This window comes from Copidosoma floridanum, unplaced genomic scaffold (genome assembly GCF_036245765.1).
Source record: "Copidosoma floridanum isolate Cflo_tuat_1 unplaced genomic scaffold, Cflo_Japanese_pri ptg000029l, whole genome shotgun sequence".
Lineage (NCBI taxonomy): Eukaryota > Metazoa > Arthropoda > Insecta > Hymenoptera > Encyrtidae > Copidosoma > Copidosoma floridanum.
In genome coordinates, this window is record NW_028321906.1 from 7,987,657 (window position 1) to 8,226,436 (window position 238,780).

The 238,780-nt window shown below is 37.9% G+C and overlaps 21 protein-coding genes across 33 annotated transcripts; 11 read left to right on the forward strand and 10 right to left on the reverse strand.

The window, feature by feature from the left end:
• Positions 1-31,909: 31,909 nt before the first annotated feature.
• LOC106637063 (uncharacterized) lies at positions 31,910-112,336 on the forward strand. The gene is given in 21 exon segments (XM_089596100.1): positions 31,910-32,490; positions 41,332-41,442; positions 41,849-41,942; positions 44,338-44,473; positions 44,894-45,000; positions 88,265-88,329; positions 89,086-89,245; positions 91,462-91,604; positions 91,831-92,035; positions 94,006-94,452; positions 95,058-95,309; positions 95,479-95,720; positions 95,822-95,968; positions 99,716-100,026; positions 101,860-102,059; positions 102,329-102,479; positions 103,180-103,399; positions 104,031-104,160; positions 105,341-105,464; positions 106,613-107,052; positions 111,751-112,336. Coding segments are annotated over 21 exon segments (4,797 nt in total). The 5' UTR covers positions 31,910-31,927; the 3' UTR covers positions 112,300-112,336.
• Positions 46,072-116,136, reverse strand: LOC149373718 (electron transfer flavoprotein beta subunit lysine methyltransferase-like). The gene is made up of 3 exons (XM_089595887.1): positions 115,984-116,136; positions 60,253-60,708; positions 46,072-46,424 (listed from the first exon to the last, which is right to left on the reverse strand). Exons 2-3 carry the CDS (start codon positions 60,677-60,679, stop codon positions 46,072-46,074), a joined length of 780 nt encoding a protein of 259 aa, XP_089452013.1. The 5' UTR covers positions 60,680-60,708; positions 115,984-116,136.
• Positions 116,137-120,325: 4,189 nt separating this feature from the next.
• On the reverse strand, positions 120,326-134,884 carry Madm (MLF1-adaptor molecule). 2 transcript variants are annotated; one of them, XM_014349738.2, is made up of 11 exons: positions 133,547-134,884; positions 131,472-131,558; positions 128,213-128,437; positions 127,218-127,348; positions 126,961-127,055; positions 125,901-125,984; positions 125,535-125,822; positions 125,289-125,448; positions 125,021-125,213; positions 124,801-124,920; positions 120,326-124,336 (listed from the first exon to the last, which is right to left on the reverse strand). In XM_014349738.2, exons 1-11 carry the CDS (start codon positions 133,673-133,675, stop codon positions 124,016-124,018), a joined length of 1,833 nt encoding a protein of 610 aa, XP_014205224.2. In that variant the 5' UTR covers positions 133,676-134,884; the 3' UTR covers positions 120,326-124,015. The 2 variants fall into 2 exon arrangements, with proteins under 2 accessions (XP_014205224.2, XP_089451962.1); XM_089595836.1 differs by lacking the exons at positions 131,472-131,558; positions 133,547-134,884 and adding an exon at positions 128,926-129,496.
• A 6,387-nt stretch (positions 134,885-141,271) lies between these two features.
• On the forward strand, positions 141,272-145,465 carry LOC106637117 (uncharacterized). The gene is made up of 7 exons (XM_014349775.2): positions 141,272-141,545; positions 141,615-141,757; positions 141,853-141,970; positions 142,046-142,399; positions 142,465-142,752; positions 142,828-143,114; positions 143,171-145,465. The coding sequence occupies exons 2-7, from the start codon at positions 141,660-141,662 to the stop codon at positions 143,949-143,951; spliced, it is 1,926 nt and encodes a 641-aa protein (XP_014205261.2). The 5' UTR covers positions 141,272-141,545; positions 141,615-141,659; the 3' UTR covers positions 143,952-145,465.
• A 297-nt stretch (positions 145,466-145,762) lies between these two features.
• Positions 145,763-146,710, forward strand: LOC149373719 (cilia- and flagella-associated protein 107). The gene is made up of 4 exons (XM_089596101.1): positions 145,763-146,077; positions 146,143-146,276; positions 146,355-146,525; positions 146,617-146,710. Exons 1-4 carry the CDS (start codon positions 145,763-145,765, stop codon positions 146,708-146,710), a joined length of 714 nt encoding a protein of 237 aa, XP_089452227.1.
• Positions 146,711-147,022: 312 nt separating this feature from the next.
• On the reverse strand, positions 147,023-148,666 carry LOC106637064 (transient receptor potential cation channel subfamily A member 1-like). Its single transcript, XM_089595991.1, has 3 exons — positions 148,561-148,666; positions 147,793-148,143; positions 147,023-147,701 (listed from the first exon to the last, which is right to left on the reverse strand). Exons 1-3 carry the CDS (start codon positions 148,639-148,641, stop codon positions 147,051-147,053), a joined length of 1,083 nt encoding a protein of 360 aa, XP_089452117.1. The 5' UTR covers positions 148,642-148,666; the 3' UTR covers positions 147,023-147,050.
• Positions 148,667-149,763: 1,097 nt separating this feature from the next.
• On the reverse strand, positions 149,764-159,379 carry Khc (kinesin heavy chain). Of its 8 annotated transcripts, XM_089595891.1 has the most exons (13): positions 159,308-159,378; positions 159,086-159,161; positions 158,910-158,994; positions 156,657-156,823; positions 156,302-156,443; positions 156,054-156,227; positions 155,450-155,965; positions 155,125-155,361; positions 154,357-155,048; positions 153,994-154,278; positions 153,512-153,901; positions 153,130-153,427; positions 149,764-152,323 (listed from the first exon to the last, which is right to left on the reverse strand). In XM_089595891.1, the coding sequence occupies exons 4-13, from the start codon at positions 156,813-156,815 to the stop codon at positions 152,241-152,243; spliced, it is 2,976 nt and encodes a 991-aa protein (XP_089452017.1). In that variant the 5' UTR covers positions 156,816-156,823; positions 158,910-158,994; positions 159,086-159,161; positions 159,308-159,378; the 3' UTR covers positions 149,764-152,240. The 8 variants fall into 8 exon arrangements, with proteins under 8 accessions (XP_089452017.1, XP_089452021.1, XP_089452016.1 ...); XM_089595895.1 differs by having other exon boundaries at positions 155,116-155,361; positions 158,910-159,161; positions 159,308-159,379; XM_089595890.1 differs by having other exon boundaries at positions 158,789-159,161; positions 159,308-159,379.
• Positions 159,380-162,947: 3,568 nt separating this feature from the next.
• LOC106637090 (histidine protein methyltransferase 1 homolog) lies at positions 162,948-168,900 on the reverse strand. Its single transcript, XM_089595897.1, has 7 exons — positions 168,774-168,900; positions 168,389-168,625; positions 168,154-168,314; positions 167,843-168,081; positions 167,645-167,760; positions 167,488-167,576; positions 162,948-164,034 (listed from the first exon to the last, which is right to left on the reverse strand). The coding sequence occupies exons 1-6, from the start codon at positions 168,811-168,813 to the stop codon at positions 167,530-167,532; spliced, it is 840 nt and encodes a 279-aa protein (XP_089452023.1). The 5' UTR covers positions 168,814-168,900; the 3' UTR covers positions 162,948-164,034; positions 167,488-167,529.
• SrpRbeta (signal recognition particle receptor beta) lies at positions 163,212-164,816 on the forward strand. Of its 2 annotated transcripts, none has more exons than XM_014349732.2 (4): positions 163,212-163,433; positions 163,903-164,072; positions 164,156-164,295; positions 164,380-164,816. In XM_014349732.2, exons 1-4 carry the CDS (start codon positions 163,340-163,342, stop codon positions 164,714-164,716), a joined length of 741 nt encoding a protein of 246 aa, XP_014205218.2. In that variant the 5' UTR covers positions 163,212-163,339; the 3' UTR covers positions 164,717-164,816. The 2 variants fall into 2 exon arrangements, with proteins under 2 accessions (XP_014205218.2, XP_014205220.2); XM_014349734.2 differs by having other exon boundaries at positions 163,906-164,072.
• LOC106637089 (pyridoxine/pyridoxamine 5'-phosphate oxidase) lies at positions 166,137-167,809 on the forward strand. The gene is made up of 5 exons (XM_014349730.3): positions 166,137-166,381; positions 166,540-166,696; positions 166,766-166,919; positions 166,992-167,188; positions 167,272-167,809. Exons 1-5 carry the CDS (start codon positions 166,183-166,185, stop codon positions 167,435-167,437), a joined length of 873 nt encoding a protein of 290 aa, XP_014205216.2. The 5' UTR covers positions 166,137-166,182; the 3' UTR covers positions 167,438-167,809.
• Positions 168,901-176,421: 7,521 nt separating the features above from the next.
• Positions 176,422-179,300, forward strand: LOC106637122 (mediator of RNA polymerase II transcription subunit 15). Of its 2 annotated transcripts, none has more exons than XM_089596121.1 (9): positions 176,422-176,488; positions 176,574-176,707; positions 176,763-177,002; positions 177,062-177,336; positions 177,418-177,585; positions 177,671-177,869; positions 177,934-178,110; positions 178,192-178,583; positions 178,654-179,300. In XM_089596121.1, exons 1-9 carry the CDS (start codon positions 176,436-176,438, stop codon positions 179,056-179,058), a joined length of 2,043 nt encoding a protein of 680 aa, XP_089452247.1. In that variant the 5' UTR covers positions 176,422-176,435; the 3' UTR covers positions 179,059-179,300. The 2 variants fall into 2 exon arrangements, with proteins under 2 accessions (XP_089452247.1, XP_089452248.1); XM_089596122.1 differs by having other exon boundaries at positions 176,784-177,002.
• A 2,984-nt stretch (positions 179,301-182,284) lies between these two features.
• Positions 182,285-192,331, forward strand: LOC106637197 (uncharacterized). The gene is made up of 8 exons (XM_014349903.2): positions 182,285-182,353; positions 182,445-182,681; positions 182,759-182,929; positions 183,032-183,817; positions 183,897-184,020; positions 184,118-184,477; positions 184,558-184,718; positions 192,158-192,331. The coding sequence occupies exons 1-8, from the start codon at positions 182,285-182,287 to the stop codon at positions 192,206-192,208; spliced, it is 1,959 nt and encodes a 652-aa protein (XP_014205389.2). The 3' UTR covers positions 192,209-192,331.
• Positions 184,750-190,949, reverse strand: LOC106637196 (uncharacterized). The gene is made up of 7 exons (XM_023389820.2): positions 190,690-190,949; positions 187,839-187,943; positions 187,151-187,291; positions 186,578-187,039; positions 186,099-186,498; positions 185,566-185,995; positions 184,750-185,476 (listed from the first exon to the last, which is right to left on the reverse strand). The coding sequence occupies exons 1-7, from the start codon at positions 190,748-190,750 to the stop codon at positions 185,243-185,245; spliced, it is 1,833 nt and encodes a 610-aa protein (XP_023245588.2). The 5' UTR covers positions 190,751-190,949; the 3' UTR covers positions 184,750-185,242.
• A 218-nt stretch (positions 192,332-192,549) lies between the features above and the next one.
• LOC106637108 (glyoxalase domain-containing protein 4) lies at positions 192,550-194,151 on the reverse strand. The gene is made up of 7 exons (XM_014349758.2): positions 194,076-194,151; positions 193,850-193,979; positions 193,726-193,775; positions 193,372-193,637; positions 193,096-193,251; positions 192,845-193,020; positions 192,550-192,768 (listed from the first exon to the last, which is right to left on the reverse strand). The coding sequence occupies exons 2-7, from the start codon at positions 193,937-193,939 to the stop codon at positions 192,649-192,651; spliced, it is 858 nt and encodes a 285-aa protein (XP_014205244.2). The 5' UTR covers positions 193,940-193,979; positions 194,076-194,151; the 3' UTR covers positions 192,550-192,648.
• Positions 194,152-197,127: 2,976 nt separating this feature from the next.
• MED15 (mediator complex subunit 15) lies at positions 197,128-200,405 on the reverse strand. Of its 3 annotated transcripts, none has more exons than XM_089595821.1 (12): positions 200,304-200,405; positions 200,006-200,098; positions 199,856-199,943; positions 199,725-199,776; positions 199,447-199,650; positions 199,104-199,357; positions 198,865-199,023; positions 198,617-198,741; positions 198,464-198,540; positions 198,213-198,386; positions 197,726-198,117; positions 197,128-197,655 (listed from the first exon to the last, which is right to left on the reverse strand). In XM_089595821.1, the coding sequence occupies exons 2-12, from the start codon at positions 200,068-200,070 to the stop codon at positions 197,194-197,196; spliced, it is 2,052 nt and encodes a 683-aa protein (XP_089451947.1). In that variant the 5' UTR covers positions 200,071-200,098; positions 200,304-200,405; the 3' UTR covers positions 197,128-197,193. The 3 variants fall into 3 exon arrangements, with proteins under 3 accessions (XP_089451947.1, XP_089451946.1, XP_089451948.1); XM_089595820.1 differs by lacking the exon at positions 200,304-200,405 and adding an exon at positions 200,206-200,252; XM_089595822.1 differs by lacking the exon at positions 200,304-200,405 and adding an exon at positions 200,206-200,252 and having other exon boundaries at positions 197,726-198,120.
• A 3,516-nt stretch (positions 200,406-203,921) lies between these two features.
• On the forward strand, positions 203,922-205,312 carry LOC106637067 (peptidoglycan-recognition protein SA). Its single transcript, XM_089595993.1, has 2 exons — positions 203,922-204,149; positions 204,965-205,312. The coding sequence occupies exons 1-2, from the start codon at positions 203,933-203,935 to the stop codon at positions 205,180-205,182; spliced, it is 435 nt and encodes a 144-aa protein (XP_089452119.1). The 5' UTR covers positions 203,922-203,932; the 3' UTR covers positions 205,183-205,312.
• Positions 205,313-206,816: 1,504 nt separating this feature from the next.
• On the forward strand, positions 206,817-207,381 carry LOC106637115 (peptidoglycan-recognition protein SC2-like). Its single transcript, XM_089596102.1, has 3 exons — positions 206,817-206,837; positions 206,914-207,076; positions 207,182-207,381. The coding sequence occupies exons 2-3, from the start codon at positions 206,923-206,925 to the stop codon at positions 207,379-207,381; spliced, it is 354 nt and encodes a 117-aa protein (XP_089452228.1). The 5' UTR covers positions 206,817-206,837; positions 206,914-206,922.
• Positions 207,382-207,596: 215 nt separating this feature from the next.
• Positions 207,597-208,731, reverse strand: LOC106637068 (uncharacterized). Its single transcript, XM_014349698.2, has 4 exons — positions 208,680-208,731; positions 208,457-208,596; positions 207,808-207,933; positions 207,597-207,722 (listed from the first exon to the last, which is right to left on the reverse strand). The coding sequence occupies exons 1-4, from the start codon at positions 208,729-208,731 to the stop codon at positions 207,597-207,599; spliced, it is 444 nt and encodes a 147-aa protein (XP_014205184.2).
• A 2,138-nt stretch (positions 208,732-210,869) lies between these two features.
• On the forward strand, positions 210,870-235,968 carry LOC106637102 (uncharacterized). The gene is made up of 22 exons (XM_089596103.1): positions 210,870-211,042; positions 217,211-217,363; positions 217,454-217,663; positions 218,771-218,987; positions 220,644-220,804; positions 220,918-221,049; positions 221,131-221,310; positions 221,394-221,681; positions 223,506-223,913; positions 226,897-227,235; positions 227,354-227,517; positions 228,241-228,388; positions 229,125-229,239; positions 230,324-230,521; positions 234,211-234,255; positions 234,330-234,460; positions 234,554-234,691; positions 234,813-235,017; positions 235,091-235,239; positions 235,310-235,525; positions 235,599-235,700; positions 235,781-235,968. The coding sequence occupies exons 2-22, from the start codon at positions 217,211-217,213 to the stop codon at positions 235,868-235,870; spliced, it is 3,789 nt and encodes a 1,262-aa protein (XP_089452229.1). The 5' UTR covers positions 210,870-211,042; the 3' UTR covers positions 235,871-235,968.
• Positions 230,587-232,883, forward strand: LOC149373720 (arginine kinase-like). Its single transcript, XM_089596054.1, has 2 exons — positions 230,587-230,702; positions 231,776-232,883. The coding sequence occupies exons 1-2, from the start codon at positions 230,587-230,589 to the stop codon at positions 232,881-232,883; spliced, it is 1,224 nt and encodes a 407-aa protein (XP_089452180.1).
• A 238-nt stretch (positions 235,969-236,206) lies between the features above and the next one.
• On the reverse strand, positions 236,207-237,691 carry LOC106637070 (uncharacterized). The gene is made up of 4 exons (XM_014349701.2): positions 237,498-237,691; positions 236,656-237,434; positions 236,432-236,572; positions 236,207-236,373 (listed from the first exon to the last, which is right to left on the reverse strand). Exons 1-4 carry the CDS (start codon positions 237,689-237,691, stop codon positions 236,207-236,209), a joined length of 1,281 nt encoding a protein of 426 aa, XP_014205187.2.
• Positions 237,692-238,780: the final 1,089 nt, after the last annotated feature.

The window sequence follows — 238,780 nt, forward strand, 5'->3', positions numbered from 1 at the left end:
AGTTTGATAATATATATTTGTGAAATACGTTTCTTTATATATTACTTCTTACTGCAACGGATAACTAATTCATGACGGGTATTGAAAAAATATTAGTTTTTTAGAAATATAATATTTATATACATGTCATTTCTTTTTCTACTGTAGCTAGCAATTTTAACACTAAGCAGTTGCCGAATAATTTTAATCATTTCAGTTACATGACTTCAATACCATACTTTAGTGGAAATATTGGATGAATACTTTGTTTTTATTCTCGAAAAGAGGTCAACTCTTGGTAACAATTTTCATTTATTTTTTTTAATTTTGAGGATGCTATGAATTTATTTCCAAAAGCAATCAAAATATTTTATGGTTTCATGTTCATCTGATAAAAAACTCGGGATAAAAAAAATTTTTGAAAAATATCAGAATTCAATTTCACAAGAGTGCAAGAAATTTAGTTAGTTTCATAGCCCAATCAGTTATTTTTTGTGATGGGCTATATATTTTTTTCAAATAAAATAACAATGTTTGACCAATTAACGATTTCTAAAGGTCTTATTCGTACAATATGACGCAACAAAAATAATGAAAATTCTAAAAAATTCAATTGAAAAAGGTACCACGCTTTTCATTCACTACATACTACTTTGCAACCTGTTAACTTTTTCAAAGTACACATCGGAACATTGGAATAAATCGTAAATGTGAATATAAGGAAATTTTATTTTTTGCGGCCTAAATTCTTTACGCCAATCGAATTACTATTAAATATTCCTTTACTTAACCCCATCTCTCTTCATCTCTGTCTCTCATTCACTCACTCAATCACTTTTTCCTCCAAAAAAAGAAGTAAAAGAACGAAAGGGGAAAACGAATATCCTCATAAATTGATGTTAGACAAGAGTTCAGGAATAATTTCGTACGTACGAACAAGAAGTCCCGGGTCGGATGGAGCACGTCAGTCGAGTCGAGAAAAACGTGTTTAGAGTTTCCAAAACAATACGACAACTTCAGCCTGCTGTTACGTCGACTATATATCCACAAACTGCATATCCGTTGTCGGCGTTACATCGAAGCGTGTCTCGTATAAGTCACAAGAAGCGCATTTCTCTACCCGAAGGAATACGCATAATTTACGTTGTCTCGCTAACTTTGACAGCACCGTCGACGCGCTTTTCTTTCGTCGACTTTTCTGTTCAACATGTGGTACGAAAAATGATTATTTTGTAGGATGATCCTAACGTATTCAAATCTACTTTCTTCACTTTGAAATCAATGAAAGATAAAAGTTTTTCCCGTTTAATTTTTGTTTTAGCAGTTGCTACTGTAATAAAAAAAAAATTCTTTTCACACAAAAGTCGCTGTTGCTGTATTTCGTTGAAATTTTCCACTGAAAATTGACTTTCTTTTCTTTTTTGTAGGGATTACCTTTTAAAAACTCTCATACCGATAAAAGCTGAAAAAAGGCACAAGATCTTTGTTATAAATATTTATATGAATCAACCTATTTCATCCCTTACTCCATAAATAAATATACATTTAAAACAAATTTTTTTTTTTTTAATTTTTTTTTTACGTACAAAATATCTTTAAAAAAAAAAAAGAAACGAGTTGCAGTGAGATATGTACGCACGCAAGTTCAAGAATACGTGTAGGTTTGCACATATTGAAAAAAAAAAAAAAAAAAAAAAATCCAAAGAAGGTCGAATTAAATTACGAAAGTAAGAAAGAAACCGCAGCGCCAGTCTGGTGCGAGTAACAAATCGGAGTTCAACCCCTTCGCGCCACTGACAAGCCGCAAGCCAACTGAAAAGTCCCTCCTCCCCTGCCCTGCCTCCCCCGCAAAGTCGCGCTATCGCTTTCACGCGGGAATCCGGGTCGAGTTGTCCCTGCATTGACTCTCGGATCGATTCTGCGTATTAGGCGTTTTTAGTGCATATATAGCATTCATGCGTGTACTCGCGTCACTGAGCTCTCCAATTTCAGCTAGAAAAAAATACAAGTGTACTGAATAGGCTGCACATGTCAAAAGCAGAACTGCATCAAAACTGAAGAGCGAGATGGTGAAAAAGAGAAGTTGAGATTTGACACGCTTCTATCATGATGGAATGAATTTGGTTTGGTACTCGCATACCTATAGACGATATATCGCGTAAACTTGTTACAAATCATACGTCGCAAACTATCTATACACATGCATTGAAAGGTTCACATTCACTCGAGTGGTTCGGCGCATGTACTTGTGATGTTGGAAGCGAAATAGACGTGCCACAGAAGTTCAAAATTTGCTTATGATAATTAGCCGTCCATCGACATGTTTGCTAGCAAGTTATTAAGGGACGAGTAAGTGGTTTGCATCCTGATTCTGCTGTCACGATGCTGGATTACAAGCTCATTTATTTGTTTTTCCTTTTTCTACGTTCTGTAACGTAAAAGGTACACGTTTGCTGTTTGAACATTTTGATGAGTATTTACAATTTCGAGCTAGCAACAATTGCCATGAATTGAAATGGGATGAAAAACTGTAGTAAACTACTCATCAGCAATTGCTAGTGTTGTTATACAATTCGACGAGTAATTACTTACCTGATGAGTACAAAGAAAATCAACTGGAGTGACTTTTGAATGCTCAAGCATTACAAGTGTATGTAACTTTGGGATTGTGTTCCAAGTTTGTCAATGAGCCGCTTCTTGCTATTTATTTGTGATGTAGACATCAAAGAGAGGAGAAATGGGTTGATTATGTTCATCAAGAGCGTCTGAGAGAGAAATGTGGAACACGCATATGTATATATACATCCACGTAAGCGGAGGAAAAGGACCATGTTGCACTTAACGTCTACAGATGTATCCCCTGTATTATCTGTAAAGCTCAACTTTGAATGGAGTCAAGAGTAAGCAAACTAGTTGCTGGGCAAGGCTGAGACTACAGCAGCTTTGTTTGGGTCACGAGCGTAAGCTTCTCCTCGCGTTGGGTGTTGCAGTTGTGTAAGCTTGTCTATCTACGGATGGGGATTGCGTGTTTAGAGATGTCATTGGAAGGAGGAGTTTCGACGAGTTAATGAGCACGTGACGGTCAAAGCTAGAGTTTCTGTTCAAGAATTATCTGGAGATATTACTTATTTACTTCGATGCCGTTCTCGTAGCCTTGAGAAATTTTTTTTATGTAAGCCAACATTCCTCTTCATATTATATCACTCGAGTAAACTTCTATGTAATTTAGCACACTTAAACATAAGTAGTATTAACCGTTTGCACGAACGGAGAACCAAATTTTTTGCTGTAATCAGTGGTATTAGCCATAAGATCGCAGGTGGCCTTAGATCATTGATGTCGTTTTCCTGGTAAGCTCCATTAGACGATGTATATATCCTACCTTCACTACTCCGGTATCAAAACAATCAAATTAGCGGGCGTACATTAGCCAGGCAAAGGTACAGGTTGTCCCAACATCAGGGAACGTACTTGCACATAGGCTTTGACACTAACGCTTGAGCATCGGTATCCATCAGTTCACAATTTGTATCGTCACATTATCCATACACGTACACGAATATACAATAAAGCTTTTATCCATCCCCATGATATCGATACACTCATCGTATAATCGAGTTTTGCGTGCACCTACGTCAATCAATGCTTGCATTATAGTGACAGCTTGGTTATCGATAGGCAGAGGGCAGAATGTACCGAGTAGTGCAATATTAAACAACAGAGCTTTCAGGAGCGAGCTTGTAGCTTCAAAGTTGTTTTTGCTCCGTTTGATGCCGTTGCTGTGAGGTACGAACGAAAACTGGAACAGCGCATACATATGGAATAACAGAGAAATACAATTGAAGAACAAATTAAGGTAGCTAACGATAAAAATACAAAATCAGGGGGGTGCCCATCATGCATGTGACTCGTCATATGCTTCGTACCGAGCATTCAATCAAATGTGCAATCTTTCCCATGGACCAGGAGTGCTGTGACATACGTCAATTTATCGTACGTGTAGTCGGAAAATTTCAAAATCAAATTTATTGCGAATCTCGTTAATTGTTTGGTACACGAAAAATATATCGCTCTGTAATCGTATCATTCAACGTGAGAATCTCTTGTTTCGAATCGCAGTTTCAGTGATTCTACAAATTTGCTGGAACAAATAGCACCACGCGATACTCCGTGCCGATGTAGCTTTTGTTAGCTTTGCAATGAATAAACGCAGTCGAAATGATACAACTCGGAGATGCGTAAGCGGGAAATATGTTTTGAAATATTTTTGTTGCGAATGTGTTTAGTGCATGGCGATCGATTGATGACTTTTGATTCGATGCATGGCTTTGGGTGAATGAGCTTTGTTCTATTCAGATGTAAAATTTTCGAGGCATCAAAAACTTGTTTGATCACCGTGTACCTGCTATTTCGGTTTCATAACATCAATCGAGAGTAGCATCATTTTGTTACCACGTGTGGACACATTTAATGAAAGGATACCCACACAAACACTCGTACACAAACACGCGTGAATAAACGAGTACCTTTTTTGGAACTTTCTAACCAAAGCCCACCTATATACACGTGTACTGAGTGAGCCAGGAGAAAGGCTGATTGCATTGTGGCAAAAGCTTTTGGAACTCCTGATTTACTTTTTTTGTTAGTGAATACTTTACAGTTCGCTTGAAACTTTCATAACTTTATTATTTACGGTTTTGTCGAATTTACTTTCGTAATTTGTTCACTCCCACGTCTATAAAGTAAGTACCTATTTTATTTCATACTTTCATTTGTTTAATACACGTGCTTCAACCAACTTCTCTGAAATATATTTTCCTTTCCAAAGGTTAAACTTCCGGCTAGAGTCCCCCTCCTCATTGAACCCTTACCCTGGAAACTTTTTCACCCTGGGGCTCTAATTGATTTTTTTTTCATCTTGTCCTTTCCGTCTATAAATACACACCCTCTTCCTTCTCGATCTAGTGTCGCCCACTCTACTAATTCCGGAACTCTCCGTATACCACCTCACGTGTACATATTTATGTACATACGTACGATGTAAGTGTACAGGTGATATTGGTCCTTTCCTGATTGCTCTTTTTGTATCCTCTCGCCGAAGGTAGTCGTGATTAAGCTTCGATTAATTTCCTCCGAGTGTCTGGCTCCTTTTTCTCGTCTTCCCGTAATATACTGCACAACATACTCGAAGTGGAACGCGTCCAGCTGCGCTTCAATTACTTGAAAATATATAGCAAGTTCAAGACTTCCTATGTACCACGGCACGAAAATATGGCCTTCTGATGAAATTGTTTTTGTTTGTTTATTGATCCTTTTTTACTTTAGATTTTCATATTTTTTACTTAAAAAAAAGTTCAACTAGTGGCAATAAACGGCAAATGTTTCATTTTTTATCGACAGAGATAGTCTGCACGTATATTTTTTTTCTCGGTCAAATTTTGAATACAAAAAAATGGACCAGAGAAGTTTATTTATTTTTGTATAAAGAATATGCTTCGGGATTCTAAAGACATCAAAGTCTATTATTAATTAATTTCATGATGAACTTGTACAATTAAGAAATTTCTCTTCCTCCCTTATCCGAAAGTTTTCCAGCTCGAAAATTTTCCACGATACATAGTCTGGACTGAAATGAACATTTTTTTCCAAGCCCTTTCTGGCTGAAAAAATTCCTTCATCATTGGCATTTTATTTAATTTAACCGTACTGAAACGTGAGTGTCGTCAAATTAAGTAACAAATTAAACAACTGCAAAGCATCTCAATCGCATCAGCAACTCTGCACAGCCTCCAAGTCACCTCATTCTCTTTATATATCGCTCTCTTCTTTGAGCACTTTTGCTATCGACAAAAGATTACCCATTACTCCTCCAACAACGGCAGGTAAGGGGCAGCGGAAGGCGAGGAATATTTAATTCCAAATAAATCGATTTTTCACCTACACCAGCAGCTTTCAAGCTTTTCTTCATCTGCGTCGGTCTCGCACTAACTAAAACTTTGCCGTCTACTCAAGGCTTATCCTACTTAATTTTATATACCTTTTTTTTTATATTACAGTGCTCTACGTCCGGCTCCTTTAATAAGGGCACTACTATGGGCACTTAGCAGTTGGTAAAGGGACAAGGAAAGGGATGGAAGGCCTCCCATTACTGGGAGGGGGGTAGGGGGAAATTAGGCAATTTTTGCTGCGAGAAGGTCGCCTAAAAACCCTCCTCGAAGAGCATTGCGTGGTGAAAAAGCACATGTGAAATATCACAGAGGTACTTGCCCGAATCCACGACCTAACCGACTGAGCCACCGCGCGCTCTCTAATTTTATATACCTAAATGCAACAGAGCACAAAACAACAACAGGTACGGGTGCGAAAATTATTGACTTTAGTGAAGTGTGTTTTGAGCGCAAGATAATCCATGGAAAATATTAATTATTCTTACATGTCTATACGTACTCTTTTTAAAGAATAATCACAGCTCAGTTGACAATTTTTGGGTTCCAGAACAAGGAGGAACTCATCAAGGCTCGTAATAGTACGAAATATCGGAATGAATATTGAATTTTATGATTAATTGTAAGATTTTAATTTTAAAATCTGTCCATTAAAAAGCATGCGTATGCGATATGAAACACACACTCGCCCATCTAATTTATACTAGTAGGAAGATGTCAATTGTTATTTAACGAACAAAGTATTAAATAAATAATGCACTAATACATTGAAAATTATCATCACTTCTTTCTCCATTTTTCACTTTTATCTCCAAGAAAGCGACGCAATAAATTTTGAGTCAAATATCCATTAACTGGTGGTCACAGGCTTAGCGGCCGTAAGTCAATTTAGAAGTGTCCGCATTCTACGTGAGCTCGACTGGACAGCCGATCTCCGGCCGACCGCAGATAATATTTCACTCGATTTAATCGTTCGAAAGACATTACTACGGCCACTTCGGCTCTTGACGTATTGTACCCCTATAAAGAAATTTAAAAAAAAAATCGTATGGTATTGTATGTTGCTAAAACTAATTTATTGGTAAAGATAGAGGAAAAAAAATACAGAAAATATTTTTACATGAGTACAGGAAATCTTTTTTTCTGGGGTAAAGTTTCCTCGTCACAAACCATGTGTATGTTATTGATGAATAACATTATGATATAATTTCGCGTTTGAAACACTTTAGTTATTTAGTTACAATAAAGATAAGAATCATATGTAAAGGTACTTTTTTCTCTAAAGTTCAATACTTTTAACCAACTGATCATTGACTGAGAAATTTTTTCTACAATTAATGTGGTACGACATTGCAAAATATACAGTTAAAGTAAAAAGACCGAATTTGGGTGCACTAAAATATTAAGTACTGGAAACGAAACCGTCTTTATAAAACCCTTTGATTTCTCGAGAACGGAAAAGTTACAAGCACATCTTAATAGATTTTGAAATTCCCTCGTGGTTATCAGAATTTCAGAACATTCCAACGCTAGAAAAGATGTACAATGTACTTGATATATACGCGTAAAAAATAAAATAATTATTCATTTCCTAAATTCACATCACGATAAATCTAAATTTTTTTTTCAAAAAGCGTGACAAGCACTAACAACGATTAAGAATCAAAGATACGTTCAGACGTGCATAGCACAAGGAAACGTAAGTACAATTCAGACAGGATGAAAAATGTCTGAGAGCAGCGCATGCAAAGTCACTTCACGTGCACACATATATATACATATATACATGTATTTGCTCGCACGCGCGACGCCTCGGATTCAGTCAAAAAGTTCACCGAAGCCCAAGACGACGTCCGAGATTTTCGGCTCGCAAGGTTTTGGTGGATGAATAATGGGACTCGCGAGGAGCAAATTGCTCGATTTATCTTCACCACCTGGACCTACTCACTTCAGGAAATTCGCGAAAAATCGCTCTTACGGCCTCTTGGTTCCATTCCTCCATTTATAAAAATGGAAAAAAGTACGGAACATAACAATTATCACAGGTACGGCACACGTGCTCAATTCCACATCAATTTCAGATACAGCAATTGATTCTTCGACTGTACTTATTGATGACTCGGGGATAGGAAGTAAAGGTTATCCCAAAGGCTACGGAAAAGCATGATTTTTAAGGTAATAAAGTCTCTAAAATCGTGCACAGTGCATCAAGAAATAAGATAAATTTTAATAAATACATCGTTTCTTACCTCGGAATCACCCAGTGCTGTCAACAATTTTTTTTACATTATACATTCATTACGTTTTTTTCATTATTTCATTCTCCAACCATTTAATCCTATTCATGTGTAGTTGGGTATTAATACTGTACAATAACGAAATATCACTTCCAACCTCACGCGTGAGTGATACAGCCCCGAGGTAGAGCAATGAAATTACACCCAAGCTATAAATACACATAAGTAGAAACAGACACGGTCTGGCGTTAAAATTAGAGCACATCGCCTGGGGCTGTAATATAGGCTCCCTACCGTCATTGCCGTATTGTTGTAACAGCTGTCGATACTGACATGGACGACGATGAGGAGTGGCGGATCGTCACATGTCACCTGATAGGATCATCCCATTCTCGTACTCATTCGCGCGTGCCGGCAAACAAGCCACACGCGCAGATGCAGGTGTCCTCTGTGGGCTGTAGTACCCCGAAATATCGTCACCAGCTTGGGAAAAAAAAATTCTAATTAAAAACTGGTTGGCCCGTAGCAGACTTTGTGAAAGATTGGTTATTTTATTTTCAATATGGCAGCCAATATGAGTCATTTTCGATATTCGGTGCCATTTTTTTTCAAAGCAAAGTAATAATTTTTTCACCCCTTTGAAATAAAAAAAAAAAGTTTTTTTCACAAAATATATCTATTTATCAATCTACTACGCTGTTATTGCTATATGCAAGTGGTGGTGTTTTAGATTACTGCTACAACTAATGCACACACAAGCACGGCTACACGTTACTATAGTCGCTTTGAATGGTGCTACATTGCTGCTGATGGCAATGTTGATTTCAGTACTCTTATTGTTTGTTTTTTATTTGATTTTTTAGTAAACTAGAGATGAAAACGCGATATTCGTGCTTGCAATATTTGTGGGATGTAAAAAGTAGACAAAAAAAAATAAGCTCGATCAACGTAGTTTTTTTCATTTCGTTGGAACATACGGTTAACTACCACGTGCACGTGCATTAAATTAAAGTGCAAAGGCCATTTTCGTCGAATAAATAGCTGCACCATTCGTTTGGATTTTTGTTTTTTTTTTTCACTAATTAAAAATGCTCCCACAAAATATCGCGTTTGCAGGTACTCGTGTCAGTAGCTGTGTTACGTCACATCATACATGTAGGTCTAGGTACGTATAAATACGGGTAAGTTTCAACAAAAAAAAAAAGCGAGTAAGTTGATGTACAGACATAATTTAATAAAAAAAAGTGGGAATCACTTTCATTAGAGAAAGCTCAAAGCCGGAAATGGCCAAATTAAGCTTTTGGCGTAGATTCGTGCCAAAGCGTGTTTGGGTATGCGTACATTTTTTTATTAAATCTGTTTTTCTTGTTTTACACTAATTAAACAAATTATACTTCACAACGGTACTATACAACTTCGCCCTATCTTCCTTTTCAGCTCTTGATAAATAACATTGTAATTATTTGATATGTTAGTCGTACATTTTTTATCGACCTCTGTAAAAGTCAAAAGGCCCATACGTAGACGATACATAATTATTTCAGCCGCATCAATAGTAGGTTCCATAGAGAGACTCACTAGTTCGTCCATTAAAAGTAGGCAAATATAATAAATTTCTTCCTCTGAGATGATTGTATGAATTGACAAAATCTAGGATTCATAAACGAACAAATTATCGCTGACCCTCTTATTTTCCCTACATATTCCTGCATAATCTTACACAGCCGTTTTTTAACCTCTTTTGTTACTTTACGAGCAGTGCCGGCTGGCTCGCATCGAACGCGTAGCCATATTCCAAGGGGGCGACTTTTGTTTTCATCGGCCACCCCAATAGATTTTTCGCACTCAAGTATAAATCTCGGTGTCTCCTATAACCTACATACACACACATAGGTGCTCGTCTCCACCCCACGTAAGGAGTAAACTGCCGTAACTGCTTCCTCCCCCGTACCACTCGAGCAGTACTTTAGATATACATTCCACGCGCGTTTTTTTTTTTCGAGTTTGCTGTCCAGCGGTAAATCTTCCCTTTTACTCGCCCTCTGTTATTTTTTTCTTTTTTTTTGCGCTCGCGAGTGAACGGGAATAATAATAAGCACCGCGAAGAGAAGTGGGTGGAGAAAAGTGGTCGTAAAAATTGATTGGCCATTTACCTCCGTCTGTTCGCTCAATGAAGTTTACGCGCGCAGCCACCGCGTTTTTCACTCCCTCCTCCTATTCCTATTGTCCCCCCCCCCCTCTTATACCACTCGTGCATCCATCCGTGCATTGGGTTGGTATACGTACGTAACCGGCTTTCGCATAATCGAACCCACAAGAGCAAAATCGCTGCGCGCAAATGCACCACAACTACTTACGCACTCGATCAAAAATCTATGGAAATTGCTCCGCTAGCTCAGGAGAATCCCAAGGCAGGTTACCCCGAAGTAACCTTGGAGGCAATACTCACGGTGTACGGGTGAGAGAACTTTGTGAGGTGGAGCCAAATGGAAAAAAGTAAAGCTTACATATCAACATGTTACGTCGAAAAATGATCGTAGAAAGTTGCTTATAGCAACATTATTCCCGTATAAGTTGTCATTTTTGTTGCAGCAAGTGTGTGTTGAGTGACTTTTTTGACCGACAACCACTGCATCTGCGGAGCTTTGTAGTTTTCAGGAGCCCGCTGCTTGTGTCGATGCAGTTCACTCGAGCACGTGAATAAGAGGGTATACTTGAAGGTATTTCAATCGAAGAAAGAAAGAGCGAGAAAGTAGAGTATCTTCTTGTGTAACCTTCCTTTTTCAAACGCGCTCCTCTCCCTCTTCGTACTAATTTCCGGTTGTCGATGTCCTCATCGTCTTGCTCATTGGGTGCACTTCCTTCGACGACTACCTGTACCTACACGTAAATCCAATACGAAACGCGTACCTTCCCGTTTTTTCCGAAGACTGACATGTATAGAGCAGGAAGGGGACAACTGACAGACAGAACAATGAGGGTTGAAAGTATAAGGGAAAGGAAAATACCGTGAGAAAAAAATATTGGGGAAAGGAGTGGAAATTCGTACTCTCAGAAGCAGCGAGTAAATGAGTTGAGAAGACTCGAGCGTCTGCATATAAATATATTATCCTGAGAGAAAGAATGGAAAGAAAAGACTTTGCGGGCGGTAAGCGGAAAAGATGGATATACGTGCAGAGTTGAAGAATAGAGAGGAAAGGACCCGAATGGGGGATATGGGTATAAATCGTTGACGAGGGTAGTTATTCTTTTTTGTGCAGTAAGTATATGCAACACAAGAGCAAAAAAAGGGGTGCGATGCTCTCTCTCTCTCACTCTCTGTCCAAGAAGAAATGGAAGATGCGAGCGAGATAAGAGAAATCGCAGCTGCAGTGGCGGGAACCCTCGGTACGCGGCCAGCGTAGCAAAAGGAGGAGAAGAAGGTCGAGACTGTCGAGGGTCGAAAGTATGGGAGGACCGTAGTGCGATAACTACTTACACGATATAAGTCTAGGCGCGTCTACGGACCCGTACTTACTTCACGAAAAGGTGCATTCACCGGCAAGGCTGACTTCTCACTTTCTTCTTCCCACTGACTCCGCTATCGCCCAACAGTCGACCTCTTTATATAACACACACCAGATCCCCGCGCTCCTGAGTCATATAGATGCAGCATCGCTCGGTGGGATGCTGCTGCCGCTGCGCTTGCGTGGGAGTAACGCCCAGTGCATATCTCCTCTTTACAGAAGGTTGAAGATACAGCAGCGGCGCGCGCGAGATTCGGAGCCAAACGGGCGTGTGTGCAATTCAGTTGCGGCAAGTGTCGCGAGCCGACCGGATGCGAGCTCCTCTCTTCAGTGGATTTGGTGACGGTGTCGTGTAGGATTATAATGGTTACTAGCGTCATATAGCACATACTCACTGTAACTGTGTTCCAAAACAGCAGAGTAGAGGATGTGCGATAGTCAGTCTCCGGTGAAGCTATTCCCACGTGACTCGTAACGAGCCTGTGTTGGTGTATCTATTCTAACGCAGTAGCGTAACGAGTATGTACAACCGTGTCGGAGCTGTCCGTCTCCTGTATACTCCTATATGTGTCCTGTGCACATGCAACAATGGGTAGGAGCCAAGGGATCCCATCACAGCCGCGCTCTCCTTTGTGTCTGACCAAACGCTGACTCGTACTACTGGATCCCGCTTTTGCCATAATCTAATGTATTTGATGCCCAATTATCATACCTGACGTTGTGCTTTCGAGTGTAAACAGTCATTCTGCAGTGTACGTTTATGTGTGTGAATGTAGTGTCGATAAATTATTTAAGAAAGTATATCATTGAAAGCAAGAAAGAAAAAAAAAATGTTTCGCAAAAATGACAGATTGGAGCGCCGGTTGGTGCTACTTACTGATGAGCCGATGGCCATAGCCAGATTTGGCTGTAGGGCGATTTTTGCATTCAGCTTTGGTTGTAACATCAGTGAGATACATCAACAGCTGTCAAACGATGGGGCAGACGAAGTAAGAGTGGCCAAGGTAGAGCCGCGTCAGCCACGCCGACGATGAGCGAGTCTGAAGAAGAGGCAGCTTCGCCACTTGCCAAGACTCGTGGCCTGCGCTTGCACAGTAGCCAAATACCCTTTGGCCGGTCTATTACGGTAAGTTGCATGAAAGTGTGTCTCCCTTTGAACTTGGCGTGGCCACATTTAATCTTTGGTGGTGATACTCGATTCATCGCTAATCAACTGGTATAGGGTGTCTCCTGTCTTTTAAAGAAAAAAGGTTCACTGAATAAAGTGTGAAAGAATTATCTTTTTTCTGTCTTAGTTTAACAAGAGAAATTGTCTGTTTTGCATATGAATGAGACATAATTATATAATAAAATGGGTCTTTCGAACTCAGAGATAACATACGCAACCAAGCTCCGTAGATGATAAATATTGTTGTCGTCGTCTTGTATCGTCGACAAGATAATAGCAATAGGGAGAAGAATTTTCTTATTTTCATGCGATGATAACTTCTTTCGCAGAAATATATATTTATATTTTACTCTTTTTTTACATTCTTTATGTTTCCAATAGAGAGCTTTCAGATTCTTCTCGACAAAGTTTTCGTTCGGCTTTAAAACGCAATCTTGGTTTTGAAAGAATGAAGATCCACATGAGTTTCATATATTATAATTGTAATGTACACTATTGTCTATTTTTTATAGATTAAATAAAAGACATACAGTCAAATCAAGTAACAAAATAAAAAGTAAACCTTTCATAGTTAAAAACAGTTTGGCTCCAACGATTCCAAAAACTCGAAGCTCAAAACTAAAAATAACACTCCATTAACTCCACTTGAAAACATCAAGACTTTGTTAAAATGTTTGTAAGATACGTTGAAGATAAAAATTTAAAAATTAAAAAAAAAATCAACCTCTATAACAGCAAAAATAACAGCAACAACAACGACAACAACAACAACAACATAATCTCAGATTCCTAGGTAAACCTTCTTGTGTTTACAAACAAACAACGCACCATGTATTATTTTTATTTTCTGAAGTAAATGCCATCTGAATCGGCGATAGCGCAAGAACAACATTCTAGTGATGGAACGTGCACGTGTGTACGTGAGGAAATGGACACGCGTGTGCAGGCGAATTGAGGTCGGATTGGTACATCCCGGTAAACGCAGTCAGTCCTAAACACGGCTCGGACTTCAATTACATGCTTGACAAAGCTAAGCCCCATTGCGCTACCTCGAATCTGACCAAATCTGCCCCCACCCCATCTCCTTCCTTGTTTGATTGGGCGTAATTACCTTTTTCAAGGGATTAATTTTCAATTACCAAAACATAATTGTGTTTTGAATCTTGATGTGTGGTATGATTATTCCTAGAATGCAGCTTTTTTTTATTTCACAAATAATATAACTATTTATGGCAAAAAACTGGATGATTATATTATGAATGAAAAACAACCAAGAAATTCCTAATTTATGTTAATATAAATCGCAGTACACTATAAATCAGCACGAAAAATATTTTCTATGGAATGTCCATGAAATATTGAATTTTCTTCGCTGCACTCCAACAGTCGTTTACTCAACAAGCCATGGTAGACATAAATAAAGATTAATGTCCTCTTAACTCCAGAAACTCTTTTATTCGGAAAGAAGCATCACGTGCTTTGTGTATTTTTCAACTCATTCAAGTATTTTTTAACGACAGTGAAATTTGATCAATAATTCAAACCAATATAATATCCATAACAGAAGCGTCTTCGGCGTTTCGACGATTTATCAGAACAGTTTTACTATTGAAAATTTCTCCAAAGCTCCAATTGACACCTATTTCTTTATAACTTATTTTATAAAATAGAGGCTGTTAAATGATTCAAGTAAATTTTAATTTTACCAACACGTAAATCGACGTACGAAAAATTCACGCTGGAATTATCATGTGAAGTGACGTGTTATTAATCGCATTTACATGAATGAAGCAAAGCAAATTCTCGACTCCTTCCTCACGTCTTATCATCCTCTATACTTTCAGCAGCTTCTTCTTGGATTGTGCACCCAAGTATTTTATAACTTGTGTACTCATCCACGCTGGAAACAGTTTTGTTTGTCCACTTCACCCCTTCATTTTGACGTCGCATCATAAGCACTATTCAGTTGTGAAGGTACGTATTGCAACATTATTTAAGTGCAAATACGATCGAAACAGAGTACACATTTTTGTTTCATGAGAAATCAATGTGATAACGTCATTACGATCATTTATTCTATTTGAAAGTATCTTGTCCACTCAATGCTGTTTTTTTCTTTTTTTCAAAGTATCAGAATCAATAATTTATGAAAAAAGGAAGGGATAGAGAACTTTTAGGAGTTAAACGTCGGCGTTTGCAAAAAACTCTATTCGGTGTCTTCCGTGGATCGATACGACCCCGCTCTCTTTTTACAGCCATTTAGTTACACTGTGGTCTGTGTAAAGAGATTTGATTTTTCTTTTATATCGCGTGCTGTGCACAGATAATGCAGATTTCATAAAAACTGTGTTAACTGATGCAAAGTAATGTGTGCGTCCAGCATATTTTTATGAACACAATGCACGCTGTATTTCACGAGGTTAATTCAAGATAAAAAATAAAAGTTGGATGGTACAAATTGATACAAATATCGTACTAGATACAAAAGTACCGAACATCAGCTTGTATTCACTTAATTATTTTTAACTTGATAATTATGATTTAATGAAATTTGCATTCTCGTAAAGTAGATAACTGTACTATCCAAATAGTGCTCCAATGCCTCTTTTTTTTATTGCTCTTAGAGGTCGAACCGTTAAGTAGTAGTTACCCAACCGTATACTTATTTATATTGAATGTAACTAGATGCTCAAACCACGACTATTTTAGAAAAAAAAATTAGGCAAAAATTCTTAGTTTTGAACAAAAATGGGCATGAGTTTATTTCATCCTAGTTTATCAGCACTAACGCGTACAAAGTACTCGCAGCAAAACGCACGCAGGTCAAGAACTCGAACGCACTGGGTCCGGGAAAAAATGATACCACTTAGCTGTGCACAGACCTTCCGCGCAAATAACGGCGATCAATCTACGCTCGCACAGAAGTAAGGGTGGAGGGAGGGGGTCAAGCGACAAGCGCACATTAATCGTCCCTCGCGCGCGCACGCACTTACGGCAGAGCCAACAAATAGCCGCTGCACAGAAGCGAAAACTCAGTACTTTGCTCCCGTGGATCGCGCGACGCACTTAATCTCTTTTGGCCACCCGGTAATTCACTTTGAAAATACCTCTCCTTTTCCACCTCTTTAGCCTCTCCGTACGTGTTCCTGATGTATGGACTTTCGATGCCATAATTGTGTGCACCATTTTCCTGGCCTTCGAACTTTTTTGGTCCTTTCACGGTTAAAAGGACAGAAGAAAAGACGTAGCTACTAGCGTTTAACGTGTAGACGCTGTAAGCGCGAGTATGTAATATCCACGTGAGAGATTTTTTTTTACCTCCATTTCTCTCCTTTAGCTTTCTAATACGTAAAAGCTTCAGCTTTGGGGTGGTATCTACTACTCTAAAGTTTGGCTTGCGTACCGCTTTGCGTGAGTCTATGGTCGAGAAATTCCGAAATTGTTGGAAGCCCCAAAGGCAGAGACGACCTCACATTGCATCGCGGCTCTACGTGTCCAGCTAAATAGCTGCAGTTGGATCAAAAATCGAGAGCCATCCCCTAAAATTCTGCACGTGACTGGAGGAAAGGCCAACTCTAGAGCTTTTAGGTTTCGCTTTGGTGACGAGCTTTTGATTTTAGTTTCAAAGTTGATGGTTTATGTGCCGTACGTGACTCCCAATGTATGATAGACACGTGTGTATTGCAGGTATAGTATAGCCGTAAAAATTGTCAAAAAATCACTGTCCAGCCCATTTCCCTTGAATCGGTGGGTCAATATTGTTTGAGCAGCAGCCGTTGTTTCTACACGGTGCATTGGAGCAAATATCGCAATGGGGTACACAAGCGCGGGGGAAATAACAGATCGATGCTTGGGTCACAAATTAAAAGGTAAACGAGATGGTAAAATGCAATGCTTGCCTTCTGCGTATCAGACAAGCCAACGAGGGTGCATATGAAAATTGACCATCTGTTTTTATCTCCTTTACGCGTGAGTTTGACTTGAACAAACAGCGATTTCCTGGTAAACTGTACGCTTGGTCCGTCACACTTAAAATATGTACGCGATAAATTGCTCACACTCTCGATTTTTACCGAGACCTGTTTTACTTTGTATTTTGGGCTTTTCCATCCACAAATAATTAATCAAAGCGATTAAGTGTCATATTGCCCATAAACGCCTGCTTGAAAATTTAGTACTAATGATAAAATAAATTATTTCGCTCTGCTCGCACATTATGCACGAATCAAACAATTGTCCACGAAAGTTTAGTTGCGTTTAACTCGAATAGTTTAATGTCAAGTACGTACGTTGTCTGTTCGAAAATTTTGGACTACGCACGTAGTAATAATAATAATAATAGTAATAATAATAATAATAATAATAATATGTACGTACATACATAAACCCATACATAGTTTTCGACCCTAAAACTTCTACCTGAGGATAACGGACACAGGTACATGTAAAATTGCACTAAACCGAATTGCCTAATTAATCGGCAACACACGTTACACCGAAATAGAGTTTAAGGATGCGTGATGGTACATACTTGAGCTTCGTTGATTGTTTTGAACGCCTATTCGATAATGATTCATGGCAATAGATTATAAATATTAATGGTTGATAGGCAATCATCATTTTGAGTTCATGCAAAGACACACATCGGATTCGTAAACTAGGTGTCTTAAATTCTCAAACTCGTGGTACACCTAACGATACATACAATCTAAAGGCCAAAGTGTAAAATATGAGGATAAAAAGAGTATAATTTCTCAAAATTACTCTCTTCGAAGTACCAAAATCTCTAAATTACTATTGATAAATTGTTGATTTGGAGATTCACTCTATTCAAAATCCATGTAAACTTTCAAGTATGCTTACTTTTGTATTTTTCATCAGAGTAGTATGTGTTTTAGGTACTGATGTACAGTTAATGTTAACTAAAAACATTTATTGACGAATGCAATGACAAAGCTATTAAGAAAATATACATAGTTCAATATGAAAAAAAGCAACGTATCATCGGAAAACATTACTTTAAAGTGAAAAAAAAAAAAAAAAAAAAAAAAAAAAAAAATCGACAGGTAAAACCATTCGAGATAAAAAGCTCATGGTAAGAGTCGTCCTGGTGATAACACAGACGAAAGAAAAAGCAGTCACCAGAATCTCGAGCACAGCCCAAAAAAATCCGTGGAAAGAGGATTGAACGCATTAGCCAGCACACACCACGCGGAAGAGTCAGTGTTGGGCAGAGGAAAACATTTTGCGTCAATTAGGCGGGCATTGTTTGGCCAGCCGCGAACAAACGAACCAACGAACGGTGAAAAAGGTCCGGGGCTGAATGAGCTGTGGCGAGCAATAGGGTAGGTAGATATAGATGAGACACGAGCCATCAGCCACAGGAAACAAGCGTTCAACGATCGATACTTACTACTTTTGCGGTTTAGTAATCTATTGCAATCTATATACACATACATGTATATGTACACATCGAGCACATAAACAAACGAACACAAACAAGCTTTTGCTTGTTCGCATACAAAGTTTCGTACAAGCGTGCACTATGTATACATGTGCTTCCAACTTCTAAGCAAGCAAGTGGCGAACGAAGCAAAAACAATCAGAGAGGCGTGTGTACACAGTTGTCGGCTGGCCAGTGGGCTTTTCTTTTTCCTTCGAGCCTCCATCTATCTATCCCCGTAACGCTACAGAGTTGCAGATTGCGCGCTCACGGCTTGGAGATAGCGCCGAGGTGAAAAGTTCTCGAAAGTTATTCAAACCCCCCCCGGGGGGGGCCGCGATTGTTCTTTAAAGTACAAGAGTTTGGCCTCCCCCTCCTGCCTCTGCCTGCTGGCGCGATAGCACACCCAACTGCTCGGCTCGCTCATTCGGTTTTGAGAGTTGAATAATTGAGAGCAAAAGATTTTTCTTGGGTGTATATATACCCTGCATCTGCCCTTGTTCCTATTCGACCTTCCGTTGCCGTATCAACTTCGCTTAATTACAGCATGGGGCTTATTCTTGAGAGATGATATTTATCACGTGAGATGAAACCAAAGGGTATTGGCACATCGAAAACGAGAAGGGGCAGTTTAAGCATCGGATCGTACCGGGTGAACTGTATTTGCGTCCGTGGTAAGTAATGGGGAAAAAAAGTGACAATGTGATAGAATTTTATCTCTATATGTGTATACACGCGTATGTATAATCGAGTCCAAGATTGACTACGTTGTTGTACAATATTTGCGAAAAACGAGCTTTCGATGTCGAATCCGCGTAATTATTAAATTGCATTGGAATCCGGGAGCTCGTATGAAGCTGTGATTAAATTACATTCGGCATTAGTTTGGTTTCCAATATTTTTGTGTTTTCATATCGTGTGTACATAGCCATATGGGGTCAATTATAGAAATTAACAAAAGATCTGGCGCTTTAATTCATTAACTGTCCTGAAACATATATTTTTGTACCTAAGTCTCTTGATTATCGGTCATACGCATTTAATTTTTGGCGTTATAATTTATAGTGTTGTCTTTTTTTTATTTTTGACCGTATAGTAAAAACAAGAGAACACGAAAAAAAAAAAAAAAAAAAAAAAAAAAAAACAATTTTAATATGTTTCACATTCATTTGATTTTCTGCAAGCTCGGCAAAAGTGTACAACTTTTTCCCCGCAGGATACTAGAGCCTGCACAAGTGCGTATGTATCAAATTCAATGACACGAGCAGCATCCGCAGGGGACGTAAAAATAAGTACACACGTATAGAGTAACAATAAATCATATGCACTAACAAGTATTACATATTGTCAGAGCAATTGGATTTTTTTCAAAAACGTTGTTGACCTCAACAGAAGAACATGAAAAAATTTTCTTTTTTCATTCGAATGATACTAGTTATTTTATTTTTTGTTTAATAAGTTCTCGAAACATCAATCGGTTGCGTGTGTCATATTGAATTAAAAAAAATCGTTCATGAAACGCGTATGCTATTCTCGTTGAAAAATTTTAAGGTAAATTCAGTAAAATTTTTCTCTTTGGCATTAATATTTGGCACATTACGATGAATATTGTAACGTGCAATTTACATATTAGGACACTTTTTTGTCATACCTAGAAGTGGTTCACAGAGACGTGTCAAACTAGAAAAATCTGAGCTCATTTCTAGACCCCAAAAGTATCTTCTTCCCCGCTGACTTCCTCGCCCATGCATCGTATCTGTTTTTCCCCAGCATTAACCCAAAGTGCAATTACACACGGGCATACCGCCAACGCAAACTCTTTTCCATGCGCCCACTGTATGGCGTAATTAGCGCACAGACACCGCGCCCTAATGTGCTCATCTGCACCCTCTTGGCTTTCTCGATGTTTGCGCCCGCGCAGACCCGAGAAACGCATTACTTATGCCACAGTGACGACTGAGCGACTACATCGTGATAAAAGGGCACCCATGCGTAGCACAAACACTCCGAAAACATCAACACCCGCAAAAGTGCAAATGCCCTAATACTTACGTGAAATCGCGTGGCTCGAGGCTCCCTCGTAGTAAACAACCTCCGTGCCAGCCAAATGTTCCTTGTTTGTGTGCATACGTATACTTGTGTATGCGCAGTGTAGTAACGCGTGATTTTCGCATACGTAAAAGCGTGCCCGAGCCTAGTCAGTGGAAATTCACAAAATTACTCGCTTTACCCGTACGTACAACCAATATCCGGGCACGTGAATATTATTTTATCGGACTCCGCCAATGTGCATCGATTTGGCTCCTAATAATTTTAAATTCAGCCATATATGCGTTTGTTAATGCAAATTAACAAGGATGTAAAGTTTCAAATGGCTCGAAAAATAAACCTCTTTCCTCGTTACCAAGTTTAAACTTTGTAAAAAGCAGTTTTTTAAATAATGTGCACCCAAACAAAAGATAAGGAGGCCTGGTATCGTTCTTGATCGTAGGTCAAATAAAAAAAAAAAGATCAGTCATGTACATGGCTCAAAGTTAGCTTCCATCCAATCGCATCAAATTTTCAGGATATCCATTTCCCCATTTCTTCATTTCTTGATCTACAATCAATAAAACCATTATTACAGTTCGACATCGACTGACACTCGCGAGCACGTCTTTTCAGCACGAGAGCATCCGCCGGAGTTATCGTGGTAATCAATGCAAGCTCGTACAACTACAATGACCCGAAACGTGCAAAAAGTTTAAAATTGTAATCTCACCTCCTCGCGCGGGACTTTTCATCTCTCGATATTGGCTCCACGGCGAACGCGAGATGAGATCGAACGCGAAATTTCATGCAAATGACACCTCCTTGCTCTCCTCCGGAAAATATCTACATTAAATTTCTCGTTTTATTTTCCTCCCTCTTCTCGAGTCACGTATCACGGAATAGCTTCGATAATTTCCAATTCATGAAAAACGCGCCCACCCCGTTTCTACGCTATATTTTCCTTTATGTTCCGAGTTATAGCGCCAACACGTGCAACATGCGAGGATGCACATTCAAAAAACATGAAACTTTGTAAAAAATTCACCGACCACGTATTTTGTTAGAGAGAGAGAGAGAGAGAGAGAGAGAGAGTGTGTGTCTATCAATTTGATACGAGACAAAGAAGAAAATGGCTTAGGAGTCAGTATTGTAAAGCACGTGACTCGCTTTCCCTGCAGTTGTTGGAATCGCACAACAGACGCGACCGAGTAATGTCCCTCAACTCTTGCATAATGCGTTGGATACGCTTTTCAAAGAGTAGAAAGAAAAATGAGCAAAAGTAGGACAACAAGTTTAGAACTTGTAAGAAGTTTTTTTCCCTCTCCCCCCGTAGTTCCCTGGTCTGCTCGGTAGAATAGTTGGCTTGGCTGCGTGGCTCGCGGGGGATAGGAATTCTTGTACTGGTTCTAGGCGACAAAAACGCCTGCACACGTCGATAGAAATAATACTTCAACGCACAACCAGTGAATCTCTTATTACGTAATAATTCGACTCTATTACTGTACTCCGTTTCCACTTAAATTTTTTTTTTCTCAAGTTGAATGTTGTTATGTTGTTGAAATGTATCTGTCATGTTGAACCCCATGAATTTTTACATACAGCCAGTGCAATTAAGTATAGTAAATGCCGTTGCACGTGTTCATAAGATGGTGACCAAAATATTCAGAGCATATTTCCTTGCACAGCAGCTCTATGAGATTTTGATATTCAAACGCTGTTTCAACCTCGGTTTCAACTATTGAAGCGCCAAAGGGCACTTGTACAACCGTCCTCTTTGGATGGATTCGAAAAAGTTTGAGACCCCACTAGGAGTTAGGAGCGCGAAATTCCGGATTTTTAAGATTCAACGAGGAAATTTCTAAGTGTTCCAGCAGAAGCGTAACTTTTCTCCGGATGCGATTTAAAGCCCACGCAGCATAAGACCAGCTGAAAGTCGCGCTGCTAACGCAATTAAGTTAATACCGAAACGACCCGCATCGCGATTGAAAACTTCGGACGGCCGCGGGCACGGTGGATTCGAAAAAGTGGGAAACGAGCTGAATGTATTCATGAAGTTGGCAAATTTGTTTTTATCATTGAATTACAATGGCGTTATTTGCAATTCATTGCCCCGAACTCAGTTTGCCTTTCGAGTTTGAAATTGCGAATCCGTGCTATCGGGTGTTTACACTGGCCTCGTTTTATTACAGTAATGATGTATTGCGGGGATAACTGAGAGCTAAAAATTAATTTTCGATGGTATACGCAAGGCATGAAGCCTTTCAAGTTTCCATCGGTCGAACTTTCATTAAAACTGAATTTTCCGTTTCACGGGTGAAATCGGAGTGTTTTCATTAACCAAACGAAAAAATTGGTATACAACTGTTGCAATTATTTTATTTAAGAGTCGAGAAAAATATCTAGCTTACATTTTGCAAATTAGATTTATACTCTTTTCTTATTCGTGACTTTTGATACAATTTCTTTAAAAAAATAACAGGTTGTCGTTTTCCGTTGCAAATATTGTATCACATGAAAAGTCGAATTAAATACAGTTTATGCAAGAACTCGCAAAACTAATGCCTTAAAAAAATATTGCTATAAAATTATACCTTTTTTTCAGAGGCAACAAAATTTTTTTAATGATCCCTTTTCAAGAAAAAAAATGTTAATTGTAAGCGCAACTTCATGTACACAGTTAAAATTAAAAATTTTTTTGTTCACAAAGTAATTATAAGATTTTTTTTCATGACACAGTGTCTCTGCATAAAAATTTCATCAACATAAATCCTTTCAGAAATTATTTTAATAACATGTTATATTTCAAGTTATAAAATAATACGAAATCTCTTTTATCAACGAATAGAAAAAATGTGAAAAAAATAAAACTCTTACGTCCAAATAAAAGAGTATTCCACATTTTTAAATTTAATTTAAAGTTGGCACGTAATTATTCTGAGAACACAAAAAATGTTTAATGTTTTCAAGAACTATGTGAAAATTATTAACAGGACACTATTTACAGTAAATTAAATTAATAAAAGCATCGACATAAAGGTAACTTTATACGCGACGAAATAAAAAAATTCCAATCCCTGACATATTTTATTAGAGCACCAGCATGACATCAGCGTTCAAAAGAGCATACCAAAGCCTAATGAAATATCAACGCGAATTTTTTATCTACTTACTGTTCATAACTATATAAAATTCGTGGAATTTAGCGCTCAACAATGACGATCATAAAATCAGAAGAAGCAATAGTTGTTTGCTGCTGTATTACTCTCACTTGGATATTTTCGAACTAGGCCAGGAACGGTTAAGGTAAAACTTTCTCACACTGAATACAATTAGATACGTAGCTGTGGTATAAGAGGCAGTGGAGTACAATTCACCGATGCAGGTGGGGAAGAAGAGAGGGATGGAGAAAAGAAAATAAAAAGAAGCGAAGAAGAGTTGAAACTTTTGCCTATTCAATTTATGGGGTGTGTGCCAATTAAAAGAAGCCAACGGTGCTTTAATGAGATGCCCACTTGAGTGAGACTAGACAACTGGAACTGTTGCACAGAGAGCGGAGTTCGAGGCTAAACTCGAGAGCATAGGTTTTCTCCATTACCTCTTTCTGCTTTCTCTCTCTTTCTTCTGCCTTTTAAAGTACCAGCTTTTTTGTGAATACATGAGGGCTTTTCTTGTGTGCTGCCTTTGTTTGTACCAAATGAAATAAAGAAAAATAAATATTTAGAACGATTTGGTAATAATTCGTTCCTTTTTCTTGAGGCTCTATTGCTACTCATGAAAACACGACCCTTAGTGCACCAATTAATTGACCTTTGCGTTTTATGCATGTACCAAAACTTTAACTACTACTGCTACTACATTTGCAAACTTTTCTAGTAGTTTTACTACTCTTAATTCTGGCAGTAAAGCGTAGGAAGAGACAAAAAAGCAGCAGTGGCAATGAGTTTGGAGCTGTTTCTTTTTGAGATGATAAGGGAAGTATGTATGAGTAGTTGCACCAGCCGATCATTTGAGCCTCTTCGAGGGTACTCTGAGTCTCTAGTTCTAATTTTCTCTGCAGTGCAAGCGATGGAATAACATTAGTTTGGAGTGGCACTTGCAAACCAAGGCGGAGGAGAAGGAGGAGAAAGTTCGTCCAATTAGGATGTTGTGTCTGTGGCTTGATTTTGATTACCGATGAAAACGTGGTAGTATCACATATCTCAACTTATTTTCGTTTTTGCCTCTGACTTTCATTCCCAGCTGGAGTTGTTTGGTCAATTGATGCCCAAATGCTTTTCAACAGATCATCTGCTATGCTCCAGTAAATTTAAATGCCATCACTATGTGACGAAGGTTTTCACGATGATGCCAACGTGATCATCTTTCGTCGTAGGATGAAGAATGTAACTTTCGTTGAAATTAATCTTGTACGAAAATCACAATTACTTTAGTCAAACGAGACGTAGCTAACGATGACGTAGTGCCATCCAATTAATGCACTTCACATGCTGAGACATTGTCAAACACGTTAAATTGAATTTTAATTAAGTCGGTTCCTCCTCAAGATGCTCGTCACAAGAGTCAACAAATATATAAATAATAATTAATTATTCTAATTAAGACAATCCTTTTTGAAATTCACTCTAATTAAAACCTATGGAAAAAAGTTCTTGTGAACGTCCTTTATTTTTATTCCAGTCGAAACAACATTTTTCTACAGTCAGAGATTAATTTAATTTTCATTCAGTAAGAATAAACTGAGATAAAGTTATTATATTTTATCTTCATATGTGAGATTGATCGTGTAAGGGGTAAAAAATAAAATTTAAAAAAAACTGTACGGTTTTTACAACAATGTTTCGACTGATACTAGTGGATCTCTTATCCAGGCTGTTATTGCCGAGAAGGAACAACACTACCGATGAAAATAGAACCACATCAATGTGTGTGTATGTGTGTGTGTGTTTTATCATCGGTTCTATTTTCATCGGTAGTGTTGTTCCTTCTCGGCAATAACGTACTCAAGGGGTCTAAAAATATCAGACGAAACGTTGTTATGAAAAACAAATAATTTTTTTTTTCCTGGCCCTGACACGATCAACCCCACAAATAAAGGAATCATTTTTTGAGGATAAAAAATAATCATCGTACTGTTTTTATATTTTATCTGAAATATCCATCATTACTTTTACAACCATGTACCGTTGGATACTATTTCGTATAGCATGTACATTTCAGACGAAATAGATAAATTGTCACTTCGCTCTTAAATCATTCGATTAAAACGAATACCAGCTAGTTAATTCATCGTAAGACACTTGACCCCCTGAATTGGCTGACATCAAAAAGACATTATTCGTCACTCGCTCGTAAATCTTGTGACAACAAATTTTTATAAACTTACAGTATAAAATAAAAACTGACGACGAAATGGCTCTAGAAATGAACCTACTTTTTTTCAAAGTAAAAAAAAAAAAACAGTTGCGAATGCGAATCGTAAGTTGGAAATGGACATTAGTTCTTTGTTCGTAAATGCATAAACCTGTAAACGAGTATGTGCCCGCGTTCTCCCGAGGCACCAGCGCATATCCGCCAACACATCCTCGGTCCAGCGAAATAAAGTAATTTATCGCGCAGTCGCGTATTCTCGCGTAGTTGGCGCGACCAGCTTATGTTTATGGAAAGTGTCATAAATCAGGGGAGGGACGAAGATTTTTCGTTACCCAACACCACCACCAGCCCCACCATTGGAGCCATAATACACCGAGACAATGCGGTCGGCGCATGCATTACAAAACGGGGGAGAAGAAGGGCATGAATTTTAATGGAGAGATGCGAGCGACGCCTCGGCACTGCGCACGCACTGCTTTTTTGTCCCCACAAATGGAGAACGAGCGCTTTCCCATTGTTTTCGAAGAAAAATTAATTTCATGGAAGATTAGTGCCGCTCGTTGGCGAGTCCAACTTGGGTGTGGTGCTAATGTGCCCCATACACTTGTGTGCACACCTCCATTGGGTAACGGGTGGATTCGCCGACTATACATTATACACGGGTAGCCTCAAACTTTGCACAGCGGACTTTTACGTATAACTAACGCAAAGAGAGAGAGACACGGGACTCCCGCTGCTATTGTGTGATGGGTGCATGTTTCATGCAGCTCAGCGGAAATCTCTCGTGCAACTTTGCACGGGAAATATGAAGTTGGCAGCTTTCAACAATACACCCTACGAACAAACATACCATGCGAGCGAGTTCTGAGAAACACCTAATCGTGTACTCGCGCATTCAGCGGAGATACAACCAATGGCAATTAGTTGAATCCACAAAAGTGCATTACTTTTCCTCAATTTTACACTGTACTTGTTAAGTTGCTCATAAATTGCAGTGTACTTCATAAGTTACGATCAAAAGAGTCTAGAAACCTATGGGATGGACAAGAAATCAATCTCAGAGATTGAGACTCTCGTCAACTTTTTTACCCATTATTCACACCTACTTGATTGTATCGTAGGTGGAGGAGATGTTTGTATAAGATTTTATAAAAGAAAAAGTTATAAAATGTCATTAAGAATGAAATGTCCCAAATACATCATTGACGTAGTGCAAAAAGTAGTTTTTTGGCTCAAGCAAACAAAACAAAATAGAAAAAAAAAAAAAAAAAAAAAAAAAAAAAAAAAAAACTCGACTTAAGCCGAATTAAATGATGAAAAGAAAGTTACCGCATGGATGAATAAATGGAGCTGAGAAATAAATTAGACCAGCGGAAGAGCATTTGTAGGCTTGTGGGCCAGTGGAAGCGTGGGAGGAAGAGCGAGAGAAACTTTATCACACGATGCGAGTGGTGCATACTAATGATAGAATTGTCGGTCCACTGACGTTCTCGAGGTAGTCACGCGCGCGGTGGCAACAGCTCCTCGAGAATCGTGTAAATCATTTTGAGACCTTCTCGCCTCTGGAGCAAAACTTTCCACCACCACCACCACGAGCAGCATCACTATTGAAAGTAAAAAAAAAAAAAAAAAAAAAAAAAAAATGAGGCACGAAGAGAGCAAACAAAAATGTTTACCCGTTTACGTGCGCGTGTGCACTTGTGTACGAAAAATTAATGGACCCCTTCCGTCTGATTTATCGTCCGTATGTGCTCATGCGTGCCCACACCAAGATGCTACTAAGATGCTGCGCGTCGTAATAAAGTTTCGCTCTCTGAAGATCCAATAAATTTCCGTGCCTCTTGCAGAGGAGGCAGAATATGAAGGGACGAAAAAATACGAGAGAAAGCAAAACTACATGTTACAAGTGTGTTTTTACATGTATAGATCATACAACGATGGTTGTTACGTGGTAAGTATTGGATGGGGATGGATACATAACTTATCGAAAGCGCATTCGAGCAAGCGGGCGCCCATGGTACGAATGTGCGCTTTTTTTTTGTCGTTGGCGAGAACCGAGCAACGACAAGTTATCAAAAACTCTTTTACAACCCTCTGTACGGAGAACTTTATCGATTTCAGATTTCTGGTCGTAGAGTTTCTTTGCAGGAATATGCGTTTATTGTGCCCATCGTTGTATCGCTCAGATTTCATTTCTATTGTACCTTTTCCATACTTTGTGTCTTTTTAAAGGAAATCATCTTACCTTGGAATATTTATTCTGGAAATGAAATGGAAAAAATAATCATTAAATAATAACATACCTCAGAATACATTGAAAAACTAGGCGTACATATGATTTACATACCATTTATATCTTATTTCTCATTTTTCTTCGACGCTGTACAAAAGCTAACTAAAAATGTATAATTTTCATAGGTATATTTTTTTATTTTTTTATTACCTGTTGACCAGCTGAGCTGCGGCATCTCCTGGAGTACGTTATCAAATTACCTTGGGAAAATTTCATTCTACTCATACTATGAAGAGCAGTAGCAGCGTCTTTTTTTTTTACTTTCACCAGTTGCAACTATTGAATTACATTTGGTTACGATTCCACGTAGTGTAATTAATTTTAAGCGTAATTAAAACATGTAGCATCCGCGAAGCGTTTTTGCTTTATAACTAGATTCATGAATTCATAACTTTTATGACCTGCATCTACATAGGTTAGACATGCCGTATTAAAAGTGTTTATTACCTACTACGTATATCGCACGTATATAAGCAGCTAAATTTCACACTTTATCCCTCTCATGAATGTGCATCAAAATGATTTCGAAAAACAAGCGAGCCAGTTGGTATAATTTGCAGGCACCTTTGACATTACGCCAACTTCGGACACGTACAGATTCAAAGTTTGCATCAATTCACAATCAGTGCATTGCGTATAACTTGTTGGGTTAAGCCAATCTGCTTTAACTAACGAACAAGCTCTCTTCAAAAAGTATACGATTAGCATAATTTCCAAGTTTTCGAAATTTGCTGTAGTACCGCTTGTTAGTCACATCCAACGTAAGTGACGACTTCTAGTTGACAAAGCCTCTTAGTTTTTTCCTCTCATTGTACTTGATCAAAGGATCAGTTACAAACACATAGAAAAAAAGAGAACAAGCAATCAAATGGTGCTTCTTTTACAAGCGATAAATTTTTGAAGCTAACCAGCTTCTAGACAGAGATTAGCAGTTTCTCAAACTTACTAGGATACATTTATTACCATGGAACCACGTAATTATGTTCTCAGCCTAAAGGCAAAGACCATCGTATTGCGACGTTCGAGGCAAGCAAAAAAAATATTTTAGATGCTCAAAAAGTAATTTAACTTTACTGCAAGCGATAGTACTGACTAGTATGAAGACTGTTGCTTTTCGCAGTAAATAATTGTTCCTTTACTGCTTTTCGGCTTTCTTACAAACTTTTTTTTTTAGCATAGTTTTTAGAGTATGTGGGCAGAAAAGTAGAAACAATCGTATTTGATCAGACAGGAGGAAAACAGGTGCAAACTGAAAATTATTATTATCTTATGGAAGCCTTTTTCACAATGCGTAATTAATAACAAACTTGACCAGTTTGTTCAAATAAAATCATTAATACTTCACGCTAAAGTCGTAAAGTCGTCAATCATAAAAAATATAAAAATGTACATAAACAATAAAACGAAAAAATAACACACGTTACGTGTACAATGTAAGTTTTCCACGAGTATTTGGACGCATCATGCATGTGAAGTAACTAAAGTAATGTAATTAAGAAATTACGCTACAGTAGTTCAATCAATACAAAAAAGTAAAAATCAGTAGAAATATACTTTTATAGTCAGACAAAATAGTAGGCAATATATATCACAAATAGAAAAATCCGCATATAGTCAGACATCGCTTCAAAATCGTGTTTCCAACAAAAAATATTCTAATGAGGTATAATCATACTTATATCTAAGTCAAAAGCTGGTAAAGGTATATATTTATTGAATTATTAAACCAGTGGTTATTATAGCATCTGTGTTGAAATAAATGGAAGATAAGGGGAATGCTTTCAAGAAATTCTTTGTATGCAAAGTTAAATTTTTTTCCTCTTATAATTTTGTCCTAGAGCAACTTATCATTAAAATCAGTGGTATGAAACCGATTTAGTCAGACAATCTAACATAATGATTTTCAAAGTCATAAACATTATTTTTAGGGGTGACCAACTTTTGGTAATGCCTTACACCTTGTTGTGACAAAAAGTATAATTCCTCATAAAGTCAGAAGTAAAAATAATTCAGTGCGGTGCCAGTTACTCTGATAGTACATCTTGGTTTATGTAATTACATAGTAGAGTTCTTAGAACAAATCCAGTAATTATTATTTGATTGAAGTTAAATTTAGAGTATACCCTCTGATTGACTTAAGTTTAATAACCTGGAGCATTCATAATTTTATTGTCGAACCTAAGTATTTTCTTTACCTGAACCACAAAAGTATCTCGAGACATTTAAGTAGAAAAATCTGTGTTTAATCAGACATTGTCTAAGAACTTTGAACCGCAACTCATGTGTAATCATAATCTATGACTATGCACCTATAAAAACGATTTACAATGGTCAGTAGTTTAAATCTGTTTAGTCAGACAGTGTGAAAACAGTCTCGTTTGATCTTAATAATTTCAAAGTCTCTTGATAATAATATTTCCAAGGAAATTCAAATCTCTTAACCAATCGCTAAATAATCACGAGCCCTCACGTATTACAGAGAGTAAAAAATACCTGGAATGGAACATATAGTCGATTAATAAAATTTCTCAAAATTTATCATCCCCTTACGATCACTCCAAACTCTTACAATCAAAGAGATGTGTTAAATTTTATAACAAATGGCTTCATTGCATAAAAAAACCCTCTGAATCAATTTATGGCATAACGAAGAAGATATCTCGTAAAATTAAAAACTCTAACCCCGCTTATTCTTTAATCGAAAATAAAAACCACGTTCAAGTACTGTACCAACGTGGAAAACTTTAAAAACAAATCCTAAAAGTCTCTCTAAGCTTTTGCCTGATCTAACTGTCTTTCTGTATGTGTGTACACGTTTACTCGTGGGCATCTATATGTTTCCGTATACACAACGTACATACATGTGTGCGTTGGTCGAACGAGCTTTTCCGCTCAGTCGACCACGACAATGGCCCAGGAGATTCCAATAACCCGCACTCGATCACCGGCTGGTCACCGACACTTGCCATCGGCAAATGTCAAGCCTCAAACGAAGTGTACCTTTGCCGCGAAATCCCCTCCTCCGCATCTCCCTTACCTCCTTTTTGCTTCTCTCTCGTCCCCCTTTTTTCCACAGCCTGTAGTTACTGTTCCACGACCTTTGAACATCGATGTTTTAAAAAAAGCTCGGGAAATTGCGCCCAATGAAGCGAACACACAAATCCCATCCCCCACCCCTTTTTCTTCATTCCTTATAGCCCAGCCCTTTTCCTCTTTGGCGTCTCAAAAAAAGTTTACGCTTTCGTTTCTCATATGTACACTCGTCTACTTTTTTTTCCTCCAAGTTCCTATAATCGCCCTCGACTCTTTCCCTTTCTTCCCTACGGCTTTCCTTTTCTTTGATGTTTATTTATGTGAATTGTCTTCACTTCCTTTCACTACGGGACCTAGTTTTGAAAGGCATTTTTTTCAAATCTCAAGTTGTAAGTGAATCATCGAAAACGTTTTTCTTTAAAACTTAATCTTTGTACGTTTCACACTTTATTTCATTATTTTTTTTTTTTTTTTTTCTTTTACTTACAAGCCCAATATTTCGAATAATTGTCAAATCAAACGATTAATAAAATTGTATGCTCCAGTTGCATTGCAGCAGCGAGATCGCCAGGAGGAGCGAGAAAAAAAAGATGCTTAAAGCGCGAAGACGACACAGTAAAAACTTCTTTTTTTCATGCACCGCAGCAGAAAGAGGGATAATCATTTGACATTTTTATACAGATACAGCGGCTTTTGATTTTTATTTATTTTTTTTACCACTACTACTACTCTTTGCTCCCAGTTAAGGCAAAACCTTCGTGAACCTAGCAAGCGAAGGTCCTATACTTTTTTAACCCTCCCAAGTGCCAAACCAAGAAAAAAAAATGGAGCAACGATAAAAAAAAAAAAAAAAAAAAAAAAAAAAAAAACGAGCATTGAAAAACGAACTCTCTGCTTTCAGACCACCAGCTCAGCCCAGCCGATGCTGGCATGCCTAGGCGCGCTCCTACTTATCCCGTTAGCCGGGTGCCATGGGTCGGACGAGTCCCTGGCATCGGCAAGCCCCTGCGGAGGCCACCTGACCGCTCGCCGTGGCATCATCTCGACGCCAAACTTCCCGGGCCCGTTCGCCGTGCCCATCCACTGCCGCTGGGTCCTCGACGCCTCGGAGCTGTCGGACCAGGCGAAAAACGCTTCCGTCATCGTCTACCTAGCCCAGCTGTTCGCCTACCGGGGCCTCAGCTTCCACGAGTACGCGTACTACGAATCCGAGACGACGAGCTTTGGCGGTGCGTTGCTGCACGACGTCGACGAGGGCAACGTGTTCGAGAGGACGTGGCTGAGGACCTACAGCCCGTACATGGTCGTCGAGTTCCGGCTGGACAGGCTCGAGGGCAACCACGTGAGGGTCCTGGACAAGTTGCTCGACGTCTACGGCTTCAACATGACGTACGAGATGAGCGCCGGCGACGAGGTCAGGCCCAACCCGTGTTCCCTGAAGGAGTGCTCGCTGGCTGGCAATTGCCTCCTAGCCGCGGATCATGCGTAAGTGTCATTTTTTTTTTTTTTTTTTTTTTTTTTTTTTCATCCAACTTGAAGATGTACATGATCTTGAGAGCTGCTGTTGCTACCTTTGACGTTGAAGAGACTGGGCTTATTGCGTTGACGTTGTTTTTCGTGGAAGGGAATGATTGGAGGATGACAGACTCAAGATTGCGTACTTCGAGGATCGTGATTCATAGCAAAAGAATTCCCTTGTCGAGGCTGGGATGTATGTAAGGTGTGCCCGAGCATCCAATCATCTTAGGGAACTGACAAACAACATTTTCTCTCTCTTTTTCTTTTTTTTTCTTTTTCTTGTTTTTTTTATTATTTTTACCTCTAGTAAGGTCTCGTGCTTTAAAAGTTTCGTTCTCGCTCTAAAATGTATTTTGTCAGCCAGGAGAAATCTGAAGCTCCTCTGAGACGTGCACCGTAAATGTGTTATCATGTTGAGGCAAGTACGGCGAGTATTATCATAATTTATATCCTTAAACTTTTTTAAAATTCACAATCCCATGAGTCTCAACACGTGACAGTCAACATTTCTCCATTTTTACGACTTACTTTGAATACACCCGAAAAATAAATAAATTTTAACAATAATAATCATACTGTTTTAAAACTCCAAGCTTGTGGTTGTGTTGGGAAGTTTGTAAAAATAATTTTCTTGTGACAATCCTTTTGAAAATACATGAAACAACGCTAGGGTACTGTTCACTTTTGTACCTGAATATTTGCCGACAAACCTTTTCTAAATTCAAATTGCGTCACGTTCGTTATTCTTATATTAAAGTTGAAGTAATTTTCCGATCATACGCCTTTATCATCGCGTACATTTGCAATGCCCAAGAGACCGTTTTACCTTTACTCTTGTACCTTTATTTATCAATGTACTAGAATTTCTACTTTAACTTTTGTCTCTATAAATATTGCTCTGCGAGCATAGTATGTTAGTTAGCGCGCCGCGGCGGCAGAGAAAGCTTCTCTCCGCTTGCTTTCACTTGAGCACATTTTCATAATTTAAGCACTGTAAATATATTGTAAATATTTTTATTGCACATTTGCGTTACATTTATTTTCCGCCGTAAACCACTTCCACCTCTACACGACTGAACTGGATTGGGAGCAGCATAAAACCCCTTCCCTCGTGAACAGGTACCGTGACTTTTTTCATGGACAAATCGTTACCCGAGTTTGATTACTGCAATCGCATATAATAAGATTTTCAATAAACTCAGAAAAAGCGATGTTATACAAGTTAGAAATTTGCCAAAAGCCGATAATTTTGTAATGACAAGTTTTTCATTAATGCACAATCTCCTTCGAAAATTTCGCCTCAATTAACGACCAAAAATAACACAGGAGTTGAAATTATAATTACATGGCAACGATAATTCACGGCAGCCTAGAAAAGAAAAAAACCAGCGACCTTTTGTCCCCATACTCGTCCAATAATCGAACATTGCGGAAATTCATAAACACCCACCGACCCACTCCGGCGTACGCGCGCAAAAGCGAACACGGGAATGCTATAATATTCCCTCCCAGACCAAGAGCAGCACCACCAGTAGCGATGCATAATTTCCCAGACCCTCATTATTACGCATTTGGAATCCCTCCTCCCTCCCCCCGTCCCAACCCCATTAATCGTTGCGCTTTTTTTTATTCGAGTCTCGGTACGAAACTTCGCTTTCAGCGCCCCCGCGACTCGCGAGCCCTTCAATTATACGCGCCATTGCGGTGGCGGTGGCACCGAAACTGTATATGCACATCGACTGCAATTCCCCGCATATTTTCACGCTTCGCGAGACTGCGGCCTTTAACGCGTTTTGCGGCGAACTTTGCTGGGAGCCGTACAAGTATGGCGCATATGTATATACATGCATGAGAAAGGAAGCCGAGACGGGGTGAGAAAAAAAAATTTTAAAATCAAGAAAAGAGGAAGTAGCTTGAAATGTAAGTCTGAGCTGTGCACAGTCATTACTGTAAAAGTTTCTTTCTTGGAAGCTAGATTATACGCGGGTTGATTAAACTCACCTCAACGCACATACATAGCTCCACAAAGAGACACAAATTAACGCGATCGTCCTCTGTTTTTAGCGCATGACCCGGATAGTCTGCTCCGGCGATATTTTGCATTTTGATCCTATGACGGTGAGTGTGTCTCGTGTACAAGTTGACGGCAAAATGACCTGCCAGTATGGCGTATATGTTTCTTTTTCCACTCCCGTCGCTCTCGCGTGCTGCGTCCCTTTTTTCCAACATTACGTTCCCCGATCCCCTTCTCATGATTGTTTTTTGTCCCCCAAGTTTGGAGGAGACCCAAATATACGACTCCACAACAACAGCCTATGGCAGGCGCTCCTTTTCTCCCTTTTCTCCACTGTATAGCAGCGTACTGTCTTTTGTTTTTACCGAGACGCGAAGGAGTGCATTCGCAAATATTTTCTCACTCTCTGAGCGGCCATCCCTCGAGGTGTACGCAAATACTCGTGATTACGTGCGTGTATGTGTATGCGAGTATTTACCAGAAAACGAACCATATTCGCACTGTTTATTGATGTTGCTGCGAGGAGACACGTGCATCATCTATGCGTGTGTGAGTCGGTATTGATTTTTTTCCTCGTCTCATTGGCTGATTGTTTGAAGAGCGTTGATGGAAGGCGCGGTAATCTGCGTAATTACGGGCTGTTGAAAGCTCGGTTTCATACATAGGTACACTTTTTTTTTTTTTTTTTTTCTTTCTGCTCCGAGCTGACGACATGAAAAAAAAAGATACTACATCTGTACGTGCGCTCGATGCTCCACTTTACCACTGATTAATGCATGGCGCAGAACGCTGCAAGGAACTTTCATACATTTTTTTTTTTTTTTTTTTTTTTTCATTTCATCGGGATGTAAAAACAACCATTTAAGATGTAAAAATTGATTCCGAGGACAGACCTCTCAATGAAAACTTTCTTCATAACTTAGATCGTATACGAAGTATGAGAAAAATTGTAAATGTGCAAAATCATTGCCACGGAAAATTCTTTTTTGCTGTAGCTTTTCTCGCAGAAATTGATCACAGATTACTTGAGAAAAAAAAAAAAAAAAAAATGACATGAACTTTAATTACCAGTAAATTAATCGTAATTTCAGTCATGAAATAAAAAATGCTCTCTTTTGTGCTTCGTTTTGAATAAAATAAAGTGTTGAATATGTATATGCCAAACTTTTTTGTGTCTTTTATTTTTCAATTGTGAAAAATTATCACTAACAAATATTTTTCTTTTAAAGAAGCCAGAGCAAAAATCTAGTTTTGTTTTGACAAATTGAATAACGGTACAAAGTTTTTCTCAAATTGTTTGGAACAAATTGTTATTGTTATTAAAATTCTTATTGATGTAAAAACATGCTTATTAAACATTTTAATTTATTTTACTTTTAATCCAAACGAAATTCGTCAGAGAGAAAAAGAAAGCTTTGAAGGTTATCATCGCGATCGAAACTTCTACGTGAAACACTAGGGCAGATTAATGGTTTTAAACTGTACTCGAGCAATAAATTACTGGCAGCCAGCACTAAATAAAGTAATGAAATCGACCAGACAATGGATGCCGATTTCAACCACTGATAATCACAATTTACTGGCTCGCGTATCCTGCGAGTCTTTTTTTTCTTCTTTTTTTCATACTCACTCTGTTTTGCTTCTCTTTAAAAGATAAAGAGAAGAACAGAGCTTACAATCGATTCAAGGTACTTCAACTGATTGTTGGACGTGTCGTGAGAAAAATACTACATTAACGAGAAAGAAGTCCATTACTATTAATTTTTTACAACTTATTATTAAAGGTTTTCACAAGTATGCCAAACGACTTTCTATAGTTAAGTATATCTACTCCATTTATAAGAGCCAGTCATTTAGAAAGAAGGAAAAACCATACACTCTGAACTGGAAAAATTCATTAAAAATGTTGAGTACAAGAGATTAAACTAAATGTTATCTCGGTACTGTAAAGAACGTTTTATTCTCACTCCTCGCATTTCCCCTTCAGCAGTGCGTAAACGCCGTCTGCATAATTTTCCCCTGATATTATTCAGATGATTACACAACCGTCCTTTGTATCTTAAAGTTTCTCATTAATGTAAATATTGCATGCTGGCTATAAAGAAAAAATCCCGACATTTTCCAACACTACAAATTCGCACTTGCAATCATGTCATAATTACTTTTCTTCGCTTTCATTAAATTTGCTTTAATTTTTTTTTCTTACCTACGGAATATATATTAATAAATAATTTATGCACAAAATACTGATGGTCTGATTATATTATCTTATTTCACACCATGCAAAAGCAGCAGAAAGTATGCGTCGCTATGCTTATGTTATAGCCGTTGATTCTGAAAATAAATTGAGATTCATGAGCAAAGTTTAGCAAGTTTCTCACATAACGCAACAAAAAAAAAAAAAAAAAATTTTACGGGTGGGTTGGCAGCAAATTAATGGAGAAAATTTGATAATTTACCAACCTTGCACTTGTATTACCATCAACTTGATAATTGTAATCCGTCTTCTTGAAATAAAAACCTAAACTTCTGCATTAACTAACTGAATATTCTTAGTCACCCTGAAAAGACAAACTTTTTTTTAAACCAAGTTTTTAAAAGTTGACGTTGTTGAGATGCAACTTTTCAAGCACTGACTATAATCATAAAACGAAAAGACTTAAAATTTACAATAAAACTCGTTGAGCTGAACCCCTTTTTTGTTCAATGACCAAGTATTCCCTGAAGTATTTCTTCTCATTATCTCGAGCACCGTGTCAACATACAATTTTCTACAGAAATATTCATCCAAGAACTCGGTAACTTCATCGACACGCGTTTTTCCGCAGCTGCGCATTATTATTATCTCTGCAGGTACTGGTTCTCTGTACGGCGACCCACACTATACACGTATGAATATACTTTCCACGTTTCCAACATCTCGTCGAATTTTTCCGCCACAATAAAGCCAACACTCTGAGGCAGCGGCAGCGGATACAGCAATTTTTTTTATCTCCTCCGAGCGGGTTCTCTCTTTTTTCCGCGATCAACGAGTAAACGTCTTCAAAACCAATAAGTGAAAACAGTTCAGGTAACGGATCCATGAATTTTTGCAAAACAATCATTAGAAGCAAACAGGCGCATACAAACTTTGTCGCCAAAGACAATGGGCTCCATCAAGGCGCGTAAGATCGTCAACCGAATGCGGTCCCACCAGCTCCGTATAGTCACGCGTTTGCTCCGACAGTTCTACTCTGGCAAATATAGGTACGGAGTTCCCGTTAAAACTCCCCGACGCTACCAAAAGTGCCATCCGAAACGCCTGCACGTCAGAGGAGCACAGCAGTGAAGACAAGGACGTTGCAGCGTCCCAACAACGACGGAAGTGAGCTAAGCACCGCACACGCAAATATACCTAAGCTCTGGGACGAGACTGGGACGAAGCTTGAGTGTAATAACTGCTCTGTACATTATACGCATGCACACACAATCGTGGGTAAACTGTATTGTACGTTTGCATGCCGAGGGGTCGGGGCGAGAGGAGAGCACGAGGAGGCAAAGGTAGTCGCTGATGAATGAGGAACCAGCGCGTATGGTAGTCTGACCCTAGTTATCTCTTTCTTCTGCGGAGACAGCATTTCGCTCTTCCCTTCGCGTCGTTTGGGTCCTTCGGCATGTCGAATCAGCAACAGACTCGAGCCTGCGCAAGATGACTTTTTCTGTGCATATACTGGCTCACTTTACCCTCTGCTGTGTTGAAAACTGTTTAAACGGACCCACAAACAAACAAAAAAATAACACTCTCAAGTTGCTTACTTCATCGTTTTCCAGAATGAATTTTCGAAGGAGAGGAAATAGGAACGGTGCAAGTACTTCATCAATCGAAAAACGCTCTTCGGAGCTTTCTAGATTGTTTTTCCTTGATGCGTATTTGAGTATCGCATGCGAGTCCTGTAAACAAGAAAAAGTGCGCGGCCTGTATTCTCCCGGCGTGGCGCCTCATGTTAGTCAAATGAGTTGTAAAGAACGATTTGGACTGGTGCACTTAAGTACCCGCGTATACTACGGTTGTATACGTGTTTTCATATTGAAAGTATACAACTGCGATCGATGATGAAGGTATACTTTGGAGGATAAAAGAGAAAATATTACCGTGGAAAAGTTGCATTAAAGTCGTTTAGCATAAAAAACTCGATCCAAACTGGTGTCCGCCCATGTGGATTCTTTGATTTTTTATTCAAAGATCTTTGAAGAAAATGAATAAAAGCTTCGGCTTTGCGGATCAAAAAGTAGTTCACCGTCACATCTTTTTTTTTTAATGTCCACTAAATTCCTCCTCAATAAACACTGTCTGATGTTCCTGCAGTGTCAAATATTCACAAGACATGAAAAATAAAATAAAAGATAGTGAAAGGGCCAAAGGTAAGCTTGTAGACCCCTTTTCCCACCATACCTCAAGTTTAAAGAATCATAACCGAGGGTATATGTGGGCTTTACCCTGACTATACTCTTTGGCAAAGTTAAAAAACCCCACCTCAAAGAAACTCGTCTCTGTATTCCAGCCTACCTATTATAACCACTTGAATGGTTGAAAGCACCAATGAGAGAACAGTATCTCGTTTTCTTAAATTTTCGTACACTTACAGCTGTTAAATCATGGACGAAGCGCAGAATACCCACGAGGTATCGAAGGATGTAACACGATTGTGAAAGGAAGGAAGGAAGTCTATAAGTAGAGATGCTATAGTAGTGGGATAGATTAAAATTGCCCACAGAAGTTTGTAATTTAGGCAAACCCCTTTAGCTCGAGCTTCTTCGAATTAACCGGGCCCACCAGAGCTGGACTACGAATTTCGTTGAATTTCGCGAATCTCCGTCCACATTTTTTTTCGTAAAGGCTTTCTTGTATTTTGCAATTTTCATCCACGACAAAAGAGACATTGTGGGACACCTCTTAATTGAGTATCGCCCAACAAATTATGTTTTCAGAGTTGCACTGCAATATAAAAACACACAACAGCTGCATACCGTAAAACCCAAGAAGTACTCGCTTTTTGTAAAAATAAGCTGTTTCCAATATCCCATCGAGTCGCCACTGTACAGGAAGGTTTTAAGGAGCCATTCGGCCAACCAAACGAAAACGGCAACGTTTCGCGCAAGGGAAAAGACAGCTGACCCCCAACTCCAGCCCCGGATCGAAGCCAATGTTTCAGAAACTAATCCTCAAACTTTTTTTTATGCCACAGTCAACCGCAAGAGCAGTGGCTTGTAGTGGATTGCTTGGAGCCCTTGAATGTCGTCGTGTGCCCTGCACCCATGACGCGCTATGAGTACGTGTACTGCACCACCGGAGCTTTCCGATGCTCTGAAAAACTTTTTCCACAACCACTTGCTTGTTTTTACAAGTACGAAGTAGGAGTTCATCATACGTATGCGGGCACTTGTTCGTGAAACCTTAATGACTGTGGGTTTGAGTACCTGCTCTTTCGTCAGAAAGTTTTTCCTTGCTATTGAAACTTGATTGTTATAAAACGATAAAATAACCTTATACAAGTTTGGTAGGCAATGAAATGTTTTCCTTACAAAGATAAAACAGCAAACCATTCGATCTATAGGCACATGTATTAAAACATAAAATACTACAATTGGGCCGTAGTTTGTTGTCCTCGGGTGTATTATAGAGGAAAGCTATCGGATCATAAAATTTTAATTGCCCTTCCCAAACGACGTTGGCCAACAGTGTACAGACAAGAGCTATTAAATGAGAAACCACAACTAAAACCCAGTAAAGCGACAAAAACAAAAACACCGTATGAAACGTTATCTTTGCTACTATACTACAGGGTATGCGTTTGATCTTTACGACCCGATTACAAGGGAGGGTCGATCGTGTTTCATACATACATATATGTATATATATACTTTTCGATATATATAAATGAAAAGTTATTTTCTTGAACTGCACGCGACGTATGTTCTCTCGAGATCGAAAGAAATAAGATTTATTGGCTGGTGTACCTATCCGCTTGAATTGGCTTTTGAAATTGCGTGTACGATAAATTACAGCAAACTAGTAACGTACGTGTATACATATAGATGCTATACTAGTTGTTGTACGACTCTTGCTGTCTTTTTAAAAGTAGACGCTAACATAGCGGGTCAAGTTCTCATATCTAATGATAAGGTTTTCGTCAAGTTTAGTACAATAAAATGAGATAAATACTTCACGGTAGAAGCAGTATCACAGGCTAACATACAGTAACACATATTGAAAAGAAAAAAAAAATCGTCAATCTTACGTATCTATTAACTCAATTTCAATTAGTGCCTCACATCAAAAAAATGGAAAAATATCAAGGCAAAAATAATATACCCGCAGCAGCAGCAAAAATAGTACTGGTAGTCGTGGCTAACCATCACAGAATTGATAAAGTCAAAGCAATTAATAACACCAAAGCCTCGCGTCGTTCCTCAGCCCATTATGATTATCTCCAGTGGGGGCTAAAGAGTAGACCACATACAGTACAGATGCATAGGGGTTGTGCGGGAGGTATATACATACGTATAGTACATCGTTATTGCATCTACAACTCGCCCGAGACCCATTTCACTTGGCGCAATCTCCCGAACCTTCACTGTTACCCACCCCCATCCCTATCTCTCGGTCTCGCTCTCATTTAGACTCAAACTTGAGGGTAACAGCAGCTCAAGAGTATAAGACAAGCGTCTGGTAGACGTGCACGTGCCTCGTAATGATGATGATGATGATGGTGATGGTGATAGTGATGAGTAACGCGGCGTTTCTCTTCATTTAGGACCTTTTACTGCGATTGCTTCGAGGGATTTGGTGGCGAGCACTGCGGACACGGGCCCCTCTGCGTCACGGACCGGGGCACCCCGATTTGTCAGAACTCGGGCACCTGCAGGTAAGCAACAACCAACGCATCCCTATCGTGTACTCACTCTGTGATTATCATCTTTGACGTGGACTTGATGATTTACGTTATTTGTATGAGCTTTACTGTCAATCTAAGTGTTTTATTCAAATTTCTCATTTTTGATGAAATGCGTGAAAAAATTTTTCGTTATATTAAATGTTCAACGGAAAAAATCGATATAGAAGAGGTGTTAATAATCCTGTAAATGATTTCAATTCATGTGTTTCACATACATGTGTATAGACTGATACTCCACAACGTACACCTCGTGATAGTATTGGAGTATAGCTCCATTCTAATATGCAAACTTTTCCTTAGTCCATTTGATAAATAGCTAATTCATTTTTTTTTACTATTCAAGATAGATACTTATAATCCCTCTCTCATATTGCAGGCACATAGGGGCGGCAGCGGTGCGTTGCCTGTGCAGTCCGCAATTCAGCGGAGATTTCTGTGAATTCTCGTCAGTCAACGACCACGAAACTGGTATGAATTTAATTATCATACCTACAACCTTCCTTCTCTCTCTCTCTCTCTCTTCGTTTTTGTCCCATTGCCATTCTTTGAATAATCACCTCCATTACCGGAATTTCCCTCTTCATAGACGCGATTTTTATCGAATCCCCCTTTCGTTTGCTTAGGTGGAAATTGTACGGCTGCGGAGCGTTTGGTATTTCGTGCATCGCAATTTTGCTCGAGTAATATTCATAGTACCCGGTATTTCGGTAAAACCGAGTGCTCAGTTACTACGCAAATTCGATATTACTCCGTAACGCTGAAACCTTGAATGATCCGGATTTTGTGCTGCTTTGCGTTAAATTTGATAACGCGTATCGATCTCGTTTACCAACAGGTCGATTATTTCATTAGCTCCTATACGTTTGGCCCAATTGTGAGTGTAAAAAAATTGGGAATATATGGATGTTGGCGCGCATACGTTGACACGGCTCATGCGATATACGAGCACCGCACTCGGCGATATTTGATGATAACTATCGGAGCAGCCCAGCTCGGTGTGGATCCCGCGTTTGTGCGAGCCACGCAAAATCTAATCGAGCATCGGCAAGTACTGCCGACCATTTACGGGGGCGCAAGGGATGAGAAAGGTGTGTGGCAATGGTCTGAGCGATTTGCAAAATTAAGCGGCAGCCGGTGCGGTCGCTAATTAGAGAATGGGATACGAGGAATAGATTGGCTAACTGACTAGCGCCACTGGTGGTAAGCCATTGCTTAGTAGTCCATTCACCGGGTGCTTTTACACCCTACACATGTATACCAAACAGAGTGTACGCGCGCATGCATGTATGTATATATCGTATATATACCACGTTTGAATTGGAGATATATATGGGCTACCGCTACCGCTGTTGGCGACGCGTTTGTTGAATATTGGCTCGATCGGGTGTGTGTGGGTGGCCCTCGATGATTCATTATACGTCTGTTTGCGGTGAAGGAATGGGTGGGGATTTTTTTTTTTTTTTTTTTTTTGAAGGTCGTATAAGGTAGAGCTGGTAGTCGAATGGATTTTTTATTACGTGGCATTGAAAATTGACGCAAAGTATCACCAACATACTTGCAACAGGGTTTGTAATGGATATTTTTTTCCCTCCAAGGACTTTCTCAATAGTCCATCCAAATCCAGTTGCGATTAAATTACGTGCACCTTAACAATAATAATAATAATAATAATAATAATAATAATAATAATAATAATAAATAATAACAATAACAATAATAATAACGGTAATAATAATAATCACTTAGAAAATTACTGTCACACGTGCATCGGATGGTTTCAATGGTTTATAAATATAGATATCAACCAAGTCGTAAATTATCTATATAATACAATGAGTGTAGGTGCATCAGCGCGCATTTGTGTGCGTGTACGTATAGATATCATTGTAACCCCCGATAGCCGTATTGATTGCTCAATCAAGTAATTTATAGCCGTATGTGTATAGCGATACAAATATGTATGTGTATAATCACCTACAACTAATAATCGGTTCGTCTGTTTGTAAGCAGTAAAAATGTAATGTCAAGATTTGTTATGGAGATCGCTTTCATCTTTTTTTATACACGAGTTTCTCTAAAAAGTGAATCAAAAAAAGACCATCGCCACGGGCTGACTATTTATTGACTCGATCTACTCGAATAAGACGGTCGACCTCGATATCACATTCCGAGCGTACATCCAAGTGGTCTCGAATCGATCGCCAATTCTTTAAAAAAAAATGGAGTAAGTATGGTTCAGAATTCCAATAGAAGCAACATTCTTCGTCCTCTCCCCTCAGCCAACCGATCCGACGTACATACTCGCACCCTGTAGTCGATAATAAGAGCGTAAAGGAACGAGGGGGCATGTCTTTAATCGGTATGCTGTACACCCACATTCTGAAGGTGCACACTTGTGCAATTATGCCAAAAGGAGGTGGCTGTGCAGGGAATGACCGAATAAAGTATATGTATATGTATAGACCCGACTGGGTGCTGCAAACCGAAAAATAAGGATTCGCACTCTCGAGAAGCACACGAACAAAAGGAGAGAAAAAAAGAGGTGCAATACCTCTCCCGAGAACAAGAAGCGAGAGCTGAACAAGCACGCTCCTCGATTTCGACGATCCATCGCGGATATATATATCTGTCACTGCCCAGTGCCATGACTACGCTTTATTTTAGCCCACATTGGTCAAAACAGAGTTTCCTTTCCACCCCCACCCCCAGACCTTACATGTATCCATCCCCTTTGCTATCCTCCTCGCCCGATCGGCGCTATTTTTCCCTCGACAACATGCATCGTAAGGGAGAGAGTGGGGGAGGGTGGATGCTCATACCACCACTGCCGCCACTTACTCTTACTCTGTGGCTTTTGCAGAGGACTGCCGAGAGGCCAACTGCATTTTCCAGTGCCCCTTCCCGGGGGAGCGGCCACCGGGACTGGCGTCGCTGCAGGAACAACACGGGGGAGAGCGTCGGAGGCCCTGCCACTGCAAGAAGCCGATTCGCGTCCGCAGCGGTGAGTTTATTTATCTAGTCCACGTGTGTATACGCGATCCGACAATGCATCTGCATGGGAGACAATCCAGGGGCCCCGTAAACCACGAGTTTTCTCTCGAAATCGTTGTCGTTCTCCTCGTTTTTGCGGGGAGGGTTGAGAAAGACACTCTCAGGAGCCGTTGGGGGTGGTGGTATGCGCGTACACTGTACACTCGAGCGATTTATCGCCCGTGATTTGTTATCTCGCGCAGTACCCGAGACCGCCGTGACGAGGACAATCAATAGTCGCCGGAGATACAGGTCTTTATTTTATTTTTGTTATTTACTCTGCTCGCGTCCATTAGCTTCCACCCGTGTACGTACAGCTCTATGGCCCATGTGTGCCATTGAAAGGGGAAAAATGTCGTGGGTCCTTTTTTGCTCAACTATTGGGTTTCAGATCGCACGAGGTTCGAGTGCCGCATCAAACTTACCAACGTCACGTATCCAAAGTCCGCGGAGTTTGTCACTCACAACACCAGCCTCGAGCTTCGACTCACCAAGCAGGTCGGTACACCTTTCTACTGTTGCAATTCTCTTGATAAAAATTTTAACTTTTTTTTTATTATTTTCATTATTATAATTTCCTTTATTAACTCTAACGAGCTCAGCTGCTGCGTTTTACTCGTCACAAGTTTTTTGATACTTGAATAATGATATGGTATTTGGACATGCGACGTGCTACAGTAGTGGTCGTTCGCAAATATAATTGTGTAAGGACACTACAGCCACAGCACCGTCCATCGATTCGTGTGAATTCGAGTTAACCATAATACCACCGAATTACGGATGATATTCTTTAGTTTCTCGTTTCGCGTTGGTCGCCCGTAGTAGTGCTCTCTGTGTCCAGGAATACATGTATACCCGCCCTAAATTTGAATTTAAGCACGAAATCTGCATTTAACTTGTGATAACATACGCAATAGTTGGAAATGACTACTGAAAGTTCGCTGGGGGCGCGGACTGCACGGCATAGAGGTGAGAAAGAGGGGGAAGCGCGTATGTGTGTGTACTGTTTCAATTTTGCTCGGCTAAAATAATCAAAGGAGCGTTATTATACGCGCCGTTTCGTTTAGAATTCAAAGTCAAACCAAATTAAAATCCAAGTCACGATGATTTACGAAAGGGATTCACATGCTAATGTGTTTCTCAGGTGCAGCAGCCTCACGCCCTCCTCCCTCTTTGTCTCCGAATCGCAACAATTTATCCATTTCGCTGTGGCTATTCGCTCGCGTGAGTCCGTATATAAATACTGGGAACTAAGTTGGTACTTATACCTATACGTAATAACGTAGTTTTGACAGTATTTGTACCATCCACTCGTTCGTACGCAAAAGTGACGTATTTCAAAACTACAGGGTCAGTGTAAAAAGCGTATTAATTTTTTTTTTTTTTTTTTGTAGTTCAAGTAAACTGAAATTTTATTTCCATAATAAAAAAAAAAAAAAAAAAAAAAAAATTAATCTGTATAAAATGATATAGTATACGTTTAAATACTCGACAGAGGCCATTGCGTTTCGAAGCAAATTGCCAAACTTTCAATCCGAAATCCCCTTGAAAAAACCATTGTCCACACAATCAGCGTCCTCCCGAAAACCTCCAAACCCCAGTCTCCCCGTAGCCATGATTCTCCAAGCGCACGTTCTCGGGAAGTTGATAGGTGCGCAGGTGCTCGAGCTTGCGGCGCAAACCCACCGTTAGACCGTGCCTGCCCGGATCCCCCAAGTAGATCTGCGCGCCTCGAGCGCAGTGATGCTCAAGCCACGCCTCGAGCCTCGTGGAGATGACCTCGTCGTAGAGCAGATCGCCAACGAGGATGATGTCGAAGTGGGGCTCGCTGTTTGGCTGGAGGCTCGCGAGCAGGTCGGTCGAGCTTGCCTGGACCTCCACGCCGTTGAGACGTGCGTTCTTCAGCACTGCCACGCATGCCACTGAAAGTACGTGAAAAATCTTTGAGTACTGATCCAATTGAATATGGAAGGGGACGACGGGGGTTCAGCGTCAATTTTACATAGCAATGGAGCAAGAGACTAGCAACCATAGCGTATTAAAAGTAATAAATTGTTCGCATAGCAAGTACACAATCACGAAATGAATATTTATTTGCAGTTGTTGAAAATTTATGGTATTTCAACATGAAAAATCTCAATTGATTTTCTCAGCAACAAGCCTGTTATGTTGTGATCATCAACTAATCAATCACGAGGTCTTATGCAACCTGTAAGATAACGAAAAAACAAGGCGAAAAGTTGGACGTAAACTGTACAGGATTAAATATTTCAAGTATATGCGTAATTATTGAAAGTAAAACACCTATCGACAGGTTTTAAATCCCAAAAGTAATTATCAGTCCCGTGATGAGTACAAAGAGATGTATGGTTTAAATTGAATTCATCGAAATTACGATGTCAAACGAACGGCGGGGCTGTGCAAAAGTTGATGAGATAATCATTTCGTACACTCGCAGCGGGTGTTTTTGTCGAGTAGACGAATGATAAAATATCATTTCATTATAAGCTTCACCAAAGTATACTATACGTCAATGATAAACCTTGCTAATTCGCGTTAATACCCATCAATCGAGTTTTCATTCATCGAGTTACAAGGATTTCAAACGTGAATAAATATTTACTCGTCCATGATATCGTGGATGTCCTGAAAAACCTAAATTTCGCACGATCATCCCGTTAAATCACACCACACAGTTCATTACTTATCCAGAAGTACAGATAATACTGGTAATTACCGACCCGATCAACCAAGGTGCCACCCCCGTCCGTCTTCTCCCTCCAAGTTGTCACGTCACGAGTCAGGATGTAGGTATACTTACTCTCGCGTATCTGCAGCGATGCGTCGCACCCAGACGTCATCTTTTAGCTTTCGGCTATGTACTGTTAATTCAAGTGTGTTATCGAGTACACGATTAAAGTGAGTACTTGAAATTTTTGTTTTTATATGAAATGCGTTGCAGTTCTGTTGATAAGAATTTGAAGGATAAACAAATCTACGGTGCACCAAGTGGTTAACGAGTTCCACTGAAACTGGACACTTTTGAAAGGGAAAAACAAATACATGAAGACTGTAGAGTGAAAAAACTTGACTGTCGCATCTTTTACACGCTTGTAAGTGTGTAAAATCTTTGACATAAATGTTTTACTCTCTAAAGCCTTCTTGTGTCGATCGTTGAGAAAAAAAAAAAAAAAAAATTCGCCTACGCGCTTTAAACGTGTATTTTAACACACTATATTTTGTTTACAGTGCGCGTATAAGTAGATAATACCGATCAAATAAGTGCCGCCACACGGGCCCACGTGCACACAAGCACTAATGTCTCGGAGATGTTCTGTAGACGCTATTAGGTATGCGCAAAGAGGCTCGACCACCAACGTGACGCATATATACGACGCACAAAGTGGCGAAGCGACCAAGTCAAGTACCCACAAGGCAACAGCATCCGTTTCAGTAACATACCAAGTATCAAGGCAATATTACACGGTATGGATGTAGCCGACAGCATACACACAGGCAGAGCTTATTTGTATGCTGGAGCAGTTTACAAGAGGCCGGGCCTTTGAAATATGTACACGCTCGAGTGAATGCTCATATACGTGTGTGGGTGTGTGTGTGTGTGTGTGTGCACGGAAGCCAGTAGAAAGGGAAGCTGTGTATTGTTGGTGCACCAGTATCTTTGCACGGGTACAAAGGCATCGGTAAACACGTGTGGGAGGAGTGCGTGCACATAAGTGGCGTATGGGTGGATTTATGACTCGGTTGGCTGTTGAGTGAAAAGTGCCATCAGGGACAATTATAACGGGTCCTTTGATTGAAGAGGGCTGTCGTCATGCGTGCAAACATAGTTTGGAAGAATCTTTGGATGCTCAATATTCAGTTGATTGCATTATCAGAAATTTTTCCCGTAGCTTCGTGTACAAAGATGAAATATAACATATTAGTTCAATGATCGAAAGTCACGATGATGAATAATCGTTATAACGAAACCACGTGACGTTGTTATTACACCTTCCAATGTAAACGTGAGCGAAATTGCGTGTAATACGAAAAATCCAACACCCACAAAATTCGATGAAAAATTTTAACGACGCACGCGTGATTGCACGACACGTGTGCCACCGCTGCTTCAATCTGTTGAGTTATTTTACGTTATATGCAGCTTCGCTCAAACAAGGTGCAAAACGTTATTAAAACAACGGTACATGGAATGAGGGAAAAAATTTCGGTCGGAGCGTCATACATCTTTTACTTTTTCATTCGACTCCCTCATGCGTGTACACAAGCGATCATATACACGAGCGCACGCGTGCTTGCAGGGGAAGAAAAGATTCATCTCCAGGAAGTATGCATACTCGGGTTGCGGCCTATCTCAATTTCCATTTATACAGCTTCGTGCGTGCGATTGAGCTACTACACCACGGAATTTCGTGGTTGGAATCCGTTAGATATTTTTTCGATGAATCCGTTTCTAATTTTTTTTTTTTTTTTTTTTTCAATCCGTGGATTTTTTTCTACCAAACAAAAAGTGAAGATTAAAGTTCGACACATTTATTTAACGACTCGTGCTCGCGTTTGATCTTTCGAGATTTTTTTTTAATCCAGAAAATAAACGAACTGGCAATTTATTTTCGGGATGTGTATGTGTTCGACAAAATTTTTACCAGCTCCAATGAATGGATCAAAGGAACCATCGCGTTTGTTTCGTCATCGAAAAATTTTAATAAATATTTCAGATATACTTTGTACCACTACAGTTAACATTTTAAAAGGAGGCTCCATCACAGAATGCACAAGAACTTTGAATGATATATTATTAGAGCTCAGATCGTGCTTAATCCAATGGTATCCTTATTTTTATGGGTTGGCGATCAAAATCCAGAGATAATTTAATTCAAAGTCTACACTTTTCAAGCTCGCTTAACACAGCCTCTTATGGCCGAAAGCCTGAAGCAAACTTTTGACGATCAATTAAACTACTAAAATAAAATGTACAAGAAAAAAAAATATACGTACCGTAACCCTGACATTCTCATCTTTAAGAAATTGGGTGACTTTATAGGCGTTGGCGATGAAAAAATTGATAAAATAGCTAAAATACTATTTTGGTTTGCAGTTACGTTCTGTGAGAGCAGTGACAAACACTGCCAGCTATATTGGTCTAGGGAGCGCGCGCAATAAAAAAAATTTGAATTTGTAAAATTACATGAAAACTTTTAAAATGATTTTTCAAATAAATTTGTTTTTTGCGTAATAACGCAGTAAATTACGGCAATCGTTAATATTAGATTATTCGACAGCTGACTGTAGAAATGTATAGTATACTATATATAATATCAGGTGAATTCAGTTGAAAATAAAACAAACTTCATTACCAACATACTACTAGCATACAAGGAAGCTTTCGTCTAGTGACATCGCATCGATCGTCACTGATTTGACTACCGCAGTAGGCGATGGAGCCTCCTTAAAGAGATAAACTTTTTTTTTTTTCATGACAAGTGCTTACGTATAAATTTTCACAATTCAAAACATACGGTTACAAGCTTAAAATTTTCCAGAAACTTGTAAGGATCAACAGGAGCTGACATAACAAGTTTTTTTCTAAACTGATAATTGAGATTTTCATAAGTAGCGCTTTCAATGCCTCAAACGTCTATACGAGCCGACCATCAAATGATAGGGTGCACACAGCTCTCAGGTCGAAAATTCACGTGGCGCTATTTCAAGAACGCCTGGCAGTCACAGCCCATCACGTAGAGAAGTTCTCCAAGATCATTGGAGCGTCTTCCTGGCTTTATCGAATCAATCGGGGCACCCACGGCGTGTACGCATTCCAGTTGGGGCTTACTCGCGTGGATCAACCCTTTCGCTCGCGCTGTACATGTCATTTCGAGTCGCACTCCCTCGCTCATTGCTTTCATTCAATTTCACGCCACAAAAGGATCTACCATTCGTGCGAGTTTCAACATGCGGGTGGTTTTTATCGTGTACCAATAGCTTTATCCTTTTTCTTTCTTCTTTTGTTACATAGAGTTAATTCTTGGATTGAAAATTCGTCATCGCGAAGTGAGTAGCTTCGATGTGATTTGTAGACACTTTTGCCATGTTGTAAGAGAGAAAGTTTAATTACTGGCTTTTGAAACAATATTTTTCCACAGGTACCTTATGATTGAATAATTTTTTAGTATTTTACGAATCATTTGCGTAGTATCTAATGAGTTCTGCCGAATTTCCATTAAAATTGATTCATTTTGCTTTATTTTTGTACAGTTACAATTTAATGTGGCAGCTTCAATTTGTTACAGCTGAAGAGCAAATGATGATTGAAAACAATATGAATTTGAGGGAGTAAAGGGCTTTGTAATTAAATTTCGATGCATATTAACTTGTATTTCAATGAATTAATTGCATTACTGCATTTCCAACGGGATACAAAATTATAATCTCTTTGATCCTTATTATTCATCATGAATACGATACTATTCAGTCTTGATTATATATACCCTAGCGAATTCAAGCTAACGTTTGAAAACATACATCGACCAAGGAGTTACGGCAACCGTACAGCTACGCATAAATTTCTAATTCGATTTATTCAACTGGCAGCTCATGTGTGTGTGTAGACACACGCCTATACGCGAGAGAATCAAAATATCCTTCGAATATATCTCTGTCTCCCTCTTGCAGCGAAACTCCAAAGTTACGTTCTCAGTGTATAACTAAGGAAACTATGAGCAAGGACAGATATTAAACATTCAATCTCTACCAGTGCGATATGTTCTGAGGACGAGAGTGAACCACATCGTATGCATATTCTTCACTTTTAATGAGAGATATTCGACGAGCCAACTTGTTTATTTTTCATAAATGCCCTTGCTGTCCGTTCGAGGTAATTCGTTATCCAAGAGATATAATGAAGCGCTGATTGGGAAAAACAGCTTCACGGATCAACGGGATAACGAGCGCATTTGTTTTCGAAGCGTCAAGTTTCGTTGAATACATTTATTTTAATTGTTTTATTTTTTATTTATTTATTTATTTATTTATTTTTTTTTTTTTTTTTGCAAATCTTTCGTATCTCTGTGAAAAAATATCCAATTCATAAAATGGATGGTGGAGCCACGGATTAAAATGTTCTGAATACCCTTGCGTAACAAGCCTTGAATGTTGATATAATCCGTACGTATTGACGTGTAAATTAATAGCATTTTCCAAATCGAGCATTAAATTAAATTCAAGAACTTCACTTTAAAATACTACCCGTATTAGTATTGGTATGGAAAATTGAGGAGTTACTTTTTTGCATTCAAACTGGAGATAGTATTACCTTTTTAGAAAACAAAGCTGAGATAGAATTTTTTTCACCCCAGTAACTTCTCGTAATGTAGCAAACGCGTTTATCCCTCCGAAGAACTCCAATAAACAGTATTCCCAAAGTTTTTTCGTTCGAATTTCAGTTGACACGGAAAAAATCTTTTCATCAATTCGGTAAAAAAAAAAAAAAAAAAAAAAAAAGTCGACACGCCCCTATATTTCATGTAATACCATGATCCTCTGATAAAATTTAAGCTCGATGTGATTAAACTTTCATCAGTCGCCCCACCAGCTGGTACAAGCCTCCTTTGTCCCAACTTAAATTTGCACGCGTATAGTTCGCGAGTCCTTCCCCTATTTCTCATCGGCTTTGCTTTCTCCACGTCCCCTGGTAATACAATACCGCTACGCCCTGGAGCCTTTCACCTCAACTCGTTTCGCTTCAATTTCCACCAATTGACTTTTCCATTAAATAATGTACCATCAACTTATTTACTAACTGAAAAAAAAAAAATTTCACTCAAGAAAAATACCTTTTATCTTCTTTTCGTTCTGTTTTCATTATCATTCAAACCCTCAAACGTTACCGCTAATGGGTAATCAGTGAATACGGTCGAATGGAATTTTGTTTGGAGTTATTTTGCTCTTCAATACCATTATATTTAAGAAAAACTACCTTTCAACGCGATGATTACTTCTTGAAGTTATAATTTAGCCGTTGACTTACCGAATAATCCAGATTCTGTAAAAAAGCGATGGAGCAGAGCTTTATAAAACTAATTTGCACGCAGAGTCGAAATACATTGAGTGTGTTAATTAAAAGCTCACTGAATAGAAGTTCTGGACTGCAGTGTATTTTTTTTTTTTTTTTTTTTACCTCTGTGTACTACTATGCTCCCTCTAATCGATCACCTAAATCAGCTTTTGAATCTGCTTTTACAAGTTAATAACTTTTCAATTTATTTATTTGCATACGGCTGTCCCCGATTTTATATTTAACAGGGATGGCTATTGGTATGGACAAAGTGACAATTCATCATCCCTATGGATAATTTAAAAATGATGTACTGCCATTTTTAGAAAAATACGGTTTTTTACTCCGTAGCACTTAATTAAAAAAAAAACCTTATCAAAATACTGTTGTAGTTGCTAAATTTTAAATAAAAATAGGACACGTTTCCCTTAAGGCCACAGTCAAACGTTAAAAGTTTTCAAGCCACAACTTTTTTTTTTATTACATTAGTCATTGTGTGCCTGTACTATCAGATCCCAAACATCAGTGGTGCTCCAAAATCCCCAAATTAATTAAGAATCCTTGCAACTTCAATCCTGACTACCTTTCAAATAGATATAACTTCTGCGCCCAGTGACTAAGAGATCTTCCTCCCCCCCCCCAAACATACCACTTTAGAGTCGCCACAGTATAATACCCGAATTGTCTCTTCTCTCTTTTTCATTCATAATCGAATAAATCTCGTTTTTACTTACCAAACGTCTTATTCCTAGGGAGGGATAACCAAACGCCTCTCACTCTCTATACTCTGGGACTAAATACTTTCCTTTCTCTGTTACACAAGGTATAAATACATAGGAAGGACATTGTAACGTGGAAATGAATTGCAATCAAAGTTTTCTTCTGTTTGCACGCCCCCTCCATCCACTCATTTACACCACATACATACCTACACCCGCACGTGCAGTCACGGACCCTCCCTATCATCCCCTCGACGTCGCCGCTCTCAGATGAGACGTTTTTCTTTCTTCGGACTTTCACGGGTACTTAAGAAAATGGCCCCATTAGCACTATCTCCTCTCCCGATACTCCACTTTTCGTAATTTATTTCTCGTCTTCCTTCTTGACCCGCCCCGCAGGTGTGCCTCTTTTTGGAGGCTTCCTTTTCTTTATTTTCTCTTTAAAGTTTGTTGGAATTTTTGGCACTTCCTGCCCCAACCTGCTAATGGCAAAGTTTTTCCAACCGATCCCGAATCGGCTTGATTACTCGACTACGTGAATACCCGAAGGATCGATATCGTTGGTAGTTTTCAAACTGGAAATACATGTATATACTCGTGCCCAAAGTGCTTTTACTTCGCGCGATGGTCCTCGTAAATACCTACAGGTCCTACGGTGGCAATGCAAAATGTAAAGCTACGGAGAAAAATAGGAAAGTCTCATTTCACGCTTGAACTCGAGTTTCCGATGCAGCTGGAGCCAACTTGGACAAACGCGCCACTGCCGCGAAAAGAAAAGACTTGCGAAAATTTCGCTACTGTTCCACTCGCTTTTATCAACTCGCGAGTTGGTAGGGAAAGAATGCCATTGTTTGTTTGCACAACTTATTTCATCAACTATTTTATTTCACAAGTTTCTCAATCTTTCGCTCCAGCACCCGTAGGAGACAGCTACGTGGAAAAGACCCTTTGCAACGGTACCAACAGCTTAGGAGCGACTTTGCTTTTCAACAGTTAATTAAAAAATCAATTAATTAATTAAATAAGTAAACATTCTTTCAGCTCCTTTTAGAGCGACTTGTTACAAAATATAGTTGTGATAATGTCTGCACTCAGGGTATGAAACAAAAGAGAGAAGAAAACATACCAAGATATTTGATTAAACTAACTTTTCTCTTTGAAAACTTAACCTTTCGCTTATCTTGGTGGAAACAGATCATTGTATCTATACACCGAAGGAGAAAATTATCATGAAGCCGTAAGTTGTACGTAAATATACTAACAGAGGGTGATTCGGTAACTGCGGAGAAATCGACTAAAAGGGACCCTGTATTTTACAGACAAAAGAAACGTCCGTCGAGTACTACCTGCTGCTTCATTTCTTTCAAGTTTTAATTAACTTTCACGACATAAAGCATTTTTTTTTGTGTACGTGGAATGCAATTTTCTTTCATTGTACAACCCCTCCCTCCTAAACTTTATTACTGGAAGTCCTGATAAAGCACCATGTTAAGGATAGAATATGCTGGAATTTTCGATGTAATTTCATAGAAAACGGCCAAAAAATGTACAAAGATAATTTTTGTGAGATTAATATTTAACCAGAAATATACTTAAATGGCGTGTGTAAATTCTTCTTTCATACCAATCAACTTACTCGAAACTCTAAAAAGAGGTTTAGGCTAAGAAAGCGTGGCTGTAAGGACAAAAATAATCAGCTCGTAGGCATTACTAACACAAAGGTCAGTATGACATCAAAAGTTATTGAGATAAAATCAAGTAATACCACGATTTCAAAGTGGGGAGACAGTTTTAAAAACTTTACAAAGTCACCATGTAAAGTATTTATTCAGTAAGAAATATATTTGATGCCTATTCGGCTCTCTTCCTCATGTAATTCTACTATATCTTAGGAAACGTGTACATTGTCATCAAATAAACAAAATAGGCAATCAGCGACGCAACGAAAAGTGTACATGATGTACGTTTGATCTTCAAGTACTTACTTATCTTAGTTCCGTATTGAGTAACTTTCGTGTACAATATGTAAGGTCATAACGATGTGCACATACTTCCCACGATACTACAGCTCAGGAGGTCTCCTGCCCTAAGACGTAACATGTTACGAAGTTTACCTCGTTTCATAAACTTAAATTACCCATTTAGCAAGGGCTTTTACAGGAAATAGCTTTACGAGCTCAAGTCATTCTGCAAACTTCCACGTTACAATAATTATCGAAAATTTTAGAGTTTCCAACTCGTCTGTAGCAATTTTCGCGTAGGTCATAAATTGTCAGTGAATTGATGAACTTTTAATGTAAATCATGCGTGAAACAATTCATAATTGTGAGTACGAGAGAATGAAATTTCAAAAAATTAATTTTTAAGTTGAATCATATTCTCCTTCCCCAGTTTAAATAAGACCATTAGGTGAAAATAAAAGCTGATTGAAAATTACACTTTTAAAATTTGCTCCCATGAAGAGTAATATTTTTTATATGCTCTTTCATAAAAATAATATACTTCAACACTGAAATAATTTTTTTTGACGGTGTCCGTTGTTTGAGAAGGGCGTCACTCTTGAAAGCAAAGTTGTATTTTGAATACTTTTACCATGAATTCCATACTCAAAATTTAACGAAAAAAACTAGTTATTAAAACTAACAATGTATCCCAGAAGACGAGCAGATGCAATATTTTGAATGCACAAACTAACCGAGGACTAGAAACTATGTACACAACAACGTAAAAATTGTATTAATCGCTCGGTAATACATTTGCAAAAATATGCACATATACATATTTTCACACGTATGTTCTTTTTTCCTCGTCGCTTCAGCAAGTCACTAAGTCAGTAGGTCAGTACAAACCCAAAGCCTACCTTAGAACTCTAATAATCTACTAGAGCACGTGATATGTCTATGGAATAATCACCGTTTCGTGAAAGCATTGCCTGCATTTAAATGAGCGAGATGAAAGAGCAGCAAAAGGGTTATTTGTAAAAGCTTTTATATCTACTGGACCGATCGAAAATCTCTGATGCGCATATGCTGCTATGCTGTGTGATACGCTGTTCACCCGTACCATGTATCTTTTATCCCGGCGCAAAAAAAGCTCTAAAAAAGCTCTAAAAAAATGTATTGGAAGAGCGTATGGCGAACGGGTGAAGTTGAGTATGTACTCACACGCTTACGAGAAAAAAAAATCGCGTGTAGACTATATATATAAAGGCAACTTACACATACAATAAACAAAATAGTTGTACTAATAGTTTTAGAATTAATAATAATAATAATCATAATAACGATAGTGATAATAGATCTTTGAACAAAAACAAAGTGAAAAATCTCTCGAAGGCACACCAAAGCTTTAATAGATTAAAGGTGAAGTTCGTATAGGCATTATGTGGTGGCAAAATAGTGGCTTTAAAGTGGAGGTCTAGTTTATGTATAAGAGAAAGGAGAGAGAAAAAAGAATATCAAGAGTGTTGGAAGAGTACATGGGGTAGGCCAATTTTAAGAGCCTTTCTAGCACTGCCACCTGTAAAATCATTCTCCTCGTATACGCATAGAGCTGGTAAAAGCACGTGCTTTGTTGTTCACCCATTTATTTTTACATCGTCTCGAGTGCAGCTCTCGACAAAGAGTTGACTTCCAACTTGCTTCATACCGTTCCCCTCTCCGACCCCATCGCATATATTAACACTTATATTAACAAGTGGGCTTTTTGTTATTACGTGTTTTTATACACACACACACACATACACACACACACGTGCGCGGGCATTTTTTAAAGAAGTGGTCAAAGAGTGGAGTGGAAAAATTTGCATTTCGCTGTCTGGGCTTTTGATGGACAACAGATGCTTTCCGCGTATGTGCGTATGCAGATACCCATACCTTTACATGCACGTGCAAGAGCGAACTATGATTTTGCAGTTTCGGTGCAATTAGCGTAACGTATGTAAACAGCAAACATGTTTTACAGTGTGAAACATGACCAGTAATTATAAATTGAATGGAAAATTATTTACGAAATGTAAGCAGCGTTTCAACAAGAAAATTGTTTCAATTTATCAACATATAACTTAATTTTTTTTATACATATATAAATTGGCTCATGTATATTGAACAATTAGTTTAACAGATATCTTACATTTCCTGCAATTGAAAAATTATTTCATAACTGAAGTTGATGTAGATTGTAGATTATATAATCACAAAATTTGATGTGTGAACTGTGTCTGACCGTATAAGGATACTACTACTTAATACTGATACAGAGCAAATGTATTTAAGATAAGAAGACAGTTAATTTTATTTATTCACGAATAGAGAAAAATTTTCATTTTACTCTTACAATTGATGTCTCTGACATTATTGTGGATATTTAAATATTCAGTAGTAGTCCCTACGTATGGTCAGACATAATTTCATTAATTTATAACTTTTGAAAGTATAATTAAATCTAACTGGGTTAATTTTTCATGATGCAATTCATCTAGAAACTAAGGTTCAATAATTTGTATTATTTGTTAGTAAAAATCTCCTATATTATAAAAATATCAGGTTAATTGTAACACGACTTCAAAAAAATATGTTGATTAAAAAAAAGCATTTTTTCTCCAGTTTTTTATTGCACTGAAGTGTAACACTTCATTAATAATTAATCCATACGATTTGAGTATTTACTAGTATACGTACATAATACAACTTACTGTTAAAACTACGCAAAAAAATTCGAAATGACAAATAAACTAGTTTAATTTCTTAAAAAAAAAAAAAGAGAGAGAGAAAGATAGATAAGTCCAATAAAGATAGTTCGTTCTCACAAGTTATGTACTATTGTAATATTCAGTAGTAGCCCCTGCGTATAGTCAGCCAGAAATATACATAGCAATTATTTTTAATGAATAGCAACAAGCCTTATTTAGTTTTTATAATGGTGTGGTACAATCTTACTAAGGAATATTTTCGTATCATAATTTACTGAGAAACTACAAAGTTAAAATATTTTTATTATTTAACAGTGAAATAACTCAAATTGTGATTTTTCTTTGAAAACACTTTGTACAATTATTTTCATGTTAATTTTGTGAATATACTCAACATTTAGGCTGTAATTGGTTAATTACTTTTTTCGGCAAAGCATATATTCCTAAAAAAAGTTTTTTATAAAAATTATACAATATTTTGTTTAAATCTCCGAAAAAATTGAATTGAACAAACCTAATTGATATAATAATAGATTTTTAATTAATGTAAGTACTACACGTGCAGCTATCGTTAGTATATTTAATAATAATAATAATAATAATAATAACAATAATAATAATAATAATAATGACAATAATGATAACAATAATAAAATCACCTGGATATAGCGAATTAGAAAATTATTGTTAGCATTTTTCTGGGAATAACATCTAAAATCTTTGAACTCTCACGCAAGTCCAATTCTTTGCAAATGTACAATAGAATTTATAGGTGCTCTAGTAAATCTGTATAATAGCATTATATTAATTTACAGAGAATCGATAGCTATAAAACCATCACTCTAGGGATCATGTAGCTACACACACATGACTGAACAAATTGAATAGTGATCCGCTCTTTATAATTGTTAATTTGGGCATTTGTGTAATAGAATCGCTACCCTCATTTTAAAGTAGAATAACAATTACACACGTACTCGATAGGATTAAGTAGGCTTGGCTCGATATAATTTGATTGAATATAGATGGAATCGTCTCATCGACTTTACTTTTGATGAATTACAGTTTTTACCGTAAATAATATTTTAACCACACCTCTAAGGTTGTCATTAAAAAAAGTAATCCTAGCTCACCTTCAAATTAGAAAAATTGTGCTTAAAGCGAATGAACGTAACAGTACAGCTGTATACAAAGAATATATATCAATGAGAAAATTAAAGTAATTAAGTGAAATTATAGCAAAAATTATGTTTATCTTGAAGAAAAGAAGGAGAAAAATCATATTAGGACCGTATGAAAGAAATTGTCCATGAGTTTACTGCAAGAGAAGCGTTTAAGTTAGAAAAAACATTACAGAAGAGCAGATATCAAGGGTAGCAGAACCTCTCTGCATGGAGAATTAAAAACTTTTTATGGACAAGAATAGTCTCGAAAGTTTTGCGAGCGTGAATCCGTATACACACGCAACAGCTACAACTCACGTGATATAATGTTTAGCACTCCTGAGCCCCATTTTTTCATCCCGCTTCTCTTTACCCCCTGCCCGTCAAACTAGCTGACAAACCGCTCTAGTGAGCTTTAATAGGATTTCTAAAAGTTTCTTAAACTTTTCATAGAGTTGGATAAATTGATAAGTAGGTTTACGTGTATTTTTCATCTATGGTGACAGAAAAGTAAGGTTTTTTGCTTTTACTGCAATTTGTTGTCATTTGATACATGCGGTTCATCAAACTAACATACGATAAGCATTAATATTAATTGTCAAGCTCTCAATTAACTGTTTAGGTAGTAAAAATAAAAAACGGTACATATACTGAGTTTTAAGCCTAATATTAGCCGTCAAAATCAGTTAACGCTCATTCAAATAATGGCTGACTATTGGCATGTATTATTCCTTAGTATTTGAACTACGCAAAGGAATTTTGTATGAGGAAAAACAAATATTACTTGTAAGTTGAGAAAAAATAAGACTACTTAATTTAATCTAGTTCATTCTTATTACCAGTTTAACATTGCCATGCACTACATATTTCAATGATAAGTAGTAACACCTACGCATAGTCAGACAACTGTGAACAAAATTTGTGTTTTTTTTAAAAGAGCTCCCCTCGTAAGGTTTTTTTATAACTTTCAAAAGAATAGTTGTAAACTTTTAAAGAAAATTTGTAAAAAATATAAAAGCATGTAATGTACTCGAATATTATCTCCTACGGTAAATTTGAGTGATTGATGGAGAAAAATTCTTTGCGAGGTACAACAATACATTTTACCTTTATCAATATCATTAGCCAGAACGTGCCGAGCCCCGGAGATCTTCGCAGCGATGGCTCCAGCCCCACACCCGGCGCCAAAATCGAGTACCATCGTCGCGTTGCCTCGTGGAAAAAGACGTGGTCCCTCGTCTAAAACGTATCTGGCGATCGCCTGCCCTCCTGGCCAGTAAAAAGCCCAGAATGGCTCCTCAAAGTACTCGATCGAGCCAGAGACTGGGCTCCTGTACAGCGGGCAGTCGCTCGTCAATAAATGCAGCTGCAGTTCGGGCGTCAGGTGCTTTCGAGTGACGAGCGTGTGCCGCTCGATCGCCGCCTCAATTTTCTGGGAGCTATTGTTGTTGCTGCTGCTACTGCTGCTGCGGATAATGGAGTTATTTCGGACGCGTCGACGCCAGTGGCTGTTCAGCAGATTGCCAAGCCTCATTTTAATGACTGACACTGCAGTTTGCCCACCTGTAATGGAGAGTCTGATAAATTCGCGTTGTTACAGAACTAAAGAGTCATGGGCTTTCACACGATCTCATACAGTATAGCTTGCAGAGTGATGGAACAGTGTACCGAAATTTCCCTTCTTGATTTAAAGAATGAAAATTAGTTTTTCAAGTGGGATTTAATTAATTTTAATCATCATCATCATAGCACTATGTGACATTGCAAAGTGGACTGCAAAATTTTTTAATTACTTTTTTTCAATGCATGAATACAATGACTACACGTTTGTCGAATAATGTTAATAACTCTTGTTGATTTCATTGTGAGTAAAATTTCGGATACTGTTTATATACTTTCATTGATTAATTTTTCATGCTGTTACTATAATAAACTATTTTTGCTGTAAATCAGCAGTAACATAAAAAAATAGAAAAAAAAACATGTTTGATTTGTTTTGTCTTTAGGTCAATTAGAAATATTTTAAACAATAAATTTCTTGTGATGATTGATTTTTTAAATTTAATTGAAATTATTTAATGCACAAGATAATAAAACAACTTTGAACATCGAACCGTATATAATGTCACGTTTATTCTAAAAGTGCCTAAATATGTAAATGATTTTTAGAATACAAATTGGCAGGAAACGTGTAGGTCTTTCAAGCCAAAAGGTATTTTATTAGAACCGCATTTTGTTGTACTAACAAATCTCTTATGCATCACATTTTTTTACCAACATTTTAACCGTCAGATAACTAACGCATTTCACTTGGACAGTACACGTTTGACAGAACCAAGCTGTATTTTAAAACAATATATTTTTATGTAGAAATATAAGTATAGTAAATAACTCGATGGATTCACAACTGTCCATCGTAGGAAATTTTATACGTCATTTTCGAAGTCCTTTTAGATTTTCCCAATGTAATACATTTATGCTCACGGTCAGTGCAGCTCCTTATCACCATGTGGCCTTACCACCACAATAATTAGATTAATCGCCTATCTTACACGTGTTTAACTTTATTAGAAGTCCTTTTTTCTCAGTACTGGTAACTCCATTTTCTTTCAACATTATCGAAGAATGCTCGCAGAGTCATTGCCAAATACTCGTACTGTGCATCTGTGCATCTGCGTGGCGTCCAAACGATCGAAAGTTCGCGTGTGAAGCCATTCCCACGAGCCGTCGACTTTCGATATTTATGTCGAAAAGTCTGGGGGGCTGGGAGAAAAAGAGGAATCTTTTGAATAGCTTTTGATGCTGTACATAGGTATAAAGTGTAGCGCAATAAAATAAGCATTTTTGCCGTCCCCACCGCGTATTTAAGAGCTGCCGTAAATTTCAAAAGCTTTGCAAATATTACGTCAACAACAAATTATCCCACCCCATTTTTCTGGATGTATTTGCTGTGAACAAACAGTACGTACAGTAGGTGGGTAAATATATAAAATACAGTACCTATTCAAATTTTTCTTCACCTACATTTACCAAGTTACTAAGATTAGTTAAAAATTAGTTTCAATCTATTAATATTTAGAGACATGATACTTTTGTATCATAAATACCATCGCAGAAGAAAATCATCCAATCGTATACGAGTATAAAGGGGCATACAAATTTTGCGTTAAATTAACGTAACATGAATTCAACGAAAAAAAATTCTTTCCTCCCTTTGTTCTCTCGTAAGCTTTGGAGAAGCTGCTTGGCAGCTGATTTCAGCCACGGCTCTCGAGTTTATCGATTAATTAGTCAGAACGGCTGAATAATCGATGCAAAGGAGGCAAGGCAGTAGAGTGCAGGTAAGCTTTCCTTGAATTAGCATCCAACGACATCGTCACAATTAAGCAAGAAGCCAAATCCACGTACATTGTTTGTCGACAAATCCTACCTCTTTGGCATACTTAACAACAAACAACGCACTTTTATTCGCAGATAATCCGATCACGTGCTAAACATAAGCATTTTATTCGCCAATCACTAATCCCTTCCTGTACCTCCTTTAACAGTAAGAAAAATTCACCGATGGTAAATATGGGCTAACTCGGGTGTGGGATCAAAAAAAATGGTACGTAAATATCAACGGAATCATAATTTCTCGAATCTCTACTCATACTGGAAAATTTTTACAATAAAAAAATCTGTACGTTTCTATTTTTCTCCTTCAATTTGCTTTAAGCATATGTTTAGTCCTGCCAAAGTATGCAATTCATAACGAAAATAATTCAAAAACATTACTTCGGAGCAGACTGCCTGTTTGTGCTTCCACTTTCTCATATTCTCCACTTTATCCACTTTTCACCTCCCAAAGCGTCACCTCGAAATTTTTTCTCTCTTCCTTCAATTTCTTTGAAGAAATTCACGCACCTCCCTATATATTACGTGCCAAAGACGCCCAGCTTCTTTTTATTTCCTCCCCTTGTGGCTCTGTCCCTTTAACCCTCCGTCTTCAACAAACCCCAAGATAAACCCTTCCACGCCCACGAGATCAAACAACAAACGCTTAAGCAAACGATCCGCTTCTGGTCCCTTCTCAGTCGTTCTGTAGATGTCCGTGGTAAGCGCTTACTTTTTAATTACTCAATCTCGCAGATGACTCGACATTTCTCTGGTTCACTCTTATGATCTTTTCTTTTCTATCTAACTTTTTAACCTACTCAAGTAAAAAAAAAAGAAAGAGAAAGTTGCAGAGCAAGTTACACTATCTAGAACTCTCCAAGTAAAAAAGAAGAGCAAACGAGTACATAGAATTGCAGGCAGGGGCAAAGAGCGTCAAAGGAGCACACTCGCCCAGCCAGAAGCTTGGGCGTTTAAATTAGCTGTAGATTAGAGAGATGCACGCGTCCCACCCCCTCTCTGACCCTGCAATCTTGCGGCCGGCACGGCTAGTTGTGAGAGAGAATGAGACCACTTTTTTCTCCTCTCTCTCTCTAGTTTCTTTTTCCTTTTTTTTTTTTTTTTTTTAATCTTCCTCCAGGCTAATTGGAAAGTAATGTGCAATTTCTCGCTCACTCCCCCTCCTTCTGTGGCTCTTGATCTTCTCTTCCAGCTTTATTGCTGGCAAATTGTGCTACAGGAAGCGAAAGAGGGAGAGCATTTTTTTTCTTGCATACTGTTGAGCTGACTCAATTTTTTGTTGAAGCCAAAACCTGGAGGAATTTTTTCTCTCTATAACTGACCTCCATTTTGGGAGATTATGATTTTTTGGAAGCAGAGCAACGGAAAATTACATTTTGCCAAAAGATAAATAGCGGAATGATAGAAATATTACCTAAACGAAGGGTCAGAAATAATCTTGCCGACAATAGTGTGCAAAAAATGAATGAACAAAGTGTGGGGATTGTTCCGGGCATCTCAGGCTACACTATAATGTATATCAATTATCAGCAATGCAGAAATTCACCTTTTGATACAAATAACTGCATCTTTGAAGTTTGAACTAAACAGCACATTCATCGCTCAATTAGCCGAAAAGTACGTAATACGCATGGACTGTAAAGTAAAGGCCTTCCTTTCATCTCTTTTTTAACGAAATCGTGATTAAAACGCACTTGAGCTCTTGCGCGGCTTGATTAAGCGCGCCTCGACTGTCACGTGGTATGCTCGCACTTGCGACCAATTTCAGCTAGTAGATTGTAGATGCGGAAATGAAGACATGCTTGGTATGTTCTCTCTCGTTTCCTATTTCACGCTCTTTTATTTTTTCACTCCAAAAAAACCATCGCAAGTTGCTGAAGTCCTTTTTTTTATTTTTATATCAAAGTCGTACTAATGGATTTGACAGCCGGTGTAGGAATAAAAACGTAAACGACGACGATACGGTGCTTGTGCGTGAAAATCGTGAGGAAAAAGGGGTGGGATAAAATGCACCAGTGCTCTGTTGGCTTTTCGAGTATCCTCGGAAAATCGAAGCGCTGATGCATTTTTTAAAAGCACCTTGATTCCGAGTGTGGACTTGTATGTGTGGAAATGGACGTTTTGGTTTTAGATAGTTTTTTTCCGCTGATGTAAGCTATGTGGGCGTTAATATTTCGAAGAACGAAGTAGCGTACATGCAATTTTTTTTTTTGTTCTAAATATTATTGTAATCCATGTTTTATTCATGTTTTGATTAAATCATTTTTAATTATTTCTTTCTATAATTTAATAACCGTCATTTATTAGAGATGATTACGCTACTTTCTTACTTATTGTTAACTATTATTTTTAAAGTTTAATCGTGATGAATCATAAATCGGAGCAACATTAAGTATATGGCCAAATTCTTCGTATTAATGATTGAAAACCACCTAAAGTTAATTGTAAAGATCTTAAGTAGTGATTATATAAGAGTATATATCGAGATTCAATCAGTTGAGTGGAAAAAGATACAGAAACTTTTTACAAAATTAATTTATACCTTTCGTACTTCGGGCTGACCATGCATTGATACTACTACTTAGCATTAAAATAGTGCCAAAGATCAAGAATAAGACAATTTTTTATTATAATATTAAGTAGTATTGCCTTCATACAGTCAGTCAAGATTTAAAAAAAAAATAAATTAGTTTACATCTTCAGTAATTTATTTTACTGGAAAAACACCCTGACTAATAAGTAATAAAAGTAACTTGTGCAATTAAAATTTTGGCTGACCATGCGTAGATAGTACTACTTGCAACTGAAATTTTGCAAAAAAAATTGTTTAGTTTTAATTATTTACAAGTAAATAAGAAAATTTAAACAAAATTATATTCAACCTTTAGCATAAGATGTTTTTTAAATAATTTTTTAAATTAAAAAGAATACGCTTCACTAATGTTCCGTGACTTCGAAAAGTATGTTCAAATCTTTGCAAATTTTATGAAAGCATTTACATGTATTTTTACTTGTACATTTAAATTAACACATTTCATCTTTTGGCACTCAACGGCTCAATGTCACATGCCGAATCCCGAATTTCTAGCGATTGGCACAACCCCACAAATCAAACACCAATTAGCAGTTATCACATACACAGGCAAACATTGATGTAACAATTCGTAATACTAGTATATGGTCAAGAAATTTTAGCAAAAAATTGTACTTAACGCTAAATTATGAGAGTTGCCCGGAGTTATGAGGATTTCAGAACTAAAACTGTGAATGAATTTCCCATAGGAAACAAAGAGAGGAGTACTTTGTAAAAAAAACTGGCGTAATTCGATGAATGAAAAACGTTAGAGAGAAGAAAAGCCGCTTTACTCTCCCGTTTCTTTTTTTAACTGCGAATGAAGCTGAGTATGAGATCTTTGAAAGTGGAAAGTTAAGAGCTCATTGAGGATGAAATTGTTTGAGTTGAAATAAAGTCAAACAACACTCACGATTACCTGGGTTAATAACTCTGCAAACTTGATCTCTGTGTTACTTTATGTTGATTTACAGATAAAGTTTTTTAGCTAACCAAATCAGTTCTGATATTTTATTATAATTTGCTGGAGAAAAAGACGGGGAGGAACGAACACTCAATAATCCATTGACTGCCTTCCACATCCAGGCTACAGTCACAGTATTTTTGTCATTCCTGCAGCTCATACCCAAAGCAAACCGTACAAACAAAGGATCAGAAACGAAAAAAAACGAACCACCCGCGACGACACGCCTAATAAAAGTTTATCCCTGCGACACTTTAATCTCTTTTCGATCAGGCAATTCGTACACCCTTTGAACCTACCCCCTAACGCGCCAACCAATATCGATTTTTTTTCCTCTAACAGACAAAAACTCGCATCACCAAGCGATTTAGGAACAGACAAAAGGCAGAAGCTGGAAAAGCGCCGGAAATTTAAAAACGAGAAGCCAATGAAAAACCTTAGTCCTCGTTAGGCCCATTGGAAAAAAATTGCCATCAAATACTTAACAGTGGCACAAAAATTATCCAGCAAAACTCAAAGAGCTTTTTTTTTAAGAAAAGAAAAGCTTAGTTAAATTTAACGAACCCACGAAAGGTTTTACCAAAATCCTTGTTTTAAAACTGCCCATGCGGAAAAGGAAGTAGAGAAACCACTGGAGGGTGGTCTACTGGAAAACGCAACTGGGTAGGCAAAAATCGAGCCAGTGGTCTGGATAAACGCACAAGAGAGAGTCAACATCTGGGATCACAATCTCATTAAACGAAATTAAATCCTGCATGCCCATTTATTATGAGGAAGAGAGCCAGGCAACAGACTGCAGTTGTACAGAAAATTTTCCGTGTCGGGGTTACAGCATCTACGGTTGAAACTTAGCTTCAAAAAGGCCACACTGCACTGGTATCACCCGGATGAGCTTATATTTTCGGAAAACGTTTAAATTGTGGTGTTTCTTAATCAAAGGACATTAAAAGCTTACTTTTAATAAATCGACGAGTACTTGTATCAATCTAGAATAATTATTTTAAAGAAATTCATGTACACTACATAAGCCACGAACTTGGCTCATTGTTGATTTTGTTACACTGGATAAGTTCTTCCATTTAAAAATGAATAACTTTGGAATGTACATTATGTATTCTTAATACACTCATACGTAAATTACGTTGTAAAATAAAAGGAAAAAATAGAAACTACAATTGCGTAAAAGACAATTTAGGGGGTCTCATTTCGCAATATTAAAAAAAAAAAATGCATAGTGTGGAAATATTAAGCAAAACAAAGAATGCGAGAACGATGGGAGAACACTATAAGTATGAGCACGATAGAAGTAACGCATCTTTATGTATTCACTTTAAAACAAAACGAAATCCGAGTTTGTCAACAGCACAGCATAGTAGACAGAGTCTGAAGCATGTGCGGATATTATGTACGTAGTCAACACAAAAGCGTTAGAAAGTCAACAAGTACAGTTCCCTGAGAGCATGTGTAACCAGAGAATGCTTGGATTTCGTGTTGGCGAATTTGAAGCAATTTTAGGTATGAACCATATCATAAATAGTTGATCATCTTTTTTATTTAATTGACACTGTACATCTTTTCTCTCATTTATTGGTGTTTTAGTTAAACAAACTAATTTTCGTGGAAATAAGAACCAAATGCTAAGATTGTTTTATTACACGACCCCTTCCGTAAAATTGTAACATCTGCGTCTCGATCGTCGTATTGTACAATCTCTCAAAAAAATCCTTTTCGAAACCATCATTTTTTTCCCCTATTGTGTCGTAACATGGTACAGCCATACTAAATAGAAAAATGAACCTGATTTTTCCATCAGAAAAATACAAGTTTCTTTTTTTTTATTCGAACCAATCGATCTGCTCGACCGAGAATTTATTGTATAACGTTATCACACCAAGGCATTGCAAAACTTTGTACGACTCCTTTGTACTTGGCCGGCGGTCGTCGCTTTATTTTTTCTCTTGTTATTTTCCTTTGTTGGTTTTATTGTACTCCCTCACCTCGTTATTCGTTTCACATTCTGGCTCCTTTTCGTGAAAAAGGCAAATCCTACAAGTCTCTGTTTTTTCATTCACTCGATCTCTCTCTCTCTCTCTCTCTCTCTCTCTCTCTCTCTCTCTCTCTCTATCCCTCTTGAAATTTTTAATGCTATGCAGTACAGCACTCCAAGTTTACCCTCTTATTCAATTGAAGACGTTCTACCACAGTAAATAAATACCATCTGAAGACTTCTGACGTGCAATATAGATTGCTGTTACCATTACTGCCTTGCTCGTACTCATGAGTCCTAAATTACAAAACTTGAATGGTTATCATACGTGCCACTTTAATTATTACAATACTGCTAGTATTGGCACTGGGTAAAAGGCAAAGCTGACGTTTTGTATTTTACGTATTCGAATATTGTTAATTACTTGAGGCTATCATGTACATTATCGTTTCATACCCGATCACTGTTGTTATACGATTATTAATTTTCACATTTTAATTAATATTAAATAAACAGGAATTTTTTTGGATGACTTAATTAGCATCTGTATCAAATTTCCTGTAATATTTTATCATAAATTAATAACAAAGTTACAAAGTTAGATTTGCCATTTGAAGCTATTTCTATTTAAATTGTTAGTTCCAGCGTATTTGTTTTACAACGATATTAGCAGTTTGCTTTCCTAAATCTGCATATCTTAGAGTTAATTCGTAAATTTATCATCTTAAAGTTACTAATAATAATTTCAAAGATGTGGAACATGACTGCAAGACTTTCAAAATATAATCCCATCGATTATAATAAATATATTTTAGTTAATAAATCGAATTTTAATTAGATTTTACGATTTTTATTGCTACTATACTCACCTAATATAGTTGATAAAAATACACTGATGTGTTTAAAAAAAACCATCATAGTTAAACTTGAATATGATCAAAATGATAGTGATTACAACAGGCCACAACGTTCCGTTAAAAAATAAGTGTTATAAGACTCTATATTACCCAAAATAACAAAAATCTTAAATTGTATTAATTCTACAATTCAATAGTATGATTCAACTTTTTTTTTTTTTTTTTTTTTTCTTAGAAAATTAAATATCATTACTATCAACTGTAGCACTTGTAATTCACATTCATAAATGTATGTAATAAAACATTCAAATGAATTTAACAGATATAATCACGATTAAGTCAAACTCGTTAAAATAAAATTGCGCTCCTTTTGTCAAATGATTTTATACGTAGTATATAAATCAAACCTTTCTGCCCATTGACTTGAAAAGTACGTATAAAAGTATGTATATTTGTAACACTGTATGGACTTTTATGAAGAGTGAAATGATGATCCATAGGTATTAAATTTAATGTCAAATGTATTGTGTGGAGACAAAACTTTTGGCTCAAAAAAATTTTATTGTTGGACTGGCAAAATAAATATTTGATTGCCAAAGCTAATGAAACATTTTAATTGTCTCATTCTAAGGTACCATTTTTCCTTATACAAATTTCACAAGTTGCCGTACCATTTCTTTAATAATCGATGAAGAAAAAAGTAGCTTTAATACACCACGTTCGATACAGCATAAAAGAAACAGACTTTTTTTCGTTGAACACCCGTTTTTTCACTTCGATGCTCTCAAGTGGGTTCAATTATTTAAAAAAAAAGATAATTTTTGGATGAAAAAAAAAAAAAAAAAAAAAAAATCATTCATTCGAAAAAACGAGTCTCAAAAGGAGACAAAAAAAAACGAAAAAAAAAAAAAAAACACCGCAAACCCCAACCCAAACAGCCAGCCGAGCTTTTGCGAACTGCGCCTTTTCAGGCTCTCCAAACGCAGTCACCCCCCCCCGCAACTTTCCTTCTCTGTATTTACAGTCGTACAGTCGAGCACGCGTGCGGAGCAAAAAATGCATTCGTTTCGCGCGCCAGGGAAAAAGTTTGCTGCGACTCGAGAGATGAGGTGGAATAAGGGGAGGTGGCAAAGAAAAGCGGAAGCCTAAAGTAATTTCTCGAGCTCCGTGTGTATCGTACGCGCGCGTAAAGTCACACTTCCGCGGCTACGCACAAAAGACGAGGGCAGTGCACGCAGGTGGGGAGGAAAAAAAAAGGAGACTGATGAAACATCGCGACAAAAAGAGAAAGGGAGGAGCTTTCAAAGAGGGGGGAAAAAGGAGCGAAGCCGAGGCCGAGTGGGAGAAGAACGAGCTTCGTGTGAGCGAAGCTTGAAAAGATGGCCCGGAAATGAAGCTCCGGGAAATAACTCGGGCGAGCCACAACTGCGGGAAAACGCATCCTGTCCCCTGTATCCTTCAAGTGGCGAAACGAGCATCGGACGTGGGTGTACACCCGAGTATGGATGCAGGTATCACCTGTACCATGCACCGCACACACATCAAGAAAACTCGATCAATGGCCTGGTATTGCCTCTTCCACCCCCGACTCGGCTCTACCACACAGTTGCTCGTCCGTACATTATTCAGATTCTCGTGCACGGAGTAGGGATCACATATATATGCATCTATACACATCCATGCATAAACGAATGTGCGAGGACGTGAGCGGCGAACGCCTATCGGTCTATTGACACGAACTGATAGAAGAGAGAGAAGCAGTATTTCTTGCGTATAATGTATAAACTTGTGGGTGTGTGTGTGCGTATAGCATTTCCCGGGGCTCACTTTCTTGCCCTTTAACGTGAAGGCCTGGGGTGGTATACCTTTATACCTCGCACGTAACTGTACAGGGGGGATGGTCTGATCCAGGCAATCGACGCCCCTTGTACTCGCTTTGTGTACCAACATCCCTCGGCGAATTTCCAGGATATATTTTTTTTGCGTTTCTTCTTTGTTTCGTAAGGATAATACGAGGTATGTACGCAACATCTGTTCGATAGTTGTACGCGCAAGGATTTTTTTTTTTTAATTTTATTTTTTTATTATTTTTTTTTTTTTGTTTTCTTACAAAACGCAGGACAAAGAGATAAAGAGATGTAGTTGAAATTTTTCTCTGTTCAGTTAATTTTTAATTCAAAGACCTCTGACCTCTCGCTTCGTCGCACCTGCTTGGGCGCACAATTTTTCAATTATAAAGTTTCTCATGAAAATCGCTCCCACGGTTGGTTCGAGCCACTGGTGCACAAAAAAAAACTTAATCCTTGCTCTTTTAAATACGTCAAAGGAGCTTTCAACGAAGTTAGGGATCAAAAGATTTTTCTTGATTGGCATTACGAGTGAAAAATTCTCGGCAAAATTGCTCATTGGCTCTTTTTGCGTGGCAAGAGAACAAATTTGTGATGGTCATTATCGAGAGAAAATTATTTTGCCGATATGCAAGGATACTTCACATAATATGGGGGATTCGTTTCCTGTAGAAGCGCAATAGTTACTTAATTTGTAATTGAACATTTCGTAATTATGTTAAAACGCCAAATCTTGTGAGGGATGAATATTACATCTTTAAAAACGCGTTTCATTCGTCAATCAACCGGCATATATATCCAATAAATCACTACTTTAATTGAAATATCAACTCCCAATGTACAAATGTAAAATCGCAACAAAAAAACTGGCAAAGATCGGTAAACAAACAGCCCCAGATACACAAGAGATCGAAAAACTCGCGGGAGCATCCCTATTCTCATTAAATTTTTACGCGATCCGACTTCCCTTACGGAAAATCCACTGTTTCTCCCGTTCTGCTACCCTATTGACTCGAACTCGCACTCTCTGAAGGTTTTCCGAGTTCCATTCGGTTCGAGTTAGTTTTGACACAACTTGCTAATGAGCGCTAGAGCTTGCTATTACCAGGAAAGGGGAAAACGAAAAAGTTCAGCTGCACGGGGACAAAGTATTGTAATTATCCCCTACATACCGATGGAAAGATGAAAGGTGATAATTAAAATTCTGAAACATAAAGAAAGAAGAACAAAAAGGAGAGCAAAATCCAAACTCGTTTCAATCTGTTTCTTTTTTTTCCTTTCTTTCTTTTTTTCTCTCTCTCTCTCTCTCTCTCTCTCTAGCCGGCCCTAATGTTTTTTTGGTATCACAGCTTATTATTATTATTATTATTATTATTATTATTATTATTATCATTTATAATTTAGTTATCCGAATAGCTTCCAGTATTGCTGATATATAATGATACCCACTATAATTCAGTCTAGTACATTTTAGAAATTATTTCCATAATACGGATATTTTTCAAAATTTCAGAGTAGGCATAAACCAAACAAAAGAGAAGTATGTACTCCAACACCTTCCACTTCGTCAAATCGGCATTAAGCGTATCGCATCGCACGTACCACTGCATCCGTTCATACTCCGGCAATTACACAACTACCAAATAATCGTATTGAATTTTCTCGCGAAACGACTATGACGTAGACAAAAAGCACCTCCCCCTGCGCCCTAAATCTCCGATTTAAATCAGATTACCCAGAAACGATCAAATCCACCAACAAACTACATATACATACCAATATACATGACCGGTTGAATGGAAGTGGAATTCGAAGCCCAAATATGCGCGCTCAAATTGAAATTTTCCTGTCGATTTGCGGATGGGTGCGTATCCATGCACATATACATCCCGACGTGATTTACAATACAACTTTTTCTTACCGTCGTCGGCACTGCCCCCGGATTTCCCGGGCATTGGATTTTGCGAGCGCTATAACGGCAACCATGGCACCATATCCATGGACGCGAAGTAGGTACCTTTACTGCTGCTGCTAACAACGTGATTTTCACTCACTCGATTCGGAAAACCCTTACAATCGAGCCTCACCATCACAGTTTCCTTGTACACGGAAAGTTTCGTACGGGTTGAAGGAAAACGGGAAATCGCTTGAGCATCAAGTTTGACTGTCGAGGCAACAAATACCATGTTTCAACAGCCAGTTTCCTCCCGAGAGCCAACCACTTGACCGATTAATCAAGGAGGGATAGTAGAGAGTGTGTGAATCAAAGTCTAAAAAAAAAAAAAAAAAAAAAAGATGAGGAAAAAAAGAAAATTGAATCGATCGACCCTCCCTCATTCGTTCCCTTTTTGATACTATTGAGAGAAGCGAGCAAAGCAAGCCCGTACAGGAGAAATAAGGCAGTGGCGTGCTTGTGGAAGGCGAACGAATTATTGGCACGTGGTGACCGGACACGCCACTCTTTCTTTCTTTCTTTCTTTCTTCCTCTTCTTCTTTCCCTCAGTCAGTAGCCTCGTTTTTTCTCCTTTCCTTCCATAGATTGTCCTTTGATGTACATACATACATACATACATACATACATACGTATGTTTATACACAGTTGAGCATTGGGTTGTTCGCTTTTCCCCGTTTGGTCATTATTTACGGAGTTGCTGCGGGAGAACAAAGGGAAAAATATAAAGGGGTCGTGGAAGAACTAAAGCAAGGGACGATCGAACGATTAATTTGCCGCACTTTACGCGTCACGATGAAATGGACTGTGACGACGACAATGATAAATTTTTTTTATTTTTTTTATTACCATTATGACTATTTTGTGCATGGAAATGTCGAGGTGACAATCGAGTGACATTTTTCGGCTTCGTGGCTGTGCGCAGTGAATTATTGTGTATCGTCGATAGGCCGGTGAAAGTGGAAACTTTTTCATTTACTATATTTTCAACGCTTATTATTGCACGGGAGATTTAGGAGAAAGGAAGGTCCTCCGAGTTTCAATGTGATCTCTGTACTATGAACAAAAAAAGCATCTTAACTCTATTTTATTGTGTTTATAACCCACTAGTGAAAGAATTTTAAAATCTGGAGCAGTGATTCTAAAACTTGAATGAAATCAGGGTCAAATAATTTCTGTACATTATTTTGTATTCAATTTCAAACATTTTTAACTCATCGGTGCATCCAAAATGAAAAGATGAAGTAACCGTTGATCTCTCGTGTCTGCAGTAGAGTGCTAGGATCCTATTTGATTTTTTGTTCTTACATTTTTACATGTCGAGAAAAGGAGAAACGCTGCACTGCGTATGAAGGATCTGCCAGAACGGATGATAAAAATGAAAACATCAAAGTATAGTGTACCTACATATTACATACGAGCATAGGTATACGGGTATAGCGTTGTTTGATCTCTGAAAATCTTTGTTGCTCATATCTTTGTATTTATGGTTTCCTCTGTTGGTCTGATCAAGTATAAACACACAAAAACAACTGCCGATTTCAATCGGGTGTAATGAAAATATGTATGTGCCTCAACTGAAAAAAAAAAAAAAAAAAAAAGAAACAGAAACATTGTTTGTTCGTTTTGATCAAAAGTATTTGTTAGCAATGAAAATACACAGAAAAATTTTCCAATACCAGGTGGATTTTTGCGCGCACGTAAACCAATATTTCCTTATGAAAAATAAAATTTCCACGCAGCAATTAGACAGTACAAACCTAATCAATTCTGCGAAAGCTCTTTCACCATCCATCGTCAAACAAACGTTTCTTTACAAAAACACATTAAGATATAAAAAATATACTTGAAAAAAAGAATGATATCCACCAGAAAGATCTGACACCCCGGAAAATTTCAATTATTCCATCGTCGGTGGAATAAGCTTTTTTTCCCCTCTTCGCAGTCATATTTCCCAAAAACACCATGTCAACGGAAAATCGAACGAGAGCGGGGCCGCTTGCACTTTCGCGATAATAAGCCCGTCAGTTGGATTTTTGTCCTCGAATTACACGGCAATTGTTTCCTCTTTGGGATCGCGCCTCCGTCGACGCGTCAACGCCCATCCAGCTGTCACCTGTCGCCACCACAATGTCACATCGCCCCGCTGTCGTTCGCATATATATGCATTATGTAAACGACAGAATTGAATGCGCGAAAATGCACGGGAAGAAAAATATTTTTTACAAACGAGCGGCTACGAAATTTCTTGTTTACGTTTCGCAAACGGGCGTGTGTGCGTACATACATACTTTTCCGGGCGATAAATCATTCGGGGAACATGTACCTACCGACAAATGTATTTTTGTCGTTGAGAAAAAAAAAATAAAACCATCGCCCTTCGTGAGAGGAATACGTACGTGTGTTTCCAAGGGGATGTTAGTCGAAACTATTTTTCCTCACTTATTGCCCTCGCGCTGAATTCACGCGTATACATGCATATGTTGTACGTACACACATGAGTCTGTGTACATATAATAATGTATGCGTAGGATATATATATATATGAATTCTCATTCGCGCTATTGCATTTAGTGGCGGAGAGAGAATGCGCGTAATAAATTATGGACAGATGAAATAGTACATTGCGCCTCGAGGGTCGAGAAGGTACGAGGGGAAAACAAAGTCGTGCTTGCGCCCGTACGTGTGGTTTTGCACCATACCCTGCCAGAAAGTGGATATTTTTTTTCTCCACTACTTATGGACACTCTTATCTTTACTGTACACGTGTGTTACGTGTACATTTCCTCTCTCTAATATTAAGAACGAGAGGACGTGAGAATTGTACGGGTATTTTGAATGAACATTTTTTCCTACTTCTTTCACCCAGAAATTTAATTCTATACGTATGATTGAAGAATGAAAAAAAAAAAATTTCCGTAACATCTCACTCGCACACAGTTTTAACCTGTTGATTAATTTTAATTTAGCCTTTCACTCAACACCAGTGATGCAAGTAATCAAGGCTACAGTCAAGAATTTCGTGAAACTTGTTCTGGCTACGTATAGCAACACGACAATAAATTGCACACCCCACGGTACACAGAATCATGCCATTTAACTTTTGACATGGCAGAGAGCGCGAGGATTACCAAAGGCACGTATCGAAAATTCCTGGGCACCACGCTGTACACTCAAATGCAAATTAATTGTCACGCCTGCCTGCGAGCACCCTGGAATATTGAAACTGATTCTACGCCCCCGTCGTGGTGCTCCCGATCCGCTCGAAAATTGGAGCAGTGATTTGTTATTATCTCTTCATTGTGAATCGATCGAGCTACCCTGCGTATATGTATACATCATCCCGATGATTCAACTCGAGGATTCGTCAAACTCAATTGTACTAATCACGGCTCAGAATGTGATAAGCAATGTAATATGGAATTTTCTTTTAATCAAAAGTTGGGGATAAAGACTTTTCAGGATTTATTGTTAACCATAAATTAAAATGGTAAACTTTACCCTGAATTTGATGAAATATTGTGTACAATCCAAAAGACTCGCGTAAAATTAAAAAAATTAAAATTTGAAACTTACAATTGATGATCCCAACAGCAACATCATCGTAAATGACGGGGAAACAAAAACTTGTTAAAATTTTTCGAGATTCTTATTTTCACTGTGTACGTAAAAACTCTCGATTAGTTAAAAAATCCTTTGCACGCTGGCGATAATAAGTAGATACGTTTTTCAAACATGCAATTATAAGTGTACAGCGTAACCTACGTTATGATGAACAACTGTACTGTTAAACCCCAACGCTACTCCATCATCAACATCAGAGCAAAAAGTAACTGCGTATGGGGTAAAAATAATAAATTAAAAGCCAACACGCGCAAATTAAACGATGCTCGTACATTAACGAGAACTCATATGAAGAATGTTCGAGTGAAAGAGCTGTTGTGTACACTTTCGCGTACACGTGGACCCAAATATTATTTTGTACGCTGACTCTCGGAAAAATTAATTAACCTAATCGACAAAAACGACGTCTTTTTCGCTCACCCGGAGATAAATAACTCAGGGCATGATCCTTGGCGTGGGAAAAAAAAAAAAGTAAACAAAAAATGAAAAATCCTTCGCGTCTGCAAAAGTACCTACAACTATACTCAACCGACCTCGCGGCTTTCCGTTTCAAAAAGACATTTCATTATTAAAAGAACCAGAGCGCGCCGCCGTCGCCCGCGCACTCTCTCCGCGAGGACATTTTTTTTTTTTTTTTTCCATCCTCCTGTGTACCCCCAGTCGTTTCGCCTCCTCGCGTTCATTTCGTTACATTCGAGCTGACTGTGTGCACAAGCCGACACATTTTTCACAAAAGGCGCGCGAGCCCCGACCGACTTCCGTCCGTCCGTCTGTCTGTCTGGCCGTTTCTTCCCATTTGGCTCCCTTCCCTTGCGCGCATACTTTACGCCACTGGCACGGACGGAGGAGAAATGTACCTTGATGCGAATGAAATTTACATCGCGAACTCGCCCGGCGAAGAATGTAAATTTTCCAAATCTCGATGTGCGCGCGGCTGCCTCGCGGGATATTTTTGCATACTTGACGAGGGCGAGTGACGAAGTTTCCTCGCTCCGAGACCTTTTTCGCGCCCATGTAAATAATCTCCCTTTCCCATTGTATCGCGTTGGAGGTGGTGCAGTTGGGCTGACAATTGTGCTTCCTCGTGCGCGTAGGTATCGTGGCAAGCTGATCACGTCGCGTCTCGCCGAGTTGAGGGGCTCCTCGATCGAGGATTTTCATTGGGGAACGAAGAGTCGATAAAAGCGCCACGGTTTTTTACTGTGTATGTACCCGAGTACCGAGAGGACCCTTTTGATCGTTCCAACAGGGGAATCTACTTTTTGTCTTTCTTTTCGTCTTGCAAGCGTCTGTTCTCGAGTTGTACCGTGTGAACTCGCACTACGGGAGATGACAGTTTGGCTTCGGTGAACTCTTTTTCTTCGTTGCAGCGTTAACTTTTAATTGGAAGTGAAAATTAATTTTGAAAATGAAAGAAAGTCCGCGATTTTTGTACATGGCCGCGATCTCGGGAATTTTATTGTTAGATTGTATGGATGTGAAAGGTAAGTCAAACCTGTCGCTTGACCTATACACACACTGTAACGGAAACACTTCGTTCATTGTTTCAAAAATAAAATCCAAAAGTATACTTTTCTTGAAACATTTTTCCCTCTTTGTGTGTCGTACTTGAAAGAAGCAAAAAAATTTTTTCAAAAAAAAAAATTTTTTTTTAATGAACGAGGTCACCAAGAGTGTCGAATTTTTAATGCAGCACGAGTAGGCCAAGCGCCTGGTTTGACTCATATTGAATGTCTCAGAAATTAAAAAATGCTCAACTCGAAACTTTGTAATTATTAATGTCTCATCTGGAACCACCATTTATTATTTTTTTTTGTATAAAATTCACTAGATCAACAAAATAAGGAAAAATTCTTATTTTCTTTTTTGTTGAAGAGTTTTTTAAGGCACTCAAGCTTTTTCTTTAAAAACTCAACTGTCTCAATTAACCCAAATCACAATTCTTTGTCTTAATTTAACTTTAACACTATTTTCTTAGTTTATAGAGTACATTTTATGTAAAAATTGAGAAAATTATTGGCATGAGTATTATCATTGTGTAAAAAATATTAGTTTAAACCAGTAGTTAAGGGTAACAATTCATTTTCAAAATCAATGCTCAGAGACCTATGGTATCGAAGCAAATAAATTTCCGTGTAAATCTACCTACTAGAGCCGTGGAGCATAGTGACAAAGTATGAGCTCTATAGCTGGGCACCAATAGATTTGTTGCAATAGCAGTCACGTATTTTACTTTCACATAAATTCGTAGTTACCGAATATACATCACTTATGATTTATTTTATCCCATCGATTATAAATTATAGCCCATTTCGATTATTGATACACGATTATCGATATTTGATAGGAGTACTTGTACTGTGTCCAAATTGAAGTAGTTGCACCTAACATTGACTTCTAAAATTAAAATTAGAAAACGCAGAAAGCGATTTTTCCTTGACTTTTTAATTTAAAAAGCTAAGAAAATTGTGTAAACGATTTTTCAAAGTAATTTCCTCATACAAATTAAAACCACACTATGAAATACTCGATTCCAGATACTTGAATCCTCCCTCATACTATGTATACTCGAATTATCAACTAAAAAAAAAAATTACTAACCTCACGCATCACTAGTAAATTAAAAAAGTATGACCATTTCCATACTTAGAAAAAAATGTTCCAACTAGAGAATAGACCACATATTTACCCCTAATGAAGAATAAAACGAAAGACCGAGCACAGCAAATACTTTTATTAATCTTGGCTGGACGGGAGCTGAAATTTTTCACGCCACTTATGTCGCCCGCATATATGCTGCACGTCGTTGACACGGGGCGGGTTACACGCTTGCCAACTCTATACGAGCTTTTATGCGCTTCGCCACGTACATATCACATGTACATATATGAAAGTAAAAAGGTGGTTAAATAATCCTCGTTTGTGGTGAAAAACAGCCTGCCCCTCTCCGTATCTCTTGACTAAGTATACGTATACCTTCAACTTTTACTGGAGCGACCACATACATGTGTACGTAGGACATTTTTTTTTCTCTTTAAATTGATGGATTCAAGTTTGAGAGAAAACATGCTACAACTTTTCTCAGTCAGAGATCAACAGCAGCATCAGTTATCCGGTTAATTCTTTCTAAAGTAATCCCTTACTCTTGGCAACAGCGAAGTTGACAGATTCGCAACTGAACACTTTCATTGTACATATGGAAAGTAACAAATTTCGTAGAAATGAACTAAAAAAAAAAGAGGGGGAAGGAGAAAAAAAAGACGCACAGTAAAGTTTGCGAGCTGTGACCCGAGAGGCACACCTGCTGCTCCTGCCACATGAGAAAGTTTGGAAGTGTTCCTTTTGCTTTTTCGCACCACGGGAAACGGGAGCTTGGTTTGCTTCGGTGTTCGGTCAATTTTTTGGACGAACATAATTATAAATGCGTTTTTTGATCCAACTTGATTAAAACTGAAATTTATGCTTTTGGTTTCTCGTAGTGAAACAAAAATCTGAGATATTTGTAATTTTTTTTCAACTTTTTCTGCTAACCAGTAAAACGTCCAAAAGGCATCACCTTTACTCAAATAAAATTTAATTGAAGCCAGAAAAAACAACCTTTGAAGTCTCAAAGTGTTGAGGTAGTAACGTTGCTTTTCGTGAAAAATATGAAAAAACAACTATTTAAATTTATGTCAGTAATATTGATGTTATTCAAAAGATGCTCGACGTATTTTAATGATTTGCAGCAAAAAGTTGTGTAATTAAACATGGACGTATGATTTAACTTCAACCAGAATGTCACATAATTACATCTGGAGGGTTATTAAATTGAAAAAAAAATAATTTTCATGTAATGTTTATTTGCAACCACGCAACTGTATTATTAACATAAAAAATTAATTGGGTCGACTGTCATCAGATTTTCATTTTCAGGCTCTTCAATGTTTTTAGGACAAGTTGTTTCTACACAAACACATTTATAAAAGATGGATTATTATACCTAAAAATTTATTTTTTCAAGGACGATTCTGATTAAGAAAAATTCCATAGATATCTTGTTGCAATAGCAGGTAATAAAATTGTTTCTATCTTACTTAATGTGAGTACCAACAACAAATTTCCATTATAGCAGTATGATTTTTACAAAATCAACATGCTTTTTGTGAGACACTATACTTTTAAGAAGAATTTAAATCGTTGTTTTTATACGTTATCGTATAAACTACCTTTACTCAATAAAAATGGATCAATTTTGATATTCGATTTCCCTAAAAATATTCTAGGTTAAAAAACACTTTTTTGATTTTACTCTTCAGATTCAAGTAAAAAAAAAACTTAAAATAACTAGTTAATAACTTGTTCATACTAAAAATCACTAAATTCTTTAAAAAATTCCTTAAATCCTTAAAATAAAATACTTTTCTTTTGTTACTTTGGTACGGTATATCACGTTATGTTACTTCATTACATTGCGTCATTATGCTATTATCCGAATCATCGAAAATTTCCCCGCACAGCAGCGAACAAAGCTTTTACCGGTCCATTCCATCCACTGGACGTGTGTATTTTCCCACCCTTACAAAGCCCCATCTGCCATTTGCAGAACAGTAGTATTTCCTACACGCATAGAGAGAGAGATAGAAAAATCCATTGCACAAACGATTCCCTCTTTTTTCGACGAAAGCAAGTTTACAATGGAGTCTGACTAGTAATTGTATGAAAAAAGTGAGTGGTACAAGGCTTTCACGCAAAAATCACAATTCCAGTCCCACTTTTGCACCCCATTGGGGCCAATCACTGCATTACACAATAATAAGAAAACCATCGATCGAATCATTACGGGGACCAAGTAAATTGTCGAGCAAATGGTCCCTTTGCGTTACGCGACACGATAATTTCTACAAAAAGCACCTGCCAACGTACACGTGCATTTGCAACGCGACAAAGAGAGACAGAACAGCCGCGCCTCTCAAGAGTATCCTCGAGGGCTTCGCTGGTAATAGCGATTACGCGGGAATTCGTTCTCACCCATCCCCCGAGTGATGCAAATCCCAACGAGGTTCTATTATTATTATACATTTACGAATATTATTCGCTGATACGAAGGGAAAAAATTACCAGTGGAAAAGTAATTGGGCAAAAGAAAAATTTTGCGACAACTAATACCAAGTCAGTGGAAATATTAAGCAAAATTATAAGAAAAAATAATTTTATTCAAGTTTTCTCACGTTAATGTAGAATGAAGAATTTTTAATAGTCTTGTATAGAATTAAAGCTGCGATTATGATAGGTGTGTGCAAAACATTAAACAAAAAAAAAAAGATTTTTCTGGTCTACAATATATTTTTTGTGGTAAAAAAATTGATTTTTCATATTTTTTTAAAAACTCTTTTTCAAAATACCTATAAAAATACCAATTAAAAATTTACCCGCGATAAACTGATTAAATATTTTTTTGAGCTCCCCAGTTTCAAGAAGAAATGAACTCTCTTTTTTTTAAAACCATTTTAACACCATGTAGAAATCCAGTCTATATTTGTTTTTACCACTCGAATATCCTACCAATCAGAAATTCAGTACAAGCTCCAAATGAATTTTAAAAGCCAAAAAAATTATCAGTCTTATTTCGCAATGTAAATTTTAAAAACATTCATACAGCGAGTGCTAGAAAGCTTTTATCGTAAATTAAATTGCCATGATCCTTTTTTCATAATTTTTGTGCACCGAAGGTTAATTAAAAATTTATTTACCGTACAAATAAGAGATAAAACAAATAAACTTCATGTTAAAAACGAGGTCGTACATTTAATTAACTAAAATATTTTTCACTCATGGACAGCCACTACCTGTAAATCACAATTTTTCCAACGCATGGTTCACCTCGGTTTCGTCAATTTCATCTTAAAAAAAAAAAAAGAAAGAAAAAAAAGGAAACTAAAAGTGAACAATTCAACTGAATACGTAATACGAGCGAGTACGCGATGGAATTGAATTTCCTGACGAATCTCTTAATCACGTTTCGTTCCTCGGTGTGAAGTTGCCCTCATTTTGACGCGACTGCAATTTATTTTCGAAACACATTTCACCTTCCCCCTAGGGGTTGGTGGTTAATACTCGAACATTATTCTCTCTAGTAAAAGCCAGACATAATACCTGACATGGTTTTGTTTCGACTTGCTTGTTTTTCCTTGGCTCATCCGATACAAGATTTCGCCACGGCAAAAATCCCGACTCAAGCGCCTCTGAACGATCATTTCCGCGCATGCACTTAGACGTTAAGACAATCTCTTCGGATGCGGTGCGTTTGGCAAAGCCGGAAAATTCCCAGATGACGCGGGGATGCGAAGATCACCCGATGCCGTGAAATTGCAAGCGTACGCGTGATATTACGTGTCACGCAAAACCAATGTTAGCGAAATGGAAAGGAGTATGACAGCACATTGTACGTATCAACGGAAAATCAACGATCCTCGGACAGAAAAAAATCTCCACCGTGAGATTTGCTTCTGAAATAAATGTTTTTGCTCCCCCCCCCCTTCCCCCCCACCGTTGTATTTTTCTCTTTTGGCCTTTTTAAAAGCTTACGCCAAGAGTAAGCTCGCATTTTGCGATTCTACCCTCTCCCTTCCCTTCGTTCTTTCCTAGAAAAGCTTTTTCCTGTAGGTAAGCTGTTTGTGTGATGCATAAAGATGCAAGTGCATTCCTATCGAGTTTTTTCTCTTCTCCACCCCCTTTTACCTGCTTGGCAACGAAAAGTGCATAAAAACATTTGAATAGATTTTTAGGAGGAAACTGTACATTTTCGTCTGTTGTTTTGGGTCTTAGTCTCAGGTACATAATGTGAAATTCTGCGACTTGCAGTGGGAAGGGGAGTTTCGAAAAAAAAAAAACTTTACCCCTTTGTACCGAGAAACGAAATAGTAAATCATCGGCACTGGGTCAACTCCTTGATATCTACAGCATCTCGTTACAGATAGATAGTCCGATCTCAGCGAATGGACTTTATTCAGGTCACGGATTTTTGAAACAAAATATGAGCTTGGCGAGCTGCGAAAGCTTACGTGTCATAAAAAAAAAAATGTTTGTCTAGAATAAAATTACCGATGGTAAAAAATCTCATGGATTTCCAATCGATACGCATGAGATGAAAAAGTAATATACTCATCATTTTTTCGGTAAAAATTATTCAAAGAAGGAAAAATTTAATGCATAGCGATCGATTGAACACAAATATTAGAGAAAAAGATAACAGAATAAAAGTGAGAATAACACCACTCGGTCTCTTTCGGTAAATTTCCAAATAATACAATTAAAAAGTTGGCAAATTAAATTATCCTCGGAAAAATGAAAGATGAGACGGAGGCGGGGGATGGATATTTGCCGTGAAAAAACTTTCGAAAAAGCGCAGCTTCCCCTGGCCACAGTATAAGCACGTAATACAAAAGAGCTTGGGTAGAGCTCCTCTATAGAAGAAAAAAAAAACCCTTCATCCGTAGGGAAAAACTGGAGGTACATACAGCCAAGATGCACCCTGATTTAGCTTCATCCTTACTTTTTCTCGACGAAACTACGCTGCCGTGATTATAAACCAGAAAACTTTTCCCCCTCCCCTTTTTTACAAGTAATACCGATCGTAGAGACTCGCATCCCGTGTATTAACATAAAAAAAAATGTTACTACATCGTACCGATCTCCCAATTGATTTTCGTCCAAAAAAAAAAAAAAGTTTGTAGTCCATGGAGTGACGGATGCGCGATGATGCGAAAGAGGAAGGGAGATAGAAGTAGAAGTTTTCATCGAAGCAGGTACAGAGCCGAGCCCTCGTATTTGCCCTGCGGCAGGGCTGACTGTCCTACTGCCGTCGCCGCTACTGGGCACGATTACATCCCGTCGATCAACAAATCAAAGGTAATTTATGCAAAGCCAAAGGGTGATATGTGCACACACAAACGCATGCATATACACCTGGGGAAGGGGATCGATATCGTTCGAAAAAGTGAGAGACACAGGGGGTTAAAAATCAATTGATTGTAATGTCACAGGCACGAGTGGGAGATGTCATTTTTGTGGGTCAACCGATGAAAGTAAAAATATTTTTTCAAATCTTCAGAGAGACAGCCCGAGTATCTACTTATTACCGATTTTCTCATCAAAACCGGAAAGTAAAAGGGAATTTCATTCTCAACGCAAAAAACCCGGAAATTCGACGGTCTTGAGGTTCGTTTTACGGTATCGGAGAACCTCTAAACCCCATATAATACAGCGTTCGTCAAGACACCTGGTCCATACCAAGCCAAATCCACGATTCCAGCCGGCTTACGTATACCTCATGAAAATTCAAGGCTTGACTAAATTTTGAACAACCCGCCCCCTGATCCCCATTCCTGCCCAACCCCCATTACGCTCACGTGCACATTTTCTCGTGAGCATCGGAAATCGTGGCAAAAGCTCCGGACAAACGACGGGCGCGTGCGTCGGTTCGTATTACCCGTGGCTGGTCCGCGGCGGCGACCCAGGAAACGAAGGGACAGTCGAAAAATATGAAAAAACCCACACCCCGCCTCAAAGCTACTTACGGGCGTACAGTATGTACACGGATCCCCAAAGATAACAAGAATCGACCGGGGACGCAACGAGTACAGAGGGCAATATGGTGGGTATAAGGTGAGGTGGGTGGGGAGGGGATATGCGAAACTCGTACGCGCGCAAAGTGAAACTACCGTGGGAGAAAAGGAAAAAAATCGAATGTCGGCTTTTTTCCTCCGTTCCTCTTGCACTGCAGGGGAGAGGGGCATGAAAACTGGAAAAACACAGCAAAAGCCTGCAAAGGAAAAAAAAAAAAAAAAAAACCGGGAGTCAGTAGCAGCGGCAGAGTGACACGGGGACTTTTCTCCAATAATCTTTTCTCGGGAATGCGCTCGCACAGGAAGAAAGAGATCTGGAAAAAAAAAGAAAAAGAAGCCCGAGAGAATCGAATTTTTAACGCTCCTGACCTTTCCCCCCCCTCCCCCCCCACGCACATATATACACGCGCTCACGCGAGCAAGCGATACATCACATATCGCGCACACGTGCACAGATCGCTCGCTAAGCTAAGCTGCGTAAAAGCGCAAAAAGCTCCCATTCCCACGCGTACTTTACCCTATACGTGTGTTTGTATGTATGTATGCTCGCTTGCACACTAAACTCACGCCCACGGGCACTTGTCGCGGCCCCGAAACGTCCAAACAAAAGGGACTGGTACTACTGGTGTAGGTGTACGCAAACGGTACTGCAGACAAAGTGGAGCTATACGTGTATAGGTGTGTGTGTGTGTGTATGCAAGTTCACGCGCAGTAAGCGCCAAAAGCAAAAGAGGCGAGGGCGGATGAGCTGGGCGTATAGGTGTGCGTTTAAACGCCGCGACGCCGGCTGTACGACCTGCACAAGTACTGCTAAGCGAGTGTACGGGCATCCAAGCGAATCGTGGCAAAAGTAGGAGACTTTCATAGTTATCTTTATTAAAATAATCATACAATCAGAAAGTCACGCCTCAAACGATGGATAGGTGAGTTGCTAGAAAACAATTAAAATATAAATAAGAAGGTACAATCATTTGCTCGCGTGTGACGAGAAAGACGTTCCAGCTATTGCAAGCTCTCCGGCTCAATAAGCTTGTCGCGATGCACTAAAGAGGACAACCAACCAAATCTGTATCAACACTTGTAGTTGAGAGAGTTACATGACATATATATATATACAGACAGCCTTTTCGAGCCTTATCTAGACTTACACGTGTACAACATCAACTTACGTACTTGAGTCCCGGACTCGCGAGCTTTCGAGGTAGTCTCGACTCTGGTACGCTCACCCACTCCTGATGTGCAGCTTAAAATGTTAACTGGCGCAAGAGAGAGAAAGGGAGAGAAAAGAGCCCCCAACCACGTAGACACAGTTGAAACGTACATACTGTTGCCAGCGTTTCGTTTCACCGAGCAAAGTCTGAAGAGGCAGAAGAAGAAACATAGAAAAAAAAAAAAAAAGGCTAAAGAGAGAGCGCTTTTTACCGACCCTTTTTTTTTCTTTTACACAAGCAAGGAGAAGAAAGAGAGGCTTTTTTTCGCGGACGAAGCGTCAATTAAGACGTAAGAAAGAAGGGAAGGAAAAAAGCGTCCAAGAGACCAGCCTCGGCTGTTCACCTCGAGAGCACGGGCTGCACGATGACTCTTTATGCGCGCGCAATTGTGCCCACCGCCCTTCGTGCAATTAAACGCGCAAATTGGGGGTGAAAACGAAGAGGACTGTTTCTTTATTTATCCGCGAAAGAATCAGCCTGTCTCGAGTCTGGCTGAAATGAAAACTGAATCGCTCGACCCCTCCTTCGAAATGAGAACTTCACCCGATCACGTATTACGCGTGCCCCTCTGCTACACGAATTCGCGTCCCTACAAGCTCAAGTGGGGGGTGGAAAGCTGAAATCCCAGCTGAGCGTAATGGCTGGCGTGCTTTCGAGCTTGCAAGATCTATCAGAAATCGAGGCTTTTTCAGGCTGTAAGGCGACTAGTCACCAAAAGCTCGGTCAAAAGTGCCACGATTGACCTACTGCTGAGCTTGCAAGCTCCGATGAAAATCAGAGAGCCGAGGGACTACCTGGCGTGTCCCTTCTCTCGAGGACTTTTTGGTGCTCATTATACCAGTGTGTACTACCGAGAAATCGGTTCGAAGCTGTTTGGATGCCGAAGGGATGTACACGCGATATTACGCGTGGCTCTAGGAAACGAGCGTTGGGACCTTGGAACACCGCTGATGACGAGGCACGATTTCTTATCCCTTCTAATAGTTGTCCTATAAATGGAGGCTCGATCGGAGGGAACGTGAAATTTTCCATGATGCAGCACGTGTCTTGCCTACAAGTAATTGGTACGTGTGTATACCTATAATGGGTAAAATAATAAAAAGCCTGATTCCGGTGAAATTTTTCTGCATCGGTGCTGGGAGTTTAAGGGAAATGGAATAAATAAGGCATGAGTGGGGTAATTCGTGAGAAAAAAAATGAACGTTCAACAAGCGGCAGTCGTTGGCAGTCGGGAGCGAGAGTCGGCTGGTATAATGCTCCAGAGATCGTTTTCGCTGCGGCTTTGGCTGGGATTCCAATAAACAATTAATCTGAAAAAGGATATCCGTGAAGGCAATGGCTGATGCTGTGTTGGAAAAGGCATGAAAATAACTATGGGTCTCCATCAGAGATTCCGTGACACGACAAAAGTATACAATTAATACATGTACTACTAATCTCACGTGAAATAAAGTTGTTACACCAAACACACGGAGGTTCAACCCGTACTTCAATTTTGCTTGATGAATTCCGTGCGATTCACGTGTAAACTCTTTTCTCGGCACTATTTGTACTAAGCAACGTTTAAAAACTTTTCCTACCGATTGTTTTTGTACACTCAGATGCGAGTTTCGTCACTGATTTTTCGGTAGATAAAACTTGAGCAATCGTTTGTTCAATTTATCGACCCGTGAGAATATCTATAGGTATAATTAGATACTGCGGGGGAAAGTAATCCAAGGGTTTTTTTTTTTTTTTTTTTTTTTTTTTTGTGAGAAGAGAGAGAAAATCTAAAAAATTAAAGTTGTCTGGAGTACCAGTTCCCGAGACTCTACACGTATACAGAAGCACTACTACGGTATTACTCTCGCGATGAATTCCACTCGCGTATGGCCGCCAGCGACGACGTCTACAGCATTGTAGCTTTAAGAGACATAAAATTCTATTAGAGCCTAATGAACTTTAAGAAGTATTTTTTGCACAGATATTACATAAAATATAGTTGATTACGGGAACCTACAGCTTTGAATATAATTATTAATTTTACTATTGCACAGCTGAACTGAGCTATTATATGTTTGCAAGGTAAATTTTAAAGAAAGAATTGAATTTTTTTATTTTTCAGCTCACCAAGTACATAAAGGACTCGCACGTGTCATCTACAGAGGACTTGAGGATTCTGAGTGTGACGTGAGTAGGTACAATAGCTGGAAAAATTCTTTGCTTGCAAAGTACTTTGAGAAAATGAAAGTTCTGTAGCTGATTTGCTTTTTAAATGAACCGGCAATTAACGATGTTTTTTATCGGGTCCGAGAAAATTTTTAAGAAAATAAAAAGCAGCACAATATTGATACGTGCTAGTAAGCATTACTGAGAAGCAAAGAATTCGGAAAAAAATTTTCAATCTTTTTCACACTTTATTAATTACAATACACAAACATTCAAAAGAAACTAAATATATTTTGTTGCAAATTTTATGATTTTTAATTTTTGACAAATCCAAAGAAAATCACTTGAGCATATGTAAAAGGACACATGAAAAAAAAAAAGGAAAAAATGATTCAGGTGTTATTATTTTTTTTGAAGCTAGTTTACGATGGATGAAAATAAAAAATTTAATAAATTTCAAGTTGACGCGTTGGAGTCAAGTACCCGTACACGTTAACGGATGATTGCAAATTTTATGAAAGTTTGTATTTGCAATCGATCTCTCATGTTTTTTTAATTTTCCTAAAATTATACTGCATATGAATGTATAACCACCAAAACTTAAAAAATAATTTCAATACATCCACGTATACAAACACGAACGAATAACCAACTATTAAACCCCTAAAGTATAAGGTAAACACACACTTACACCCGCACGAGATGACATGCACCAAATGCGAGCACACACACGCCCACTTGCTCTTTTTCTTTTTCTCTCTCTCTTTGTGTCCACAGTCGAGCATTGGAGGTGAACTTTCATCTGTTCGGCGAGTCGCGCGATGGTGACAAGATCCGCGGGGCCCTGAACAAGTTGGTCCAACGCAGGAGGCTCGGCGATTTTTTTCTCGAACCATCGCACTTCACCTTCCAACAAAAACCGGCCCTTAGACTTCAGGTATGCACTTTTGTTGTTTTACCTTGCACACACGTACGTGAGAGCATGGCACTCGAGAAAATTTATCTGCAGCCCCTATTATTTTACGTATGTACCAATAAACGTACGAAGAGTAATGTTCATGTAGGAAGGGAGGCGAGACAACCAAATTAGGCAAATGAGACAAATGCTTCTCTTGGCGCCTTCCTTCCACCATCTAAGAGATTTGAGCTGCATATGTGATATGTATACCAAAGGGGGTATTCCAAAGTAGCAACTGCAATGAAATGTAAAATATGAGTTTAATTGTAACGACACTTCATTAAAAGGATCGAACTTATTAGTTGAACCTTATTAATTAAATAAGTAATAAAATTGGTAGGTACGTGTTGCCACTTTCAATGAATGTTTTCTACAATGAGCCCTTCGTAAGTTAAAAAATAGCTGTAAACAAGAGTTCAAGTAAGACCGTAAATTTTCAAGGATACGTGAGGAAAAAAAAAATAGTATTTACGAGGCGGCGTTTTGTATACACGTGTGTACGCATGTTTGCCGCAAAAACTTGATTAGGAGCAAAGGATGACTCGGGGGCAGTGCAATTGCCGTGGTTTTCGCGCAAAAACGTGCTGGTACTGCTCACTCCTGCTTGTATTTCTACGGCAACACAGGGGGGGAAAAAAGTTTTTAAATTGCACCCAGTGCTCCGCCAAGAGAGGCGGGAGGAAGAAAAACAAAATTGTTTGATTAAAAAGTACGTTAATGACTCGCGCCAGAAAAACCATGTGTATACACGGGGGTGTTGACGGTTGTGCTGTTTGTTAATTCAACTCGCGAGTGGGTGTTTCCCGTGAAAATGAAAATTTTTTTATTTTCTACGGCACGCTCAATTTGATAATTTAAATTTAGCTTATTTCGAAGTAGCTCTAATTAGTCGAAACAAAACTTAAATCTCGTGTAAAACTAAATTATTACACTCGACGCAGTGATAAAAAAAAAGACGCTTCATCGGTCAAACATAAAATCCGATCCGCGGACAAGCAATCAGCTATAGGACCCGGGAAGTTGGAGCAATGCTAGGATGCATCGAGATAAGAGCACCTAAATCCGAGCGAAAACAGCTCGGGAGGTGTCGAGTGCAGCACATAAAGTCTTGGAGTGGCGGAGAACAGAGGAGACGTATACAAGGAAGGGGGTAAAAGCGATCCAGCTCACATACGGGCCCGTAGGGAGGCAGGAGGGGGTATCCCCCGTTTGTCCAAAGTGCAGGCTGTTTGTCGCATCGACGCGCCCCATCGGTCTTACTTTTAACGAAAATTCGTGCCACCCGTGTCAACGCGTAAGTAAAAAGACAATGATTTATACATATTACACAGATACGTTGCACATATACCGCCCCTCGTCTTTCAATGCTCTTGATTTTTATTTTGCACAAAATATCATCCCTTAAAGAAAGATTTGTTTTTATGCGTACTCTCACGTTTATCGAAAGTGTTTTTTGTACTTCTACTATACGTATGGGCGAAAGATAAGGTAAATATCTTATCGTTGACGAAATTTTCCGATTAAGCCCTAAATGAAAACTAAAATTTGCACCGTGTCAATTTGTTGTAGCAATAGGTCAATAAGAACAAAAAATATGTCGTGAAAATTCCTGTAAACGCTTACAATTGACAGCCAATTGAGTGATTGTCAAGCAATTCAGTTGATGATGGTATTGTCATTATTATTATTATTATTATTATTATTATTATTATTATTATTATTATTATTTTTATATTTAAACAGCAAATTGTTTTGTCCAAAATTAACGCAGTAAATGTACTACGTTTTCTCGAAATTTGTCAAACCTGCTAAATATTCAATGAACCATTACTGATGTCGCAATGAAGCTTTTATATACACATGTACCACAGTGCACCATCGAAATGAGAAATTATTGGAAATTGATAATCCACAGGCTTGAAGCTTCGTATCCAGCGACGGTAATTGAACAGTTAGCGTTAATTAAGAATCACCTTGATGCAGCCGAGTTTAAGTTAGCTAAGTAGGTCCTGGCGCCATCCGTCAGATTAAATATCGATCGGCGGCGCAGAGGGTGTAGTCGGGGCTGCTGAAATTTTCTCCGAGTGCTTCATCGGGTGTAGAAAAGAGGGGGAGGGGGTAGGGAAAGTTTGGCACCGTAGAACGGAGGTTGATTGATATTAAATGTAAATTCTCTCTCTTCCGGTTACCGTCAGTCCCTGGGGATCAATCAACCAAACGAACGTCGAGTACAGCTTGGCGATCAATTTATATTGTCGTGCATTGCCGTGGGCAGCTCCGATCTCAAGTTCAACTGGTACAAGGACAACAAACCGGTCAACATGAGCAAATCGATCAGGTGATCAATCTGGGTTTTTTTTTTTATATACAATATCACACATGATTTTTTTTAATTTATAACTTTAATTGGATAAGTGTACAAAAAAAATTTTTTGAGCTTTTGTCGTAAAAATATACATTTGAATGTAATTGAGTAATTGGTTGGAACGGTTTGAAGATAATAATTGGCGTTTCATTGTAACGGGCGATAAATAAAATTCGCTCTGATCTATTGTCATGCATAGGGGTATTTGGTACAGACACTTGCCGAGCGACGGCTCGGATTACCACACGTCAGTACTGACGGTGGAAAAAGCCACACTACTCGACGCGGGCGTTTTCACCTGCCAGGCCGTTGATTGGGGCGTGCAGCAATGCAAGAGCACTCGGATCGCTGTGATAGACAATCCCAATGTCAAGATCGTGCCGATGAGCACCACCGTCGAAAAAGTGAGTACCGAATCATTTTTGTAAGCCTCTATTCTTATTTTAAAGAGCGTTTCTCATTTAGTTTGTTTGAAAAAAAAAAAAAAAATTTCTACTATTTCTGTCTTGATTTATTTCTTAATTTTTCTAATTCCTCTAAGAAAAATATGTAATTTTAAGAAAGCACTGAGTGACATATTTTGTATAAAATATATTTTTGCTCCTTGAGTTAAAAATTTCTGTAAGCAATTTACTTTAGTTACTTTCAAGTTTAAATATCATACCTAATTGAAACAATTGATTTTGAAAAAAAAGTGACGTTTATTTTATAACACAGGTATAAATAAAAAAAAAACCTTCCTTCTTTAAAAGGTACAAATCCCTATGATACGCCATTTACTTCTATTCGAATCTCACCCGATAAATCTCCCTAGCCTGGAAAAAAATTGCTCCTCCATGTAAATCCATGAGATCGCTTGGGAGGATAAAAAATAGACCAATTCGATATTCGTGAATCTCGTAAAAGTCATACTCGTCGCGCTCGAAGATCCCCCCACCTTCAGTTTTTACACGTGGACGCCTTTTGTTCGTGACGCTGGTGGATCTTAACCACTTAAAATAGTAATTGTACATTTAACGGAGCCATAAAACTCGTAGGTCGATCGATCCACAACAAATTGGGAAATCTACTGAATTAACAGTGGTCTGTCCAGTGGAACTTTGAAAAATTACGTAATTTGCACAAGGCATGAGGTACAATCAATTCCAATATCGAAAATTTGAGTATTATATATTACTGTTTGGCACGTATCATAAATACTTACTTTGATAGCTACCAACTGTCCTAACTTGTTTTTAATCTCTTTTTTTTTTACAAAAATGTTTTTAACTTGATAAAAACTGACAGTGTATAGCGACGTTTCACCATCAAACCAGTAAAAATTTTAGATTTTATTGCTTATCTTGACGCATTAAAGAGTAGTGGCACATGAAAAAAAAAGTTTTCTTTTTCAATATAAAAAAATTAAAAACAATCAGTACGTTTATTTGAGAGGATACTACCTTGTCTCAGCGAGTTTTCTCCTCTTTTTCTTGTATAATTTTTTTAAATTTTTTTTCTTACTTTTATTAAAAGAGCGTTTTGTCATTAGCACTTGAACCATACTCAAAATCGATAACTACTTGAAAATTCTAAACTGCGACAATGACGACAACCGTGACCAAGACAACAAGAATAATTAATGAGGCATTAGGGAGTACACAAAGAGGGAAGCAGCTACACTCGAAAGTTCTCGCCACAAGTTCGTATACTTGAGCTGTTGCCACGGGCTCCCAAGCCATTACAAATTTAACGTTGCGATGGGAGTAAGTAAGAGGGATGTATACCAACCATCCCGCAAAGTCTGTCGTCGGACCTTGAAAATGTTTCTGCCTCATTAGTCGCAATTTCGTGACGTACATTTTTCTCTTCCTCAGGCCCTTGATTTTTGTTTGCTGAGAAAACTAAATATTTCACTGATTTTAAAAATATTTTTCGCCATCTCTTTGGCAATTTTGGAATGACCCGATTTTTCCCCTACTTTTGAGCCCTTGTCCGAGAAATTTGGTTCACGTGTGCCCCATAATATTCGAGTCACGAGCTGCAGCTGCTTACGTGTAATACCAGTGCCGTGAAATTGCGTGCGTCGAGTGGACGAGTCAAATATTTGCCCCGTGCAAGTTCCACGTAAATTACAATCAGCAAAATGAGTTGAAGTCGGCGTTATTGTCGATCATCACAAAATTACGTGTTTAAGTGACGGTCAATGCAAGCTCTCTCCCTTCCAAGACTTACACGGAGCAAATAAGCAAAGCACCCGCTCACTTAGTTTTCAGCGCGCGAGAGCTGCCTATTGGCTCATGATCGTCACACCGATTTGTTATTATTTACGAAGTAAAACGAAGAGCAAACAAAAAAATGATAATAATGACAAAAAAACCACCTACACCCGCAGGGCAGCACGGTGCGTCTGATGTGCACAACGCCCAATATGCGCGACATCGGCATCGGCTTCGGCTGGACGAAGAACCGGGCGCTGCTGCGCTTCGAGCCGGGCCAGGAAGTCTGGGAGGACCTCTACCCCGCGGGCAGTCTCCTGACCATCAGCCGGATCCAAAAGTCGGCGGTGTACACGTGCAACGTAGCCCAGCGCGCAAGCTCGGTGCGGGTCGAGGTCGTCAACCGTACCCTCATACCGATCTGCCGGGGCGAGAGGGCGTGGAGCCTCGACTGGCCGGATACGGCACCCGGGACCAGGTCGATTCTACCCTGTCCCCAGGGCTTCTTCGGTGGCAAGGTGACCAGGCAGTGCGCCACGCGTAACTCCAGCAGCTCCGAGTGGGACTTGGTGCCTGATTTTGCCGACTGTCTCTACGAGGGACTCGTCCAGCCGTACGACGAGGTGAGCGCGGGTGTTTACTCGGCACGGGATGAAAATGTTTGCCAACCCAGATGCTACTGGAGCAAAGCACCCTACCGTGTATACGTACATCCTCTGGGGCGAAGTGTGCCCCTCCCGTGATCTGTTTGTTGGTGCATTCATGTGTGTATAGACCAATACCGTATTTGCGTGACTCCCTGACGAGGATTTTGCTTGTTTGCTCGGAGGAAGAGGCGGAACTGACCGATCGATGCATGTACAATTTGTACGGCTTATTTCATAATTCACTCCCGAATACTTTTTAAACCCCCTGCCTTTTAATATCGGATATTGGTTGCTTCTTTTGTTTTCATCCCATGGTGCATTTGGTGCAAAGAGGTTTGTCTCACTACTTCGCGTGATTTCGTGTCGACTGAAAGTTAGTATTTTTTTTTTACCTTAAAATATGTATTTTGTTTGCTAATACCTCTCTGCTGGTTATTTTCAAATATTGCAAAACTCACCCTGACATTTTCATAATAACCCTTACGTGAAAAAATGAAATAAAAGAATAACCCAGTTAGTCGATACCAAAAAGGATTAGGTACAAGAAATCTTGAAAATTGAAGAGAACAAAAATCCAACAGTTCCGGAGCTTGACTCTCGGCTACGAAGGTACGAACGGCTCGTCGACGATACAGGCATTCTGGGACGTGCTTCAATACAGGAGGTCGAACTTCTATCCAGGCGAGGGCGATCGTGTGATCAATCTGCTCGAGGAGGTCGAGCAATACCAGTACAACGTGGACGAGCTCGGTGATTTGCGCCACTCGACCGAGGCCCTCATGAGGATTGTCGATAGGATTCTGAGCAACGAGCACTCGATCCTTAGTCAGCAGGTAATCCAGCCCCTCTGTTCCCCGTGTTTTTTTTTTTTTTTTTGCCTCTTTTTTTCTTAATCATCGCGTAATTTGAAGAGCTTAGAAAAAAGATGTACGAAGCACGAGTGAAGATTGAAAATCAAGCAATCATTGCAACGTAAAAAGTGTTTGCTTTCGATGGTTTCAGAAATTAGTGTCATTGAGTCAGCTGGTTCACCGGAATCTTGGATACTGGAGCCAAGACGGTACGGAAAGTAACAAACATTTGTCGCTCGCCGAAGTCGTAGTTGACATTCTTCCGATGAAAGTATACTCCACGTCCACTATCATGTACAGTTTGAAGTTACCCCACGGCAATCAAAAGTAATTTTTATTCTTTTAGCTGTAACTACAATTATTAACTTTGCTATCTGTTTGGAATCCGTCTTCGTTGATTTTACTCGGACTAGCCCTAGTATTTGGTTCCAACTCAGCTATAAACTGTCAAACAATAATTTTCTTTTTCTTCTTCTGTTTACGTGTTACTCAAGTAAATATCCCGATTGGTACAACGAGCGAGTTACGATTCGTCTTTACCACAACCAAGTGCTCAGCAACAACAAAACCATATCCGGCATCGTCGTGGTCTACCGGAATCTGGCGAGATTTTTTCCAGACACGTACATCACGGAACTCGAGTAAGTACCTACTACTGCTACTAGGTAATACCTTTTACGGAATTTTATAATTTTTTGTCCTTTAAATTTAATATAAGTACACGTAAGTACTGATAGTTAAACGAAAACTTTATACAAATGTTACCCACATTAACCATCAGGTTCGTACATGTATGTGGTAAAGAGAAAAAACCTTGACCCTTCTCTGCACCCATACGTATACATATTCGTGAAAAATCCCGTGGAAATAATCAGAACAGCGGGAAAACTGAATAAATGTACTAACGACATGAAGCCAAGATATTTTACCATATGCAACGCAATTAGCTCCAAAGTTTGCCTCGTCTCGTCTCGACATACGATTCGCTCATTCCTAGTAAGTAGTAATGTCTACGTATGGTCAGCCAAGATTTGTGTAATGTTCATTAATTTTGCTAACTATTCGTTAAAGTATTTTTTCAGTAAGGAAAATATTGAAATAGCTCGTAACAATATTAAATTGATTGTCAAACTGAAATAATTTTACATAATTAAATTGAATTATTATCACTCGAAAACTCCCCTATCCGGTCTCAATGGTAAGTAGTAATATCTACGTCTAGTCAGACAAAATTAGTATGGCAGCCACTAATTTTGTAGGGGATGCAGTTAAAAATTAATATTGCTATGTTCAACCATAGATACGAATTGGCTGAAAATTCACTGTGTACACCGTTACACAACCTGTACAATTAATATAGTTGATGATTAAAAGTTCTGTAATCATAATTAGTGATTATGAATATTAATGGAACGAATCACAAATAGTACTTTCAAAAAAAATAAGGTATCCATATAATTTATTAAAATTGAAAAATAATTTTTAAGTCGTAATTGAAAAGTAATTTTAATTGTGACAACAATAAACAGGTGCATACATTGATCAAGGAAGAATAGCGAGAAACCTAAAGGATCCGCTAAACAGACCAATAAAATGTACTAAAAATGGAATAATTGTCTTATCGAGTTTGAGGTGCTCAAGTTTGAAGATATTAGAGCAAAATTATAAAAATATTAATGTACTCGTAATAATTTCCAACTCAAGACAGTCCTTTTAATACATAAATTTTAAAAATAACTTTTGTTTCGTGACATTGATATCAATTTGTCAAAATTATTAAAAAACTAAAGACCCAGATAGATAGTTAATTAACTAATAATTAAAAGTTTATTTGTATGAGAAAATTAAATATGCAATATTGAAATTTCAATAGGGCAAAAAAAGTGTAGTATGATGAAGCATCGTTGTCACACGCTGTCGTAGTTCTACAGGCGATGAGGCAACAGATATTCCGTACGCGTACTTTTTTATACTCTCTCGGCTCGTCGCTCGTTCGATACGAGATGAAGCGGCGTTTGTTGTACCTATGTGTACACGAAAAATCTCGGATGCGCAACGTGACGGCTAACTAATTGGGTGCCGGGTAAAAGGGTGGTTTTTGTTTGTCAATCCATCCCCCTCTGATTTTTTTTTTTTATTCCTTTCATCGCTCTGCCATCATTCTTTTTTTATTATCGCTCCGTAGCAACGTGTAATGATATTGATTTATCGGCACAGTAGCGACTTTTTTTCGGCACTTGCGAAGACGTTCATTCAATTTTGAATTAATGGACTCGTTGACGAAACACCTGCTATTTTACAATTTTTATTTACCTGCGAACATGCCTCTTGCCCTGGGGATTCATACATCCAACTATAAAGGTAGAAATAGAGTCAAACGTAAAGACGTAAAAACAGAACTTGAAATGTGAATAAAATGATCAATATTGAATAGAGTTAAAGATTGGCAAATTAGTGCATGAAATGATAACTATGAGTTTGGCAAATTAAATAGTCCAATGGAGTAGCAGCGTATCCGCACCCGTAACGTGAAGGGGGTAATATTCAAAAATTTAGATGTGACGAGTGTTTGCACCCGAGTATACAGGCATAGATAGATAGTATCAACGTGGGTCTAATCAACGTACACATGCACGGGAGTAATAAAGCTCAGAATGTACGGGTATGGGAGCTTTTTCATGCGTATATACCTACTCCCGATGGTTTGATACTGCTCTTGATGAATTTAAACTTCGTTGATAATGTTTATGCATCCGTAAACCCGCTGCACGTACTGGCTCAAAATTATACTACCCGTTATTTCCCCATAATATACGGGTGCATATACGGGAGACATGTATGACGTATACGTGTACACGTTATTTACTCATTTTCGACTAACCAGCGCCTACAACACACCCGCACGCTCCATCTGACTCAAGGCTAATGTACTAATTAAGATGCATTGAGTTTATTGTAGCAGCCATGGTTTATTCGAGGAAAATTTAATGTGATGGAAGACACCTACATCATCACTCGTCCCAATACTGAATGGCGAGAGGTACAGTATGATACATGATGTTAAACAAAAGTGTTTTGTCTCGTGCTCACGCCGTCAATGAACGAGAGATCATAGATCAAATAAAGGGCGTTTCACGCAAACAAGGACAGGTTAATAAAAATTCAATCAATGGTTCGCTAGCCCGTGAATCAGTGTTATTTCACGACCCTCGCGTGCACACTTTTTTTGGGTCGACTTTTTTTTGTGCGCATATTGAAAAAAAAAAAAAAAAAAAAAAAAAAAACTGTCACTCTGTACCATCCACATGGTCGCTATAGTGTATAGTCGAGAACCAATTACCCTTCCCAGAATTTAATAACGTCACTGTTCACGTCACTCTCCTCGTACTGATGGCTCTCTACATTCCTGATCCAGACAGCCAAAGAGTTTCAAAAATCCACTATCGATTCTGAAATTCACTCCCCAATAGTGCATGAACCGCATCGAACAGAAGACCAAAAAAACGTTTTTTTTTTTTTTTTTTTTGGTACATGATTTATTTAAAGACGTTTTTGGCGCAGAGGACAAAGATCGTTGTACTCATGTATCCAAGAGGAGTAAAAAAATATTGAAGATGCTCAAGAAGTAATGTAAGCGAAACGACGCGATGGTCCTTTGGGATTGTCACTATCAGTCTCCTCAGGGGCCCCGACTTGATGGGTAATCTCTTACACTTACAGAGCGAGGAAAATTGCTTTTTAAAATAAATGAGTATCCCCTTCTTACCTTCAAGCTGAAAGTACTGATAACATTTGCTATTTCTTCTTTTTTCCAATTTCGATTTCATGGAAAAAAATTTTATAGTGATATCGTACAAAAGTAGAAGTTACTCGATTTAATCCATCATAAATTATCAAACCTCCGCATCCCAATAGTTTGTTCAAGTAAAACCATCAGTATAACACGTTTGGAGTACGTAGAAGTGTTCTTGAACATTTAACCAAATCAAGATTTAAAAAAATGAATTTTTGTTTTAAGTAGAAAAATCAATGTATGGTCAGACAAACCTACAAAAAGATTGCCCATATTGAAATAAAAGAGAGTGGAAGTACTTAGTAAAAAGCAGATTTTGTATGCTTGCAAAATTAAACTTTAGTGATTCTTTTATAAAGGAAACACTCTAGCATTCTGTCCATATGTACCACAAGATTAGCTACTTATTCAAGCAGCCAATAACGAGAATCAGTAGTATAAAATCGATTTGGTCAGCCAACATAAAAAAACTCAAATTTTAACTCTAATAACTTTTTTCCATAACTATTTTTACATATTATCCCATTGGTAAATGTAAAACATTCACGTTATGATGACGGATAAATGTTTTATTCACGCCTAATTTACGTTGCAGAGACGGCACGGACCTGGAGTACCGAATAAGCTCGCGGGTGGTGAGCGTGACGACGTCGCACGGAGTCGAAGACCGGAATGACAGGTACGCCATCGAGTTCGAGTTCGGTGGGGCTTATTCCTCAGTTTCTTCCTCTTCCTGGAACGCGAGCTGTGGGTCCCTGAAGCCCGACGGCAACTGGAACCTAGACAGCTGCACCCTGGACGAGAGGCTCGAGCACAAAGACGGAACCTTGCACTGCCTATGCTCTAATCCAGGAACCTTTGCCGCTTTTCTCACAGCTCGTGCCGAGACGGTGAGTTGCGTATTATGTACCTGTGCCTGTTGAACCCAGTTCCATAATTATTGGAAGTATTTGCTACGCATATTGTAGCCTACCATCGGTGCGCTCACCAACGATTTTATACACAAACGTGCCAAATGCAATCAATAATGTTAAGTCCAAGATTCGCGAATCCTCATCATTGGCATAAGGGATAAATTTCTCGATTGATTTCTCGCTCTCGTCCCTTACGTACGTATAGTTTAGCAAACTAATGTTCCCCTCCTCTTTTATACGTCTCACTCTTTAATTTGATTTGGCCGGAGTGTAAACTGCTCTGATTTTGTAACTTATAACCGAAAAAGCTAAGGTATACTTCTTTTTCAGAGTGGGTGTGATTACTGTGGCAATAGACAAACTATTTTTGCGTGGGTATATTTGTCCACTCTCTCTCACTTTCTCGAGTTTACTTTCTTCCTTTTTCACTCTGCGGTATATCAAGTTCCACGACTTTGTGGAACCAACTTTTCTTTTGCACAATGCATGGCTGCTACGCTCCCGTGGGACTGCCACTTTGTGGAGTGGCTAGATTCCTTTGGGCGACGACAAGGTGGAGGAAGAGGGAGAGCTAAAGGCGATAGGAGGAGAATGAGCTCCACTTACACTCGCTCGCGTCCACATAGTGGATTGCGCTTTTATTGCAGTGAACTTGGGAACGATATTGGGAAGGTGAGGGTATAGACGATGATGTGTATTAGAGAATGGGTTAACAAGTTGATGTGATTTTTTTTTTTGCTGTATAGGCGTTTATTTTTCATGCAAATACTTCATAGTACAGGACGGATTCATCAGGGACTTGTCAATTAAGAGCAGACGAAAATACATTGATTGCCTTTCTACGAAATGTAATTTAATTTCATTACTAGTCAAGCTTCATTATGATATTGAAACATCATTTCGCAGTTAAATTAAAAAATCCAATCCCGTATAACATAAAAAAAAGCAAATTTTTGTTTTATAATTCAATTAATTTTTTTTAATTTAATGGATTCTATTTAAAAAAAAAAAAAAAAAGTAAGTACATTTTCGTTTGAAATCACCGCGTACTTCTTTTTTATTATTATTATTATTTTTTAAGTAAAGTTTGAATTCATCATTTTGTATGCCAACTACCACAGGAGAAAATTTCTAATACTTGCAATTTCCGCGAAATCTATAGCCTTGTACGTGCCCTATAGAAATGTAGATGATCTTAAAGTAGAAAGTGCCATAACGAAGCTCCGCATTTCAAGATACGGCTCGGACAGAAAACATGAATGGTTCGAAAGGCAAAGTTAATTCCACGTGGTGATGCCTTGAAATGAGAAAAAAAAAAATTTATAAACATTTAATTTTTTTCACACGCAATGTTTCACGTAGCTGAAAATTTTTTTTTTTTTAACCATCCCATTCGAATGCAGGTGTCTCTCAAAGCTCGCAAATTCGGAAAACGTATCCCCCGAAAAACGCCAGCGCTCAGTTACTAATAAATTGCACTCTCGTCGAGCGAGAGACAGTGCCAAAACGAGCACTAGAGGCGCAAGGGCATTTAATAGATTTGATTGCCAATCACAAATGCTCGTTTGTTTTGCGCGTCAACGACACCCTTTTTGCGACCTGGTGTGAAAAAGGGAGGAAAAAAAATCGAGTTTATACCCGGACAATCGTGCGTGGAAAAACGCCCATTGTCTGGCACACGCACACACCCACTCGTGCCCAAGGGAACAAGGGTATTATACACAGGAAACACGTAAAAATCGTTTTTGAATGCACGTCCCTATTGTTTTATTACGTGTGGGTTCATTTTCCATGTGTTGAATACACCAACAGTCAACGACAAGAGCAAAAAACGACGAGACGAACTTTGTGGTGATCCTCGGGTGTGCCAGCTGTCTGATACAGTGCTGCATCGCCATAATCGTACTGACCGCGTTCTGGTGGCGCAATCGGACGTGGCTCAATTTTCTCAAGATCCAGTGCTGCGGTGCCATTGTAGCCGCCATGGCCACCTTCATTTACGCCGTGCACTACGAGATTTCAGAGGTAAGCTCACACAAAATACTTCTCGCGGAGACTTTTTGCGTTTCATTCAAACGACCCGAAAAATCATTGTTACAGTTTGTAACGATTCAAAATAAGCTTTAGTGTACCTACAATTAGTTAATTAATGTCTCTTTGTCTCGAGGTTTTTGTATGACTCGAATGAGACACTAAGCACAATGAGCGACAGCATACGTTGGTGCGTTTTTACCCCCTTCATTGTTCGACGAGAAAGAGAAAAAAAGAGAGAAAAGAAAATGCAAACATTTCAGGATAACCTGTCCATTGTGGCGATGTGCCTGGAAGCTTTTCTTCTGATTGGCACGTCCTCGCCAATTTCGCAGGCACTAATTATTTACGCCGAGCTCTCGAACATCCATCCGAGTCAACAGCTCCAGCCAACCGTGGTGGCCGTCATAACTGGTATGAATTTCATGAATAAGACATCCAGACCAGACTCGGCGCTTTTTAATAGAAAAGAGATTAAAAAAGTGTACCATCCACGCGGGGGCTGTGTGCTCTTTAATAAATTCAAGCGTACGGAATAACGGCCATTCAGACTATACATCGAGTTGAATAAACAAGTGGATCAACGAATTGATGAATAATTTTTCCTAAATACTGCAGTTTACTCGGGTTACATTTTTTTTTTTTTTTTTTTTTTTTTTTTTTTTTTTTTTTTTTTTTTTTTTTTTTTTTTTTTTTTTTTATGTACCAACTCGCGAACGCGAAAAGTTAAAACTTACAGTTTTACTTTGTCCGCCGTTTGAGACTACTGAAAAGCTGTTTGTACTCACGAAAAATGTCCCCACAAAATTTTTATCGTTTGTATACATTGTATCTATAACAACGTTACATCATACTTGTGCGCAACCATGTATACAGATCTTCTAGATTTCTTACAACTTTTTTTTCCATAACTATCATTGTAAACTTATGGATACGTAATATATAGAGGAAGAAAAACCAATTTAAAGTAAAGTGGCTACAGGTGCTATTAATTTGCATAAATTATCCCTTTTCCCCTTGAAAAGCACATTATATGTCACGCGATCCCATCGTTACTAGCTCCAAGCATGGGTTGATAAAACTTTGTCCATTTTCGTGGATATGCGTACGACAGGCGTGCCTATTTTGGCGCTACTCACGACCGAATTGATGCGGAAAACCGTCGGCTGGAAGCACGAGTCCTGGTGGTTGGTTTTCGGCACCGAAGTCTACAACTTGTTCGTCGTATGTTCGATGACTTTGCTGCTCACCTTTTTGTTGCTATACGTAGCCGTCATTTACAAGACCAAGCCTCTGCTGTACAAATTCACGAAGAAGGACGTTGTTCGGCTGAGGTGAGTTTTTTTTTTTTAATTTGTATACTTGCATGAAATATAAAAATAGCAAATGGTATGGTGATTAATGATGTTGTTGAACTCGTCACAAACAATCTACGTTTGTCATGTCACATCAGATAATATTTGTTCCAAACATTCATTCTCTTGTAAAACAAACACTCTCCTTCATTTTGTATTTTTGTTTGTCTATTATCTTCCACCCTATATACCGATGTACTGGCCTTTCACGCGCAACCTCCCAGTCATGTGTATGACGGTGCTGATCCCCAAAACCCTCCCCATTTCCCATTTTTCCTTACACAATACCCAGAAGTACAAATAAAAAAACCAATATTAGAGAAAAACCTCAACAGCCGGACTCGAGAACAAAGTCGAGCATGAACAAACTCTGAAAAAATTATTGAGTTTACCCAACTGGGATTCAAATCCGTACCTCAATTATCTGAACAAAACGTACTTAGCTAACTGAGGTAAAGCTGCTCCACGGCCATTCATCTCCAATGATAATAATATTATACTCCTATTCAACAATAATAGCGTGAATTATTACTTTAAAAAAAATTGATCAAAGTAAGCGTGGTGTGATCAAATATACCTATACATAATCGATTTTTTTTTTTCCTCCAAGGATAAAAACACTGCATCGTTCGGCGATCGTTATTTTTTCCATGATCGCAATGGAGGTATCCTCGGTATTCTACGTCAACTCCACGGTGGTCATTTATCATTACGTTTTTGCGTTTCAGTCAGCTCTCCTGGTAAGTAATAGTCTTTTCTCCTCCACATTATTTACACTCCAAATATATGTATATATAGCTTACCCAACCGTCCCTACTTCTCTTCCCCTGCCCCGGTTCTCCAATGTAACTTCGCGTACAATCCTGAAAATGATTTATTCCGCGCTCAAGGATAAAAATACAGAGCCCTTTTTAGTACCCAAAGATTGCACGAGCATTAAAATTTTCATTTTGGCATGAATATTCAGCCGGTCCTCTGTCCCTCTTCGATGTACCGCGGTCGTGAATTGAAACTTGGGTACTTTGTTTTTAACGCGCAAAAAAGTGTGTTATTTTTACTCAATGATACCTTTGTGACTTTTTCACCGTCACAAATGAAAAAAAAAAAAAAAAATCAAATCAAATCAAATCAAATCAAAGGGCTGCAAACGTGTAGAAGAGCAGCCACAGATGGCTCGAGGTAATTTTTTTTCGTGAGTGGGTAGACACACATAATTTTACGACGAAATAAACGGTATTGCGTCTCGCGTGAGCTCCAGAGCTGTTTCGCAGTTTTATCTTTATTTACCTCAGAGCCGAGGAGATGAAGATAAAACTTTAGTCCGCGCATACAGGCCAGCGTGTGTATACGTACAAAAACTTGTTCACCAGCGAAAAATAAAGAGTCCATGGGAAGAAAAGCGCCGTCCAAGGGGATGAGTCGAGATTTAGATTAAACAGGGTAGGAGGAGAGATTTCGTTGTTTATCTTGGCCGGGGACTGTTGGGATCTTACGAAGGAAACTCCACTTTGGCCATGAATTTTAATTATTCGCGAGGGATATTTTCGTTGTTTAACTTTGGCCATAGCTGCCGGCGACGACGCTCGTTTTCCCGAAATTTCGAGCTCACGGTCCCAAGTTGCGCTGTTAAAATCCTCAAGTACCGATGATTATACGAGGGAAGCTCGATGAAACGACAATTAAAATCGGTCGGTGTCCTCGTCATCATCAGCAGCAGAGGCTTTCGAAAACTTTTCGCCCTCGCAAAAACATTTTTAGGTACATTGGAGAATGACAACCTGCAATCGACTTATCTCGATTTGCTCCTCCACCGCAACGATTGTTCCCAACGTTTTGTCAATAGCTCAGCGTGTACATGTACATATAGACTCTCTTTTCTTTTCTTTTTTTTTCTTTTTTTTTTTCTTTTTTTTTTACCAGGGACTCATAACTTTGTCGATGTACGTCATTAGCGAGGAAGTGCTAGTGGTCGCTCCGAGTCTTCGAAAATTGAAAAAACACCAGTCGGTGACCGACGACGAGTTTACCTCGGAACAGACTAAAGGTAATGTGTGGGTTTTTATTTATACGGATACGTTTGCGTATGTACATTCGCTTGATTTCATCCTTTTTGTTTTTCGTGCGAATAAATTCGTTTATTTTTATATCACGATGTTGACTATAGGGAGTTTACTTACGAACCTCATCGATTATACGTTTTTATCATTATTTACTTTATGCCTTTACTCTGAAAATTCAGTAATTCCTCGATGTGGTTATATTTATTGACTTATCGATACAACGTTTTAACCTCAACGCCATTCACTGTGTGCTTTTATTCGGAAATTTCAATGGTAATATAAAATATTAAGCTACGCGGCTTTATCCGTAATACTGTAATTTATTAAATGGAAAAAATATTCATCACAATGAAAAATAATTTAAATACTTGTTGGCACATATTTTGGTACATTTTCAAGTAGAATCAAGGAACTATATTTTGTCAATCAAAGTATACATTTTTATCATTAAAAAATTAGGTTGCCACGAAGCGAGAGCCAATGGTTTTCTATAATTAATGTTTTTTTTTTTCTCGTATTCATAGTGGCATGCATGTGTTGGGAGAAATGAAGTTTGTTCCACAAATAAACTCGTTTATGGAAGTATCAACACTGCAGTTCGTATCGAATCTGCCACTGGCAAAACGAGAACCGCTGAATTGGTCCATTTGACTTTTCCACCAACCGCAGCAACTCGTTGTGCTTTAATATATTCTAGTAGTATCGATGGTGGCTGCTGACAAATTTTATATTTATCGATTGGAGCTCACAAATTCTCGTGCAAATAAACTTGCGAATGAATCGGATTTTACTTGGATTCCGATAAAAATTTGGTCGTTTTACCTTTGAAGTTTAATTCATGTCAAAATTTAGTAGCCATTCCGTTAGAAATAAAAATATTCGTTAAAAAAAAAAAAAAAAAACACGTTATTGTCAATTTAACGAAAATGGATGACTAAACGTACGCTTTTCTACTTGAAATAAAAACAAATGGACAAATACAATTGTTTGTACGTTATGTTGAGAGATGAAATTTCAAACTCGAACTCTAGTCGAGGATAAAAAGAAAAACTCCAGCTTATTCTAAAATAATACTGAAAAAAAAAAAAAAAAAAAAATTAATCACAAGGAAAAAAAATTTTAAATACTCCAGTCCACCCCAAGGATCGCGAGTCCGAGCGCGAGGTGTCGTCCTCGTCGTCGGCGGGTTGTGCCCTACCAGCGACTATCCTGCTCACAGGCGTGTGTGAATCCATGGCAGCGTACCCGGAGACCCGAGGAGTGGCCGTTGGCATAGACGCCCGCGAATACGTCAACGAGGCCGCGGCTGGCGCCTACGCCGCGGCGACAAAGCCCCTGCCCGAGATACAGATACACCACGTCGACGACATCCACCTCGACAACAACTACGGGCTGAGTGCACGCGCCAGGGTCCAACTGCCGCCACAGCCGCCGAAAATTTTGCACACGTTGCCGAGGAGGTACGAGGTTCACCACCCCCCACCGCCCCCCGTGCAGTTCGAGCAGCCGGCTTACGTGGTCAGGGGAGCGGGTTTTGCGGCCTTGGAGCCTTACACGACGTTGGAGCATGTGGTAAGGGAAAGAACATTTTTACTCGTACACGCAGTGTGAAAACGAATCAAAGGTTTTTATTTCAATGCATGTTCGGAAGAAATTCACGAATCAATACACTACTACTGTTAGAGACACACGAGGCTGAGGCAGTTTTTTCTCGTCACTAAACAATCCCAAAGGAATTAAATAAAATAACACTTTATCCGTGAAAAAAATTTATATTCCGCAACATATCGTTACAAATTCAATGCTGGCTCAGACCAGCTCAATAGAACCATACATAAAACGAATCACCTTTTAAGTAGAAACAATCCGAGTAGAGTCAGTCTCGTCGTTCAAAGCTAGAAACTCTGAGATCGGGTGGTTGCCGTGTGCACGAAAATTTCAATAACGTCGGCAATGTCTTCTCCGCAATTTTCACTTAAAATTCGCCCCTTTTGTCGCTTCCATGCGTACAGAGATAAATATTTCGAGTCTCGAAAACCGCACAATTTCAAAGTCAGAAGTCGCTCTTCCATGCAGTCAAGACACGCGACGTTGAGAATAAGAGAGTCACGCGCAAAAAAAATGCGAACCAACACGTGAGTACCTAGCCACGGGGCATTAAATTATCGGCTCAACGACGCGATGGATCCACGTACTAGTCGGTCGTAAAGCCAAAAGGATCGGTGCGCGGCTTTTACCACAGTAGAAGCCAATACGGCCTTTAATAATGTCCCCAGAGGAAGAAAGGCATGGAGGAGGAGAAAATTGAGACGTAGATCTTTCTCGATCTCGCAATCTGCAAAAAAATACTCTCCCTCTTTCAATCCTATACCTACACGACTTAGTACCTATGCATAAAGATACAAGTTCTCCAATTTGCATAACGGGATAGATATAGATAAAAATAGAAGACAAAACCTCGCTGTCCTTTTAACAAAGCCACCCAAAGATTAACCAGAATCCAGATGAAGTCACCGGCAGTACTCCAAAACGTAAAAGCGGATGAAAAAATTTGAAGATTACCACGTAAGACCAGTTTAGCTGAGATATTTATTCAAGAAACTAAAAAGATTACAAGGAGCTATTGACGGCAGGATCATTAATTAGCCCTCGTGTACAGTAAAAGACCGTAGAACCTGCTGAATAGAATTTCGGGTGAAAGCATCAGTCACGGGGGATGGAGGGGGAAAAAAACAATTTGGACCAGAACATTTATTTACTCAACAATAACACATCCCGGGTAAGTTTGAAGGAGTGTAATATGGGGGGAGGGGTGTTCGCCGCGCTGCAGCCATCAGGACAAAGTGAGACTCATTTCTCTTGACACCACCCGACGTAACAGCCTCCGCGACTTTGCGCGTCGCGCCAAGGAGATTGAAAAAGTTTTTCCTCGCCTACGACCTAAAAAGATGCGCGGGTGTGTGGCATTGCATACCACATCACGACACTCGGCCGTGCCTGCAGTGACAACTCTAAGAATTTGAGAAATATACACTTACGTATACGTATTGCGGGGAAGAGACGCGAGAGAATAAGCCGCAGACGTCGCACGTGCCTTTCTTTCGTTTTGATAATGGTATCAGGTGAATACTATCTTGACTTACGTATGATTTAGAAAGACTTTTGTGCTCTTTTTCATCGCCATTCGACAAAGAGCGATATGAATATTTTTTGATCAAACGTTTATTTAATTTGATAAAGAAAGTATCGCACAAGAAACAAGTAGTATAACCAAAGATCTGGTCAGACGCTTCAGTAACTCAGATTTGTTCGGACGAATTGGTACCTTCTTGGAGCTTTTTCGAATCAGCACAATATACCTCTTAAGTGGCTATATAATACAATCATCGCCTGAAAAGAATACAGGGGGTACTACTTGACTCATCGCCACAAGAACGAAGGTTCAAGTCGGACATGATATGTAGAAGGGATCAACTCGATTAAACAGACAAAAAAAGGATAAATTCCAATCGTTAGATAAAAAGGGAACATCTGTACAATAGTCACGCGAGAAGTAATGTTTAAAGATGCGAAAATGGTGCAAGATTTGCTGGAATAAATTTGCTTTAAAAAGCTTTGCCTGGGATTCGATGCAAATCGGGTGCATAATTTTACAAACACTCATACGCTTTGATACCAAACAATTGACCCCTTCAATGTTGGTTAGTTGGAATTGGCTACTTTTTTACGTTGTGGAACTAAATATTGTGCATTATACATTTCAGCATTCATTTTTTATTGGAATCGAAACAGATTCGGTATGATATTTCTAGAGTCACTTGTAATTTTGAGTGCTAATGCAGCTATGAGACGGCGTTTATCATGAAAGCGATGTAATTTTAATGCCGCAGTTTCACAGGGGGCTACAAAAAAAAGTTTACTCTTTTCCTGAAAAAAGTGGCCAAATTTTCATTTCATTGCACCAGATGTTCGTCACCGAAAGAACTTTTTTACCAAAAATTTACTAAAATTAGCCCTCTATTCTCAAGCACGCGAAAATATTATTTTACAAATATAACTACACGTGCGAAAAAAATTGGATGGTTTCAAAAAATAGTACAAAAATGTTTAAGTTTTCCGCTGATTTATTAAAACACTTGTTTCAATTTTAATCGAGAGCAAGTAAAACATGAATATTTGGTTTTGTTTAAATGAAAGCTCTGGAATAAAACGTGATTGGAAAATTAAATTAAACATTATGTTTATTGAACAGGCAGTCGAGTCAAAAAATGATTTTTAATTCAAATTTAAATTATAAAAACAATGACGTTTTCTGTCTTTAAATTTTCCAAAGGCTTCACTCGAGCTTTCATACAAACAAAATAATACACCACATATCTCAACTGATAGCTGTAAGTGCAAAATAAAACCGTGTTTTTGTCTTGAAAAAAGTGTTTGCAAGGACACTACGTATCCTGTATTGCGGATGACGCGGAAGAGTTACGGAATGACTTTTACATGATTAATGCGAAACCACATAAATTTGCTGCTTTTCACAACTTGTAGCCTTTACTTTTTTCTTATTATCGTAAAGTAAAAAAAAAAGCAGAATATATATATATATATTTTTTTTTAATCAAAACAAAGTAAAGGCAAAGGAAAATATAGTCAGACGTACCAGAATTTCAAGATAAAAAATTCGTAATCCGTAATCCCAATGATTTTTTTCTATTGCAAATAAAATTCATGAACTGAAAATACAAGCTTTTCAAGAGGATATGTATAAGTAAAGTGCAAATAAATCGATACAGACATCCGTGCGTGCATACGCGAGAAACTTTTATCTTTCACTCGCTCACGTCAATCCTGCAGCCGTTCAATGTTCCCAGCTCGACTTTATTTTTTATTTTTTCTCTATTTCCATGAGAGAAAAAAGGGGAGAGCGACAACCCCATAAATTTATGTAAGACACGAGTTCAGGAATAATTTCGTACATACGAACAAGAAGTCCCGAGTGGGACGAGCATGTCGGCGAAGACGGAAAAAAAAGGTGTTTAGAGTTTCCAAGACTACTACATCGCTGTCGTCGCAGTGGAACGTGTCTTGTATAAGTCACAGCACGCGCATCTGCTTACCCGGTAAAGACGTACATGCACTATACGTAGTTCACGTTGTCTCTCTAACTTTGACGACGCCCTCGACGCGTCCTTTTTTTCGTCGACTTTTACATCGTACGACACACGTGACAGATGTTTATTCCACGGGCTGATTTCCGCGGAATATATACGTATCTTTTGTATACATACTTGAACGACGGGTTGAAAATTATCTTTGTCTGCACTATCACTATTTTCTTTTGTATTTATAAAACGTGCAGCGTCATGAAAATTACTGGAAACGCGAAGGCTCGAGTTGCTGTTTTTTTCTTAAAAAAGTTTTAGCCGAAAATGCTTCGAGGCATTAATTATATGCAAAACCAGAAGTAAGCGAGGTGACGGCGCAGCTAATAAATTCATACGGGGTATCCTTTGCGCGTGGTAATATCAACCGAATCGTGATTAATTAAGAGCTGGGTATATAAGTCAAAACTTCCTTTTAGAAAGCATAGCATGCGTATAATTATTTCGCCAAAAAAAAAAAAAAAATGGTAAAATTTTTTAATACTCGTTAGGTACGGCTGTACTCCTGAAAGCGACCCCCGTATTTTTCCGCTCTTCCTTTTTCCGCCAATCTGGAGAGCGAACCCATCGTTAATACACGCGGTCCGGTACAGCGAGAAAAAAAAGCATCAATGAAAAAAAAAATACGATGCTTACGACGCATAGTATCTTTTTTCTTTCTCCCTTCCCAGATGTATTTGCATTCGTGCACCGGCTGCTCTTCTCGGGATTGTACAATAAAACTCGAGTTTGTTTTATCTTTTACAAATACGTACGAGCAGGTGCCTTTTTTTTTTTTTTTTTAATTATTTGTATCGCTCGGCCATCACATAAAGAGCACACTGCTGTGGTTGTTTCTATTCGTGTTACCGCGTTTTGCTAATTTTTTTTTTTTTTTTTGAGCAATAAGAGGTGAGATAAAATTCAATTGCAGAGCCTCTTTACTGCCACTCCCGACTCTAAAAAGTTAAGCCCACGTACACAGACGTAGAGGGAAGATATAATCTGCTGGTAAAATAAAATTGAAAAAAAAAAAAAAAAAAAAAAAATACTCTCCCAACCCAAACACCCAAAACCAGTGAATCTAAACTTGAAACGCAAACGTACACGAGGGTAAAATAAAAAATTCCAGCAGCCGTACCACCCGCAAGAGCTGGTGAGCTTGACAGCCCTGCAGCCGGCGGCCCTCGACTTCCAGCAGCACCGGCCGGGCCCACCGGGTTCCCACGAGCACAACCCATCGCCGACTGTCCCCCGCAGTGCCCAGGCGGAGACGTGCTTGGGCGGTCGAGCGCCCACGATGCCCGACGTCACCCTCGCGATAAACGCCGGCGAGCCCGAGGTGCTGCTCCTCGGCAAGAAGCTGCTGGGGAAACCGCCAATGAAGCACGCGGTGGTCGGCACCTCGACGACCACGTATACGGCGTCCGTGGGCACGGCAACGGAGGACGTTGGGGGTACCGAGGGTACGGCGATGCCCGACATCGCCAACACGATGGAGCAGCGCAAGCAGCCCGACGGCGAGGACGTGCTGCTCAAGCACGCCAGGTGCCACGAGATGGTGCAGCTCGACGTTGGCGAGGCTGCGCCCGCGGACCCGGGCCTAACGAGCAACGGCATGCTCGACAGGATATCGCACGACCTCGACTACCTGCTCAATCGCACGAAAGACGACGCGTAGAGGGCCCCATTTTTTTCCATCAATATATATATGTATATTTTTTTTTACCTTCCATCCAGGAGGACTATTTCTGTGCACGTCGGAGACTTCACGTTGAAGAGCGTTGCTCTCGTGTGAAATTTTTTTTTTTTTTTTTTCGTTTACTCGTGGTGGTTTCTGTAGGCTTTGACTGACCTCATTTGAGCGCAAACATTATTGTTCTGTACATATTATAATATGTGGCAGCTATATAGGTACGACACGTAGCTACTGAACGGCGCCAGATTAGGCGTTTCGTGTGTAAAATATGTAAAAAGTGTGTATTTTCGCGCTCGTGCGCTGCGTGTGTCTATGTATAAATATATGAAGTTTACGGATCGAACCGCTCTATTGAGCAGTAAGTGTGTTATTGTGTTTAGTAGCAACGTGAAAATATTTACGGCACACAAGACTGTTGATGGTGGAATGCTATGGTGGGAGACACGATGAGGGTTGGAAAATTTTTAAATTAAAGCTCATGAGTTGCATCGAATTTGTTTATTTGATGCATTTCTACATCACAGTTTTTTTTTTTTATTGCTTAGGTAGTTAAAATTGGTTTTAAATTTGTATTATCTGAATTTCGATACTGTTGTACGTGTCTACGTTTCAAAAATATACTATAATTTTTTATTTTTTCGTAATTAGATACGTACAAGTATGTAGTAACTTTTAATTTTAAATTTCAACTGAGCAATCACTTCGATTGTTAATTGATTCAAATTTTAACAGTGAATTTTCTTTTATTCGTTCGTTTATTATAATGCGATTTCACTATTTATTTTTCAAATTTCAACTACGGTTGTTTTATTGCGAAATTAAAACATTTTGGAACCCTAATTGCGTCTCAAAAATCGTGCGTCTACGTGAAAAAAAATAAAATGTTCTTTTTTGAATTTTGGAGGGAGCTGTGCCGAACATCACCATAAAGAATTTATAAATGAGATCAAAAAGTCACTACTCAAATTCTAGTATTGGCCAGGTGCATGTCATGCAGCGCAACCCTTGGTGTCAAAATCATGCAACCGCGGGTACCTACATTACACGTCAACAGCATACACCGATGCACACTTTTGGTAATAATTTATTAACTAGCAAAAAATAAGTGTATTTATTCATCTGATATTAATGGATGTTATCATAAAAACAGGCTTTAGGAATATCACACACTCGATTTGTTTTAACTCGGAAGCCTTTAAAAAAGGTAAACAGTTGGTTGAAAGTAGTCGTGTGTACGATGTTACAGAATTTCATAGTGATGGAGTTAGCAATTTGACAAGTGCCGTCGTAATAAGGCAGACCTCGGTAACTTCAGCTCCGTACAAAGTTAACCTGCATGTACATTTTATTCAGATTATTTTGAAAATTGTCTAAGTTGCAAATCACATGAAAATTACTTTTATTTACAGTTGGATAATCATTGGAATTTATGTAATTTTACTCCATGTGTCTTTGCGCTTCTGTTACACTGAACAACACAGCACTTTCTTACACCCACATTTCATAAACGTTTAAATAATAGAAATCACAATGATCATGTCTTATTTCGCGTATTTATCTCTCTTTTTGCCGTCTGCTTCTGAGAGTGTGCTCTGGATCGAAAACTAACGAGGCTTCATTAATAAGTATGTTGTTACATTCAAACATTTTACAACCGTTCTTGGCATCACATAGTTCATTTTTTTACATTTGTGTAACTGCAATTTCATAATATTGATACTATTTATGCATATTTGATGATAACATCTGTAAATTTGACGAAATACTGTTATTCTTTCATTAATTAAGCAAAAATGACAGTAATTTGGTACCCCAGGTTTCCTGTTTTCGCCACTATAACGCACGCTGGCGTCGACTCATCTATCCCCTCCCATCACTTGCACCTGGTCAATAGCACGTAAGGGCTCCACTATTTATAAATAATACAACACCACCTCAAAGTGTTTAACTTGCTAAGGCTGAGATAAACAACTGCCAATTCATATTATTATTACCTTATTTGTTAAATTACATTGATGAAAGTTGACGTGTTATTGAAAATTTTTTAACCTTCACAGATTTTAATGTATACTTCGAATTTCGGAAAATAAAATGTAAATTTAAAATTCACGCATTAAAATAATTAAGGATGTTATATTTGTTGAAGTGACTGTCATTATATTTATAAGTAAGTATGTTCATTGTTAAGAGTTTGGTGATATTTTATTAAAAAATGTTTTACTCTGTTGTAAAGAAAATATTTAATGACAAACGGTTTAAAATTGTTTTATTTGACTGAGTGATAATCAAATATTTGTTAAGATTCAAATAAATCATTATTTAAGTAAATATTTATTTTTAAAATGCAGTTGTTGTGATGAAAATAATGCAAGTCGACGAAGAGTCATTACATGATAAACGAATTTCAAGCGGACACTTATTTGGTATTTTAATACACATGACAAAAACTAATCAGAAGTGTAAATTCCGCTGTAAGTCGCCCAGATTGGCTTTAAAATATAACAACTGAATTATTAGATAAGAATCTAAAATATCAAAACAACAGTTCATTCCTACCAAAAAATACGAAAAATTTTCTGACTTTAGTAGAGGACGAAATTGGGTTTAAAAATATAAACTCCGTTGAAAAACTATTACAAAGTTAATTTGAAATACTTTTTTTTTTGCCATATAATGTTATATTAATGAGACTGAAGTTTGAGGCAGAGGACGAAATAGACATTGAGATAATTTTCAATTGACTGATGCTGAGATGGAGTGAATTTTTGTAATTAAATATGCCATTATATATTTATCTGTTCCAGCAGTATAATTGAAAAGTACACGAGTTAATGCAGAAAATATTTTTCTAGCACTCTTACATTTTCACGTAAGAGCTCTTAATGCCATCTGGGCGAGTTACAAAGGAAGACAAAATTGCTCATATAAATAAATAAAACTTTTAATGAGGTAACGAAACATGAAATGAAAAACGTGTCGAAAACAAGAACTAACTTCCTAACATTTTTTTTCCACATCTAGGTAATACACTATTAAATTTACAAGGAATTGTCAAGAAGCAATAGGAATTTTAACACAAGCGTGAATTTTAATACTAAAATTTCACTTAAAAAACAATGAGCATGTGAAAAAAATTTAATATCAAACATCCTAATCGTCAAATTTCTCTATTCAATCGTTGTAAATGCTTGAATAAAACGCCATTTGTACGTGTATGGAAAAAAAAATTTTTTTATAAAATTTTTGTAACTTCTTCGGATAAACAAAATATCCATTTATCTATTGAATAAAAATAAAAATAAAAATCAAAGACTGCATATTGCATTTAATCATGCGTTTGATAAATATAATTTATAGAAATTGATATAAATTCTTGATGTTTAAAAACAATATTATTTATCCTCTCTCTGATATCCATTTTAAATCCCCTCCATCGGCATGCTTTCGATGTTCCAAAATTCACACTCATCCCACATTGGTAACTTTTTTATATATTAAGACTCGTTTAAGCTACCAATAAGTAATGCCATCACAGTAAAACACTAATTGCAGTTGATAGCAGATAGTAATCGCTGTGGAATTGCGTATTATACCTTGTTGATAATTTTAGACATAATTTTATATTACACCTACTATTAATTGTAAGTATTATAAAAACATACACACCTATTTCATTGCAATGTTGATCCTGCAATGGTTCGGTGATCTTAATGACTCCAAGAAAAAACAAGACATTTCCCTCCCACACAACTTTGTAAGTAAAAAAATTAAATAAATAAAAGTACAATAAACAGTAACAATAGCAACACAACTACTTGGGCTGTGAACACAAATTGCACAAATCACTCGATCTGACGTCAGTAAGATATCGACGTGTTCGATGGTCGGTAATGCAGACACCACGGTTTCGAACGATGGTATATATTTCTTTGTGGGTACCTACAGTACTGACGTTTTTTGCATTGGGCGTAGAATGAGTTCCGTAATATTTCTTTTTCTTCTCCACTTCACCAGTGACTCCAGTCCAGAAAACTCATGGCGTAGCTCAGAAACCCTAAGGACGTTTTTTTTGTTCAGGCCTGATTACGCTTCGTTGATGGCCTTCGCTCTTGTATATAAAATCGACCTCCTATAAATTTATCCTTTTGGACGTAAATTTTTGGGTAAAAAATTAATTGTTAACTTGCCGCAAACAGCTCAATTAACGTTAACTTTTTATTTTATACATACAAAATTACTTGCGGCTGGTTTATTGTCGGTTAAATGGCTCTGCTATAAGTACAGTAATAATTTATTTGATCAGCGCCATCTAGCGGTCTTTATTCTTTGGCCAAAAGTGGCTCCTAAAATTCTCAATCAGAGCATTCACGATTAGAGCAATTTAGTCAATTATAAACCAGCCGCAACTCATGACAAAGCTATAAAATGAAAAAATAATTATACGTGTGTTTTTGGCGGCAAGTTAACAATCTATTTTCTACCAAATAATTGACCTCCTGTGCATTTATACTTTTGAAGATAAATTTTCAAGTAAAAGATAGATTATTGACTTGCCGCCAAAAACACATATATAATTATTTTTTTATTTTATAGCTACAAAATAAGTTGCGGCTGGTTTATAATAGGCTAAGTGTCTCTAAGCGCTAAAGCTCTCCTTCAGAATTCTAGGGCCACTTTTTAGTTCAGAAATTCGCAACGCTAGATGGCGCTGCTCAAAAAAATTACTACTACTTGTTACAGAAGTGTCAAATAATCAATTATAAACCAGCCGCAACTAATTTTGAATATACAAAATAAAAAGTTAACAACGCTTGTGCTATTTGCGGCAAGTTAACAGGTTATCTTTTATCCACAAAAATATTATTACTGTTGATCCAAAAAATTATTACTACTTGTTATAGTAGAGCCAAATAATCAATAATAAACCAGCCGCAACTTATTTGATAAATACAAAATAAAAATTTAACACTGTATATGCTATTTGCGGCAAGTTTACAAGTTATCTTTTATTCGAAAACCGACCTCCTACATATTATTACTTTTGGAGGTAGATGTTAATTTATCCTTAAGATTTCCATTGAAAATCGGAGATTTTTCGTAATGGTTTGAAGTTTCAAAAACTATAAAGTACAATTTATTTAATTTACATTCCTATGGCTGAATACCAAATTATTTTAGAACTTTTACAGCACTTACAGTCCCTAAAGATTCCATGGTCAAGTCAGGTAATCAATTCGAAACAAAAAAAATAAACTCTCAACTATTGCAAACGTTAAAACTCCATTTCAAGCTCTTAGGTGACTGACAGAATATTGACTAAAACAAGAGAACAGCTTCTGATACTTTCATCAGTTGTTATCTCCGTTTCCTTACTTTTAAGGTCAGCTGTACGATATTGCATATCAAAACATTCCACAACTTTAAAAGGTAATTTACTGATAAAACAATAATGGCAAACGTTATTTATGGGAAGATTAAAACATCATCTTGACAAAAAATTTTTCTCTGTAAGAAAACGCACTAAGCAGAATTAAGTACTTTTTCATAATTTTAAGTTAAAATTCTTTTAATCAAATATTTTAATACGTTATCATAAAATATTCATCTTTGAATAAAATTACAAGCATTAAATATTTACAATTTAACATTTACTAGTTTGTTCCTAATACAATCAGTTAATTAAAAATGGTTTAGTTTTTCATAATTTTTAAAAGTTAAAAAAAGAGTAAACACCTTAACTAAACGTATCATATCTTACAAATCTTTTTTGAAATATGTTTAACAAGTCATCATAGCCATAGGTTGTACATGACTAATCACTGATCATTCAATTCTTTACTTCACCAACTCTTAAAAATGCTAACTATCTGTACTAAAAACGAAATCTTATATTTTTGCCATGAAGTAAGTAATTAGTATGTTTTCACGATGAAACAGAAAATATTGAATAGTATCAACATTAAAGAGAAAACTGATGTTTAAAATGATCACTTTTCGTCGGTTCAACGCTTACTGCAGTATTTATCACGATTTTATTACAGATTTGTGTTAGTAGCTTAGAGAAGAGAAGATAATATCAATAATATGGAGTACTAAAGACAACTAATACTGTACTTATCGGCTTGTCCCTTGCCTGAGACGTTGTGTCATATTAATATTTGCAACATTAATTTTTATATTAGCGTTAAATACAGTATGTACTAAATTATTACGTAAATAATACACATTTTCTGTTGTCAAAGCACTTAAATTTAGTAATAGTTTTCTCAGGCTTACGAAAATATTAACATTTTTCGGACGCAGCTTTATACAAGTACACCTCTGTAGTAACAATAACGTCGTTCTGAAATCATTTATTTTGTGGACAATCTTTGTTATATAATCATGAATAGCAAATTACTTGATTTCACAAGAGGAAAATGCTGGGAGAAGCACTGATGATTTGCTGTTTAAATAATTTTTTTTAAAACTGTGTTAAAAACAAGTTGTTTGATAAAGAGGAAAAACTGTTACAAACTCATACAAAGTATCAGATCGATAATTGATTACTATTTTATCATTGTGGTAAAGAGAGCACGGTATAAGATAAACGTAAAGTTATGTGTAGTAATTATACTATAATATCACTACTAAGTATTGCCATATGGTCGATTTATTAAACTAAATAAGTAGAATATCTATATAATTATGGAGGTCGATTTTCGGGTAAGAGATAAATTGCAAACTTGCCGCAAATAGCACAAACAGCGTTAACTTTTTATTTTACACTACCAAAATTAATTGCGGCTGGTTTATAATTAATTAAATGACACTACTGCAATAAGTAGTAGTAATTTTTTGATCAGCGCCATCTAGCGGTCTTTATTTTTTGGCCAAAAGTGGCTCCTAAAATTCTCAATCAGAGCATTCACGATTAGAGCAATTTAGTCAATTTTAAACCAGCCGCAACTTATGACAAAGCTATAAAATGAAAAAATAATTATAAGTACGTGTGTTTTTGGCGGCAAGTTAACAATCTATTTTCTACCAAATAATTGACCTCCTGTGCATTTATACTTTTGAAGATAAATTTTCAAGTAAAAGATAGATTATTGACTTGCCGCCAAAAACACATATATAATTATTTTTTTATTTTATAGCTACAAAATGAGTTGCGGCTGGTTTATAATAAGTTAAATGTCTCTGAGCGCTAAAGCTCTCCTTCAGAATTTTAGGGCCACTTTTTAGTTCAGAAATTCGTAACGCTAGATGGCGCTGATCCAAATAATTATTGCTATATCTATACTAACTATACTTATGGCAGAGTGATGTAATCAATTATAAACCAGCCGCAACTAATTATATGAATACAAAATAAAAAGTTGACAATGTTTTTTTTGTTTGCGGCAAGTGTGCAACTTATCTTCTACAAAAAAATTGACCTCCAAAAGTATAAATATGAGGTCAATTTTTGGGTAAAAGATAAGTATTATTACTGATAGTGGAGCCATGTAATCAATCACAAACCAGCCGCAACTGATTTTTAAGTAGAAGTCGAAACGTTGACGCTATATAGGGTATTTGCAACAAGTGAATAATTCATCTATTATCCGAAAATCGACCTCCAAAAGTATATAGATATTCTACTTGTATGGTTTAATAAAATCGACCATATGGCACTATACTTAGTAGTGATTACTATTATTACTACACATAACTTTACCCGATCACGCCCAAAGCAAAAAAAATCCTATGGAAAAAATGTGATGATTTTATTGCTGTTTATTATTGTCTGCTGTTTTACGCATTTTATACGGAACAGAACGCCAGTAAATTCAAGGTCGTTGACGATAACGTATAGATCACAACACAAAATTACTTGCTGGTAACGATTGCGGAAAACACCTTAACACCCCAAATTAAACAATATTTTCGTTAATAAATGCTTCAAGTATCATTTAATATTAGTATCTAGGGTAGTACAATAGTAATATAAAATTTGGAATAAATGAAAATAATGTTTACACTCTTTCAAATTTTCGAACGCCTTGGCTTTTTATTAAAATTGACATTGAAATAAATTTGGTAAATTTCAACAGAAACTCTGAATGTATAAAAAAAACATACTAGAACGAATTTTACTTTGCATACGTGTTCTAACAAAATTTTAACGTACATTTGCTGGACAACATTGACTCTCAGTAGAGTAACGTTTACAATTTATGTCTCTGGACTCGGATAATTTATACAATATATGGAATAGTCATAAACAAGCAACAAGGTGTTTTGCAGCACTCATGACTTTACAACCATTGAAATAAGAATTAATTTCGATAGAGTACATCTTACAAAGTTATTGACATCAGTATGAGAAAAAAAAATAAATACAGAAAACAATTTGGTAACAGGTATATGTAATAATTAACAAACTTTCGATTGCACACCACTTCATCAAATCTGATATCCACAGTTTTACTTATTCCTTACAGATGTTTTTCTCTTTTTTTGGTCAAGTACAAAATATTATTTGCTTTTTCACATCAAATCATTTGAAATACTATAGTTTGAATAATATTAAAAAATACAGTAACTGCGAGTACAAAAATATATTTTAATGTTACAATTACTTCGGTCGACGGCTCCGAAACATCGAGCAACAGTATAAACGTTTGTATGAAAAAGGGGATGATTTTTTTATTCAACATAATAATTTTCGTCAATTATTTCGTTGTCCAATTTAGTTTGAAGCGCGACTTTATCTCTATTCGTATGCATGTGAACAAAAAAAAGTACAAATAAAATTCTTATACAAAATTCTCATCTTTCAGGATGTATATGCATACATTGTCTCATGCGGTAACAAAGTCAATTAAAAAAAAAAAAAAAAAAAAAAAAAAAAAAAAAAAAAAAAAAAAAAAAAAAAAAAAAATAGCATCATACAGAAAGCAATCGAGCCACTGGCTTCACTGTTATCGCTTCATTGTCTTTTTACTCACGTCATTCTTCATACTTTCTTATACCACAAAATCTCATAAAAGACAATTAGTTTAGAAAAACGACAATTTTTGTCCTCACGCTCTCATTTTACTTTCCACTACATCGTCTTATTAAAAAGCTATACATTGAAAATCTTTGTATAATTGTTTTTTTTTACTTTTGTGTTTACGCCTGCGCCTATTATATCGTATCATCTCTACATCAAAGATCAATTAAGTTGTAAGAGGATAGCCGCGATCCTCTTACAAATAATCACACGCTAGATTCGTCAAGAAGTCTATTAGTCATTTCAATTGTTACATCTTCGATTATTTTCGTACAAAAATGCGACTTGCCTCACATTTTTTTTCCGACAAAAGTGTTAAAAAAGATGGAGCAGTAATTATCTCTTATTCTTCCAAGCACCCATACACTCATTTATACTTGCTTCTATTTCAGCCAAGCGCGTGTAATTTTTATAAATGCAAAAGACGTAACGAGTTCAGCGTGTTAGTTCTTTTTTAATTTTTTTATTTTTGTTTTTTGTTTTTTTTTTTTTTTTATTTAGCACTCGTAACTATATGACTAGTTTATCTGTCTCGACATCTTCTCTTAAAAATATAATTATTTACAAGGATCTCCCTTTCTTTGCTTATGTCCTTCCGAATTATCCATTTGTAACTGTCGTAGCTCAATCGATATTAGTTTTTTCTTTTAATTCCGTTGCGCTTTTTCTTTTTTTTTTTTGTTTTTGTTACTCTTAATTATAGACTTTTTGATTATTTTCCTGGATGCTTGTAAAAACAATATATTTCTTCAATTAAAAAATAATTTTATACTCTATATTTATTTGCATGGAACAATGTCATATGAAAAATATACTCAATGAGATATTGATGAAACAAAAAGCTATCATTTAAAGAGTAACTTGAGAAAAAACTCATATCTTTACTTATACGTTACAGTCAGTCCATTAAATCCTCGATATAATTCGAATGTTGTGATTTTTATTACTCATTACCAAAAGAATTAATTATCCATCTATATCACAAGGTTGAATTGAATATAATTAAGCGGATAAACAGTGCAATCGCGTCTTTTTCTCTCACAAAAGAGAAGAAAAATGATCATCGTCATTAATGAAGCTGAGAAAGAGAAAGAGACAAAGAATTTAAAAAAATAAATTACAAAGAATAATTTTTTCTTGCTTTTTACTACTTAAAAAAAAAATCTTTGTAGCATCACATTAATAAAATACCAAAATAGTGTCGCTTTTGTGCAACTTTTTATACTCTCTTTGGCGACATTCTATGCTTGGAATCGTCGTGAAAGTCAATTCCTGAAACTCCTCATTACTGACCAAAAAGAGACCATTTTGTTTTTACCTTAACTTTGTGCGAGATTTTTATACTTAAATTATCTCTCCTTCATCTTTCTTTTCTCATCAGTATTTAATTGCTACTATTATAAATATTATCATTAGTTTTTCGAGTCTTCTATGACAAAACAAGGACGGCACGAAACACGGCCGTTTGCATGTATGCACGATAATTTTTACAAGAATAATATATACTGGAACGGAACACTGTATTTTTATATTATTTTCAAGATGAGCGTAGCTTTTTTTAATTCTATTCGTTTGCTGTAAAAACTGCAAGAACTTTGTTTCTAATTATTATACATGTACATTTGAAACGCTTTTATTTCAATAAGCAGCTTAATGGAGCATAAAAATATCCAGGTTATTAATAAACTAATTGATAAAAATTTGTTAAGCTTATTGCTCTTTCAACAACCATCGTGCAATAAAAAAGTGAGCAAAACGCCAATTTTGAAGGAATTCAAGATATTTTCAGTCCATTGCTAAAGGGATCTTTGTTGGTTCAAGACCGTTTGACTCATCAGATAGTTTAATCCTGTCAAAGTGTCCTTTTAATATGTCTTTTATGATGTTATATAAAAATAAAGATAATGAATCAAATAATTTAATATCTTGAAAAATTTTGCAATAAATTTTATGTAAAGTAACATTTTTATAAATTATTTCAATAAACATAAATAAGAAGTAAAGTAGCTAAACTTTCATAACGGAATTCTGTGGTTTCTATTAAATGACAATGTATATAACCTTGGATCATTATAACCATTATTTCAAATAAAAAACCAAATATAGGATGCATCATTTAGTAAAAATGAGAAACAAACTTTTTTGCACCTAATTCTTTCTTCTCGCCCTTTTCAAATATCGCGTTCTTTCTTTGCAGTAGAGACCTTGCCAACGTTTGTATTAGAGACGGTGTGATCTTCCAATTGACAAATAGTTAAAAAAATATGTATAAAATTTTAATTCATAATTTCAATTTAAAAGTCAAATTAAACCGCTGATAAGTTAGTTACATTGAGTCACAGTAATCACATTAATCACAGTAATTTGGAAACGTATCATTGAGTCATGAAGTCAATAACTATCTATTAACCGTAAAGAAAAATAAAAATAAAAAATTCCTTCCAAACCTGCACTAAAACTATCATTTTTACGCTTCATCGTCGCCGTCATTATTCACATTTACATCCGTATCTTTCGCGCGCGCGCATGCACGAATAATTATTAAATCGCCTTACTTAAAAATTTAAAAATACATAGCCAGTCTGCGTGCAAAGTGGCACAAACAGTGTTGCTGCCGGAGTCGAAAGAGTACGACGCAGTAGCAGCATCTGCGGGACGCCGAGTGGCCTTCGGTTGTTAACTGCCAGCCTCGCTGGCCAGCGTTGTTGGCTGTTCTACTACCGACGAGGCCGTCGTTGTCGACGTCGACGTCGTCGTTGTCGACGCAGATGACGGCTCGGACTCGTGATGTAGCTGATGCTCCTTTGCGTTGCCAATCGATTTGGAAAGATCTACTGGCTCGATACGTTGCAGACGAGGAAAGTCTGGCCCGGGCAGCAGCAGAGTTTGGCTCGGCAGGTTGGCTAACGACACGACACCTGGACTCAGTGTCTGCTGCTTGTTAAAGCAGCTGCGCAATGCCTCGTCAATAAGATTTGCTATTTTGTCACGGTCATTCTAAAATAAAAAAATTAATACTGATTTAAAGTCCTTACTTGGCCAAGTATTGTTTACTATTAAATAGTAAATTAAATAAAGAGTATAAATAGTTTTCAGAATTGTATTATCTTGTTATTTCCTATTCAAGTATACTTGGCACTTTTTTTCTGCAAGTCTGCAATACTAGTTTAATTATAGAATTGGTTGATAAAAAATCGATTGAGTACTCAATGCAGACAACTGATACTACGTATGAGTCAACGGGTGACTTGAAACTATATCTCATTCGAATGAAAATATTGCTTCATCGCCGCAAGAGTTGTGTAACAAAAATCGATTCTACACTCAATCTTTCGCTTATTGTGTTCATATACAAACAAAATAAAGGAAACTTGGCTTTCAATTAAAATTTTAAAAACAAACCCGACCACGTTATACTCAGACTAGGACGGAAAATATTTGATAGAAAAATGAGTACTCACTTCGTTGATAAAGCCATAGTATACAAGTTCCTGTGCGAGTGACATGGACGTATCAGCCTCAGTAACCGGACACGTCAATTGCCGATTCATTTTATCATCCATCCTTAATAGTATTGTCATCTAAGAAAGCAAGACAAATGCTCACTCAAAGTTTATTGCAAGAGGTCAGTAAGTCAGAACTTGCAGCCTTTTTAATGGAATGGCTTTAACCGATACTTACGCTCACTTGTAATTCGCAACTTTCTTCGCGAGGCTTCACGTTGCACATCATATTGACTACTCTACGAGACTCTACATCGACTGGCTCTGGAGTTACGGATTTAACTGATTCAGTGACTTCGGGAGATATAGCTCGTGGCCTTACTGGTGGAGGAAGCTTAGCCATAAATGCAGTCAGTGGGTAAATTCCGTACCTGAAAAATTCATGGAATATCAAAGTTTAGTCTACGGTAATTCACTTAAATTGGCAGATGCAAATGTGTACTTACTTAACGTCTTCAACAAATTTTTCCAGTTTTTCCGTCACAGCAATATCACTGAGTCGGATTTGATGGGGAGGCCTATTTTGGTATTTAATTTCAGCAAAAATAGTATCAGGGCCATACAACCTTTGCAACACCTCATCTGTAATGGTTTCGGAAATATTTGCTGAAAAATTCAATGACACCAGTTAACGTCCCTAATTGCGATATGATTTGAACATCTTTCACGTAAAATGTAGGTGCAAAACTTACTAGCTGAATTGACTAAAGCGTGCGCTGCGAGTAGTTTGAGGGAATGAACTTCAAAAAGAACAGGATGAAAGAGTAATTCTCTAGCGCTAGGTCGCCTCAGTGGATCCGTTTGAAGACACTTGTGAATAAAGTCTTTTTGCTGTGAGTCGTCCAGAGACTCCACTGTCTTGTTGATGTTCTCTTCCGTGACAACGGTGCCGCTTTCTCCGTTTCCTTGTATTTCCAATGCTGCCATCTCCAGTGCACACATACCGAACGAGTAAATGTCGATGGCAGGAGTTGTTGAATCTGGAAAAAAAAAATGTTCAGGGTATTAAAAACTCTATAGAACTGCCATGAAAAGGCTGGGTGTACAGCAATACTTACTTCCATACTCTGGAGCAACGAAATGCATGTTTTTCATGTTTTCCCGATTGGTTTTAATATGATGGTGAATAGCGTCAGGAGCCACTGGAACAAAAAATTAATTTTTTTCATTCTACTCACAACTTTGCGTGATTTCGTTCTGTCGTATTAACAAAGGAGGAGTTTTATTTGTATTTTTGAGTAACTTGAACCCTCATTGATTCCCCGATTCACTATGAAAATGAACAATGAAGTGTTTTTAATAAAAATAATGAGATTGGTATGCTGATGGTGTGTTTAAATAATGAAAACAAAAAGAAAAAAAATGAGGAAAAAACCTTGTAAGCGAAATGTATTTACAATTCGATCAAGCTTATAAATAACATGTACCTCCATATAGCTCTACAGTTTATTTAGCTGCAGTGAATGTTGTCCCGCGTTTCAATATTTAACCGCGCAGTGCGCGATTTCAATCTTCCGTCGATGATTTTCCGTGTAGTGTCATGAAAACGCCATCTCCTCTGAGTACAGCGGATGAAGAAGTGATAGAGAAGAGTTTTGCGAAGCCTTTGCTACATTATCGTTCATTACAAGTATTACAACATTGAGATTAGCCTATGTATAGGTATGAATATATGCGATGTGATATCATATTGAATGGGGGCTCAAGTTACTCTTAAGAAAAAATACCTAGCAGTGCATGCACATACTTATGAATTAAATGATAATAAACCTGCCGTCTGGGCGTCTGTACAAAGCGAATATATTACGAGAAATAAACACGCACTGATGTTTCGATTTTTGCTATTTCATTGGAATGAAATTTTCGAGCGAGCAATCGGTAAACCAATTGATTTTTTTTTTTTCCATTTACTTGTTCTTTTCGCTATTGAAGCTCGTTTAAAAATGCAGACAACAAATTTATACACCAAGTGGCCTTGGCAGACTGCTTCCGATGTTTTCAATATACAATTTTTGCCGTGTTTTTTTTTTTCCTTTACTTCGAATCGTTTGTTGATTCGCTAATCAAGTGTGTATAATATGGCTAAACAGAAAAATGAGCAGAGATGATGAAACTCACCAGAACCGATCTTGACTAGGCCGTTGTGTTGGATGAATATCGTATCGCAGGTCAAATTGCCGTGAATGATGGGAGGCGAACAGGAATGCAAGTAGCTGAAAAGACATTTTCAATATGTTCTCCGTCATTGTCTACATTGGGTGTAAAATTTTCAGCTTAAGAAGTAGGTAAACTACTCAAAAGGGCGCAATTCTGTTTTAATGTTACCTCGAGAACTAAGGGGCAAACGTCGTTTATGTATATTATTATAAATTTACCTTAGTGCAGAAAGAATTTGTGTACACCACCGTTTCCACGCTTGTAACGGTAGTTTTTTGACGTTGCGTTTTGTCCGCTTTAGGAACTGTTTCAAGGAGCCAGACGACATGTACTCCGTTATAAAAATAACCTGCAAGCAATGCAAAAAAAAAAAATACCAATTGAATTAGACATTTTTTGGAATAATATTTTACGCGAAAAAAACAATCTTCGTACAACACATCCTACAAATACGTTACATTTGGCGCGAAATTTCTATTTAAAGTATTTCGCAAAGCTCGGGTTTCGAACATTTGCATATCAAGTGTACATGTACATGTATGTTCGATCGGTTGTCACTTGGATAAAGTTAAATTTAGACGCGCGCTGATGCAGCGAGCACATTATGCGTTAAAAGTTAATAAGTTGCATGCGACGAAACAAGATATACCACTTTCGGTTTTGCGTCAATAATTTGCTTGTTTGTGTGAATTTTGTTATCGAAAAACCACAGTGCATCGGCTTCCGAATTCACATCTGTACACGTTGCAAGTATTAAAAAAAACATGAAAATGTGTGTATAGTGTCGATTCCGCAAAAAATTTTACTAGGTATTTACACGTTGAAGCACCCTGTCAATTACACACGTGTTTTTTTGTAGGAATTCGGAAAAGTAAGTTTTGGGACGCTTTTTTTTTGCCTTTTTTTCGAGTTTTTACAATAGATCTTGCCACTTTTGCGTAGCTTTCGCAATTTACAAGAATAAAACCGAATTTTTTTTTCTTCCAAAGATTATCCAATACTAAAATCTGCCAAAACATACAACAAAAGCCCATAGTAACGCTTGATTTATCGCCCGTTCGTAAATGTCCCCCATATTTCCCAAAGGCACCAGTGAAAGAGAAAAATTCGTTTTCCAAAGGTGCGTGCCTCTCCGGGGACTCGAAAGTGGCAATAGCCATACACATATATACATGTGCTCATCAAGTAGTAAAGTAAAGGAAAAGACACTCACTCGAGGCTTGTCATTGTGGGTGTCCGTCCAGTACCTATGGAACTTGACAATATTGGGATGCTCGAGTTGGGTGAGGTTCTCGAAGACCAGCTGGATCTTCTCCTCTTGTGCCTTGAAGTTTTTGCGCTCGGAGAACTGGACCTCGTTCCAGACGACCTCGACGCCCTCCTCCGTGTCCATGGCCAGGTAGGCGCAGTCTATCCCCGGCAAGTCTCGTTTCTCCGTCTGTTGGGCAACCAGAAAAAAAAAACAAAATAAACATCAACGTTCGATCACTGCTCTCCTCTCTCGATCTTTGCAGAACCTGTATGCGCTCTTCCCCCCATTTCACCCCCCTCCCTTTTTTTATTTTTTTTATTTTGCTGCAAAATGCAAACAAGCTCCGAGAATACATCGGTACAGTAACGAATTACGAACCGATCGTCAATTCTGATTTACCAATCTGCGCTGCAACAACCTCTGGTTTTACAATTAAAAAGCAAAAAAAAATTATCTCCTGTGAGCACACATATATTATACACAATCATCGTAAATAAAATGCTCGCACGTATGACTCAGGCTCGGTAGGTACACGTGAAAGTGAACGTCCTTCCACGCGTCATTATGATTATTTTGTTATTCTTCAAATAAATTAATAAATAAATAAATTCAAGCCTCGATTTTCTAATTGAACTCCCGAGAGCTCTCGCCAACGATGAATTTATGGTACCTACGTGGTATACCCAACACCTCGGTCGTAAATGCCAAACGCTTGGCTTCGGGGTTTCCAAACACAATGGATAGATCGGTATCATCTCTCTCGTGCCGATTTGCCGGCTAAAAGCCCGAAACGAGCTTTGTCACTACTATTACTGTCGCGGCAAAAGGATTACTTAAGGAAAAAAAAAATAAGGACACTGTCAAGAGAGGATACACACACACACACACGCATAATATAGATTTCACTTTCAAAGTACATAATGATGATAATAACTTGTTGTGGCAGTTAGTCGCCGTTAATTTCGTAAACCGACGTATCCTCATATCTTTTCTCTTTCTCTCCCTGTCTCGCCTCGATCGTCGTCTCGTCGGTTATTTCTAGATGTACGTATACCCGTCTGCCTAGCATGTGTACATCATGCACGCACATATATACTTGTGTAGTTGAGTACCCGGCTTGGAAATAGGTATATATACGTCCAAGTGGAAGGGATCGGTAATAAGGTAAATATATACAGGGGTTTATGTACGTGATAAAATACGCGTGTAAGGGAAAAAAAGATAGAGAAGAGGAACGTGAATCGTCGCGACGGTATAGTGGCGTACATTATTATATACATGGAAGCAGGGTAGTAGCGGTGCAGCAGCTTTCATGCTCGCTTGCCATTACATGGATGTGACCTTGCCAACTATTCGCGACTCTGTCGGGTTATTACTTGTACGCGTACGTATATATATATATATATATGAGGCAAATTGTTATAACGAAACTATTGTGTATATAGAGGGGAAACACCGACGGGCAGACGGACGAGGGACCGGTGTATTGTATGCCACTTTATCAAAGAACTCGGTGCACGTATACACGATCATCGTGGCGTGACAAAAAAAAAGAGGAGCGCCAGTGTAATGCGTATAAAAGGGCATATATAGGTCTATTACAAAGAATTGATATCCTGTTGTGTGTGCGTTTGTCATCAGACGTACGAGAGATTGTACGGACAATCATCGGTTTTATGGATCCATAATTGTGGATGATTTTGTAATTAAAAAATGGCTTCTTTTCGGTAAACTTTTACCTTGACTTGGATGAGACTTGATCAAGTTTATTTTTAAATATCCTTTCCAACGACGTACGAAAAAATGTTAATAATTTTGTTTCAAAACCACACGAGCGATAACTTTTCATGCAATCTTTTTCACATAATGTCGCCGATAGAGATTACAAATTCCTGTGCATATACTTAATACAAGTAATGCGCGCACCGCATCAACTATTATCGCGTCTTTTGCACGCTATCTTTTTTTTTTTTTTTTTTTTTTTTTTTTTTTTTTTTTTTTTTTTTTTTTCCTGCCTACATATAGCCAAGAAGGTACGTCAGTCTCTATACTCGCGTATATCCGCCGTTTTTAAGTGTGTCAAACGCTTCAAGTAAGTAAGTCCAAGTACCCACGCACCCGTGCACACGCGGGATAAAGAAAGATCACTTAGCAGCCACTTTACCGTCTCGTGCTTCAGCAACGGAGCGTGGGTGTATGTACATTTTCTGCCTTGGTTTCAATATACCTATTATTTTACTTTGAGCACTTTTGCCCACTTCCTCGTTTCCACTGGTTTTAGCTTCTTTTTTACGGATATTTCCCATCAAACAAACGCGACATTTTCATGTTGGCGGACAACGAGACAAGCCACATTGGCAGACTGTATCATTTTATTGGCCAAATATATCCTCATGCGTGTTTACCCATCATAACTTGGTAGGTACACATGCAGGTAAAAACACGTAATGTATGTATACCATCACTCGACCCGCTATAATACGTAACTCGATAGCTTGACCAAAAGCTTCAACATCAAATACACCTACTTGACTTGCAATTGACCCGCAAACTCTGGCCAACGTTTGCTCAAGGGAAACAAAAAATAAATAAATAAATAATACAAGCTCACGTTTTTCGTACACGAAAACATAAAGATCAAGAGAAGATATACCATACACAATATTTGAATTGGTATAGGGTATATACGAAGCCGGGAATGCCGGGATCGAGCGCGCGATAGGTATACCGGGATAAAACGCCGAGCACACGGCACGCACGCACCGGACCCGTAAATCTCGAAAGTTTATCTCGAGACGGTAACAATAACAGTACGTCACCCCTTCGAGCGATTTTATTGTCGCGCGCGGCATATGCACGCGAGAGTGTTGTTATACACACGTACATGTAGCAAGTCAATAAAATAAAAGTAAAATAAAACAAATAAAGTCAGATCAAAGACGCGCTTATCGATCGATACGTATAACAATACAATATGTACGCGTGGGACAGAGCGCGTGTGCGTTTTACAATTAAAAAGAAAAGGATAAAGCTACGACCATGAGATTACGTGCGACAAAACATTGTGATTGAAAAAAAAAAAAAAAAAAAAGAAAATTAAATTTTTTTTTTGTCATCGTTTTAATCTCTCGGAGCCTTCGTCGATTGTTCGTCACCGATGCATAATCGTTTCGTCTTCTTACAAGCTTTTATACAATGCGTGCCGCGTGTGTAGGTATACCTCGGACTCTGCTACCTCGTTGTCGCCGGTTTTCGAGCCGCCAAAGCTCGTGCCATCGCTCGGAGTCGACTTGGAACCTACGTACACCTGCGAACAAGAAAAAGCACCAATTAGTACTGGAAACGATGATCCCTCCGATGATTATTAATTATTGCGCGGCTCCTCTTCTCTCCTCCCCCAAAAAATGAACTCGAGAGAGAGAGACAAATACACCTTTTAGAGAGTTTGGAAGAGACGGCGAGCCAAGCCCGACGGGATTTCCAATGGACGCGGACAGGTTTCTCTCTCTCTCTCTCTCGCCGGCGCGCGTATATATACGTGTATAGGGTATGGGACGGGGCGCGAAAATGGATTTATTTTTAGCCACCGCGCATTTTCCTGCGAGAGAGAAATCACGCCGCGCGAGGATTCCGCGCGTGCCAAGATTTTAATTCAAGAGCGACGGAGCCGATGATTATTTAGAACTTGGCGCCACCGCGTACCTTCGTCTCAAACATATATATGTATATATACGTAACATGTTAAAAACACACCTGTGCGTAACGTCCTTTTTTTGTTTTTTTTTCAATGACGCCGAAATCGGACGTTGTTTCATTCAATTGAGTCAATTTCTTTTGGTTTAAAGATATATATCTCACATGCAGAGATTAAACAATTAACAAAAGAACCTTCGAGCGATAAGCATAGAAGCCCCGATTTCGTGCCGAGTGTGCGCACTTGATTATTACGTACACACCATACCCACAGACGAAGATAAGCGTAAGCTTTTTTTTTTTTTTTTGTTTATGTTTTTTAATGATTAAAATTTATCAAGAGACATTTTACAACAGCAATGAGTGATTCATCGGAGCCACACAGAGCACTCATATACGTGAACGATCTTGGTCTATTGAGTGTATGAATATATTGTGTTGGGAGAAGCTCGGGTCTGTGTGCAAAAAGTGCTTTCGGAGTAATTTAAAAATTGAGAGGCCAACGGAGGGCTAATTTAAACCAGTTTAGTCCATTAATTCGACATGTAAAGTTTTTCAACGAGATCAAGTGCTCTCCCGGCCGTGCACGCGGTACCCAATGATGCTGTTGCTATTCAGGCGGCTTTCGAATTTTCAATGCTCAAGGTCATTTCTCGAATGATTAATTTAAATTTGTGTGTTATACGAGTTGAGATTTCTTTTTTTTTTTTTTTTGTTAAATATTAACATAGCTGTAGGAGGAAACTTTTTATTAAGTACCAAAGTATATCATTACTTTGTAATTCACGCTTTGTGTTTATTACCAATTATAATTTCCAACGAACGAATCAGTGTAAGTTACTTGTAAAAATGTGAATATTGAATTCTGTTAATAATTGAACAAGACATTTCACGACTAAATATATAACGTGACATGAAACACTTCAAACTAAATGATTTGGGTGTTGGTCACTTTCGTAAAATCAATAACATTACAATACATAATAAGTTTATGCACTGTACACAGTACGCATACCTATAGCTTATAATGATGACATTAGGTAAATAATACATTCTTAAAGAATATAAATCTAATAAACAGAAATTTATTTTTTTTAAACGTTTACTTTAGTAAAAGCATGTACCATCAAGGAAAAAATAGTTATAAAATTATAGTAATTTCAATTTAGTAAAAAAAATATATGTACATCATTCTGATTTTATGACAGCCCATCAACTGAATCATCAAAGTAAGGTCAATATTTCAACAAGATACGAGTTTATCTATCTAAGTAATAGAATAAATGATTAGATTAGCCATAATAAACACAAACAAGTTTAATGTACTAAAAGTGTTATTCACTATTATCTATTTACACATTTTTTTGATGAAATTTCAATCAACTATTATTACTTGAGAAAACATATTTTGAAATTAAACACCCAAAGCAAAATCTCAATTTCATCTATGAAATTTCTTAAAGTTAATTTTTAGCCTTTTAAATAAACAATGTAAATCTTGGTAGCTTCAGACTGAGGAGTGCATGAGATTTAAAATAAGGATGAAGCCTATCTCTAGAATGAGAAAAAAACATAAATGTAGCTTTGACCAATGACACTTACCTCTTCCCTACGCTTGAGCCACCTGCCACAGGGGCTTTCTTCCAAGATTTCGCTCTCATCTTCAGAGTCCTCGCCACTTTCCCTCGGTGACTTGTGCTCTGGGTCGTTGCTGGATCGACTCCCGGGCATCACACACTCTACACTTGTCCTAGGACAGTTGTTACTAGTGCCAATGATTGCTGGTAGGGATTGGCAAGTAGGTGACCAGCAGCAGCGTGACCAGGCACATCAGTCCAACTGTGTACACCAGACACTTGTACACTGAGCACACCAACTACTGCTGCGGCTACTATTGCTCTGCTGTTGATGACACATGCGGCCAGCCACAAGAGAGCACCACACCGACACAACAACTCAACTCTTGTTTAGAGACAGAAAGAGAGCACCTTTACAGCAGATCACTAAACTTAAGATTCACACAACAGTGATAACAAAAACAACATCAAGAACAGTATCAGCAGCAACAACGATCAATAACACATAGTCAAGAAGAGCAACTATTCAATGCAAGTGTTGCTCTTTGCTGCAGTCTGCATGAGAGGGATGAATCACCAGAGTGAGAGGTGGTCTGCTATGTGGGCCTCCCCTAGCAACAACAACTTGCGGCACTCTTGGTCCACTTTAATAAATATATCGACCAATGTGATGTACAGACCTGGTGCAATCTACACTTGCACGTAAATGTACCAGAGGCCGGGACGATAAGGAGTGGACACCGCTACCAAAGACCATACCTATAGCCAATACAAGTGCGAACAAGAGAGAAAGAGACAGCTGAAACAGTCTGCTTCTCTTTTGATATGCGCGGAAGAGAGAGGGAAGGTGAATAATGTGCCGGAATCGTACAGGAGCCAAGTTCTTTGACAAGGATTTACCAAAGAAATGGAGATAAATAACAAACGGTGGTAATTGTTAGTTGTTAGTCGTCGTACAGCCTATATGCATGTGTATAATATTTGTAACAAATAATGCACAAACACACAAGAAAACAAGTCAAATGCGCAAAAAAGATAGCACGAAACGATAATATATAGAGAGACTCTCTATCCTCTAACTCTTATATATATGTATATATGTATAGTGTGGATGTGTATATATAGCTATACACAAGCTATGAGTCTTTCGTCTGTCGGCTGCTTTGACTTCTGCTTCTGTCTGTCCAGCAGATGACGATTATATATACGACGGAGGACGTCGCCGTGTCCGCGCCTGTTGAGGAGGAGAGCTTCGGTGCGAATATATTATAATGTACAACGTGACCGCGCGCACGTATCTCCTCCGCTGACTCCGCTACTTACTTACTAAACTGTATACTGTGGCGCACATGTATACATGTGTGTGTGTGTGTGTGTACCTTATACATAGGCAGATGCGCTCTTTTTTCTCTCTTTTGCTCCCTCGTTTCCTTATGCCGCCGCGCTCTCGTTCGGCAGCTATCGCCAAAATGCCCACTCCTCCTCCTCCTCCTCCTCCTCCTCTCCTCCTCCTCCTCTTCCTCCTCTTTCCTCTTTTATATTACCGCACCGCCTTGTAGGCTTTATCACCGCTGCTGCTGCAGCGCAACTCCGGCCCTTTTGCACCAGGATAACGAGCCCCCCTGCTACCCATGTGTTGTTTGTACGTGGGTTCCAGTCTGCAACTGCTTCTTCAATTATGTATGCATGGATATTCCTTCGTTAACGGGGTTCACTATCGTCTGCACACACTTCACGCTCTCCTGAGTATATGCACGACACAAAAAACTGTCGTCAAAGTGCAGGTTTACTTAAAAAGTGCCGGCTTTGACAGCGGGTCTAGAATACACGTTATACGTACGGAGTCTTCAAAAATTGTGCACAAAAAAAGTGTTACAAGTATATCCACGGCCGGATACTGGATAGGTAAATATTTTTAAAAAATAGAAGAACAGCCTCTCTCAAAAATTTAATCAACCCTCAGCAGATGCAGGACGAACGAATACAGTCAAAGCATGCAGCGAATATTGCAACTTGCCGGAGCGGCATGCGCGCGCGCCCGCCTGTCCTTTTTCACAAAATTTTTGCAGATGTAAATTTGCATATAGGTACTTAAGTACTTATAAGTTCTTTTTTTCTTTTTTTTTTGGAAAACTATCCTCGTCTATGGGAGTCAGGTTACATTTGAACTTGATCCAACTCATAACGCGCAAACATCACGACCGAGTCGTGGCACCCGGATCGTGTAAATTAGATATATATTTACTATGACATGTGTTATGGCAGTAGAGTAACCTATTGTCAAGTCTATTGTACGTACATATAGCTACTTGGGTTTAACTTTTTAACAATTGATGAAAATTAATTTAACTTTTGTTTCAGTTGCGCCTGATTCTACAGTTAAAGGAGTCCGCCACGCGTCCCCGACCGCAAACCGCCTAGTTACACTTGCTGACAACCCCAAAAAACTAAATAACTTGCAATCCAAGGAGTGCCAACTGTGAGAAAGAAAAAGTAACTAAGCGGGTCTCTCCTGCCCCTTCCGGGAAGCTCCCCACTCCCTATAAAACTCGTCACACGTGGGAAATTAAATTTAAAACAAAATCGTGATGTATTAAATCCGCAATGTCAACTTGCAGGTGTTCAAACCCTAGGAACTCAAACCCTCAAACTGACAGCAGTATAAAAATTAATAGTCATTTCGTTTTCCTTTTATTTTTCTCTGTTATTTCTTTATCAAGACTATATTCATATTTTTATTTTATTTTATTTTTTTATCGATACAACCCTTAGAAAGTTGTATTACGAGGCCATAATTTTTTTACAAAGTTAAAACCTCGACAAAAAAACTCCTCCAATAAGATACATATATATAAGGTGTCAGGTATACATACCCATCAGCGTTGTGAGACTGACCTCAAGCATACACATATATTTGCAAGGGTGTGGTTTTTCAAAACCGTCAATCAATTTGTAGTGTACTATAAATATTACAGAAACCACATTTACCATGAAAATCTATATATATATATATGACAGACTTACCTCTCTTGGAAAAGCATTCTTTCAAGCTCTGAAAAAATCTGCACATTAATATGACACGAAAAGAAAAAAAACAAAACGAACAATTGAGCCTTTTTCTATAGTGGCACATTCACTTACGTGGAATTAATCTTGTTAATAATTTCCATGATAATAATTCACAGTAATAAGCTTATTTCTCCAACGTTTTTACGCTTTCTTCGACAGAGGCGTCAATGTGCGTGTCATGTTTTATATGATGTTGACTTTAAATAAAGTATACCTACCCAGGTAATTTTTTTTTTTAATTTCTTAGAGAAGTGGATAATCTCATCAATAAATACTTACGATGACGCAGTTACATTATCGCAGACGCATGGAGCTGTACATTTTTGTCACAAGTATACGTAAGAGCTATTAGGTTTATGTGAAGATATATATATATATATATATATATATATATATATATATATATATATATATATGTGTGTGTGTGTGTGTGTGTGTGTGTGTGTGTAAAATATTATTATGCAAATATGCACACGTCAACACACACACTTGGTCGTTAAAAAAAATATAGCGCAGAGTTGAATCATGAGAGCCGAGGAATTCAGCGCGACGACACGTGCAGTAATGTACGACGTTCAGTATTGTAATAGAAGATACTTGATCCTCGCAGAAATCTTTTTAAGTACAAATGCTTACGTATATGTTACGTATGGATAGGTATATGTACAGGTAATAGGTAGATTTGAGCGTAAAAGTAAGGCTTATTAGCAAGGTCTTAGTAAGTATTTTTTTTTATTATTATTTTTAACACGTTGCCATCAAGATAATTTATGAAAATAATTTAAAAAACCACGTTAATTAAGCACTCATTGCGATTTTGTGCTTAAAGTCCTTCCAAGAATTTTTTTTTTTCTTCTAAGTACGTAGTAACAGTGGATATTTTTTCGCTTTTTTGTTTAAGGTGTTTCTTGGTGAATGAAAAATGAAACGTCAATTACGAAAAATACACATGTACCTACAAAATACGATATAAGTTGATAGATGCTTGAGTGATACGTTTATTGAGCGACCGAAAGTTTTGTTTATACTCTGATGTTCCGTTGCGATGTGAGTCTCTTAAAATTATCTAGATCTATCTTTAAGCGGAAAAATAAACAAAGACGCTTAGGCTGATGATGCCTACGTTATTTCCCCAATATTTTTATTTTAAAATTATGTTTTCTCGAGCAACTAAAACTTTCGGAATAAGTGTTTTTAATTTCAAATCGTTCGAACTAATGCGTATTTTTTTTTCTTCTTCTTTTTTTTCTCCGTATATTACTACGTGATGACGTGTGTATTGTCTCGTATGTACTTTCATAAGTATATAATTTTAATATTCGAAATAAAATACACAGGAGAGTAAAGGCAACGGATTGTTTAAAATAGAATAATTGGTCCTTGCGCGCATGTGGTTCGACGAAGAGCCAGAGACGATGATTGACCGAAAATGTTGCTAAATCCGCAAAAACAGGTGCGGAAAAGCCGTACATGCGTGTGTAGCGTTGACATGGTTTTTAGCGAAATTAAAAGCACTGCTGGCAAAGGCACAAATCGAAGGACAGTCGTAAGTCGTAAAGTTGTACGAATACATATATATATAAGTACCTACTCATCATTAAAACTTGGCTCTTCTCGCGATCCCCACGACGCATGCACAAGCTTATCCATATATATTATTAATTATGAAAAGTTTGCCTGTTTCATCGCGCGACATTACAGAGTAGCGAAAATAGCGTGATTTACGGGGCGTTTGGAATAATATTATCGAGGGATGATAGCCGAGAAAACATATATTTATGTTGCTCTCCACGCGCTATTTTGTGTGCGTCCAATTAAAACGTCCATATAGCTTCGATGAAGATTTTACTTTTCTGTGAATGTACAACTGCACCTACCATCAATTGACAAATGGAGCTCATACGCAAAGTACATACCTAAAAGTACTGGAAAATCATATTACTTATTTTGGAAAATCCGTACCATCGCCTAAAAAAGCTCAACGGCTATACCGATTTTATCCATCGGATCGATAAACAGTTGAAACTGGAACCAAGAAAATGATGATGTAATACGTCGCATCAAAACCTTTCATTGAACGATCGTTTTATGTCACTCGTAAAATTACAAAACCTATATACAAATGCGTTTATATAACATATTGCTCGTTTTATTTATCGACGACGCGCGGATTCAAGTATCGCGCTGCAATGAAATAATCCTTGATTATTACACGTATACGTTGCAAACTGATTGTCTTAGTATACATACATACATACATACATTTCAAAGACAGAGTTGTACTTTTAATGATAATATACACAGAGTAAATAACAATATACTATGGTCGGTGCGTAACAAGGAAATAAAACCATCATATTTGTTTTCGTCATTGATGATGATGATCGGAAACTTGGAAATTGAGGGGCACGATACAATGTGTATACGGAAAAATTCCAGTAGCAGAGTATTTACGTAAACGATCTCTCCCTCTCTACTTACGTTTGAAACAAAAGAGAATATTATTTCCTGCACTGATTGTGTTTACATGACGCTTGCCATCGTCGAGTCTATTGGCGCCTTGTTGGCTTTTGGCTCGTTTTTCTTGGTAGACTAACATTTTATATACAAATGCATTTATTGTCAAAACTTGGTACAATTCTGCTAGTTACTGTCTATACAATTACAGTTTCCATAATCGAATTTGGGTGCTGTTGGGTAAAGTACATAACTTGAAATTGAGCATAAACTCGGACGATTAAGTTGGTACCGATTCCCAGCTTCAGAACCGATCGATCGACAATCGCATGAGTACTTATAGAATAGACAGAAAACAGTAATAAGTATACCCTGCATGGAGTCCTTGGAACTTATCCACTCAAATGTATGTTGACAATACGTATATGCACACATCTATACTGAGACAATTAATGCGTGTATAGGTGAAGTGTAACGTCAGCCGTCACCCGTCAGACAAAAATAAAGTAAAAAAACCGTGACCATAAATACGTCTATAATCAATTATGAAACGATGATGAGCAAGTATGTATATGTGTATGTGTAAAAAAAATGAGAGAGAGGACAGACGAACTTCCATATTAATTAAAGTGGAGCTATACCTACCGGTTCGTAAATAGCTCGTCGTCGAATTCAACGGGTAAGGGGCGCGAGGGGAAACACTTCGACCTTACTCTCTCTCTCTCTCTACGGCAATAATGAGGTTGCTCCGCGGGGGCCAACGAACTCTCCCAAGCGCGCCTACGTTGTGTATGCATACGTATGTATGTATGTATACACCCCTTACACTATAATATACACACATTATAATGGTTAATCGTGCCTACACGCATACTTGTACACTGTTGCGTGTACCACGGGCTAAATATACTTCACTGGAAATCAAGGTGAAGATCTTTTTCATGCTGCCCGTTGAAATATCGCGAGCTCGTATACCCGGCTACCCTTACCTCTCTCGTGCATTAAAACACAGCATCAAAACATGTGTGTGTAGTAGTGGTAGTCGGTCCGTGTGAGCAGGTTCTTTTTTTTCCAAATTTGCGCATGCAATGATTGAACGATGAGCTTTGACATGGTTATTCGACTGAATAACAATAACTATATAGGTACTTTGTTCATACCTCAAATGAGGTCACAACCTGAAAACAAAAACAAAAAACGCTATAGGTACTTATTGTTACGGCGAGCGTCTTTATAACCAATTTAAATGAGCTCTGTGGGATTATACAACTAACATAAAAATGTTGGTGCAGCTCGTAAAAGCGCGCTCATTTGAGAAATCTATAAATAGAGAGTTGTTCATTGGCCAACCCTTACTTACCCTAGACCCAGTATCCAGTAGACCTTGCAGACGTTTTTTTGCTTCGGGCGTGATCGGGCTTCGCCGGTTGCCTTCGCTCCATCTTATGTATTTCAATCAACGCCATCTAGCGTGTGATTTTTCTCGTCGCTCCGAAACCCTACTGACGTTTTTTTGTTTTAGCTGACGAAGAAAAGCTCAACTCAGATTTTGCCCTTTAAAATGACATCAAGAGATATTAGTTGAGCTTTTCTTCGTCTATCGAAAAAATTGGCTATATTCGACGGCCCAGACACCCTACGGACGTTTTTTTTGCTTCGGGGATGATCCAGCTTCATCGGCGACCTTTGCTCTTGTATGTCAAAGCAAAAAAATGTCCGTAGGGTGTCCGGAGCGTCGAATATAGCCAATGTTTGTCAGTGGACGAAGAAAAGCTTAACTCATATTTCTTAATTTCTTTTAAGGGGTATAATCTGAGTTGAGTTTTTCTTCGTCACCGAAAACAAATAGGGTTTCGGAGCGACAACTGCGACAAGCAACAAGAAAAATCGCACGCTAGATGGCGTTGATTGCAATAATTCCCTGGCCTAGTAACTTTTATTAGTGAATTTACCTGATATAGTAACTTTTGCTAGTGATTTTCTTCAAAAAGAAATATAGTACTTTTTTAGTTCGTAATTGGCCTCGCTAGATAGCGCTGATCGTTTTTCAAAAATATCTATGAATGAATTAAATCAATCTATATTGTAAGAAAATACAAAGCCAATAAACTATAAGTACTAACTTACTAAGTACTAACTTAAACTTAAATCTATATAGATATATTTCCTCACACGTGATACTTGTGTTGTGAGGTGTGAGTTATAAAAGGAGATGCGAATGCGAGATGCTAAATTGTAGATAATTATATGAACTTCGCGCGCGCGCTATGATGCTACGTGAATTTGTGTACCGCTTGTCGGAGAGTGTGCCCCTTGTGTTGAACATTGAAATTGTGTGTTTAATGATATAAAACTGTCGAAATCGGAACTGGAAGTCGCGTTTACATGTGCATTTTTAATGCTAGTAGCTAGCTCATAATAAGTAGTATGGACTCCAATAAAAAATTTTTCATCGTGTGCAGCAGTGATGCAGAAGCAGGAAGAAGTTAGATTCCGAGGTTAGCTTTTCGCTGTGTCAAAAGGAACACATTGGCGGGAGCATTATTTATAATTTTCTTTTTTTTCAGTGAAGTGTATTCATATGTCAAGTGTTTTATCAGAAATAATACAAAATGAATTTCGATCCAAATCTGTTGATAAATTTCATACCCATCATCTCCGTCTCTGTGTTGACTTTGGTGATGTGTATCACGATTTATTTTAAACTGAGGTAAGTACATGATTGCACTTGTCCGTTGTTTGTTTTGCTCGATTGTTTTGAAAGTGTTTTTCTATTGTTTTCTGTCGATTCGTTGGCGAGTACAGGAACCGTTGGCCCGTCAAAGTCAACTGCTGGTTTTGCAATGTCAATTCAAAGGTACCAAGATCGACGTTGGACTGGTGGCTATGCAATTATTGTCACCAATACAACGGTTTCTCCAAGGTGAATTAGGGAACAATTTCGTGCTACTGTAAATAAGCTATGAAGATCTAAAAAAACTTTTTTTCTTTAACACAGGATGGAAATTACAATTACGAAATATCGGAGCAAAGCGGTTCAACTGGAAAAAATAGTAAATACAGCGAATCTTTTTGTGAGAGAAAAAGTTATTCTAGTAATCAAAATAAATTGTGCAACAAGTGTATTAAAATGGAAGAACAGAAGTTGATTAAATTAAGAGAACTTCAAGATTCCATTGGTGAAGATAATGAAAAACAAATTGCAAGATTTGCACAAAACATGGAGAAAAAATATCCATTGTGTCACAAGTGTCAATCCATTGTACAAACCGTTTTGTACAAGCAAAAATTGTGGCTTATGGAATACAAAATGCTCTTATTTAAGCATAAGCCTATCAGTAAGACGATTCAGGTAAGTTTAAATGAACTTTATTCTAATGTGTACATTTGTTCATGACTTTTAATTAAACATTTTAGAGTAGAGAAAAAATAGAAAAGTTTTTGCGTATACTCTTGTCAATCCTTGCTTCTGTGACTATTTACTACTCTGAAACTTTGTATTTTCCACTGTGTGGATTAGTATGTCAATTATTTGCTTGTTTGGCTCGCCCAGTCAATAGAGGAAAGTTTGATGTTCTTCCAATAATTGGATGGATCTGCCTTATATGCGTTAAAACACTGTCAACTTCTGTGATTTTAAGCTTGCTGCAAATTAAGTTAAATAGTCACTGGACTGTTCCAGATAACAATATGTATCAATACTTCGTAAGTTTGATATTACTGTTTCTAGCTGTAACACAAGTAAAGGAAACCCCACACATTTCATTATATTTTTTGTAGATAATAACTCTGGCAACTGCAGTGGGATTATCAAATCTGAGATCACAATACTACAAAACTGTTCCCAATCGATCTTTAGCCCTTAAGAAATTAGAATCTCCGGATAAAAACTTTCCAGCTCCTCAATCTTTGTCACTAGAGCCTGTAATGTCACAAAATCAAGAGGTTTTACCTCGCAAAGAATCAAACAGAAGCTTGTACTCTCCTGTAAATATAACTAACAGTTTATTGACTCCTGAATCTGTAGAAATACCTATTCCAATAAAACCGACCAAATCATTTGAATGGTAAGTGCCCATGATATTCAATTTTTACGTTAATCTAATGATTTTTTATTTTATAGGCCGTCAAAAAAAGGTTCTTTCAATCCCTACACTAGCAAAGAATCATCTTTTGCATCTACCCAGGATAGTCAATTTCCTAAAAGCTTTTGTAAAGAAACTTATGCTTTTAATGAAAGCTTGAGCAGTTTAAATTTTCTAACTCTGGGTAGTCATGATGGTAAAGTTTCGCCAACAACAAGAGGCTCAAACCAAAAAATTTTTGAAACGCGAGTTTATGGTACATCATCACCAGACATATTCAATAGATATTCACAACAAAAGCGCTCGATCCTCGCACCCGCAAGACTCCGTTCCCCGCGAGCAATGTTAGAATCCTCGTGGGTTGCTGGTGGTTACTGGCAGACACCGGGTAGTAATAACATAACCGATACGTCACCAACAATATCACGCTCGTCGAGCCAGAGCTCGGGAATAGGCTCATGCGCGGGCTCGATGTATAGCCCATCGCGAGAACCATCTTTTCATGAACTTGATCAGTGCTCTGTGATGCCGTTGCCCAAGCAACAATGCTGTTTTGCTCGACCAATTGAAAGTAATCTGTCTATTACCTCAGGATCAACTGACAATTCTTGCAAGCGCAGGAGCTGTTCGTCGATGGGTCAAACAACACGTAACGTCAACAAATTATCACCACAATCATATCAGTGTGATACAAAACATGAGTTACAATGCAGTGGCCATACTACTACCATCGTCATGAATCCAATTTGGCTGCCAGTTCTGCTCTGTGGATCTTTGGTGCTGAATATGGTAGTTATTTGTACTACACTGTTGCGCTGAAAATATTATTAATTAGAGACCTTTTAAACTTTCTTCGAATGGGGTTTCACTGGGTTTGATGCTTGTCAATTGAGCGAAAGAGTAAGCTTAAAAACTTAGTTCTTAAGAATTTCGATTCAAATATTCTTTTTATTTATTGTACTCTATGTAATAACGTTTTTAGTTCCATGTTTCAAACTGTAACAGTTTTTATGAAATGCATCATATACTCGTACATATATTATATTCAATAAGATGCATTTTTTATTAAAAATAAGTTTCTATTTTCGAAACAACCAACTTTTTTTAAATTTCTCTTCACATCTATAATCTGTGATATTTTAAAAAAATTATTGAAAAATTATGTTTACTAACATTGTAATTGATTCCTTTGATAATAGCTGTTTTTTACAATAAAATCATTTATTAAGTTATTATTCAACACTATAATAATGCGATACACAAACGTACCATCACAATTTTTATTTCAACTGTATATATTTCAATATATTGAGAAGCAGTTTTTAATTTTTACCAAGTGCTTTATTAATTTCGTATAATGTTGAATATAATTTATGTCACTAAAATTCCAAACTTATGAATACCTTCAGATACATACACCTAAATGTAATTTAGTTACCTAAAACATAAAAAAATAAAACTTTCTATTATTTTTGATTAATTTTGTAGAGTGATTACTTATAATGCTAAACAAATCTGATAGTATCAACTTAAGTAAGTTAACATTGTAACTGATTTTAATTATGTATTCATGGCAATGTGTTGAACGTTCATTACCAGTTGTTTGATACAGTTCTTCCACTGCTGAAAGCCTTTGAGTACTGCAGACTGAAGTGCAGTCGACAATATACGTGTATTAAAATAGGCTGCAGATGGCTGTTGTATAGTATTTGTTTATGTTGAATACACAATTCTTGTTATTATGATCAATGTGTTCATGATACCTTTAATAAAGTATTTATGTTACATCTCGATAAAGGGTGCCATTTTGATGTACCTAAATTCAATATGTATGATGTTATAGTTACACTTTCTTGCAACTTATTTTTGGCTCAATAGTTCAAAACGAAAGCAAAATCATCTCTATCGTGAAAATATGCGACTATTGTCAGAAAAAACGTACATGTTCATACAGATTAATATTTTACTCCAGTTTCTCGTCATTTATTTTTAAGTCTGATTAATTATCGTATCAGTTATAATAATTACACATTATATGTCAACAACCTTTAAAATAATTTTTGTTACAAACGATTAAGACCTTCATCTTTATTTCAATCATGAGTTATCTTTGTAAATAAGTAGATCGATTTTTTTTTATCTTCAAATAAAAAATGTGTTTACAGGTACATAATAATAATATTTTTTTAAATACAAGTATACTAGAGAATCCTTTATTAGTCAAACGTTTATAAGCATAAGAAAAACTTGTGTTACTTGCACTGCCATCGAGACTGTCATGGTTTCAGTAAAAAAAATTTTATATCGAATTTTTATTTTCATTTATATACAATACAATACAATAATTTTAAGCTATATACATACAATTAATTTTTGATGACGGAATTATAAAAATGTGTGCATATTCACTACTTAATGAAATATGTATAAAATTGTACAGAATAAATTCAATCTTCGTTACATTTATCGTACAACTTATCAGTCTTTTATTCCATTCGACCTAATACCCCATCATATACAAAATTTATAGCCTCAACGCGCGTGGAATTTACTTGCCCAGTACTTACTGGTTTTTCAAAATCGTCACTTTTCAAGCGCAAGTTGACCTTAATCTCGTCATCGCAATAATAATGGCATCAATGAACTTTGATTACGAAAAAAAGCCCGTGCTTGCAAAAGCCGTAACTGCCGAGCCCTCGAGATCGGTAACCCGCAAACCGACGGCGACTCACGACAGCGACGATTTCGACGAGTCGCAGATCGAGCCCAGAAAATGCAGGTACAGCCCGAGCGTACTGGTGGGCAACTGGTTTGACAGGCGAGTCGACTACAAGCCGCCGGCCGATCACTGGATCACTGTATACGACAGTACCTACACGTGCAAGAAAAACCTCGAGTTCAAAAAAGATAGAAAATCGTCCAAAGAGCACAAGACCCAGGCTGGGGTGAGAACGAAAAAGTGTCACTATATTACATTTTTTTTTTTTTTTTCAAAATACGATCGTTACAGGGATTGGGCAGTGAATTTCTGCTCGAGCATTACGGTCGTGCTTTCTACGACAACTACACGACGACCAACGACGTCTTTTACCGAGTCATCCCCTTGGGACTGTGCGGGCCAAGACGGAGAAAGTACAGCTCGAGGTAGATCATTCGGCTGCTGTTGTGTTGAGTATAATACAATATATCGTGCGGAAAATTCTGACTCTGGTATTTCGCCAGAAAAGATGTGTGGGTTCCACAAATCGACCTTTCTAACAATTTCGGGAACGTCACCGATTTTGGACTGTCGCAAGCCGTTGAGTGCGAAAACCGCGTGACCTCGAAGCCAAGCCCACGCGCGTCCATTCAAGCGACTTCCTACAAAAGACCCGTTACAACTCCTGCTGAAAGGTTTTGCAACTTGCGTTAATATTATGTACAATGATATGAGGTTTCAACAATGCAGGGTTTTAATTGAATCTCATGCTCATTTTTCACACAGAATTTCAAAACCAAAGGGATCGTTTAATGAACCTCGACTCGAGCATCTGGACATAGACGTGGATAAGCCTTTTCGACGTCACTTCAAGACATAATAACAAATACTACTTTCATATAAAATTACATTTTTATTAGATGTTAAAACTAGTAAAAAAAAGTGTAACTAACAATTAAATTGTCGTCTTGACATTATGCAGACGAGAACAAACATAAAAAAAAACCTAATCAGCAGTATGATAATCATTATCAGTATCCACAAATCACAGTTGGGTAAATCCAATACCAATGGATAACCAGCCACACATAAAAATATTTACATATATGATAATAGGAAATTAGTAACATATTACGAAATAAAGGCAGTACACATAATACAGGTAAACCCGCTGATTCTCCATGTCTTTGAATCAAAAGTTCAAACTATCATAACTGCACTTAAATGTATACCCTAGTTTCGCAACTATTGTTACTATCCGAAGCTTGAATATATCTGCAAAAAATAATCCCACTGATCCCATATCTCCAGCGATCAAGCAAGCGAATCATTTCGGAGTTGCCGCTTCTTACAGCCAAATCTCGAGGTGTGAGACCGTCGTTCGAGCAGCTCTCCAACTTTGCCCCGTACTCCAAAAGGCACTCGGCAGTCACTAGCAAATTCGCTTCGACGGCCAGATGCAGCGCAGTCTCGCCCCTCACGTTCTTCTGTTCCAGGTCGAAGTAATTCCGCTCCAAGAGCCACTTCAGAATACCACAATCCTTGTTCATCGCTGCCGAGAGCAAGCTCCTGGAGCTACGGCTAATGTTGATTATGTCGACGCCCCGTTCGAGAAGCAACAAAAAAGACTCCAAGCCACCGTGCAGAAGTACTCTGTCGAGCACGATATATTCCAAAGTGCGATCGCTCGTAAGATCGGCACCGGAGTCCAGCAACACCTTCAATAGCTGCCGGTAAGTCTCCGGTTGCGCCGACGCTCGCCTCGCGGCTATCATCAGGCAGTTTTCTCGCTTCTCGTTTTTGACGACAGTGTCAGCGCCGTGCCTCAGCAACAGCTTCACCAATTCGAGCGAGCCTTCTTCCACCGCGATCTAAAATTTGTTGATTTGTTTCGATTTGCCTTGTTTATTATATGATGATGATAATGATAATAAACCGAGAGCCATATATGAGGTTACTTACCAGAAGAGCCGTTGTTCCGAAACTTGGAACGTCATCTACCGGCTGACTCTGCTGCCGGCTCCTCTGCTTATAACCCTGGTTCCGATTAGTTTTCACTTCACTGCAGATGTTCACTGATGGGCCTTGATTTTGACAACAACGCAGATTGACGTCTGCTCCTTGGTTCAGTAACATCTCGATCATTTCGGTCTTTCCGTTTTTCACTGCGTAATGCAACGGAGTTAACCCATCTTCGTTGAAGCTCGAAAGGTCGGCCCCTTTTTTCAAAAGCTCCAACGCCAACTCAACTTCGCCTTCGTCTATTGCGGCGAACAAACTTTGACAGTAGGCTAACATATAGTTTTCTCTGACCTGGGGAAGAGTACGAACAATTTTCTTTTCATTCATTATAACAACACCATCACCGCTTTAAAAAGTGTTGAGGTCTCAAACTTCACGTTAACGGACTTTATTCGACGGATGAAATTTACTTTTTAAATTTGATCGTGACGGTTGATCCGTTCTTTCTGCACTAGGTGTATCGTAGTTGTCGGTGTTAATTGATATACATTATTCGTGAATAGCTATTATTTATACATCAAATCGAATAGCTGAAAAGTTCTGAATATTTAAACACAACCGCGATTAATAGGCACAGTTACAGATGTACTTAAGAATTTAAAAAACCATCCTCATCAGAAATTCGATTGTCTCGATTGACGGTTGATGCACACATGCGTTCCCCTGACACCTATAGGTATAGGTTTTTTTAATTTTATATATACTTACATTTGTTTTTCTTGAATCTAATCTATTCAGAATGGCTTGAACCCGGAGGTTTCTTTTGGGACGAGCAAATAAATTCGACATCGTTCGCGCGAGAGATGATAGACGAAGCGACACGACAACGCAACGGATTAATCCTGTTGAAACTTGTCGCAGTGCGCTGCACTGCTTGGCAGAGTTCAGCACCTCATTCAGACGCAGCAGCGCTATAAGTATAGGTACAGCGCGACAAGTGGATACTTTACGCCCGCCGGAGGCCAAGAAAAAAGGCCGATAACCCAACACGGTCTAACTAAACCAGATGAGTAAGTATTTTACTTTACGATACATTTTGTTTATCACAATACTTACTGCATCTATTTTTTATAAGAGTATACCGTATGCAATATACAGGTAGTTTTTGTTTCCCTCAACTTAAATATGTTAAAATCATATTTTTTTTTCCCTTGTCTAAATTCACGTACATCTTTGCCATTGAACCTATTCAATACCTTTTGGTGATCTGTGATGATATATTGTACTTTGCGCACTTTGCATATCTGTGAGGACCGTACTTGTAGAGAAATGCTACTTACTTAGTAAAAACCATCTTGACAATTAATGATCTAGTATTCTAGTATAAGTATACTTACAGAGACACTCTTGCACTAAACTTTTTACTTCATGACCCTTCTTCGTTGATCAAAGTAGTAAAGTTAGCACTGTTAAAAATTTTACAGTTAAAGACTTTCGAGTTGGTTAATAGTAATAAACAAATAAACTAGGTATTTATTACTAGATACCTCTCAGAAATTTACATTTTAAAGGCCATACTAAAACATTCGAAATTGTGAGTTCACTAATATTTGAATCTGATGTACCCTAGTTGCACCAAAATAAAAAAAATTAAAAATGTTCTGAAGAGTATTGGCCAAACCACAACTTGAACAAAGAGATTAGATGTGAAACAATTTCTTTTTTTGTCGCTTAATTCAAATTTAGACGTATTTATTTACCAATACTAGGTACTTCAGATAACTGAGAAATCACAATTTGTTCATTGACACAAGCAATTATGTGATAAAAAAAATCTGGGATAGGAGTTTGAATTGCCAAATTTATTTTTTTAAACATGTTTGGTTCATTATTTATCGATACATATTTTAAAAATTAATATTACTAATAAACAAAATAATTTTTGAGGACGAAATTCCAATGCACCAACAGTTTTGAATTTATGCAAAATATTTATTAAGCACATAGTGTGTTACAATTACGAGATAAAAATAAATATTCTGAAAGTCGAGACATTGAATCCTACCGTGGGATCGCCACTCTTAACATCATTAATTAATACAAAGTCACGTCGCTCCACAACTTTTCCCTTGGCGTTCGCTAAACATAACGGGTAATTCTTTACTATGTACTTATAAAGTGTTTAATTATTTAATCGCATCAATCAAGTACGTGGCGCGAAATTTACTCGCTACAATAAATTACGGATAAAGCTATGTCCCTTTTGTCTATGCGAAAAGCACGTTCGCTTCTCGAGAAAATAAAAGAGAAAAAAAAAGAAGGGCGACGACCGAGGCAGTCTTGCGAGCAATTCGATAGTGACGTCAAAGACTTCCTTCACTTAATTTGTAAAAGAATACTTGAAACAAGCAAAACTTTTCTCGACGATGCACAAACAAAATAACATATTTTTAAAACGATACGATTTTTCGTAACCAATCAATCAATCGATACTTTTTGAAATTCGCGACATTACTTATGATTTTCAATAAACTGGCGGAAGCAACATTTGGCGCTAAAATCGAAACATTCGCTTACACAACAAATGCATATTTTCATGTATGGTATTCGCATAAAATTACTAAGTCGTGCACAAAAAAAGCATTCAACGCGCGTGCTCCAATGTTTATTCGCATATATTGGCAGACGCCTGAAAAGAAGCAAATAAATCTCGGTATACATAAATTAATTTAAGTAGCGCAATAACGCGCAATGAAAAAAAAAAAAAAAAAAAATTATGATAAAAATGCCTCTCGTCACTACGTTAGTACGTTTCAAATAAACGTTCGTAAAGTGCAAAATGCGTACAGAGGAACAGAAAAGTGGGTTCGAGCACTCACGCAATGAAGTTGAATCGTAGATAAAGGCCGCAACAGCGTAATGACATACCTTCAATACGACGTGGACGAAAGCAAGACTGATAATTATTTATTTATGTATATCCTCTTCTCAGCCATACGCACCTGCACCCGCAAACGAGCCGCGTTCGACTATTTCTGGTGTTTCAAATAGTAGCCTCGCTCTGTTGGCCATACAAGTACTTGTATAGCCATCAAGAGATTGGATGGGTTTGACAGAACTTGACCACAAGTCAAGCGAACCCTCCATTCATATATTAGAAAACGAGGCGTGAACAATCGACTTCGCTAGACGCTCGTCGCACTCGGAAATTGAACTATAGGTATAAGCTGCCTCTGTGGATTTTATTTTACGGTACACCAAGAAAGACGCCACTTCGATAACTTCAATCACTTTGTACGCTGTCCATGTGTGTTGAGGGCTTTTTCATTTGTCTAGAGGCAAAGTATAAACGTCGCGAACGGTGCACTGTATAATTTTCGGTGTATGTACGATTTTTAGTTGAATGTACACATAAAAAAAAAAAAAAAAAAATGACAAGTTACAGTAGCACTTTGAGAGTTAGGTAGGAACAAAGCGATCGAAGAAACATCGGCGATTGATGTAAAAGCTTTGGTGCAAAATGCAGTTTTAATAGCTTTGCTATATGTATCTTCATTATTTAGTTTTTTTTGCATTCTTTTTTTTTTTTAAATACTTCTATGAATATTTTTTTTTGTTTTCCTTAAAATACGCTAAGCTTTGCACATTATTAAATTCTATTACAGTCCACTTTTATTATTACACATTTTATCTCGTGCACATCGCGTGATCTTTTTTTTCACATTGGTGTTTATTGTATAACTATTTATTTGTTTCACTTTAACCGACTCTTAACCGCAGTTTATAATTCCATTCAGTTAAATAATAATAATAGAAATAAAATTTATTAAAAAAACGAGCTATGTACAAATAGACAGGGCATATAGTGGGTATGTATTTATAAATGTTTAACTCACTCGGTCCATGCACACGCATATACACCGTATTATATTTTTTTGTTATGCATTGCATTTAATTTATTCTAGCTTTCATTTCTATGTTGACCCTGGCGTAGCTCGAGCATTTGCATATCACCAAAGTGACAAACCATCGCACAAAAAATAAAAATTGTTTTAATGTGACGGTCGCATGTGATCACGTATTGCATTATGACGATAATAATCAAGCTAGAAACGCTCAAAAATTATATCAATGCGGTGCTCCTTGTGAATGCGTATTTCATCTTCTACACAAGATTTGCAATAATGATGGATCAATAATTAATAGTAGTAGTACTAACAGTAATTGGCAGTAATTAGTCGTAGTACTAATAAAAATAATTACCGATCGCGATTAATTATTTGTAGCTAAAAATAGCTTAAATAAAAAGATTCCGCTTAAACATTCATTTTACGCGATTTTCAGAATCGCAGCACTTGTTCAAGACGTTCATCTTATTTTATTTTATACTTGAATGTTTTGCAAGTACCCCAAGATTTACTTGATTATTTTTCCTTCCTTTGACTGGCTTATGTGTACGAATTATAAATAAAATTCATCCCTGGAAATGCTTTCATATCGTCGTCTGCAAAAGCACTCTTGCGCTCGTATTCTGTAAAAGAGTGAAGGCAAGTATTCATTTTTGGACAATCGTCTTAAACTTTTTCTCTTTTTCTTTCTCTACAGTCTCGATGGTAGTTCGGGTGCATACGTTCACGATCGAGAATGGATGTCCACATCTACATATGCATTGTGACACAACCACACAGGAGGCAAGTGGGAGAGTACATGAAAGCAAAAAATAAATAAAACGAAAACAGGGTAATGTGAGTTACAAGTACTGTTTGTGAAGACTTATCTATAATACGAGTGCTCGCAGACACGAGTCATTGGCTGTAGTATGAGATTTTTCGTATTTGCGTTTAGATGATTATTGATTATGAATAAAAAAAATTCAAAGTGGTCTCGTTATAATGCATTTAAAAGAAGCTTTAGAAGTTGTGAAATCGAATTATAAATGTATGATGTAAGCCCATTGTGAAAAAAAAAAAAAAAAAAAAAAACAGTGAAATTTTAGCCTAGACAATGATCAGCCATCCTTGCAACACAATAATTTTATTCAATGACAAAGTGATTAACAAAAAATCTATCGCAGAAAAATATACAAGTGCTCTAACTTCTACCATTACTTGAATTATAACAATTTTCAACTCGACCACATTAAACATGTATTAAAAAGGGATGTTTAACTAACATTCAATTTTTTTAAGTATTCAAGAATAAAAGTGATTATGAATGAGTTACAATGCAACTGAGTCTCCCTTTTTAATAAAAATGTTCACAGTAAATGCGAGAAAAAAGAAATAAAACAAAGCGCTGAACGAAAACATAAGTATTGTTTAAACAATGTTTACTCACCTCGGTTATTACCAGTCCTGATGGCATTGATTCCACCAACATGATGCTGTCCAGCCCTAATGGGTTTGGCGATTTGAGCACTCGGTCCACGGCGAGCTAAATTCTTTTGTCGCACCGCTTCCTTGATCCTATCCACCTCGTACTGGTAGCGTTTGCGATCACGCATCGCACCCTCCTTGGCATCGCGGAGTGCCGTCTCCAGAGCCTTCACCCGCTCCATCGTTGCACGCAGCCTCTTCTCTAGCTTAGGCAGTTCGCAACGCAGGTCTGCGTTATCTCGCACCAACTGTTTGTGCACCTTTATGCAGGAAAGAAAATTTAATCAAATACTCATGGCAGATTTCAAATACATAATGATATCCAAGACAGTATAAAAACTTACCTTTGTCAATTGGTCAAGGTTGTTTTCTAAAAATGAAATCTTTTGCCTTTGAGCAAGTGAGCCACCATCATCTTCATTATCTTCGGAGATAACTGACTTCTTAATTCTAGCTTGTAGGTCTTGCACAAATAGTTTTCTCAGGTTATGCAAAGTTTGAAGTTCTTTGGAGACGGTATCCTCCAAGCCTTTGAGATCTTTTCGCGCCTGTTCGCGTCTCTCGTTCATCAAAAGAAGCTCTTGCAACTTCACCGATTTGTCAGCCTCTTCTTGCTTTAATCGCTCGTAATCAGCCTGCATTTGCTGATGCGCCAGAGTGAATTTCTGGTTTATATCCTTAAGCTCACTGATAACCTCCTGTTTCTCGGAGATCTCGTCCCTGAGTGTCGCGACCTGCAATAAGTTACAATATTATAAAGTTGTAATTTCTCATCTGGTTATAAAACGTAAAATGTCCATTGATTAAATAATATCTAATAATTCACCTGTTTCTGATGCGCATCGCGGAGCTGGTCCATCTGCTCCTCAAGAGCGAGCCTCATCTTGGTTGCAGCCTCTTTTTCTTCAGCCTTTTCTTTGTTGCTTACAGCCTGTACCTGTTCGGCAGCCTTTAGCTTAGCGCATTCTTCGCGCATCGCGTCCACGTCCTCCTCTAAGGCACGTTTTCGTGTTTCCGCTTCCTTCATCGCTTCCTGCAGGCTCTGCATGCGCGCCTCGTGTTGCGAGATCAGTAGCCGGCACTCGCTCAAATCTTTTTCATACTCGGAGACCTGATAAAACGAGAAATAAAAAAAAAAATTATGTAAATTCCACTGCCACTATTACAAGTAAAGGAAGCAACTGTATACCTTTTTGTTGCAGTCCACCTGCGAGGACTCGAGGCCTTGGCATCTTTGTACGAGGTTCTTTACTTCTGACTTCATCTTGCTAATATACAGTCGAGCCACTGTAAACTCTTCTTCGAGCTTGCCATTACTGTCGGGTATTACCTTGAGGTTCTCGTCGCCACTGATCGCGACACCAATTTCGCCCAAATCCTTCAGCAAATTCGTCAGCATCTCCGCAATACGTTTGCGCTGGTGGGCTGACATGTCACGCAGCTGCTGTAACTCCGAAGCCGTACTGTTGAGTGCAGTCTGCTTCGTTAGAAGCTCCTCCATCAGGGTCTCGTGTTCCTTGTTTTTGACCTCGACCTCCTGGGATTTCTGGTCGTAGTTAACGGCGAGCTCCTCGAGAGCTTGCAACACCTCTTTGACCTCCTCTTTAGCGCTCTCGTTTTCTTGCTGGATGCGATTCATCTCCTGCTGGAGTTGTTCGTAATCGCGACGAGCACTGGCGATGAGTTCCTCTTGCTCCTCCAACTGTTCCTTTAGCTTCTCGACGAACTGTGACTGCTGGTTGATTTCTTCGTCTTTGTCGTCAAGCTGCTGGTACAGCCGCTCACGCTCCTCCTCCAGTTTCTGGCGTTCTTCGTTCGACAGCGAGCCGACCATAAGACCGGCTCCTGGTGTTGCCGGCAGTGGTCCGTCGTCCAATTTGACTGTAATAATTTTTAAAAACAGTAGATTTAAAGTCATTAAAATTCTATTTATGCAAACGATGCTAACTAAATATACCTTCAATGGTACTGGTAACAGGTGTAACAACCTCTGGGACATCCTGCAAGCTGAACTGTTCTTCTGGCTTGACAGTCTCACCCTGTCGCCAGCGTGATAGCTCTGCTTCGAGTTTTTCAACTTTACCTCGAAGACGACCGGCCTTTTCTTTTTCGCGCTCATATCGCCGTTTCCATTCTTCAGCCGTCAACTCTTCATTCACGCAAACGACATTCTTAATCGTCTTGGCTCGTTTGCCTATTTATAAAAATAAATTTAATGTGATAATTTACATATTGTAACATGCAAGGAAAAATTGACAGAAATTGTATGTTAATAAAATTACCAAAGTCTAAAGTGGACTTGGTCTCAGACTCGTTGAAACTAGCTGGTGAGCAGCAAATAATGATCGTCGTCCTTGCGTTGCCTCCCAACGATTCTTGCAGGATTCTCGTCAGTTTGGAATCTCTGTATGGTATGTGTGTCTTGTTGCCATCAGCTAAGGCCGAAATAACATTACCGAGAGCAGACAGGGATTTGTTGATATTTTTCGCCTCATCGAGGACCGTGCCTTCTGCACCAGTTTTCGAAACCTTCTCGGAACCGGCTAAATCCACAAGGTACAGTTTACCCGACAATTTTTTCTGATTTTCAAGATTCTCTTGCTTGACATTAATCAGAAATACCGAGTGTGAACGTGAGCTGTGCTCGTTCATATTTGTCACAGCAATATGTCGATTGGATTTTCCTTCTTCGATTACCTCAAACACCTCTTCGGGACTCGAAACGAAACGCTCTGTCGCGCCCTTAACGAAGGGAACGCGGTTCTTATCTTCATGCACACTGAGGTTGACTTTAGACACTGTAATGAGACAAAAGACGATAAGTATATGTCACACCCCATGATTCAGATTTACTTATTTAATAATACTTTTTTTTATGCTACATACCATCGAGTAGGTCTCGAATTTTGTCCATATAAATTTCAAAGTACGATACTTTGATATGAAATTCCAGATTTTCTTCCATACCATAAATGTGATTAAAAATATCATTGACGATTCGAGGGATAATGCCCTGTTTGTTCTGGTCTCCAAGAACACCCTCCATTGTGTGGGTTTTACCTGAATGAACAAATAAAATTATAACTTTTCCTTATTAGTTTAAAATATCGAATTAATAAACACCATTCGCTCACCAGAGGACGTTTGTCCATACGCGAATATTGTTCCATTGTATCCTGCAAGTACGTCAGTGACTATAGACTTTGCTGCCTCATTGTAAACTTTGTCTTGTGTTGCATTTGGTTTGAATACTTTGTCAAACAGATACACCTTTCCCTGTATAATAATTGTAAGAAATTAATTGACTAGTTAATGAAAAAAATATATGAAACACTGAATTATACAAGAGATTATCAGTTTATGCGCTTCTTTAGTATCAAGCTTTTTTTAACTTACATTTAAAGGTGAATTTTAATAGTTTTGAGTGCGCAATTGTACACATATATTATTTAAGGAATTGATAAATGAATTATTACAAACAATACTTACACCAATAGAAATACAATTCTCTTCACCACCTGATGGAAATTTGACAATAAACTTAGATCCAGCCTTTTCTTCAGAATCATTTAAAGGTCGGAAACGACACACAACCTTGATGCTGTCCTCAGCAGCGATTTCTCGCTCACGTGGTGCATCGTTAGCCATTTTTTAATCTAAAAATCAAAACAATCAATAGATTTTTTGAGTGAGTTTTTTCACTAAGCAAGTATTTACATTTTCCTATTATAAATAAAAGTGCACTACAGTACGTGTCAAACTTTAAAATCAATTAGTGCTACACTTGTCACAGTCAATCATTCTTTAAACTGCTGATGAAAGCAAATATTGGATTCTAGAATTGAGTGTTATAATCTAAAGTTAATTTATACGTTTTTGCAAAAACCTCCCTAATGCATTTTGGTTTCTAGTGAAATAGCAGATCCTGTTCAATCAACAAATTAACTCACAACAGCTGATTTGCTTGAAAAACCAAGCTTATAAATATTATTATTTAAACATATTGAAGAAACATATAGCTCTATTTAGATTGTACAACATAAAACACAATTGACACTTAATATTGTGCTGCGACGTAAAATGAAACAATTGACCCAATCAACTGCAAGAAATGATGCAATACATCAAATACGGATCAATTTCGCGTACATGTTAGAAATCGAATAAAAATAACGCCTAGTTATTTTTAAACATATGAGATGGCGTTATCAACTTGATTTACTCATCATGATTTGATACACGTGGAAGATAAACTTGGATGAACATCTGACCTGATTTCGCAAAAGAAATCCTCGCAAATTGCCAGAAAGTTGTATAAAGAACACTTTTACTGACCAAATGTTGTTAATGCACTTGGTAACAATCCTTGCATCTAAATTGACTTATGCAATGTAAGGAGATATCAATTATCTCAATAAATTAAATGAAAATAACAATATCGACAATTCTATAAGTAAAACGTTTCAATCAGTATTGTTTCAACCTACTAAAATTACAAGAACTTGGCAACACATACGCATCTGCCAAAACCTTTCTTTTCTCTCTCTCTCTCTCTCTTTCTAGACATTTTATTATACGAGCTCTTCCAAAACCGTTAGTGGTAAAATTCGACTTTAAGCAGAAGAAACACAAGCAAAAACGGTTGAAAAGACCACGACGATGACCTCTAAAAATACGCGCTCCCTTTTAAAAGACTCACCTGAAGACTTCTGTCTCTCTGAATCATCACCAACGACACCAACACCCAACATGCCAAACACGCGGAATAATTACCTTTACTTAACTATATAGTACAGTACGAAAATCGGAGCAGTTAGGTGCGGTGTACCGTGTAGAGACCGAGCTATATCCCAAACTGTCACTTGACGACAGCAGCTCCAAAAGTCATGCAATTGCTCCAAAACGAAACATCGTCACACACTTATTACTTTTTCTCAATCTTTAAATCTCTAAAAAGTATAAAATACACTGAGTCCAAAAGATTTAGAAACAATTGATCATGCACACACACACAATCCCTATTTATTAGTATTATGTTACAGGCAGTATCGCCAGTATCGGTAAGAACAAGAAGAATACTAGAGGAAGAGGACTCGACTCTTACACACCCACACCCTCTTTGCCGCAGTACTCTGAATTGTGCTCGTAAAAAAAAATTCTCTGTCTCGCTTACACGCACTATCTAAGGGCGGAGGAGGAAGAGGATATGACCAATGTCGACACCTGGTGACACACCACATGCGGGAGATGAACGAAAAACTATTATCTTTTTTAATATACTTGTATGCATGACGAGCACTTGAAAATGTTGTTTTGTTTTTTTACCTACAGGTCCGAGCCACCAAAGTTCGAAGAGAAGAGTCAGTTGGTGCAGTCTAATAGGTGCCACGCACGGACGGACGAGAGTATGATACAGATATTATCAGCAAAAGCAAGAGAGACGACTGTGACGAGGAGCAAGAGGAGGAGGACGCGCGGGTAGCTGCATCGAGAGAGGAAAAAGCAGCAGAGTCGTCAAGTTTTTCCCTTCAGTGCTAATGTAATTATCTTTACGAATTTCGCATCCACAAACATGCGGCGTCTACGAGGAAGATAAGGTCGTGCTCTGATAAATAAGTAACCTCAAATCGTATTTTCTTTTATTCTCCCTCTCTAGGAAAACACACGCACGACGTCGTCAACGTCGACGGGGCACCGTCCTATCTCCTCCTCCTCGCACACTGCACATCCGCGATGACGCACCTTTTTCGCTCCGCTCCGCTAAGCTTCACTCTTCAGAGAGATGCCTATTCCATTCCTCAATCCTCAGCAGAGTACATCGGTACACCTACTAAAGTGTATATATTTTACTTTTCACCGCACACACAACACATTTAAGTGTATTTAATAGGTATACACGCTCGTGTTTCGTTTCTGACTTCTGTCTCTCTGCAGAGCTCCACCTCCTCTTTTCCTCGGGGTTCTTTCCCCGTGTATACACCACCAATTAGTTATCTAAAGAAAAAACAGAAAACGCACGGCATCATGTCAGTACTATACATTAGAGAAAACGGAGCAATTCTATTGTGTATAAGTAAAAGTTAGAGGGAGCAAACGATAAAAAAAAGAGGATTGAAAAATAACAAAAGAGAGCGACTCACCGTCGTGGTGATAGCACCACACTGAAACTGAACTGTGCTTTGGCTTTTGCTAGCTCAAGATGGCCGTGTGTTTCTCTTTCTCTTTCTCTCTCTCTCTCTCTCTCTAAATCCAAAGTCCAAACCGAAATCCTCTTGTTGTATCCGAAAAGTTTAAATTTAAATGGTTGATGCTTTTAAACGAGTAACACCACAAAAAATTTAAGAGTACCTATTTAAAAGTGAAAACAAAATTTTTTTTTTTAACTTTTTACCCTAATGTCTTTTATAAAAAATTCATATTTGCAATATGATTGATTTTTTGTTTGTTTTTTCGCTTATGAGTGAAACACACGGTTTTGGTATCTCCTTAATATTTTTCCCTCAAACCCTGCTGCTTTTGAGTAAAAGGATTGCAAATAGTTTGGAAAGAAAATGTAATAATTATTTTGCAAAAAAATGTTTAAAAAAAATATCAAGTCACCCCGAAAAATAACGTCAAATGAAAAGAAAAACCTAAAAACCATCAAGCATTCTTTTTGTTTTTCGAGGAATCGTTTAAAGGGACAGCTGGCGTCTTTTGGAGTTTAAGAGCTTATGGAGAAAATTATAACTGTGTATTGTTTCAACCGGATTACTACGGTTGCCGTGAGCACATATAATATGTATACCTTACCAATTGTGTACATACCAGAATGAGCTCAATGAAAAATGAAAGATACAAAATTAGTGGAAAAGAAAAGACACCACAATCCACCCATACGTACATTGTTTTTGATATTGATCTATAGTTGACATCACATATTTATTTGTAAAGATGAAAAGCCGAAGCTTGCGATGAACCATGAGTATATATATGTAAGTATCTCTCGTCGTTTTACCTTCCCTTCTTTCATTGGGGTTTTTGCTCCTTGCGAAGCATCGCGCACACCCACTACTATATTATAATATACACCCATCCCTACTTTTATTTATACTTACTTTGTTTTAATTTTCCTTTTTCTCTCTTCCGTTTCCGTGCCCACTCTCTCTCTCTCGCGCAAAGCTCATCCAACGAATATAATATACCCTATACGATTCCTACGCGCCTCTCCATTATCCATACCCACGTTAAGTATATTATCCTCTCTCTGTGCAACGTTGATTATTTTACTTTAAGCTATTATATGCTACAGCACGAACGGTCAATTATGATTTTTTTACAACAATTAATGTGCCCACGAGTACAGGTATTATTGCTCCAGACAAAATTCCTCCTCGGGCGATTCTGTAGTTGAAATTTATTCGAAAAATATTTCGGTGATACATAGGTACATTGTGATCTTTATCGAGTACGCGCGCCCCAGTAAATTACATAACAACATCGGTATACCTCTGAAAAATCCAGGCGCTCGATCTACTTATTAGCCGTTTGTTTTCCGCAGCCGACTCGCGTGACTCATAAAAGGTGCCTATATACGGTGTAAGTATAAGTACATCAGCGCGTATAATACATATACAAGCGAGGTGTAAATACGTAGGTATATATACGCCGAATAGCGCGCGCCACCCATCCAGCAGTCTCTGTATTACGCAAGCAATAAGTGTATTTGCACTTGCAGATTTGCCAACACGTGTGCAAATTTCGCTAAATTACGTAATTTTTTTTTTTTTTTTTTTTTTTTGACCGTTCAAGCGGTTGCAAGGATCGCTGAACAGTAGGTGCCTAAGTACGCTTCGCAATTAAAAAAAAAGAGGAGGGTTCTTTAACTGAGCTCAATTATTTATACCGAGTCAAAAGAAAAACTATACATGTGCGTGCAGGTAGAATTGAATAAAGCGTTTGTATTGTTTGTATAATTTAATGTAAACCCATTGGAGCTCGGCAGGAAGCGAAGTATGGTTTGCTCCGGAGCGTGTGATGATATATATTTTCGAATGCAGATAATGATAGATTCGACAATATAATGTTATTCATCAAAATTATATTATAAAGTTATATGATTGTCAGAGAGGGTAAGTTAATATTTTACGCTTTTGTTTGTTAGGGAAAAAAAGTAAATAAATAAATATACATTTTGTAATAAATTCAGTTTTGGCTAGCTTTGAATCACATACTATTACTGTATGGTATGAATTAGCTAGGCGTTAAAAACAGACGCGTACTTCATATTTTTATTTTAACGGGGGGGGGACCATATGTCGTACACATATTTATGCCGAAAAAAGTATAGGAAAAGACGACCGCACGGGTACCTACGCGAGAATGCACCAAAAAAAAAAAAAAAAAAAAAAAAAAAAAAAACGAGAGCCAACGCTGGTGAGTCGTTATGCAGTATTTTGTGAAGGGAAAAGCAACTAACTCCCGCTGTACTAAGTAAAGGTATTTATAGAGTTGAGCCCTTGTGCATGTATACATTATAATTATTTAGTATGCAGCAAAAGGGACAAAAAGAAGAATGTGTCGTATAAACTTGTGTTAAAACGAAAGGGAAAAATATTGTTGGGCTGTAGCGAAAAGTGTGTACATCGCTGTACCTAACACTTGACAGGAGTATTATAGGAAAGGAAGAAAATTAGGAAAGCACGAGCGAACGGTATAGACCGCAGCCAAGCGAGACGATAAACCGCCTGTAAGCGTATATATTTAATGCTGTACGGCCCACGCTCTTTTTTTTATACTTACTTACGTTGCATCTAGCCGGGAGGCGATGAATTTTTCTGTCACCTCATCTTCTTTCGCTCCAATATGCACCCATACCCTAATTGATTTTTTTTTTTCTACAACTTAAGAGTGCAGCTCTGAAAAATATATATCCTCCATGTTCTCGAGTACTTACTCTCGTATTATTATCATACAATGTGTAAATTACAGAAATTCAGGCTGTTTTTGTTAAACTTTACACCTTTTCTTGTATTTACAGTGAAAGCAAAAAAGGCTTGGTTGATCTGCAACTCTTCGATGCATATTATTCGAGGATGTAAATTTTCTTGGCTCGAAAACTCCCGGACAGCGAAACAAAAAAAGTTCAAAAGACCAAACAAACTCGGCTCCCGCGCGTATACGTACACCCGCTGACCCACATCGGCACCAGCGACGGCGTCGTTTTTCTTTCTCTATACAACACCGGACTCTAAGCGCACCTACTTTTTTTTTTTTTTTTTTTTGTTCCTTCGGCGCGCCGCAAATTTTTTCCTCCCGGCCCTATAATTATCCCAAGAAGCCCCCCTCCCGGGGGTAAACCTGACCTTTGGGCGCTCGGTCGCTACCCTACACTTGCTGTGTACAGTCATTTTTTTTTATTTTTTTTTTTTAAGAACTGAAAGCCAAAAGAAAAAGGTTCAAGGATACTGTTTGCGCTCGAGGGTCCGAGAGCGCTTTGTTGCTGTGAACGCTCGGGTCTTTTTTTTTTTTTTTCTTCCAGCTGCGCTCTCAATTAAGAAATCTAATTGGTAAGTAATGATAGTCAACGAGATAGGACTCGGTTGATTTTTTTAATCTTTGTTCAACTCTGCTGCGTGTGGACTATCCGGTAGGTTGTTGTCGAACGTTTTTGTTTATTGTAAAAACATCAAATATTAGGAATCGGGTTTATCATGCAACTAATATGATTAAAAATTGTACAAGTCTATTTTTTTTATTATTTGTTCTGATGTAGTACAACAAAACTATGGTTACGCCTGTACAACGTTTTATTGAGCTGTAAAAGCGTTTAATATACAAGATTTTAAAGAACAACATCCACTGCCTGCATCGTTCGCAGATCGGATTTCATTGTTTTTGTTGATCAATCTGTGTGTTCACATATTTAGTTTCTTGTAAAAAATAATTCCAACTCTGTTTAAAATTTTGCCGCTCAAGATATTGAAAGAGGGCCCACCCCACCCACCAACTACAACGAAAAAGATTCACTAGGTCGATCGTCAATAGTCCCTACGTCCCTAGTACTTAAATCTCGGACAGCGGCACACAAAACACCGACAGCGTGTACTTATATATGTAACAGCTGTTAACATGACTTCGTTTTTTCTTTTCAAATAAATTAATAAAAAAATAAAAAAGTGCGCGTTAAAATCATGGAAGAGCGCGTAAAGTTACTAATGAACGACGGCAGCGATGCCCAGCTGATGGGCGTGATTGCGGCAGTTTTTGCAGTAATAATAACAATAGGTAAGTGACAATAAAATACAAAAGTACACGATCTTTGACAAATGTTATTATTAACCTTATGGTGTCGAGGTTAGGGCTCCGTCGCGCACACAAGTGCATATATAAACTCTATTTACATTTTTATAAATGGCAATTATGTTGTGCGACACATTGCATGTAATTTATAGGTAGTACAAAATATTTAAAATGCTAAAGAAATTGAGAAAGATTAGTACTAGGGCTAAGAGAATGACAATGATAACGTTGTAGTTGAACACATAGTAACAAAATAGATACATTTGTTTTCTTAGCTTCCTGTGTCTGTTGCTGTCACTTTACCAGCTTGCAAAGTTTGTGCATAAATTGTCATTATCTTAAATCCTACATCTCCTTTTTTTCATGAATTTTCAACACTTAAGGCTAAATTAGATAAAACTGTTTGTACTTTGTACATGAAATAACTTTTTCAACACGCATTTATTGCTTTTAGTAGTACTCTTTGCTCTATGGAGACGCAGAGTATCTGTTGGGCATAATGTTCTTCTGACTGGTCTTTGTGATGTTGGCAAAACTCTCATCTACGCCCGTTTGATGCACACCAAGTACGTGCAGACTCATACTTCTGTGAAAGAAAACATTGGGGATGCCATTGAGTACAATGTAAGTTTCTTTAACTCATAGGTTTGTTTTAACTTTATGTAATGGGGCACAATTTGAAACCTAAAATGACTACTTATTTGCAGACTTCTGTCAAGATAGTAGACATTCCCGGACACGAAAGATTGCGTTACAAATATTTTGACAAATATAAGGGCTCAGCCAAGGGGCTTGTATTTGTTATTGATTCGTCAAGTATTCAGAAAGATATCAGAGATGCTGCAGAGTGAGTATTTCAAAAGATAACGTTTGTTCAATTACCAATCCATCAATTCGTTCAATAAAAATGAATACAACTAATTTATTTCAGATACTTGTATGTATTACTGTCTGACTCTGCAATCAACAAAAATGTTCCTGTTCTGATTCTTTGTAACAAACAAGATCAGACTTTGGCTAAGAGCAGCGGAGTTATTAAGACTTTACTGGAGAAAGAAATTAACCTTCTTAGGGTAACTAAAACTAGTCAACTAGAGGCTACAGATGCATCATCCTCAAATGCATACTTAGGAAATAGTGGAAGAGATTTCGAATTTTCTCATCTTGACAGAAGAGTCGATTTTGCAGAGTGTAGTGCATATATTAAAGATGCTGAGACACCAGCTGACATTGAACAATTAACGTTGTGGCTAACTAACTTGGTTTAATCATCATCACATAACAATCTTTGGCATTATTTAATTTTTAAAAAAACTATTTTTTACTCGATCTATTAAACTTGAAAAAAATGTATGAATTTAACAGTAATCCTACTTTTTTATAATAAAAACATTAGAAATGTAATCTCTAATTTTGATAACATTTTTTTTAAAAGACTCAATTGTACACCATGTAATTGTGAAACAAGTGATGACCATCGGACAAATTTTAAATTTCATTTCAAACGCTTTAATACTATTATTTGACTCGAAAATCGATACACAAATACTCTCTTTATAAACACATGCATGCACAAAATGACGGTAAAAAAAAAAAAAAAAAAAAAAAAAAAAAAAAAAAAAAAAATTGGAGCAATAGTGACGTTTACAACGCGCGAATTATTTACCTCCAATAGCAGCAATATAAAGATGTCGGAATCTGTAACCCAAGGTTACATAAGCCTCTGACCTCTTTTTCATCTCCCTGTGTGCTAGACACACAACCTCCAATAAGCCAGCTGAGAAATGATGGTGTAAAACAAAAACGAAGTGCGACGACCATCAGCTGAACTGGTAACAGTACGCGACACGTTTACAACAGAGAAGTTTTCTACGGTGAAACAACAGCGCGCTCCGAGGATCGACGAAAGTAAAAATATCTTTCATTGAGCAGTACCTATGGGTTGTATATATTTACGATCGATAACAAAATCACCCTCGCACTTGGAAATATTTCTATTTTTTTTTTTTTTCCAATGTTCAGTAGGCTTTTACTTCCCAATGCACCAATTTTTCTATTACCCTAAAATGTAACAACAAAAATAGTAATAATTAAAATCTTATAAACGATTACAGAGATATTAGAAATCATTGTGAACAAATAAAAAATCGAGGCGCAATTAATATAAAAATTCATCATACCATACACCATATAAACTATTTATTTGAAAATTTAAGGTCTTGCATGTAAATTAAGTAAGAACTGACGAATTAAATGTCATTACTATTCGCGAGTATCGACATGAATATAACAAAATCCCTAATAAAGTCAGGTGTCAACTAACTTTCAATCGAAAATAAAAAAAAATAAAAAAAGCGCGTCTCATCAACTCTGAGTTTAATGTGTTTTTCTATTTTATCATCATAAGACATCCCATATCTTTCACTCTTCATATAACTGTACGGACTTTGAATCAGCTGACGTGAGCTTAAAGTTCCAAGGCATATTTTATACACAAATCGGTACTATAAGTAGCACTTCATCGATTTTATCATCAGACAGCCGGCTATCCCACGTTTATTTCGCAATTTTCATATTCTTTTTCTTTTTACTGATAATTACACGTACCTCCATACGCATCTGGCAAATAATCTCGCTGTAAAAAATTGTTTCATTTATAAATGTAACTTTATTATCTGCAAGGTCACTGCCATCTTCGTCACGCGCCAGTTGTATATGTACGTTGTTGCGTCGCATGGCATGCGAATCAGTATTGACGGCAGTATCGTTTCGTCGCTTGTTCAGGCTCAGAGGGTTCAATAACAAAAGACTGCTCATCAGTTGTTTGGCTAAAGGAAACGGCAATTGTAACAGGTGGAAAATGGCTAGTGCAACAGGCAAAGATTCGTCAAACGAAGCTAAATCTTGTAAACCTTACAGTATTGACATAGGAGGTAAGAGTATTTTACTATTTCTCTTCAAGTGTTGAAAAGCTATTGTAGTGATTTCAAATAAAAATTCATGCGTGTTTCCTTAGAAATTGAAAAATTCATGTGTAACCATTAAAAACCTATGCTAGCACTGATAGTTGTATATCAATTTACTTTATCAGGTATGAGAATCAGATACATGGAGAAAAGCGAAACTTTTACAGAAGATCATTTAGTGAGCAAGGAGCCATTTGGGCAGTTTAAAGAATGGTTTTCCATTGCCAGCAAAACACCTGGAATTGCTGAACCTAATGCAATGTTTTTAGCTACTGCTACAAAGTGAGAAACATTTTTTGTTGTCATGTAGTTTGTAAAATAATCTTAATACATATAATTTTTTTAAAACAGGGATGGGATGCCATCTGTCAGACCTGTCTTGCTCAAAAGCTATGGTACTGATGGGTTCAAATTTTACACAAATTATGGAAGTCGCAAGGCACGTGAATTGGATGAAAATCCTAATGCTGCATTGGCATTTTTTTGGGAACCTCTAAGACGAACGGTACTACTACAAACAATACTCAAAAGATGCTAATTTTTTTGATAGTTTGATTGAGACGTTTGATGTTGGTAGGTAAGGATAGAAGGAACTGTTGAAAAAACGTCTGCAGAAGATTCAGATGAATACTTCAACAGCCGGCCGTATCATGGCCAAATTGGATCAGTGTCAAGTAGACAGAGTACTGTTATACCTAACAGAGAATTTCTAATAGAAAAAGAAAAACAGTTGGAAAAAGAATATCCTGATACAGTTAAAAGACCAGAGTGGTGGTAAGATTTTTGAGATGCATTAGATTCACTTTGAAATTGTTTTTTATACGCACATCGTGAAAACTTTTTCTTAATGGTTGTAGGGGTGGATACATAGTAATTCCAAAGACTATAGAATTCTGGCAAGGGCAAAGTGATCGCCTTCACGACAGAATACGATTTAGACGATCAAAGGTTGATGAGAAAGTAGATAACTATGTGGTTCACGAAGGAGAAGATGGCTGGGTTTATGAAAGACTTTCCCCATAAATATAACATTATAAATTTAGTTTTAAATGCGAATATTTTTATATACTTACATTGTTATTTATATTGCTGCAAACAAATTTAATTCGATGCATTTAAGCGCTGTTTTTTCTTTGCAACTTAACAACTTCTCTCTGTACACCTAACAAATAAGAAAAAATTATTGCGAAACTGTTTGAATGTAAAAATATTGACAATAATTCGTGTTACCTATTTCACTTTTCCACACTGTTGAGACATCGAATATTCTGTCTTCCAAAATTAATTGTACAAATTGGCTCATAGACCCACCAACCCCAAAATAAAGACTTTTGCCAGCAATATATCTGTTTTTAAAAATTTGTAAATATTCTGTACCACAAGATGAACAATAAAAAAAACCATCAAAATTTTTGTAAAAATACTCACCCAATTCCATCACTTTTCAAAGTTCTTTTAAATATGTTATAAAGCTTTTGGTGATTGTCTGAGTTGTAAATAGTTTCACTAGTAAAAATGTAATCGTAACGTTTGTTGTTGCTATCTTTGCTTATAAGATTCTCAAAAGATTTCCAGTCACCACAATAAAAGCTACATTTTTCTGCTGATTCTCTGTTACTGTTAATCATTACATTTGGAATAGTGACATTCTCTATAACTTCAGCATTCTGAAAATTTAGAAATATAAAAAAATTTCACATTCTGTCAAAAAACTAAATTTAAAGCACAAAAATATTTACATAATCTTGAAAATCAACTGTTGATCCTTGAGCAAGAGCAATTAAACCAAGCACTCCAGCTCCACAACCAAGATCCAGTACGGTTTTACCACTGAAAGGAACGTTTTCTTTCAACAAATAATTAGCCAAATCATAGGTACATTCCCAAATTTTTAAGCCACCTAAAAGAAAATTATAATCTGTTATTTCATAACACGAACTTTAAAAAAGATTTTCAAACACAGTGCAGCAATACCTTCATACTTGGCTGGGATTAGATCAGAATGTTGTGACTCTGCTTCAGAAATGATCTTGCATTTATCTGTGGTAAGCTTTGATGCAACAACTAGAGTATCAACAAGTTTTAATTCAATTTGGCCAAATCGTTCATTCGTTAGATATTCCACATTTTCGCAGTCTGATAAAATTTCAATTTTTTTAGCTGGAAGCCATGTTAATTCGTCTTTTTTTTTCCCAGAATGATCTTTGTTCTCTAACCAGACAATCAAATAAGTACACATGATATACGTAATAAAATAATTGCATTTTCAAAAAGTAAATTAAAAATAATGCAGTACGCGTATTTTATTGTAACCTTCAAAAAAATATATTTGTCGAATGATATAAAACGTAAGATTTACCACAATCAGATGATTGTTTGCCAAAATTGAATTTAAACATTATATGTCTTCAAAAGAACCTCCAGAAACCACTTAGAAGTATCAGTGAGTATTAAAACACAATAAACAAACAATTAACGTTTGCGGTAGCCCAAACTTTGATCATTGATAATGAGTTTTTGTATGAAAAGCTTACAATTAGCGCCATCTCACGCGCGCGGCTAATTTCGTTATTTCGTCATTTCGAACTAAAAAGTACCCTTTTGTCCCTTTTATCTAATAGTAATACTAGTGATATTATAGGTCAAGTTTCCCAGCATATACATTTTCTCAAGATTCCTTGTACCTATAGAAGTCTTGTAGAATGTCCATCTGAAAGACATCTTTGGGAAGTTTTTGGGGTAAAAAGATTTTATTAAATCATATGAGTAGAATATCAATACTTTAGGAGGTCGATTTTCAGGTAAAAGACAAATTGCACACTTGCCGCAAATAGCACTAAAAATGTTAACTTTTTATTATCTATCTATAAAATTCGTTGCGGCTGGTTTATAAGTAATAATGTGACTTTACTGTAAGTAGCAATAATTATTTGGATCAGCGCCATCTAGCGGTCTTTATTTTTTGGCCAAAAGTGGCTCCTAAAATTCTCAATCAGAGCATTCAGGATTAGAGCCATTTAATCAGTTATAAACCAGCCGCAACTCATGACGAAGCTATAAAATGAAAAAATAATTATACGTGTGTTTTTGGCATAGAGGTATAAGAATAGAGGAGAAAAGGGGGCGTGATATGCGACAGCAGAAGTCGCTACGTAACGGGGCATATGTCTTTGTCTGGCAGTTATGTTATTGGTCGAGTCATACATGAGATTGAATCAACTGTAGGATTCAGAACGAAGAAGTAGCCAATAACGTGGCTTTGGCAACAAGGACAGATGCCCCGTTACACTTAGTTATGCTGTCGCTGCCGCTATTGGTCTAGTATAGCGCTTTTCCCCTCTATTCTTATACCTCTATGGTTTTTGGCGGCAAGTTAACAATCTGTTTTCTACCAAAATTAGACCTCCTATGTATTTATACTTTTAAAGATAAATTTTTTAGTAAAAAATAGATTGGAAACTTGCCGCCAAAATCACACGTCTGATTATTTTTTCATTTTATAGCTACACAATGAGTTGCGGCTGGTTTATAATAGGCTAAGTGGCTCCAAGCGACAAAGCTCTGGTTGAAAAGTTTAGGGCCACTTTTTAGTTCAGAAATCTGTAACGCTAGATGGCGCTGATCCAATAAATTATTACAGTAGAGCCTTGTAATCAATTAAAAACCAGCCGCAACTTGTGTAATAGATACAAAATTAAAAGTTGACATCATTTGTGCTATTTGCGGCAAGAATACAAATTGTCATTTACCCGAAAATTGACCTCCAAAAGTATATAGATATTCTACTTATTTAGTTTAATAAATCGACAATATGGCAATACTTAGTAGTGATTACTAGTAAGTATTACTACACATAACTTTACGTATATCTTACACCGTGCTCTCTTTAACAGAATATCGGGTGGCATGGGAGTAAAAACAGCAAAAAACATCGAATTTTGTTGACATGGTATGTTAGTGACAGTAACTTTCATGTTACTGACCGTAATTTTCACTACGGGAAACGGGAATCCTCAGGGTGTATTCCGCAAATGCTGCCAGCAGTTAAGTTACGTACGTCGTGGTAACGCCGCATGGTCGGGCAGCGCTAGCGTCAACCTGTACTAACTGTCGGTGGGTTCCGCATGTCAACAAACTTTGATATTTTTTACTGTTTTCGCTCCCATGCCATCTGATATTTCGGAGTTTGTTGACATGCGGAACCCACCGACAGTTAGTACAGGTTGACGCTAGCGCTACCCGACCATGCGGCGTTACCACGACCTACGTAACTTAACTGCTGGCAGCATTTGCGGAATACACCCATAGTCCGCAGGCTAAGTATACGTCCTTAACCGCCTTTTTCACTAACGTTTAGAATAATGATTGAGACAATCAATGATTGTATCATGAGTTTTTGTATAAAGTTCAATTTATACAAATAAGTTGGTAAATATAGGCACACATGATTAATATTTAAACATTTTAAGCTGTATAAATATATAACATAGATTCCAAATATGCATTATTACCGCTGGAATATGCCAACAAAACCAAATATCCGTCTTTCTCACCCAGCAAAATAATGGGTATCTGTATAATCCTGTATCAATTTATTGCACACATGCGAAATGTTCAATGACAGTAAACAATGACATAATTTCAAACTTTACTTTTAACTCTTCATTTCACACGTAATTTTACAATGCAATTGATAAATTATTATTCATACAAAAGTATTAATATTCTTATAGGAGGTCGATTTTCAGGCAAAAGATTATTTGTAAACTTGCCGTAAACAGCACAGCCAATGTCAACTTTTTATTTTCTATCTACACAACTATAGTTGCGGCTGGTTTTAGCGTTTCAGATTTCTAAACTAAAAAGTGGCCCTAAAATTCTGAAGGAAAGCTTTAGATATTTTAGGCCCTAGAGCCATGTTGTCAATTATAAACCAGCCGCAACTTATTTGACAGATACAAAATGAAAATTCAACATTTTCTGTGCTGTTTGCGGCAAGTTTACAATTTATCTATTACTCGAAAGTATAAATATATAGGAGGTCAATATTCGTATAAAACATACACTGCAAACTTGCCGCAAGTAGCACAAACATCGTTAATTATTTATTTTGTATCTATTTCAAGAGTTGCGGCTGGTTTATAAGTGATTAAATGGCTCTAGGGCTAAGCTGCCTAAAGCTCTCCTTCAGAATTTCAGAAGCAATTTTTGGCCAAAAAAATCACGACCGCTAGATGGCGCTGATCCTAATGATTATAACTACTTATAGTAGACCCACAAAACATTAAGGTGACAATAAGACATCTATACGACATCATTGAACCGTCAGCTGATATCTACCGAAGTTATCAAAACTACATCGGCAAGATGTCAAATTGACGCCTAATTATTATCGATAAGACATCGTATTGTTATCAGTTGTCAGCAAACAAACATCAGCTAATGACAACTAATTGATAACATTTAGACGTCTGCTGTTGTCATACTAAATGTTTTTGATCTCTTATGGATGTCTTTAGAGCAAGAATTAAGGATGTCTTTTAGATATCTGTGGTGCTAAATTCAATGATATCTTACAGATATCTGCTGTGTAAATTAAATGATATCTTGAGGGTATCGTTTAAATAGTATTAAATAATAGAAGTAGCATTTACGCAACTCAAAAAACCACAGATACCTTTAAATTGAATAAATTTATAATTCATTTGAATAATGGCCTTTAAATTATAAATTAATCAATCAATTCATTAAATTCAAAGGTATCTGTAGTTCTTTGAATTGCACGATGCCTTCATTATAATAGATATTTTTAAAAGTGTATTTTTTATAATTGTTTTTTTACGATTACAAAATACTTTTTACTTATGTTATACTTAAGAATCACTGGTTTAAGCACAATTAGAAAATTAATTACAACATAGGCTGTTGATTGACTCCTCTTTTTTTTCCGCCTGTCAGATGTTCTACGCAACCAATCTTTAATGCGTTCTTGTACATCTGTTACAGTAGATGAAATTTTTTTGGTGTAGCACCTATTAAAATGTTGGCGATTAATAAATTTTAAAAAATACATAAGTTTTCAGAATCAAAATACATACTTATGATTATCGATGAAAAATGGAGATCCTTCACAGCAAGAGTTCCATGAAAACCGTACCAAGTTAGTTGACGACACAGTTTATGTTATAATGGTGGGCATAATCTTATTTATATAGTATTAGATAAACTTATTCCTCCCAGGCTTAAAATTTTGTTTTCCTAAAGAAAAATATTCAATGTTTTTTAGTTATAAATGCTTAAACTAGAACTAGGTAATTTGTAAACAAACCAAATACTTGCAAATTGAGATGACAAATTTTGATTTAATAGAAGGTCTCTATCAAAATTTACTAATTCCACTTTTGAGTTGAAAGAAGAAGAGCAGAGAGCACAAAAATTAATAAAAGATTAAGTATAGATTATTGAAACAAATGACACAACCTTTTGATGATGCCTCTGACGAAGAGAGCTGGACAAAAAGCGAACGGGATCCGATGTGGCCTGCTTGACAGCTGATGCAAGAAAGAAGGAGGTTATAATCCACGTAAAATATATAAGAACCGTGAACCTCCTATATATATATATATATATATACCGCAACCAATCGCACCGGCGGCACCGGCTTTATCATAATGGTGTCTGAATAAGATAAAAATATTGATATCATTTTTATTTATCGTAAGTTATCGTAATGTTATCATTTTCTACATTAAATATGGTAACTCCAAAATTGTTTTTTCGATAACATTTTGACAACACTTAAAAAAGATATCGGTCAAAAAATATAACTCTAAGTTGTCTTTAAAAGTTATCACATAGACGTCTTTTATGAGACAACTATAAGGCATCTTTTCTTTCGATAACGTGGACATAACTTTAAAAATAATTTTTTCGATAACATTTTGACAACGCTTCAAAATGATACCAGTAAAAAAGATAACACTAAGTTGCCTTCTAAAGTTATCGTGTAGACGTCTGTTAAAAGACAACTACAAGACATCATTTTTCGATAACTGTTCTCTAGATAACTAATTGATATCTTTTAGATAACTATAGATGTTATCATCAAAACAGACAGTGTCGGTTGTCACCTCAATGTTTTGTGGGGAGCCATTTAATCAATCATAAACCAGCCGCAACTAATTTTGTAGATACAAAATTAATAGTTAAAGATAATTGTGCTACTTGCGGCAAGTTTGCAGTGTATGTTTTATACGAATATCAACCTCATATATATTTATACTTTTGGGTAATAGATGAATTGTAAACTTGACGCAAACAGTGCAAACAACGTTAACTTTTTATTTTATATTTATGAAATTAGTTGCGGCTGGTTTATAAGTAATTAAATGGCTCTAGGGCTAAGCTGACTAAAGCTCTCTTTCAGAATTTCAGAAGCAATTTTTGGCCAAAAAAATCACTACCGCTAGATGGCGCTGATCCAAATGATTATTACTACTTGTAGTAGAGCCATTTGATCGATTATAAACCAGCCGCAACTGATTTTGTAAATACAAAATAAAAATATAACATTGTTTGTGCTGTTTGCGGCAAGTTTAGAATTCATTTTTTGCACGAATATTGACTTCCTATATATTTATACTTTCGGGTAAAAGATAAATTGTAAACTTGCCGCCAATAGAGCGAACAATGTTTACTTTTTATTTTGTATTTATCAAATTAGTTGCGGCTGGTTTATAAATAATTGAATAACTCTAGTATAAGTATAGTAATAATCATTTGGATCAGCGCCATCTAGCGGTAGTGATTTTTTTGGCCAAAAATTGCTTCTGAAATTCTGATGGAGAGCTTTAGGCAGCTTAGCCCTGGAGCCGTTTAATCACTTATAAACCAGCCGCAACTTTTAAAATAGATACAAAATAAATAATTAACAATGTTTGTGCTGTTTGCGGCAAGTTTACAATTTATCTATTACCCGAAAGTGTAAATATAAGGGAGGTCGATATTGGTGTAAAACATACACTGCAAACTTGCCGCAAGTAGCTCAAACATCGTTAATTATTTATTTTGTATCTATTTCAAGAGTTGCGGCTGGTTTATAAGTAATTAAACGGCTCCAGGGCTAAGCTGCCCAAAGCTCTCCATCAGAATTTCAGAAGCAATTTTTGGCCAAAAAAATCACTACCGCTAGATGGCGCTGATCCAAATGATTATTACTATACTTATACTAGAGTTATTTAATTATTTATAAACCAGCCGCAACTAATTTGATAAATACAAAATAAAAAGTAAACATTGTTCGCACTATTGGCGGCAAGTTTACAATTTATCTTTCACCCGAAAGTATAAATATATAGGAAGTCAATATTCGTGCAAAAAATGCATTGTAAACTTGCCGCAAACAGCACAAACAATGTTATCTTTTTATTTTGTATTTACAAAATCAGTTGCGGCTGGTTTATAATTGATCAAATGGCTCTACTACAAGTAGTAATAATCATTTGGATCAGCGCCATCTAGCGGTAGTGATTTTTTTGGCCAAAAATTGCTTTTGAAATTCTGAAAGAGAGCTTTAGGCAGCTTAGCCCTGGAGCCGTTTAATCACTTATAAACCAGCCGCAACTTTTGAAATAGATACAAAATAAATAATTAACGATGTTTGTGCTGTTTGCGGCAAGTTTACAATTTATCTATTACCCGAAAGTGTAAATATAAGGGAGGTCGATATTGGTGTAAAACATACACTGCAAACTTGCCGCAAGTAGCTCAAACATCGTTAATTATTTATTTTGTATTTATTTTAAAAGTTGCGGCTGGTTTATAAGTGATTAAACGGCTCCAGGGCTAAGCTGCCTAAAGCTCTCCATCAGAATTTCAGAAGCAATTTTTGGCCAAAAAAATCACTACCGCTAGATGGCGCTGATCCAAATGATTATTACTATACTTATACTAGAGCCATTTAATTATTTATAAACCAGCCGCAACTAATTTCATAAATATGAAATAAAAAGTTAACGTTGTTTGCACTGTTTGCGTCAAGTTTACAATTTATCTATTACCCAAAAGTATAAATATATATGAGGTTGATATTCGTATAAAACGTAACTTAACTGCTGGCAGCATTTGCGGAATACACCCTAAGTCTTCACCCAACACTGTCTGTCGACTGTCCTCATCAGGATGGTCACCTCAGTCTTCACACTCACGAGTCACGAGTCACGAGTTAATCGAAAGATAAATATAGCTCCTGTTGATACATATCGGTGTGCCAACCGTAGTTGTTTGCACATCTTCAGTGTTTTTTCTCTTTTTATGCGGAACGCATAACTCGTTGAGTTATTAAGTTAAGGTGATAACTACTGTTTATAACTGGTTTCTAATAGATATCAACCGCCATTGAGGAAAATCAGAGTCGTTTTCAAGTATTGGCGAATGTCTTCACGTCTTGTTCTCTGCAATCATATGTTCTCTACTTACCTGTACAGTTGACATTTCAACTTTAACATTATTTACATTAAGGGTAGAGGTAAGCATCACTTTTTTTTTACTCAAGCTACTTTTTTTATTTTCAAAGGTTAAACAGCAAGTTAACTTGAACGTAAAGTCATGCTGAACATTAAAAATTTTGTTGCTTTAAGTAATTCATGTACATTGATTTTTTGCGAAAGTCTGGGTTCTATATAAAAGGATATTACTTTCAAAATGCTGCACATTTCAAAATGAAATGTATACTTTTGTGTGGAAATATTTTGAGTTGTCGTCCAGTATTCAGAAGACCATAACCGTATCAAGTTATTTACAGAAAAACATATTAAAATAAATTTATTTCCTATAATCTGTGTCATCAAATAAATCTTTTACAGTTGATTATTTAAACATTTTACTCCACTTTGACACAACAGATTTGGTTTACTATTTCTGTACAATAGTATAGGAAAATAAAAGGATCACTTGAGGTAAATCCAAATCAATAATTGGTTAATGAAAAATGTATCGTTTTCAGATACGGCACTCCACAAAAATGTCTGAAGAATGGAGAACATCGACATTCCGTCAAAGCATGATACACAAAATGTAGGTTAAAAATTAGTGTGGCCTTGTAAAATAAATTTTTTTATCGTATTTTCATCTTTAGTATAAGTATTTTTTTCTTATATAGAGAAGAGCAAATCCAACAGTTTCAAATTCCAATGGCTAAAAATGTTACGGAAATGGAAAGTCATGTTTATAGCAAAGCAACATCTAAAGAAGATTATCTGAATTACATAGCCAAGTTGCTGATGTACATCAAAAGTATTTATTTTTTGATATTTGATCAAATGCGATTTTTATTAAATGTGAAAAAAAGAAAAAAATTCTTATTTCACAGATTATACAAAAAAATCTACTGGTACTATGGGAATGCAAGGAGCTAATAATCCAAATGCGGTACAAAAGGGCATGCAGGGTGGTCCAATTAGGGCTTTACAGTCACTTGCCATGCAAGGCAGCGGTAACAACGCTAATAATATGGGAATGCAAGGTCCAGTCCAAAATCAACCAAACATGGGTCAGCAAGTAGGCCCCAGTGGGGGTATTGCGACAAATTGTAAGTTATCAATAGATAATTTTATAAACATGGATGTTACATTCGTTGGAATTCTGTAGTACTGCAAAGTTTAACGCAACCACGTCAAGGACAGCCAATGACCATGCAGCAGGCAATGCACAATAAAATGTCTGGAATGAACATGATGCAAGGCCAACAAATGGGAATGAACCATATGGGTCAAATGCAGAACATGCAGGGGAATCCAATGATAAATCAGATTAATCAGATGAATTCGAATAGCATGCCTCCTCAGATGGGACCTCAGACAAATCAGGGTCAACAAATTGGTGGGCCTCCCATGGGGCCTAATCAAATACAACAAGCTATGCAGGTCTGATATTTCCAACTATATAACCATCTGGTATTCTATTTTTTTTTTTTTTTTTTTCAATGATTTAACATACTTTTCTAGAATCAGATGCAAAATCAAATGCAAAATCATCAAATGGGAGGTACAATGAACCCTGGAATCCAGTCTACAATGCAGCCTCAACAGTCGCCATCTCAGCAACAACATATGAATACTGCACAAATGAACGTTAATCCAATGGCGCAACAACTCAACCACATGCAACGTAAGGTAAACACAATGAAATTTACTTATATTTCGAATAATTCTACATTTCTTCAATACACATTTAATTTCTTTGATTTAATACCTAAAGACGAATGAGATGATGACTCCTGCGTATACAGGACAAAGAAATATGACGCCAAATCAATTCCTATCCCAAAGCCCATCGCCGTCTGCTCCAAGTCCTAGTGGTTTAGGTGCTCCAGGCAGTAATCAAATGGTTCCATCTCCTGCACTGGTACCTTCACCAAATCCACAGCACACTATGCTTGGAAGTCAAAGATCAATGGGTAAATAATTAACTCTTTTGTCAAAAGTGTGAATTGGATGTTACAGTAACAATAAACTTTACAGCAATGGCACCTTCACCTAGTACCTCATTAAATACTCCAGCTGGAATGATTGGTGGTGCAGTTCCAAGTCCTCTGCAAGATGACCAAATTTCACAAGCTTGCAAGGAAAAAATTCAAAAGCTCCGTAAATTTATAGATCCTTTGAACAAGATGATCATCAAACTAACCAATGAAGGGTGTAAGTAAAAAATAATGTGTACATTTGAATGGAATTTTCGTTTGACGATTGTTTTCATTTTAATTGCTTTTTTTCATGTAGATACTGAAAAAATAAGCAAAGTAAAGAAGCTTTTGGAAATCTTAACCAATCCCAGCTCAGTTACCAAGCTAGATGTTTTACAAAAATGTGAGGTTGTTCTCGAAAAAATGGAACTTAAAAAATATGAAGCAACCACGGGTCCCCAAATACCTTCCAGTTTAAAGGAGCATTATTTTCTCACTCCTTTACTTGAAGTTGTTAACACTATTTTGCAAAATCCTGTAGCCAATCACACACTTCATAGAACATTTAGTCCATGTGTAGAAGCCCTATTTGGACCAGAGATCAAGGACCTTCCTCCAAAGCCCAAGAGGAGAAAAGTCGAAGAACCTACCAGTGAAATACCAGATGTACTTCAAGGAGAAATTGCTCGTCTTGACCAAAGATTCAAGGTGGGTTGAGAAAATCAACTATTGCTAGATTTATTTTAATCATTTTGATAATTGTTATTTGTTTAAAAAGGTGAGCTTGGACCCAGCCCAACAGAGTGGCTCCAAGTGTATTCAGTTGATTTGCTGGCTGGACGATAAGCACTTGCCCTGCGTGCCTCCTGTGCTTGTAATCGTGCCTATGGACTATCCGAAAGTTCCTCCTAAATGTGTGCTCGCGTCTCACGAGTACGCGACACCTTATTTGAGTGCAGTGCAAAACGCACTAGACGCTCGGCTTGCTAAATTCCCAAAACGATTTTCGATATCTCAGCTCTTGGATACCTGGGAAACGAGTGTGCGCCAAGCATGTAATCCTAAAGCATCGCAAGTTATGAAAGAAAACGAATCGACTGATGCAGCGACAACTGTTCCTTCCAACACTGGAAGTGTCACGAATAACATTTCTTCCAATTTGATCAGTACTGGCGCCTCATGAACTGATTAAACTTGTTATTTTCGTTATGATTGGCCAAAATTGTTATAACTACAGTATTCTTATTTTCACTACAATTTGATATTGTACGTATGATAAATTTTTAAATTTTCATCGTGATATTTATGAAATATTTTCTTTTCTTTTTTTGAATGTTTCCATGTAGTGTATAACAATTACTTATTTTCAAGATTTATGAACAAATATACAATTATTTTCAGTTTACAAACTTATACTAGTTGAGATTTATTAGTGGTTAAAAAAAAATACAATTAATTATTTTTTACAAACAAATGTATTAATTTATTTACCGGTGTACCAAAAAAAAATTCCACATAAGGTGTTCTCCGCTATCGTTAAACAGTAATTTTAGGTTGTGCGTAACAGTCAGGTCGGTAAGTCAACTACCTTAAATTAACTGGCGCTCTGTTCCGTAATCTTATAATCTGGCCAGTTAAAATAGCAGACGACAGTCAACAGCGACGAAATCTTAATACGTAACTTTACAGCCTCTGATTTTATCATTCTGGTAAAGAGAGCACGGTGTAAGATGTACGTGAAGTTATGTGTAGTAATTAAAGAAATTACTACTAAGTAATGCCATATGGTCGATTTTAGTAAACCATATGAATATCTCTATTTTTAGAGGTCGACTTTTGAGTAAAAATAGATTGTAAACTTGCCGCAAACAGCACAAACTACGTCAACTTTTTATTATCTATCTGTGAGATTAGTTGCGGCTGGTTTGTAATTATCAAAGTGACTTTGCTGTAAATATCAATAGTTATTTGGATCAGCGCCATCTAGCGGTCTTTATTTTTTGGTCAAAAGTGGCTCCTAAAATTCTTAATCAGAGCATTCAGGATTAGAGCCATTTACTTAGTCAATTATAAACCAGCCGCAACTCATGATGAAGATGAAGCTATAAAATGAAAAAATAATTATATATGTGTTTTTGGCGGTAAAGTCACTTTATTAGTTATAAACCAGCCGCAACTAATCTTATGAATAGATAATAAATAGTTGACGTGGTTCGTGCTACTTGCGGCAAGTTTCTACATCAATATTTCACTTATCTTATACAGTTCATAAAATCGACAATATTTACAAAATTACAATACTCTTGACCTTTTACCATTAAATCATGTAAGCACAAATTAATCAGTCTAAAAGAGACAACCAAAGAAAAAAGGCCTGAAAAAGAAGCACAGTCACACGAAAAGTCTCATACAAGAATGGAGCATTGGATCTCACTTGATCAGAGAAGGTTGGGTTCTTTGTTTACTTATAACACTTAAAATTTACATCTCTGTAATAAATGTATTTTTCAATTAGTGAGATCCGATGCTCCATTCCTAGGAGACTCTTCGTGTGGCTGCTTCTTTTTAAGACCTTTTTTCTTTAGTTGTCTCTTTTCGACTGATTAATTTACGTGTATATTTGATCGTGATTTACGATTTCTGTAACACAAATCTTGTTATGTACATATTATATAAGTTAACTGTTTATCGGAAATCTAAAGTTGAAGGGCTGTTCTTTCATTAGTTAACGGTAAAAGGTCAAGAGTATTGTAATTTTATAAATATTGTCGATTTTATGAGCCATATAAGATAAGTAGAATATTGATAGTTTTGGAGGTCGATTTTTAGGTAAAAGATAAATTGTAAAGCAATTTAAATTAAGTGAGATCCAATACTCCATTTTTAGGAGACTCTTCCTGTGTAACTGAACTTCTTTTTTAAACTTTTTTTCTTCAGTTGTCTCTTTTGGACTTAATACTTTACGTAACTATTTAATCATTGTTCAAGATTTCTGTAACACAAATCTTGGTATGTACATATTATATAAGTTAGCTGTTTATTTAAACTAGAAAGTTAAAGGGCTGTGCTTCCGCGAATTAATGATAAAAGGTCTAAAGTATTTTAATTTTGTAAATATGGTAGATTTTATGAGCTGTATAAGATAAGTGGAATATTTATACTTTTCAGGGTCCATTTACAGGTAAAAGACATATTGTAAACTTGCCGCAAACAGCACAAATCACGTCAACTATTTATTATCTATTTATAAGATAAGTTGCGGCTGGTTTATAACTAATAAAGTGACTTTACTGTAGGTAGCAATAATTATTTTGGATCAGCGCCATCTAGCGGTCTGTATTTTTTGGCCAAAAGTGGCTCCTAAAATTCTCAATCAGAGCATTCAGGATTAGAGCCATTTAATCAATTATAAACCAGCCGCAACTTATGATGAAGCTATAAAATGAAAAAATATCGATATGTGTGTTTTTGGCGGCAAGTTAACAATCTATCTTTTACTTAAAAATTTATCTTTAAAAGTACAAACACATAGGAGGTCAATTTTTTAGTAGAAAATAGATTGTTAATTTGCCGCCTAAAACACACGTATTCTTATTTTTTTATTTTTTAGCTACATCATGAGTTGCGGCTGGTTTATAATTGACTAAATGGCTCTAATCCTGAATGCTCTGATTGAGAATTTTAGGAGCCACTTTTGGCCAAAAAATAAAGACCGCTAGATGGCGCTGATCCAAATAACTATTGCTATTTACAGCAAAGTCACTTTGATAATTACAAACCAGCCGCAACTAATCTCACAGATAGATAATAAAAAGTTGACGTAGTTTGTGCTGTTTGCGGCAAGTTTACAATCTATTTTTTACTCAAAAGTTGACCTCTAAAAATAGAGACATTCATATGGTTTACTAAAATCGACCATATGGCATTACTTAGTAGTAATTTCTTTAATTACTACACATAACTTCACGTACATCTTACACCGTGCTCTCTTTACCAGAATGATAAAATCAGAGGCTGTAAAGTTACGTATTAAGATTTCGTCGCTGTTGACTGTCGTCTGCTATTTTAACTGGCCAGATTACGGAACAGAGTACAGAGCGCCAGTTAATTCAAGGTAGTTGACTTACCGACCTGATGGTAGCGTAGAGCGCAACCTTAAATTACTTGCTGGTGACGAGTGACGATTGCGGAAAACACCCAATATAAACACCCAAAAAGTCCACATTTACCACTTATCGATTATCGAGGAAACTCTTTTTCGTACCGATTAAGCGTAAGACAAAAAAGCTCTCGAGAGCGGTTAGTTGTTTGTTAATTTAAATTTTAGAACTTGCAAAGATCAATAATCACTCTCGCACTCCCGTATCCGTATAAAAAAATATCAAAACAAAACATCACATTCAAGTATTATGACAAGTATTTTCAATAATAGCACAAATGCGGACGATTTATGTGTCGAGGGATGCATACTCAAATTGGTAAGTGAAAAAACATATACATATGATTGAACGATTGCAAAAATAATCAAACACTGATCCTCTTTCTCCCCCCTCCCGTGCCACGTTTAAGGTTAAAACGTCGCTAAAAAGAAAAGCCACGAAAATCGCAGTGCGTTTCGACCCCAAAAAGCACAATATTCAAGTCGTCGACAACGGCATCGGCTTCGACGAGCAGGAACTGTTCGACATTTTTAAAGCCGAGCCCCAGCCCAGCGAGCGAAAACACTTGTTTTGCCAAACACGCTCACTTTCCGACGTCGTGATCGTCACATCGAGAAGCGCGTACTCACCCCATACTTATGTTCACGTGAGTGAGCGCCAGTCTGCAATACATTTTGCCGGCGATTACAGCGATGTATTTTACTTTTTTTTTTTTTCCTCTAGATCGTGAGCGCGAGTGGTGATCGTAGGTTTTTCAAGGGCTACGACAGGCCGTCTACTGGCACCACGGTATCGGCTTATGATTTCAAGTCCAGCAGCTGGAGCATCAACGATGAGTGCAAGAACGCATCTATTTCATACGTCATTGCCGCCGTCGCGCTCATGGAGCTGAAGGTATATTGAGGAAGTGCGGTTTTCAGCTCAACGTACAATGATTACTTTCGCATGTGATCTTTTAGATGTTAAAAATAAAGTAGAATCACGTACTGTGTACAGGTATCGTTTTCGTTGCGAAACGACGACCAAGACCGGGTGCTTCTGTTCATCGCGAGTCCTCACAGTACGTGGGAAGTTTTTCAGTACATGACAGGCAGTCACAGTACCGATCGTCAAACGATAGGCTACACCGCGGAATGCGAAGCATCATCAAGTTTGCGGGTTTTTACTGAAGAGGAAAATCGAGTCAACTCTGGCAAATTAGAAAAGCTAGAGTCAAGCCAAAAGAGTTGTTTCGTTTTCGCGAGTCTATTGGATAGATCAACGGACGAGGAGGGTATTGGTGATTACAATGACGCAAAAAACCAAGAATCCAGCCAAAACAACTTTTTATTCGGTAGTCTGCTGGATAAATCGACGAATGACGACGAAAGTGCCGTTGACGACAGCAATGACACGGTCTGTAGTCCCATCTCGGAATGGTCCAATTGGTCATACAAGCCGCCGCATAACGTAGGGACGCGTGAAACAAATAACAATGCGAATGACGGTGGCCTTTTTTGCAGCGCGATTCGCAATAATGGCGCCACCACCACTACTGCCGTCGAGAACGATTTTATCAACCTGAGCCAGTTGTCCGTATGGTCGGATTGGTCAAGTAAGCCGTGCTCCCGTAATCTTCAAGGTAATAAAACGGCGATTCCATCGTCTGAGCGTGTGCTCGACGGTCCTACAGCGAATGGTGGGTGTTCGCAATATAGTATGGAAACCATCAGATATTGGCTCAGCAAGATAAAGTTTCGAAGCAAATTTCAAGTGTCTAAGGATACGATTGATTCGTTAGAGGTGATTTGTGTATATTTTGAAATACACTCGATTCATTGTATAGCGTTTCAAGTATCGAATGAGCAATTTTTAATTGTAGATATTAAGACAGATCAACAACGAATTTATAGTTGCTATAACGAGTGAGAGCGGAAAAAAACTGTTAATCCTAATAGACCAGCACGCAGTTCACGAACGGATTAGATACGAGTGGCTCATCGACAGTAATTAATTTTTTTATTTTATTTTATTTTTTTTGTTAATAAACTATCTTCTAGATGCTCGTAAACATAATTAAACTCAAGTTTTTCGTGTTTTCAGGCTACAGGGATAAAAAGAGTTATCGATTTTTCGCGAAAAAATTAAGAGGAGATCTTCTTATATCGGACATGAACAGCGAATCGCTGCAAATTCTTGCCCAACACAGAAAGTTATTGATCAACGTTGGTATACACCTCACGTCAATTGTAAATTCGACTTCGTGCACAGTTGACCGGGTGCCAAAGTGTTTCCTTAAGAAGGTAAAAAGTTACAATCATGAGTTGAACTTTGACAGATTGATAAAAAACGTTCGACAATTGCTGCTGGAAATAGCTAACGGAATAGCAGAATCAAAGTGCACGATTCTGCCTATGCTTCCAATCGCTATAAATAACATCATAGCCAGTGAAGCTTGCCATGGTATGTGCAAAATTTTACATCTCTATAATGTATAGCTTTTTCAGAGATCATGCTACGTTCGAGTGGAAAAAATTTTTTAGGAGCAATTAAATTTGGTGATCCCCTTAACGTTGAGGAGTGTACGACTCTTATCAAAGCTTTGCAAGATACCAAAGCCCCGACTCGCTGCGCTCATGGGAGACCGTCAATCGTACCTTTGATAGACCTGACTGATCTAGGGAAACTTAAGCCTCCGGTGAAGGTATGTTTTTTATTCTTCGTATCCATTTAACTCTTTAAATATATTATTTATTTTATATATACTAATTGGAAAAACTATCCAGTTAACATTACAAACATCAAACGTTTGGGTATATTTTATCTTAGTAAAAAAAAAAGTGTTTTGGATGCTTGTAGCTTCGTTCATCTAAGGAAAAACGATCTACATTAATTGAATTCTATTAAAAACAGACAGTGAAAAAAATATTATATCACATAGGAATGTACAAAAAATCTATAGTATTCGCGTTAAAAACTTTTGACACACTAAAATAGGCTTTTTATACGTACATTGCATGCACTATGCAAAAAAAAGAACATATATAAGAAAAAACAAAAAAAAAAAACTCTTACAACTATCGTAATAACATGGTTGCTTGATCATCTAATAAACTTTCCTCATTGACGATCGAGAGAGTATTAAGAAAAAAAAAAAAAGATGTACGTAAACATTTCAATTATATATGTCGGTGTAGGGATCGACAGCACAGAAAGCTCCTCATTCGATTAGATATCAGGGAAGGCCGAAATGAGGATGTCCTTGCCGAAGTAGTTGACACGGTTGACGACGATGATGACCTTACCGTTGCCCAGGGACACCGGGCACACGATTCCAGGCCGCGTGTAGAAGCACAGCGTGTACAGGGCCATCTCGAGCTCGGGCGAGGTACCGACGAATATCGTCGTGATCGGCTGGACGTTGCCGTTCAACGAGGAGCGGCCCTTTATCACTGCACCGTTCTGTAAATGAAATCATACATATGAACCATGAGCGCATATATGTATACATTTCATAGTACACGTGTATTGTACTGAATCTGCACGCTTACGGAGCCAAGGTCAAGTTTCTTGATGTAGCCGAGGTAGTTGAGCTTCTTGGCCTCCTCCTGCTTGGCAAAGTAGATCCAGTTGTGGAGCCCGATGACCTCGCTGTCGAACTTCTCAGCCAGAAAGACGGTCTCGAAGCCCGAGCTCGAGGGCTCGCCGTCCACGCGCTTGAACTGCGAGAACCAGATGCGCTTGAGGGTGTCCTTGAACTCGTACTCGTCGTTCGGCACAAAACCCTTCTCGGCCAGGTACTTCATCGTCTCCTTCATCACGTCGGTCTCCATGAACGCGTCAATCAGATCTGCCTCCTCCTTGCGCTCCTCCGACGTGACCGTCTCCTTGGTCCTGACATCGAACTCGTAATTGTCGTGCAGAGCCAGCACCGACTTGACCGTCGGGATGTCCCAAGCTTCGGGCTTCACCTCCAGCAGGCTATAATGTGTTTTTACACGCCTCGTTTATTATATCCCTATTATCGAACCATACAAGTAATACGTTGTATGCATCTCATGTATACAAAATACTATCTGCTCACTTCTCCGAAGCGTCGTCGGTCGTGCTGTCGTCCGTCTTCTGTCCCTGGACATTGATGGTGATGTGCTTGAAGGCGTTGTTCGCGTCCTTAGCGAATAGATTTTCCGTGACCTTCTGCAGCTCGGAGTCGGGGATGCCGAAGGGTGGAGGAGGTTCCGTGGTGGCGTTCGGCTGCAGCGGCTGGGGCGCGGCGTTGGTCGGAGCTGGGGCCTCGGCAGCCGGGGCTGGCGCGGCATTGGGCGTCATCGCCGCGGCCACGGGTACTGGAGCAGCTGGAGCAGCCGCCGCGGGAGAGTCGCCACTCGTCCCGTTGTTGTAGTAATTGTTGTAAGTGATCTGGGTGTGGGAGACCGGTGGCACCACGCCGCTCGAGCTGCTGTGGCTGTTACCGTAGATCCCACCTGTCATTTGAGGGCCATATTTTTGTTAGATGTACACGACTTTGGTGATTTTTAGGAGCGCCTGAGGTGTAGGACTTACCGGGCAGAATCCTGTTGACGGCCGCGTTGACCCCTGCGCTCACACCGGCAAACACAAAGGCCTCCTTAGCGAGCTGACCGATGCCCGGCTTCTGGGACTGCAAGATCACAGTCTGAGGCTGGCTGCCCATCGAGGAGTGCCCGTACGACGGGTTGTAGCCCTGGCCCGGCATGCTGCTGAAACTGTGGCCACCGTAGCCACCAGCCGGCTGGTAGCCGCCGTAACCGCCGTAACCACCCGAGCTGTAAGGTGGTGGGTGACCGTAGCCACCTGAGCTGTAGGGCGGTGGATTGCCCCCGTGGTAACCACCCGATTGGCTGTACGGCGGTGGGTTTCCGCCGTGGTAGCCACCCGATTGGCTGTACGGCGGTGGGTTGCCGCCGTGGTAACCCCCGGCCGGGCTGTACGGCGGTGGATTGCCGCCGTGGTAACCCCCGGACGGGCTGTACGGTGGTGGGTTGCCTAAAAAAATTTTCATTCAAATTTTTATTTTTATTTGCAACATACGACAAGAGTCAAGATCGATCGGTAACATGATAATTATTGTATACACATGTGGCATATGTAATATACCTTGCGGATAACTCGAGTGTACGTTCGTCGCACTGCTCTTGGAAATATGCTCGCTACCCGGTGCCGAAGGTTTGGGGTTGCTGCTCGGGTAGCTGGCTGGCTTTTGATTTGACGGGTTACTCCAGCCGATCGAACCGGTTCCTACACGAAATAGAAACAACATCCGAAGCACGAGATCGTTATTACAATGGCATTTACACTTTTTCGGTTAGATAAAAAACGCTTCCACTTTCGAGTAATATATATATCTTCAACTTATCCCGGTTTATCGCCAAGAGGATAATTTAGATGCATATTGTGTACTATTATCTCTTTGACATATACGCGAGAGATTTTCACTCACTCGAGATAAACGAGAGCACGTATCGCAAGCGTGTCAGAGCGCTATACACATGTACCAAGGGAGCTTAGCGTATATATTACATAATCGGTCAGATTGAAAATACACTTGCGAGCAATTGTCCTTGATCGAGAATCAAAAGCATGTACGTACAATATTTGTGCGCCCTCGATTTAATTCCCAAGTAATATCATCGAGTAAAGAATCGAAACTACAACTGGTGTACGCAAAGTACGATCGGAAAGCTTTTCAACTCCCGTATTTTATGAGATTTTATCGCCTAATGAAAAAAAAAAAAAAAAAAAAAAAAAAAAGTAAATAAACAAATGTATAAAAAAAAGTTCTTACCATGCTGATGCTGTTGCGTCTTGGGCGTCGATCTCGATCCCCATCCCCAGCTACTGCCGCTCTTGCGACTGCCTCCGCTCGTTTTTCTGGCATCGATGTCTTCGACTGCGATCAATCAAAAACGTTGAAAGTGATCAGAAAAAAAAAATCAAATAAACAAATAAACATTAAAACAAGTACGGTTCTTACACGCGCGCACCCATACACGTATACTTGCGCTCGTTACACAAGTCCTGCAATTAATAATTATGACTCACGCCACGAGAAGCGCCTATATAGGCCGGTCTATCAAAAAGTCTGCACCTCTTGCAAACTTAATTTTTTTTTATGGACGATCGCGAGCGCGTACACTTGTGCAATAATAAAAGATCGGAATCTCGGCGAGGCGAGTCTTGTGAAATCGTTTCTTACGTCGAGTTAAGTGTGTTTTTCGTTTTTTCCCGCCGGGAAAATTATTTTTACGCCGTTTTTATTTTTTCTTGGGTTTTTCATGGCTATTACCTTTTTCTGTTTGATTGTTTATTTTATTTTATTTTTTTAATCGAGGCATCTTAAAAGACAAACTGGTTGGAATTATTTTTATTTGTATATCTCTCCATTATTTCGCAAAGCTACAAACTTTACTACATGAATAACGAAGCTCTCGTTGTTCATCAATTTTTTGAAACTACGGTGCGGCCCTCGCACGTTTTTCAATCGGTTTCCTTTTATTTCGAGGTAATTGTAATTACCGCTCATACCGATTTATGTTGTTTTGTGCCCACATCCGCTCGACGCGACTCCGTCTCTTATTTTATATACATACCAACTTATATCACACCACCAGTTGTTCTTGACGTGATTATTTACGGCCAAAAATGTTTTGGTCACAACAAAATATGTTGTAGCTTTGCAATTCACTTTTTCACCTCAAAATTTTAATTATTTAATGATTATCGCGTTGGACGTAGTTATGGAAAACGAGTTTATTTTATGTACCAGTACAGGAAATACTTCTGTGAAACTAGGAGTACGCGTAGCTTCTTCAACTATAAAAATCTACCGCGAGGGTCTCACAACCAAAAGGGGAACGTATACATATATAGTATAGCTCATCCTTAATCACGAAATGTACTCTCATGAAACTATAGGGGATACTTTTTTTTTGTAATCGAACCGAGCAATCGTCCGTTTCTTTTTTTAAAAACACGTGACACGGTAAAATTACTACATACTCTGTGACGACCTTCGTCATCATGACTATTAATAAAAACCCATGACAATTGGCACCAATGTGAAAATTGTCCCTCCAAAAATATACGCGCAACTATTACACACGTATCGTATATCAGGGTCGACATGGGTGTCCTTCGACTCGTGGGTGAAATTGAAGGCACGCGATCAAAGGCTCGCCCGGGACGCGCGATCCTGAGCAATAGAGGGAAGGAAGCGATCGACGAGTAAAGTGCCAATCAAGAGCTTGCATGCTTGATTGGCAAAACGAAAAATATATATTTCTGCGGATCGCCGCAATCGAAGTTGACGTTTATTTATTTGTAGCTATGATACATGAAAATAAACGTGTACCCCGAACAGCTAAAGCTCATGTTCGTTGAATCGTTTCGGATACACATTTATAAGTGCACTTGTATCTTAAAGTACACCATGTATGTATGCACGTACGCTACACAAAACTGCTCACCGCTGCCGGTCAATTGAATAATACGTTTGTAAGTGCGCCTGTGTCTTCGCTCGAGGGTGTCATTATATACTTTGACTTCTTTCTGTCGCGCGCTTCTTTGTAGATACATGTATACGTACGAGTGCACGCAAACGGTTATTAAGTACATAGCTTCCATGATACACGCGCCAAAAGGCTGTTTTTGTGTCGACGAAGACGAATTCGATCAATTTACTTACGTTGGTGCAGTAAAAGAGCCGACGAAAGCCAAAGCTTTCTCGTTTCGCTTGTGTGATCTTATTGTATGGCTTTGCCCCCTTTTTTTTATCATTTCAACTTCTTTGTAACAATCAGCTTTTACTTTTCTTTTTTTTTTTTTTTTTTTTTTTTTGCGCACAGATCTATTTGTGGAATCCAACCGATGCGTGAACAATACGAATTTTTACATTGTTATTTGTCATGGTATTTATTGTGTGAGAGTAACCGCGCGAGATTTTATTTATGCGTGTAGGCGTCATGCATTTTTAAGTAAATATTCAGTCAAAAGAACAATACTTTGAGCTTTAAATTGACACGTGTCCCTTGAAAAAAAAAAAAAAAAAATCTTAGTAGGTAGTTTTTTTCGTCGCATCAGCGCCATCTCCACCTTGGGTATCCCCGTGCAAGGACTTTTGGATATATACTTAGCCTTGGTTGGATTGCGAGCACTGCTTTTCCTACCGAAGGCACAGCCAACGTCCAAAAATATATACAAGTTCAAGAAAAATACGTCACTCTCAACTCCCTTGAAGTTTCAATAATTTACGACTATTGTCAACGTGACAATAACAAAATTATACACATTACTAGTGTCACGACTGATAACCAAAATTATATTAGTTGGCCTTTTTTTTCAAGCAAATATAATTTTTATCCGTATTAATATTTTTATCGAATCTAATGAACGTTGGGATAATCCATGTACGCAGTTAGCTGATGATGTCATCTCGGTTCGGAGCTACGAAATCCAACCATAAATTATTAGGTGGGCAAAAAAAATTCGTACTTGATCGAATTGTTGTATAAAATCTAAATATATGTATCTACCATATAATATAATATATATATATATATATATAACTAAACTAAAGCAAGAAAAAAAAATGTATATAAATGTATATAAGTATGTGTTCGACCGAGCAAACAACTCACCGAGCACCGTAGCCAGCAGAGCGAAAACAAAAACGCCAGCCAGAATCGTCCGGCGAGCCATTATCCACCCACTGCTCGTACTTTGTGCACCAATTTAAATAACGCCAGCACTAAAAACTATGAATTCTCGTTCTGTTGGGTGTACTGTATATGTATACACTTTTGGGAGCGATCGGACTCGCGCGCGCGTCTGAAACGATACTGAGAAGAGAATCGGTTGGGCGACCGAGGATTGATGAAACGTCGGGAATCGCACCTACACATATTTATATGGAAGCTACATGTGAAATGGCGAGAGAGAAATAGAACTGTTATACGTGATGCATACTGATGTTTGTTGCTCTCTTGGACACGGTAGAGGGGCGCAACCTCCATGTGATCATGGAGATCGTGAGCGCGTTGCTTTGACCGATCGGACTCTATCGCACGTATTTTACACTGCAGGTATCGATCGGTTACGGTTTAATCGCCGATTTCTGTATTTTACGATCGAAATACCTACTTGAACGTTGGGCAAATTATCGCAACGGGTCTTCATATACATATTATATACAATACCGATTTTTTGTTGCCGTTTGAATTTATCTTCTCCAAAAATCGAGCTGCAGACTCCCGTTGGGTTTTATCGGAGCTCGCTTAGCTCGTGGTGATCAATTACATAAATGTAATAAGTATTTCCTTCTTCAAACGGAAAATACGTACGTTGCAACACTCGTATTATATTCGTGATAATTTTGTTTACTGTAGAACAGATTTTTTATTGGTTTGGTTTAGTTTCGACTTTCCAGTAAATTACGATATCAAGCCCCATTCATCACAGCATTGCAAACAACTTTTACTCAAACTGAATAATATACATTGACAATAAATTTACACGATTTAAACACGATACTTTACATTTGAAAATCGTAATAATAATAAACGGTATTCGTTCATAACGATTAACGAGTACTCACGCATTGGAAATTATACGTAAATCGTTAATCTGAAAATAATATTTTCACATTTATTACCTTTAATATTTTATTAAATAAATAAAACCCCAAGCGGCTAATCCCCAATGACCCGGTGCGTTTACTAGTCTGCACTTTTAATATTTTATCAAATAAATAAAACCTCAACGTTAGATGTATTCGGGCTTTCCGCGCAGTGTCTTCGAGTTTTGGACGTTCGAACGACGCGCAGATGGTTGGCCAATCAGAGGTCGGTTGCGCACAAGCGTGCGCGAGTTCTTAGCACGATCTCGCTTGCTTTTGTATTATTTATTTCCACGTGTATAAATATTTATTTGAATTCTATTCACGCCAGTGGCCGGCAAGTAGCAATGTCTGGCCATTAAATGGCACGCGTATAACTGTAAAATACACACTAAACGATAGTGAAAAAAATGTTCACATGGAATGTACTTCACGTTTTATATATGCAATTGCACTGCATAATGTACTTATACAATGCTTTTTTGTTTCAGACTAGATTAAATTTTGGTGCCTTAAAAAATCGTACCCTTATGAAGAAGTGAATCATCGTCTGCATATCAATAGCAAGACTTTTCATCATTTTATATTTTATTTGTACCCAATGTATAGGTCCAAATAGCATTTTGTCACTGCTATTAAAATATTTAATTACCACTTTTGATAATCAGCAGTTAAAAGTTGTTAACATTATTACCATTGGTTTTTTATCAAAAAATAATTTTACGTAAATTATGTTTTTATGTTTTTATGTTAATACTAATTTTGTGGAGAAGAATTTGTCATTACACAAATAAATTTAAATAAATACATAAAATATATGTTTATTATCATAACAATCATAACAAATAGTTATATAAGAAAAATGGAATCCAAATAAAGTTTTTAAAAATACTTTCATTAATAAAATATCTTACGAAAGAGTTGTTACTTAAGTTTTGTTCATTATTAATATGAACTAACGACATTTTTGACGTAAGTACTTTTACAATTTTTTATCCTCTTCTTTTTTAATGAATCTATCCAAAATTGCCTCGCTTGGATAATCAGGAACAGACAACTGCTTAAAGCCTTCCTCATCAACGAAACAAATCTCATGATCATCCTAGTTTCGAAAAATAAACAAGTAAATGAAACATCTGTCTACAAAATTAACGTGTAAATCGTGAAATAATACTTACAGGATCTGCTAGAATTATCACTGTCACAGTAGCTTTTCCAGGAGTATCAAGACTTATTAAATCGGTTAAAATTTTGTTGTTGCTCTCTTTGATTTTTTGGCGGATGCCTTCTTGTTCAGCTTTTGGGACTGCAAACGCTATGCGCCCATAGGCTTTAGCATGATTCACAGCAGAACCTGCAAAAGAAATGTTGAGGTTTTGTTTCCCATTTATACTGTATAAATGCAACATGTAAAAAAACACTAATGTACCAATGTCTTCAAATTCAAGCTTGGCTTGATTATCACCATACTGCAAAATAGCTGTCTTGGCATTCTCTTCAACTAGCTTCATTTCCAAAATATCTTTCCAGTAGGCAATAGTCCGTTTGAGATTTGAGCACGATAAAGAAACCTTTTGAACAGGATCTAACAAAAAAAATGGCGAAAAGTAAGTACAATTACTACGATACTTGTAAAACTGATATTGCATTACTTGGTGCAATAACATGCACGGGTTTACAAAACATTTGAAGCACATATAAAAACCTTTATCAGTGGGTTGAGGTTCATCAATAATGTAGTACTTGTAACCACCAGGTGCTTCCAATACACATTTGCCATCCTCCTGCTTGGTAGGCCAGTTATGTTTCTTAGCTCGCTCAATGGCTTCCTTAGATCTAATAGTAATACCTTGAAAATCATTGCCAGCTTCGTAGTGGCTTACACCATAGTTGTATGTTAACTCAACGACAAAGTGCGTGTCCTCTGGACCATATCCAATCATAGTTTTACTCCATCGATTAGCATACGGTCTGCAAAAGTAAAAAAAAATTAACTCGTTATCTACTTGTTGCTGCAACTCATCCAGACTGTAGTCATCACAAACAAGATTCAATGTACCCATTGCAAGCAGCTTCGCAGCCTTCGCTGAACTCTTCGTGACGCAGCACCTGTTTACAAAAAAGAAAGTTAACATTGTAAATCAAAGCGATTAATTAAAACACGATCAATCGGTCCAACCAACCTTCATACCCAGGATCTCTCGGTAAAACTTGGCGGTGAGCTTGCGCTCAGCGATTTTGAAAACAAAGTGCAAAGCTCGTCCAGTTACCATTTTCGTTGTTTCAAAAAAATGTAAACAGCAGGAAATGCACCTATGCAAACGAATTAGGTTGAGTATAGGAAAAGGAATCCTGTAAATTTTAAGAATAATTATGGCAAGGAGCTCCCAAGAGATCCTATCTTCTTACCGAATAAGCGGAATAAGTAGTAATTGTCGCGTGTGATCAATCGAGATTAAGTACTTTGGTTATTCAATGACGACGCCTTTTTTTTGACGCATCAGGTGTATATAATTTTTATGCATATACCTTATCTACACTTTTGGAGGTCAATTTTCAGGTAAAATATAAGTTGTAAACTTGCCGCAAAAAGCAAAAACAAATTCAACTTTTTATTTTATTAATACGAAATTAGTTGCGGCTGGTTTATAATTGACTTAATAGCTATACTGTAATAAGTAGTAATAATTATTTGGATCAGCGCCATCTAGCGTTGCAGATTTCTGAACTAAAAAGTGGCCCTAAACTTTTCAACTAGAGCTTTAGCGCTTGGAGCCACTTGACCTATTATAAACCAGCCGCAACTCATTTAGTAGCTATAAAATGAAAAAATAACGTTACATGTGTCTTTGGCGGCAATTTAACAATCTATTTTTTACTCAAAAATTTATCTTCAAAAGTATAAATACATAGGAGGTCTAATTTTGGTAGAAAATAGATAGTTAACTTGCCGCCAAAAACACACGTATAATTATTTTTTCATTTTATAGCTTCATCATGAGTTGCGGCTGGTTTATAATTGACTAAATTGCTCTAATCCTGAATGCTCCGATTGAGAATTTTAGGAGCCACTTTTGGCCAAAAAATAAAGACCGCTAGATGGCGCTGATCCAAATAATTATTGCTATACTTACAGTAAAGTCACTTTATTACTTATAAACCAGCCGCAACAAATTTTGTAGATAGATAACAAAAAGTTAACATTTTTTGTGCTACTTGCGGCAAGTTTACAATTTATCTGTTACCTTAAAATCGACCTCCAAAACCATCAATATTCTACTTACCTTATATGGCTCATAAAATCGAAAATATTTACAAAATTACAATACTCTAGACCTTTAGCCATTAACTTATGTAAGCACAAATTAATCAGTCCAAAAGAGACAACCAAAGAAAAAAGGCCTGAAAAAGAAGCACAGTCACACGAAGAGTCTCCTAGGAATGGAGCAACCTCACTTGATCAGAGAAGGTTGGGTTCTTTGTTTACTTATAACACTTAAAATTTATATCTCTGTAATAAATGTATTTTTCAATTAGTGAGATCCGATGCTCCATTCCTAGGAGACTCTTCGTGTGGCTGCTTCTTTTTAAGACCTTTTTTCTTTAGTTGTCTTTTTTCGACTGAATAATTTACGTGTATATTTGATCGTGATTTACGATTTCTGTAACACAAATTTTGCTATGTACATGTTATATAAGTTAACTGTTTATCGGAAATCTAAAGTTGAAGGGCTGTTCTTTCATTAGTTAATGGTAAAAGGTCAAGAGTATTGTAATTTTGTAAATATTGTCGATTTTATGAGCCATGTAAGGTAAGTAGAATATTGATGGTTTTGGAGGTCGATTTTAAGGTGACAGATAAATTGTAAACTTGCCGCAAGTAGTACAAAAAATGTCAACTTTTTATTATCTATCTACAAAATTTGTTGCGGCTGGTTTATAAGTAATAAAGTGACTTTACTGTAAGTAGCAATAATTATTTGGATCAGCGCCATCTAGCGGTCTTTATTTTTTGGCCAAAAGTGGCTCCTAAAATTCTCAATCGAAGCATTCAGGATTAGAGCAATTTAGTCAATTATAAACCAGCCGCAACTCATGACGAAGCTATAAAATGAAAAAATAATAATATATGTGTTTTTGGCGGCAATTTAACAATCTATTTTTTACCAAAATTAGACCTCCTATGTATTTATACTTTTGAAGATAAATTTTTGAGTAAAAAATAGATTTTTAAATTGCCGCCAAAGACACATGTAACGTTATTTTTTCATTTTATAGCTACAAAATGAGTTGCGGCTGGTTTATAATAGGCTAAGTGGCTCCAAGCGCTAAAGCTCTAGTTGAAAAGTTTAGGGCCACTTTTTAGTTCAGAAATCTACAACGCTAGATGGCGCTGATCCAAATAATTGATGCTGTACTTATAGCAAAGCCATGTAATCAATTATAAACCTGCCGCAACTAATTTTATAAATATAAAGTAGAAAGTTGATATTGTTTAAGCTACTTGCGGCAAGTTTACAATTTATCTTTTATCCGAAAGTCAACCTCCAAAAGTATAAATATGTATGTCGATTTTCAGGTAAAAGGTAAATTATAAATTTGCCGCAAATAGCACAGTGTCAACTTTTTAACTTTTATCTAATAGATTAATTGCAGCTGGTTTATAATTGATAAGAAAAATAGAAAATACATGTATTTTTACTTTAAATGCTGAGTTTGATTTTTCTCATTTATAGTGTTTAAAGTATTTTTTGAAGGATTTATTTATAATAAATCACAAGGTCTTGTAATTTGTATTTGATAAGTTGAGAAAGATATTTTTTATTTCTATAAATTAAGATGCATCAAGGAAAATATATAAAATACTTGTAAACAGTTTCACACTTGAAAATGTTTTACTTATAAATACAATCAGCCTTATATTTATTATATATTTAGTTTGTTATAATATTATATATTATATATTATATATTGCGGTACAAAACAATAATACTAGATATCGAAAGAGTTTGTAACGCAGATATACGTGCATACATACTTTATGCAATATTTAAATATTTTTTGTCAATAAACATACACATTTCAAGAATTGAACTTATCCATTTTTGTAACAAATACACCACTATTAAAAAATCCACTCTTGTATTTGATACATATTTACATTCATAAAACATGTAATACTTTAGTTATAAGATTATATAATATTATATAATCTGATGAGATCTTTGTATAAAATACTTTAGAAAATTTTTTAAAAGTCAATTTCCGTACACTATTCTAGACTTATTCATTGACTTAAAATGATTGAGGATAAAAAACATCCACATTATTAAATGAGACTTATAAAAAGGAACTACAATCTGTTATTGATTCAATTCGATTGTAATGATAATTTTTTTTTTTCATCACTTTACAACCAATTAACTTTCAACCAATATCAAGAAAACAGTCAAGGTGACATTACAAATGGGAAAAAAAGTTATTAAAAATAAAAAGAGATCTTTGATCAGTCTCATTGATCGCAAGTTTAGGAACTGGCGGTAGTAATTAAATTACTACTTGTCAACCCGTTCGCGACTGGTACAGTTGTGTTCAGTACTGTCGTAGTTGTTACCGCAGTCGTCGTGGTAGCTGTCACAGTAGTAGTGGTATCTGCTAAAGTCACATGTTCTAGAAGCTCTAGTTTTTGTTGCTGGCAAAATTTAGGTGCGCTAGCTTGGCGCACACTAGTCTCCCACGTATCCAAGAGCTGAGATATGGAAAATTGTTTTGGAAGTTTGTCAAGACGAGCGTCTAGTGCGTTTTGCACTGCACTCAAATAAGGTGTCGCGTACTCGTGAGACGCGAGCACACATTTAGGAGGAACTTTCGGATAGTCCATAGGCACGATTACAAGCACAGGAGGCACGCAGGGCAAGTGCTTATCGTCCAGCCAGCAAATCAACTGAATACACTTGGAGCCACTCTGTTGGGCTGGGTCCAAGCTCACCTTTTTAAACAAATAACAATTATCAAAATGATTAAAATAAATCTAGCAATAGTTGATTTTCTCGACCCACCTTGAATCTTTGGTCAAGACGAGCAATTTCTCCTTGAAGTACATCTGGTATTTCACTGGTAGGTTCTTCGACTTTTCTTTTCTTAAGTTTAGGCGGAAGGTCCTTGATCTCTGGTCCAAATAGGGCTTCTACACATGGACTAAATGTTCTATGAAGTGTGTGATTGGCTACAGGATTTTGCAAAATAGTGTTAACAACTTCAAGTAAAGGAGTGAGAAAATAATGCTCCTTTAAACTGGAAGGTATTTGGGGACCCGTGGTTGTTTCAAATTTCTTAAGTTCCATTTTTTCGAGAACAACCTCACACTTTTGTAAAACATCTAGCTTGGTAACTGAGCTGGGATTGGTCAAGATCTCTAAAAGCTTCTTTACTTTGCTTATTTTTTCTGTATCTGGAAAAAAAAAAAAAAAAAAAAAAAACCAATTAAAATAAAAATAATTGTCAAACGAAAACTCCATTCAAATGTACACATTATTTTTTACTTACACCCTTCGTTGGTCAGTTTGATGATCATCTTGTTCAAAGGATCTATAAATTTACGGAGCTTTTGAATTTTTTCCTTGCAAGCTTGTGAAATTTGGTCATCTTGCAATGGACTGGGAGTAGCGCCAAGTGCACCAGCAGGTGTATTAAGAGAACTACTTGGTGAAGGAGCCATTGCTGTAGACAATAATGTAGAAATTTGTCATCAGCAATAATTGTTACATGTTAACTTTCGAATCATAGAATTAACTTACTGATTGGCCTCTGTGCTGTTGCAAGCATGTGTTGAGGATTAGGTGATCCTACCAAAGCAGGGGATGCTACCATTTGGCTATTAATAAGTTGGAAAATAAAATGAGTCCCGTTTATAAGTACTGTTAGTCTTATTTAATGTTACAATATCTTGCCTCGTAGATGTTGAAACACCAATCCCTCCTGGACTAGGGGCTGAGGGACTCGGACTTTGACGCAAAAATTGATTAGGAGTTACATTTCTAGGCCCTGGAAATCCGCTTGTCATCATATCTACTGGCTGAAATGATAATTCGGGATGGATAAATTGTGATTTGTGTGTTAACATCTGATAGCATTTTCACTATAGTGGTTATTTGATAAGATTTTCCTACAAATAAATAAAAAAACAGAAATTTCTCACCTTGCGCTGCATGTGGCCAAGCTGTGCCTGTGCCAACTGATTTGCAGCTATTTGCGCCGGATTCAATTGATTCATGTGTTGCTGCTGTGGTGGTGCTTGCATTCCCGTACTCATTGGCCCTCCCAACTGATGTCCCCCCATTTGATTTTGCAGCTGATTCTTAAATATTAAAATAATAATCACCCTTAAAACTATTTGACTTCTTTTGAAAAATTATACTTCTGGATAACACGTTTTACCTGTATAACTTGCATTTGATTAGGTCCCATTTGTGCTACATTTATTTGAGGTACACCCAACTGTTGTCCAGGTTGAGGTCCCATGCGTTGTCCCATATTTGCTTGATTCATTTGATTCATTTGAGCCATCATGGGGTTAGTCTGCATATTTTGCATTGGACCCATTGGAGGGCAGCCAGGTTGACCCGGCATCTTATTGTGCATTACTGGCATGCTCATGGGCTGGCCTGGTTGTTGATTCAAAGTTTGCAGCACTGAAAAAACGCAAAGTATGGATTAATTATTTTAACTTTTAAGATGCTTTTTGACATTCAATTGACTAATGTTAGTATTCTATACTCACAGTTGGGATTGGTAGTAGGACCTTGAGCTTGCTGAGGAACCATATTTTGTGAATTTTGTACTGGGACTTGCATTGTCATGTTAGTATTATTTCCAGTACCCTGGCGCGCTAAAGTCTGCAACGCTCCAATGGGATCTGGCATACCTTGTTGCACCCCTCCTGTTGCATTGTTAGGAGCCATTGTACCAGCAGGTTTTTTGTTATCTAGAATGTTTTATATTCAATAATGCATGAAAATGGTAAAGTTTATCATTGACAAGGTATGACGAAGTACATACTTAGTTGGGTTATGTGAAGCACCAACCTGGCAATAAAATTTAGGTAATCTTCCTGCAAAACCATTAAAATGAAATAAAATGTAATGACACGTAAATACTACTTATGTATTGGAGTAAAATTAATGCACCACCTTGGTCTTGGCTTTCATGAAAACATGATTCTCCATATCTGTAGCATTTTTGACAATTGGCATTTGGAATTTTTGAATGTTTTCTTCTCTAAAAGTTAAAAAGAAAAATTGAAAACAATTAGTTCAAGCAAAGGTAGTTATTAGCCTTACATTTTGGCAATCATGCTCTGTCGAAAGGTGGGTGTCCTCCAGGAGTTTGGATCATCGGTGGCCATGTTAATTGTTAAATAATTATCTGGTGAGCTGAAAAGTCAAACAAATAAATTTTTTAATCGAGAAATGATAAAAAACTGATAAATTAACTTCAATGTAGTTTAATGAGGTTACAAAATTATAGAAGTAAGCCTTACCTATCAGTGACGTATATATAGGTATATTATATAGAATTCTTCAGAACACTTTGTTTTGATTAATCATCTCATGTTGATGTTTGATATAAAACACATACCTTTATTGACACACGCACTATAAGCTTTTCTCGATTCACAAAGTATTCTTCATTCAATAAAATGTAAAATAAAAAACATAGCGGCCTTCTCCTGTTTACTCATTTCTGGATGAGGAATGATCCTTGAGCTTGAGGGAGTTTTGCGGGGACGTGGACACCCCCTAATTGCATAACTACACGACCAATTCCATAAAAAGTAAATTCTTAAAAAAATTAAAATAAATAAATAAACACGTCAATTGTCAAAGAAGATATTTTTCTTTAATTATTCATATTTTTTTCATTAAAATTTTTGGAAAACAAATTTTGACGAATTGAATTCAAACTAATTTTTTTTTATATTCCGACGCAAGCAAAAATTATTTCAACGAAAAACAAAAAATAACTGGAAATAATAGTGTCACGAAAAATTAGTACCAAACGATCTCACAAAAAAAAAAAAAAAATAAATAACTAATAAGTATTTTAATAATAATTAATGAGTTTCAATTACTTGTGGCAGATAATTGTGAATGATGAGTTTTATTAGTTGTTTCAAATCTAGACTTTATAAACTATTACTCGTTTATAATTTTCAACTTATTGTTAAAAATAGTTACTCAATAAGCGCTTATCGATTAAATTTCCGAAACAATATATTAAAAGTTCATGAGTATAAAATGGTTTTTGTAATATACATATACTTATAAAATTTTCATAATATATACTTATAAATTCTATGATATTTAGTAGACCATAAATTGTCCTTCATTTCTTACCAAACTTCAATGCCACATGATTAAATCAGTAAAATATCTCGGTGTTTCTTAATTAGATTTCAGGAAGATGTTTCAATTTATTTTCGTACGAGACGTCAATACACTTTTCAAAATCCTACAAAGTAATATTGACAGATAACTCGACTTCAAAAATATATTTTTTCTCATTCATTTTCACAGCTGAGATACCATAAAGTTCAACAAAAAATCATCGTAATTTTAATTTAAATTTAAATTCAGATCGAAATCCATACAAGTATCCCTAATAGTTTATATACTTATTTTATTAATTGTATAACTATTCAAGCTATCCAAAAAATAATCAGCGGACAAGCATATATCTGCTGCTAGAAAGAATATTAATACTTGGATATGTACGTAATCACTCGATTAGACTCAAGGCATTAAATTTTGAAAGTGAAATCCTTGAATCCGATATATTTTTCGATTTACGTAGATGCGATATAGTAATTGGATTTTTATTACTTTTCGAAAAATGATTAACAATTTTTTTCTTTTTTTTAAGCTAAATATATTTCACAATCGCTATATTTATCACATACTATATATATATGCGTAATCATAGGACTAAATAATTACTTCCGATATCACCGTCTGTCACCTTGGAGTGGAATTACATCATTGGCGATACCCCTTTTTTTTGTTTTTTGTTTCAGAAAGTAAAAAAATTATTTAAGAGAGATTTGAATATCACCAATATTATTGCTCATGTAGAAGTATTATGTAATAATTTACTTACTTTGGACATCCTCCCTGATGCTATAAATTATTTTCCCTTCTACACCACCCCCAGCAATTAATTGTATTAGCTGCAGCGTAAATGTAGTTATCTTGTCAGTCACTACACCACTGCGGACTTTTATTAAAAATCATTGTAGATAATCCTTTTATTGTCACAACTTCGAAAAGCGTTTTATAAAAAAACTTGAGATTACCATAGTTTTATTTTATCATGTGGTACGAATCGTGTGAAAAATTTCAAAGGCTTACTGTCAAAACAAATACTACAAGCTAACTTTTTCTTTTTTTTTTTTTTTTTTTTTTTTTTTTTTTTTTTTTTTTTTTTTAAATTAATTAATTAATGATTGAATTTCGAATACCTAACTGGTCGAAAATGATACTTTTCTACTTTATTAAATTTTTCCTTTTGAAAAACTTCTACCGGTGAAATGTATAGTAACTTAATAGATTTAAAAAAAACAATACAAAAAATTTTGGTGACATATAATAAGAAAAACAAAGTAAAATCAAAAGTTTCCAGTAATAAACTAAATTTTTAGTGTGTTAATAATTATATTAAAAAATTCCCCCTCTCCCCCATTTTTCGAAAAACAACCTAAAACTGTTGGTATTTAAAAAGGGTTAAATATTTATGAAAAAAAAAAAAAAATAGTAATAATAAATAAAACAAAAATTAATTTCTTATAGACCCATATAGGTATATATTTATACTAGTAGAGATGGTATTGAGTGCATAAATGTACTTCATTGATATGTCGCATTAAAACTTTTGACCTTTATCGCGGTGAAAAAATTTCAACATCTAATTAGTTTTCCATGAAACGCTTTATCTACTTTAGTCTAATATGAATGCAAAATCTGCGTATCTTAACAGAAAAACCGAGATAATTTCAATGCTACCGTTAAAGACGTTTCAAACGCGAAAAAGAAATTTATGAAATGAATATATTCTTAGAAATCTACAGCGTTTCGACATCAATATACATTCACCTTGGCTATAAGGATAAGTAAAAAGATTTTTGTTTTTTTATCTCATTCAAATAAGAAATCACGAGATTATGGCGTGGATCGATCTAACGTTGGGAAAGAATAAAGTGCCACCCGAAACCTTGTATTATTGTAATATTCGGATTAAATGTCAAAGCGTTGTCGTGCGCACCCATACAAGCGTTCATTCCATTAATCAGTAACGAAGTAACAGCGGAAATTAGTTTCAGCGCTCATTAAATGAACTATCTGCCGAAGCAAGGCCGGCGCAGAGCCAAAATTTCACTCCAGAAAGTGCCAATCATTATAAAGACAAATCCTCACTCGCCGGTCGACATTTCAGTACCGATTTTCTCACCAGCACTTTGTCGCTCTTTTGACATTCATAAATCGTACAGCCTTTCAAGAACATGAGTAAAGTCGTAAGAATGGGTGGCCAAAGTTTTTTACTACTCTGTGCTTTTTGCGCTTTTTTCGCAAACGCCAAGCCCGCCTTTCCAAAAATCGGTAATTATTCTAATTATAAATTATTTCTCAATAATGGCGTTGAATTTATTCATCATGCACGAACCCTCGATCCCTCACAATAATATATATATATACACGTACTAGAGATCGCGTGCATTTAAAATATGTAGAGCTTTTATTTTTTGTGACGATAAATTTACCTATATTTAAGGTTCAGGGGAAGGGTAAAAATTAAAATATATATATGCATATATATATATTATATTAATGCTACAATTTACTGTTCCAAGTCTAGATGTAAAAAAATTCGTGATACTTTGCATTCTAGGAATTTTTTTACAGAAAACATAATTATCTTACGGCAGTATATTTTTTTCTGCTCATGTGTACAGTGATGACGTTTGCAATTGTACCACCTTGCAACTCGTTGATAGTTCTAAAACAGCTACTTTTGTTTCCCTTTCATTGAAATTAATAAAGAAAAAAAAAAGGTTGTTTAATTTAAATATAATCTCCTTTGAATTTTCAGCGGTTCCAATCACGATTTGTCCATCCATGGTGTTGCGCACCGCGTGGGGTGCTCGCAATGCAGTTAAGAGAATCCCCATGGAATTCACACCCGTGCCCTACATCGTAATTCACCACGGCAGTATAATGACGTCGTGCAACAACAAAGTCAGGTGTTCGGAGCTCATGCGAATATATCAAGACATGCACATGGAAAAACAAAATTGGCACGACATCGGTTACTCCTTCGCCATAGGAGAGGATGGTAACGTTTACGAGGGCAGTGGGTGGAGCATGCGGGGCTCCCACACGTCAAACTACAACTCTCAAAGCATTGGCATCTTGATGATGGGCAATTTTGAAAGTAAGATTTTTTTACTTGTGTACAAAAGACTCCACGTAAAAAATATGGAGGCTTTTTCAGCCGATTTTTGCACAATCTGTTTCTAAGGGACAAATCGATGGGAAAAAAAAGCTTTTTTTTTTAACTAACAAGAAAAAATGAGTTTCACGCTAAATCACCCTCTATGATTTCTCTCTGAGGGGACTTGAAGAAAAAAAATTGTACTAATCATTCGTGCACGTAAATAAATATAAATTAAGCCCCGTTGAATTAATTTCAAGGTCATTTGAACGTACAATTCAGAAATAACTGATAAATGAAACGGAAAACCAAATATATTTATAGGTTTTTGGGTTTACTGATTATGATTATCCGGTGTCTGTTTGCCCGCATCAGGGCACGATTTTATCCCAATAACCCAAAATTTGTTGGTATAACGCATTGTGAATAAACATCAGGGGTGTAGTTCGCTCGTCTCTTTAGGGTAGAGTCTAATTATGAATATTGCTAGTAATATGAAAATGATTTTTTTTGTATTTTATAAAACGTGATACTTGGATATTTACGACTAGATTTAATGACCTAATGTGTTTTAACGTTAAAATTCCTGGCTACTATCACAAGTTTTTAATGAAACCACACGCAAATAAGTACACGGAGTTAGCACGGATAATTTACATGAAAATAAAATTCTTGGAGTAATTTATTTCACCTGGTAAATCTGTGCGCAATTCCACATAGAATTTCTCAACGACGTGTAACATACGAGAGCGTGACTTTTTTCATGAAATTTTTATATTTTTATGTATTTATTTTATTATCATCATTATTTTTAGAAAAATTGCCAAACGACGCTGCATTAAAAGCACTAAACTTACTGATAAGCTGTGGAGTCCGTTTGGGTCTTATTTACGAAGATTATCATTTAGTAGGACACAACCAAACGCAACCAACGAATCGGCTAACTCCCTGTCCAGGCGAGGCTCTCTACGAATACCTCAAAAGGATGCCTCGTTGGATTGAACAGCCAATGCCTTTTGTTTATCAAGAATAACGTTATTTATTATATACGCGTACATAGATGGAAACTCATAAACATTTATTGTAAAAAGTCGCAAGCGAGACCGTTGAATGTTTTAATTTGTAAATTCTATACTATTTTTTTTCCATCCTAACTCATGAAAATAAATACTGTACGACTGAAACCGATTCGTTTATGATGGATGGCAGCTGAAGTTGATCGTTAAAAATATTAATATTACGTAGTGTTGATAATTTTTCAAAATCATTAGTTTAATTTAGCTCAAACCAAGCTGTATAAGTTGTTTAATTCCGAGGGTTTTTCCACTACTATCAAATTTATTTGTTTATTTATTTTTTTGTAAATGAATTGCTTATGCTAAGAACAAATTGCTAAATTAACTACTTTATTCATTTTAACACAAATCGAAAACTATTGCAATTTTCAAGCAGTTTCCATCAAATATTTACCATCGATACAATTTTGTCTCAAATTTTTTATTTGAATTTAAAAAATGTATTTGTTAATCTATAAAAATTGTTTACAAAATTGCATTGGCAAAAATATCAAAATAATTATCATTGTGTTCAACAGCATCAAAGTATGGATTTCTTAATCATAACTTCTGTCTTATTTTTTGTGTAAAAAAAAAATTATTGTAAAAAAACATTTTAAAATTTTTTAATAAATCTTTTTCATTCAAATTTTTCAAACTTTTACGTCACGTAAATTAAAAAAAAAAAAAAATAAAAAAAAATGTAACAGACTCTAAGGAAATTCAACCTTGTTTTAAATGTTAGCTTAGACTAAGAGATAAATAATTCAAGGGTTGATAAAATAATGTAAGATTAAATCTCTCTGCCAACCAGCTATATTTTTTTTTGTTTATAAGGTTTTTACTAAAACGCGAGTTTTTAAATTCAGAGCAAATATTTTTATCTATTCAAAGCGCGATTATTGAAGCTCCAGTGACGAAGGAAAAGTAAATGTTTTCCTTTGCAACATAGCCAGGTATAAATTAGGCACTGTATAGGCACACTTTGTAAAGTTCTGAATAACTTTTAACTTTAGTGACTCATGATATTTTATCTCACGGTATTTTTTAACTAACGATAATATTCTTCATTTATTGATTTACTAACTCTATTGAGACGGGCCGAGTGACGTATACAATTTTTCGTCATCCCGTACAGGAAAGTTTGTTCAATAAGTAGGTTGATTTGATTAACGCAGGGAAAAATGAATCGCGCAGTGAACCGTACGTTCCTTACAAGCATTGATCCTATACACCGAGGTCCTAATGAAGTGCGAACGAACGAACGATGGATAAACGAACGTGCCCAATAATTGGACTGACCGATCGATCACAAAAAAACATACGCATAATTCAACAGTGAATGCTAGAATACATATTTTTTTTTATAAGGAGTTCTTCAAAGTACACTTAAAAAGAACTTTCATTAAACGATACTTCATTCTTGGTTTTACACAACTGGTAGAAACAAAATTTGAAATGACCGAATGTGTGCCTACGAGGAGAGGAGTGGAAATGTCAACTATAGCCATATATCTGAGCGCACAGCCAAAGCAAGCGACGACATGAGTTTTTCTCTTTTGACTGTAACCGAGTATATGCTATATATATTTAACTTAGGTACTCTTGCCAAGCAAGAATTCGAACTATTCAGGTAAAAGTATACTTTTTATTTTTCTGTTACAACATTCATAAATGAAAATTATAACCAGCGCTAGGGAGCGTTGCAGAATTTTCACATGAAGACGAAAAAATTGCAAGATATTGGCTTTAATTTTCTGGTCGGTGAAGATGGGAATGTCTACGAAGGACGTGGTTGGGAAAAGGCTGGCGCCCACGCTGAAAACTTCAACGACAAAAGCATTGGCATTTGTGTGATCGGGAATTTTGACAGTAAGCAATTAAAAATATCGATCATAAACGTCGATTTGCCATATTTTTTCAAACATTCGGGCTGTTACATAATTAATTACGTATGTGCTTTTTCTTTTTTAACAGAAACTAGTCCGAGTCATGCTACACTCGCTGCAATAAAAAATTTAATTTCCCATGGAGTTTCCCAAGGTAAGTTGAATAGCCAGTACATCTTGATAGGCCACCGGCAGGCAGAGACATTATCTTGTCCAGGGCACTATCTTTATCAATTGATCCAAACTTGGTCTCATTGGCGTAAAATGTCTCAAAACGCCGCATTATAATTTATTAAAATTAATGTCTACTCCTCATGAGGTGAATAAACAAACTGTATTAACAAAGTTTAAAAAAAAATAATTTGTGTGCGATTTCATAATTTCATAATGTATGTTTATGATAACGTTCAATAATTTTTTATAATCGTTATAAAGTTATTGAAATCTTATTAAAAAAATTGTATAAAAATCCCTAAAAAAAAAAAAAAAAAAGGAGACGACGTTTAATATGTAGTGTACATCGTTATGGGACGATTAACTGCATAATCGTAGCTGTCAGCCTCGGTCCTCACACATATATCCAATCTCGTGTAACCTTTACCCTGCAAATCCATGTTGTAATCTCTTACCTAAAAACATTACATTTTTATTTTAAATCGTATCATTTAGTTATAAAAAATGTCAACTTTTTGACTGTGTCTTCCATAATCTCACTTGCAAATTAATGACTCTTCCAAAGTGTTCATTAAGTTCTGGAACACACACTTTTTCTCCGTACTTTAATTTTGGAACATTGTCCATGGCCACCGTGACGAACTCAGCTCGTCCGTCAATAAAATCCTAAAGCAAGACATTATTATTATTTATGCGTAAATCATTAAGGATAAAGGAAAAAATTTCAACCATCTTTCCCGTAAACTTTGATACTATATGTGAGCAACCAAGTAAAATAACAATAAGTGAGAGAAATTCGTCTAGATATTAATTATTCGATGTTGACACACACATATTCCTAGCCAGAAATCCACCAGCGGTTTCCGAGTGAATTACGTTGTATTGATCGGTTGCTCCGAAATGCGTACATTTATTAAAATTTAAGTTTTTTCCCCTCCAACGCTGTTTGTACGATGATATGGAAATTTCTTGGGGAAAACCACAGGTAAAAACACATTTGCTTCGTATGATTTGTGGTTACTGATGTATAAATTAAAATTTACGTGTTCGTAAGAACTATGCAAATTAGTTACTTCTTTACTACCCAAAATAAGATTTTTATTTCCAGTCGCTTTATTTTATCCTGCAGCTTTCGTCAAGGTGAATAGATATATTAGAATGATACCAAACATTATTTGTGAAAACTTACTTGCAGCGTACGTAGCTTTTTGCCTTTTGCGTCGAGGTAGTCCGATTCGAATTCGCTGTCAAAATCCGGATAGTAGGCCGCAAGGGTGGCATTGTGGTGGGCCCTGCCATAGCAGGACAAATCTTGTCGTTTGGGTCGCTCTGTGTACGTTGAAAAGTAAAATAAAAAAATTTTGATTTTTACCCGAGTGCCACTGAAAAATTTGTCAAAGAACATGATGTACCTTTCGCGTGAGCAGCCACTAGTAAAATGAGCAAAATTGTAATTTTACTCATTTTCTCGGCGAGTTACGACCGATGATCAACCAAAGTGTTCGAACGCTCGAGTTTTATACATACGGTTTCGCTCTGAAAATTCTTGATTTTTGCTGACCGTACGTTTCGTTGTTTGCCATTGCCCAATTTTCTTGGTGCTTGCATTTACGCAATATGACACATTTTTTATCAAATTCTATCTAAATTAAAAAAAAAAAACAATTACAAGAGGAAAAAAAAAAACAAAAGAGGCTAAGAAAAAGTTACAAGAACAAATTAAAGATATTCAAAAACAAATTAAACAAGAAAAGTAGATATAATAAGATTAATAGATTTTGTTCTCTTAATATTTTGTTGTTTGTCAAAATTTGAAGTTTATTGTCTTGCATAATACTATTTATTTATTTAAATTAGAATGTAAATTAATGAATACATTAAGTTGAAATATAAATAGCAATTATTATTATTTCCGACAATTTTTTTAAATCTCTATTTTTATCTTCATTGGAGCTTATTTTGTTATTTTACAAAATTGTGATTTTGTGGGGTGAACTTTTTTATATTATTATACTTATTATTAATTTTTACGAGCTACCAAATATTTTTTTTATCGCGGTAGGTTCAATCTAACAGTTTTTGTATGTCCCATAAACCGGGACTGACTGAGTGGGACAACTAGGCCATGCTGTATTTTGATGTGCCATTAATTGGGACCTCATATTTTTCTCCATTATTTCAAATTAAATTATTATTGCGATCTTATTTATACACTAAAATAAATTTTTTTTTGCTAGAACACATAATTTTACATTATAATACGAAAAATTTTCTGGTTATATGTATTTTTCATCTTCGAATAGCTTATTTCACTTATAAGTTCGCTTAACTCTGTCTCACAATCGGGACATTTACCTTACAAGAGCGAAATCGGTAATTTGAGAATTTTTCCGTACAGAAAAATCTTGTGCTTCAAAGCCAATGCTTTTTACGGCATTGTCCGACAAAACTAGTTCACATATATATGCTGTACAACATTGAATAGAGCTGTTGTGTCGTTGCTCCTATAGAACGCATGGACAACCGCGTGTAAGTATAATATATAGACAGAGAAAAAGGAGGTAAGATCGATGAGAAAAGAAAAGGTTCTTGGGGGGGAGGCAGTTGTTGTCGACGATGATGTACAGCGACGTTACATACTTGCAGCTGAATAAGTAAAATGCCGATTGCCCAGGTCAGTCGAAACGCTATGCTGTTTGTGCAGTTTAGGTATATACATAATATGTATAGCTTGGCGCGACGTCTCTTGTTTTCCTTCTATTATCCCCGATAGATTCGCGAGCTCGAATTTCCGGAATAGTCGAGAGTTATACACGTTCAGCTGCAATCGATATCTTTTATTATTACTACGTTTACGAAAACTACCCTTGATTTATCGGGTGATTTTTTTATAGATGTTGCACATGTATTTTTTTACACGAGTTGGTATTTATATCATAGCATTGCATGTATGTGTTTGGATGCGTTTTTACGATTTTTCATTGCGCGAGTACCCGTTGGTTACTGTTTGTACGTATAGAATTTCCCAACTCTTCGAGGAGGATCCCCTAAATCTCTTTGGCTTTCGTAATCGAATGCTTGCCACCGGGTACAATATTTTCTTTTACAAGAAACACCATTATTATACAATGGTTGGATTATTACTTGAATTGTTGTGTACACCTTACATTAAAAATTCACGTGAATAATTTATATACCGATACACACATGCCTATCAATGTTTCAGTTTACAACTGCCACCAGAATGATATTTACAGCAGACATCAAAAATGTAAAAAAAATCTTCCGCCTGCAACGATTTTTAAATGAAAATAGTTTGAACGTATATTTTCCTCGGTCCGGAAAAAATGTAAAATGAAAAAAAAAAATTCGAAAAACAATATTTAGCTCTCAATACCCACAGTTTGATGAACCGCAACTCAGCTAGGGACATCGGAAAGCCCTGGATAAATATACCATGTATATATATACTCACATATGTATGTACGTGTGTATCATACATATAGAGCAAGGGGCTGTTTGTACGAGAGGGGCGAAGACTAAAGCAAACCTTGCTTATCGCCTCATTCGTCTCGGAGCTTTTCCACGTGTCGCACGCACTAGACTTTACCCAAAGGCAAATTCATACGTGTACACGATTGATTAACTTTTTTTGTCATCGAAGCAAAAGTTTATTGGGAATTGTTGGCGCTCGACTGTAGAACATTTTTATGGTATTCGATCGGATGGTCTCGAAGCTCGTCAAATGCCGTGAATCGTCCGACAGAGTCGAAAGGTTTGTGGTACCTATATGATTTCACACGTTTGTAAAAGTGCGGATGCTTTTCTTTGCGCGTAATTTACAATTTGTTGTTATACTGGCAATTTGTTTTGCGTGAAGTTCAGGAATTGTAAGATAAATACTCTAAAAGATTATAATATCAGTTGCACGTTTGTTAAATCGAATCAAATCTTATTGGTGTTTCGTTTTCTTGCACAATGTAGTACGTTAGATGTGTTGAATTAAAATTTTTTTATTTAATAATTGTTTTAACAGTCGAGCATAGTTCACCTATATCAGTTAACATCTTAAGAATAACGGGATGGTAAATTTTTTTTTATCATCATTGTTTTATTAGTAATTACACGTAAGAATTTCGTTGACCTATTCAAATAAAAAATACCACCTAACATCCAACTAAACGTAAACGTGGCCCAAAACTTAACACCTCAACGTGTTTTACGAAAATGATGTAGAAAGTGTCCCTGAAAAAACTTTTACAAACATTTATTGAACAAGTTTTATTGTAAGTTTTTTTTTTTTTTTTTTTTTTTTCTTATAATTTTTATGCTGTCTAATAATTATCTGCCAGTAGACTCGGGTAAGTGAAGAAGTAGTGAAATTTTTTGTTTTTACCTAAAACAAAAAACACACGAATAAGACAGACCAAAGTGTAACTTGTAGATATAGCTGTACAACTTTATCGATTGAAACATTGTTTTTCGTAGTGTGTATATTGATTGTAATATGTCAACCGGCGATGATTTTGGACAGTACCTCTGGTAGGGTACACTAATCTACTTGTACAAATCAGTACTATAAAAAAAAAAAAAAAAAAACTTCGTAAAGCATTATCGTTCCCTTTTTCCCCATTAATCATACACATCACCTAGCTCGTACAAAGTGTATTCAAAGTTTCACCAACAAATCTACGCTGTTACCAGGTAATTTTTATAGCCCTCTGTTTAAAACTCTTCCATTTCAAGGAACAACATGTTTTTTGCCAATAAATTACCAATAATTATAAGTGTTTTTTATAAATAAGTTTTTTAATAATTTATTAAGTCGTTAATAATAATTTTTCACAATTAATTATCATTGTACATGTCGATGTGGCAGCAAGCAATGCCATTAAACATGTATATTAATCAATCGGAGTTGTTCTTTACTCACCTCAAGTATACACAAAATTGTTTCTTCACGTTTGAAAAACAATAAAATGCAGTAAAAAAATTTTTTTTTCAATCAAAATGGTTCTCTGTTATATTTACAGAGATCATCAATAAAATTGTAGTTGATTTCGAATCTGGACAAAACCCTACATAAACAGTACTTTTTACATATAATTTTATTAGTTTAGAAATTAAAAATTTGGCGACTGCTTTTTATCACTCCTCTTCGAGAATTACGAGGTGCTGCAGGTAGTATAAGAGCCGCTGTGTGTGCGAGTGTGTTTGTCACGTCGGATTCGCTCAAATACTTATACAATTGTTGCGGCGTTTCCAGGGGAGGGGGAGGGGGGTATCACCACCGGGGTTGGCCTTGCACGCCCCTTGCTGACCGACGTGTGGGCTCCTGCCCCACTGTCTACGCGAAGAGCGGCAGTAGTTTCGGTACTCGGGTATTTGTGTTACGGCTGAAACAAGAGAAAGAAAAAGGTATACTTGAGCAGCGGTCGTAATTGGGGAGGAAAAATGAATATCTTACCTTGTAGAGTACCGACAGCGTGCAGCTGCTAGCAGACTTGGCTGTGGATCTGAAATGAATTTTGTGTAAGTTGGATTAAATTTTTATTGATATAGAAGACAATTACAGATGGAAAAAAAGGAAAATACTTACTTGGTCATCGTAGCCATACTGCTCGAGAACTCGTCTCTGATGCTCGGTCACGATGACTGCAGTTGCTCGCTGTGGACGCACAAAGTTCTCCGGGTGCAAAATGTCCTTGGGTCCATTCGGCAGATCGCAGGCGATTATTGCGTTTTGAATGATATTCTTCGCCGCGACCTTGTCCCTGTTCCAAGACTTTCCGCACTTTATTTTTTTCCCGTGCTTCAAGATGTTGTTTAGACACTCGGCTCTCCGACTGTCTCGTCCTGTGCCAACACTCATTTGCTGCGAGCAAACTGCACATAGCTGTGTGGTCAGGTACTCGTCCGAAGAATAGTAAATCTGAAAAAAAAAAAAAAAAAAAAAAAAAAGAAAGCAAATAAAGTATGTAGTCTACTGAAGAAAAAAATAAATATAGTGTTTTTTCATAGCACGTACTTTTAGATTTTGAGGGTTCTCTGTTGCTTTGTCCACGAGCCGCTTTACTATCAACTTCATCGGTATCCTGCGGAGTCCGCGGATTTTACCGCTGATGTTCGTTCGTGTGAGGGCCAAAAAAGTTGACACATCTCCCTTGTCCTTTCCCACTAAGTCGCCGTATACAATCTTGTTGACCACATGATCAACGAGACTTCTGGATCGTACTTTTTTATCAAACTTTAATCTGGACAGGAATTTTGTGCGCAACAGGGGCCCGACGTCTCGGTAATAGGTCAGTCGAAACCTGGTCGCTTGGTACGTCGGTGTTTGCCTCTTCAAGTCGATGTTGGGAAAATTCTCCATAAGAGTTGCAACTCGAGTATGAATTCTGGCTTGCAGACCCACTGCTCGCCACTTTCTCATCACTTCGCCAAACTGACATCGAAACCATCTCGCAGACAACATTTCAAACTCATCTGTGCCTTTGGGATTGTCGCTCGTTCGAGACTGTTGGGCCTCGTCCCTCTTTGCAATGTCCACTACGTACATAGCTAGCGACACAATCAGACCCGGATCTATTCTAACGTATCTAGTGTACTGTTGTTTTCTGTACTCTTCTGAAGCCAAGTTCTCGTCCTTTCTCCTTTTCTTCGCTTTCTCGGTATCTCGTGCCACTTTTTCTTCTTCCAAATCTTCTTTTTTCCTGTTTACGTAGCGATTCAGGTGTGCCGATTTCCCGCCTCCAGATCGATCCGATCGCACGGTGTACAAGTGGATGCTAGCTTCGGTGTCGTTGCAACAAACTCGCCAAGCAAACGACGTTTTTTTTCTTATTCGTGGCCACATCTATTGAGCAAAAAACTTCTGGAAATAGAGTCCTCATCTGTTCGCCGTCTTTAAAATATGTAGTTCTGGTCTTCGCAACAATCCCAGCTTTCATACTAGAGCACATCTGATGTATCGCATTTTTTCCGTAGGTCAAAAATCTATTGCCGATGCGATTTATTGGTATCACGTTGAAACTATTTTGCCCTCGCGTAATCATTTCTTGCTGCATTCGAAAGAAGAAGGGCACAAAGCGCCAAAATTCAGCATTCAATTGAGAAAAGTCGAGATTTTCATCGTCCATCAACAAAAGCTGCAACTCGGGGATGTTGGATCCCTTTCTAACTGCCTCTGGACTTTTCGGTGAAAATAAATCTCAAAGTTGACCAACCACATGGGCTGTTTGCTCCCTTGTTGTTGTCTCGACTTGGCCATTTCTCTCGCCTTGCCTTTCCCCGCGCCTCCCGCGGCGTCTACCGAGGGGCTGACTGCCACGGCTTCTTTGGCTCTGACTCGCGTCCACAGTCGTTTGTCTACTCGAGCTCCTGTCGAGTTTTTCGGTCCTTCCGATGCGCCGACCTCTTGGACGCCCACGCCCACGTTGTGGCACATTGGATTGCCTGACTGCGTAGTAATTGGCTTTTCGTTGCAGCACGCCAGCGACAGCAGCTTTCTTTTCGGCCGATCGGATCCTTCGTTCACGACGATTTTTACCTTTGGCCCGATATCTCGTGCGCGGTTGTTGCCAATGAGTTTCCCTCATTATCTGCCGTGGCTCAACGGCATCGTCTCGTCGTCGCTTTCGTCGGTTTCTGTTTCTCACGAAACGCTGTGCTCTTATTCTTCGTCTGCCTTTTTTCTTTTTACTTTTCTCGTCCTTCTCGTCGGGCTTTTTTGCTTTGCGTGGCTTTTTTGCGCGAGATGGAAGCAAAAACTTCATTAGACGCTTGAACGCATGCGTTACGATATTTCGTTTGACCTCATCCACGTACTGCTGGACGATTTCACCGATTAGAGAAGATCGCCCTTCCATATGTATTTTTTCGAATTCAGGGCAAATTTCACCGAGAATGTCCATGAATTCTTCGATATTCGTTTCAATTTGCGTCGACAGTTTCTGCCCTTTTAAAAAATTCATCTCTCTATTTCGTTCTTCATCCTGATCATCGACTTGCTCCAGTTTAACTTGGTCCGTTTCATCATCGTCAGACTGCCATTGCTCTTCTTTGTTGGCCCTGTTCTTTTTAGACTGCTTTTCACGACGAGGATTGAGCACAAACGATTAACTAATCTTTACTCCAAATTTTTTTAAAAACACGTGAAAATCTGGCTTACTTTCGTGCAACAACAGCCAATCCTTGAATGCGTTGCTCTCGTGGTGAAGGAGAAACTCTTTGAGATACGTCCCAAGAGTCGACATTTTTCTCAACTCCGTTACGTCGTCTATAATTTGATCTCTGTACATTTTATTGGGGCAAATGGTTCCCAAAGCTAATTTTATGACGGTGTGGTCAACCTTGGCTTCGTTGGCTGGAATGGTGAAAAATTTTCTCAGCGACTCTTTGACAGCAGTATTTTCCTTAGGCCCGACAATGTTTAACTTTCTCTTCTTTTTCCGATTTTTCTTTCCATTAGTCAATTTTTGTCCAATCACGATCTTTTCCGTAATGCTCAGACTTTTTGTTTTGCCGACTAGGTTCGGCTCATAAGGTTCAGATTCGTCTTCCAGCGGAAAAGATCGTGAGCAAGAGCGTGAAGGATCATCTTCAATAATGTACATGCTCTTGGGCACATCAAATGTACTCTCGTCCACTTCGAGCACAACCGGCAATTCCTCATTTTTCAAGTGCTCCTTCAACCACTGCCAATCCGGTTGAGATGATCCACGTGTGACTGGCGAGGAGGATCTGGCACGTTGACCAAGTGGAATTTCATTCGAGTCGGAGGAAGACGATGAACCAGACACGTTTTGAGACAATTTGGGACGTTTGGCGGGCGATTGTCGATACTTGGAAGTCGACGGTAAATTCTTGCTTGTTTCATTGTCCTCCAAAAATTTCCCAAATATATCCGACACTGGGGAAAACGTATCGTCGCTCCGACTAAAGAGACTGACCGAGGTGTAATATGGCGAATTTTGTGATTCTACATTTGGTCGCTGTACTGGCTCGGTAACTCGACTCTCTAGCGAAAATTCGGCAACCAAATCATAGGCCTCAGATGACGTTTTATTTTCCACGTCCACCTGAGCTGCACCTTGTTGACTAATGCTCAAGCTGTCGAGCTTGTGAGACAGCACCGCATCGTCGTCCTCTTTGGGGCTGGACTCTATTTTTGACCACTTATATCGACGGCGATTTTTTCCCCAATTTATATCCTAAACAAAACCTAATTAAAGCGCTCCCGTCGTCGCCCCAAAGTTTGACTGGTTTGCTGAAAACAGGATCGCTCGAATGTCTCTATGGTAGGTCAACTGTGGATTACTATTCATTTTTTTATTTTCCCAGCTCTTTGACACATCACTAAAAAAAAATAACGCAAAACATTTTAAATGACGAATGACGGTTGCTTGTGCGTTTACACGACAAATACCTCTTGTCGGCATTCGCGATAAAAAAAATCAAAAAAATAAGAAATAAGTCAATACTCACAGGTGTCGATGCAGTGGGTCGTAAGAAGAAGACGCTCAACTGTCGGAGCACGAGGGCTTCGATGCATGCAGTGCACTGTGGCTCGATATCTGCTGCACACAAGTTGTTCACGCTACGACGGCCGGTGCTCAAAAGACCGGGAGCAGAGATTCGAAATACATTTTTTTAATACTAATTATATTAAATAATTTTATAACGGAATATACACAGCAGACCAGGCACAGAACGCAAAACAATCCACGCTTACTTTTTTTGGATGATTTTAGAGATGTACATCAGTTTTTACGTGATCACTTATAATCATCAATATACAAATTTTCGGTAAAATAAAACAATTTAGCAAGTGATGAAAGTATCATTTGTAAATCCAATTAATAAAATAATGGCTTCGTAACGCTTGAATCCAGACTTAAATTTACTGATGTTACAAAAACATAATTTTTTTTTTTTTTTGCAGATGAGTTCAACGAGTATCAGACATTGGCTTAGTCGCGGCGATCTAGATAAACTGGAAAATGTCGTTCTGGAAGGCAAAGGCTCGCGACTGCTGGGCGAACACTCACCTGAACTCAGGACTCGAGTTTTCCTCCGAGGACTGCCGCACTATCTAGTAATTATATTTATTGAAGAAACATTTGGAACCAAATTTCTCTTGGGTATACATTGTAAAGTTAATCTACTGTATTTTAATCCATTGCAGACAAAAATATCACAAATCCACGACGCAGTTATCCGCGGGTCGTTAAACGAAGTGCAAAGGATCGCCGAATCGGAGCCGAAGAAGAAACTTGTACTGTCGAAGGATTCGTCCGGTATACCGTTGGTTCACAAGGCAGTTTACTACGACCATCCCAATGTCCTGGACTGGATTCTCGAAAATTATCCCGCCACCGTTGATCAAAAAGATCGGGTGCGTACTTATCACCACAGGCACTAAAATTAGACTTTGTTTTACAAAATCATTGTGAATTATACAATATAATCTAAAGTCGTTTAATAACGTAAACAATTCTCGGAAATTGAGAAAAATCGGTTGGAAAAAAAGTTTTTGTTCCAATCCATTTACCTTATATTTTTCACATTAAAAATTAACCCTAGCGTGACGCGATACTTTATAGCTTCCGTGTTATTATCGTTGGACTAATATAATGCGTTGCGGACGTGAAAGACGAGCGAACGCTCGTTCAAATGTTTGTCGAGCTTTCACGTCACGTTTGCAAAAAATTTCAACAGACTTCCGGGTCCAAGAGAGTCATTAGTTAAAACTTGTTTTAAATGTTAGCTTAGACTAAGCGATAAATAATTCAAGGGTTGATAAAATAATGTAAGATTAAATCTCTCTGTCAACCAGCTATATTTTTTTTTGTTTATAAGGTTTTTACTAAAACGCGAGTTTTTAAATTCAGAGCAAATATTTTTATCTATTCAAAGCGCGATTATTGAAGCTCCAGTGACGAAGGAAAAGTAAATGTTTTCCTTTGCAACATAGCCAGGTATAAATTAGGCACACTTTGTACAGTAGTGAATAATTTGTAAATTAAATGTCTCATAAAATTAGATCTCGTATCATCTATCAATTTACGATATCATTTATTTATTTATTTGTTGATACACTAAATTACTTGAAAATTTGTGACATTGACAGTGACATTTACACACGATTTCTTCAATCTTTGGTACTATACTTAAAAGTTTTGTATCAGCAAAAATATTATACGGATAAATGATTCACTTTGTGAACCAATCGAAAAGACTTCCACCGCAAAGTGGAAAGAAATAACGTAGGAGGTAATAATTGCATCCATAGTAATTCCGTCAATAACGACCGACGGCTTCCGATGTGAAATCGATGGATTGAGCCACATATGTGTGTACATGCGATAGCCAAGCAACAACTCAAAAACGGTGGGAAAAAGCCGTTCGTTGAAGCCATTCGATCGATCTCGTATGAAAAAATAAGCCGGTGCGTGGGTTATTTTTAAAAACGAAGAGTAACGACGACACGTCGTGTCCGCAGGAGGGCAGGACGGCGCTCCACTACTGCGCGGCCTGCCGGGAGCCCGAGACCGTTTGGGATCGGTTGATCGAGGCCGGCTGCGACGCGAGCGTCTGCGACAAGCGATCCCGACCGGCAGCCTACTATCTGCAGCACAGCTCCGAAGTCGAGCTGCCCGATCCCGTGAAAATGACGAGCAGGAAACAGAGGGACAAGGACCCGAGCAGATGGATAAACAGTGAGTTTTTATGTTTATTTGTTTGTTTCTTTTTTTTTTACCGATCTACCAACTTTACAGATAAAATTCGCAATCCATTTGTAATTAGAATCCATAAGATTGCACTTTTCAATGGAGGCCCATGTATATATCGTATCGCTAAGCTATCGAGCTTGACCTGACATTGCCGATTCCTTGAAAGTCTTTGCGCCAACGCTTGTAATTATACGTGGCTCTTTCTTGGCTCGCTCACAGTCTCACACGCGTGTCGTGTGTACGTAACGTGTGTGCTTGTACCTTCAACGAGCCGATCGATTGGTGCCTGTGAATTTTTAATGCTCGCCCCCTCGTCTTTACCTCCGCACACGGTATCCCCAGCGCGTGTTTACTTATATGTATATATATATACGTGAGTGGGTAAACGACGACAAATCGAAATTTCTACCGCCCAACCCTTGACAAAAGTCAAATTTTTGTTGGAAAAAATCGGCAAAAATCGGCTATCGTTGCCATGTTTATGGGCGTAATTGCTCAAAATTACAGTCACCCTGCGGTTTTAATTGAAATGCCGATATACTTAGGCTACAACTTTGACAGTCAGTGCTTCCTATAGATCGAAACATTAAATTTATTACAAGGGGGTGGTTACAGTTAGCTTTTTTCCCCCTTTGATCGGGTCGGTAGAAAATCGATAATCTAAAATCGTCACGGTGAAATAAATAATTGAAGAAGAGGAAAAAAATCAGGAGACGGAAGAAAGGGTGACCCGCACACGTATTAGCCCACGCTCGCGTGCATACGAACTTATCGATTACACTCAGGTGGTAGGAAAAAGCCGGATATTTCACGCGCAATAATATTCGCGATTAAATAATTGAACGGCTAAGGCGCGCGACGGGCGTTTCCGCGTGTACGAGAGGCGTTTGATTGTTTACCCGGAACTGATGGGTAAATTTGCGAGCTTGACGTCACACGTTGTTTTGCAACGAACATACGGGCGACAGAGTCCCACATCTGGGTTGGCGGGCAGGGAAAGTATTGCGCGTCTGGCCGGGGTGAGGGGGGGTGGAACGGGGGTGCAAGTGTATTTTATATGGAGCACGGGGTTGGCGTGTGCCGGCAACGCCTGCGCGAGCCACTTTGGTTTTTCATCCCGAGCGAGGCGGATCTATACGTCGCAGCGATGGGGAAAAAATTGCGCGCCGCCGATCAGAACACTGGTAGCTATATACATATATAATGCATTCATTTTATGGATTTTGAAAAAATCACATTCGTTTGTTTCTTTGTTCCATTGCATGGGTTTTATTGGGGTATTTTTAACAAAACTCAGCCACTGATCGAATAGATCATGTATATACGACAACCCGACACCAACAGATTTTTTTACACGTCACATGTATTTTAAAAAACAATTCAAAATAAAAAATGAAAAATATGAAGGAAAATCGAGTTTCGTCGATGCTTGTAAGGTCTGCCGTTTAAAGTTAAAAATCCGTGCACTTGACACGATTGTATACTTAATGTGCACTTCTCCCGTGGAGTGTAAGGTCTCTTCGGCGATTTCGCGTCCTTGCCGATATGTCTGTCGGTTAGCCATTGATGCACCGATTTCACGAGGAAGAAAGAAAAAAAAAGATTGATGGCCAAAAATTTAGCAAAACGATTTTCGAGCAGGTCTCGACTTCAAGCCGTCCAACATAAGGATATGGATCCACAACCGAGACATCGGTAAGCTGCAGCATGTCCTGTGGGAGGGCCACGGATCAAAGTTGCGCTGCGAGACGAGCAGCAACGCCAAGGTCAAGAGGTTCCTCGAGGCCGTGCCTTTTATCATGGTAACGTTAGATTCCCTCGTATTAAAAATAAAATACACCCATATTACCCCATGCAACAGCTATGGTATATAGTATCGATAAAAAAACGATCCGTAAAATTGCACTGCTCCAAGGGAACCATCAAAGACATCCACTCGTCGGTCATAAAGAACGACCTCGAGGGCTTCCGGCTGAAGATGGACGAACCGATCCCGCCCATCATATTATGCAGTAAGGACAGCAACGGACTGAACGTGCTTCACAAGGTATATGTCGTATCATACATGTAATTGAGGCAAATCAGTGCATGGTGATCATTTTTATTTAAAAAAAAAAAAAAAAATCAGGCTGCAGGCTTGAGCTACGTGGAGATGGCCCGGGAGATTCTCGAGAGGTACCCGGCGATCGTCAACGCGCCCGACAACGAGGGCAGAACTCCGTTGCACTACGCCGCGGTCGCCAGGGACGGTGGGGCCATGTACGACCTGTTGACCGATTTTCGCGCCGACGAGGGCAAAGCCGACAACGTGAGCTGACTTTTTTTACTATCGTATACAGTTAACAAAGGAAAATTTGAAAAAAATATATATATATATATATATATAAATAGAAAGGGAAAATCCCGGCGCACTACAAAGGCCGTATGGGCGATATGGACCTGACGAGCTTGGTGATGGTCCCGGAAGCCCCGAGGGTCTCGAGCACCAGCTACCCCCGAAACTGGGACTGGCGGATCATCGACTCGGAGCTGCAGCCTCGGCCTAAACGCGCCACGAGCATCAACAGCGGCAGCGAGACCACGGCCAACACTCCCATTACCCCCATCGACGACGACAGCGCGTTTGGCAGCGCCGAGTCGGCCAAGGAAGTCACGGATGGGGACGCGGCTACCCCGGAGGTACCTACTTTTAATTTCTTTTTTTTTATTATTATTGTTTTTTTTTTTTAGAGTGAAATTTTGTTCGTATGATTTTGCGCATCTTGTTGCATTGAGTGTGTTTGAAAGCTGGTTTGAATAAAAAATCGACTGTGTAGACGCACGTGAGCAGTTTGTCCGAATGCTGATATGGCTATGTTTGTACATTCACACGGTTGTATTGTAGCTATGTGCGTGGTTGTACCTATTTTGGTTTTTTCAAGTTATTCTGTTTGGATTTGCACCGTTGAGACAATGTTCGTTATAATTGGATGATTGGAAGCAATGTGTTTTAATCTGCAAGTGGAGGACTTTTTTTTTTTTTTTTTTTTTTAATTAAAAATTGCGTTGGGGTATTGAATTTTAAAAGTTCAGTTGGGTAATTTTAATTTTATTGTACATCGCACAATTTAAATTCACTCAACCATTTGTACATGTCGAGCTTTTAAGGATTATTCAAGGTAATACTTATCCAAGTCAGTAAAAAAGTGAGGGATGTTGTTTAAAAATCGTTATAGATGCAAAAAAAAAAAAAAAAAACGTTTGAACGATTATTTTAAATTGCACTGTAAATGACCACATACAATGTAGCATTCCCTCGGTGCACTGGGTCAACTTTATTAAATATTTACTAGACGTCGTATTGAGCTTTTTTCCAGTAAAAATGCCACAAATCGCACTAATCGATTTTGCAACGACAAACACCGTAGTTTTGTTTTTTCTCACTTGCACTTCTGCTATCTCACTAGGTTGCACGAGCCGCACAATTTGCCACGAAAATAGGCCACCACAAATTTTACTTGGAATACAGATATTTTTCGTCTTTCCTATTGTACTGTTTCGTGTGATTTTATAAAGTGAAAAGTTCAGTTTTATCGATTTTTTAAAGTTTTTTTTCCCTTTGTGAAATCAGACCAAAGCATTTAAAATCGGTAAAAAAATTGGAAAATAAATTTTCACATCAAATTAATTTTGGTTCGTAGATAATTTCAATTCCTCCTCCAGAGGTATCGAATAATTTGTTGTGTTTACTACTGCATCGAGTTTTATAACAAGGGTTACGGTATCCAAACACTTAGATTTCATATATCTGTTGGGCATATTATATATACTACGGCCTTGTAAATACAAAGCAGCTAACCATGTAATCACAAACGAACAAGGAATCATATTTCAATGCAACAAATTTTTTTTCTAAATTTACTTTGATTGAGAAATTCTTTTAATTCATTATTGCAACTTTAAATTGTACGTATATGACGAATTCCACAAAAAATTATACGTTGTATATATCTTGATAATCCTAAAATATGATAATGAGTCATTATTTATGAAGCACCATTTTTTGAAACTTGAAATTGTTTTCAAAGCGTTAAAAAAAAAGAAACTGTTACAGTACTTAATCAGAATCACGTATTGCGTTGAATATGGTGATTCTTGTGGGATTGGCAGCATCTGTGTATCTTCAACCCATGATTGCGTACACACCTGTATAAAAAAAACACCCAAGCATATGTATTTATCAAAAGTACAAAGTTGTTTTACGGATTGTCGATAAAAAAAAAAAAAAAAAAAAATGAAACTTTCCCGAGTACAGTCAAAGTAAACTCCATATGCATTGGTCCTCTCGAGAGAAATATCTAATTCAGAACGGGTCCACTTGTCCTCGAGACAAAATACTGGTATACCCACACCAAAGACGAAAAATACTGTAAAAAAATTTGTGTACGCGAAACGAAGAAACTTCCCGGCCTCGGCGCGAGTGTCGGCACGATGGCTGATTAAATCGTTGAAAAACCATGACAGATCGAGAACGCGGAGGACCAACTGAACGGGAACGAGGACGCGGTCGAAGGTAGCGCGGATGCAAATCCAGGGACCGGCGCGGAAGCCCAAGAGGAGGAGGCTCCTCCTGCCGAGGACGGGAGTGCGGAAACCGAGGCCGAAAAGGACGAAGAAGCTCAAGTGGAGACCGACGACAACAACAACAACGAGGAGGAGCCTCTGGCACCCGAAATCGAAGAAGCCCCAGGTGACAAAGACGTGGAGGAGGAAGTGACGCCCGCACCCGATATCGAGGAAGGAGAAACCGCGGCTCCGGATCCCAAGGATGCGGTGACTTTGGCTGGTTCCAAGGGAAATAAGGACAAAGATGGGGAAGAGGAAGGGCCGAGCACTGCGGATTCCGGTGTCGGGGAGGCAGCCAATGACGAGGTACGGGTCGAAAGGAGGGCTTGAGGCGCTCCCGCGTGACTGTGCACCATGTGCTGTTCCATATATCATATGATACGTGTATGTGTTGTTGCTGTTGTCGTTGTTGACTTTGGCCTGATAAATCGGGGCCTCATCGTGGACCATCATCAGATATGGCTGGCTGTATTAAAAAAAAAAAAAAAAAAAAAAACAACGTGTCCGTCCCGTATGTAGTTGATGTACAAAGAAAAAAAAAAAAACCTGTTGTGTCGCTGTCCCCGCGTTTTTATCGACAATCTCGATTGTTACAGCTTTGACGTGTTACCGCTCCCCAAGATCACGTGTCTTACCACGGAGCTTCGGAGGAATTTGCGTACATGTATGCTTATAGACTCTCTTTGTCTGTTTCTGGCTCGTTTTTCCCTCCCGTCACTACAGAAGGACCATACTGTATCGAGATTGAATGTCAGTGCACACTCCTCAAGTATATATGTATATCGTTCAATCGCACTGTAAAGCAAAGTTATACCATACAAGCACAGGTGACGTCCTAATCGTTGCAAAATTTTGTGGTATTTACGTGCCCACGAGAACTATGAGGCTCTTTTACCGTCAAGCTTGAATCAGATGGCGCCAGGGCACGTCGCGGCTGTCATACTTACACACCGTCAAATTTACAGTTGTGTATTGCGTTCGTGAGCCTATCTGTGTAATGAGCAAAGCAGAAGACATAACCTTTGTAAATGATTGCTGTTGTTTGCAGACAATTTTTGTTTGCATTTACGTTTAAAGATAGTAGGAAAAATGAAGTGCAGTGTAATATCCTGCGATAAGAAAGTGAAATTTAAATTTCCTTCTGATAGTGTGATAAAAAAAAGTGGCTCGAAGCAATTGGGAGACCAACATTTTTGCCGCTCCCAAGTCATGGCTTACCTGTCCACGAGTTCTGCTTTTCTTTCACTGACTCTTGCTCCTTTCCCTTTTAAAAGCTTTTTCAATTCTGAAACTTTTAAGCTCCCATAATATTCTTTCTTGTCTTCCTTATTCATTTCAAAATTTCAAATATTGCGCTTTACCACTACACTTTAATTTCCTATGTACATACAATACTGAAAAGTAATGTTGTGTGAGTGAGACGGCCATGACAGCCGCGACGTGCCCTGGCGCCATCTGATTCAAGCTTGACGGTAAAAGAGCCTCATAAGATCAAATGATTGGCATCAATGTGTTGTACGATATGTTGGCCGTGGGTGTTTGTTACGGTATTACAAAGAGTATACTATGTTATTGTGCTCGAAACGATGATCAATTATTAAGAAATACAAAAGATATATATGTGGTTGTGCTTTCGATTCAGATTGGTATTTGCTGATTCTAATAAACGTCGTATTTTCATGGGAATCGGATGAATTAAATCAATACGAAAAAGTCAATACACATATGAAAAAAAAAAAAAAAAAAAAAAATCCGATCGAAAGCACTGTTGGATCAATGAAAATTAGAATTTAAAAAAATACGTGTTAAATTCAAAGAAAACCCATCAGAAGTCGATATGTTTATTTATTTCAATACACTTTATTATAATCAGCACACATAAATTAAATAAATTGTCAAAATACAACATATTGTCTAGTAAATTAATGATCCAACCTCTCCATTTGTTTCTCACACCATAATATATAAAATCACGTAATCTGTTCAATATTGTTTATTTCATCGTGAAAATATCTCCACACGTTATTTAATTTTATTTGTACACGTGATCATTGTCTATTTTACCTCGATGTTATTTATTGTTTGTTTCAAAAATTTGTTGTCATTTAATCGCAAACGCAACAAAGAATAACCAATCATACAGTTGTACATACTTGTCTCAATAATTACAACGTTTGATTGCTTATTTTGATTTTAATCCTTGTACCATCAATACACACCGTTATTTTGTCAACGACACGCTCTGGCCAAGTCTTTAAACGCATAACGATTTGCAATATTCATCATCGTCGAGGATTCCTTTGGGGCCTAAACTCTTTTACCGATTCGATCGTGAAAAGGGTTGCAAAAAACACTTAGCCTTGACCTATATTATATTCAAAGTGTACGAAAGGTGTTACCAACACGTGCCCGCCGAACCGATCGAACCTGAGCTGTTTAACAACTCGGTTGGGATGTAGCCGTGTAAAAACAATGTCTATGCATTAGTAATTAAGGGCTTGAAAATAAACGAAAGTTTATCGAGCTCGTGAAAGAAGGGGCAACAACAACCGGTCGAGTATCTATATGCTATGGTACATGTAAAATATACAAAAGCTTCCAAAAGATCGGAATAGCCAAACGAAGGGGGGGAAACCGGGTCGTCCACCTTTTCCATTCCACGCGAGCTGTCGCTCATTCATGAATACTTAACGATGACACGCCGAGTTGTGGTTACCACCAACACAAATAACCATTATATCTATATAAGCGCATGTAACGGTGGAGGGTTTGCTTTTCCGCGCGAGAGATACCGATCGAACGTATATACTGGTCTCGTGTGGCGGACTAATGGGTTGTCGGACCTGCGTGTATAGAACGAAGCAAATCGATGATGGCGCTGTACCGCGTACGCGAGGCAGCTTTTTTTCTTTCAAAGTAGGTACAAAGTAGACAGTCGGAGGACAGCCGCGCGAATGCTCGCGCCAGCGCGCGAGGGAATTCCCGGAGACCACGCGAAAGTTTTGCTTCATTTGCGACAATTTGATGAAAAATCGGCAAATCAAATCTTCTGGTCATTGCGTACTTTGGTCAGAAACAAATCGTACGTGTGCGTATATTATACAAATAAGGCACTATTGATGCAACGTACACACGTTAGTCACATCTAACACACAAGGGGAAAGCTTGTACGTACCGATCCGAAAAAAAAAAAAAAAAAAAAAAAAAAAAAAAAAAAAGAAATCATTCGTTCCGGTGGTTTAACACGCCGTACCAAAGAGTAGAGCCGAACCGAGTGGTTGTTTCGCAGATCGAGGAGCCAGTTGATCAGAGAGAGGAAGCCGAGGAGGAGGAAGAAAAAGGACAGGAGGAAAAGGACGAAGAGGGAGAAGAACCGCAGCCAGAAGAAGAAGAGGAGGGTCGAGAAGATCGAGCAGAACTAGAAGAGGAACCAAAAGAAGAAGAGGCGGAGAAAGGGGAGGAGGAGAATGGTATGGCAGCCGATGAGGAGACCGGCAGACTCGTCGAGATCGGCAACATGGAGCAGTTGGCGGCTCTCGTGCTAACCGGCGAGGGACACCGACTGGTCGGCAGAAACTCGAGCAACCCCGAGATACAGGCGTTCATCGACAATGTGCCCTCTTACATGGTGAGCTCACGAAGAACCGATTTCATCCGATTTTCATCAAGTCCAATGAATCCACTATAACTTTATTTTCGTCAATAATTGTTCTCGAATCCCTTCTAACACATACACGTACTTATAGGAAAAAATACGCGCCGTGCACAAGGCAGCGAGAGAAGGCAGTCTCAAGGACCTGCAGATATATCTGGACCGGCGCAAGTTCGCCATCGCTAAGGATTCGTCCTCCCCCCACGGGGCCACGCCCCTTCACGTTGCCGTCATTTTCGGCCACACGCCCGTCATCAGGTACGTATACCTATACAATACTGTGGAACGGCACACCTGTAACGTGTCGCGTCTGTATGCCAATAGCATACATGACCGATTTTTATTATTTTTACTACTTATTGTGGTTGATTTTAATGAATTTTTAATTAATTTATTACGCAATGAAAAGTACAAAGTTTATACATAGCTGTTATATTTTTCATTTCAATTTAATTATGGACTTTACTTGAATGTTATTCAAATACCACACAATTGATAAGAATTAATGTCATTTTTCTCTACCGATTATAATTCAAACAGCATTGCTGCATAAAATACTTATGTACTTGTACTTGTCCCTTAAAAAAGTAGTCGGTGTTTTAAAAATTTTCGAGTCAAAGAATTAATATCGCTTCCAGATTCATGAAAATCGGTATAAAATCGGTTTACGGTTTTAACGTAAAATGCGTGCCTGTCGGTAAAATTTGCTCAATAAAATGAAATAAAAAGAAAAAGAAATTGTTATTGCATGTAAAATCGTCAAACGAGGGAAATCGATAACGCTCATACTTTTATTCTCGATTGAAAAGATAAAACTCCGAAGTAATGATCGAATACTAAGGCCAAAATTAATTAATGTGCTGTCAACCGACTCTCGAACAATATATACTATAGAGTAAAAGTTTTTTTTTTTTTTTTTTACTACGCGTGTAAGTTTTAAGGGTGACGGTGCAATAAAACACGTATGAAACAACTGCGCAGGTATCTAGCGGGAAGGTTTCCAGAAACTTCTCACGCCCTAGACCTCGACGGGCGAACGCCACTGCACTACGCATCGGTCTTGGCAGACAACGGACATTACTTCAACCTTCTGCTCCACCTGGGTGCCAATCCGCTCGTACAGGACAACGTGAGTACCTACATATATATTTAGTTTCGTTGCGAAATACATACTTACCTATTGTACGTGACAGACGATAAAATTTATGATACATTGATTTGCCATTGTTTAACAAACCTTTCGTTTGCAACGAGATTTACGGATGACTCGTGTGGTGCATGTTTTGCCTATAAACTTGGTAATTGCAAGTTGCAACCTTGAGAGAATAAAATTGCCATGCATTTCTTTCGTGTGTGGTGGATATGCATTAGCGACTTTGCGATGTACAACATGTAGGTACTAGGTACATATGTACGAAGTTTATACGCGGCAATTTACAAAGGTAAACGTTGCAAACTGTAAAAACGATTGTATTTCGATCACTTGTACGTACCTTAAAAAATTCACGGTATTTCAATCAAATTATTTTTGACTAGGATACTTGATTTTATTGGCAAAAACGGATTTGCCACGCGTGATGAAATACATTTACACGGGTGCTATGACACCCTAGGGTCTGTATCAATAAGTTTTTATTGCGTCGCGTTGATTGTTATTTTTAACGATGACGAAAAAAAAGTTTGGTAATTTCATTAATCCTTTTTCTCAGCGTGACTATAATTTTAGCTCATTAGGAAAAATTGATTAGTGTGACCTGGTTTACTTCTCTTAATGTATTAATGATTGATAATTTTTTTTTTTTTTTCATCAATCGATCGTGGATGACCCTTGAAATGGGAAAAATAAAAAAATAAAAAATACACAGTTTGGCCACAAAGCGGACTATTACAAGCAAAATCAGGAGGACCTGTCGCACAAACAATTGTTGCGTGACTTTGGCGCTCCCGAGTCATTGGCCGACGAGATGCTCGTTGACAAAGGTATGCGAGATTTTTTAATAATGAGAAAACTCACTTTACGTTCAATTATATGTTTTAATTGTACAATTATTACATATACTTATTTCTGTTCCACTCGAACGATGGTGTGTCAGACGGGGTTGCAAAAATTGTAATAAGTCCATCACCCGGTGCATACAACAAAACAAAAATTAGACTCTTCCATTATGTTCCTAATTCTAAAATTTTCTTGACAACCCATTATTTACTTTTTTTAGTTTATTGTTGTTAAAAAATCAGATGGTATGATTGTTATTACCATCGTGCACGAACAATTTTATTTTGTTTCATTTTTTTAAAAAACGAGTACCTACTGTAGATGAACTCAAGATTAAATTTTTTCAAAGGGACACATTGAAAACAATTCATTTTGGCTTCTTCAAACGTATACGTTAAATTACGTTTAAATTTTTCAAAACACAAACACCCAATCGTCAAAGTTAATCGTTTTCAAGATCTTGAGTGATTTTAGAAAAATACTCATACATCCGTATGTGAAAAGAAAGGTAGTATAAATAAACGTACGATTGTAAATTTTTGTTTTAAAGACGTACATCCATGATTTAATTAACTCCTGTTTTTTTTTCTTTTTTTTTTTTTTTAGGCTCTAGACTGTATATTTGTTAGTTCCATACTTTCCATAACTTTTGACCATTAAATAAATTAAATAGTATGTGGTTTTTTTTAAAACTGGTGCGACACCCCCCAACCGCGTGACCCGAGGATGCTGCGCAGAAAAAGTCAAAAGCCCGAGTCAGAAAAAAAAAACGTGCACATGTCTCGACGACGGAAAAAAAACCCTGTAATCCTGCACAGCACGGGCGCAATTAGTGTAAATTTGTACTTGTACAATCGTGTCTCGTCGCAGTACCTACATAATACATTTATATACATAGTGTTCTCACTCCCCTGACCCAATCACCCTGTGTCGATTATCATCAACCCGATATTTGCACACCAATAACCCAATACTGTGCATGAGTATGTTTATGGTCCACCTGAAAAAAAAAAAAAAAAAAAAAAAAAAAAAATTGGCATCGATCGCCGTAATGACGTAACGCCACAGTGCCCGGAGGCGCCGACAAGACATCCGGCCGGCGGGACATCAGCGAGCCGGAGACCCTGGCCGCCCTCGAGCGCTGCTTCCGGCTCTTGGCCATTGGCAACGGCGCTGGTGGTACGGGCCAACGGAGAAGCTCCGTACCGATGACGCCCAACGGAGGAGGAAAGACCAACGCCACAACTAGCGGCAATAGTAGCGCGGGTACATTGCTAGGCCGTTGCCTGAGACGGAGCGTCTTCGATGCTGTTAAGCACCGCGTAACATGCATGGATCACAATCTTTTGGACGTCGTTTGGCCCGCTTTGACTAAACACGGCAACGCGTCTTACGCAAGCAACGCCAGCCTCGAGGAGTCGCGCGACGCTAATGGGCGCGAACGGAGGTTCGCACGGCATCATTGCCTTTTCTTTCTTCCTTCCTTCTCGTTCATTCTTATTACCTCCTTACGGGAGACTCGGGGAACCACATGATACATCGTCTAAAAATTATAAAAATATCAATACGTGCGTGGGGTACAAGTTTATCCGGATTTTCGGGAATCGATTTTGGATAAAGTTGTATGATACCGGTGGAACAATCGATCGGTGACCTCGGAAGTGATTTCTCAACTCATTGAAAGGTCAAGTTTGTTATATGTTCAACGAAACTAAGCAATATCGAGCACTGCAGCAACGGATATAACTAAGAGTACCATCATCGAGTGTGTTATATGTTGACCTTTGGATCAAAAGTCACATCCAAGATCACCAACCGATCTCCCCTGCGAAGCTATCTACAACATGTTTCCAAAACCGTTTCTGAAACAATGAGATCCAACATAAAGTTTATATTCAATTGACTTGAGATAAAAACCCTACCCAGTTGTCGTTCTCGCGTCTCCCGAGGAATGAAAATGAACAAACTCTTTTTTCTTTTCCTGCTCGACGGGACGATAGTCATCACGGCGAGAAAGTTATTGATTTCGAATATGGTCTCTGTTTTTGGAAATAAACGTTGTTTCGCGTTAACTGAAAATCTACGTGACCAAACGTAAACTGTTTCAAGCACGCGAAAGATCGGTATCGAGTTTTTTCATCGGGATCAAAATTTCAAAGTACGTATATACCTATACTGCTCAGAGATCCAAAATACTGACATATGTTCACACCTTTTTCAAGAGCGAAACGGACCGACATATTTACATGTATTCTATATACCTACATTCCAAGTGTATACCAAAGCCGTTCACCGCTGGATACTGCTTAAAGCTCGCTTTTGCACGTTTGAACAAATCATCGCTCAGCTTAATATTATATACAATATATTATGGCACGTGTATGGATCAAAAATTAAATTAAATTAAAAAAAAAAAAAAAAAAAAGAAGAAGAAGAAGAACGGGCTCGCGACCATCAACCCAAAACTAGGTGATAAAAAAAATAAAATAAACGTATGCTTGTACAAACTCGCGCGTATAGAGCTTCGGTTTCCCCGTACGACGAGGATTTCACCGGAGGCGTGGTGGCGCCCGACTTCGAGGTCTACTCCGTGTTCGGCGAGCTGCTCGATCCCCTGATCCGCGATCTGCACAACGTCACCGCGACCGGCAAACTGCCCAACCACCCCAGGCCCCGGTTCTTCAGCCAAGACGACCTTGGCCCCTTGACCAGCGCCAACAACAAGACCCTCCAGAGCACCATACTCGTCCTCGAGGGCAACAACACCGACCCGAGCGGCAAGTACGTGATGGCCGGTGTGATCGAGTGCACGAGGAACTTTGCCGATCACCAATTACCCCTGACCATGCGGATAAGCGAGCTCGAGGAGACCGAGCGGGTGATCACCGGAGCCCTCATGAGCCCCGAGTTGGCCAACATCCTGGCCGAGGGCTCGAGCGAGGACGAGCCCGGGACGTACTACACCCTCAGCGAGATCCTCGACCCTTTCGCCGAGGTCCGCTCCCGGCTGGCCGCCTCGGGCCTCCTCCTACCGATCACCGAGGCCGAGGAGCCGGACAGCGACGAGCGCAAGCTACACGGCAGACACTGGCCGTACGGCCGTGGTGTTTACTACGCGTCGAGTGGCGACCTCGCCGTGTGGGTGAACGTCCAGGACCACGTGCGCGTGATCTGTTGCAGCGACGAGCAAAAGCCCGGGCTGATCGGCAAGGCGTACGTGAGGCTCGGGAGGCTCGTGACTGCCTTTGACGGGCTGTTCGAGGCCAAGTGGGACCGGAGATTGGGCTTTTTGACCTCGAGGCCGTGCGCGATCGGCAACACGTTGAGGTTCGACCTGATCGTGAGGGTGGCCGGTCTGTCGAAGAGGCCCGACGAGCTGAAGCACCTGTGCGTCGTGCGGGGCTTGAGGATACACCCGACCCTGAGGCGGGACACCGTGAGGATCGGTAACCAGCAGAGCTTGTCGATCGGCGAGCTTCAGACTTACCAGGACTTTGATAGGGCCGTGAACAATGTACTTGTCCTCGAGAAGGAGAACGCGCTCAACAGCTCGGTCACCATTGCCACGGTCATTGCCAACATGTTCAAGCGAAGGAGGCTGTCCGGCTCGAGGAGCTTCAAGGCCTGAACAGAAACGCATAAAAGAGACTTAGTTGCATCCTTTTTTTTTCTTTCTTTCTTTCTTTCTTTTATTTTTTTGTTTTTTTTTGTTTGTTAGGTTCGTGCGTTCGAGACATTATAACCAGTGTGATTATGTACGACTCTTGTTTTGTAAAAAAAAAAGAAAAAAAAAAACGTTAATGGACATAAAGTGATCTCTCGCTATGTATAAATTATATTATGTACAAATAGGCCATCACGGCGCGCTCATCAATTTGGAAAGATGTGTGAGGCAATATGATTCTCTTGGCGAGTTTTGCTCGGGGACCGGCTGATGATAACGTTCTTGGGGTTAGTAATCACGTGAGATTATTTTACTTTAAAAAAATGGACTCGATGACTTTGTTGCCACATTTGGTTCCTATACCGTGTTCCTAAACCCATGTACATGTAACTTGGCGAACAATTGCAATTATAAACTCTGAAGGATAAACATATTTGTTATGTTTTTTAAGGCTTCAAAGTGAAAAATACATAAACAAAATGCATAAAATCGATGAATGAATGAAAGAAATAAAAATAAAAAAACCACGCGCGATGCTACATCAGCTTTTATTATTCTTCCCGCGATCGATGAATGATACATATATATATTTAACAGCAGCACGTGCGGTGATTAGTGGTGACAAATCTATCGACGTCCTCCCTTTGCTCTACATATGCATGTAATGATGCTACATATATCATGCATAAGCTATATACCTTCATGTCACTCGCACACCCGAGCTATAAAAAATACACCGATGATGGCAGCAGCAGCACACATATCTTTCCAACTTGATGTTTTTTTTTTTAATTTCGGTCAAAGTGTGACCTCTGCAATTTTGCTCGGGCGTCAAAAAAGATAAGCCAGGCGACACGAGAAGCTCAATTGTCGTACTTAGTAAATTGTGTTATTGTAAAAAAAAAACAAAAAATTACCCATTGATATTGTACGTTTTTGATACATCAGATGCGACATTCACTTAATTGTTTGGATTATATACAATAAGTATTTGATACTGCCTGTAATAAAAAAAAAAAAAAAATTGCCTGCAATCGTTGGTGCATTTTCATTTGTACATACACATGCGACAATTAATCCTCCACAATCATCGCTTGCGTGTGTGTTTGTGTGTAAATGTCCATAGTGTAAGTAGTTGCAACAACATATTATGTATACATTTGTGGCTTGTCGAACAAACCTTACACTTCCGTCTCGTTTTATTGTGTCGTTTGGCTGCACTTCCGAACGGAACCACAAATAGGTATACGTTGTGCCGTGAGTACGTCTCAATGTCACGTTGTGTTTTCAGACGTCGCGTTGGTCCATGAAGAGGACGGAAAGTACTTGGCCTCATGTGAGTGTTTTTATACTCAAAATCGAGTTGATTCAAATACCGATATACCGATCTCTGAGACGATGTCATTTCAGCTCTCGCCCATCCACTGATGAAGGGCCTGTCGGAGGTGGCTTCGACTCGGCCCAGAGATCCCGTGGCCTACTTGGCCACTTACCTCTACAACTTTGCCAACCGGGCCAAGTCGGAGGATGAAAAAACCGAGGTGCGTGTGCTAACAACAAAACGCCACATCGATATAATTATATCTTTGAACCCCGATGATTTCACACTAATTATTGTGATCTCTTAATTGCAGGCCTCGAGTGTGCTGATGATCGAAGAGGTGAAATCCGACGATCAGCCAAAAGACAAGAACGGCGACGCCGTCGACGACGGTTACCCCCAGAGCCCGAACTTGGACGTCCTCGAGTCGCTCTTCTCGGACACCGAGCGGGTAAGGCACATCGTCATTTTTTCTTCCCCATTTCATCAAAGCTGTACGATTAACGCGATGAAAAAAAAAAAAAAAAAAAAAAAAAAAAAAAAAAAAAAAAAAAAAAAATCCCTGCAAATAGGACGAAGATGGTCAGAGCTCGTTGCACTACGCGGCCTCCCGATCTCACGCCAAGGACGGTCTGTGTCACGTGCTGCAGGAGCGACAGATCAACATAGCGTGCAGGGATGCGACATACAGGACCGGCAGGGACGTGGCCGAGCAGCATCAAAATTACGACAACGTCCGTGAGATCGACCGCTTCGTTGTCTATCTAGCGGCTCGGGGTAGGCTGAAATCGCGTACCTTCGATCATCCTTACCGATCTCCCTCGAAATGTATACCTTCCTCACTCGGTAGGTGAAACGGTGAAACTGGTCGAGCTCATGCTGGCTGGGTACGATCACATTCTGGACGCGGAAGACGCCGGCCAGAACATCCTGCGGATCGCCGAGGAGGAGAAGAACGACGACACGGTCAAGTTTTTGAACTCCATTCAGAACTTTACGGTGAGTTGTTGTTTGCCAAAGGAAAAACGTACGGAGGAAAAATTAATCGCTTCGATGAATCGTCCTGCAGACGATGAGGGATGAGGTCCATCGAGCCGTGAGGATGGGTGCCGAGGGAAGGGTGCAAGAGCTGCTCGAGATGAACAGCGAGGGCTCGACGTACATGGCGATCGCGAGAAACGCGTATGGGCGCACCGCCCTGCACATAGCCGTGCTGAGGGAGAACGAGGGAATCGTGCGCTATTTGGCTGACAATTTTTCCGAGACCCTGCAAATTGGTGACAATGTCAGTACACTGTTGATGTAAAGATTTTTGTGTTTTTTTTCTCGATGGATCAATTTTTTTTTGCCTATTGCAGCTCGAGAGGATGCCCCTGCACTACGCTATGGGCGTGCCATCGGTGGAGGTCATGAGCAAGATTCTGATCAAGGCCGGCGCCAAGAGGGTGCAGAAAGACCTGGTGAGTCCGTTTTGAGAGCTCGTTGGTTTATTTTTTTCTTATTCGTTGGTTTTTAACGCCAAAATTTTTCGGGCTCTCAGAGATCGCGACAGCCGTCGTACTATTTCATGAACAAAACAGACATCAAGCATCTGCAGGATGAAGAAGAGGCGCTGGTACATGTGCACTGAAGGAAATCGGAAGAAGAAACAAGGCCAAATATCGTCAAACGTGCTCCTCCACGCATTTTTCATAGAAAAAAAAAAAAAAAAAAAAAAAAAAGAAAGAAAGACAAGATGCATATTTACATACATACCGTATACTATACTTTCAATGATAAAACTCGTTGACCGTTCATGTTTCACGTAATTGCAATATACAAAAATCGGAAAAAAATAAATAAATCAATTAATAATCCATCTAACATGCAGGGAAATCATTGGTTTGCGCCTGCATTATACTCTAAGAAAAACAACGCTTTTCTGCAGATTTCTCTCTCAGTCTTTTTTATTTAATTTCTCTTTTTATTATTTCACGACGGACCTTTTGCTCCTCCTACTGGCCAGCGAGCTCTGAGCTTTTGTCTTTGATAGTGCATCGGCACCACCACCGGTGTCCGAATCCTCGCTCGCGTTGTCCACAAGCGGGAGCCACGGGTTGGGATTCGTGAATGCCGGCTTGGCCTTCTGATGGGCTGCAACGTCGTTTACGTAAATAATGAAAAACAAAAAAAAGAGCCCACAAGTACTCACGTAAAAGCCCCTGTGTCGCGGGTCTCGGGGTATTTTTGGCCTTTTCGCGCCACTCCTCGTAAGCCTTGAGACTCATCTGCAGCCTGCTCAGCTTCTCTTCCTCCGCCTTTTTTCTCTTGGTAAACTCTTCTCTCTCCAGAGCTACGACAAGAAAAAGAAGGGAAAGGAAAACAACAACCATTCAAGTACTACGACCAAAGGAAAAAAAAAAACGTTGTCCTCACCCTTGATCATCTCATCCTTTCTCTTGTACCACTTTTTCAGGCATACATCCTTGGCGGCCCTGGTCGTCTCCTCGATCTCGTTGATCTTCTTCTGCAGCTCGAGCTCCTTCTCGAGCAGCGCCCTCTTCACCATTTTCTCCCTCTCCTTTCTCCGCCTCCAGTCGACGATGCACTCCACCTCCCTGCGCTCCCTCTCCTCGCGCTCGCGCCTCTCCTGCTCCTCCGCCCTACGCCGCTTCTCCTCCGCTCGGCGCGCCTCGTCCTTCCGCCTCTGGAGCTCCAACTGCTTCTTTTGCGCCCAATTTTCGTACGAGATGTTCCGATCCAGCTGTCTCCCGTTTATCCTCCTGCGCCCGCCTCCACCGCCCTCGGTGCTCCGCTGCACGGAGGCCTCGCTCTCTACCTCAAACTCATCCTCCTCCCCGCTGAGCGGACTCGCCAGCACCACCTCCTGCTCGTACCTCCTCCTGGTAGCCCCGTTATTCATTTGTGTGTTTGAGAATATAAGCCACAGCGCGTACCTTGGATCTGGGGGCTCGGTGTCGCTGCCGATTAGCCGGAAGTTCTCGTTGTCGTCGTCGTCGACGAAGCTGAAGGGCTCGCACTCCTCGTCGTCGCTGCGGAACTCGTTGAACGAGTGCGTCGAGTCGGGGCAGCCCGAGCTGCGCTCCGTGAGGCTCAACCTGGACAGATCAGAGCCGAGAGCGCTCGAGTCCCCGGCGCCGATCTCCAAGGCCCGCTGCCGGAACGGGCCTTCGGCGCTGGACCCCGATACCCGCCTGCGTTTGCAAACGACCGGTTTAATCGTCTCCCGGGAGCCAGGGGGGGTGGTGGCCGGTTACCAGGAGCTCCGCCCGCGCTCGTCGTCCTCGTCGTCGGCCTCATCGTTGCGGGCCTCGGCCGCGCGGAAATCCGGCCCCGAGCGGGTGTGCCGGGCTGGCTCGCGGTGGCGCCGGTGCTGCTGGAAGTGCTGCAGCACGAGGTTCGCGTGCTCCGAGTAGCTGCGCGTCAGGCCCGCGCGCCCCTCTCCGGCCATCGTGGCTGATGCTCGTTTTGCCTCGACCGGACCCCCTTGGGTTTTTCTCTTTTTTTCAACCAAACGAGATTTTAGGTTATGTCGACCCGATACGAGTGTCCGTTGTTCGCGCGACTGTTGATTGTTTCTCGATATTCTCACTGCCGGTCTGCAGGACACGTTAATTGTCTTTCGATCTTACCCCGTGGGTGTTTTTGGACCCATGGAGTTATTAATAAATAAGCCAAAAGATAAAAACTTTCCACTGAATGCGTCTTTGCACCTGGCGAGTATGGCAATTGATGCGCGGGGACGGAAAATTCCGAGTCCCGGAGATAAGGGGCACAAAGTATATAAATATATGTAATCGTTTGAATCTCAGCTAACGAGTTTTTAGTACATACATCCGTAGTTGATAATGCTTGCGATGATTATCAATGATTTTCGTGCAAAAAAATGGGATAGGAAAATTATACTTATCCCAAGACGATCTGCTTGAACAGCCCGTAATGACAATGAGCGCGGGTCAGTGACATCTGCAGGGAAGATCAACGTCCGCCGAAAACTTTGCGTGTCGCGATACTTTGATACTTTACCTACACCAAGAGCAATATTTACAAACTTGGTAGTGAAGTTTTTAAACAAATTCCTTCCGTAAGTAGATGACGAAAGATTCAAAGTAATAACATGCGATTAAAAGCGCTTCATTTGACGAAACGACGAGGATCCAAACATAAATTTTTACTTCCATAATGTAATAGTTAAATAAAACTTATTCCTTGACCAACAACATTAATCAATGCGTTATTGTTGTCACGAAATTGTTTTTCAGATAAACTTTTCTTCAAGCACATTCTTTAACAGTTTATCAGCTATAATAAACGTTTTTGTTTCTCAGTATGTAATGATCATCTCTACCACACTTTGTTGAACGTTATTTACAAATGTTTTAATTGTAACAATCGTACATTTAATTTTACGTTTATTTTCGAAAGAAAATCAATAGGAACGAAGAAGTTGCTTCAATAATTTAATAATTACTGGAATAACATTCTCAAAGAAGTTATGACAACAACATTTTGAAATATAAGCAGTCATTTATGAGGAATG

Excerpts from the sequence above, each read along its gene's own strand:
- LOC106637089 (XM_014349730.3), top strand. The coding sequence starts at position 166,183 with ATGGCATGCGAATCAGTATTGACGGCAGTATCGTTTCGTCGCTTGTTC. Across the intron at positions 166,920-166,991 it reads GGGAACCTCTAAGACGAACG|GTAAGGATAGAAGGAACTGT; the intron begins GTACTACTACAA and ends TGATGTTGGTAG. Across the intron at positions 167,189-167,271 it reads GTTAAAAGACCAGAGTGGTG|GGGTGGATACATAGTAATTC; the intron begins GTAAGATTTTTG and ends TAATGGTTGTAG.
- Khc (XM_089595895.1), bottom strand. The coding sequence starts at position 156,815 with ATGGCTAACGATGCACCACGTGAGCGAGAAATCGCTGCTGAGGACAGC. Across the intron at positions 156,228-156,301 it reads GTATGGACAAACGTCCTCTG|GTAAAACCCACACAATGGAG; the intron begins GTGAGCGAATGG and ends TTGTTCATTCAG. Across the intron at positions 152,324-153,129 it reads CAGGACTGGTAATAACCGAG|AATACGAGCGCAAGAGTGCT; the intron begins GTGAGTAAACAT and ends ACTCTTTTACAG.
- LOC106637122 (XM_089596121.1), top strand. The coding sequence starts at position 176,436 with ATGTCTGAAGAATGGAGAACATCGACATTCCGTCAAAGCATGATACAC. Across the intron at positions 176,708-176,762 it reads GTTGCTGATGTACATCAAAA|AAAAAAATTCTTATTTCACA; the intron begins GTATTTATTTTT and ends TGTGAAAAAAAG. Across the intron at positions 178,584-178,653 it reads GTCTTGACCAAAGATTCAAG|GTGAGCTTGGACCCAGCCCA; the intron begins GTGGGTTGAGAA and ends TTGTTTAAAAAG.
- LOC106637070 (XM_014349701.2), bottom strand. The coding sequence starts at position 237,691 with ATGGCCGGAGAGGGGCGCGCGGGCCTGACGCGCAGCTACTCGGAGCAC. Across the intron at positions 236,573-236,655 it reads AAAGGATGAGATGATCAAGG|CTCTGGAGAGAGAAGAGTTT; the intron begins GTGAGGACAACG and ends TTCTTGTCGTAG. Across the intron at positions 236,374-236,431 it reads CGCGACACAGGGGCTTTTAC|CCCATCAGAAGGCCAAGCCG; the intron begins GTGAGTACTTGT and ends ACGACGTTGCAG.
- LOC106637196 (XM_023389820.2), bottom strand. The coding sequence starts at position 190,750 with ATGGCTCGCCGGACGATTCTGGCTGGCGTTTTTGTTTTCGCTCTGCTG. Across the intron at positions 187,944-190,689 it reads TCTGCTGGCTACGGTGCTCG|TCGAAGACATCGATGCCAGA; the intron begins GTGAGTTGTTTG and ends GATTGATCGCAG. Across the intron at positions 185,477-185,565 it reads AGAAACTTGACCTTGGCTCC|AACGGTGCAGTGATAAAGGG; the intron begins GTAAGCGTGCAG and ends TTTCATTTACAG.
- LOC106637064 (XM_089595991.1), bottom strand. The coding sequence starts at position 148,641 with ATGTCGAATTTATTTGCTCGTCCCAAAAGAAACCTCCGGGTTCAAGCC. Across the intron at positions 148,144-148,560 it reads TAGATTCAAGAAAAACAAAT|GTCAGAGAAAACTATATGTT; the intron begins GTAAGTATATAT and ends ACTCTTCCCCAG. Across the intron at positions 147,702-147,792 it reads TCGGAACAACGGCTCTTCTG|ATCGCGGTGGAAGAAGGCTC; the intron begins GTAAGTAACCTC and ends AACAAATTTTAG.
- LOC149373719 (XM_089596101.1), top strand. The coding sequence starts at position 145,763 with ATGGCATCAATGAACTTTGATTACGAAAAAAAGCCCGTGCTTGCAAAA. Across the intron at positions 146,078-146,142 it reads AGCACAAGACCCAGGCTGGG|GGATTGGGCAGTGAATTTCT; the intron begins GTGAGAACGAAA and ends CGATCGTTACAG. Across the intron at positions 146,526-146,616 it reads GTTACAACTCCTGCTGAAAG|AATTTCAAAACCAAAGGGAT; the intron begins GTTTTGCAACTT and ends TTTTTCACACAG.
- LOC149373718 (XM_089595887.1), bottom strand. The coding sequence starts at position 60,679 with ATGAGGCTTGGCAATCTGCTGAACAGCCACTGGCGTCGACGCGTCCGA. Across the intron at positions 46,425-60,252 it reads GGCTAATGATATTGATAAAG|TGGCATGCGTGGCAGTGCTG; the intron begins GTAAAATGTATT and ends ACGTACTTTCAG.
- LOC106637108 (XM_014349758.2), bottom strand. The coding sequence starts at position 193,939 with ATGGTAACTGGACGAGCTTTGCACTTTGTTTTCAAAATCGCTGAGCGC. Across the intron at positions 193,776-193,849 it reads GAGAGATCCTGGGTATGAAG|GTGCTGCGTCACGAAGAGTT; the intron begins GTTGGTTGGACC and ends TTTTGTAAACAG. Across the intron at positions 193,638-193,725 it reads TGCGAAGCTGCTTGCAATGG|ACCGTATGCTAATCGATGGA; the intron begins GTACATTGAATC and ends TTACTTTTGCAG.
- LOC106637090 (XM_089595897.1), bottom strand. The coding sequence starts at position 168,813 with ATGTTTAAATTCAATTTTGGCAAACAATCATCTGATTGTG. Across the intron at positions 168,315-168,388 it reads AATCCCAGCCAAGTATGAAG|GTGGCTTAAAAATTTGGGAA; the intron begins GTATTGCTGCAC and ends ATTTTCTTTTAG. Across the intron at positions 167,577-167,644 it reads AGTGTGGAAAAGTGAAATAG|GTGTACAGAGAGAAGTTGTT; the intron begins GTAACACGAATT and ends CTTATTTGTTAG.
- SrpRbeta (XM_014349732.2), top strand. The coding sequence starts at position 163,340 with ATGGAAGAGCGCGTAAAGTTACTAATGAACGACGGCAGCGATGCCCAG. Across the intron at positions 164,073-164,155 it reads GGGATGCCATTGAGTACAAT|ACTTCTGTCAAGATAGTAGA; the intron begins GTAAGTTTCTTT and ends ACTTATTTGCAG. Across the intron at positions 164,296-164,379 it reads GATATCAGAGATGCTGCAGA|ATACTTGTATGTATTACTGT; the intron begins GTGAGTATTTCA and ends AATTTATTTCAG.
- LOC149373720 (XM_089596054.1), top strand. The coding sequence starts at position 230,587 with ATGGATCACAATCTTTTGGACGTCGTTTGGCCCGCTTTGACTAAACAC. Across the intron at positions 230,703-231,775 it reads GCTAATGGGCGCGAACGGAG|AGCTTCGGTTTCCCCGTACG; the intron begins GTTCGCACGGCA and ends TCGCGCGTATAG.
- LOC106637117 (XM_014349775.2), top strand. The coding sequence starts at position 141,660 with ATGAATTTCGATCCAAATCTGTTGATAAATTTCATACCCATCATCTCC. Across the intron at positions 142,753-142,827 it reads ACAATATGTATCAATACTTC|ATAATAACTCTGGCAACTGC; the intron begins GTAAGTTTGATA and ends TATTTTTTGTAG. Across the intron at positions 143,115-143,170 it reads CCGACCAAATCATTTGAATG|GCCGTCAAAAAAAGGTTCTT; the intron begins GTAAGTGCCCAT and ends TTTATTTTATAG.
- LOC106637067 (XM_089595993.1), top strand. The coding sequence starts at position 203,933 with ATGACGTCGTGCAACAACAAAGTCAGGTGTTCGGAGCTCATGCGAATA. Across the intron at positions 204,150-204,964 it reads GATGATGGGCAATTTTGAAA|AAAAATTGCCAAACGACGCT; the intron begins GTAAGATTTTTT and ends CATTATTTTTAG.
- LOC106637115 (XM_089596102.1), top strand. The coding sequence starts at position 206,923 with ATGAAGACGAAAAAATTGCAAGATATTGGCTTTAATTTTCTGGTCGGT. Across the intron at positions 207,077-207,181 it reads TGTGATCGGGAATTTTGACA|AAACTAGTCCGAGTCATGCT; the intron begins GTAAGCAATTAA and ends CTTTTTTAACAG.
- LOC106637068 (XM_014349698.2), bottom strand. The coding sequence starts at position 208,731 with ATGAGTAAAATTACAATTTTGCTCATTTTACTAGTGGCTGCTCACGCG. Across the intron at positions 208,597-208,679 it reads AGTGGCTGCTCACGCGAAAG|AGCGACCCAAACGACAAGAT; the intron begins GTACATCATGTT and ends CAACGTACACAG. Across the intron at positions 207,934-208,456 it reads AAAAGCTACGTACGCTGCAA|GATTTTATTGACGGACGAGC; the intron begins GTAAGTTTTCAC and ends GTCTTGCTTTAG.
- LOC106637197 (XM_014349903.2), top strand. The coding sequence starts at position 182,285 with ATGACAAGTATTTTCAATAATAGCACAAATGCGGACGATTTATGTGTC. Across the intron at positions 182,354-182,444 it reads AGGGATGCATACTCAAATTG|GTTAAAACGTCGCTAAAAAG; the intron begins GTAAGTGAAAAA and ends GCCACGTTTAAG. Across the intron at positions 184,021-184,117 it reads ATACGAGTGGCTCATCGACA|GCTACAGGGATAAAAAGAGT; the intron begins GTAATTAATTTT and ends TCGTGTTTTCAG.
- MED15 (XM_089595822.1), bottom strand. The coding sequence starts at position 200,070 with ATGGCCACCGATGATCCAAACTCCTGGAGGACACCCACCTTTCGACAG. Across the intron at positions 199,358-199,446 it reads TCCTACTACCAATCCCAACT|TGCTGCAAACTTTGAATCAA; the intron begins GTGAGTATAGAA and ends GCGTTTTTTCAG. Across the intron at positions 198,742-198,864 it reads TTGGCCACATGCAGCGCAAG|CCAGTAGATATGATGACAAG; the intron begins GTGAGAAATTTC and ends TTATCATTTCAG.
- LOC106637102 (XM_089596103.1), top strand. The coding sequence starts at position 217,211 with ATGAGTTCAACGAGTATCAGACATTGGCTTAGTCGCGGCGATCTAGAT. Across the intron at positions 229,240-230,323 it reads CGAGATGCTCGTTGACAAAG|TGCCCGGAGGCGCCGACAAG; the intron begins GTATGCGAGATT and ends GTAACGCCACAG. Across the intron at positions 235,701-235,780 it reads AGAGGGTGCAGAAAGACCTG|AGATCGCGACAGCCGTCGTA; the intron begins GTGAGTCCGTTT and ends TCGGGCTCTCAG.
- Madm (XM_014349738.2), bottom strand. The coding sequence starts at position 133,675 with ATGCCCGGGAGTCGATCCAGCAACGACCCAGAGCACAAGTCACCGAGG. Across the intron at positions 127,349-128,212 it reads CCCACAATGACAAGCCTCGA|GTTATTTTTATAACGGAGTA; the intron begins GTGAGTGTCTTT and ends CATTGCTTGCAG. Across the intron at positions 125,985-126,960 it reads CCTAGTCAAGATCGGTTCTG|TGGCTCCTGACGCTATTCAC; the intron begins GTGAGTTTCATC and ends TTTTTGTTCCAG.